The sequence below is a fragment of the Lissotriton helveticus genome, chromosome 12 (genome assembly GCF_964261635.1).
Source record: "Lissotriton helveticus chromosome 12, aLisHel1.1, whole genome shotgun sequence".
Lineage (NCBI taxonomy): Eukaryota > Metazoa > Chordata > Amphibia > Caudata > Salamandridae > Lissotriton > Lissotriton helveticus.
Genome location: NC_136073.1, coordinates 831,341,604 through 831,629,961, shown reverse-complemented (window position 1 = coordinate 831,629,961; position 288,358 = coordinate 831,341,604). Strand labels below are relative to the sequence as shown.

The 288,358-nt window shown below is 44.7% G+C and overlaps 2 protein-coding genes across 2 annotated transcripts; one reads left to right on the top strand and one right to left on the bottom strand.

Annotated features, from left to right (window-relative positions):
- The first annotated feature begins 47,975 nt into the window (after window positions 1–47,975).
- Window positions 47,976–75,938, top strand: TIMM13 (translocase of inner mitochondrial membrane 13). The gene is made up of 3 exons (XM_078669363.1): window positions 47,976–48,167; window positions 51,257–51,325; window positions 75,336–75,938. Exons 1-3 carry the CDS (start codon window positions 48,042–48,044, stop codon window positions 75,432–75,434), a joined length of 294 nt encoding a protein of 97 aa, XP_078525489.1. The 5' UTR covers window positions 47,976–48,041; the 3' UTR covers window positions 75,435–75,938.
- An 83,893-nt stretch (window positions 75,939–159,831) lies between these two features.
- On the bottom strand, window positions 159,832–283,896 carry TMPRSS9 (transmembrane serine protease 9). Its single transcript, XM_078668825.1, has 16 exons — window positions 283,765–283,896; window positions 272,814–272,855; window positions 269,505–269,621; window positions 253,067–253,238; window positions 250,645–250,919; window positions 245,949–246,085; window positions 242,893–243,253; window positions 221,413–221,584; window positions 218,631–218,902; window positions 208,340–208,476; window positions 207,567–207,984; window positions 189,947–190,060; window positions 189,462–189,633; window positions 176,758–177,023; window positions 162,627–162,763; window positions 159,832–160,262 (listed from the first exon to the last, which is right to left on the bottom strand). Exons 2-16 carry the CDS (start codon window positions 272,827–272,829, stop codon window positions 160,101–160,103), a joined length of 2,928 nt encoding a protein of 975 aa, XP_078524951.1. The 5' UTR covers window positions 272,830–272,855; window positions 283,765–283,896; the 3' UTR covers window positions 159,832–160,100.
- Window positions 283,897–288,358: the final 4,462 nt, after the last annotated feature.

Here is a 288,358-nt window from a genome sequence, read left to right as displayed (position 1 = left end):
CAGTGTTTCTTTAAGAGTTTTGTTGTGTGCTTAGCTCCCTGTCTCATAAAGAGCCAGGGTAGTCCTGTTATAAATAAATATACTTTATTTTTGATAACAACTTGTGTGGTGTCCTTTCACTTGGTGTTCAAGGGGTAATGTGATGGTAAAACAGCTGGCTTAACACGCCCTCTAGAGTCTTAGCCTTAGACTGCTCGTATCCATGCTACTAGGATAGCTGGTCTATAAGGTTGACTTACAACCAATCATCAATAAGGGTTGTTTGGACTGATACATAGTGATCACTAGAATAGTGAGCACTGCATATCAGGCCAACTTCTCACAATGCAGCCTAAAAAAGGCTACACTGTCCAGTACTTCAACTAGAAATTCCACCAAAAAAATCCACAAAACGGCAAAGTCTGTACAGACTTCCCTGGCTTAACAGCAAAAAACCTCTGGAATGATAGAGAGAAGGACCTGGACAGACAAGCCCCATAGGCTGCCATTATGTGGCTCAGAACAGGATACTGTGCCTTTAAGAGAACTTTCCAGAACTTCACAGTATCCCAGAATGCACTGCAGGTCCCAATTACTTTCAGTTCTTTTTTCCGGCTCCTGCAAGCAGGACCCTGGAGCATTGAGCTCTCCCTTTTCAAGGGTTTATTGGTGTTTCTTCACTGTAAAATCGTTTTGAGTGCTTTCAAAGTACGTTTAGGCTTTTCTTCTTGTTTTTTTGCACTCTTTTGATGTCAAATATGCCTGCATTATTTGACAAATGCCCGGAGTGCTCCAGGAAGAAGGCAAAGCGGACCCTCATGAGGTGTGTATCCTCTGCCTGCCCTCTTCCCATGTTCCAGAGGAGTGTGAGATCTGTCAAGGCTTCTCTGGCAGGACCCTGAAGGAAAGGATGAAGATCAGGCTTCAGGGCCTTGAGGAAAGGAGGCTGAAGGCGCAAGGTGGGTCTGGAGGGGCTTCATCTGCCCATGCTGAGGCCTCTGGGGGGCTCCCCAGGGGCAGGAAGTCCAGCAAACGTCCACTGTCTCCGTCTGGGTCGGTAACACTGACCACGACGTCGAGCAGGAGGTCCACGGCCAGCTCCCGGTCTCCCCAGGGCTCTGGGTCGAGAAAACGTCGCCCGTCGGCGTCGAGGACCTTACACAGGCCGCCGTCGAACCCAGTGACGATTTCGTCGTCGTCGTCTTCGGCGTCGACGTCGAGTGATCGGCGTCGACGGGCCCGGCATCGGCGCTCGCCGTCGAGGCGACACCGCCGATCGCCGTCAACGAGCATGTCGTCGTCGAGGCCGCCGTCGAAGCGGAAGAGGTCGCCGTCGAGGCGGGAGAGATCTCCGGCGAAGAAGAAGTCGGCGTTGAGACGGTCGAGGTCACCGTCGAGGCGGACAAGGTCGCCGTCGAGGCGGACAAGGTCGCCGTCGAGGAGATCGAAGAGGTCGCCGTCGTGGCGGTCGAGGTTGCCGTCGAGGCGCGACAGATCGCCGTCGAGACATAAGGGACCGTCGTCGAGATGGTCTGGCTCGACGTCGAGGCATAGAAGCGTTCGACGCCGAAGCATGGAAGGCGGTCGACGCCGAAGGGGCGCTCGACGTCGAGGGATCCACGTTCGACGCCTGGTCACCGTTCTTCGGCGTCGAGGGGTCGTAATGACAGGCCTAGGACTGTGGGGGGCTCCCCTCAGTCCGGAAAGGATGGCGGGTCGCCGGGATCGGCGTACTCAGAGGTGTATACCCCGAAGAAAGCTGTTCCACCTCCTCCTCCGTTGCCAAGAGGTCTACCTCCGAGGGCTCCAACCCCTCCTCCGTTGCCTCCTCTGCCTCCACTTCCAACAGGACCTAGGACCCCTGTGCCGGACAAGCCGCCACCGGTCCCTCCGAGGTCGGTCTCCTTACCCAGGCTTCCGACCCCTCCCAAGAAGACTCCTGAATCTAAGGAACCACCCAAGCCCAAGACGTCCGCCCCGGGGAAACCGGCAGAACGTCCCAGACCTAGGAGGTCGAGGTCGCGCTCCAGACGGAGAGACAGATCGGGAAGCAGACACAGGTCCTCCACCAGATCTAGACATCGCCACAGGAGGCATAGGTCCAGATCCCGTACAACATCATCTAGGACCCGTTCCTATTCACCTACTCTATCGGATTCCCCGGAGACTAGGGTGTCCCCGGTTGACGACATTGGCACGTTCCAGGAGGTGCTCCTGAGGGGGGCTGCGAAGTTGGGTATCACGGTGACGGCTCCTACACCTACGACGTCCGTGATATTTGAGACGCTTCACAAGAAGCACCTGTCTCGCCCTCTTCTGCCGTTGGTCCCAGGACTGGTCCAACCGGCGGAAGTACTGTTCCTTACACCGACGGTGGTGAAGGCTGCTCCTTCAAGACTCCTGAAAAAGTACCATGCTCCTGACTCGGACCCGGCCTTCTTACGTGTGGACCCGGTGCCCGACTCGGTGATAGTGACGGCGGCCAGGAAGTTGCATTCTACCTCCCCGTCCTCCACAGTGCCACCGGATAAAGAGAGCCGCTGGATTGATTCGGCTGGTAGGAAAGCCTGTGGGACTTCTTCCACCACTATGAAAGCCTCCAGCGATTCGGCTTTGTTGGGGCGGTACAACCGTGCGCTGTGTGACTCCATGGAACAGTTCGCGGACTTGGTTCCGCGCAACAGGAAGGAGGACTTCATGGAAATTGTCTCGGAGGGGATGCTGGTTTCCAACCAGGCCATCAGTGCCTCTGCGGACATAGCGCTGTTGGCCGCACATGGTTACTGTCACGGGGTCAACCAGCGCCGCCATGCTTGGCTCAGGCTTACGTCGCTCAAGCCTGAGGCGCAACAGCGGGTGGCCAATCTGCCGTTTTCCGGTGACACACTCTTCTGGAAACATGCCGACGACGAAATGGCACGGATGAAGGCCGAGGCTGAAACCCTGACGGCTGTGGGTCTGGAGAAACCCAAGGATAAAAAGCCTTACCGCCAGTTCCAACGGCGGTTTGGCTCGCAGGGGAAAGGAAGAGGACAGTCTTCTGGGCAACAGCAGCAGCAACAACAGCAGCAGTTCCGAAGACCCTTCCAAAAACGCCAGAGGGGTAGAGGTGGACAGCAGTCCTCTACCGCGAACAAGGGACCGGCCGGGTCTCGACCCTGAGCGGTTACTTCCCCTTCATCCGTTACCAGCTCCGGTGGGGGGAAGCGTTCAATTTTTTCTGGCAGAGTGGAGAAAAATTACTCCGGACAAGTGGGTGCTGAATATTGTTTGCAATGGATACAGTCTTCGGTTCACCAGCCCGCCTCCATCGATTCCTCCGGTCAGCTCGCAGTATCAGCTACGCGAGCTCCGGGCGGAGGCCGATATTCTGTTAAGGAAAAGGGCGATAGAAGATGTACCTCTGTCTCAGAGAGGAAGAGGTCTGTACTCCCGGTTCTTTCTGGTCCGCAAGAAGGACAAGAATGAGTTCAGGCCCATTCTGGACTTGCGACAGGCAAACAAGTGGATTCGCAGAGAAAAGTGTTGCATGCTGTTGTTGCATCAGATTTATCCTCAGCTGCAACATAGACCTACAGGATGCATACTTCCATGTGCCCATTGCACACAAATACAGGAAGTTCCTGCGATTTCAAGTCGGCACCAATCACTATCAGTACACGGTACTTCCGTTCGGGCTGAAGTCTGCGCCCAGGACGTTCTCGAAGTGCATGGCAGTGGTAGCGGCACACCTACGGAAGAACAAGGTGTTTGTCTACCCGTACCTGGACGATTGGTTGATCAAGGCCTCCTCCTTCTCGGAAGCTCAGGCACATTTCCAGAGGACGTGCGTTCTTTTGAACAAGCTGGGGTTGCACATCAACATGTCCAAGTCTGTCCCAACTCCGGTCCAGTGCATTCAGTACTTGGGAGCCTCCATCAATACGCTGTCGGCAAGCGTGTCTCCTTCGGAGGAACGACGATTATCACTCCTTCGAAAGGCTCAGGCTCTCATGTCCACTCCATCTACGACAGTGAGGACGGTGTCTTCTCTACTGGGGTCGATGGCCTCTTGTATCTTCCTGACGCCACATGCGCGGCTGCACATGAGACCGCTGCAGGAGTGCTTGGAGGATCAGTGGGACCAGAGGAGAGGATCTTGGGACGACAAAATACGACTGTCTCTACATGCTCTTCAGTCTCTGAAGTGGTGGTGTTCAGCGGAGAATCTCCTCAGAGGGGTTCCCTTCCACAAGGACATTCCCACGCAGACTATCGTGACGGATGCTTCTCTCCAGGGATGGGGAGCGCACTCCGGAGACCTACAGATTCAAGGGACGTGGTCCCCGACGGAGTCCACGTACCACATCAATTTCCTGGAACTCAGAGCTGTTCACTTGGCACTGACGGCTTTTCTCCCGTCCTTCCAGACCAACTCTCTGCTTGTACAGACGGACAATACGACCACGATGTATTACGTCAACAAGCAGGGGGGCTCAAGATCCCGCACTCTGTCGCAGGAGGCGCAGGCGATCTGGCACTGGCTGCTCGCCCGAGGACACCCATCTGCCAGGTGTGCAGAATGTTCAGGCAGACGAACTGAGTAGACTGATTCAGGAAAACCACGAATGGGTCATAAACGACGAAGTACTAGGAGAAGTCTTCGCACGGTGGGGAACTCCAGACGTAGATCTGTTCGCCACCGCCGAAAACAGCAAATGCCGAGACTTCGCCTCCAGGTACTACCAGCCGGGGACGCTGGGGAACGCGTTATGGATTGACTGGTCGAACAGCTTTCTGTACGCTTTTCCACCCATTCCCCTGATTCCAACGGTTCTCATCAAGCTGGCCCAGTCCCGGGCGCGGATGATACTGATTGCCCCGGAATGGCCCAGACAGTGGTGGTTCACGGACCTGCTTCACCAGTCTCTCCTTCCTCACATGCGGCTGCCGTGCAGGCCGGACCTTCTCACGAAGTTCAGGGGGCGGATGTTACACCCCAACCTCTCGTCTTTGAGTTTGGCGGCATGGCTCCTGAGATAGTACAATATGGCCATCTGAATCTCCCAGAGGATTGCATGGGCATACTGAAGGAGGCTAAGCGACCTTCCACTAGGACTTCTTATGCTTACAAGTGGAAGAGGTTTTGCATCTGCTGCAAGTCCAAGAACTATGACCCAGCGACATGTAAGGAAGATGTCATCCTTCCATATCTACTACATCTGGCGCAGTCTGGCCTTAATGTCCATTCCATTAAGGTTCATCTGGCTGCTTTGACTGCCTACAGGAAATGCCCTTCACAGACTTCCTTCTTCCAGATCCCTGTGATCAGAGACTTTCTGGAAGGCTTGAAGAAAGTATTCCCTCCTGTCAGGCTTCCTTCGCCTTCATGGGACTTGAATGTGGTGCTGTCCAGATTGATGAAGGAGCCTTTTGAACCTATTCATAAGGCTTCGTTGCAGCACCTGTCCTGGAAGGCGGCGTTCCTCGTGGCCATTACATCGGCCCGCAGGGTGAGTGAAATTCAGGCTTTGTGTTGCCAAGAACCTTATACTGTATTTCATGCTGCTAAGGTTGTTATGTGTACTCACCCTAAGTTTCTTCCCAAGGTTGTTTCTGATTTTCATATCAACCAGACTATAACTTTACCTACGTTCTTTCAGAATCCTTCATCTCCAGCGGAAAGGTCTTTGCATTCCCTGGATGTTAGGAGGGTGCTGAAATTTTATCTGGATAAAACCAAGGAGATTCGTAGGTCAGACCAGTTGTTCATCAATTATGGATCAGTCAGGACAGGTCTTGCTACCTCTAAACAGTCCACCTCGAGGTGGATTGTGTCCTGCATACAATTGTGTTACCACAAAGTTAATAAGACCTTAGGGGGCAAACCTTAGGCTCATTCCACCAGGGGCAAAGCTGCCACGACGGCTTTGCTTCATAACGTGCCTATTGCTGAAATCTGCAAGGCGGCCACTTGGAAGTCGGTTCATACCTTTGCTAAGCACTGCTGCCTGGACTCTGATGCCAGGGCAGACGCTCAGGTTGGGCACGCTTCACTGCGACATCTGTTCGCAAATAGTGTTGTTGTTTCTCGTTTCTCCACCGCCGCTTTGGTGTGGGGATGGGCTTGCCATTCTATTCACTAGATTATGACTATACACAGAGATCCCCTACTACAGAAGGAGTAGTTTCTGTCCTGTAACTCCAGTTCTGTAGTAGGGGTATCTCTGTTATAGTCATAAGCGCCCGCCCTCCTCCCCGGTGGAGAGAGATATTCATGTTCGGAATGCTACAGGTCTGGCGTGTTACGCCTTCACAAAGAACTGAAAGTAATTGGGACCTGCAGTGCATTCTGGGATACTGTGAAGTTCTGGAAAGTTCTCTTAAAGGCACAGTATCCTGTTCTGAGCCACATAATGGCAGCCTATGGGGCTTGTCTGTCCAGGTCCTTCTCTCTATCATTCCAGAGGGTTTTTGCTGTTAAGCAAGGGAAATCTGTACAGACTTTGCTGTTTTGTGGAATTTTTTTGGTGGAATTTCTAGTTGAAGTACTGGACAGTGTAGCCTTTTTTAGGCTGCATTATCTGTCTTTAAATTCTCTCTTAAGTGTCTGTGCATTTCTGCATTTTTCGACACTCTAAGAGATTATTTTTGATTGCTCCGGGGTCCACGCACATGGGCGGGACTATTCACTAGATTATGACTATAACAGAGATACCTCTACTACAGAACTGGAGTTACAGGACAGAAACTACTCCTTATACTGTATTTCATGCTGCTAAGGTTGTTATGCGTACTCACCCTAAGTTTCTTCCCAAGGTTATTTCTGATTTTCATATCAACCAGACTATAACTTTACCTACGTTCTTTCAGAATCCTTCATCTCCAGCGGAAAGGTCCTTGCATTCCCTGGATGTTAGGAGGGTGCTGAAATTTTATCTGGATAAAACCAAAGATATTCGTAGGTCAGACCAGTTGTTCATCAACTATGGATCAGTCAGGACGGGTCTTGCTACCTCTAAACAGTCCATCTCTAGGTGGATTGTGTCCTGCATACAATTGTGTTACCAAAAAGCTAATAAGACCGTAGGGGTCAAACCTAAGGCTCATTCCACCAGGGGTAAAGCTGCCACGACAGCTTTGCTTCGTAACGTGCCTATTGCTGAAATCTGCAAGGCAGCCACTTGGAAGTCAGTTCATACCTTTGCTAAGCATTACTGCCTGGACTCTGATGCCAGGGCAGACGCTCAGGTTGGGCAGGCTTCGCTGCGAAATCTGTTCGCACAATAGTGGTGTTATTTCTCGTTTCTCCGCTGCCGCTTTGGTGTGGGTATGGGCTTGCCATTCTATTCACTAGATTATGACTATACACAGAGATCCCCTACTACAGAAGGAGTAGTTTCTGTCCTGTAACTCCAGTTCTGTAGTAGGGGAATCTCTGTTATAGTCATAAGCGCCCGCCCTCCTCCCCGGTGGAGAGAGATATTCATGTACGGAATGCTACAGGTCTGGCGTGTTACGCCTTCAAAAAGAACTGAAAGTAACTGGGACCTGCAGGGCATTCTGGGATACTGTGAAGTTCTGGAAAGTTCTCTTAAAGGCACAGTATCCTGTTCTGAGCCACATAATGGCAGCCTATGGGGCTTGTCTGTCCAGGTCCTTCTCTCTATCATTCCTGAGGGATTTTGCTGTTAAAGCAAGGGAAATCTGTACAGGCTTTGCTGTTTTGTGGATTTTTGTGGTGGAATTTCTAGTTGAAGTACTGGGCAGTGTAGCCTTTTAGGCTGCATTATCTGTCTTTAAATTCTCTCTTAAGTGTCTGTGCAGTTCTGCATTTTTCGACACTGTAAGAGATTATTTTTGATTGCTCCGGGGTCCACGCACATGGGCGGGATTATTCACTAGATTATGACTTTAACAGAGATACCCCTACTACAGAACTGGAGTTACAGGACAGAAACTACTCCTTACCGCAGATGGTCACCGGCTTCAAATAGAATTCCACGGACCACGCAACAACTTTCCCAAACACGGCCTCTAGTCTACTCTCAGGAGGGAGCTCAGGTTGTAGACAAGGAGGTAGCAGACCTCCTCTAAAAAGGGGCTATCGTACATACAATCCTTCTCCTCTTAGGTTTCCTCAGCAATCTCTTTCTGGTCGAAAAGGACAAAGTGATCAACCTTCGAGATTTCAATCAATGGGTGGTTTACCGCCACTTCAAAATGGAGGGTGTACACCTTCTCAGAAATGTTTTACTACCGGGCGACTGGATGGTATGGTTAGACCTAAACAGACAGGTACCTAACAGTACCATTCTTTTCCCCCCCACAGATGCTTCCTTCAACTTCAGGGGAACGGTCTCATTTACAAGTACACTTGTGTTCCGTTAGGTTTGTCCTCAGCACCCTGGTGCTTTACCAAGCTGTTTAGATCAGTCATGGAATGGCTCCAAGCAGGGGGTGTACGCCTCATAGTGTACCAAGGCGACATCCTTCTGATGCACCAGAAAAAGGTGTTACTTACTCAACATCTGATGACTCAAACCCTATTGCAATACCCAGGGTTTATTTTGAACAACTTGAAATAGATGTACACGCCGGCGCAAAGCATGACGTTCCTGGGGTTCAATGTGGACACCAAGCAGCAATGCCTTCAATTAGCCCAACAGAAAATATGCTTGATTCTCAGGGAGCTGCACCGTATGTTGGCGAAGGAGACTTTTCCCCTGTGACACTTGGCTCAGATTGTCTGCCTCTTGTTGTCCTTGATCCAGGCAATTTTCCCCAGTCCTCTACATTACCGGGCTCTACAATGCCTGAAATCGCAACATCTACATCGGGGTCTGACGTATACCCAACAGATTGCCCGCTCCACAGAGTCGCGCTCAGAACTGCTTTGGTGGCTAGAACACATGCAAGCCTGGAATGGGAGAGCCATCTTCGGCTCAGCACTGAAACTAGTGATCGAGTCTGATACCAGTAGTCTTGGCTGGGGCGCCCGTTGCAGCGACATTACCACGGGCGGACACTATCAGAGCACGAGGAGACTCTCCACATGAATTGCTTGGAGCTCCTGGCTGGATCCTTCGCGATTCGGAGTCTGGTGGCTAACAAAGAGTCCTGCGCCATCTTGCTAAAGATGGACAGTATCTCCTTAGTGAGATATACCAATTGCTTGGGGGGTACGAGATCCAAGATTCTGTCTTACCTGGGCAAAGATTTTTGGAACTATTGCCTGAGTCACAATCTGTCCTTCATAGCAGAATATCTTCTGGGGATTCTCAATCAGACGGCGGACTGGCACGTCAGACATCTGCAGGACTTCAGTGCCTGGAAGTTGGATCCCTTGATCTTTTAGAGCCTCATGGCGCATTGGGGGCCCTGTCAGGTGGACATCTTTGCCTCTTGTGTCAATTACCACTACCTCAAATCTTCAGCTGGAGACCGGCTACACGGAAGCGATTGATGCATTCTGTAGTAGGGGATCTCTGTGTATAGTCATAATCTAGTGAATAGTCCCGCCCATGTGCGTGGACCCCGGAGCAATCAAAAATAATCTCTTACAGTGTCGAAAAATGCAGAATTGCACAGACACTAAAGAGAGAATTTAAAGACAGATGATGCACCCTAAAAGGCTACACTGTCCAGTACTTCAACTAGAAATTCCACCATAAAAAATCCACAAAACAGCAAAGCCTGTACAGATTTCCCTTGCTTTCACAGCAAAATCTCTCAGGAATGATAGAGAGAAGAACCTGGACAGACAAGCCCCATAGGCTGCCATTATGTGGCTCAGAACAGGATACTGTGCCTTTAAGAGAACTTTCCAGAACTTCACAGTATCCCAGAATGCCTTGCAGGTCCCAGTTACTTTCAGTTCTTTTTTCCGGCTCCTGCAAGCAGGACCCTGGAGCATTGAGCTCTCCCTTTTCAAGGGTTTGTTGGTGTTTTTTCACTAAAATTCGATTTTGGGTACTTTCTAAGTACTTTGGTGCCTTTCTTCTTGGTTTTTTGCACTGTGGTATATAAATAAATAATACCGGATCTATTTTTGAATGAATGAATGAATAACAGATAGCTCAATAAATAAGAGTCAAAATTCGAGGTAGTAGGAGTTTTGCAGGTTTATTACAGCATAAGGACAGGAACAGGACAATCTGCACGGAATAGGATGGCAAGCCTGGCAGCGCTGCCGTGGTCAGGGTCTAGAATGGCTCACCAACAGGATCGGAACTGGGAACACTTTTTAATAACAATACATGAGCATATATACATAACGCCAACACATAGCATTACATTGCAATGGGCGTAGCAGTGGGTGGAGCAAGAGGCATGACGCGAAACAGTCGCGAAAGATAAGGGCTAAAGAGGGTGTAACTGGGTGTGCACATAGACATGTGATGCAAATGTAACAGAATATGTCATGAATGGGCGGAAACATTGGAGGGGGCTACCTAAGGAGCCGGGACCTCTAACCTGATGGTGCGCGCAAACTGGCAATGACGTGTTACTAGGAGAAGCTGGGGGCTATGAACTCTGTGCTAGGAGCAGAGACTAAAGTCTGGAGGGTCGGAGCGACATGTACCTAAACCCTATCTGGTATCTAATGTTTAGGGAACATGTTGATATAAACTAGAAGTCATGAGGGGAAAAGCTAACAGACTCTAAGGCTAGAGCATGCATTTATTCTACATGTAGTGCGTGATGAAGAATATTAAATGACCATTAAATACAGTATTTCTCTTAACATGGGGCCGAATAGGCTAGACAATGACGGAAACTATTGATGCAGTTCAGTAGCTTGGGAATGCAGAGAAGGAGGACTAAACTGATAGCTGGAATCATAACATAGTCTTGGCAGACTCAGAGGCAGAGCCAAGCTGCACCGGGCACTGCGAGGCAGGAAGTAAGTGAAAGGTCGAGGATACAGGTGGGGGCTGGATCGCTCCTCAGCGAGGGTTCAGGAGACAGGAGCTGAATCTGATGTCCGGGCCCTGTTGAGGCCTAGAAACGGGGACTTTCAATGAATTAACGTGCACACTGAGAAACGTGGCAACATAACTTTACATAGGCCTGACACTCATATTACTCACGAGAACTGGGAAATGACATACCAGAGGTGGACACAACTATAATTGCGTCTTGAATCGGACATGGGGAATACATATGCATATTTAATCATGCACACATAACATATGATGGATGACACGTAGGGACATAGAACATGACAAAATTTACTTTTCCACAGCACCCTTTTGATGTCAAATATGCCTGCATTATTTGACATATGCCCGGAGTGCTCCAGGAAGAAGGCCAAATCAGACCCCCATGAGGTGTGTATCCTCTGCCTTCCCTCTTCCCTCTTCCCACAGGAGTGTGAGATCTGTCAAGGCTTCTCTGGCAGGACCCTGAAGGACAGAATGAAGATCAGGCTTCAGGGACTCGAGGAGAGAAGGTTGAAGGCACAAGGTGGGTCTGGAGGGGCTTCATCTGCCCATGCTGAGGCCTCTGGGGGGTTACCCAGGGGCAGGAAGTCCAGCAAACGTCCCCATTCTCCGTCGGGGTCGGTGGCACCCACCACGACGTCGAGAGGGAGGTCCAAGGCCAGCTCCCCTTCTCCCCAGGGCTCTGGGTTGAGGAAACGTCGCCCGTCGACGTCGAGGGACTTGTACAGGCCGCCGTCGAACCCCGTGACGGTTTCATCGTCGTCGTCTTCGGCGTCGACGTCCCGGCGTCGGCACTCGCCGTCGAGGCGACACCGCCGGTTGCCGTCGAGGGACAGGACACTATCGACGTCGAGGGGATCCTCGTTGTCGAGACTGCCGTCGAGGCGGAAGAGGTCGCCGTCGAGGCGGTCGAGGTCGCTGTCGAGGCGGACGAGGTCGACGTCGAGGCGGACGAAGTCGACGTCGAGGCGGTCGAGGTCGCCGTCGAGGAGCAAGAGATCGCCGTCGAGACACAAGGGATTGTCATCGAGACACAAGGGATTGTCATCGAGATGGTCCGGTTCAACGTCGAGACATGGCAGACGTTCGACGCCGAAGCAGAGAAGACGATCGACGCCGAAGGGGCGCTTGACGTCGAGGGACCTACGTTCGACGTCTGGTCACCGTTCGTCGGCGTCGAGGGATCGTGATACAAGGCCTAGGACTGTGGGGGGCTCCCCTCAGTCCGGGAAGGATGGCGGGTCACCGGGATCGGTGTACTCGGAGGTGTATACTCCGAAGAAGTCTGTTACACCTCCGCCTCCGTTGCCAAGAGGTCCACATCCGAGGGCTCCAACCCCTCCTCCGTTACCTCCGCTGCCTCCACTTCCAACAGGACCACAGGCCCCTGTGCCTGACAAGCCTCCACCGGTTCCACCGAGGTCGGTCTCGTTGCCCAAACCGGCAGAACGTCCCAGGCCCAGGAGATCGAGGTCTCGCTCTAGGCGGAGAGAAAGATCGAGGAGCAGACACAGGTCCTCCACTAGATCTAGACATCGCCATAGGAGGCATAGATCCAGGTCCAGTACTACCTCTAGGACCCGTTCCTATTCGCCTACTTTGTTGGACTCCCCGGAGACTAGGGTGTCTCCGATCGACGACATTGGTACGTTCCAGGAGGTTCTCCTGGGGGGGGCTGCGAAGTTGGGTATCACGGTGACGGCTCCTACACCTACGACGTCCGTGATATTCGAGACTTTGCACAAGAAGCACCTGTCTCGCCCTCTACTGCCGTTGGTGCCAGGACTGGTTGAGCCTGCGGAAGAGCTTTTTCTTACACCAGCGGTGGTGAAAGCCGCTCCCTCCAGGCTTCTGAAGAAGTACAGGGGCCTGACTCGGACCCGGCCTTCCTACGGATGGACCCAGTGCCCGATTCAGTGATAGTGACGGCGGCCAGGAAGCTACATTCTACCTCCCCGTCCTCCACCGTGCCTCCGGATAAAGAGAGCCACTGGATTGATTCGGCTGGAAGGAAGGCGTGTGGAACTTCTTCCACTACGATGAAAGCTTCCAGCGAATCGGCGTTACTGGGTCGGTACGACCGTGCGCTGTGGGATTCCATGGAACAGTTCGCGGACCTTGTCCCGCGTGACAGGAAAGAGGACTTCATGGAAATCGTCAAGGAAGGGATGCTGGTCTCGAACCAGGCCATCAGCGCCGCGGCGGATATCTCCCTGTTGGCCGCGCATGGCTACTGCCACGGTATCAATCAGCGCCGCCATGCTTGGCTCAGGCTTACGTCGCTCAAGCCTGAGGCGCAACAGCGAGTGGCCAATCTGCCGTTTTCCGGTGAGACTCTATTCGGGAAACATGCAGACGACGAAATGGCCCGGATGAAGGCCGAGGCTGAAACCCTGACGGCTGTGGGCTTGGAGAAGCCCAAAGACAAGAAACCCTATGTAGGAGAGTAGGGTCTGCAATCCTATGATCACCCCAGATTTTTGCTTTTTGCTTCACTGGTTTACGACTTTCCCTGGCTGTGGGCCTGCTAATCAGACCCACAGCCTAGCTGTTCTCTCTATTCCAAATTGTACCCAGGTACTGAATTGGCACTGGGCCCTCTCTTGTGTCCCTGTAACCAGGGCAGAGGTGTACCCAGAGGTCTCCCAGGGGCTGCAGCATGTATTATGCCACCCCTGGGCTGACTAACTAAAACAGACACAACTGGCTGCTTGACAGCTGGGGCAAGGTGGTGTACACACCCTTTGCTTTAGATATAGTATTCCTATATCTAACCCTCAAATGGACACATATATTCCTATCAGTCACTCCTATGGCAGGCCTTATCAATCCTGAGGGCAGAGTGCTTGGAATAATGTGAAATGGTGCTCTGGCATGAGCTGAGCCCGTTTGCAGCTTGCGGAACCAAGTCCTAATAGCTGTTCCATGATAACGCTATACCATATACTCTTAAGTGCATTATGTACCTCGTGGTCATATGCTAACTTTGGTATAGCATTATCAAAACATGTCGAGTAAGTTGTCATACGAATTGGAATACTAACCCCTCGCCAATTCTGGCGACGGGGTTAGCATTCCACCCTTCTAGAGGGACACGACATGTATGTAACTGTGAACCCCGGTTAAAGTCAGACATAGCCTCAGCTCCACAAAATGGATGCTGCCACCGAGACACAAGTCTGCCCTCCTGCTGCTGGGAGTCCTTCCAGCAACGGAGGCATGGACAAAGGGTTTCCTGTCAGGGGCGGTGCCAGCACCATCCCAGACAGGATTTTGTGTATCCCAGGTAGGCAGGGCGTTAGAGGAAGGTGACTGCAAGTGGCACCCCGGTGCTCACTGTGCATAGGCCGGCTCAAACCAGTTCTGGGGGCACACCAGCCCCTGAGCTGGGGAGAGACCGGACAAAGGAGAGGGGTGTAACCACCCCCCTCCTGGTCCCACCCATGGGCAGGACCTAGTCGCGTACCAGCCCCTTTCTTTAGAATAAAGGTGGGAGCGGGACCCTTCCAAATTAGATCATCTTTGAATCCTGAAACTACTTTCCACGAAAGGAACTCAAGACTTCTTCTGAAGATTTCTCCCTTGTGACTAAGGAGTAGTCACCCTGCACCCGCAGGCACCATCCAAGCATCGCGGTTTGCTGTAAGTCTCTCCTCCGGATCAAGACTGCCCAGCTCGACGAGAACCGGCTTCCCTGGCACCTCTGACCTCTACCTGCATCATCAGCCCAGCTGAGATTCGTGGGTGTGACGAGACCTCGAGGGACCGGCCATCTTCAGGACTGCATGACGCTTGCCCAGCACGACCGCCGAGGGATCCTCGAGTGAGTGCTTTGGGGTTTGAGAAGCCCTAACCCTGAGCAGCTCCAGAACTGAAGTCCAGCCCCTCAGCATCCACGAGATCTGCGTGGGGCCCTTCTGCTCTTTGCTGCTCACCGCGTTGTCCGGCTACTTGCCTGCTGGCTTGTGGCCCTCTTGACGACGCACCACGACGACAACACCGCTGGTCTGGTTACTCCAGACTGGCCCTTGCTCCCTTCCAACAGAGGAGCACCCCGGACCCTCCTGGTCCACTCCAGACGTCATTGTTAGTCCACCGCATGGGCTTGCATTTGCCAAGAGTTGTTGCCCCAATCCTGGGTCCAGCGACGTCGACAGCAGATACCTCCGTGGGACAGCTCGCACCTCCATCCTGGTCGCCGACAATGCCTCCTGGTCCGAGAGACTGCAGAGCCCAGCGTCGCCCACTCCCCTGGTCGAGGTGACTTCATCCGGTGCCATCCTGGTGCCCACCTTATCACTGGCTAGTGATTAAGAACTCGGTCCCCTCTGCTTACAGGTATCCTTCTTCACCGATCCAGGCTTGGATCCCTCCGAATCTCTTCACTGGTCGCCTGCCAGCAACTTCTTCTTTCAGGCTCCATAGACTGCAACGAGGATTCCCGACGTCTTTTCAGACCTATGCAGCCGCAGCCCCTGGGCTAGGTAACCTGAGCATTTCGGTGCTCCAGCATAGCTTAACTATCTAAGTGTCCAGATCCTTTTTCGTTTCAGCTCTATCTAGTCGGATTCGTCCGATAACACTAACTTTACAAAATCTAGCATCCATAGACTTTGTTCCGCATCCCGCGTGAGAGTGCACACTCTGCACCCGATCCCCCTAGGCCTCCTGCTAGTAATCTAAAGGTTCAGTAGTCCAGTCCTAGCGATCCCAAAGCCTCTGAGATTAGTTACTTACCTGCTAGTATTTCGCATTCCACTTGTGTAGTATATGGTTTTTCGTGCCCCTCGGGCATTTGCGTAAATTGTGCAACTTAAAGTATTTTCGTAAGAGTTTTGTTGTGTGCTTAGCACCCTGTCCTCATAAAGAGTCCAGGGTTGCTGTGTTCTAAATAAATATCCTTTTATTTTCATAACAACTTGTGTGGTGTCCTTTCACTTGGTGTTCAAGGGGTATATGTGATGGTAAAACAGCTGGCTTAACACGCCCTCTAGAGTTTAGCCTTAGACTGCTCTTGTCCATGCTACTAGGATAGCTGGTCTAATAGGTTGACTTACAACCAATCATCAATAAGGGTTGTTTGGACTGATACAAAGTGCTCACTAGAATAGTGAACATTATATATCAGGCCAACTTCTCACATTGGTGAACAGCGGTTGGGATTTGAGCTTGCTGTTGTTTTACCACACGTATCCTAAGAATATCATTTGAAAGATCACATAAGTACCAAGGTACATATAACTTAGCTTAGAATACTCTGAGTTCTACTGAACCAGCTGTTGTAGTTCAACAGGGCCTAGCACACCCTGACTACAACTCTTAGCAAGGGATCAGTAGGCAAACAAAAAAGTGTAGGTAAGTGCACTACTTACACCACACTAGAAGCATGTCTACCCATGGAGAGTCTTCAGAGACTCCCCTAGTGGCTAGTGACCCTCCACAGGTCATCTCAAGATATGCAGCTCTCAGTTTCCAGGAGATGAGACAATTGTGTACCTCCAGGAAACTGAAACAGGGGTCTAACCCCACCACTCCCTTTCTGTTAGGTCTTTTAGAGACATATGATGCTAGGAAAGCTTCTCATACAGATGGGAACATGCCAGCCTTAGAGGGTACCCTTGGTGATCCAGACCTCCTTGACACTGAAAATGCAGTTGAGGAGGAGGAAGAAGAGGAACTCTCTGGGGATGAGGCAGACAACAGGCCTGAACTAGTCAGCAGACTTACTAGGGCCAACTTAGACCTACTTAGGGAAGGATCTGGGGGACCCCCAGTACTGACCCTAATGAGGCCTAACCTTGGAGTTAGAAGAGATAGATCTCCTTCTAGGGACTCCAATAGATCTGTGCACTCTCATGCCTCTTCCCAGAGGAGAATGAATTCTCCCCAGAGGAGAATGACTTCCCCTCAGAGAAGAGAACATGAAGCAAGGATGAAACAGGCTAATCTGAGGATCCAGAGGGAAGAACTTGCCCCGGCCAAAGAGAAGCTTGCCTTTGCTAGAGAGCAACAGTTGAGTGGGGTAGTCCCCACTGGTGGCAGCAATATCCCTAGAGATAAAGAAAGGAGTTTAGACACTAAACACCTGAGTAAGATAGTGCCCCCCTTTAAACAAGGGGATGACATCCACAAATGGATGGCTGCTTTGGAGAGGGCCTGCACTGTCCAGTGCATCCCCCAAAGTCAGTGGGCAGCTATACTGTGGCTCTCCTTTGAAGGCAAAGGTAGAGATAAGCTCCTCACTACTAGAGTTGAGGATGCTAACAATTACCAAGTCCTGAAGAATACACTGGTTGATGGGTTTGGCCTAACCACTGAGCAGTACAGGTTGCTGTTCAGGGATACCCAGAAAATTCAGTCTCAGGATTGGTCTGACTTTGTGGATTGTGCCACTAAGGCTTTGGAAGGCTGGTTGCTGGGCAGTAAGGTTACTGATTATACAGGGTTGTACAATCTGATCATGAGAGAGCAGGTTTTAAATAACTGTCAGAACCAGTTGTTGCATCAGCACCTTGTTGACTCAGATCTGACCTCTCCCCAAGAATTGGGAAAGAAGGCAGACAGATGGGTCAGAACAAGGGTCAAGCAGAACCAGACTCAGAACCAGGGTGGTCAGAAGAAAGCAGACCAAAAGGGTAATACTAAGAATGAGCAAAATGACCAGAAGTCTTCGACAGGTCCCCAACAAAACAAAGAGGGTGGGGGCCAGGCTTCACAGCAGAAAAAGAAGACTCAAGAAGGCCAGTCAAAAAGGTGGTGCCAGTACTGTAAAAGTAAAACTCACTGGTTTAGTGAGTGCACCAAGAAAGGAGGACAAACTCCTACCACTACAGCCCCTAAGGCACCTGCACCCCCAAGTACAGTCAGTAGTGGTAGTGTACCTCCCAAGGGGCTAGTTGGGTTAACCTTGGGATCTGAGGGGTATGACAACTTAGTTGGCACACTCACTCAGGCTGTCCTTGTCTGTACAGGGGATGTGGATATGTCCCCTGATGTCAGTCCCAATACTTTGGGCAAATACAGGCAGACACCTTTTATTAATGGAAAAATGCCTCAGGCCTACAGGGACACTTGTGCCAGTGTCACCATGGTGACACCTAGCTTTGTGGACCCTGGACAGATCATGCTGGGTCCAGAGTACCTAGTGACCAATGCCAGCAATGTCACTACCCACCATGGTATGGCAATTGTTGATTTCTCCTGGGGAGGGGTAAGTGGCCAAAAGAAAGTTGTGGTTAGTTCAGACCTCCCAGTTGAATGTTTGTTGGGCAATGATTTGGAGACATCCCTATGGTCAGAAGTGGAGCAGAGGACTCACATGGAAATGTTAGGCTTGCCAGCACATGTGCTTGCTGTGACTAGGTCACAGGCCAGAAGATGCCCCACTGAACAGGTGTTGGATCCTGGAACAATGGACCAGACACCTTCCAAGAGGAAGAGCAGTAGGGTTAAGGCATTGCCTTCCCCCTTGCCCCAGGTTGTGGATCAAGTCTCATAGGAGGCTGACCTCAAGGACCTGAAGGAAACTGAGCCTAAAGAACTTGATCAAGTTGAGTTTCTGGGCTCAGGGGGACCCTCCAGAGAAGACCTGGGGAAGGCACAGTTAGACTGCCCTTCCCTTGAACCCCTCAGACAGCAGGCTGCTGCTGAGGCTGCAGGGAACACCACAGGTGCCCACAGGGTATACTGGGAAGATGGACTCCTGTACTCTGAGTCAAGAGACCCCAAACCTGGTGCAACCAGGAGGCTGGTCATCCCCTTGTCTCAGAGAGGTTTCCTCCTCACCTTGGCCCATGAGATTCCCCTTGCAGGACACTTAGGCCAGACAAAGACTTGGGACAGACTTGTCTCACACTTTCACTGGCCTCACATGAATGAAGATACCAAGGAGTTTTGTCGCTCCTGTGTCACTTGCCAAGCCAGTGGTAAGTCAGGTGGCACAACAAAGGCCCCCCTTATACCACTACATGTGGTGGGGGTACCCTTTGAAAGAGTGGGGATTGACATTGTTGGTCCAATGGAACCCCACACAGCATCAGGGCACAAGTTTATACTGGTGGTGGTGGACCATGCCACCAGGTATCCTGAAGCTATTCCCCTTAGGACCACTACAGCACCTGTGGTGGCAAGAGCCCTAGTTGGAGTGTTCTCCAGAGTGGGCTTCCCTAAGGAAGTTGTCTCTGACAGAGGTGCAAACTTCATGTCAGGAAATCTGACTGCAATGTGGAAGGAGTGTGGTGTCAACTACAAATTCACTACACCCTATCATCCACAGTGCAATTGGCTTGTTGAAAGGTTCAACAGGACCCTCAAAGGGATGATTCATGGACTACCTGAAAAGCTCAGGCGTAGATGGGATGTCCTGATACCCTGCCTCTTGTTTGCTTACAGAGAGGTCCCACAGAAGGGGGTTGGCTACAGCCCTTTTGAACTTCTGTATGGGCATCCTGTGAGAGGACCCCTCTGTTTGGTGAAGGAAGGATGGGAGAGACCTCTCAAAAAGCCTGCAACCAACATTGTGGACTATGTACTTGGTCTCCGCTCCAGGATGGCTGAGTACATGGAGAAGGCATCTAAAAACCTCGAGGCCGGGGGAGGAGCCAAGCTCGCGTCCGAGATGGCCGCGTTTTAGCTCGGCTCCGTTCGCTTTCCTGTTTGGAACGTCTATCCTGTGTTTTATCCTGCCCCGGGAAGTATTCTTTGATAGGCTGTGGAACTAAGACATTTCGCAGGCACTTACCGTCTGTTCCGTTTGTTCCTGGGTGCCGCGGATCCTGAGCTGTGCCCTTGTTCGCTTCGGGGCCTCCGGAGCGAGCTGGCTTGAAACTCCTCGGCGGCGCCCAGGCGGGGCGGAGCGCTGTGGCCGGCCCTTGGTGGCGCTGTGGGCTCGGTCGGAGGGGCCGATGTGCAGGTAGACCGGTTGCGGCTCTCCGGGCCTGGTCCGGCGGTCCTGCGGCCTGGTGTTGGGGCGCTGCCTTCCATGGACGGGGTTGACCGTGTATGTGGCTCGTCTCCCCTTTGTTCTCCTGTCCGGCCATTTTGAGTCCCTCCGCCCGGACTCGGAGAACGGAGCCGGTGGCGTTGGGGAGCCGGCGACCCTCCTTCTTCTAGTGGCCCGCCTTCCTGCTCTGGAGGTGCCTCTGCTGGTGGTCGGCTGTATCCTGTTTGCCCCGCTGGTGGCCGGACGGGGGTCCGAGATTGACACGGCCCCGTCGGGCTTCTAAGATGGCGGCCGGCCCCATGTCTCTCAGCCGGGCCGAGACTGGCGACGCTGGTCCGCCGCATGGCACGTTTGCTGAATACCGTAAAGGTGATCCTACGCTTGGCGACATCCTCGCCGCCCTACGCTCCTGGAGTGCTCCTGCGGCCGCACCTACCGTTGACCTGGAGGAGGATCATTTTGCCGGGCCTGTTGGGCCCCCCCTGGTGTGTGCGGCTTCATCGTTGCTGGGTGCTGCTGGAACTTTCCTGGAGGTCGTGGGCCCGGCGGCTGCCGCCCGTGTGGGTATACGGATGTCCGCTGCCCTCAATCATCCTGTGCTCCCTCCTGTGCCGGGGGTCCGCCGGCCGGGTCCCGTCCGGACCGGTCTCGTTGGTTCTCCCTGTCCCTTTTTGCCTCGAATGGCCGTACGAAGATCCTGTGATTGCTCCGCCGGATCGGCTTTCCTCCTATTGTCGTCAGAACTGTGCCTGCATTGCCTGAGATGGTTGCTGTCCTTTCCGGTTCATCCGGGTTGTACTCGAAATGACTTGTGTGGATTGACGATTGGACTCCCTGTTATTTGCCTCCTGTTCCTCATGATCTGGTTCCTCGTGAGTTGGACGACTACAGCTTTGGATAGACAAGGACAGGGTTGAGATGAACTTGCCTCGATGGACTATTATCTTGCGGTATGGTTGGATGATCTGTTTGTAACGGTGTGACTATGTTCGATTCTCCTTCATGTTCCTGGAGCTTATCCTTGTGCTTCTTATCTTCCCGAGGGCTCTGAGTATTTTCGGACAGGGGGTGGGAGCTGATGGTTCTGATTCTGTGGCTCCTCTCCCGTGGCGATTTCCCTATTTTCCCTTCTTCTTTTTGTCTTTGTGGTTCCATCTTTGCTTTTAGCTCTTCTATATTTCGGGTTCTGGTTAGGGCGACAGGCACGCTGCTGGGGGGTAGGCCATAGCCTTCTGCAGGGGTGCAGGGTGGGCTTGCGGGGTGGGGGGTGGTCTGTCATTTTGGTTTTTTCCCTCCTTTTTCTTTCCCCCTTTTTTGCTTCTATGGCTCTTATGTATCCCCTTTTTTCGGGACGCGGTCTCGGCATGTGGGCCCCCTGGGGTGTTTTTGCTAACATGGGCCTTCTGGTTTTACTGCCGTCACGGTTTATTACGCATTCATTACTCCTGTTGCCACTGGTTCCATGTGCCGGTCTATTTTTTAGTGCTTCGTTGGCCATGGGGCGCATGCAATGAGGCTGCGTTCTTTCTTTCCCCCTTTTTCCCGATGTCCCTTCCCTTTTTCCCCCTCCCCTTCCCCCTTGTTCTTTTTGTTTTTCTTCTTCCTCTGGGTTGTTGTGACGGAGGGCTTTTTGTATTGTAAGCCTATTTTCAGTTTTGTGTGTCATTGTGTGTTCTCGTTGTGGTGGGTGGGCGCTGAGCAGCGGTCGCAATTGCTTATTACTGTGGGACTCACGTTCTGCCTTTGCCAAAATGTAACAGCTTTTTTTTAATTATCCTGTGTTTTATATCTCTGCTTGCTCGCGGCCCGCCACAGCCCTCTGGACTTTACTGATTGCCATTATTCTGCTATACCCTTTCTTCTATTATAAAATCAACCTTCTCGTATCCTGCTCGTGGTGGTTGCTCTATGGCTTTTCGCCTTTGCTTCCCATATGGTTTACTGTGATATCCTGTTGGCGCTTCTGTACTGCCCGATATGTTTCTTTACATGTGGTGGCCGGCCCGATGGGTTGTAGGCCCGTATTTGTGAGCACTTTCTGTACAATAAAGGTTTAAAAAAAAAAAACTCCAAAAAGCTTGGCATGACCAAAAGGCTGTCCTGACTGTGTACAAGCCTGGACAGAAGGTGTGGGTGCTGGAGCCAGTGGCCCCAGCAGCACTCAAAGACAAATGGTCTGGGCCCCACACAATCATTGAGCAAAAGGGAGAGGTCACCTACCTGGTGGACCTTGGAACTCCCAGGAGCCCCCTCAGGGTGCTCCATGTAAATAGGCTCAAGGCATATGTCGACAGGAAGGACATGAGCTTGCTCATGGCCACAGATGAGGGACAGGAGGAGGAGAGTGACCCTCTCCCAGACCTGCTCACTCAGAATCCTGATGACGGGTCAGTAGATGGTGTTGTCTTTTGTGGCAGCCTCACTGAGCATCAGCAACAGGATTGCAGGCAAGTTCTGCAATCCTACAGACATATGTTCTCTCTGACACCCAGCCAAACTGATTGGTGTACCCATGAAGGTGACGCTGGAGACAGTCTGCCTGTCAAGAGTAAAATCTACAGACAGCCTGATCATGTCAGAGACTGCATCAAGACAGAGGTGCAGAAAATGTTGGAGTTGGGAGTCATCGAACCCTCAGATAGCCCTTGGGCTAGTCCAGTAGTTCTAGTGCCAAAGCCTCACACCCAGGGTGGTAAGAAAGAGATGAGGTTTTGCATAGACTACAGGGGTCTCAATGCAGTCACTAAGACTGATGCCCACCCAATACCAAGGGCAGATGAACTGATAGATAGATTGGCTTCTGCCAACTACTTAAGTATATTTGACCTGACAGCTGGGTATTGGCAAATCAGGTTAGCTGAGGAGGCCAAGCCCAAGACAGCATTTTCTACCCCTGGTGGGCATTATCAGTTTGTGGTAATGCCCTTTGGTTTGAAAAATGCACCTGCCACCTTCCAAAGGCTGGTGAATCAAGTTCTCACTAGGCTGGATGACTTCTGTGCAGCATATCTTGATGATATAGCTGTCTTTAGTTCCACCTGGGAGGATCACCTGGTCCACCTGAGGAAAGTGTTAGAGGCTCTGCAAAAGGCAGGCCTCACTATCAAGGCCACCAAGTGCCAGATAGGGCAGACACAGGTTGTATACCTGGGCCACCTTGTAGGTGGAGGCCAGGTTCAACCCTTGGAGAGCAAGATACAGGCCATCCAGGACTGGGCTCCTCCAACCACCCAGACTCAGGTTCGAGCTTTCTTGGGCCTGACTGGTTATTACAGGAAATTTGTCAGAAATTATGGATCTATTGTGACTCCACTTAATGACCTGACAAGTAAAAAGATGCCAAAGAAGGTTCAGTGGACAGCAAGCTGTCAGAAAGCATTCGATGACCTAAAGCAGGCCATGTGCACAGCACCTATCCTAAAGAGTCCAGACTTCTCCAAATCATTCATTGTCCAAACAGATGCTTCTGAGTTGGGTGTGGGAGCTGTTCTATCTCAGCTGAATTTTGATGGCAACGACCAGCCCATTGCTTTTATTAGCAGAAGGCTGACCCCCAGAGAGAAAAATTGGTCAGCTATTGAGAGGGAGGCCTTTGCTGTGGTTTGGGCCCTGAAGAAGCTGAGGCCAATCTTGTTTGGCACTCACTTCAAGATTCAGACCGACCATAAGCCCCTCTTGTGGCTAAATCAGATGAAGGGTGAAAACCCCAAACTGCTTAGGTGGTCCATTTCCCTACAGGGGATGGATTTTACAGTGGAGCATAGACCTGGCACTGATCATGGCAATGCAGATGGGCTCTCCAGGTATTTCCACTTAGAGCAAGAAGACTCACCTGATCAAGGTTAGTTTATTGTCCCAAAGTTTGGGGGGGGGGTCATGTAGGAGAGTAGGGTCTGCAATCCTATGATCACCCCAGATTTTTGCTTTTTGCTTCACTGGTTTACGACTTTCCCTGGCTGTGGGCCTGCTAATCAGACCCACAGCCTAGCTGTTCTCTCTATTCCAAATTGTACCCAGGTACTGAATTGGCACTGGGCCCTCTCTTGTGTCCCTGTAACCAGGGCAGAGGTGTACCCAGAGGTCTCCCCGGGGCTGCAGCATGTATTATGCCACCCCTGGGCTGACTAACTAAAACAGACACAACTGGCTGCTTGACAGCTGGGGCAAGGTGGTGTACACACCCTTTGCTTTAGATATAGTATTCCTATATCTAACCCTCAAATGGACACATATATTCCTATCAGTCACTCCTATGGCAGGCCTTATCAATCCTGAAGGCAGAGTGCTTGGAATAATGTGAAATGGTGCTCTGGCATGAGCTGAGCCCGTTTGCAGCTTGCGGAACCAAGTCCTAATAGCTGTTCCATGATAACGCTATACCATATACTCTTAAGTGCATTATGTACCTCGCGGTCATATGCTAACTTTGGTATAGCATTATCAAAACATTTTGAGTAAGGTGTCATACGAATTGGAATACTAACCCCTCGCCAATTATGGCGACGGGGTTAGCATTCCACCCTTCTAGAGGGACACGACATGTATGTAACTGTGAACCCCGGTTAAAGTCAGACATAGCCTCAGCTCCACAAAATGGATGCTGCCACCGAGACACAAGTCTGCCCTCCTGCTGCTGGAAGTCCTTCCAGCAACGGAGGCATGGACAAAGGGTTTCCTGTCAGGGGCGGTGCCAGCACCATCCCAGACAGGATTTTGTGTATCCCAGGTAGGCAGGGCTTTAGAGGAAGGTGACTGCAAGTGGCACCCCGGTGCTCACTGTGCATAGGCAGGCTCAAACCAGTTCTGGGGGCACACCAGCCCCTGAGCTGGGGAGAGACCGGACAAAGGAGAGGGGTGTAACCACCCCCCTCCTGGTCCCACCCATGGGCAGGACCTAGTCGCGTACCAGCCCCTTTCTTTAGAATAAAGGTGGGAGCGGGGACCCTTCCAAATTAGATCATCTTTGAATCCTGAAATTACTTTCCACGAAAGGAACTCAAAACTTCTTCTTAAGATTTCTCCCTTGTGACTAAGGAGTAGTCACCCTGCACCCGCAGGCACCATCCAAGCATCGCGGTTTGCTGTAAGTCTCTCCTCCGGATCAAGACTGCCCAGCTCGACGAGAACCGGCTTCCCTGGCACCTCTGACCTCTACCTGCATCATCAGCCCAGCTGAGATTCGTGGGTGTGACGAGACCTCGAGGGACCGGCCATCTTCAGGACTGCACGACGCTTGCCCAGCACGACCGCCGAGGGATCCTCGAGTGAGTGCTTTGGGGTTTGAGAAGCCCTAACCCTGAGCAGCTCCAGCACCGAAGTCCAGCCCCCCAGCATCCACGAGATCTGCGTGGGGCCCTTCTGCTCTTTGCTGCTCACTGCGTTGTCCGGCTACTTGCCTGCTGGCTTGTGGCCCTCTTGACGACGCACCACGACGACAACACCACTGGTCTGGTTACTCCAGACTGGCCCTTGCTCCCTTCCAACAGAGGAGCACCCCGGACCCTCCTGGTCCACTCCAGACGCCATTTTTAGTCCACCGCGTGGGCTTGCATTTGCCAAGAGTTGTTGCCCCAATCCTGGGTCCAGCGACGTCGACAGCAGATACCTCCGTGGGACAGCTTGCACCTCCATCCTGCTCGCCGACAACGCCTCCTGGTCCGAGAGACTGCAGAGCCCAGCGTCGCCCACTCCCCTGGTCGAGGTGACTTCATCCGGTGCCATCCTGGTGCCCACCTTATCACTGGCTAGTGATTAAGAACTCGGTCCCCTCTGCTTACAGGTATCTGTTGTAGTCTTCCTTTACCTGCTGCACTCTCCTTTCAGTAGTTCTCTGCCTACCTGCTCAGCTTGTGATAAGGTCATGTAGAATGTTGGTGTGTGTTTGTTTGAGTGGAGTGTGAGTTGATCTGGATGGCTGAGCAGCCAGGAGGCTGCTCCTGGTGGGGCAACTTAAGAGGCACTTAATGAACTTACTATCTTTCTGTAACTTAAGAATAAATATACTTGGTGTAACTACAAGACACAGACTACGCATCATCTTTCCTTACAATACTGGCGACGAGTTGGAGAACTTACGTGATCTACATTGAATTGGCGTATACATATGGAACTGGAGGAGTGCAAAAAGAAGCTAACTGACTGTCAATACGAAACTGAAGAAGAGCAAGCAAAATAAGCCAACTGTCTGTCCATAAGAAACTGAAGAAGCGCACGTAAGAGAAGCAAACTGGCTGTCCACATGCCCCACCAGTGACCATAGACCGGTCGGCCCCAACGTGGATGTGCCAGTGCTTGTTGAACTTGGGTGAGTGTTCCCATTTGTGATCGGTTTGCCTGCTAACCTAAGGATTAATTCTGCATAACGGCGTGTGACATTTCCTGATGTTCATTGTGTGGAAAAGCTGACCTTTGAGGCAGAGTGGAAAAGCGCAACATCGTGTGCAGAAAGAGTAAATATGCAGCAGATCTAGTCTGATTTGAAAGGTTCACACGCAGCTGATGTTTTGTGAACCCTCACGTCTTGTACCTGGAATCTTTCATGGTGTTTAACACCCAGCGTTTATGTTTTAAGGCAGCGCTATTAGGCTGGAGTAAACAGCGCATCTTGTTTGTGGATTTCAAAATCTTTTAGCTATGCGCAGCGCGTTTTGGCAGTGGAAGTGAAAGCGTGTCTTGATTGTGGAAGAGACGCACTTGCAGCGTGTTTTGCCAGCTAAAGAGACTTTTAACTTTAAAAATCGAGCCAGCGTTTCTTTCTGTGCTAGCTGACTCACCGTTTTTCTTGTGAGTGACGGTTGGTCCTTGGAGCTCTTTCCAGTTCGCCTGCATGCCTGGAATGATGACATCTTTGGAATTCTTCGTGGTGTTGGTGAAGGTCTCCTTTGACCCTTGTGACGTTTGATTTGAGAAGGCTACCTCCGTCACGTCGGCGTCATGTTCAGCGCCTAAGCGTGCCCTATTTCCTTTAGAAAGCGACGCTGAACGACGCTGTGGCGGCCATCTTGGCACATTGGGAAGAATCCCTTTGTTGTGCTGAGAACCACGACGTTTAGCATTGAAGTATGGAGGTCGCAATGTTTTTGTTTTCCGGTTTGGTTCACGACGTCTATCAGGTCCCTTGCATGAACTCTGGATTTCGTGGGTTTTCACCTTGTGGGCCAAAGCGAGCCCCTGCCAAAAACTTTATGTGGTGTCATCTCGAGTTGGTGGTGTTGCTTCTGACGCAATTTTGGACATACTCTGGATTTAACCTGCACCACCTGGACTATGGATGAATGATTACTTGAATTAGACTTTTGGGCGAAGTTTTGGACTTTCGGATGAGGTATCGCTCATCTTCACATGGACTGGACTTTCGGGTGAGGTATCGCTCATTCTTTTACTTAGATTGGACTTTCGGGTGAGGTATCGCTCATCTATCTTGACCACGGTGACCACGTTTATTGTTTTAGTTTGTTGTGTTACTATCTACCGTGTGATGTTTACATTTTGGTTTTCACAACATTGTTTTGGGGGCATGTAACAGTTGTATGCTTGTTTTTACGTTGTGTGGAGTATTATCGGAATGGTGTTGTTTTTATGGAAGACGTCGCGAATCTTCCCGTATTTACAACATTCCTTACTTGAGACAGCTCACCGGAGCATGAGACTTTATTATTTTTGCTGGTCATTTGTAGTTTTTGTCTCTTGTTTTCTGGTGTGGTGGTTGGTAAATGTGTGTGGTGTTTCTCTTGCCTCTGCTTGTGTGTTCCTTTTCACAGTTGTACGTGTGTGTCATGGGTTATAAGATTCCCTAATTTTAGTTTGTCGTGGGTTTTAGTAATCCATATTTTGTTTTCCGTGGGTTTAGTTTCCCAAAATCTGTTTACCTTAGGTCTAAAGAAACCTATCAGATGTTTGCCGTGGGCATGGCGTTTTCCATAATTTGTTTTCCTTTGGGTATGTATTCCCAATTTTTTTTGTCTATTTTGGGATTAGTTATTCCCATAATTTGTTTTCCTGGGTGTGTTGCTTATGGGTTGGCGTGGCTCGCGGTGTGCTTGCCTTTGTTTCGAAGTGTTCATGGGTCGGTGTTTTGGATTTGCAGTTGGCAGGGTGACCCATCATATGTTTGCCTTGAGTTCTAAGTAATCTTATTTGGTTAGTTTTGGATTTACAGTTACCCATAGTTTTTTCTTTATGGGTGTTGGCTCTGTCATGTGGCGTTTAGGTACACCGTGTGGTGTGTTGTTCTTGGAAACGCAGTATGTAGTTTTTTTTATTGTATTTTTTTTGACTTGCATTCCTTGTTTTCCTTATTTTATCAGAGAGTAGGGTGTATTACATGTTTTTTTTCTGTCATTTGTGTGTTTTACCATCTCTATGCATTTTTGAGTAAGGGGGTAGGATGTGTAGTATGTTTTATTTCATGGTGTTATCAAGGGGGTGGGTGGCATGTTTTATTTCATGCATCTTTCCTCTCTCTTTTGTTGTTCCACTACACTACTTCCTTACATTTGTCTGTTATGGTCTTCATAGCAATCGGAGGTGATGTCCCTTTTCTTTTCACTGCTTTCACTGCATCCTCCTGTGCTCTAACGTGTGTCTAACAGCTTCACACTTTCTATTTGTTTTTCATATTATAATGGGGGAGATGTGTTGTAGTCTTCCTTTACCTGCTGCACTCTCCTTTCAGTAGTTCTCTGCCTACCTGCTCAGCTTGTGATGAGGTCATGTAGAATGTTGGTGTGTGTTTGTTTGAGTGGAGTGTGAGTTGATCTGGATGGCTGAGCAGCCAGGAGGCTGCTCCTGGTGGGGCAACTTAAGAGGCACTTAATGAACTTACTATCTTTCTGTAATTTAAGAATAAATATACTTGGTGTAACTACAAGACACAGACTACGCATCATCTTTCATTACAATAGTATCCTTCTTCACCGATCCAGGCTTGGATCCCTCCGAATCTCTTCACTGGTCGCCTGCCAGCAACTTCTTCTTTCAGGCTCCATAGACTGCAACGAGGATTCCCGACGTCTTTTCAGACCTATGCAGCCGCAGCCCCTGGGCTAGGTAATCTGAGCATTTCGGTGCTCCAGCATAGCTTAACTATCTAAGTGTCCAGATCCTTTTTTGTTTCAGCTCTATCTAGTCGGATTCGTCCGATAACACTAACTTTACGAAATCTAGCATCCATAGACTTTGTTCCGCATCCCGCGTGAGAGTGCACACTATGCACCCGATCCCCCTAGGCCTCCTGCTAGTAATCTAAAGGTTCAGTAGTCCAGTCCTAGCGATCCCAAAGCCTCTGAGATTAGTTACTTACCTGCTAGTATTTCGCATTCCACTTGTGTAGTATATGGTTTTTTGTGCCCCTCGGGCATTTGCGTAAATTGTGCAACTTAAAGTATTTTCGTAAGAGTTTTGTTGTGTGCTTAGCACCCTGTCCTCATAAAGAGTCCAGGGTTGTTGTGCTCTAAATAAATATCCTTTTATTTTCATAAAAACTTGTGTGGTGTCCTTTCACTTGGTGTTCAAGGGGTATATGTGATGGTAAAACAGCTGGCTTAACACGCCCTCTAGAGTTTAGCCTTAGACTGCTCTTGTCCATGCTACTAGGATAGCTGGTCTAATAGGTTGACTTACAACCAATCATCAATAAGGGTTGTTTGGACTGATACAAAGTGCTCACTAGAATAGTGAACATTATATATCAGGCCAACTTCTCACACCCTACCGCCAGTTCCAACGACGGTTCGGCTCGCAGGGGAAAGGAAGAGGACAGTCTTCGGGACAACAGCAGCAGCAGCAACAACAGCAGCAGTTCCGGAGATCCTTCCAGAAACGCCAGAGGGGTAGAGGTGGACAGCAGTCCTCTACCGCGAACAAGGGCCCAGCCGGGTCTCGACCCTGAGCGGTTACTTCCCCTTCATCCGTTACCCGCTCCGGTGGGGGGAAGCGTTCAATTTTTTCTGGCAGAGTGGAGAAAAATTACTCAGGACAAGTGGGTGCTGAATATTGTTTGCAATGGATACAGTCTTCGGTTCACCAGCCCTCCTCCATCGATTCCTCCGGTCAGCTCGCAGCATCAGCTGCGCGAGCTCCAGGCGGAGGCCGATATCCTGTTAAGGAAAAGGGCGATAGAAGACGTACCTCTGTCTCAATGAGGAAGAGGTCTGTACTCCCGGTTCTTTCTGGTCCGCAAGAAGGACAAGAACGAGTTCAGGCCCATTCTGGACTTGCGACAGGAAAACAAATGGATTCGCAGAGAAAAGTTTCGCATGCTGTCGTTGCATCAGATATATCCTCAGTTGCGACAGGGAGACTGGCTATGTGCCATAGACCTACAGGATGCGTACTTTCATGTGCCCATTGCACACAAACACAGGAAGTTCCTGCGATTTCAAGTCGGCACCAATCACTATCAGTACACGGTACTTCCATTCGGGCTGAAGTCTGCGCCCAGAACGTTCTCGAAGTGCATGGCAGTGGTAGCGGCACACCTGAGGAAGAACAAGGTGTTTGTCTACCCGTACCTGGACGATTGGTTGATCAAGGCCTCCTCCTTCTCGGAAGCTCAGGCACACTTCCAGAAGACGTGCGTTCTATTGAACAAGCTGGGGTTGCACATCAACATGTCCAAGTCTGTTCCGACTCCGGTCCAGTGCATCCAGTACTTGGGAGCCTCCATCGATACGCTGTCAGCAAGCGTGTCTCCTTCGGAGGAGAGACGTTTATCACTCCTTCGGAAGGCTCAGGCTCTTATGACCGCTCCATCTGCAACAGTGAGGACGGTGTCTTCTCTACTGGGATCGATGGCCTCTTGTATCTTCCTGATGCCACATGCGCGACTGCACATGAGACCGCTGCAAGAGTGCTTGGAAGATCAGTGGGACCAGAGGAGAGGATCTTGGGACGACAAGATACGACTGTCTCTACATGCTCTTCAGTCTCTGAAGTGGTGGTGTTCAGCGGAGAATCTCCTCAGAGGGGTTCCCTTCCCCAAGGACATTCCCACTCAGACTATCGTGACGGATGCTTCTCTCCAGGGCTGGGGAGCGCATTCCGGAGACCTACAGATTCAAGGGACGTGGTCCCCGACGGAGTCCACGTACCACATCAATTTCCTGGAACTCAGAGCTGTTCACTTGGCACTGAAGGCCTTTCACCCGTCCTTTCAGACCAAATCTCTGCTTGTACAGACGGACAACACGACTACGATGTATTACCTCAACAAGCAGGGGGGCTCGAGATCCCGCACTCTGTCGCAGGAGGCGCAGGCGATCTGGCACTGGCTTCTGGCCCGAGGACTGTCGATAACGGCCACCCATCTGCCAGGTGTGCAGAATGTGCAGGCAGACGAACTGAGCAGACTGATTCAGGAAAACCACGAATGGGTCATAAACGACGAAGTACTAGGAGAAGTCTTCGCAAGGTGGGGAACTCCAGACGTAGATCTGTTCGCCACCGCCGACAACAGCAAATGCCGAGACTTCGCCTCCAGGTACTACCAGCCGGGGACGCTGGGGAACGCGTTATGGATCGACTGGTCGAACAGCTTTCTGTACGCTTTTCCACCCATTCCCCTGATTCCGACGGTTCTCATCAAGCTGTCCCAATCCAGGGCGAGGATGATTCTGATTGCCCCGAAATGGCCCAGACAGTGGTGGTTCACAGAGCTGCTTCACCGGTCCCTCCTTCCTCACATGAAGCTGCCGTGCAGGCCGGACCTTCTCACGAAGTTCGGGGGGCGGATGGTGCACCCCAACCTCTCGTCTTTGAGTTTGGCGGCATGGCTCCTGAGATAGTGCAATATGGCCATCTGAATCTCCCAGAGGATTGTATGGACATACTGAAGGAGGCTAAGCGACCTTCCACTAGGACTTCTTATGCTTACAAGTGGAAGAGGTTTTGCATCTGGTGCAAGTCTAAGAACTATGACCCTACGACATGCAAGGAGAATGTCATCCTTCCATATCTACTACATCTGGCGCAGTCTGGCCTTAATGTCCATTCCATTAAGGTTCATCTGGCTGCTTTGACTGCCTACAGGAAATGCCCTTCACAGACTTCCTTTTTCCAGATTCCTGTGATTAAAGACTTTCTGGAAGGCTTGAAGAAAGTGTTCCCTCCTGTCAGGCTTCCTTCGCCTTCATGGGACTTGAATGTGGTGCTGTCCAGGTTGATGAAGGAGCCTTTTGAACCTATTCATAAGGCTTCGTTGCAGCACCTGTCCTGGAAGGCGGCGTTCCTCGTGGCCATTACATCGGCCTGCAGGGTGAGTGAAATTCAGGCGTTGTGTTGCCAAGAACCTTATACTGTGTTTCATGCTGCTAAGGTTGTTATGCGTACTCACCCTAAGTTTCTTCCCAAGGTTATTTCTGATTTTCATATCAACCAGACTATAACTTTACCTACGTTCTTTCAGAATCCTTCGTCTCCAGCGGAAAGGTCTTTGCATTCCCTGGATATTAGGAGGGTGCTGAAGTTTTATCTGGATAAAACCAAAGATATTCGTAGGTCAGACCAATTGTTCATCAATTATGGATCAGTCAGGACAGGTCTTGCTACCTCTAAACAGTCCATCTCGAGGTGGATTGTGTCCTGCATACAATTGTGTTACTACAAAGCTAATAAGACCTTAGGGGGCAAACCTAAGGCTCATTCCACCAGGGGCAAGGCTGCCACGACAGCTATGCTTCGTAATGTTCCCATTGCAGAGATCTGCAAGGCGGCCACTTGGAAGTCGGCCCATACCTTTGCTAAGCATTACTGCCTGGATGCTGATGCCAGGGCAGACGCTCAGGTTGGGCAGGCTTCGCTGCGGAATCTGTTCGCACAATAGTGGCGTTATTTTCTCTTTCTCCACCGCCGCTTGGTGTGGGGATGGGCTTGCCATTCTATTCACTAGATTATGACTATACACAGAGATCCCCTACTACAGAAGGAGTAGTTTCTGTCATGTAACTCCAGTTCTGTAGTAGGGGTATCTCTGTTATAGTCATAAGCGCCCGCCCTCCTCCCCGGTGGAGAGAGTTTTTCATATCAGGAATGCTACAGGTCTGGCGTGTTACGCCTTCAAAAAGAACTGAAAGTAACTGGGACCTGCAAGGCATTCTGGGATACTGTGAAGTTCTGGAAAGTTATCTTAAAGGCACAGTATCCTGTTCGGAGTCACATAATGGCAGCCTATGGGGCTTGTCTGTCCAGGTTCTTCTCTCTATCATTCCTGAGGGATTTTGCTGTGAAAGCAAGGGAAATCTGTACAGGCTTTGCTGTTTTGTGGATTTTTTATGGTGGAATTTCTAGTTGAAGTACTGGACAGTGTAGCCTTTTAGGCTGCAGTATCTGTCTTTAAATTCTCTCTTAAGTGTCTGTGCAATTCTGCATTTTTCGACACTGTAAGAGATTATTTTTGATTGCTCCGGGGTCCACGCACATGGGCGGGACTATTCACTAGATTATGACTATAACAGAGATACCCCTACTACAGAACTGGAGTTACAGGACAGAAACTACTCCTTCCTTCAGGACTGGACACCGTTTTGGGAGTATGCGTGCTCCTCGATCTCTATTATACCCAGGCTTACGGCATTAGTCAGGTGGCAGAAAGCGGACGTCATCTTGGTGATTCATCTCTGGAAATCTCAAGTCTGGTTTCCAATTCTGCTGAAACTTTCTACGGAATGGCAACTTGCACCCTCTGGTTTAAGAAGGGGCACTCCCACTTATGGCTTGGAGGATTAAAGGGGTCCTTGGGAAATCCTGGGCCTTTCGGTGGGGGCTTTGTCTCTTATCAGGAAAGCATGAGCAGACTCTACAGTCAAGTGTTACAAATCTGCGTGGCAAAAGTTGTCACAGTGTTTGCGACGGGGTTTGGATCGCGTGGGGTCAGATAAAGTTATAGTACTTATCGGAATTGGTTGACAAGATCCAGGCATACCGGTCAATTAATGGCAGTCGATCTGCAATCTCGGCAGTGCATGTTTCCATACATGAAGTCCCGGTGGGGGAACATTCACCTGGTTTGTAAATTTGTATTCGTTTGTCTTTTCCCCGGGTTCAAAGTATTCTTTTTAATGGGACATTAACATTGTTCTCAAACTACATCAATCCTGGCAGAATAATCGCTATTTTGCACAAAAGGAGCTAACGGGAAAACTAGCCATGCTTCTGTGCCTGATCTCTTGTAAACGAGTGTCGGATGTGGAGCGCTGGAAGTCTTTTCTTGCATCTTTACCCCGGAAGAGGTGTCTTTTATGATTGCCCAGCGGACGAATTCCAATACCAGAGTGGTTCATTATCCAACGTTTCCAGATCACCCAAAGTTGTGTGTGGTACGTTGTCTCGTGGCTTATGAGTCAATGACTGAAGAGTATCGCCCTCCTGGTACCTCGTAATTTTTTCTGTCATTAAAGAAACCTTTCAAACTGTGGATACGTCTACCTTTGGAGCACACTCCACCAGGGGTGCCACGGCTTCGAAAGCTTTCTCATTAGGGTGTCGTCTAGAGAACATCCTTAGAGCAGCGGATTGGTCCTTGGACTCCACTTTTAAGGCCTTCTATTTCAAGCCAATCTTGAGCATGGCCTCGCTAGTGATTGATCAGCTTTGTTGTACTAGCATAATCTGAGCCCCCGGTCCTGACATAGAATATAACATTTCCTAGCTATTGTGAAGGAAAGTTTCAATTCTATTAAGGACACGGTGGCGAGGTTTGTCCCCCCCAAGTGGTCAAACATGTTTACTTGTACCCTTCCAGGATGTACACTATTTTGGCTGTGGGATAAGTTAATCATGTCTACTTTCTGACGCTTACCGGAGTATGTTGGTGCATCTATGATGAGTTGTTTGATATGTTTCTTAGAAGTATTTCCCTAAAGTGTATTCTTGTCTTATATGAATTGTGGATTGACATCTTATTTGATGTCCGTTATACTTGATGCTGGTTACCCTTTGTTCTTAGCAGGGTCAGATCAGAAGAAAAAATATTGAAAGGAAAGCGGGAAAACATCTGTTCCTTGCTATTGTGTATATAGGACTGCCTCTATCATTGTTGCTGTTGCTTCTAGTACAAAGACTCATGGGATTTGTAGTGTTTTGTATCTTATGTTGATAAGGCTGCTGAGCTTAAAATAAAGGAAGAGTTGATCATAATCCTCGCCTCCGTCCTTAATAGAATTGAAACTTTCCTTCACGATAGTGAGGACATGTTATATTCTTCATGATATTGTCCCTGAAGCATTGTCCTGTGTTGATGATATATATCTAATGGATGATGGCTTAAACCCACACTTAGCCAGAGTAGAGTGCATTGTTTTGAGATTTGCTGAACACTGACAAATTACATTTCAAGAAAATAAACATTATGTATCTCAGTGTCCTACTTTTAGGATAAGAGTTATCAAATAAGGGAATGAGCCTGGTACCAAATTTTCTAAAGAAATGTGCTCTTTGACAACCTCCAAACATAATTAAAAAGTTACAATCATTGGATTAGGATTCTTCAGTTTTGGCAGATCATACATACCAGATTATGCACAGCGCATAAAACCTTTATATTACTTAATTTGCCCTTATTTTTCTAGCACACATCAGACAACAGAACATACACAGATCACTAGAGACAGACATGCTTTCATCAAGACACTTACATATTCATGTAAATAGATCAAGCATGGTAATCCATATAATTGGGGGTGCCTCTTAGTCGCATTCGAGGTCGTCTGGACACTGGCAAGAGGAATAAGAAAAAGAAGCCCAAACTGACTTAGACTTCACCTCGCTTGTCGTCCGTCAATGAGACTGGTGGGGAGCATTGATGTTCCAGGCATGGTTCAAATCATTACCGGGTTTGACTCCGCGCCTCCCCCCATCCAGGAGCCGGAGCGACTCCCGCTCAGATTAAAGAGCTTTACAAGGCCATATGCCGCGTATTTGAGCAGGCAGACCCCTCCAATGCGCCTTTGGGCCCTGCGGGGTCAGAGGAGACCTACCAGTCTGACGGTTCCGGCCTATGCATTGGTGGGGTCTTATGGATCCAATTCTGTGCGGCGCCGGTTGTGCCAATGCGACCTTCCCCCACGTGAGCTCCAAAGTCAATGCTCTTGGTGCCAGCCCCATTCTGATACCCGACAACTCTGAGTTGGATCGATGTCAGTCGACTCCAGTGCTAACGAAGCCCAGAGGTACTTTGCCGTTGCCTCTTCGTTTTGCAGAGGTTTCAGGCATGGGAGAAGAATCTAAGGGGTTTCTGGACCCTTTGGAACACCAGTTGGATGCTTCTTGTGAGGAATTGGACTGATATTAGGAGCTTGGAGAAGTCAGTGGACTAGATACTGGTATGCTCCCCACCTAATGGTGCTACGGAGGAGAGTGCAACTTATGCCATGGTGGTGAGGAAGGCAGCGGAGGTCCTTAACTTGAAGTTGCCTTCTGTGCAGGTCAAGACCAATCTCTTGATCAAAGTGCTTCAACTTAGGGCTTCCTCGTCGTCCTTTAAAGAAGCACTGGCAGCTGTCCTAGGCACGTGTCCCAAGACTAGCACAGGGGCTCCTGTGAACAGGACAATAGCACACGGCCATTGCCCAGCTCCAGGTGATCCATGTTTCCTCAACTAACAACCAACTCCTGATAGCATGATAGTTCAGGCTTCCACATCACGTGGGCCTTTCCCTTTTGCTCCCCCGGACAGGGCATCCAAGAGCCTGGATGCACTTGGGAAAATGTTTTCTTCCACCAGTCTTGCGGTCTGTGAACATTGCATGCTTATTCGACCTTTTCTCACTCACCCTTTGGGAAACGGTTGCGCAAATCCTGGCACATGAGGAGGCATTGGCTGTGCTCTCCCAGACAGTGAAAGGTGGGAGAGATGCAGCGAAGTTCACCATTAGGTGTGGCTTAGATATGACTGACTTGCGGGGGAGAGCAGTTTCATTGACTGAGACCTTACAGCACCACGCCTTGCTGAGGAAATCTGGCTTCTCAGGTGATGTCCAGGCCAACATCATTGACATGCTCCTTAATGGGACTCATCTCTTCGGAGAGAAGGCAAATTCTGCATTGGAGTGCTTCAAGGAATCTTGTGCTATGGCCACATTCTTGGACCTCTCTGTAACACCTTGCACCCAGTCTACCTTTTGCACCTTTTGTGGCAATGGGATGAGTGTTCAACCGCATCAGCCATACCCCAACCACTTTCCTGCACAGACACCCCAAGTTCTACATGGAAGTGGATACAGTACTTTCTGACCTTGTGAGAATGATAGTAGAAATATCAAACATACCCTGTCTTCAAGGAAGCCAATGGCTGGTGTAAGTACTACTGGAAGTGGTCTGGGTAATAGGGTCTCTAATTTGCCAAGCACTGTATGATCTAGATGCCCCTACTAGGTCACACAATTATACACAATATGGATGAACTTATAAACACACTCAATTATATCAAGCAGAAGAGTTTTGAGTCTTGTTAAAAAAATAATCATGAATGATTTATTTACCTCCCACTGGGGTTACAATCTAACATGTTATCACAAATTTTAAAAAAGAATTTTTAAAAACCTCATACATAATTATACATAAAATAAGTCAAAATTTAATCACTGTTTTTTTGATTAAATTTTGACTTATTTTATGTATAATTATGTATGAGGTTTTTAAAAATTCTTTTTTAAAATTTGTGATAACATGTTAGACGATAGGCTATTGAAGGCGTCCACGCCCCAGGCTGTCAAGACTCACCTCCAGACAACGGCAGTCCTCCTGCATTTGCTGAGGTTTGCTCTAAACATGCCGAAGTCACACCTGACTCCTTCTCAGATGCTCTCTTTCATCAGAACTGTTCTGGATGCAGTGCAGTTTCGGGCTTATCTTCCTGAGCAGCAAGTATAGGATATTCAGGTTATGATACCGATGTTTCAGTCTCTATCCTGGATTTCGGTGAGAATGACTCTGAGGCTGTTGGAGCACTTAGCCTCCTGCATCCTTTTGGTGAATCATGCCAGATGGCATATGCAGGCTCTGCAGTGGGACCTGAAGTTCCAGTTTGGCCATATCCAAAAATTTTGTCATAGGGCCTATTGCGTCTAGTTTGTCCTGGCATGAGTGTCATGACCTATCCATGCCCTTTCTGGAGTCTTTGATAAATTTGGCAAGGAATGCGGCCATTTTGATGTCTATCTGGGATAGACAATGTCGTTGTGGTCAAGTGTAGCAGAGACTTCATGGGGAGGGGGAGCAAAATCCGAAGCTGGGCGCCAGGATCTGCAGGAGCCCACTTTGTCCGTAACAAGGAAGTCTTCATCCTGCAGGTCAGGGGGGTTAGGACGATCTAGAGGGGGTCATCCTGAGGCGACGAATGGGCCAGGAATACATGCCTCGAGCATTTGAATGCATCTTTATCCACCCTCCTCTCCACACTTCCTCTGGGGGGGCTGCCTGTGTGGGATTAGCTGGTGCAGCTTCCTTACTCTGCGCAAGTTTTGCACCCTCCCTAGCGATTTGTTCATAGAGGTGCGGCTCCATTCGGTCATAATATCATTGACTGCCCTATATATATTGAGGTATTTATGGCCTTGTAGAATTCCTCGACCCACTGGAGAAACGTCAAGAAGTCTTCCTCATATGTGGCCTGTGAGGACTGCATGGCAGTACTGCCAACAGAGCAGGGCGCAGCGCCCAACGTAAAATGGTGCTATATATGGGAAGCTGCAGACCTAGATGTACAAGGTCAAGAAATAACAAATGAAAAGAAGCGTTCAATTCTATACAAGATTATCTGTTCCAAAATCAACAGATTGTAAAACTGTTCTCCAACAATAGATCAAGTAGTCATGATGTTACAAATAAAAGTTATTCAGGAGTCTTGCGAGTTGCTTTGAATCCAAATTTATTTTAAAAAATGCCAATTTGACAGAAGCAATCCATTCGGCCCAGCCAACGCCTTTTGTCCCAGTGGGACTTCATCAGGGCTTGATCAATATCCCAATGTTGTCATCCACCCAGTGTTGGTGCCTGTTATCTCATAAATCCTTATATATACAATTTTGAACCACTAGATGGCGTATTGCACTCCCATCTTCTCTTCATCCTTTCTGTTTCGAATGTCATCTAATCTCTTGACCTCATGGCGGTCCATGCGGGGAAACAAGTTGCGTAAGTAGCGCAGAGGCATTCCCGTTACTGTTGTAGGGAATCTGAGAGGCAAATTGTTACTTGGCAATAATTAAACACTTTAAAAACAAGCATTGGAAATGCAATAGGTCTCGCATTAGAAAAGTTGGAGTTATTGGTCTTGTAAATGACATATTTTATTTATTTGTTGGTTTTTAAAATTGCTAAATTGATGGCTTTGTCATTTACAATGCCAATAGTTATAACTTTCGCGAATGTGACACCTATAGCATTTGGAATGCAACATGTTTTGTATTTACGTGACTTAGATGGCAGCTCTGGCCATTAGGCCACATCTCCAGAGAGCAGGAGAGTGCAGCAGGGGAGAGAAGCACAGCAATGCAATAGGTCTCGCATTAGGAAAGTTTGAGCTATTGGTATTGTAAAGGACACATTTTTTATTTAGGTGCTTGTTTTGAAAATAGCGAAATTAATAGCTTTGTTATTTACAATGCCAATAGTTTTATCTTTCGCAAATGTGACACCTATTGTAACACAATATGTGTTGTGAGGGTGAGGGGTTGAGGGTGAGGGGTTGAGGGTGAGGGGTTGAGGGTGAGTGAGGGTGAGGGGTTGAGGGCGAGTGAGGGTGAGGGGTTGAGGGTGAGGGGGTGAGTGAGGGTGAGTGAGGGTGAGGGGTTGAGGGTGAGTGAGGGTGAGGGGTTGAGGGTGAGTGAGGGTGAGGGTGAGGGGTTGAGGGTGGGTGAGGGTGAGTGAGGGTGAGGGGTTGAGGGTGAGTGAGGGTGAGGGTGAGGGTGAGTGAGGGTGAGGGTGAGGGGTTGAGGGTGAGTGAGGGTGAGGGTGAGTGAGGGGTTGAGGGTGAGGGGTTGAGGGTGAGTGAGGGTGAGTGAGGGTGAGGGGTTGAGGGTGAGTGAGGGTGAGTGAGGGTGAGGGTGGGTGAGGGGTTGAGGGTGAGTGAGGGTGAGGGTGAGTGAGGGTGAGGGTGAGGGGTTGAGGGTGAGTGAGGGTGAGGGGTTGAGGGTGAGTGAGGGTGAGGGTGAGGGGTTGAGGGTGAGTGAGGGTGAGGGGTTGAGGGGTTGAGGGTGAGTGAGGGTGAGGGTGGGTGAGGGTGAGTGAGGGTGAGTGAGGGGTTGAGGGTGAGTGAGGCTGAGGGTGAGGGGTTGAGGGTGAGGGGTTGAGGGTGAGTGAGGGTGAGGGGTTGGGGGTGAGTGAGGGTGAGGGGGTGAGGGTGAGTGAGGGTGAGGGTGAGTGAGGGTGAGGGGTTGAGGGTGAGGGGTTGAGGGTGAGTGAGGGTGAGGGTGAGGGGTTGAGGGTGAGTGAGGGTGAGGGGTTGAGGGTGAGTGAGGGTGAGTGAGGGTGAGGGTGAGGGTGAGTGAGGGTGAGGGGTTGAGGGTGAGTGAGGGTGAGTGAGGGTGAGTGAGGGTGAGGGTGAGGGTGAGTGAGGGTGAGGGGTTGAGGGTGAGTGAGGGTGAGTGAGGGTGAGTGAGGGTGAGTGAGGGTGAGTGAGGGTGAGTGAGGGTGAGTGACGGTGAGGGTGAGTGAGGGTGAGTGAGGGTGAGGGGTTGAGGGTGAGTGAGGGTGAGTGAGGGTGAGGGGTTGAGGGTGAGTGAGGGTGAGGGTGAGGGGTTGAGGGTGAGTGAGGGTGAGGGGTTGAGGGTGAGTGAGGGTGAGGGGTTGAGGGTGAGTGAGGGTGAGGGTGAGGGGTTGAGGGTGAGGGGTTGAGGGTGAGTGAGGGTGAGGGTGAGTGAGGGTGAGGGTGAGTGAGGGTGAGTGAGGGTGAGGGGTTGAGGGTGAGTGAGGGTGAGGGTGAGTGAGGGTGAGGGTGAGTGAGGGTGAGGGTGAGGGGTTGAGGGTGAATGAGGGTGAGGGTGATTGAGGGTGAGTGAGGGGTTGAGGGTGAGTGAGGGTGAGTGAGAGTGAGGGTGAGTGAGGGGTTGAGGGTGAGGGGTTGAGGGTGAGTGAGGGTGAGGGTGAGGGGTTGAGGGTGAGTGAGGGTGAGGGGTTGAGGGTGAGTGAGGGTGAGGGTGAGTGAGGGTGAGGGTGGGTGAGGGTTTGAGGGTGAGTGAGGGTGAGGGTGAGTGAGGGTGAGGGGTTGAGGGTGAGGGTGAGTGAGGGTGAGGGTGAGTGAGGGTGAGGGTGAGTGAGGGTGAGGGTGAGTGAGGGTGATTGAGGGTGAGTAAGGGTGAGGGGTTGAGGGTGGGTGAGGGGTTGAGGGTGAGTGAGGGGTTGAGGGTGAGTGAGGGAGAGGGTGAGTGAGGGTGAGGGTGAATGAGGGTGAGTGAGGGTGAGGGTGAGTGAGGGTGAGGGTGAATGAGGGTGAGTGAGGGTGAGGGGTTGAGGGTGAGTGAGGGTGAGGGTGAGTGAGGGTGAATGAGGGTGACTGAGGGTGAGTGAGGGTGAGTGAGCGTGAGGGGTTGAGGGTGAGTGAGGGTGAGTGAGGGTGAGGGTGAATGAGGGTGAGTGAGGGTGAGGGGTTGAGGGTGAGTGAGGGTGAGGGTGAGGGGTTGAGGGTGAGTGAGGGTGAGGGTGGGTGAGGGTGAGGGTGAGTGAGGGTGAGGGTGAGTGAAGGTGATGGTGAGGGTGAGCGAGGGTGAGGGTGAGTGAGGGTGAGGGTGAGTGAGGGTGAATGAGGGTGAGTGAGGGTGAGTGAGCGTGAGGGGTTGAGGGTGAGTGAGGGTGAGTGAGGGTGAGGGTGAATGAGGGTGAGTGAGGGTGAGGGTGAGTGAGGGTGAGGGTGAATGAGGGTGAGTGAGGGTGAGGGGTTGAGGGTGAGTGAGGGTGAGTGAGGGTGAGGGGTTGAGGGTGAGTGAGGGTGGGTGAGGGTGAGGGTGAGTGAGGGTGAGGGTGAGGGTGAGTGAAGAGGGTGAGGGTGAGCGAGGGTGAGTGTGAGGGTGAGTGAGGGTGAGTGTGAGGGTGAGTGAGGGTGAGTGAGGGTGAGGGTGAGTGAGGGTGAGTGTGATGGGAGATGTATATGGGCATATAACGAGAAAGCGAAAGTGAAAGAACAGGTGATGTGGAGGACTCAGAGGTAATCAGAACGGGGCCGAACGCAGAGGAGATGGCTTCGAGCTCCAGTACACCACCCTGGCAGCAGGTGTAAGGTGGCTGAAGCAGACAATGCGCATCTTGACGACGGAGAAATCCCATTTCAAAAAGCATCCAGGGCCCTGCATTATAGCTTTGGGCTTTGCTGGCAATCACTGATCAGGAAGTCCTTTGCTAACTGGTAACGACCTCTGCTACTGGACGCAGCCTGTGGTGGGCACATTGCTTGTACTGCAGAAAAAGACAGAGTTTAAGCAGCACGTGAGAAGATACCTCGGGCTGCAGGTGGGAGCAAAGTACAGGCCCTGCACCCTCCTCAGTCTGCATGCATGCACGGAGCTTGAATTGCCGTGGCTCTGAGATTTTGGTGGCTTACTGCAAAGTTGCCAGGTTTTGCATGTATGTGCACTGAACACCAGGTTTGTAGAACTGAGCTTTGATTTAACAAACGAGTGTCTTCTGGGAGTTGTAGTTTTCGTGTGCCAATATGTTAAAAAAAAATAGGCTAATCTCCATGCCCGATAACTATCTGTAGTAGAAAATATCAGGAGTAAGAGAGATGGTGATCGGCCCAAATGAACGGCTGGTAACCTTATTTGTGGCACAGAACCGTTTGCAACCAAAAAGATTGGCTTTCTGGATAAGAAAGTAAGGTTAGCAATAGGCAAAGAAAAGAGACTGCTAGAGGCACACACAAAAGCCAGCTGCTGCTGTGTGTAGGACCACCGGTGAGCCCAGCCTGCCTTGAGCATGTAAACACACTCCATTCAGCGTCATCGGAGTGCAAAGTTCCCAGAGAAACAAGAAAGGAAACAAGACGGAGGGCATTGCTGTGGGAAGGGGGGAGGAGAAATGCACACGGCGGGCAGGGGAGGGGGCGGAGCGGGGAGAGCGGCATGAGGGTGTGAAGCAGCCGGGGCCTTTGAAGTGAAGCTAAGCTTCACTTCAAAAGGTGTGGGAGGAATGCGGCTGAGGGAACAGACGGCGATTTGGTGATGTGCACGCGCATTTTAGGTCAATGCGCCTGCGCATTGACCTAAAAGCCACGGGCACAGCACCAAATCGCCACAGTTAGGTAAGCTTTGTTTAAAGCCCTATAGTCTCGCTTCTCTCAATGCGCATGCGCATTGATAGGTCACGAGACCTAAAAAGCACAAACCATGCATAATGAAAGCGAAAAACGAGTGCACTGCAAATTAGCATTCCAAGACAGTGAGCTTCTATGACGCTCACAGCCATTGGTATGCGAATCTGACTTCCCTCACACTTCTGTCAAGACTCAGGAACTTTTATGGCTCAGCAGAGCTGCTCCCCTGCAGGTACCTAAGAAAGAACTGTTAGGACTCTGGAGCGTGCAAACCCGATACTGGCCAGCACCACTGCACCGGTCCCTCAAAGCCTGAGTTGAAGTGGGCCAACGGCGCCAGTGTGGTCCCCCAGCCCTTCAGAGACTAAGCCCACCTTGGGTTTGCCAGGAGGGGACTACTTGACGCTGCATGCGTACTCTTTATGCAGCCAAAGGATAACATTGCCGCCTCAGAAAATTGCACTGTTGACTTTTGAAAACAAAGTATTTCTAGCTCAAAACGTACTTACCTGATCATAATGACTTTGGTGCCAAATATTATATAAAGATACGTGTTATTTTATAAATTGGTGTAAATCTCCTTATTGAGTTGTGTGTATCATTTGACTGTGCATGTTGTGCAGCTGTCTAACACTCCTGTCTGATAAGCATAATGCTGGTCAATCACACTAGCCTCTAAAAGAGCACCTTGGGATTGCAAGAGCAAGCCCTATCCACTCATGAGGGTATACCTGGACTCTTTGTACAGTATGCTATAGAGCCAGCTTCCTACAAGAATATGCTTCAGCTGCAGTTGTGAAAACCCCTAAAATAGATAGGAAATGATTCTCCCACTAAGGAGAGATGTGCTACTTTATAGTGGAACACAGTGCAGCAATCTATTGGTTTACATTTGGAGAAGGAGTGGGCAGGACAGCGCCTTATGCACTAAGATATGGTGCTGCTGCTCTTGCTCCGTGCTGGAGGTCTTTCAGGCTATCTTGCAGTATGCACACACCTTTGCACCAAAGTGAAAATGTGTGTGTGATGTCTAGCATATGTTTTGTACTGGAGGGGTTTCCTTACAGCACAAAAATAATATGCTTAGCCATACTTTAAAACGTTTCCTTTGTTGTGCATGTGCTATAAGACCTAGCACTGTCAATGTGTGAAAAGTTAGGAGTGATAACATAATTTCTCCTTCTTAGCACCTGCCTCGAGGAGGAATACAAAGCACTGTGTACTATTAGTAATAAATAAGGATTTGAGTCCAAAACCTTCTGTGGTAGCATGCGACTGCCCATGTACTACCCCATTAAGCAAAGTAATATAAAGTAGGACTCATTGAAGTACCTAGGAAAACTTAGCACCTAAAAGGAATGCAAACAGTTTTCTAACACTCATTTATTTGATTAAATGGTTTTCCAGTTCCCTTGCAAATAAACACAATTGAGACATAACAGTAACTTAAAACATTTAATAGCACATACAAGGCAACAACAAGGTGGCATCTCGTAAAGTGTTCCAAGCTGGTATGTGTTAATAATATTGGTTGCCACAGCATCATTATGTATTGTGTTACTTAAAGGGCAAATTACGATATCGGACGTAAATTGTATGCACCCTAAACGGATTTGACTTGTGATACTGACGCAGTCCTCTCCTCTCTTGCTATGCGAACTACCTACCCTTAACCTGCTGCCTTTCTAGATGCTGATTGGCCCTTGAGTGCTTTCTTTGAGGTGGTTATGCTGTTTGGGGCGACCGAGTTACAAGCTCCGTGAAGTATAGCTGCCCTGCCCTGCCAAGTATCACGCTTCAGGCGTGATTCTAACGCATTTCAGTGTGGTGGTCCGCATCACCGCACTGAAATGCGAAGTCACGCATATTAGGGCTTGTGGTCCTCAGCTGTCAAGCACTACGGTCGAGCCCTGGCCTGTTTAATTACTAATAGCAGCCGATGAAGCGCTGCAGCTCGACACACTTAAGAGGCTGGATTGTTGAAATAATCGCACCGTAGCCGCGCGCATTGCGCACTTCCTGACGTCACAGCTACTGCAGCCAATCATGGGTAGTGATAACGGGCGGTAGTACATTCTGCACTAAGCCCGCTCGCTGTAAAATGAGGACTCCTGTGGTTTTGGAATTAAGCATGAGTCCGAACCCCAAGGAGATCACACCACAGGGCCCACCGTGGTTTTGGCGCCGCCCAAGCAAACTGGCCCAGGACCCCTGACTGCAGCTCTCAGCTGACACTGAGCCTAGCCTAGGCATCAGACAAGCGGAGACGCGGGCGGCCGACATTGGAATGCAGCTGCTCTAGACTCTCGGCAATCACTGCTAGTAAGTGTGTGCGGAAGGCAAGTCCCGGGCACATAACATAATTCCTTGAAGTAACGTTAATTTAAAGTGCCAGTAGTATGTATTTTGTGATAAGAAATAATATGTATCAACTGTCCTGGATAGTGTTGGGGTAATTTTTGCTACTAGACACGCCTGGTACCGTCGGAGCGAACACTTTCTATGTAGAAACGCACATATTCTGACAGTACTGGCTTCAAGTTTTCAGCTCCTCCTTCCGATGAAACTTTGAATTGTCTAGTCTCGGCTTTTTCCTGACCTCAGGGCACTCTGTACCTCTTTTCCGGTCTGTTGGACTCACTCGGCTCGCCTTCAGAGCCATATCTAAATATCCGTTTATGCATTAGACTTTTACTCCGAGTGTTTACACGGCTCGAGCTCTAGACGGTAACTGGGGATGGCAGCTCTTTGTCAATTGAACATGATCACAATCCATTCGGAGCAAATATCTAAATGATAACTACAAGTAGTGTTCACCATGTTTGTAAGTATTTAAGTTTAACAAGCACCTGCTGTCGCCTTCCTTTCCTCCTGAAATGTTCATGCAACAATAAAAATATCACGATAACTATGATTAATGTTCTTACTGGAGTGCGATCATTTTCTCTAGTGGTATTTTTGACTGAATTTAAAGTAGCACAGCAGGTTAATAAACATGCTGCAAAATACGCGATCCATGCAGATCAGGGAGTGCACATAATGAAAATAGATCAGTGCTTTAGTTGGAGAGGTTGTTTTGTTTACTTGAAGTGTATAAATTAAAATACCAGTTTAGAACAGGGAGCTAATAACTGTCATAGAGAGCTGGAAGCAAACTGAAAGCTAGCGATTAGGTCTCTATTATCCCCCGCCCCAGTCTTTCATTATTATGTTCTAAAAAGGGGTCATTTCGATACAAAATACACAGTTATTATTAAAGAGAACCCCCAACCACGGTGTAACATTTTGAATTCTGAGTTTGTTGCTTCTCCAGACCAAGTACTCATAAACTATACTGTCTCTCAGTATGGATGACCTGTCACTCCTACACCTCGTAGTTCTCTGTCTTAAGTAACATTCCTTTACACTGATTTACACATTTTGAATGAGTGTATGTGTGTAATGTGTGTGTGATGTAAAGTGCTCTGACATCCTACACTCGTATGGTGCTATAAACCTAGTTAAATGCATCTGAGCGAGAGTGGTTATGGAGAATGGAGGGGACTGTTAAAGGGGTGGTAGTGAGGGAATCCACAGCGAAGGTGGTCACTGGGGGTCCAGCAAACAAAGAAGCCTGCCCTGGATATAATAATATACGTACAGCTGACAGCAAGGCGAGTGCTCTTCTGCAATGACAACAGTCATACAACTGAATTGAATTACCACCTGTCTTAGTGACTCCACTGTTGATTGAGCGTTCCTCCAGTATTAACAGACCTGAGATGAGCCTGGCTGACTGTAACTTGTGTGTGCCTCAGTCCCTTCAATTTCTGGTGCTTTGCAGATATGTTTTAAGTTTGTTTTAGGAGTTTCTAGTTGCTCAAATGGGTGTCATTTCTGATAAGTGTATGTTTCCTTCGTATTCATTGCTTGATTTTGCTTGTGAGACAGTGTCACTCATAGTTGTTTAAATGTCACTCATAATTACACTGAAATTATGAAAATGTCACACATAGCAATCTGAAACCTTGGCAGCTATGCCTGCCCAATCTGAACGCAGGCCTTAAAAGAAGGGTTGCTCTCTTATTTAGTCCTCCACCACAGCATAAACGTTTGAAAAGAAAAACAAAACAGTTTTGGCTTCTCGGTTCTAACATCATCGTACATGCTAACAGACTGATTCAGGCGGAAGACTCCTAATGTTTAAAGCTAAAAATGGATTTATATTAGCTGTGCCTAATCTAAAATTACCTCTGCGCCAATAAAAGTTAGCGATAAAAAATGTCTCTGATTTTTTAAATTTTATTTGATCTAATCTACCTCTTTACAGGATTAAAATGTTAGCATCTCTTATTTGAACGTTTATAAGGTACACTGTATCCCAGGACAGAGTCTGTCGCTATTTCCTGCTCTTTTAACATGTTCACTTGAAAAAAGACAAACTATGAATATCATCATAATTGGGGCCACTCAAATTATATGGCAGGAGAAGACCAAATTATGTGGCGTAATGCGGCATTTAAAAAAAGTATTAATTTATTATTTGGCACTTATTACACCTGTTAACAGTCCAGGCATTGGATGCACTTCATTAGTACCAGTTTAATACCTAAATATATCAATAAGCAACAAAAAGGTGTGACCAGTCAACCTTTGCAAAAGGCCTCCAACTGCACTTGCAACACGTGCTGTACTTTTTTATTTGATTTATTAACGTTTGAACCCGAATGAGCTAGCAACAAGTTTTTTGTTTTGTAAAAACCTGCAGAATATGCAGCAGATGATGGATTTTAAGAAACGACTCGCGCTTCTTGTCCTTTTTCTATTTCTACCCTTTCGCGGCTCTGTTTGCCGTAATCCCTAAAGCTCGTGACTACACTTCCCAGCATGCTAGTGACCGGAAACGCCCTCCTTGCTCTTCCGGTTTTGGAGAGTTGTTCCGTTGCACGCTGTGACTTTGATCCTGGTGCAGGCAGAAATGGACGGTTTCTCGTCTGACTTTTCCCCGGCAGGGGCAGGGGGGTCCGGGAAGGTGGACCCGGGCCTCATCATGGAGCAAGTCAAGGTGCAGATTGCCGTGGCCAACGCGCAGGAGCTGCTGCAGGTAACGCCTACCTGGTACCGCATCAGCCATCCCGTCATACCTCGGCCTGTTTGTCCCCTGACATCAGGCAATGACCTCTGGGCTCCATATGACCCCTCCCCACCTCAGGCCCTGCTTTAATGTCCTAACAGCTTCAAAGGACTCCAGCAAGGATCCTGTGGGAGGTGCTGTATGCCCATGTCCCCCCCCTAATTGCCACATCGTAGCTCTAAAAAATATGTTCTGCTTTCATTCTGTGATTACATCTCTTCTCTGTTGACATTTAATGTGGTACAAGAACATGTGGCTCCTGTTCCTTTTCACACCCTTCTTGTAATTGCCTGACTCCCTTTTCTGCTGCAGGTGAAGGCTACAGCCAAACAATGAGACATGACTGAATGTTAGTAATGATCCTCCCATTCCGGTTACCTAAGCACAGTGTTTCTTAGATTAATGTGTAAAAAACAATTGCGAGAGTGTGCTTAAATAAAGTGTGTTTATACCATAGTTTACTAACCTGTGCCATACAAGTGTTAAAATTGAAGGTATGTACAAAAATAAAAAAAAATAGAATGTTTTAAACTCCACCACAGAGAAGGTAGTTTGTCAGACGTCTACCCCTGTGACCATCTCTCCTTTAACTGATCAGTCATAGCTCAGGATTTGTGACATCATGACCAACCTCAATGCAAGTATAGAGCAGGTCATGCTTTCTCCACTACTTTCTTCCCCAGCTGTCTTGTCTGTCCCGTCTGTCCCATCATCTCCACTTTTGTGTTACCTGGCCCGCTCTGTGTCTAACAGTTATCCCTTCCCCTCCCTTCAGTAACTATTCACGTCTGTGTTGTTCTCATGGATGCCACATGTAATACTTGCATCGTCAATGCTTCTTTGACCTCCCAGTGCTTTCATTTGACAGCACACCGCTCCAGAGTAACCTGCTCCTACACCCCTGTAGGTAAGAACATATGCTCTCCTTGCAATTTACACAAGATGATGGACGTAATGTTGCACAATGGCAAAACATTCACCCCCAGTCACAGATCTGGGTTTAATCCATCGTTATTTTGCTCACCAAGCCAACCCAGTTCAGACATGGCCATATGCAAATCAGTCTTGACCCTGTGCCTCATGGGAACAGTCCAGCCCAAACTGCCAAGCCATGTCTTCCCTGGACCGGAATCAAGCATCCTAGGACCGGTTTCTGGCTTTCATCCGTCTTCAGCCAGGATAGCTTGACTCCAGTGGCGTTCTGAGCACTGGACCCACGTCTGGGCATACCCTTCCCACAAAGGGTGAACAGCAAACACACAAGATGATGGACGGAATTTTGTACAATGGCAAAACATTCACCCCCAGTCACAGATCTGGGTTTAATCCATTGTTATTTTGCTCAACAAGCCACCCCAGTTCAGACATGGCCATATGCAAATCAGTCTTGACCCTGTGCCTCATGGGAACAGTCCAGCCCGAACTGCCAAGCCATGTCTTCCCTGGACTGGAATCAAGCATCCTAGGACCGGTTTCTGGCTATCAGCCGTCTTCTGCCAGGATAGCTTGCAATTCTTACACTCCGTGTTAACTCATTCGATAAGATCTGAGATCGCACCCTTCCCACTAACAGCAAATCTCCAGAAGATGCAACGTGACCCTTTAATGCGCTACTGCTTACTCCTGTAAGAGACACGTGCTCTCACCTGGCTTACATCTGTACCCCAACGCAAAAGAATTGAATTCGCCCTGCTTCTAAATGTCCCCCATAGTCACTCATTCTGCAATAATTTCTCTGCAAGAGAGCTACTTAAATGCATGAAATATCACTGGTGTTGGATAGCAGATTACTATAGTTTAATCTCCTTTACCGTTCTGCACCTGCATTTTATTTAACAGTTTTCTATAGTGCTACTGCCCTAAGCAGCACTTGTGCACTTTCCCTAGAAATGATTAGTGCTCGCAAGGACCCCAATTTTTTAACATAGAAAATACAATTGTGTAAGAGCTAAAATGTAAGCAGTAGTGGGAAGGAGGACATCAGTAGGGTCAGAAGCAGAGAATGAGTAAAGGTCAAAGGGTTGTCAAATGTGTACATCTATTCGTGGCATAGTAAAGACCTTCGCCGGTGAGAGCAAGACCGAAAATGGAACCTCTCCACATGTCGACCTGACATGAAAAACATTTACCTTAACATACAAACTGTTTTACCACGCTATTTGTATTGCCATGGTTTTAATGTGTTTTCATGTTAAATGGCTTTAATTAATTATGCACTTAATTCATAAATCTGAGTAAAGTAGAATTTTACGGTAGCTGACTTAAGGGTTGCAGATTGGTCGGGAGAGAATGTAGAGTGCAGAAGATTTTAAATGTTATGCTGACCTCCTTGAAGGCCAGCGCAGTTGTTTTTTAATTGGGAAAATATGGCAACATACGTCAGTGGAGGTGACAAGTTCTGCTGTGTAGGGCATGTGGCTTTAAGGGAAGTAGGCCCATGGCCCCTGTTGTAAAATGTCATTGCCTGAAGCCACGATGCAGTACACTGTTGCAGTTGAGAACACAGGTTTTTGTCTTGAAGTTTCCCTCATTGGAATACATAATAGCAGTGCACTGCTCCCCCTTGCTGTAGAAATGAGTAGCCAAATCCAAGAGGAGCTTTATGCAAGTAGTTGGCGCAAGCTTATAGATCGCATAGTTCTCTCTTTTTAATCTATATTGACTTTTTCTAATTTTTATTTATTTAGTGTAGCATCAGGGCAGACCTGAGAATGGATTTGTCATCCATGTGGCTTTCAGAGCAGTGCTGTAGCTATGCTTCTACTTATATCCATATGAGAGATAGAGAGTGGAATGGAGAGACTCCATTCCTGAAGTGTAAAACTGCTCTGTTTTCTGAATTTGTTTTCCCCCTATAGAGCAATTTTGCTTTCAAGTTAGCCTGCCCCTTGGTATACTCTCCCCTTCTATTTTGCAATTTTTTCTGATGTCTAAATCCGGGATATGCATGAACACCCCACTTAGGTGAGACCGGTAACCATGCAGCAATCAATGAAGAGAGTATTGTGGATTCACCACTTTGCTATCAAGTTAAGAATGTTTCTCTCTTTTTACCCCAGAGAATGACTGACAAATGCTTCAAGAAGTGCATTGGAAAGCCTGGAACTTCCCTGGACAACTCTGAACAGGTATGGCCTTCGGTTTTTGCTGTCAGACTAGCAAGCCGCTTTCATTTTTAAACTCCCTCCCCCATGCTTGTCCCAGGCACACACCTTTACTGCGCACCACTGGATATGCTCCTCTATGCTTCATGTGGCGGAGATCAAGAACTTTTCTTCACTAAATGTTGCTTTTCTCTCCGGTTGGAAAAGGCAGTTGATAATCAACATTAGGGTTGTCTTCAGTCCATTTGTTTCTCGATTCCTTCCGTTTTTTGAAGGCTTCTCTCCTCTGCAGCCTGATCCTGTCCTTGAAACAACTTTTTCATTGCAGGAGGGCAGCAAATGATGATAGGCCGTTTGTTTGTCATGGAGCACTGACACGTTTGCAGTAATTGTCTTGTTAACCTGGTGGATCCATTATTCTCCGTTAGAGCTACATTTTGTTTCTCCTTCATAGCATCACGTTTTTGGAAAGCATTATATGGTAAATAGTTTGCAGGATAACTTACTTCTGCCATCTGTCAGCAGCAAAAGAAAGCTGACCACAATGATGACTTCAACACCTAGCGGTCACTGGTTTCTCCCTCTTACTTTTTCTGCCCTAAGTCAGATAAGTAATGTTTCTATTTTCACATCTTGGTACCAATAACTTGTTTAGATCCAACTGATGGCAGTTGACCAATTCCGTGGAGTCTGGTGAGTACTGTTTCTAAGGGAAGCACATCGCCTGCTACCAAAAATGTACTATTTCTTTGGCTGTTTTATGCTTTGTTTCATAGTGGTAATATAGAATGCCTTTCCACTTGTGTCCCTCACTTATGCTACACACCTACCTCATGCTATTAGTTTGGCATGGTCCAAAGGTGGAACACTTGCACTGTTTCCATGTTAGGATGTTGTCGCATTTTTCTTCTTTGCCCGTCCCACCCCAGAAACCATAGAGCATGAATGTTAGCCTTCGGCCTATTTAAGACCTTTTATACTGCACAGAGGGGGTGGGTGATTTAAGGTAGATGCTGGACACTATTGACAGCATTAGCATCTGCTCAGGAACCTGACTTAGGTTGTTAGCTTAATCTGGGCTATTTGCTCTGCAATTTTCAGCCTGTGGCTGGCAAGCTCTTACCCGCATCATGTTAAGGAGTAGCATGGCTTCTTTTCCAGACATGCGAAGAATGCTAGGGGATTCAAGGATGAAAGTCGCAACTTTTTGAAAAAATTATGCCATTCTGTGGTTTTACAATTCGGTGGTCTACTTTACCTTCCTTCACCTAGTGGCCTGGACCTCCCTCAGATCACATCACATCACATGTTCCACGTAAGATCATTGCCCCATCGTCCCCGCCAGCAGGAGTCAAAGGCAGCGGTTAATTGAGGCTGTACCGAAAATATTCACGTCCTTTTTGGAAGATGCCTGCTACTGCCATATTGACATGCTTTAGGGAGGGCTGTGTATTTTGGCAGTACTTTGATGTAACAGCGTCACAGGCCTTTTTTATATGAAACCCACTTGATTGTGGCCTGTCTTTGTAAGATCTGCTAAGTCATTGTTAACCATAGCTATTCTCTTGCACCTACTTTCTTGCCATCTTTTCAGGCCTCTGTGTGTAACACTCTATATCTCATATTCTAGTATTCATGCTCAAATGTGGTACCTACATCTCAACTCTAGCCCTGAGTGTGGGCTATTTAACTTATTTCGACTATTAACTATTTAATCCATAAAAAATAAATTAATACATATGTACATCTATCACAATTTATATAAGAGATTTACGTGCAGGTACCAAAAAGATAACTACAGTTTTTGTCTCGCCTAGTCAGTGCATACTCAGTTTTCTCAAGATATGCTTTTTTTGGTGTCTGGGCATTCAGCACGCCCATTTCTTTTGATTGGTTCCTTCATGTGCTTTTGAAAAATCCTTTCTTTTCATTGGTCAATAGCTTACATTTGTCCCTCCTTTTCCTCTGATCATGCCCTGGAGACTGCCCCTGTTACATGCATTAGTTCACGATGGGCTGTATATATTACTGTTGCACACTACTTTTTCTTGTGCCTCAGCTTCTTATGTTAATTTCCTGCTCATGTTCCCTACTCCTACTTTTAATTGTAATTTATTTAGAAGTTTGCGGCTTGTATCAATGGCTTCCATCTTTTTTACGTGTCTCGGGTTGATGTTGCTATGGATCTGTCAAAGATAGTAACAATGCATTTGACTTTTTTTGTATTTAACAAAGCGAATTTCTTTGGCGGAGGAAGAGTCTGGCTAAAAAAAAATGTTGTTGCAGTTTTATAGCGCACACTCGACCCAAAGGTATCAGAGCACTTTACATTAGCACCAGTTGCATTACAGAAGGACACACATTTTATGCACAGGGAGATAAAATGATTTGCCAGAATCATAATGTGTGAGCCCAGGATGCCCAGCCAAAGTCCTTTTACTTTCAGTACTTTTTTCCGGCTCCTGCTTCAATTTGGCACTTCAAGTGTTTAGAGTGTTTCACTCGACATCTGGGGTTTTCCTCTTCCTTCTGCTGTGGTTTGTAGGCAGTTTTGCACACTCTTTCTGTCGAATATGCCTGCTTTATTCGATAAGTGCCCTGAGTGTGCCAGGAAGAAGGCCAAATCGGACCGCCACAGAGTATGCATACTCTGTCAACCCTTCCTCCCATGTCCCAGAAGCCTGTGAGATTTGCCAATCTTTCTCCAGGAGGACCCTGCGTGGCAGGGAGAAGATTTGGCTCCAAGGACTGGAGCAGAGGGAACATCAGGAACAAGGTGGGTCTGGGTCTGGACTGGAGCAGAGGGAACATCAGGAACAAGGTGGGTCTGGGCATGGAGGAACCTCGTCCTCTGCCCGTGCTTCGGCCTCTGGGTTGCTCCCCAGTCAAGATAAGACCAGGAAAAGGCACAGATCTCCGTCGACGTCGACAGCCTCGACGTCGGCGTCGAGAGGGATGACCACCATCTGCTCCCCGTCGACCCAGGGCTCTGGGTCAAAGAGACTTCGACGTCGAGGGGACAGACGTTGAGCCCTCGGACTAGGTCGTCGTCGAGGGCTTCATCGGCGTTGAGACACTGTCGACGTCGGGATGAGTCCAGGAGGCACCGGCGCTCGACGTCGAGGGATGTATCAGCATTGAGGCGTTCGACGTCGAGGAAGGGGTCGACGTTGAGGAAGGAGAAATTGACGTCGAGGAGGCGATCAAGGGCCAGGACTGTGTCCTCTGCCTCAGTGGTCAGCCTGTCTGCGGTATCCACGAGCCCCCGGTCGCGGCTGTGCCGGCCCACGTCTGAAAAGAGGGCGGCCTCGAGAACATCCTCGTCAAGGCCTGCGCAGAAGAAGAAGAGGAGATTGGTTAGGTCGTCGGACTCTGAATATTCTCAGACCTATTCGCCTTCTAGGCCCAGGAAGCCTACGCCTACGCCTCCTCCATTACCTAAGGAGAATCCTCATCTTCCTCCTCCTCCTCCACCGCGGCTTCCTCCACGGTCTTTATCGCTGCCTGCGATTCCTGTCGCAGCCTGCGGGGCCTCCACAGCCTAGGATTCCGGTTCTGCCTCCGCAGATTCCGCCTCCTGTACGGCCAGTGGATCGCCAGAGGCCTAGAGGTCTAGGTCACGGTCCAGAAGGAGGCACCGATCAAGGAGTGACCGTCGGTCTTCAACGCGGTCCCGGCATCGTCACCGGAGTGACAGGCCAAGGCCCCGTCATACGGACTCTTCCAGTGCCCGGGGATATTCGGCCACCTTATCGGATTCACCCCATACGAGAGTGTCACCGGTGGATGACATCGTATCGTTTCAGGAGGTGTTATTTAGAGGGGCAGCGAAGCTGGGGATTACTCTAATGGTACCCACACCTTCTACATCGGTAATTTTCGAGACCTTACACAAGCGGCAGTTGTCTCGACCCTTGTTGCCCTTGGTGCCAGGGCTTGAGGAACCGGCTATGGAGCTCTTCTTGACTCCGGCATCAACGAAATCTGCTCCTTCCCGGCTGCAGAAAAAGTACAGGCCCCCTGACTCCGATCCAGCGTTCCTTCGATCAGACCCGGTGCCGGATTCGGTGATCGTCACTGCGGCCAGGAAGCAGCACGCTACTGCCCCATCTTCTACGGTGCCTCCGGATAAGGAGAGCCGTCAGATGGACTCAGTGGGACAAAAAGTCTGCGGTACGGCTGCTACTTCCATGAAAGCCGCTAGTGCCGCGGCGCTCTTGGGTCGGTATGACCGGTCTTTGTGGGAGTCCCTGCAGCAGTGTCTGGAGCACCTTCCTAGGGATAAGAGGGAAGACTTCCAGGAAATCATCAATGAGGGCATGATGGTATCCAATCAGGTTATCAGCTTGGCTGCAGATTCCTCTCTCTTGGCGGCTCATGGATACTGCCATGGGATTATTCTGAGACGCCATGCCTGGTTGCCCCGGACATCGCTGAAACCAGAGGCGCAGCAGAGAGTCGCCAACTTGCCGTTCTGTGGTCAACGCTCTTTGGTAAACATGCGGATGAGGAGATGGCCCGCATGAAGGCGGAGGCAGAAACCCTGACGGCTGTCGGGTTAGAGAAGCCAAAAGAGCAGAAGAAGACCTTCCGTCCCTTCCAGAGACGTTTGGGTGACCAGGGAAGAGGGCAAGGTCGTCAAGCTGGCCAGCAGCACCAACAGCAGCAGCAGTACCAGCGGCGGCCTTTCCAGAAGCGCCAGAGGGGCAGAGGCGGCCAACACTCCTCCTCGACGCCCAAAGGCCCGGCCGGGTCTAGGCCCTGAGGGGTTACTTCCTCGTCCGTTACCCGCTCTGTGGGGAAGCATACAACATTTCTTGGCAGAGTGGAGAAAAATTACTCCGGACAAGTGGGTGCTGAATATTGTTTGCAATGGATACAGTCTTCGTTTCGTCAGCCCGCCTCCAGCGATTCCACCGGTTTGCTCGCAGTTCCAACTGCGCAAGCTTCAGGTGGAGGCCGATACCCTGTTAAGAAAAAGGGCGATAGAAGACCTCCCTCTGTCTCAAGGGGGAAAGGGTCTTTACTCAAGGTTCTTTCTGGTGCGCAAGAAGGACAAGAACGAGTTCAGGCCCATTCTGGATTTGCGACAAGCAAACAAATGGATTCGCAGGGAAAAGTTTTGCATGCTGTCTTTGCACCAGATTTATCCTCCGCTGCAAAGGGGAGACTGGCTTTGCGCAATAGATCTGCAAGATGCGTACTTCCATGTGCCCATTGCACTGAAACACCGGAAGTTCCTGCGATTTCTAGGGGGCGTGGCTTAAGCGCCGACCGGGATGGCTGCGTGAGCGAGTTGCTCCGCGCCAAGTCCCGTACTTTCTCCTGCAACCCGAGCCCCAGGTAGCCTGGCGGCGGACACTGGGGTCCTGGAGGGTCACTGACCGAGTGGGCTGCGTCCGGACCCCGACTGGCCACTGATCGCCGAATGTGGGCTGCCCTGGCGACTGGCCCGGTCTGGCCGATCAGGAAGGCAAGATGGCGGCGCCTCATAACTGAAAGCGCCGAGGGCTGCGCTGTGTGGAGGCGCGAGACCGAGGGAAGACGCCTGGAGGGCTGCGCCGAGGCGGTGAGCCGGGAGGCGGACTGCGGGTGCGGACCAAGGCGGCAGTGGAGACCGGCGCGGCGAACGGAGGTGGGTGGTGCCCCCTCCCCCACTTGATTTCCCGGCCGGCTGGAGAGCTGGGCCCCGGCTTGCGCTGGGCGGGCGGAGGCGCGGCTGGAGCGAGGGGCCGCCGGGCGGATACGACCGCCGCAGCGGAGACCACAGAGGCGCAGAGGGACACAAAGGGCTGTCGAAGCGCTGGAAGCGGGAGCCGCCCGCTGCGCCAGGGCGTCCCGAGGGGCGGATTGGCCGAGCGGCGGCTGGCGGACTGATCGCAGGGGCAGGGCCCGCCTGGTGACCGGCGGGGGTGTGCTGGGCCTGCGCACTAGTATATCGGCCCCAACGAGCGCTGGAGCAGCGGTGGCCTGCATTCTACAGCCCAGTTCAAGACATTGTGACCTGCCCCGGTTGGAATTGTGCATTGCGCCTGGCGCCTGGGGGTGAGCACGCTTCCTGGCGGGAGATGGCAGGACCTGCGGTGGGGTCCGGTGCGTGCTCCCTCTAAGTGTTTGCCGGAGGATTTTCTTGCTCTCCTGCGCCGACGGCTGCCGGGCCCTGCTTGAAGACTCTGGGTGGCACCTCCCGCTGATCGCGGCCGACCCTCTCCTGGCGCGGGAAGTGGGCTAGCATTCGCAGGCTCTGCAAGGACAGTGGGTTTAGGGCGGAGCCCATTCTGGTGCGGCTGGCTGGACCTGCCCGGGGACACGAGCTTCCGGCTGCCCGCTGTTGCGAGAGGTCAAGTGCTCCCTGGACTTGAGGGGCGGTGGAGGCGCACTGTTATTGTTGAGGGGACTGCACGGCGTGCATCTCTGGGCTGCAGGCTACCAGCTGAGTGTGGAGGAGGGATAGTTGGCCCGGCGTGGTCGTGTTTGGCCCGGACATTGGAGAGTGACGCTCCTTTGGATGTACTATTGGTCATCGCGGGGCGAGCCTAAGACCGAACCGCCCGGAGGGACAGCCACTATAGGCTGGCTTCAGGGGGAGTTGCTTGCTTGTTTCCCGCTTTCAAGATGGCCGAGCAGGGGGATGGCGTTGTGGCGCCGCCTGGGCATGGACGCAGGGGATCTGGAGACGTGGAGGGCGATATCGCAGCGGGGCCATCCCCGCAGGAACAACGCCTGGGTCTCCGCCTTGATGCTATCTTGGCCGCGATAACTGCCACGAAAGATGAGCTCCACCAGGACATAGCACAGGTGGCGACGGGGCTTGGCCTACTGAGAGCGGACCACGCCAAGCTCTCGGACAGAGTGAAAATCAATGAACAACTGCTCCAGGAGCTGAAACCGGCAGTGGTCACAGCGGAACATAAAATTGAGGACGTTCTCCATAGACTGGCGATCCTGGAGCGACGAGCTGAGGACGCGGAAGGACGCAATCGACGGAACAACGTGCGGGTGGTGGGGCTTCCGGAGAAGATTGAGAAAGGCGACGCAGTGTCCTACATGGAGGATTGGTTTCGAACAGTGGTGGTGCCGGAAGGCCTGTCCCCCTTCTTCTCGCTGGAAAGGGCACACAGGGTGCCCGCCAAACCACCCCTGGAAGGCAGACCACCTAGGCCGGTGGTGGTCAAACTGCTGCACTACAAAGATCGGGATCTACTGATCCAGCGGGCGAGGTCCCTGGGGCCCTTCCAGGTAGATAACAATAAGGTGACGATTTTTCCGGATTACACGCAGGAAGTGCAGAGGGGCAGAGCTTCCTTCCTGTCGGTGAAGAAGGAACTAAGGGAAGAAGGACTCCAGTACTCCTTGCTTTTTCCGGCCAAGCTGCGGGTCATAGTTGATGACAGAACTCATTTTTTCCAAACGCCCGATGAAGCGTGGTCCTGGCTGGAACTGTATCGTGCAGGGACTGATCGTACTCACAGGCCTGCCAGGGATCGCCAGCAGCCGGTCAGGGTCAGGAAGTCCCAACGTATCCGCTCCAGGAATAGGCGCCAGCGAGCCGAACGGGAGGCACAAATGCTGGCCGATAGACAGAGTGCGTTGGAGGCCACGGCTAGCATCACGGGGTCGCAGCAGGAGGACGCTTCCAGAGGCTCGGCATCAGGAGGAGAAGGAGAGAAATCCGGTGACGAAGATTCAGAAGCGGGTGGAGGACTGGGACCGGAGGTCACCCCACAGACATCGGATGGTATCTTTAATGGATGATACTAATGGCTGCTGAACATTTCTAGGTGGCCTGAAGGGGCGAATGATCCTGAACTTTGTTTGACTACCAGGTACGGGGCTGCAGTGACAGTGTGGGGCTGTGGGCGCGGGGTGGTTGCTCTGTCGTCCTGGTTAGGGGCTCCATAGCCCTCATTAGACCCTTAAGGTCTTCTGTGGTGACGACCACAGGTTAGTGTGATGTGTTGGGTGTTTGCAGTTTGGAACGGGGCTGAAGCTGGGTTACTAGGCCCTGTCCTGGGGAGGGGGTTAGGGGGAGTTGGGGAACATGTTTTGAAGGGGATTCACCAATGCTGCGATGCGGGTATTACATATTGGCGTGTGCCACGGTTCGGATTGATGCTCTATGGGGACGTTACCTAACCTGAAATGTATAACATGGAATGTCCGGGGTATTCGAACTATGGTGAAGCGCCACAAGGTACACGCCTACCTGGTGCGGCGGGGCGTTCAAATAGCGATGCTTCAGGAGACACATTTGACACAGCAGGAATGTGGGGCGTTGCAGAAGAGGTGGAGGGGTCAGGTGTTTGGCACGACTTATTCGGCATTCGCCAGAGGGGTGTTGATATGGGTTAGAGCGGGCACGCCTTTCCAGGTCACGAGTCAGAAGATTGATCCAGAGGGTCGCTATGTGGTAGTAGAGGGGCGGCTACATGGAAGGGAGGTTGTGCTGTGTAACGTCTATGCCCCCAACACTGATCAGGCTAGCTTCTTCGAGGGTTTATCGCGATCACTGGCGTATTATTTGGCAGGCCCCGTACTGTTAGCAGGGGATTTTAACTCCATTACTGATGTGCTGATGGACAGATCACACCCGCCCTTGGTTGACTCCCCGGTCCGCCGACTGGCGACCCATAGGCAGGATTGGCAGGAGAGATGGGGTCTGGTGGATGTGTGGAGGGCCCAACACCCTGAAACTCGAGATTACTCCTATTTCTCTACGCTGCATGACCTGCATGTCAGACTGGATTCAGTGCTGTGTAGCGATTCATTGGCGAGGGTGGTAACTGGCTCTGAGTATTTGTCCAGGACCATCTCGGACCATAACCCCCTGTTGCTCTCTATGCAATGGCAGCTGGCGAGATCGGCAGTTGCTACGTGGCGGCTGCGTCCGGAGACGCTGGAGGACCCGGTGTTTTGCGACACAGTGCGCCAGGGCATAGACGGCTATTTCGAGGAAAATGCTGGATCGACAGCGACTAGAGCGATTGAATGGGATGCAATGAAAGTGGTGGTGAGAGGGGTGTGTATGGGGCGGTTTCTGACTGTGAGAGGGGCAGTGCTGAATGACCTTGCGAAAGCGGAAGAAGTGTTGAGAGGGGTGGAACAGCAGAGGCCCGAGCGGCCGGAGCTTCAAGACCGATTGTTGCAGGCTAAGGAGACTGTGGCGACTGAGACAGAGAGATTGCGGTGCTATGATTACAAATTGTATGCTGTGAAAGTGCATGAGGAGCGAGATAAGGTGGGCACGCTCCTGGCGAGGCTGGCTGATCCGAACCCTAGGGGGTGCCCGGTCCTGAGTGTGCGACGGGAGGACGGGGAGGTGATCTATTCGCAATCGGCGGTCCTGGGGCGCTTCCAATCTTACTATACAGGACTATATGCCAGCCACCTTGAGGCGATGGCCACGGAAATAGGGGATTACCTGGATCGAATTCCTTTACCGTTACTGGATGGGGAGGACGCCCGAGATCTAGGGGGGCCTGTCACCCTGGCAGACATCAGAGGGGCGATAGGTCATATGGCAAGGAACAAAACCCCTGGGGTTGATGGACTGCCGGTCGAGTTCTACGCTAAATTTATGGAGGTATTGGCACCCAGGCTGCAGATTGTGTTTGAGGAAGCGAGACTGTTGGGGCGGTTGCCCGACTCGATGAGGGAGGCGCTGGTGGTGCCGCTGCTGAAGCCGGGCAGGGATGCATTGGAAGTCTCTTCTTATCGTCCATTGTCTATGTTGACTGTAGATTACAAGATCTTGAGTCGTATCCTAGCTACCAGGCTCCTACCGCTGATGACCTCCCTGGTGCATGGGGACCAGGCGGGCTTCATCCCGTCTCGGAGCACATCGATGAATGTTCGTCGGTTGATCGGGGTTATAGATAGTGCAGCTGAAGCGGAACAGGGCCCAGTGGTGCTGACGGTTGATATCGAGAAGGCGTTTGACAGCTTAGAATGGGACTTTCTAGATGGCGTACTGTTGAGGTTCGGAGTTGGGGAGGGGTTCCGGCGTTGGACGAGAGTACTTTACTCCTCGGCTAAGGCGAGGGTGCGGTTGGGGACCTTGGTTTCTCTGGTTTATCCGGTCGGTAGGGGCACGAGGCAGGGTTGCTCGCTTTCCCCGCTGCTCTTTGCCCTGGCTATGGAGCCGCTAGCGGCGCAGGCTAGGTCAGGCATTCATTACGAGGGGATAGCACAGGGTCCTGAGTCGCACTATATCTCGTTATATGCCGACGACCTGTTACTGTACTTAGCGGACTCCGGAAGGGCGTTGGAAGGCGCAGTGGATATGTTGGGCATGTTCGGGAGGCTCTCAGGCCTCAGGGTGAACTGGACTAAGACCTGTGTGTTTCCATTGCGGAAGACCGCGCTCAGCCCACTGCTCACGAGACCGGTAGTGTGGGAACCTTCTTGCTTTGTTTATCTGGGAGTGCGTATCTACCATGCAGCAGTAGCCCTCCTTGAGGGGAATGTGGGGCGCTGCATCCGGGCGCTGAGGGGTAGTATGGACTTCTGGGCGTCCCTCCCGCTGTCGGTGCTGGGTCGTGTCGCGCTGCTGAAAATGGTGGCTCTCCCGCGGTTGCTCTATTACTTTAGAACATTGCCGATATGGATCCCGCAGAGGATCTTTCGGGAACTGAGGACGTTGGTGACTGGCTTTCTGTGGGGCCAGGGTCGCCGGGGGGTGGCGTTGGCCACCTTGATGAGACCCAAATGTGAAGGAGGGATGGCAGTCCCCGACTTTGAGTTATACTATTTGGCGGCGCAGCTGCAGATCCTGACTCAAAATGTGGCTAGGGAATTTAGGGGGCCTGATAGCGGCCGGGGGGTCGGCGTTCAGAGGCATGTCTTGTCGGCTATCGTGATGCAACAGAGACTGGCAGATAGGGATCTTACGGTGGAGGAAAGGACGCTTAGATTGTGTTGGAATAGGCATCTGAAGAGGGCGGGGAAGCGCCGGCCGTACGCTCCGGAGATTCCGCTGGGGATGCTGACTGCCCTGCCGCATGGCGGTGATTGGTCCCATCTGTTGGCGTGGGAAGACCTGGGCTTGCAGTTGGTGGGAGACCTCTATGTGGACGGCACGCTGGCCCCATTCCAGACTTTACAAGAGCTATTCGGCCTGCCGAATGGTACCTTCCTATTGCATGCGGCGGTTGCCGCGGCGATACAGCGGCATTGGGGAACTGGATTGGTAGAACCGGAGGTGACGTTGGCGTGCCAATACGTGGTGATGGCCGCGGGCACCGTCAAGGCAGTGACCTGCCTCCACAACAGACTGTTAAACGAGGGTCTGGTGCCTTTGGTTGAGTTGAAATCACGATGGGAGGCCAGCATAGGCAAACAAATCCCGGACGCCGTGTGGGCTCAGGTGCTGCACAGGACCTGGAAGGGTACGAGGAATGCGAGATTTCAGCAGGTGCATTTTTTCGTTATTCATCGCGCGTATTTGACCCCGGAGAGGTTGCGTCAACACTTTCAGGTGCTTGACGCCATATGCCCCAGATGTCTAGTACCTGCGGTTGACCTGGACCACATGCTGTGGGGATGCCCGAGATTAGGGAATTACTGGGCTGAAGTAGGGGAACTCCTGAATGCGGTTACGGATCGGGAGGTGGACTTTGATATGGCTGCATGCCTGCTTCTTTGGTTCCCGCACACCAAAAAGACCAAGGTGACGAGCAAATTCATTGGGATGGGTTTAATACTGGCACAGCGGGAAATCACTTGGCACTGGAAGTCTAAAGAGGGGCCCTCTGTGCGGCGATGGAGGTATGAGTTGCTGAAATGGTCGGGCTGTGAGAGTGTGCTAAGGATGCGTCAGGCGACTAGAACTGGTAATGAGAAATGCTTGGAACTGGCACGATCCTGGGAGCTGGTGGTGCAGGCTTTACGGGATTACTTAACGGAAGGCGAGGAACCCGACTAGGTATGGGACGGGATTCCATGGAATTGTTTGATTGTCAGAACTTCCTGGTAGTTGGCTCCCTGGAGCAGGAGAGGACTATTGGTGCCCGCGTTAGCAGCAGTTGGTGGGGAGGGGGGACGTTGGGTAGGGATCATGGGAGGGGAGATTACCCGGCCCGCAGCGGCCTCCTGGAATTGGGGGGCCCTGGGAAATAGTCATGATGATTAGGAGGAATACTGGAGGAATGACCTAAGGCGGGCTGGACTGGGGTATTTAGGGTGTTCTGGGGTAAAAGCAGATGCGATATGTTGTATCCGGCCTAGGGCCCGACCAGGGCGCACACTGAGGTGCCTCCAGCGTACTGATTCATTGATACGCCGCCCTGCCTCCGGGATATGGGCTGATCGGCTGTGTATTATGTTACTGTCAATCTGAATGTTGCGGGCCATCAGTGTATAGGCTGGCCAGTTGATTTTGGTTATTCCTAATTCTGCAATAAAAATATATTTACAAAAAAAAAAAAGTTCCTGCGATTTCTAGTCGACACCAATCACTATCAGTACACCTTACTACCGTTTGGACTGAAGTCTGCACCCAGGACACTTTCAAAATGCATGGCAGTGGTGGCAGCGCACCTGAGAAAGAACAAGGTGTTTGTTTACCCGTACCTGGACGACTGGTTGATCAAAGCCTCCACCTTCCAGGAAGCGCAACTGAACTTCAACAGGACGGCCGTTCTGATGAACCAGCTGGGGTTGCACATAAACATGTCCAAGTCTGTTCCGACTCCTGTCCAGTGCCTATAGTACTTGGGAGCCTCCATCGATACTCTTTCAGCAAGCGTGTCTCCTTCGGAGGAGAGACACTTATTGATCCTTCGGAAGGCTCAGGCTCTCATAGCTGTTCCATCTACAACAGTGAGAACGGTGTCTTCTCTACTGGGGTCGATGGCCTCTTGCATCTTCCTCACGCCACACGCACGCCTACACATGAGGCCGTTGCATGAATGTCCGGAGGATCAGTGGGACCAGAGCTGGGGAGCTGGGACGACAGGATCAAGCTGTCCCTCCGCGCTCAACAGACCCTGAGATGGTGGTGCTCCGCAGAGAATCTCCTCAAGGGGGTTCCATTCCACAAGGACATTCCCATTCAGACTGTCGTCTCGGATGCTTCTCTCCACGGCTGGGGAGCGCATTCAGACCATCTACAGATCCAGGGAACGTGGTCCCCGGCGGAATCCACGTATCACATCAATTTCCTGGAACTCAGAGCTGTGCACTTGGCACTGAAGGCCTTTCATCCGTCCTTCCAGACCAACTCCTTGCTTGTGCAGACGGACAATACGACCACAATGTATTACCTCAACAAGCAGGGGGGCTCGAGATCGCGCACACTGTCACAGGAAGCGCAGGCGATCTGGCACTGGCTACTAGCCAGAGGACTGACGATAACGGCTACCCATCTGCCAGGTGTGCAGAATGCTCAGGCGGATGTACTCAGCAGGCTGGTGCAAGAAAACCACGAGTGGGTTCTAAATGACGAAGTGCTAGGAGACCTCTTTGACAGTTGGTGCACTCCGGGCGTAGATCTGTTCACCACCGCCGAAAACAGAAAATGCAGAGACTTCGCCTCCAGGTATTACCAACCGGGGACCCTGGGGAACGCGCTATGGATCAGCTGGTCGAACGGCTTTCTGTACGCTTTTCCACCCATTCCCCTGATTCCGGCGGTGCTCATCAAGCTGTCTCAATCCAGAGCACGGATGATCCTCATTGCTCTGGAGTGTCCCCGACAGTGGTGGTTCACGGACCTGCTTCACCGGTCTCTCCTACCCCACATGCGGCTGCCGTGTCGGCCGGACCTTCTCACGAAGTTCGGGGGGAGATGGTGCACCCCAACCTCTCATCGTTGAGTTTGGCGGCATGGCTCCTAAGATAGTGCAATATGGACACTTGAATCTCCCTGAAGATTGCATGACTATACTTAAGGAAGCTAAGGGACCCTCCACTAGGACTTCCTATGCCTACAAGTGGAAGATGTTCTGCATCTGGTGCACTTCCAAGCATTATGATCCGACAACCTGCCATACCTTTTGCATTTGGCTCAGTCTGGCCTTAATTTTCATTCTATTAAGGTTCACCTTGCAGCATTGACTGCGTATAGGAAATGCCCTTCACAGCCATCCTTCTTCCAGATCCATGTGATTAAAGATTTTTTGGAAGGCTTGAAGAAAGTGTTTACTCCTGTCCGGCGTCCTTCGCCGTCATGGGAGCTGAATGTGGTGCTGTCCAGGTTGATGAAGGAGCCTTTTGAACCCATCCATAAGGCTTCTCTGCAGCACTTGTCATGGAAGGCGGCCTTCCTTGTGGCCATTACATGGGCCCGCAGGGTGAGTGAAATTCAGGCGTTGTGTTGCCAAGAACCTTATACTGCATTTCATGCTGCTACGGTTGTGATGCGTACTCACCCTAAGTTCCTTCCTAAGGTGATTTCTGATTTCCATGTCAATCAGACCATAACTTTACCTACGTTTTTCCAGAATCCTTCCACTCCAGCGGAAAGGTCTCTCCATTCCCTGGATGTCAGAAGAGTGTGTAAATTCTACTTGGATAAGACCAAGGACATTCATAGGTCAGACCAATTGTTTGTCAATTATGGGTCGGTCAGGACTGGTCTTGCCACCTCAAAACAGCCCATCTCTAAGTGGATTGTGTCCTGTGTCCAGTTATGTTACCAGAAGGCTAACAACACCTTAGGGAGTAAGCCTAAGGCTCATTCTACCAGAGGCAAAGCAGCTACAACAGCTTTGCTTCGTAATGTTCCCATTGCAGAGATCTGCAGGGCTGCCACTTGGAAGTCGGTCCATACCTTTGCTAAGCATTACTGTCTGGACTCTGATGCCAGAGCAGATGCTCAGGTTGGGCAGGCTTCGTTGAGAAATCTGTTTGCACAGTAGTGGTGTTGTCTTTTTCCTCCACCGCCGGATTGGTTGTTGGGATGGGCTTGCCATTCTATTCACTAGATTATGACTATACACAGAGATCCCCTACTACAGAAGGAATAGTTTCTTACCTGTAACTCCAGTTCTGTAGTAGGGGTATCTCTATTATAGTCATAAGCGCCCGCCCTCCTCCTGGAGAAAATGGTACTGTAATGTATGCCACAGGCCTTGCTTTATACACCTTTAAAAAGAACTGAAAGTAAAAGGACTTTGGCTGTGCATCCTGGGATACCGAGGGTCTCTGGAGAGTTCCTTAAAAGCACGGTATCCATTTTCAAGACACATAATGGCAGCCTATGGGGGTTTGTCTGTCCAACCCTTCCTCTCTATCATTTCAAGGATTTTGGTGAAAGGGAGTTTTCCCTGTGAGGAAAACTTGGTAAAGAGTGTAAAACCGGACATGGTAGGCTAACCTTTTCATGGTTTAGATGAAGTGGTGGCCTTTGTTCACTTCAACTACAAAAAATCCATGACCCACAACCCATTCCCCGAAGAAATTGGAACAAAATCTCCACCGACCAGCTCTTCACATCGCTTCACCAAAACCCCCCTGCCAATTCTTCGGACCCTAACCAAGCAGCCACCAACCTCACACAGTGGATCACCCACAGCGCCGACGAACTAGCACCCTTGAAAAACCATCTAATCAAGCAAGGTAGCAAAAAAGCCCCCTGGTTCAACGATGACCTTAAAAAATCCAAGAAGTTCTGCCGTACTCTCGAAAATCTGGAGAAAAAACCCAACCACTGACAACCTAGCCACCTTCAAGAACGCCACCCGCAAACACCATCAACTGATCCGATCCACCAAGAAATCAGCATTCAAGGATCGAATTGACAACAATGCCCAAAACAGCAAGGAACTATTCAACATCGTCAAAGAATTCACTAACCCCTCCGCCGGCTTCAACGACATCACTCCCTCCCAAGACCTCTGCGACTCTCTAGCCTCGTTCTTCCACAACAAAATCGCCGAAATACATAACAGCTTTGAAAACCAGTCCGAAGACCAGTCCACTCCACCCACCTCCGAACCTAAACCGCACTCTAACAACCTTTGCGCCTGGAACCCAATCACCACCGAAGACACCATCCGCCTGATGAACTCCATCCACTCAGGATCACCAACCGACCCTTGTCCCCACCACATTTTCAACAAAGCAGTCTCCATCATCGCACCCCATCTCCGCGACGTCATTAACTGATCCCTCAACTCCGCTACCTTCCCGGAAAACTGGCAACATGCCGAACTCAGCGCCCTTCTGAAGAAACCCACGGCAGACCCAACCGAACTTAAGAACTACCGCCCCATCTCGCTCCTCCCATTCCCTGCCAAAGTCATCGAGAAAGCCGTCAACAGTCAGCTCGCCGCCTTCCTCGAAGCCAACAAATCCCTCGACCCTTCACAATCCGGATTCCGAGCCAAACACAGCACCGAAACCGCCCTCATCGCTGCAACAGACGACATCAGAACACTACTGGACAACAGAGAAACAGTCGCTCTCATCTTACTTGACCTCTCCGCAGCCTTCGACACAGTCTGTCATAGCACCCTCATACAACGCCTCAGCAACGTCTGAATACAAGAAAAAGCATTGGACTGGATCGTCTCGTTCCTTACCGGAAGAACACAGAGAGTCCGCCTCCCCCTTTCAAATCAGTGGCCACCGAAGTCATCTGCGGCGTACCACAAGGATCATCACTCAGTCCCACCCTCTTCAACGTATACATGAGTCCCCTCGCATCCATCGCACGCCAACACAACCTCAACATCATCTCCTACGCAGACGACACCCAGCTGATCCTCTCCCTCACCAAAGACCCAAACACCGCCAAAACAAACTTACACGAAGGAATGAAAGAAGTAGCCGAGAGGATGAAGAACAGCCGTTTAAAACTCAACTCGGACAAAACCGAAGTCCTCATCCTAGGGCCATCCCCCTCTGCCGGGGACGACTCATGGTGGCCTCCGGCCCTCGGAACCGCACCCATACCTACGGACCATGCACGTAACCTGGGCTTCATCCTGGATTCCTCCCTCTCGATGACCAGACAAGTCAACGCCGTCTCTTCATCTTGCTTCAACATCCTACGAGTGCTCAAAAAAATCTTCCATTGGATCCCCACCGAAACAAGAAAGACGGTCACCCACTCACTGGTCACAAGCCGACTGGATTACGGAAACTCCCTCTACGCCGGAACCACAGCCAAACTACAGAAAAAACTCCAACGCATCCAAAACGCCTCAGCCAGACTCATTTTGGATATCCCTCGGCAAGCTCACATCCCCGGCCACCTGAAAGACCTCCATTGGCTCCCTGTCAACAAGAGAATAACGTTCCGTCTCCTCACCCACGCACACAAAGCCCTCTACGACCTAGGACCAGAATGCCTCAACACGCGTCTATCCTTCTTCACCCCTTCCCGACAACTACGATCATCCAATCAAGCCCTCGCCGCAATTCCGCGCATCCACAGATCCACCATGGGGGGGAAGATCCTTCTCCTACTTAGCGGCCAAAACATGGAATTCTCTCCCCACCCACCTCCGCCTTACACAGAACCACCTCTCCTTCAGAAAGCAACTACAAACTTGGATATTCGATAAGTAAAAACACCTCCCTCCCCCAAGTGCCTTGAGACCCTCTGGGTGAGTAGTGCGCTATACAAATTTTGAACTTGAACTTGTAGCCTTGTATATGTTAGACTGCATTATTTGTCTTAATTTTCTCTTAAGTGTCTATGCAGGACTGCAAAGAAGACAGTTTAAGAGATTATTTTTGATTGCTCCGGGGTCCACACACATGGGCGAGACTATTCACTAGGTTATGACTATAACACAGATACCCCTACTACAGAACTGGAGTTACAGGTAAGAAACTACTCCATCTAGCTCCAATGTAAGAGCTTTTTACAGCAATCACTCACATTAAAAACAGCAGGAAGTTGTAACTCTCAGATATTTTCTAATATTGATTGCTAACCCTCGTTCAATTTCCAAATAAAAAATTCTTGCTGTCTTCGCTATGACGAAATGCCAGTATCCCCTTGTAACACCTTGATGTGTGGGAGTGGCTTAGAAATTGCCTCTTACCAAGATGGCTGATTCAAAGGTGGCCATGGAATGTTCTTTAATAGACATTTGAAAGGTGGTTGCCATCTTCAATTGCGTGATTTTTAGTTTAATTTTAAAAGAATAGTTTTTTATTATGAATTAATTTCAATCTACTGTGTTTTGAAAAATATGTGGTGACACGTAGTAATAAGTGGTGGAAAGTTAACATATTTGCATCAAACTTCCTCATATAACTTAACTTAGTTCCGTGCTGGTGGCAGACAAAGCAGTGTACCCATGGCAGTCTTTCTTCTAAGTCTATAGTTCTCCACACTGCTGGTTTCTATTCCTCCTCTGGTTTCCTGGCCGGGTGTACTGCACCGCCTTTCACCAGCTTCTGCATATTCTACAGTGTCCTCAGCTTGCGGTTCTGCATTCCTCCCAGTCTTTGCTGTGTCCGAAGCTCTAATGCATAAAGAAAAATTGATGGACACCAGAACAATGTCATACATTCACACCAGTACAGAGATCTGGGCCTAAATCTATTGTTTTTTGCTCACCGTGCCATTCCAGTTTGAACCCAGCCCAATGCAAATCAGTCTTGACCCGGCACCCAATGTGAACAGTCCAGCCCGAACTGCCAGACCAGGTCCTCCCTGGACTGAAAACAAGCATCCTAGGACCGGTCTCAGGGTTTCACCCCTCATCAGCTAGGATAGCTTGACTCCAGTGGCATAGAGAGAACGGGACCCACGTCTGGGCATACCTGTCCCACTCAGGTTGAGTAATGCAAAAAGAACAATGATGGACAGAATGCAGAACAATGTCATACATTCCTCCCAATACAGAGATCTGGGCCTTTTTTTGCTCATCATGCCATTCCAGTTTGAACCCAGCCATATGCAAATCAGTCTTGACCCTGCACCCAATGGCAACAGTCCAGCCCGAACTGCCAGGACTAGTCTTCCCTGGACTGGAAACAAGCATCCCAGGACCGGTTTCGGGGTTTCAACCCTCACCAGCTAGGATAGTTTGACTCCAGTGTGCTACTTCATACCTGGCGCCTCTTTTTAAAAAAAATTCCCCAAGGGTTAAGACCAAGATCTACATCTTTTCAACAAGACACATATCTTCCATCCCTCCAAGTCACATATTATTTCAAGGACCCCCGTACCTTCGAGACAAGCCATGATTTACCATCACCTTAATACTGGGGTTTATCCCAAACTGTGTAATGCATGTTTTCACAACATACTCTGCCCTCCATCAGTTTCTAGTATGTTACCTCGTGGTCATTGGCATCCTTTTGATTTTTAGTTCTCATATCAGATTGTCATACTTATAACACTCCGGGGCGCTGTCAGCTTTCAATAAGCTGTCTGTCTGCATCTGCTTCAGTATTTTCTCATTCGCCCTCCAGTTCAAGCCCTCTAATGCCCCTCTGCTGCCCCTGTTCTTCCTAACCATTGAGTGGTTGACTTCACAGTCGCTGTTTTGCTTCTTTTTTTCTGTTTTTGGTTTTATGAACCTTCTGCACAATACCCGTTAAAAGGAAAAAACACAGGACGGTTAATCTTAAAACTCAAACTTAATTCACCAATTCCAAAGTCCGCTTCTTTACCAGCTATGTTACTTCACTGAAAAACGAAAGTAAAAAAATTAACATTTACAATGCCAATTACTCGAACGTTAACAAATGCGAGACCGATTGCATTGCAAATGCTAGTTTGAATGTATTCATCAGTACATGAAATGAAAATAAGTTTTATAAAGGGAAGATGATGTTGCCATATGGCTAGAGCGGTCGACCTCGAAGCTGGGGAACCGGGTTCGAGTCCGGCAACGATGCTAAAACATTCTGTGATTCTGGTCAAATCACTTAATCGCCCCGTACCTAACAAAAATGAATGTGTCTTTCTGTAACAAAACTGGTGCTCATGTAAAGCGCTCTGATACCCGATTTCTCGGGTCTAGTTCGCGCTGTATAAAACAAAAAAAAACACTTGATTGCCCGAGGGCGGCTTGCAGCTAGTCTAACACGGCAGGATGAAGACGATGGAACCAGCTGGGGAACTATGAGTTAAAAAGACACATTTTGAGATTCTTTTTCAATACAGACAGGGATGGACTAGTCTTTAGATTGAGGAGGTAAGGCTTTTCACCTTTTTGTTGTGCCATAAATACCCCCCCCCCCCACCCCCAGCAGACTCATTTAAAATTAGGCATACATTGAGATTGCCTGCTGAAGAGTGTATCTAATGAATTTCTTTTTAAAAATAGTCAGGACCTTCATCATACAATCTTTAAGGCTTCAATTGTCGGTCTACTCGGATACCCACCTGCTATTTTTACGTAATCTTAAAAAGAATCCCAGTTCTACCCATATTAACACTCCCCAGCTGAAATATATTCGCTCCTTATTTCTTTCTTTTGGAGTTCTTGGTAGTGGACTTTCAATAACACTTGCTGTTTTTCTGTGGTGCTCAACACTTCCTCTACCTTCCGCAAGACCGAAACCATCTTATTGAAATATATGTGACTCACATTTGTTTGTAGATTTATTTTTGATAAAATATTTGTATTGGATTTTGAAGGCAAAAAATAATAAATACACTAAACATGACCGGCAGGACAATACAATTGGCTATGATCCTCTGGCCACGTATCGGCACAAGGATAATCAGAGAGAGCAAGTTGGTTGGAAACTGAGCAAGCTGATCCAAGAGATCTGTCTGCTAAGAAGCAAGAGCCCTCACACACCCAGATGCGTGTCATGCTTTACCATCTGGAAGTTCTTGTTGAGCCGGCGCTGCAATGCCTAACTGGCCCCTTGATGGGGGTGTTTGTGGGAGGTATTTTTAAGTAAGATGCCGATGTAAAGTAGAGGCGCTCTGTGTAAATTGGTGTCAAGTGGTTTTAAAAAGGACTAAGAGGTGCCAATGGAATATTTAATGTGGATGTTCTCGTGTTATGAATAAAAACAGCGAATGGCTGAAATATGGGTGCAGTGATCCTAGACCGCTCATAAGGTAGTGTGCATATAGGTCGACATGTTTCTTGCCGTAGTTGTCGCTATTGATTAGGGCAATTCATCAGGACCTAGACCTTCATCTTCAAGTGATTCGGAAGGTGAAATGTGCTAATATTAAAGAAATATCCAATCACATAAAAAACTGATACCCTCTACAAGTAGGGTATACTTGTGGATATCTAAAAAACTATCCAAATTAGGTAAGCTATTGGCCTCATAGTTGATGACCGAGTCCGTGCCTGCTGTGGAGTAAAAAGGTGTCCGGCACGCTGTACGCAGTGAGTTACCCCCTCTCTGCCACCCTGTTAATTCTTTTAACCATGTTTGTAATGCTGGTTACATCGCTTTATCTGCCTAATAATCGCAGTTCATTCTCTCTATCACTCAATCCCCATCAAGGCAGATGTCGAGACCATCAGCCTGACGCATTTGGGACATTTGTGAGAAATAGGGAACCCACCAGCCCGCATTTCAATGTTCGTGGGAGCCCCTTCGTCTTCTGAGGCGTCGGGCGCCACCGACAACAGTCGTCTCAAGATGTTGCCCTCCCCCCAGGAGGGAGCGAGTTGCTGCGTAGGGGCTGGTTCTCAGTTGCCCATTCCCTGTCCGTTTTAGGGGTGTCAGAAAAGAAGGACATAGATGGATGAATCATATGGTTGTGGGCTGGGAAGAGAAGCATATATCTCGGGTTCTTTACTCATAGCTTTTGCTTGCCAGCTTCAAAGGATTTACGCTGACGCAGCAGGAGGCAAGTATAATCCGAGAAAACCTGAATCCGAGTGTATTGAAAGTTCATGGTGGCCAGCTTGCGGGCAACCACATCTCTATCCTTGCAGTTGAGGATTTTTGGAATCATCGAACGGGGGGGGGGTGTGGGGACAGACCTGCCGCCAACGTTCTGTGGGCCTGTTCCACCACGAAGCACGAGGACAGGTATCGCTCTGTTACCCAGGATAGGATACACTTCTCTAGGAAACTTTCAGGAGCCAAAACAAAGGTTGTTCCACCTGGTTTGGGTTTCTGCATCCTCGGGCCGAAAATCCAGGCTACTGAATGTCGTAGTCAGGCGGTCTACTACTGTGTTCAGTGTATACACGGAGTCCTCCAGGTCTGAAATGCGCCACTCTGTGCTGGTCACTCATTCCGTGATGTTGCGAAGGTCCTGGCATAAGAGCGCAACATCCACTCCATCCTCCCCAATCCTGGTCTCCATCCAAAGCTGACCTGGAAGCTTGCATTGCAAGAATGTCCTTGGCATTCTGCTGGCCTGTCACTTAGGGAGTAGAGAGTCCGCAATGTCCTGCTTCAAAGTGGGGGCCTGAGGGGCATGGGACCTATAAGTGGCATGGGACCTATAAGTGGCTCCTGGACCCTAGAGATAGGGGAGGGTCATAGCAGCTCAACTCGGGGCTCTGAGAGGGCTGCCGTTGTGTCGGCGTAGGGGTGTGTAAGAGACTGGACCAACAGTCAATTGACCCACCAACTCCCTCCTGTTGGGACCAGCAGATACAACAAATCCTGAGGTGCGGCCCCAGACCAAAACCTCTGCGAAATGTTCTGCGGGCGTCCAATGCCAGAGCCATGATCCAGGAGATGTCAGACCACGCCTATCTCGCATCCCCAGGGCCGCTCAGCCACTGGGTGGTGCTTAGGGGGTGTGGCGCACAGATCTGTGCCCCAGCCCAATGACTCCTCTGGGGCCCTGCACATACCATAGTGCTGGAGAAGCGGCACAGGCTGAGGCCCTTGGAGCTGCGAGTCCTGGCGGCCATCTTCGTGCACCGTGCCCAGGCCCAAAGCTGTTCATTGCTCCCACTCCGGCCCCATGAAAGTATAAGTCTGCCTCCCAGGAGGTTGTTAGATGCTGTCTGCAGCAGGATGGGTACAGAGTCTCATCCTGGGAGCCGAGAGCTCACGGAGGGCCATCGGCCATCTTGGTCGACCTGGCCCCCCCCCCCCCCCCCCCCCCCCCCAATTGTAAATTTAAAGTAGGGGGCCATAGTTATTTCAGACCTGAAAACATAATTTGGTTCTCCACCTACAGGCCCTGACTGATCATCACCTCTATTTTGAGTATATATATATATATACAGGCCCTGACTGATCATCACCTCTATTTTGAGTATATATATATATGTATATATATATATATATATGTGTATATATATATATATATATATATATATATATATATATATATATATATATATTTCTCAGTCCTATGTGATGCGCGTTTTTGCATTACTGTTGTAAATAACATTTTCTATGCTGTTTTCCCAGAGTATGCAGCACTTCACCTGCTCTACTTTTCAGTTTCAATAGATTGTGCAGCAACAACTGAGAAGTGCTGACACAATGTCTGCCAGACCGACTATCAAAAGCCAAAACATTTGAAAATAAGCAACACTTTCAAGTTAGAAAGTGAAGGTGCTTTATAACCTAATAATACATTTTCACTTGGGTGGCGATTCACAGAGGCAATTTGAATTTGCCATTGGTCTGACTTCTACCATGTAGCTTTGTTTCCCTATTTTTATTAATATTGAAAACTGTCTAATTGGTAAACCGCAACCAATGCAATGTTTATTACGTGTCTTTTAATTCACAGTTAATCTATCATAAGCATTGCCATTGAAAAAAGTCTCGTGAAAGAGTTATAAGTAAAAGAAACAGATATAAATGTTTTGCAAGCTATGGGAAAGATGTTCACAAAATCAAATACTCAAAAGAATAACTCCATCTTGAGGTGGGGGAATTAAACTGCTGACCTTAGCTTAGTAGGAAATTGAGGCATATATTTCATCTAGTAATTAGGCGTCAGCTGATTTGTCTACTGTGATTTTAAGTAACGTGAGCAAAATACCCATCTATGTAATTGAACATGTAATGCTTTGCATTTTCCAATAATTGTGCATATTAATTACATCGGAAGCAACACTAATGGCAGTGTAAATTATTAAAGTTTGAAATAGATCATTTAATATGCCGCCTACACCGCTTCTCTGAACCACTTTGCCAACATCTCTTATATGATTTTTCCCTCTAGAAATGCGTAGCCATGTGCATGGACAGGTACATGGATGCCTGGAACACAGTATCCCGAGCGTATAATTCTAGACTTCAGCGGGAGAGGGCAAAAATGTGATGGATACCACCAAGAGACTTGTTCAGCGTGTCTGGTGCAGACGCCGTTTGCCTGCAGTTGCAAGAGATACCGGATTGAACTTCACTGCATTTGAAGATGACCATGTGAAGAGTCTAAGAAAAGAGATTCTTAGGAATCGTGTTAATTTCACTGCAGTTGGTTCTTCCAGCGGTGTTGGGAGCAACTAAAAACATATAATCTACATGTTTGATTGTCCCCATCCAGCCTCTCTATACTCCCCATCAACCAGCGAACCTGAAGCACTTGTCTGTTGGTACTGTCGGTACTCTTCTGCTTTAAAGGTCCCAACCCAGTGATTTTTGAAGAAAAGGATTGTCAATTCCTGCTCTGTATCGACTCCAAGAACGATATGTACAGATCCACTGGACTTGTTTCAGCTACTTTTTAATGATCAGTTTCTGGCACACCGATGTCTAGGTTTGTGGGTGTAGTCTAGTGCTCTATAAAACGTAAAATAAATATCTGAAGAGGTGTCTCTCGTAAGTTCAAGTTTGTTGTGTTTCATATGTACGTCCAAGAGGCTGAGATGCAATGGCAATTTTATGGACGGTGCTTCTAGAGTGGAATCATTCCGTTTTCTGCAGCGATTACAGGCCAAAATAAAGAAAAAAGAAATAAATTAAGCCAATCAAAGTGTATGGGAGTAACGCGTATTGTTACATTTTTTATAAATACGTAAAGAAAATAAATATTTTGCCTCCTGAACAGGATTATCAAATTCATTTGTGCTATAACTGTAATGCTCATCGTCGTGTTTAGGTTTAAGAATCCAACATGTTAACTACGCATGCCATTAAGTGATTCAAACAATGAACACTTAGCTCTGTTAGAAGGAAATTTATTGATTTGAAACAAGGATGGGTCCTCTGGAGGGGGTGAATATCCTCCTAACATGCAAACCATAACGTTGAAACACTTCTCATCCGGTCAGACCCCAGTAGGTTTGAATTCTCAATGGAAAAATATAAATGGTGCAGTGAGATACGATAGGCAAGTGCACTACCACATGTTGGAGCATGTCTTAGAGGTTTATCTCTTATAATGCTAAACGTCCAAATGAAGAGTCCATGGAACTACAGGCCTCGATGACCTAAGACTATCTGAGTCCTCATTGTCAGTGAAAAACCATGTTTGCAGTGAACATACATGTAAAGGATAGTGTAAGAATTTGTAGTATGATTGTGGGTGGGTAACTATCCACCTCAAGGAATAACCATAACCCTTGTCAGGGTGAATCTTCAAAGTCACTAAATTAGCTGGAGCTCAACCCCGATAGCTATGGCGTAGAGTAGACCTTCTAAACTTGAGGCAATTTATAAAGTATTTATGGGGTACCAAAACAGTAATAAGTAAAAATGCAAAACAGTAAAAATCCATAACTGAATTAGAAAAATAGAGTAAATTTAATAAACAAAATTACACCAACATGATAAAAATCTGATACGGGTAACCAGAGATATGAATTCTTAACGATTAAAGTAGAAGTAACGTCAAAAAGCGTCCATATAACGTAATACGAACTCAACAGATGTTAGTCATAATTCTGTACATCAAAACCCCTATATAACGCTTTATACATAATCCTAGCTAATTCTATAGCAACCAATGCTCTGCTACCAAGCTAATTACTGATGCAGCGGTTCTCCGGAAATAATTTCTAAAACCCTGACATATTTCCCTGAAGTACAAATTCATACATATACTCGACAGTGGGGCCCATGACACCGCGAGTCACTCACAAAATACTTACACCCTACTTCATGGATCGGTGAGATTCAAAGGATTGCTGCTGTGTCATAGCGGGATGTCTAAAACTATAACTGAATATTTATACTATTTACACCTGCAGTTTAAATGAGTTTACCATGGTTTTCATTAACAAAACATTTATTTAGATACGCCGCCACTGTGGTCGACAGATCTGCTAGTAAAAAAATCAGGCATAGGAAAACTCAAGACCAGCTTAACTCTCCATTTATCTAATTTTTTATTAAAAGCAAATTTAACATGTCTAAAGTTTATTCACTTTATTAATTTCTTTATTCAAAAACAACATTGAGAGGAAAAATAAGGATTTTATTTCAAAAGTTAATTTCATTTATTTTAGAAAATTCAGAAATAGACATTTTATTTAGATTTCAGAAATGCAAATATTAGCATAAGACAGTTCCCAAAATTCATCCTTTCTCCTAACTTCCCTAACTCAACTAGAGTGTAACTCTCATTCAAAAGAAATAGAAAAATTATTCAAAGTCTTACATCTCAGGAAAAATCAGCATACGGACAGCATCTCGGTAGGAAATCGAAAAGGAGTTTTTTCTTCAGTAAAACCAGGACTTTTTATACCTTTTTTCACTAGCTCTATCTAAAAAAGTAACTTTCAGCATAAATTCGAGTTCGGATTGGCCAATTTGGGGTGGCTGAGCATCACCTCATCATTACAATATTTGTTCCTCTTCCGTCGGCTAGATTTTTAAATGGGTCATTGTTTTGGGCCATGTCCGGCCTAGTCCTGTTCTCAACTAGCAACGTCTCAAGATTTTCACATGTTCAGAACCATTGTGCTCATCCTTTGGCAGCCATCTAGACTTCCAGGCTACATCGTCATTGAACTTGCATTCACTCCAGGCACAAGCAGCTCGCATTCGAACTCGGACTCAGTTCATTTTCTATTCGCAGTTTAATAAATCGGCCATCTTTTTCTAGGCCTCACCGGCCATAATGAGAACTATCATAGAACCAAACACAAACAAGTGTTAATTTTAAAATGTTAACCCTTCTGTTTACCTCCCCCTTATTAAGGATTTCCCTATTAGTATTTACCTAGCAGATAAGCAACATTTAGGCGTAATATACTCACCTATTTCCACGTTTTGTCACAAAATCCGTAAACAAAAGCACCATTTATGCCGCATTCCATTATCTCAAAAGCTGCTTATTAGTTATGACATGACAAAAACACATAATTAGTTAATTATGATTGCAACATAAGCAAAATTAGTTCCCACGTGTATTCGTGTAGATGTATTAATTATTCTTGATTAATTACACATATCACTCCATTAGTTCAAGTTATGGTTATGGAAGTGTGATTTTGCAAGAGGTACACAATTTTGTTTCTCCACCTAGCTCCATCACTACAGTGGGATCAAGGCACAATTTTAGGCAGACTGTGATGAAGCTTAGGTCGGATACACCAACAAGCTTTGTCCTGGTCAAATATTTTCCCTTCTGACTTGGTCTCTAAAGTCCCAATCCAATACAGGAGTTCACTTCTAAAGACCCAAAGGACCTCGGGATAGGGATTTAAATACTCGCGGGGTGTCAAGCAGAGGTCATCAGCAGAGTCGAGTCCAGGTCTGGTTGCCTCTGGTCAGTGCGGTACCTTCAGTAAAAGACCACTTGTAGATAATCTCTTTGAAGCCACATAGGAGGTCCGCCAACTGACCCTTCGTGTCCACTCCTTTGTCCTCGGTACAAGTGGAAGTCGGTCAAGTCCTAAAGGGCTCCTCCTCTCAGGTCGGAGACAGCAGGTCCAGTCGTCTAATGTTCTCTAGGCCCAGAAAGTGTTCTAAAGTGGATGTCCGCATTGTGCCATATTTATGCCTGGATATTCCATAACTAATAGTATATGTCTTCAGGATAACTCTACCCACTTTTGTCTTACTGCAAACAATCTCTAATGGCGTGTCAGGACATTTTCAAGAAAATGTCTGGCCATTCTAAGCTTGGGATGTGAGAGTCGAGGGGTTTGGGGGGGGGGGTGTGTGTGTGTGTGTGTGTGTGTGTGTGTGTGTGGGGTGTAGTTTACTATATTAATCTTGGTGTCCGCCCACATCTAGAAATAAAATCCATTTGAGACAGACACTTGCACCCACGACAAACTTGGATACAGAATTCTTGGTAGAAAAAAAGGAAGGTCTTTCAGGAACCAGACAGTGGACCCACAAGAATTCATTCGGGATCCTGTTCTCACCCTTTTCAAGTGTGCCCCAAGTGTCACACGTGGCTAAACAGACCCGTCAAGCAGGATTTGACACAACAGTGTAAAAAAGGATGACCACTGCCCCACTCTCCATTTTCTGATGAGCTCCGAGGAGTCATCACTGTCCATTCAGGTTCGCCTTTTTTGCTCCTGGGAGGTTTTTCACACCTGTTCAAGGTTGAGCACATGCTGATAGCTGGCCGAGGCCTATATTAATTAACCTTCTGACAGTTAATGCAGAAGAAACCTATTTTCTAGAAGTTATCTTTCCTTATAACTAACGAAAATCTGACCTCACCAGTGAATGGGATTTTTAATAACTATTGCAAACAGTGGTTTATCTTGTTAGCTGGTACTGGTTTAGAGTTAGTAGTATTAGTAATTTAATCTGCCCTCTCATTTTCTACAAAGGACAGCTTGGTCTGCCACATTCATAATAGCGTTTTGAGTCTTGACACTGTAAGGACATGGGAATATTAATTTTCTACAGGTCTCCCTTTTAAGTACCTCGCACCCTACCTTATGGGCTATAAGACTTGCATAGGTGTGGCTTCCTGATATTTATAATTGGTGAGATTTTCCTAATATTTAAAATTGGGACGATTTTCCTAATATTTAAAATTGGGGCGATTTTCCTGTCAAAACAGGTTATTTTAACAGGTTGTAATGCAGATTTAAACTGTAGTGGTTAGGCTACAATAATAGGCCTGAAGCTATGTTGTATTTGTCACACTAGTGGACAGCAGAATAAGTGCTACAGTCCACATTAAACCTCCCTGGCTTGGGGGAATGTTTTACACTGTTTACTAGGGTTTTACAGGCAAAAACAACAGTTACTGTTTAAAAACGGAGCCTCCTAGTCTGAAGTGGCCTCATCACATCTGTTTTGCTGTGCTCTCATCTCCGAGCAAGCAGGTAACCTCTTGACCCTAGAGCCCTCTCTCTGTGGTTGAGCTCCTCCTACCGGTTACCTTTCGTCTGGGCCTCTATACCCTCCGCTTGCTGGTGACACAGACGGCCGCCACTCTGCATCCTAGGGAATGAGCTCCGGCTGGCGACCAAAGAGCAGTCGGTAGGCATCTGGGGCTAACAATGACCCACTTCCATTCTAGGGATACCATGGCCATAGTGTGGACATGGTTAACAACCACAGGGGCTGTCCAAAAACCCCGAACCCGGGACAATCAATTATGGCATCAAACAATAGGTTCAGGGAGAGCAAAAAACACCTTCGAACTATACGTGATTTAACTCAGAAAAATGGAGAAAAAAGAAATAAGATAAAAAGTAAATGGAAAAGCCTATGGAACAACGTAATCAGTATCACAAAAAGTATATTTATTGTTTAAAATCATTAAAAACAACTCCGCTCAAGACAAAAAATGCTGGTATACATAAAGAAACATATAACAAAAACCAGACAAGTGGCACATAGAATCTTTCCATAATAAAAAAGGAACAACAGGGACATAAACACAATGTCCTTAGTAAATTTGAGCCACAAAGAAGCGTCAACGGCGTTTCGACCGCTGCTTGTTTTAAGCGGTCATCTTCAGGACAAAAGATTGCTTGAGCGTTGAATATCTGCCAAGAAAATGATGGGGACCAATCATTAATTTATGGTCATCCACAAGTAACTTTAAAGAGTTAAAACTTAAAAACGAAAAGCAACCCCACACTCAGTTAGTAGAGTTGATTCAGATCTTGCAGCTGTGGCAATAAATTCTCTTGTTTATGTCCCTGTTGTTCCTTTTTTATTATGTAAAGATTCTATGTGCCACTTGTCTGGTTTTTGTTATATGTTTCTTTATGTATACCGATTCAGAAAAGGGGGTGGTGATGAACAGAATGTCTGAATTAAGCAGACCACTCTTACCCAGTCCAAAGATTAGGGCTTGATCCATCACCGTTATTTAGCTCACTGCCCCATCCCAGCTCAGAACCTGGCTATATGCAAATTAGTCTGTCCCTGGCCCAGTGCATCATGGGAACAGGGCAGACCAAACTACCAAGCCAATTCTTCACCAGAAAGGAGACAAGCTTCCGGGGACCGGTTTCTGCCATTTCAGGCGTCGTCGGCCCGGCTTGCTTGAATACTGATGGAGCAGTGAGCAAGGGACTCATGTCTGAGTATACCCTGCCACACCTATAGTGGCCAAAAACGATTCAGAAAAGGGGGTGGTGATGAACAGAGTGTCTGAATTAAGCAGACCACTCTTACCCAGTCCAAAGATCAGGGCTTGATCCATCACCGTTATTTAGCTCACTGCCCCATCCCAGCTCAGAACCTGGCTATATGCAAATTAGTCTGTCCCTGGCCCAGTGCATCATGGGAACAGGGCAGACCAAACTACCAAGCCAATTCTTCACCAGAAAGGAGACAAGCTTCCGGGGACCGGTTTCTGCCATTTCAGGCGTCGTCGGCCCGGCTTGCTTGAATCCTGATGGAGCAGTGAGCAAGGGACTCATGTCTGAGTATACTCTGCCACACCTATAGTGGCCAAAAACGATTCAGAAAAGGGGGTGGTGATGAACAGAGTGTCTGAATTAAGCAGACCACTCTTACCCAGTCCAAAGATCAGGGCTTGATCCATCACCGTTATTTAGCTCACTGCCCCATCCCAGCTCAGAACCTGGCTATATGCAAATTAGTCTGTCCCTGGCCCAGTGCATCATGGGAACAGGGCAGACCAAACTACCAAGCCAATTCTTCACCAGAAAGGAGACAAGCTTCCGGGGACCGGTTTCTGCCATTTCAGGCGTCGTCGGCCCGGCTTGCTTGAATCCTGATGGAGCAGTGAGCAAGGGACTCAGGTCTGAGTATACCCTGCCACACCTATAGTGGCCAAAAACGATTCAGAAAAGGGGGTGGTGATGAACAGAGTGTCTGAATTAAGCAGACCACTCTTACCCAGTCCAAAGATCAGGGCTTGATCCATCACCGTTATTTAGCTCACTGACCCATCCCAGCTCAGAACCTGGCTATATGCAAATTAGTCTGTCCCTGGCCCAGTGCATCATGGGAACAGGGCAGACCAAACTACCAAGCCAATTCTTCACCAGAAAGGAGACAAGCTTCCGGGGACCGGTTTCTGCCATTTCAGGCATCGTCGGCCCGGCTTGCTTGAATCCTGATGGAGCAGTGAGCAAGGGACTCATGTCTGAGTATACCCTGCCACACCTATAGTGGCCAAAAACGATTCAGAAAAGGGGGTGGTGGTGAGCTAAAAAACGGTGTTGGATCTAGCCCTGATCTCTTGACTGGGTGAGAGTATTCTGCTTAATTCAGAAACTCTGTCCATCACCACCCCTTGTTGTTAAATCTTTATATATACCAGCATTTTTTGTCTTGAGCGGAGTTGTTTTTAATGATTTTAAATAATAAATATACTTTTTGTGATACTGATTACGTTGTTCCATAGGCTTTTCCATTTACTTTTTATCTTATTTCTTTTTTCTCCATTTTTCTGAGTTAAATCATGTATAGTTCTAAGGTGTTTTTTGCTCTCCCTGAACCTATTGTTTGATGCCATATTAGTGTGGACATGATCCTGCTCATAAGCCTCTGTTATGCTGCAGACATGTACTGTAATAATAATAATAATAATAATAATCCACATTTGTAAAGCGCACAATCACCCGTAAGGGTCTCTAGGCGCTGGGGGCCGTCGGGAAGATTAAGCAAGCTATTGCCCAGAGTCACATGGTGCTGGGCTAATCTGCCGCCGGTGCCGGGGATCGAACCATGATCCCCAGAAGTCGGAGTCAGTCACCCTAGCCGCGGCGCCACACCTGTCAGGTACTGTTCTTGGGAAACTAGGCTTGCGACCACCATGGTCTGCTGGGAAAGGTGTCTTGCAGAGCAGTGACAGGAACATCATTCATGGTGACCTCCTGGATGTGATGTCTAGCACACTCCGCAAACAACAGCTTACCTTCTTGGTCTATCTCCTGCCTAAGGGATACTAGAGCATGCTCTGCCCTCCTCCTGGGACTAACCTACACCAAGGGCTGCATAAATCGCGCCTGTGTAGTGCCCACGTGGGACATACAGAATTTCCCATTATGATTATACCAAGCCTGTTGGCAGTCATAAAACAGAGATGCCCTGTGATAAGGCATCATGGGTTTCCACCCACCAAAACTCACCTTTCATCAAAGGTGGCCTGGGAATCCCTCCATTAAAAATTCCTTTGAGTAACTTCCTTCTATTATATTACTTTCCCATTGATTTCCTGTGCAGAGGGGAACCTGCACCACTGCTTCTTCTGTCTGCTCCCGGGTACCTTTTTGGACACTGGTGCTGAGCCAGCGGTTAGCTTCTTTCAAATCTCTCTGGGCACAGTGAGCTTAGAGTCTACTCAGTGCAGCGTAATTCTGTGCTCCAGATGTGATGCCACATAATTAAATTATACAGCCCATCATAAATAATCCTATACTCTAAGACCCTTCTATCAACTATTCAGTGCCTTACTAAATGAGTCTACAAAACCCACCAAAGACTAGTGTGAGGACATACCTAACCTGGTCTGCTGCATCTAAAGCCATTTGTGTATCCCTCCCAACAATGGGCATGTGCTTCCACTGGCTAACATGCCAGTCCTCTTTTGACACCGTGCATACGCAAGGTCACCTCATAGGCTGCAAACCACTAATCATTGTGGGATGTGGGCTCTGTTTACCTCTCCTGGATACTTCTGAATCGCTGCCACCATCATCACTGGACTCGTACCCCCTTTTGATCCTGAAGTCCATTCTGGTCTAGCTCCTCTCGTGAGCAGACTGGGCCACCTTCTTTTCGAAGGCCAAGGTCAACTTTTTCACCTTCTAATGCAAGGGTTGCTGATGCTTTTATCTCTGTAACTAGGGCTGCCTTCTTTTTCTCCTCATCAGTGAACTTTCTCTCTTCAAGGGCATGGGTAGCAAGATGCATTTCAAGGCCTCCTCTGCCTGTCTGTCCTCCAGCTCTGATGGGACAAGCTGCAAAATGACACACTACTATACCCGCGCCCACAATGCAGGAGATGCTGCTCCATCGGACCATACTCACTGGCACTGAGGCTTCCTCAATGTCCTCCTCATTTCGCTCTTCATCCTCCTCCTTTGTGGTGCACTGTAGCTGATTGACTTCCTCCCAGGCTCTGAGGGCTATGTGATTATCTTTCTTATTGGACTGCTAGTTCAGCTTCAGTCCCCTTTGCTTACACATGGTCCTCAGCTCAGCCATACTAAGGCTCTCCACGTTAGCAAGAATCACCTGCATATTCCCAAAAACATACGAAGCATAAATTGAGTGCGAATTCATTTGTAAAAATCAAAAATACCCGAATTAACTACAAAAAGTATTTTTTGTGCTGTCAATTTAGAGGGACATTTTTAATTTCAACTTAAATCACTGTTTGGCAATACAAAATTCAAGTCCGCGATCCTATTGCTGAACACCAATATAAGAAATTGGATAATTATTTGGAGTGGGTGACTGCACACCTAAGGCGTGATCATAACCCTTTTCAGGGTAAACCCATGAAGTCACTAAAGTGAGTGGAATTTAACCACCTTGCTGCAAGATCAGACCGGTTAACTTAGTAGTTCAATACTCTTACTTTCGGTAAAATACAAAAAAAGTCGCACCCAAGGAAAAAAACTGAAATATACAAAACTCGGAAAAATATTGAAAACATTTAAAATGCAGTTCATTGTCTGAAAAAACTTAAAATATGATATCACAAAATATCAACCGTTTTTCTAATTTTATTACACTATAGATTAGGGTCTTGGAATCAAACAAATTTCAATTAATGATCGAAAAGATCTATAGTTCATTTGGGTTGGGAAACTGCACCCAATTTCCTCCTGACCTGCTACATAACCAATAAATATCTTGAAAATGCAAACTCCAAGGATGTAGTCAAATCATTCTGCAAAATTCTGCTTGTCTCCTCATATCTACATATTGGAATTCTCCACCTCGCCCTTGCTGTGCTTTAAGCTGGACATAAAAACAACATGTGGGCTACCGATTCCTTTTCATATCTGCAGGATAGGCAACCCTTAGCAGCTGTGTTAGTTGGCTTCATCCATCTTGAAGTTTAGGTGCAAAGTGGCAAAGTTCCATATCTGAAGTGCAGATGTAGTTTCCTAACCAAGTTTGGCTCTATATAGTCTAAAAATGGTTTGTTTAAAAGTAAAATACATCAGCTAAAATACCCATTGTCTGTGAGGTTAAGAGCTTATTTAATCTATAGGATCTACATTGAGTTTTAAGCTCCTATACTGAAATAGAATGACAACTTCCCCCGGGATCTTCCCACAGATTGTCTAGGCCCAGTTCATGGAAAGTATCCCTAATGTGCTGCAGCAGGACAACTGAGGATTTCTTCAAAACCATTACGATAATATATCACTTCAGAAGTGGCCTAAAGTTTCTCAAAAAAATGGAAGGTCTGACCACCGCTTTTACTGAGATTGGTCTAAGACCTGCATCTCTCCATAATAGGGTCAAAGGAGTACTGGCCAGGAGACACAACACCTGCCTCAAACCAATTCTCCACTATTTCTAAAGTTTTAAGATTTCTATGTCCTCACAGCTCGGCTCCATATAAGGCCACCCCAGGGCCTGATAGGAATAGAGTTGGAGAACCAGAGAGAACAGTATGTAAAGATCCCCCATGAATCTTAATCAAACCTCCTACATGCAGCTCTCATTTTAAATTCTGTTTTGAGGATTGCTGGGCCAGTCCAACTTTCCATCAAGGGAAATACCTAGATATTCAAAATGATGGACCTGTTCAAGTGTTGGGTTTGTCAGGTCGAGTGACATGAGTTTAGGACTATTTGGTTAGTTTTAATTAAGTTGATTTCCATCCCTCTGTCATGACAAAACCTGCTAAACTGGTCCAGAATTCTCTGAATCCCCATAGGTGATTTGGCGAAGAGGAGGGTATCATCAGCAAACATGAGGGCCGGATCCCTCAGGTTTGCAAGTTTAGGCGCATCATTGTATCATTCATTTAGTCATTTACTAAACAGTTAAGGAACAGGGAAGAAAGTGTGGGGCCAATACACAACCTTGTCATGAATGGTTCAGTCACCAGACAGCCTCCCGCACCAAACCTCGACATAATTGGATTCATGCAATCTCTCTATGATTCTGTACAAATATTTGGGGACACCGGTCTCTAAAAGCACCTCCCAAATGGTTACTCTCGGTACCAAATTAAAGGCTGCCGTAAGATCCCTAAAGACACAGCATAGAGTCTGCCATCATCAATCACAACCGTCTTCCAGTAGATCATTTGGAGTCTAAAGATTTGGTCAATAGTAGAGGTGCTAGAGCGAAAACCTGCTTGGGGAAGGGACATAAGACGTCATGGTCGTCTAGCCATTGCTAGAGTTTAATAAAAATAACCCCACTGAAGAGCTTCGGAGTGGTGTCTATTAAGCTGATAGGCCTGCAATTTTCGGGGTCATGGGCGGGGATCCCTTTTTATACACAGGAAACATTCCGGCTTCTGCCCATGAGGATGAAATCCTTAGACCTTTTAAAATAGCATCAAACACCATTGTAAGGTATGGACACCAAATTTTGATCTCTGACTGGAACATGTCCCTTGGAATTTTGGCAAATCCTGGGGCTTTATGGAAGACAACCTTCCTAATCGCTTGTTCCACTTCTTCGCAGGTTACTCACCAGAACTAATAGGCTTTGCTGTAATAGAAGATAACGGGTCCCTAAGGTTTAGAGGGGTGGATCCTTCTCCTAACTGGGATAAATATAAATTTGAGAAGTAGGAAATCCTTACTTTAGCTGTTATGTTCTTATCTATTTTAGCAACCCCTTCTAATCACACCACCTTCTTGAACATTGTTTCAACAGGCAATGCGCCTGTTGAAACAATGTTCAAGAAGGTGGTGTGATTTTTTTCCTTAGTTGTTGCCAGCAGTAACTCACTCATCACGGTCCCAGTCCCTTCTTGCTTGTCTTAGAATATTTTTGTAATCAGTTCGTCTTTGTTGGATCTCACCCTGTCCTTGGTCTTTAGCAAACTTATCAGAGTTGATTTGGGCAACCGGCATTGCTTATTGTACCATGTAGGAGCATTCTTTCTGTTGGCCTGCCTCAATATAGAAGACTTTTTTAAGATCCTCAAACGGATTGTGATGGATTTCTCCTATCTCCGTTAAGGAAGATACCTGGTTCAAATCAAGGTTACAACAGGCTCCTATATTCTTTTCAACCAAATTATATATGGGCCTCACTGAGTGCCTTTGGATATTGCTCTTGTTATGGGCTAACTGACATATATTTTCCAGGGGTTGTACGAGTGTGACTATAGCGTTATTCAGGGTAAAACCCATGGTAAGTTCTAACACATTATTATCGCTATCCTATCAATCAAAACCATATCCAAAACAGAAGGTCATATTTTGACATCAACCAAAAATATAGTCAATTAAACTTGGACAGGACGTTCTGTTGAAGGTATGGTTTGCGTCCCTGTCTGAAGTTGTCCTGCCGTTGCACGCATGAATGCCCTGGTTCAAAGTTAATGCCTTCGTTTGGATTGCCAAGTCAGACCATTTCTTAATTGGACAAAGATTGAGGTTAGGGATGGACCAAAACCTGTCTTCTTCTGATAGGGAGTACAACGAGGGATATCTAAAGGCTCAAACTGGTAATTATAGTTACTCCCTACTACTTTCACAACTGCTGGATGTAATTATGCCTAATGAGATGCAAGATTACTTCAAGGTTTTAGTTTACTAGCTGAGGCTCTCAAATAGATGGTATAAATGCTAACAGTAAGACCTGTAAGAAGTTTGATGGTAACACACAACACGTCACTCAATATCACCTCTCAACTTATTACAGTACAACCAGCATGTGTTCCCACCCAAGTCATCAGGCCCTCTGAAGGTCTGCCCCCGCCCCTCGATAGGGCTTCAATGTCATGAGTGGCAAATCCTGATGGATTTATTTGTGAGCAATGCCAAGTTTCTTGGAAACGATAAACGTCATAACAATCAACAAATGAACCCCAGTCTGGATGACCAATTTTGGGGCCAGTTCCTGCAATGTTCCTCTATTAAAATTGGAACCTCCTGAGGCTTGAGCCGGGAGTAGTGCGAGCTGTTTTAAAGCTGCTAGAATTGTGTTTTGTGATTTTTAACTTGCACTCACCTCCCTGAGCACCTCGCTCTTTGCCACGAACATCCCTGACAGCTCAGCAGAACGCTGCCACTGGCGAGGGTTTGTTTGTTTTCCCTGCCGCCATTGCCCAGGACACAGGACACGCCCACCTGGCTAGGCCACGCCCACCCTCATTTTCCATCGCTATATAGAGCGCGCTGATTGCATCGCTGTCTCTATTAAAATTGGAACCTCCTGAGGCTTGAGCCGGGAGTAGTGCGAGCTGTTTTAAAGCTGCTAGAATTGTGTTTTGTGATTTTTAACTTGCACTCACCTCCCTGAGCACCTCGCTCTTTGCCACGAACATCCCTGACAGCTCAGCAGAACGCTGCCACTGGCGAGGGTTTGTTTGTTTTCCCTGCCGCCATTGCCCAGGACACAGGACACGCCCACCTGGCTAGGCCACGCCCACCCTCCTTTTCCATCGCTATATAGAGCGCGCTGATTGCATCGCTGTCTCTATTAAAATTGGAACCTCCTGAGGCTTGAGCCGGGAGTAGTGCGAGCTGTTTTAAAGCTGCTAGAATTGTGTTTTGTGATTTTTAACTTGCACTCACCTCCCTGAGCACCTCGCTCTTTGCCACGGACATCCCTGACAGCTCAGCAGAACGCTGCCACTGGCGAGGGTTTGTTTGTTTTCCCTGCCGCCATTGCCCAGGACACAGGCCACGCCCACCTGGCTAGGACACGCCCATATTCTGTCTCCTCTGCATCTATAAATCATGTGTCTATACAGGAAGCGCAGCGGACGAGCGCAGTGGGCGCGACGATTGCGCGCCGAAGGCGCGCATAAGGCAAGCTCGTCTGCGCTCGTCCGCGACGAGTCCGGGCCAGGGGCCACGCCCCCTACATCTTACGCCAAACAGCCCATAGCTTACAGTGCGGACGTTCTCCATGGCATGAGGCCCTCTAGACCGATCTGTGAACTACATCACTATGAGGTAACGTCCCTGCCAGCCATTTGCCCAGATTGCAATGTCCCTCTCAACTGGTGGCAGACCAAAACGCCGAAGCAGGAATACCGTATGTTTTTACTAAATTGTAGATCCCTACCAAAACATAAGGTGGAAATTTCCTTTCTATTAGAAGAGCGTTTGCCGGACGCAGTATTTCTATCGGAAACATGGCTGACGTCCGACTCCGACCCTGCTGTTGTAACATCCCTCCCCTCGGGCTTCCAAATTATCCGACAAGATCGTCCGGAGGGTAGAGGTGGAGGGCTAGCAATTATATTTAAAGAACAATATCACTGCAGACTCATCCCAGAAACCATTCCAGACTGTGAGAGCCTTGCCTTCTCGCTGGAGTTCTCCCCCAACCATTGCTTTTCGGGCACATTGATATATCGCCCACCTGGCCCCCCTAAACAATTTCACAATCTCCTACCAGTAATTATGGCGCCACACGTTGGCGCTTCTGCCAACTATACTGTGTTAGGGGACCTCAATTTTCATTTTGATTCACCGCTGGATCCCACGGCTATTACTTTAGCCGATGACCTGGCTGCGCTACAACTTAGCCAACGAGTAAAAACATCGACCCATGTGAAGGGTCACCTGTTAGATCCAGTGTTCAGTAACTGTGAGGATCTTGTGGTTGGGCCTCCGCTCCCCCTCCCGTGGACTGACCACTCTTTGGTGCCCTTTACTTGGTCTACTCAGAAATCCGGTCCGGTAATACCGTCGATAAGACATGCCAGATCTTGGGCACGGATACCTACAGAGGAATGGAAAAACATACTTATGAAAGAACTTCCCCCTAACAACGAGGATCCATGTTTGGCTAATGAGGCCTATGAAAACTGGATCCTGCACTCTCTCGAAACCATCCTCCCTCTTAAGAAATTAACGGTAAAACGCCTCCATAAAACAGCACCGTGGTATTCGGAGGCCCTTAGGAACAAAAAGCGCCAATGCCGAAAAACTGAAAGAAAATGGCGTATAGACTACTCCATGGAGGAAAAGACTCGATATCGAGAGGAGATAAAAGCCTATAAAAAGGAAGTAAAAGCCGCCCAAGCAGCGTACTTCTCTGACAAGATCCTAGCTGCAAAATCCAAACCTAGGGAAATCTTTCAAACTCTGCAAAAACTCACAAACCCCCCCCCCCCCCTCCAAGTGCTTTGGAGGAAAAATCTGTCTCCCAATGCAATGACTTGGCTGAATTCTTTTCAGCCAAAGTAAATAAAATATATGCCTCCTTCCCCTGCACTCTCACTCCCACCCCTCCGCTAATTCAGGATCAAACCAGGGCGCCAGACTCCGCTCCAGTCCCTCCACCTCTGCTCGGTCACTTTCCTTGCATGGATCTCGAAGTCTTAGAGTCCATGGCTCGGAAAGTAAAATCTGGATCTCCATCTGATCCGGCACCCCCGGAAGCCATGATGCTGGTCTCCCAGAATGTCCTACCAATCATTAGGAACCTTTTAAATGCCTCCATTGCCTCTGGCATTGTCCCTCCTGCTTGGAAACGGGCGATGGTCCGAGCGCTGATAAAGAAGCCCAATCTGGAACCATCGGACTTTGGGAACTATCGTCCTATTTCCCTGCTCCCTTGGGTGAGTAAGATCGTGGAAAGGTATGTCAATCTCCAGCTGGTCAGCTTTCTCGAAGATAACCAGCTGCTAGACACCACCCAAACAGGGTTCAGGCCCAAGCATGGAACAGAGTCCGCCCTCCTAATGGTCATCGAGGAGTCCAGGAAAATTCTTGATCAGGGAGGATCAGTGGCAGTGATCCTCCTTGATCTCAGTGCGGCGTTCGACACGGTCAGTCATGCCACCCTACTGAACCGTCTCTCGAATGTCGGCATTGTGGACAAGGCTTGGCTCTGGTTACAATCTTTTCTGAGCAATAGGTCATTCCAAGTGTTTGATGGACAGACAGCATCTTCTAGCATTCCCCTGAAGTGCGGAGGCCCTCAGGGCTCCTCTTTAAACCCTGCGCTCTTTAATATCTGTATGAGGCCACTGGCTGAGGTAGTTCGTCCGTATGGAGTCAAGATCATATCCTATGCGGACGATACCCAGCTGGTGGTCTCATTAGCGCAGGAGGCTCTCCAGCCACGCTCAGGTGGACTAACCGAATGTCTGGAGGAGGTGAAGTCTTGGATGACTCGGTCATCATTAAAACTTAATGGTGACAAAACGGAGCTCATGCTCCTGGGCCCTGCCGACCCCACCTTCTTCAACTCACTGTGGCCCACCTGTCTAGGCCCCCCCCGGCTGCGAAGGATAACATCAAAAGCCTAGGGGTATGGCTTGACAGGAGTCTCTCACTCAACACCCAGGTCACAAAGCTCTCAGCCATCTGCTTTGGACTGCTTAGGACACTGAAGAAAGTTCTTCCTTTGCTCCCAATGGAGGCAAAGCAGATAGCCATACAGGGCCTGATACAGTCACGATTGGACTCCAACAACGTCCTGTATCTGGGTGCACCAGAGTACACCTTAAAGAGATTACAGCTGGTACAAAACTGTGCTGCCCGTACTCTGCTGCAGATTCCTCGCAGACTGTCAGTCAAAGCGGCACTGACCAACCTTCATTGGCTCCCAGTGCGTAAGAGAGTCATTTTTAAAGCAATGTGTATTGCTCACCAGGCTTTCTGGGATTCGGGCCCCCTAATCACTCGTAGTCTAGTAAGCCAGTATCACCCAGGTAGAGATCTGCGCTCTAGCCAGGCTTTCATGGCAACAGTCCCCAGAGTTAAAAGGACTAGATCGGGTGGAAGGACGTTTGCCTTCAATGCCGCTAAGATCTGGAACTCCCTCCCGTCTCATTTGAGATCCAATCCTGACCTCGTCTCCTTCCGTAAACAATTAAAAACACACCTGTTCAATTCCGTCTAATCTAACTCAGTTCTCCCTCTGTTCTGGTACACAACTTTTTTTCTCAACCTTTCATCTGGTTCCTTTTTTAGCGCTTGGACGCCTCAGGGCAGCAATCGCGCTGTTATAAATCCATTTTCATTCATTCATTCATTCATTCCAAGAAACGATCCCAAAGTGAGTTTTCTCTCCGACGTGGCATAAGGGGTTGGTTTATCCCGGCTGGGTGCTATGATGCCAAAAGGACTGCAGGGAGGAGGAATTTCTCTCTTTTTTTTTGGTTCAGCCCCCCCCCCCCCTTCCCTGGTTTACAGGACTGGGGATAGGATGGAGTTTGATTTGGGGGGGGGGGTCCTCTCTTAGGCCTGGAACACCAGCCACATAAGGGTTTGAAGCTCCAAGCATTCCAAAATCAAAGTCCTTTACGTAGATTTCCAATGTCTTTTATTCAGACATTGTTTCATATTCTTTGACAGTTCCTTTGTGCAAAATTCTTAACAGAACATAACAGCTTCATGCCACAGCTTCATGCCAACACGTGTTTCATCTGATTTTATAAGACAGGACTTCATCAGGGCTGCAACAAATGTGACAATGGGGCCCGGAATGAGAGGATTCGGGATAAGCCCATTCACCCTCTTAGTTCCATGCACTTCAAAGAAAAAGAAGGTGCAAGCATGTAATGTATTAGTCTTCATATAATGACAGGACAGATCATATATAGGAAGGCTTCCACCAGAAGAAATTGATACATAGTGTAACGAGAGAACCCAAATCTATATTGAAACCAAACTTGTGTCAAATAGCATCTTAACCCCTTCGATGCGGATGACAAAGCCAGCTCGTCATGGGCGTTACCTGCGCTACGCGGATGACGAGCTGGCTTTGTCATAAACAGCGCGATTTTCAAAAATCAGCGCACAGCGGGAAAACGCGGTAGCGGTTAAACGAGAGAGAAAGAAAAGACATACAGTGTGTCACCGCACACATGCTCTGAGTCAACCCGAACTATACACTGAGCCTCCTTATACCGGAAGAATTGGCCAGACAAAAGACGTGGCTCACCTTTATCGTCCCGAATATGAACACAGATAGTTGGACATCGTAATCCCAATCAGGTGGAAAATATTTGAGCCCACAGGCCTCTAAGTACCCTATTTAGTTTTAAATATTATTTTAAGTGATTGCATCCCACCATTTTGATTGTTCAGTAACCTTAAGTCTTTCCAATTTAAGAAATGTATCTTTCAATCCCTCATTCTTTACTGGCCTGGATTGTATCACTATACCTGAATTTAGATTACTGAAGAGTTCCTCAGCAATCTTTTCTCTTGTCTGCCAAATCCAACATTTTTTTAAAGTACCTACAATATATCACAGTTCAAAATCAATGCCAGGAGGTGCCGAACACCCAAACAAAATAGTTACAAAAATATTGGTGACTTGGGGAAGTGGCGCCACCCGATAGGGCTTCAATGTCATAAGTGGCATATCTTGATGGATTTATTTGTGAGCAATGCCAAGTTTCTTGGAAACGATACATGTCAAAACAATCAACAAATGAACCCCAACTAAGTTTGGGGCCAATTCCTGCAATGTTCCAAGAAACTATCCAAAAGTGAGTTTTCTCCCCTATGTGGCATAAGGGGTTGGTTCATCCCGGCTGGATGCTATGGTGCCAGAAGGACTGCAGGGGTGAGGAATTTCTCTCTTTTTTGGTTAACCCCCCGCCCCTGGTTTACAGGACTGGGGATCAGATGGAGTTTAATGGGGGGGGGTCCTCTCTCAGACCTGGAACACCAGCCAACACAGCCACATAAGGGCAGGCTGCGAACTAATCACCAGTAAATTCTTTGATCTTTAGGGGCCGTATTCGGTCTCCTTGTGGTCTCAAAACGCACGCTGGACATAGCTGTGTCCGGGACCAGGTCAAATGATGCCTCCCGAGACCTGGCTATGTTGTTTTTATCAGTCAAAGGGGCAGTAGTAGCAAATGAGACACTCCCACTCCCATTGTTTTGCTGAGCTGGAGTTCAGTTTAGTTTATGCAAGGGCTCTGTATGGTTGCCCATTTCACTGGCCTGCTCCAGGGATGGCGATGGCTTAGGGAGCGATTTAACTACTGCTTCAACTTCAACCTCAGCCTTGCCAACATAGGGAAAGTTCCTCCTTTATGGCACCTTTGATTTTATTAATCAGCTCGCCCACAAGTTTGTCCACCCAGTTAGGTCACATGGGACCAGTCGAACCCAGATTGCTGATGGGTTGAATGGCGCTTTCAGGAGACTGGGAAGGAGGTGCGAGTGTAAAGTCCTGGGCATGAGTCTTTCTCTTAACACGTTTAGCTTTCTTAGCAACTTGTTGAAGTTCACTATGGACAGCCTCATTGGTTTGACTATTCGTTTGGGCTGATTTGTGGTTATTACAATTATTGTAATTACATTTATATGGCACTTACTACCCGTTACGAGGCGCCAAATCGCTTTATTGGCGAGTAGGTCCCAAAGTCTGCACTGTTGTATCTATTTCAAAAAAGGTTGAGGCTCACTGGTTAGATTTGGTAAAATTTGGCTCTGTAAAGGACTCCTCTGTCCCCAGTGAGAGTCTCCGCCCTATGAGCTCGGTCTCTGTGGCAATTACCCCTATTGCTCTCTGAAGCATTCGGTCAATTGATGTGGTTTTTGGAGGTGGATTTCGTGGTGTAAACTGACCTTCCACGTACACTTCTGCTTCACCATAGGGGGCAATGATGGATAATGGTCTAACTTGAGAAGTGTTAAGAGGATCCAGATCACTAGTGAGTAGATAATGTTCTAGGTAGGAAAAAGCTAGGTTAAAATAATGGTAATTCACTCGCCCAGAAGATCGCAGTCCTTGGTGGTCAAGTTGAAAGGGGGATGACCCTGCCCCTGCTGTCCGCGAATGGGCACAGACATGCCCGGCCTTGGCCGGGGCACGTCCTGCACAGTGGGAGCATCGCGCCCTTAGGTAGGCGCTGGAAGGTATGAGGCATGTGGTCTTCCCCCCCAGCGGCAACCTTAATCCACGACACTGCTCACTTCATGGCAACAAACAGAGTCCTCTTGCTCCCCCTTATTGCGACCTGTCCAGTATTTATGCAGTACCAAAACAGTAACAAAAGTTAAAATGCGAAACAGAAAAAATATTTGAATATAATTCAATTAACAAAACAAAAATCCAATAAGGGGAAGAGGAGACCTGTATTTTTAAATTGTAATTAGAAATTGCGCCAAAAACAATAACAATCGATGTTAGTCCATGTAAATGTGACATGAACGCAATTTGAGGCTGACTGCAATAGAGCACTGATCGTATACTACAACTTCGTTTGTCCTTTTCAAAGATTTGACCTCATTCACCATAGGAGTACATTTCTAAAGCACCATAGAACCTCAAAGGAAGACTCACTGGGCACAGGCAAAGGTCAAAATCATGTTACAACCTTGGTCCAGTTACCAATGGAAAGCTGGGTGTTTCCATGTAAAAACCTCTTGTAGATTGTTCTCCCTTTAGCAACACAGGAAGTCATCCAACTGATTCTTGTAGTTCACTTCTTTGTCATGGGTACAAGAGGGAGACGGTCCTGTCCTTCAGCTCTTCTCTCAGGTCAGAGGCAGCAGGTCCAGTCCTCTTCTGGTTTTTTGCAGGCTCAGAAGGTGTTCTGAAATTTTGTCTGGTGGTGCTACATTTTTGCCTGGCACCTGCTAGTGGGTGGGGGTGACCCCTAGACTCTCGATAAACAATCGGTTAAAAGTCCTCAGGGGTAACCCTTCCCATGTTTGCAGCAACCCTTGTTTGCCAATGCTGCGAACAAGCCCTAAATGCCATGTGTCCGGCATTTTCAGGATGGCGAAAGTCTTGGGCCAATCCTATTGTCCTCCACATCTAACACTAAGATCCAGGTTGTGGCCAGCATTACTCCCACAACAAACCCAGAGCCGACATTTTGGTAGGTTAAAAGCAGGGTCCTTCAACAATCAGGGCCTTCTATTCTCTTTCAAGTGTGCCCCAAGTTTTACATGAGGGGCAACAGACCTGTCAAGCAGAATTTGATACTGTGGTGTCTAAAAGGAGTCCAACTTCACCACCCTGCATACACTGGGGAGTTATGGGAACTCATCAGCTATCATCATCTGATATGGATTTAGACAAATATATGGCAATATTCCTCAGCAAACAATCGCCAATGCCAACACAATTTAAATTGCGAACTTCTCATAGATCATACTGGACCACTGATAGACTTTTATAAACTGGCCTTATAAAATTCAACCAATGTTGGAATTGGCACAAATCGCTAGGTTCCTTTGCATGCATGCTATTTTACAGCAAGTTGGTCAAATCTTTTTGAGTTGATATAGTACGAAATCGTTTATTAATAGTTTTCACTAACTTTTTTGCTTAATTTTTATACACTTACTTTAGGCCCATTGTCATCTTGCCAATTCCAGACCTTAATGTCCAAGACCTATGTCTCCTAGACCTTCTAACTATAGGAGTTAAGAAGAAACTATGCAAATGGAAAGTTTACATTAACTTATCATACCACACATGGTGGGAGTGAGTCTTCTTCACTAGATGCGCTGACACCACCACGTCTGAAAAGAATCCTCATTCCGTTCATCATGTTAACTATGGAACACATTGAATCTATACAAAAATTCAAACCTTCATAGATATATACTATTGCTGATTTACATTAACTGGAGCATAATCCCAACACTCTTTCTATACACAGCCTTTTTACCATTTCTGGAACTAGGCCCCTTCTTCACATAGATCAACACCGAAATACATTAAACACCAAGACTATTGATATTCAAGTCTCATCTCCTCTCCTTCAATCCCTTACTTCTACTTTACCCTTTTGCCTAATCACTAACAATGCTACAGAATGAGCATAAATTCTTCATCCTGTAACATGTCAAGTCTAAAATATTACAACAAAGGAATCGCACCAAGTTGTGCATTTTCTTTATTATGAGATTGTTTTCCTTTGTAAAACTCAATAAACATCTTGGAAAAGGAAAAAAAAAAGGATGCCCACTTCCCATACCCGACACATTCTGGTGAGTTTAACTCCTTCGCCGTGGGGCTAATTCCCCCGCGGCGCTGGGGTGAGGGAGGGCGAGCAGCGCCACGGTGCTTGTGACGAGCTTGGCTCGTCACGCTGCACGGTGGCGCTGTGCTCATGACGAGCTGAGCTCGTCATGACCACGCCCGTTTCTTAGAATGCTCAGCACAGCGGGGGAATTAGCCCCGCGAGTGTCATGGCGAGCTCAGGTCGTCATGAGCACACGGCCACCGTGCCTCATGACGAGCTGAGCTCGTCATGAGCACGGAAGGGGTTATAGGAGTCCGCTCCACTCATTCTTGTCGGTCTACTGTTTGCTTCTGGGAAGGCATTTTACAACTTTTACACACTTTTTTTGTAGTTCAGGCATGTAAATGGGAACTTTCTAAATTTTACTTTTACTAATTATTTTTTAAAGATGCAACTTCACATTTGAATTGGATTTTTAATTCTTTTTCTAGCTGGACCCTTTCCTAAATTAGCAGTATTAGTATTTTAATCTGCGCTCTTGTTTTTTTTCATTTTTATAAAAAGGACAGCTAGGCTTGATCGTGCAAAAATAGCTAATTGGGCTTTATCACTGTAGGAACAAGGTGATATTTTTTATACATGTCCCACTTGTATATACAATGCACCCTACCTTGTGGGAAACAGTGCATACATAGGGATGACGTATTAATATTTAAAATAGATAATTTTAACCTGCTTAAAGTTATTTTAACAGATCGACTGCAGATTTAAATTGCAGCAGTCAGGCTACAATGGTAGGCCTGAAGCTATGGTTTTCTTGTCACCCTAGTGGATGGCACAATAAGCGCTATAGTCCACCGGTGACATTTAGCTCCCATGCCCTGGGTGTGCTTTTCACACAAAATGCTGCAAACTTACAGGTAAGTTAATTATACCAATTATGAATAGGCATATTCAACCATGTTTGAAGGGAGCCAAAGGTATATTACTACTGGTTAGCAGCAGAAAAATACACAGACATCTAAAGCGAGCAAACAAAAATAGTGTCCAGAAAAGGTGAAAAATCCTGGGCAGATCTGGGCACTATATTTTTAATTCTGATTGCTCATTTTCGTGATCAGGGCCCAATAAACTAAGTAAAACCACTCACACCAGACAAGGTTCAAAGTCAAAACCATAAAGGCTTATTTAAAAATTAGAATCAATTCAGAAGGCAAAAATAGTTACATCCGTTCAAATCAAAATGCAAATAATTCCCAAAATGATAATAAATGTGAATCAGCATAGGATAAGAGACTGAGCAGTAATCTAGTTAGAAGCCAGAACCAAATACAGTTCAGCACAAGGCAAATAATAGGTGCAGGAGCAATTCAAAAGGACTTTTGTTTTAAAGGCAAGGTGTCAGTAAACAGACTAACATTAAGTGTGCCTTCTACAAACAAGGGAAAGCTTCTTGAAAATATTCTAAGTACACGGTTAAGGAGTGTTCTGTCATAAGGACATTCTCAGTAGGAGTCCCAGGGAAATTGTGCAAACATCTCAGAAAGTGTGTTATATACTGTACTGTTCAACTATGACTCTTATGAATCCCCTCAGGTACCTCTTGTAAACGTTATCACATAACATGTAAAGCGCTCTCTGATACCTGCGGGGCTAGCTAGCGCTATATGAAACTCAATAATATACATTTACAGGAGTAGAGAACCATGCCATTTGCATGGTGTAAAGTTGGCACCATGGGCTGTACTAATGGAGATATGTTGACACACCAATAAACATAGGATTTATATTATGTAAAACAGGCTCCTCTCGAAACCCTCCCAAAATTAATAATAAATGAGAACCTGTAACCTATATATAAGGGGAAATGATGCTGCACTACTGAATAATGAAAGGAACACGGTTTAACTAGCAAGTAACATTTTAACGGTTTAACATTTGTAACAGTACGTGCAGGCTTCCTCAAGGAACATGAAGAATAAATTTTAGGACACTGGGAAAACCACTGTAAAACAGCTTTAAATATGGGTAATTTACAAAATTGCTGACGTACATGTTTTAACTTGAGCTGTACAAACAGAGAGATCAGAAACCATTTAAAATATGCAAATCTACAACTGCAAATAAATCTTAGGCCTAGTTGTGTCAACTTAAAATTTGTATTGTGTCAAATACAGCACATTTACGTTATTTGCGACCCGTTAACGTTAAAACATGCTTAATTTATTTATTCTAACTGCACTTTCTCAGTCCTTACCTCTGATATAGAATTCCTCAAAAATCCCATATTTAAAACATGCTAATTAATTTTCTCTTTCTTTCTTCTTGAATCATCCAATACTCATCTCTCATTAAACAGCCTGTCTTTGAAGTTGTCCATGACCTTATCATCCTTTTTCTGGTCGTTGTCATCTCTTCTTTGTTGCACCCACAATTTGATACATTCCTAAAATCGATTACATCTAAGAACCTAAGTATTAGACCAATTGTACAGGATCAAATAATAATAGTAAGCGTTAAAATTGTGTTCAGCATTCCTGCACGCACTTTACCAAACCATTCACCAACCTTAGCCATTCAAATATTTTTATTTCTAAGAAATACATTCTTACAGAATAAATGGCATAAACTTTCCAATTCATCACATTTAAATATATCATAAAAAACACCAATAAATAAACGAAATAACATTATTACAGGAAGGCACAACAACTCAGACCTAGAAAAACAAAAATCCATATATTTTTCTTTCAAATCTTTATTTTCAGTATTATAAAACAAACAAAGAAATCAGCAATCAGTAATGTGCACGAAGTAAGAGTATACACACAAAAATCCATATAACGGTTCAATATTGTCCCCTGCAAGTGTGTTTCCGGGAGGAGGACCACATCGGGCGAATGTCATTTCAAATATTGTACTACCACTCCTCTTTTAATTTCGTCCCCAAGCTATTAACGCTCCAGGAGACCATTTTAAAATGAAATGGCGATTGTTTAGTGTCCATAAGGGATCTTCACTGGGTACCTTGTGGACTGGGCCGGGGGCCTGAACCTCACCGGGGAACTATCGCCCACTGATCACACAAGATGGCAGGGGAACTCTGTCTTTATCTCTAGGTGTCTGGATCGATTCACATTGCCCAACTGTACTTTGCGATTGCCATATCTCGTCTTCAACACACATACACTTAAAACAAACATATACAAGAAACCTAAGTTAGAACCCCTCCTCGCCTCCCTGCCCAGGAGTCCTAATACTGCACAACCCCCAACATTGCAGAGCACCTGTTTACCCCATCCCTTCTAATCCATTGTAGGGGAACATAAGCGCTGGGGTCCCTACCCTCCGCTTCCTCCCCACATAGAAGAGCTGGTTATTTACTGCACAGTTGTAGTCCATTCTGGCAGCCGATTGTCCACTGGTCGCACAGAAGACTCGTCTCACAGTAGGCAGTGAGGCGGGGGAAGGAAGGGAAAGGGCCGACCACTCATCCCATCTGTGGATTTCAGAGCTAATAATAAATCAAGGAAGCTCCTCTTGTTGTCTGTCAGTCACATCTAATCTGTGTTAGGGCCTTCTAAGGCAATGCAGTTCCGGATGATTCCCTCACAGTATCATCTGCAGCCTGGCTCCTCCGCTGTCCCCGATCTCTGTCACTCTTTGGTCGTTGGGTGCAAGACCTCTGATCTTTAGTCGTTCGCCAGCCAATTCCAGGCTTACCCTGGGGTCTCAAAAAATGTCTTCCCCTCCGCTGTCACTCGAAGTTTGACCAGGAACAGCATTGCATATTTCAGTTCCCGGTCACTTAGAGCTTTCTTGACTTCGAGGAAGGAGCGCCTCAATTTCTGCACTTTAATAGTGAAGTCTGGAAAAAATGTGATAGCAGCATTCTCGAGTTTAAGCGGCGGGGTATTTCGTGCTGTTTGCAGTATTACATCTCTGTCTCTAAAATTAAAAATTCTTGCCACAATGGGACGTTGGGGCACCCCAACCTGTGGCGTGCCACCAGGGACCTGGTGAATTTGTTCCACCGAGAAGTAGTTGGAGAAGCCACAAGGCTGTAGGTGTTTTAGGATCATTTCGTCTACGAAGAGGTCTGTTGTCGGGCCTTCTGCTCACTATGGCACCTCTAGAATACAGATATTGTTTTAGCACAATCACCTCTCAAAGTCTTCCACTCTGGCCTCTAGGGTGGTGGTAGTAGTTTGCTGTTTGTTGATCTGCACCTTGAGCATGTTTGTGATGACTTGAAGTGTGGCTATTGAGTCTTCGTTAACTGTGATACGAGAGCGTAGGTTTCGGAGGTCTGCATTTATTAGGTAACTGCTTCTATTTTAGTCGCAAGGGCTGCACGAACGCCCTGAATTTCTGCCATAATATATTGCACTGTTAGGTCCCCATCCACTGTACATGGCAGCTGTTTTTGCCCCTTTTTCACTGTGGCTGGCCGGCTTGGTCTGTTGTCGAGAAATTTGCCCTAACCCCCCATCAGGGATAAGACCTGCTACAAATGCCCAGGCAGCTAGATGCATTAATAAAGTCTCGGCAAATAACTTGGAGGTGATATCCAGTAACGATATCAAGCTATAATTAGCCGGTGAGTCAAACTTACCTATTTTGTGAAAAGGCTTCACTGTGGCTCCCCTTCATGAATACAGGAAGAGACCCCTAATTGTTACCCACATAAATAACCTACTTAAAATTAGGCCCAACTTCCTGGGATCCTTCTTAAAAAAACTGACAACAAGATCATCTGGGCCACCAGCCCTGTAGGATTTCATATTGCAGATGATTTCTGATACTGCCACCGCTGTATGAGAAATTTCAATAACCTCTTTGTTGAATTGCAAAACACTCGAGACCATCACCAAACTTTCAGAATTTCCTCCACTATAAAGGGAATGAATGAAGGTATTCCAATCTTCCTTGGCTATCTGTTCCTCCACAAATGATGATAATATAAAGGTGATCGAATTCCCCATCCTCCAGAAGTGCTTACTGTCTTTCCCTGCAATGGCAACTAACATGTTTTACCAATTTGTTCTATGAAACTAACTTTTTAATTCTTTTATGGGCACATACATTGCAGTATGCTTTATTCGAGGCCTCCTTTGCTTCTCTTAAACATATGCTATTTTTATTATTGCTCAGGCGCCGGCGGCACTTAATCAGAGTTATTCTTCCCGCCTGACAGTCTCATCAAACCAGCCACTCCCAAATTCTCTGCGGCCATAAAATAAAGCTTCTTTAACTGAGTGTGTAAGGATCACTAGGGCCTAAATCAAGAAAGCTAAAAAACGTTTACCCAAAGAAACTGATGTACTGACACACATAATCAATAGACATACAGCTATTGCCATATTTAAAGGTACTTTCGGTAGGTATGTCATTATCACACCGCTCATTAACATTATTCAAATTATGCTGAACTAAACAGGGCATAACCTGTGCTTCCCTTTCTGGGTTTCTTGATGAGAAAGTACCATTGGGGATATTTAGTGACATCAACTGGTCCTTCAAGAAATACCATGCACTTTGAACTTTGATTTTTCCTTACCCTCCCCCCTTCCTACTATAAAAAGAGTATTTAGGTAGTCCAAGTACAGTTTTTGTAAATCATCAGTCAGTTTCAGAAGCTCACTCCCAGGTATGGAGCAAACTGGTGGAAAATGTATGTTTAAACAAACCATTTGTTTCAATACAGCCACATCATTGAACAAATCAATTAAGCAAGCTAGAACCCATGAGCTGGAGGTGTGCATCTTTGTTACTTTTCTCCCACTGCGAGCAGACACCAAAATTCATAGCCCATCTGCAGCCTTTCCTGTAGTCGAGGTCATGGCATTTTTCACAATAGAAACAAATCCCTCAACTCCCGGGCACTCTTTTAGCCAGGTTTCTTGGAGGAAGAATACCAGATAATTACTCAAGAGCTCTTTATAATTTTCTACTTTTGTAAAGGCTTTAAATCCATGTGTGTTCCACACCAAGACACGACCCGTCAAAGGATGCCCTGGCATCTACCGATCATTCAGGCCAACTCCTCTATCACTCCAGGATGTGGTATGAGCACCTTGTGTAGGTTGGAGAAAAGGGATTTCATCTCTCCAAGATCTATATGGTTGAGAATAGGAGCCTCTCCCACTCTAAGGTTTGGGTAGGCATCTAGCCATGTCAGAGCGGTGGGACATATCTTGACTCCCCCTCATTTGGGCTTTATCATTTTGAAAGGAAATGGTCACTATTCTATCCTGCAACCCTTCCCATTCCTACTAGCTCCTAAAAAAGCCTGCTTTGTGTTTTACACCCATGGACCTTGTTGTAACCACCTGGTTGTGTTTTAAACCACCGTGTTTGGCTAGTAATGGGGTTCTTCTATACCCACCACTTTCCTCTGACCGCTGATTGACAGTCTTCCAAAGTAGTCACCGAGGCTTCAACAAAACAATTTACCTCCTCTGAGGCAAATAATGCACGCAAGCTCAACATCTGCTACAATCTTAAAACCCACCAGAGTCCAATCCTTTGATGAGAGACCCTATCCTTTATACATTTGCAAAGGTACTGAAGCGCCTAGCTCGATTTAGAGATGCACTATGAATGAATGGATGGAAGGATGGGCTGTCCCTACAACATCTGCTTTTTTGACAAAGCAGTGTTTTGTTTAACCAAAGATACCTTACTATTTAGGTGGTTAACCGCAGGAAGAGCACCACCTCAACTCTGGGGTACACCATCAGAGTTATTAATAAGTTCTACAAGTTTTCACCTTATAATATCGTCAGATGAAGAAGAGTGGTCTGAACGAGCATTTACCAACCCACATTCTTCAATGGATCAATCCACATTGGGGGAATGGGTTGCCAATTACCAAACCAGTATAGTGTTCCCCATAAAAGTTATTTCTGGTTTGACTGATGCTTTCTCTTCCATTAGCGTAACTACCACAATAGCGTCCTCCATTGCCTCTGTTGACGGGCTCCTTGCTTTAATATGTTTGGACACAAAGTCCCACAAGGACTTTGGCAGTCCTCCTATCGCCCTAGCGGACTTCTGCTTCCCCTTGGGCATTGGTAAAGGGACAATGAAAGTAACTGATTTTTGCTGGCTTTCGTACTGGCTTCAGTGAAGGCTTTAATAAAGGTTACATCTGCTCATCTTGATTTAGTCTATGTCTAGAAGAGGCAAAAATTACTTGTACGGAGGGTTTTTCCTGTACCATGGACCATTGCATACAATAGCAAATCGCAAAATCCCTAATTCCGGGCAGGAGTTTGACTCACTTTGCTCAGGGCGGACAAATCTATATTGGTAAATACAATGGGTGGATCACAAATTTCCACCGTGAATCCACCCTACCTTGGTCTGAGTTCAAACTTTTGCCCTGCTCCTCTACCGCCAACACAGCTCGGATGATATAATTCTTCAATGACCTCCCCTTTTAGGTCTAGCCTGGGCATCGCATGCACTGCTGCGAGGCATGCAGTATTGGAGTATGGCTTTGAAGCTCCTCCCACTCTCCACCCATATTTTTCGATGGCCATTAGTCAAGGCAATTTGCCAGTACCCAGATGTTAAATCAAACATACTAAGGAACTTGGCAGCTCCCAACCAATCGATGAGCTCATCATTTCTGGGAACGGGGTGAGCATCAGTCCTGGTGATGGCATTGAGCCCACTGTAGTCCACATAGAACCGAAGTTCAGGAGTGGCACCAGGTGCAGCAACCTTTGGAACCAAGACCACTGGGCTGACCCAAGGACTGTTGGAGGGCTCTATCTCCTCTAACACCAACCTATTAGAAACCTCTTCTTTGATTCTGTCTTTGACCCTGTCAGTCAGCCTGTATATTTTGTGCTTTTCTGCAGGACTGCCCCCAATGTTCACATCATGGGTACACCAGTGGTTGACACCTGGCATCAGCAAAAACAGAGTGGCAGACTACCCCAACAGTGAAGTAGTGTGGCTCACTGGTTAGAGGCGGCAGACCCGAGAGCAGAGGACGGCCCGGGACCAGGGTTCGATTCCCGGCGCGGCAGGTTTCTGGACCAGGGTCAGCGGACTCGATAATTCTCTCGCCTCCGTGCCCACTCTGATCAGCGTTCACACTCGGCAACTCTGGGCATTAGCTTGCCTCATCTTCACTAACGGCCCCACCAGACCGCCGGGGATGCCTGGTCTCACCCTGGAGATACCCATTAAGGGACCATCTCTCAGGGAAGCCAGGAAGTGTTTCGCAGCGGTCGAAGCGCCTTGGGACCCTACGGGTAAGTAGTGCGCTATATAAATGCCTATACATTTACACAGCTGCCGACCGTTACTCTGAAGTCAGGGTAGAGTAGAGGTTCACACCTTCCACTGACCCATCATGTTCATGGGCAGACCAGAGTCAGGAAGAGGTTAATTCTCCTCTTCCACCCCATCATATGTCGCCAGGAGCATGCCTACTTCAGACCTCTGAAAGTGAGGTTTGAGGCTATTCACATGTAGGACTTTCAAAGGGTTCCTTGGAGTCTGCAAGTTCACCAGGTGGGTGATATCACTCTTGCACTCCACCACCTCAAAAGGCCCAGTCCACTTTTACTGAAGAGCACAACGCTCTACTGGGACCATGACCCACACTTTCTGATCAGGTTGAAACTCTACCAGAGTGGCATTCTGGTCGTACCAATGTTTCATCTCTCCCTGGATGGCTTCCAGGTTTGCCTGAGCAAGTTTCCTGAAGCGCCTAGTCTGGTTTCTAAAGACCAGCATGTAGCTAAATACATCCTGGGAGGGGTCCTGGGAGCTGTCTCCCATCCTTTTTTCACCAGACTGAGAGGTCCTCTCACAGGGTGGGTATACAGCAACTCAAAGGGGATGAACCCAAATTACTTCTGTAGTACCTCCCTGTAAGAAAAGAGAAGGCATGGCAGAGGACATCCCACTTACCTCTCATGAGGTCGGTCAGACCCTTGATCACGCCCTTCAGGGTTTGATTGAACCTCTCTACCAAACTGTTACCTTGAGGGTGAGTAGGAGTGGTGAACTTGTAGGATACACCGCACTCCTCCCACAGGGATGTCATATATCTGGATATGAAATTGCAACAACGGTCAGATAGAACATCTCTTTAGTGAACCCCATGTGGGAAAAGATCCCCCTCAACGCCCGGCCCACCACATGCGCCGTCGTTATCCTCAGAGGGATTGCCTCTGGGTACCGGGGGGCATAATCCACCAAAACTAGTATGTACCTGTTGCCCATGGCTGTCTTGGGGTCCAGAGGCCCCACAGTGTCCATCCCCACCTTCTCAAAAGGGGTGCCTACAACAGTAAAAGTTTGGAGAGGAGCCTTACCACTTGCCTGGCAAGTTTGGCAAGTCTTACATTGTGCATCTGACGGCCTTCACATTTGGGCCAAAAGAAGAGGCCGACAATCCTGTCAAAGGTTTTGTCCTGCTGTAAATGTCCTGTCAAAGGCACGTCAAGAGCCAGACCCAGTAGAGATGTCCTGAAGCGCTGGGGTATCACCAGCTCATGGGCTGACCCAGGCCCAGCGACCTTTGGCTTGCTCTATGGGAGACCATTCTCCCAGTAGTTCTAGTGTGATCCAGACTGATCACCAGTTATCTTTGTGGAAGGGCATTCCTTCTTCTATCAGAACTCCTCCCTGGTGAGACCCCCCTCCTGCTGCCAATGGGTCAGATCAGACAGGTCCCCCAGTTCAGCCACATGTTCCTTTATAGGTTCCCCCTCAAGGTCAGCCTCCTCCTGGACCATGGGAACTTCTGAGGCAGGTTTCTAGTGCTCCTTAGCCTTTTTCTTGTCAGGTAACTGGGCCACTGTTTCAGGCTCCAGGCCTGTCAGATCACCCTTTCTGGCTACCATGGACCAAGTGGTCAAGAATGCCCACTCTGGCAACCCCAACATCTCCAAGTGAGACCTGAGCTCCACATCCTTCCACAAGGACTGCTCCAGGTTGTTACCTAGCAGACAATCTACAGGCATGGCGGGGCTAACAACCACCCTCAAGGGACCTGAGACCCCTCCCCACTCAAAGGGAACCTGGTCCACCTTACATTGCCGTTCTGAGTTGTCTACAGCAACTACTTGATGGAATCCACTGGGGACTACTTGCTCCTCAGATACCAGGTGACATCGGACTGAGGTCACTCTGGTTCCAGTATCTCTGAGAGCCTCTACCCTTTTTCCCATTGATGGTCACGCAGGCACTGTACTTATTAGTGTTTGCAGGCACTAGGCGGCCCTGGACCATCTAATAATAATAATAATAATCCACATTTGTAAAGCGCGAACAATCACCCGTAAGGGTCTCCAGGCGCTGGGGGCCATCGGGAAGATTAAGCAAGCTTTTGCCCAGAGTCACATGGTGCTGGACTAATCTGGCGCCGGGGATCGAACCGTAATCCCCAGATTCCAGCGTCAGTCGCCCTGGCCGCGGCGCCACACCTCTCCCCTGTCTGCAGGATCCCCGCCCTCCTCTGGGAACCCCTCCTCCTCAAGCGCTACACTAGCCAACACCTTGGACTGCCCACCGATGGGTGGCTGTGCCCCCTTGGGCCATTTGGGATCCCCCATCATGTGACCCACGTGGTCATATGCAAAGCACTTATGGGATCCCATCTCTGCAGGCCTTCCTGAGGAGATCCATGGTTTCCTTTCTCCTGGTGGGGCAAGAATCCTTGCCCTGGGTACTAATTTGGGGCCCTTTAGAGAACTCCTTCTCTTTACCCATGTGCCCCCCACTCTTCTGCTGGGGACCCTGCCCATCTTTGGCGGAATCTCCCCCATACACCTTGTGGACCCTCGTACTTACCCAGCGGTCCGTCTCTATAGCAAGCTTCCTGGGGTGAGTCCGCTCACTATCAGTTCAGTGCCGGCACATCTCTGCAAAACATAGACTAGACAAGTGCTCCCATGCAAACAGATTGTAGAGCCCCTGAAAATCTGTCACATTACTGCCCTTTACCCAACCATCCCTTGATTTGCAAAAATAATCTACACATTAGAACCAAGTTTGTGCATCAGTTTTCTTACAGTGAAGATATTGATTACTGATTGGTTTACTTTGAAAAACCAGATTACGATGATAAAACTGTTTACTATGTGGATACATTCCTGGATTTCGCAGTGCGACAGAAAGTTGCGTAGTCACGTGCCCCTATTGGACACTCCTCTAGATTCTGCCATCAATTTTGATTTTTTTATTAATATTTTTTCTTATTGTCTGTCTGAATGTTTGTTCATCATTGGTTACACACATTAACAGCATGACAATGTTTTGTTTCATCGCGTTCGTTTTTTTTGTGGCAAGAGTGTTGCAAAAGGGACGTACCATTAGCATAACGCCGGCGGCCATTTTGAGAAGGTGCCGCTCTAGTCGTTCGCACATGACTAGGCGGATCACTTCATCATATACGAGCTCCCGTCACAGACTTGTATGTGGTCTCGACGGAAACAAAGCAGGTATTCAGCCGGGAGAGCAGCAATGGAAGTAAGTCCGTTCTTTTTTCAGATACAACCAAGGCGAACCTGTACTTCACAAACACAGGACATCCCAGGAGCCCGCCACTAACGGAGAAATAACAAAGTTTTCTCTCCCGTTTTAGATTTCCAGTGAAACTCTCTAAGGCCCCTCGTAATGACTATGAGGCACATCGAAGCCTTTTGAAAAGTATGTTTGTTTTTGGTGTATTTTGTGTTTTCCGTTTGTATGTGTTTTTGTATTACTATGTGGCACCATGTAAAAACGGTCTATCTGCTAAAATCCACGCTTTAACACCACTTCGGGGACACTGCGCACCACTTTGTTTTTATCCTATTTAGGTTCACAGGTGCATGACATTGGTTCACAGGCACTTTCATGATCTATGTATATATTCTTTGGCGCATGACATGTCCACCAGAAGCACCACAGGGAAGAGTAAGATATCTTTCCAAAGAGACCTGCTACAGGCAGGGTGTGTTTCTTAATCTTGTTTTTTAGGTTTCGCCTGGCGTTGCAACTGCGTAGCAGTTGCTCCGCACACGGCGAAATCTCATGTTCCTACATTTGGCTTTGGTTCCGCCTCTGTCTCCCATTGGCTAGCTCCAAAAATGGAGGCTAGCCATTGGGAGATAGAGGCTGTCAATCACGCTTTCTCGTGAAAACGCGATTCGGGGGTGTTTCTCGGTGTTTTTTTAAGTCCCGCCCCTTTGTCCTGGGCTGCGCTGTCATTGGCTGCCGGCCCGGGACACCCCGTGACGTCATTCCCCGGGCCGCGCTGTGATTGGCTGCCGGCCCGGGACACCCCCCCTGACGTCATTCCCGGGCCGCGCTGTGATTGGCTGCCGGCCCGGGACCTGACTTGTTTTATTTTTGGGCTGACTGAGGGTTGTGTATCAGCACAGTGCCCTCAGGGACGCCACACAACGCTTGCATTTTCCAAGGTTTATTATTCTTTTAATCAGCACGACTGCTGCACACGTAGTTATGTTTTTGTTTAATTGGCCGTTCTCTCCCTGACTGCTGCTTTCCCGTTCGTGTCGGAGTCCCTCCACCACCTCCCACACGTCGTTCATTTTCGGATTTTTCTTTTTGTCGTACATTTGACCCTTACACAAGGAAATACTTTGGAAGATTGTTGGCAATGGTAGTAGAAATTGTTCACAATTACTAATCATCACTGTCACGTCAAACATCTAGAATTTCCTTTCCTTAGCCCTCTATCGCTCACAGTCGTGCAAGTCTCCACCCAACTCCCCCTTTACTGAAGAACATGGGAGCGATGCATTTTTACTCTGTGCGAAGTGGCCGTGTTGTTCACTTAATCACTATGCATTAGCTGCAGCAGGTCTTTCCTCCAAATCAAACTGCTAGCTTAATCAGTTCTTTCCCCAAAAATGGCTGTTGTGTTTTACAAGCTTGTTTTTCTTCACCATAGCTACGGCCATCACACTTGATGTTTGTCGTACATCACCTGAACTTCCCACGCCAACCCCCACCATCTACTGCGTCTCCTGTTTCTCCAGCTCTCAGCCTGTAACTGCCCCGGGCTCAGAGAAGGCACTCTCTTCCCGAGCAGTAATCCGTTCCCTGGCTTTCCCCTTCCCGGGACAACTTCATAGCTAAGCCTCAGCCATGAAGATTGAGGAAGCAAAGAGCACTGCACAATGCTAGTGGCAGGAGACCGCCCGAGAGATCAGGAGAGATGTGCATCTGCGGCACGGGCGGGGCACAGTTTACCGAAGTATTTTTCAATGTGGTTTTTTGCCCCCCACGTTGCAGCTTGCCTTGATTGTTGCGTCTCTCCTGCCCCTAAGATCCGTCTATGCAGCGCAGCACCTTACATAAATGTGGTGAGAGAGGTGCAGTCTGGGAGTAGCACTAGCAGAGAGTTGTAATTCTATGCAAGTGAACATACACAAGAGTATAGCATGTATAATGTGTGTCTGCATATCCGGTACAGGTAGATAATTGTTTTTCAGAGTTTACCGCCTAACGCAATGGCATATTGTTTTGTGCCACGGCGTGTAGTGACTTTCCACATTCCCTTCTGTTTATTGAAAAAGAGAGCGCTCTTTAGATTGGGGCTCTTGTTTTTTCTGTACTTGAAAGATATGTGCGTAGTGCTTTGGAGTGTGCTAGTGTAACCATTACCCCTGTGAGTAGACTCTTCTGTGTTTACCCCATTACCCCTGTGATTAAACAACGTGGGTTGTCCAATGAACGCCTGATCTATTGGCTGGTGGGACACAGCACCTACTCGTTAGAAATCCAGGAAGGATCTCCTCTTGTATAGGTTGGGGGGGGTGGGATGGGGAAGAAGAGGGGGAATTGTGTGGACCTCTAAACACAGTGTGTGGATCTGCAGCCTGCAGAAGCCAAGGAGAAAAGGACGGGCAGGGTGAATGTAGGAACTGTGACCAGGAAGCTGCACGTGAGCAGCGGCGCGCTCAGACATTTTCACCTGCAGTACATAACGAGGTGACCCATGGCGCTGAGGACTGTCAGCCTAAAGACTTGGGTTTACTCCTCCAAATCTATGGGTGGCCTTGTAAAGCAAATAAATATGTTTTGTGAGCTGCGGAATACTGTGAGTAAGCCTTGATCTGCTCACATTTCTTCCCTGAGAGTTAAGTGCTAAAGGAGTGTATGTTGTGTTGGGTTTTCAAGGCCTTAGTAGGTCAGCCCCTGTACATCAGACATGTGGATTCGACTCAGTCTGAAGTCTTTAAATGACAGCAAGTTATCGGATTCCTTAATATTAGATGCTCACTAGAGTTGTAAATTCCTGGGAAATTCTTAGATTAACCGATTTTCCAGCCTTTATGCGATGTAATATTTTTTAGATTTCTGTAAGACTTCTCTTACTTTCTCACCCACTAATGCAGTAATATCTTCTCGCAGCCTGGCCTTATATACATCTCGGGTGACTTCAGGAGACAGTTCTGTGTGTTTTGCTTTATTGCATAATGTCTGGTTTTATCAGTGAACAGTACTGAAATACCATCATTGTGTTTTGGTTTACAAAAGAGTGAGAATTCCTTTGTGTTCAATGTGCTATGCTACATATATCTAGTAGTGTTTCATCTCCACTAACCCCATTGAAGGGAGTGTTGCGGTCACCCTGGGCTGTCCGAGGCGGAGAGTGCTATGTGCCTCTAGGATTCACTCATTTGGGCGGGCAGCTTGATAGGGTTCCACTCAGCAGCTGATGCACGATACGCCCAATAGGAGTCTCCTGTCCGCCCCTTCTGTCGGTGAAGTCCTACGTATCCAATAAGTGAAGAGGCTCTGCAGCTCTAGTGTTAAAGTTGCAGGTCACCCACTGTATTTAAACACCAGCACAGATCTCTGCAGACAGTCCAGAGGCAAAATAGTTAGGCTTCTTAGCGACCACCATCAATCCAATAAAATTGCTTGAGAGTTTGCTGGTAGAATTCAGTGAACGAGTTTCTTGGGCTCATTCACATTGTCAGTTCCATCCTTCAGTCAGTCCCAATGAAATCTTAGGAAATCTTCTGGTCATATAGAGATGTTAGAAAATGAATATGCTAAAACGTGTATTTAGCTTCAATTGCTCACATACTAGTGTGCACATGACTATAATTCTCATGATTTTGATGCTGGTAGAGGATTTCATGTTTATTTGACTGACCTTTTAGTAATGTGCAACAGAATGGACTTTACATCATGCCACCTTTGTGAAATGTTAAGTGTTGCCTTCTATTTATGTTCACACTATATTCAAACACCTCAAATGTATTATATGATTTTTTTTTCTTTTAACAAATTGTTTGACTTTGTTTTTAATAAGTAGTGCAATGGATATCTGCTACAATTCTATGTTGCTTTCCGTGCCATAGTTTTTGCTTCCCACTGCCTTTCCGTATTGCTGTCCCCCCATCTTTGTGTTGCTTCCCCTGGCCCAGTCTAGAAAGAAAAAAAAAACAATAATGCAATAGGTCTCGCCGTTCATTAAGTTAAAGCCATTTGCTTTGCTATACAATACCATTAGCAAAGCAAATGGCTTTAACTTAATCAAAGGCGAGACCTATTGCATTTTCAATGCAATGGTTTCGCCTTTGGAAAATTTAGAGCTATTGGCATTGTAAATGTCAAAATTTGAATTTGTGTTTGTTTTGAGAATAGCAAAATAGATGGCATTGTCATTTACATTGCCATTAGCTCTAACTTTTTCAAAGGCGAAACCATTGCATTGAAAATGCTTGTTCTGCATTTCAGATCACTACAGAACATTATTACATGTCGTATGTATTTTTCAGCTAATGCTTATTAACCAGCATTCATAATCACTGTATATATTGCACTTTGGAGTGGTACTCACAGGGCTGGTCCCTGTGGTGTCCTGAGTAAGAGCTTGGGGGTAAGCTTGAAACAGGTTGGGATGGCCCCTATAATGAAGCATGTCACCGTGGGGAAACCCTGGTGAGTGAGGGAACTCAAGAAAGGAAATTTTTCCTTTCAAGATTACATCAAACACTTTTTTTTGCCGATCTACTTGTACAGCTAGGTCTTGATCCGTTATTCCGGATTTTTTGTGTGTATTCCAGATGGAATAACCTCAGGATAATAGGGATTCCGGAGTCTACTGTGATGAACCGTATGGAAGATAATGTGGAGAAGATGCTGCAGACCCTTTTTGGAGAAGCGCTGTCCATGTCTGTAAAGTGGAACGAGCGCATAGAACATTGGGCCCGAGGCCTCCGCCTGGAGTGGTGGCATGACCTAATATTGTGCGGCTCTTAAATTATAGAGACAGAGTTGCGGTGCTCAGTCTAGCTAGAGACCAGCAGACGATGGAATATTGACACACATTAGGAGTGGGGAATATTAGCACTTATAGTGGAAATATTTATAATGGGGAATATTCTCACTTATATTGAGTATATTTATTAATGGAATATTGATTAATTTGGGAATGGGAAATATTGATACTTAGAAATGGAATATTGACACTTATATTGGGAATGGGGAATATGGATACTTCTAATGGGGAATATTGACACTTATATTGGGAATATTTCTGATTGGAATACTGAGACTTAAATTTGGAATTGGGAATATTGGCACTTATATTGGGAATATTAACACTTATATGGGCACTATTGACACTTATATTGGGAATATTTATCAATGGAATATTGACACGTATATGGGGAATATCAGTCAGTCAGTCAAAAGCTTTATTACCGGCTGAAAGCCATAAAAGCACATGTATACAAAATTTTGAATAAAAAACGTACCAATATAAAACAATACAATGCACTCTTAATAAAAAACGATACTCCTATAAATTATTTTGAGATACAACATTAAAAACGTAGGGGAATCCTTGTACAATTTACAGAAATCGGTCCCTTCACATTTTAGTTTTAAAAATTCCTTATGGGTTACAGTAGTCACGATAGCACAGATCTCGCAGTATGACATTTTTTATTTTTTGTGCCTCTTGCGCACCACATAGACAAATGAATCTAGAGGTCGCGAACACAATCAAGGGGGTAGTGTCATATTTTAAAATTCTAAATACTTCACTATAATCCCTGAGACCCATATTCTTACATAGTTGTACGATCCATTTATCTCTAGCCTTAGAGTAAAAAGGGCAGAAGAGCAGAACGTGCAGGTCCGTCTCTTCGCTACTTTCACACCCTGGGCATATACTAACTGTAAGGGGAGCGTTCGACCACTTATTTGTCACTGCCCTAACTGGGAGTATTCCATATCTAAATTGTACATATAGTTTCTTTGCCAGTGGGGGCTGGATATCGTCCAGGAATTGCTCAAAATGGTAGTTATCCTTGACCTCCAGTAATCTATTGGTCAATTTACCCAGAGTAGGAATAAGTAGTATAAGATCCATTCGGTATTGCTTGAGTACATTAACCAGAAACCTTTTGGGGATTGAGGCGCAAGTTTGCTCTGGAGAAAGCCATATGTCTCCCCTACCCAATGCATGACAAAGCTGCTTAACATGTTTTAGCCAGGGGATTTTTCCCACTCCCCTTATTGTCAATAGATCCCTTAGGTCCTCCCTATAACTTAGCAGCTCTGGAGTAGTCCAGAGTCGCCTCCAATACAACAGAGGACGGTTGGACATAACCTCCTGTATAGGGGCCAAACCCAGGTCTAAACGTAGTGGGATCAAAAGTGCTCTGGGGAAGTCTCAACAAGCGCCTAATGAAGGTGTTCTCGGTGTTAGACAGAGAGGTGGCGCTAACGTGACCCCACAGCTCTACACCATAGAACGCACCACCTCTCGCCTGGGCTTTGTTGATTTCCACTGGCGGTCCCAAGGTTTTAAATGAGCACTTGTTATAAACCTTTAAAATACCACCTAAAGCTTGGGCCAACTTCATATTTGCCTTGGCCATGTGCGACCCCCATTCCATCTTATCGTTCAGTGTTACCCCCAAGTAGTCAAAGGTAGAGACTCTTTCCAACACCGAGCCATCCAAGTGAGGGTGAGGACAATTGGATGATTTAGCGTTAAAAACCATGTATTTGGTTTTGGAAAGATTGATCTCCAGATTTCTAGTTCTGCAAAAAGAGCAGAACGCCTCCAGAGTTCGCTGAATGCCCATAGAAGATTTTGATAACAAAAGGGTGTCATCAGCGAACATCAGGGCCGGTATCTTACGTGCAGCTAAACTAGGAGAATCTAAATCCCTCGCACCCAAAAGATGGTCAATCAGTCCATTAAGGAACAAAGAGAAGAGCGTGGGGGCCAGCACGCACCCCTGCCTAACACCCTTTTCCACCGGGAAGGGGGTCGAAAGCTCCCCGTTCCTCCCATACCTCACCCTCGCAAAGGTGCCTTGATGTAGGCGTTTAAACAATTGGCACAAATATACTGGGGCACCCATCTCTTACAATATGGCCCAAAGCATATCCCTCTGGACCAAATCGAATGAAGATCGAAGATCTACAAAGACCAATTGTAGTCTAAACAGTTGGTCGATGGTGGAGACCTTAGCACGAAAGCCCGCTTGGAGGGAGGTCAGGATGTGGTGTTCGTCAATCCAGCACTTCAACCTCGTTAGTAAAAGGCGGGCAAACAATTTCTGCAAGACGTCAATCAGGCTTATGGGGCGGTAATTCGCCGGGTCGAGTGGGGAAGCCTTTTTATGGATGGGGATGATCTCTGCCCCCAACCATGTAAGGGGGATTTCCATACCATGAAGGATGGTGTTAAAATATAACCAAATATAGGGGACCCACACCTTCGGCTCACTCAAGAATAAGTCTCCAGGGATTCTATCCAATCCCGGCGCCTTCCCGGAGGACAAGCTCCTAAGGGCCACCTGGATTTCCAGCATGGTGCAAGGTGGATAATCGTAATCCTTTGCGTCCAGTACTTCTAGGGCAAGTATACCATTCATTGGTAGGACTAGGTCTACAGAAGAAGCGGTATCGGTATGGGAGAACAAAGGCTTAAAGTATGATATCCACACCTCTTCGCTCAGATTAGGTATTAATGCAGACGTACCCTCTGGCGAGCCTGTTCTAACTAAATTCCAGAAAGCCCTGTAGTCGCGACCGTCCAAGGCTTCTTTTATATTTACCCACCTTGAAGCCTCCCATTCTGACTTAGACTCCGCAATTATACTTTTGTAGGTGAGTCTAGCTGCTCTAATGCTCTGTACAGAACCAGTTTTAACCTCCATAACGAGTGCACATTTAGCCACCCTACAGGGTTTGTTGAACCATTGGGCCTGGTTTTTTGGCCGTGGCCTCTTGTTAACTGTGGTGTAAAAATAGCGGCCAAAGTAGTGGTTAGATTAGAGTGGATAGACTCAAACGCCTGGAAATAAGAAGAATCATAATTAGCAACCTGGAGTTCGAAAGCCTCCACAAGGGAGCAGGCAGCGAGTTGGTATAGCTCAGCTATTTTATCAGGAGCTAACACAAACTTGGCCCACCTAATACGTCTGCCACCAGCAGCTATAATTCGAATCGTGTCAGCGTGGGTCTTCAGCTCCCCCACTATGGGGAATATCTATAATGCGGTATATTGACACTTATATTTGGAATGGGGAATATTGATATTTTTATTGGGAATATTTATAAATGGAATATTAGCACTTATATTGGGAATATTTATAAGTGGACTATTGACACTTATATGGGGAATATTGACACTTATATTGGGAATGTTTATAAATGGAATATTGGCACTTATATTGCGAATATTTATGAAGGGAATATTGACCCTTATATTGGGAGTGGGGAATATTGACACTTATATTGGGAATATTTATTGATGGAATATTGACACTAATATGGGGAATATTGACACTTATTTTGGGAATGGGGACTATTGACGCTTATATTGTGAATATTGACACTTGTATTGGGTATGGGGAATATAAACACTAATATGGAAAATATTTATAATGGGGAATATTGACACTTACATTGGGATTATTGACACTTATATGGGGAATATTTATAATGGGGAATATTGACACATATTGGGAATGGAGAATATTGACAATTATATTGTGATTATTGACACTTATTTTGGGGATGGGGAATATTGACACTTAGGGGTCCTTTAGGATGGGGGGCGGACTCCAGTCAACCCGCCACCCTAGCGTGCCGCGACTGGCCGCCATTGGTGCGGCGGTCCCGCATCGCCAATTAGGATGCGACTGCCACCATGGCGGTCGCATCCTATATATTTCACTTTGTGACAGGCAGTGCGGTATTCAGCAACTACCACAATGTTAAAAGGGCATGCTGTACATTTGCATGCACAACGTGACAGACATCGCGTGGTGCATGTCACCTTGTGCATGAAAATGTCGGGGGTACCATGGGTAACCCCCCAAGTGCAGCCACCCACCCCCCCCCCCACCCCGTAGGGGCCCGCAACAGGTCCCCAAAGGCAGTCTCTGCATGCCTTTCCATGGCAGAGTCTCCACCATGGAAAGGCATGGGACCGCCGTCATCGTAATATGGATGGCGGTGCCTGGAAGGCACTGCCACCATATTGCATGTCTTTTCCGCACGGTAGGCAATCAGTCAGATTGCCTACCGCGGAAAACTGGCGGACGGTCTTTCCGTCTGCCTGGTTCCCCACTGCCATCTTAATATGGCGGGGGAAATGTTAGGCGGGCGGTTGGAAATGGCGGGCGGATCACCACCGCCATACGGGCAGTGGCGATCTTTCCGCCATGCTAATAGACACCTTAGATTGGGAATATTTGAAAAAATGTAATATTGGGAATGGGGAATATTGACACTTATAATGGGGAATATTAACACTTATGTTGGGAATATTTATAAGTGGAATATTGACACTTATATTGGGTATAGTAATACATGGATTTTTGACACATATTTGGGAATATTTATAAATGGAATATTGACACTTATATTGCGAATATTTATAAATGGAATACTGACACTTATATTGGGAATGGGTAATATTGACACTTATAATGGGGAATATTTATAAATGGAATATTACCACTTATATGGGAACTATTTATTATGGGAAATATTGACACATATATTGGGAATATTTATGAATGGAATATTGACACTTATATAAGGGAATATTGAAATGTATTTTGGGACTGTGGAATATTGACACTTATATTGGGAATATTTATGAATGGAATATTGACACTTATATGGGGACTATTTATAAAGGGGAATATTGACACTTATATGGGAAATATTGACACTTATATTGGGAATATTTATCAATGGAATATTGACACGTATATGGGGAATATCAGTCAGTCAGTCAAAAGCTTTATTAACGGCTGAAAGCCATAAAAGCACATGTATACAAAATTTTGAATAAAAAACGTACCAATATAAAACAATACAATGCACTCTTAATAAAAAACGATACTCCTATAAATTATTTTGAGATACAACATTAAAAACGTAGGGGAATCCTTGTACAATTTACAGAAATCGGTCCCTTCACATTTTAGTTTTAAAAATTCCTTATGGGTTACAGTAGTCACGATAGCACAGATCTCGCAGTATGACATTTTTTATTTTTTGTGCCTCTTGCGCACCACATAGACAAATGAATCTAGAGGTCGCGAACACAATCAAGGGGGTAGTGTCATATTTTAAAATTCTAAATACTTCACTATAATCCCTGAGACCCATATTCTTACATAGTTGTACGATCCATTTATCTCTAGCCTTAGAGTAAAAAGGGCAGAAGAGCAGAACGTGCCGGTCCGTCTCTTCGCTACTTTCACACCCTGGGCATATACTAACTGTAAGGGGAGCGTTCGACCACTTATTTGTCACTGCCCTAACTGGGAGTATTCCATATCTAAATTGTACATATAGTTTCTTTGCCAGTGGGGGCTGGATATCGTCCAGGAATTGCTCAAAATGGTAGTTATCCTTGACCTCCAGTAATCTATTGGTCAATTTACCCAGAGTAGGAATAAGTAGTATAAGATCCATTCGGTATTGCTTGAGTACATTAACCAGAAACCTTTTGGGGATTGAGGCGCAAGTTTGCTCTGGAGAAAGCCATATGTCTCCCCTACCCAATGCGTGACAAAGCTGCTTAACATGTTTTAGCCAGGGGATTTTTCCCACTCCCCTTATTGTCAATAGATCCCTTAGGTCCTCCCTATAACTTAGCAGCTCTGGAGTAGTCCAGAGTCGCCTCCAATACAACAGAGGACGGTTGGACATAACCTCCTGTATAGGGGCCAAACCCAGGTCTAAACGTAGTGGGATCAAAAGTGCTCTGGGGAAGTCTCAACAAGCGCCTAATGAAGGTGTTCTCGGTGTTAGACAGAGAGGTGGCGCTAACGTGACCCCACAGCTCTACACCATAGAACGCACCACCTCTCGCCTGGGCTTTGTTGATTTCCACTGGCGGTCCCAAGGTTTTAAATGAGCACTTGTTATAAACCTTTAAAATACCACCTAAAGCTTGGGCCAACTTCATATTTGCCTTGGCCATGTGCGACCCCCATTCCATCTTATCGTTCAGTGTTACCCCCAAGTAGTCAAAGGTAGAGACTCTTTCCAACACCGAGCCATCCAAGTGAGGGTGAGGACAATTGGATGATTTAGCGTTAAAAACCATGTATTTGGTTTTGGAAAGATTGATCTCCAGATTTCTAGTTCTGCAAAAAGAGCAGAACGCCTCCAGAGTTCGCTGAATGCCCATAGAAGATTTTGATAACAAAAGGGTGTCATCAGCGAACATCAGGGCCGGTATCTTACGTGCAGCTAAACTAGGAGAATCTAAATCCCTCGCACCCAAAATATGGTCAATCAGTCCATTAAGGAACAAAGAGAAGAGCGTGGGGGCCAGCACGCACCCCTGCCTAACACCCTTTTCCACCGGGAAGGGGGTCGAAAGCTCCCCGTTCCTCCCATACCTCACCCTCGCAAAGGTGCCTTGATGTAGGCGTTTAAACAATTGGCACAAATATACTGGGGCACCCATCTCTTACAATATGGCCCAAAGCATATCCCTCTGGACCAAATCGAATGAAGATCGAAGATCTACAAAGACCAATTGTAGTCTAAACAGTTGGTCGATGGTGGAGACCTTAGCACGAAAGCCCGCTTGGAGGGAGGTCAGGATGTGGTGTTCGTCAATCCAGCACTTCAACCTCGTTAGTAAAAGGCGGGCAAACAATTTCTGCAAGACGTCAATCAGGCTTATGGGGCGGTAATTCGCCGGGTCGAGTGGGGAAGCCTTTTTATGGATGGGGATGATCTCTGCCCCCAACCATGTAAGGGGGATTTCCATACCATGAAGGATGGTGTTAAAATATAACCAAATATAGGGGACCCACACCTTCGGCTCACTCAAGAATAAGTCTCCAGGGATTCTATCCAATCCCGGCGCCTTCCCGGAGGACAAGCTCCTAAGGGCCACCTGGATTTCCAGCATGGTGCAAGGTGGATAATCGTAATCCTTTGCGTCCAGTACTTCTAGGGCAAGTATACCATTCATTGGTAGGACTAGGTCTACAGAAGAAGCGGTATCGGTATGGGAGAACAAAGGCTTAAAGTATGATATCCACACCTCTTCGCTCAGATTAGGTATTAAGGCAGACGTACCCTCTGGCGAGCCTGTTCTAACTAAATTCCAGAAAGCCCTGTAGTCGCGACCGTCCAAGGCTTCTTTTATATTTACCCACCTTGAAGCCTCCCATTCTGACTTAGACTCCGCAATTATACTTTTGTAGGTGAGTCTAGCTGCTCTAATGCTCTGTACAGAACCAGTTTTAACCTCCATAACGAGTGCACATTTAGCCACCCTACAGGGTTTGTTGAACCATTGGGCCTGGTTTTTTGGCCGTGGCCTCTTGTTAACTGTGGTGTAAAAATAGCGGCCAAAGTAGTGGTTAGATTAGAGTGGATAGACTCAAACGCCTGGAAATAAGAAGAATCATAATTAGCAACCTGGAGTTCGAAAGCCTCCACAAGGGAGCAGGCAGCGAGTTGGTATAGCTCAGCTATTTTATCAGGAGCTAACACAAACTTGGCCCACCTAATACGTCTGCCACCAGCAGCTATAATTAGAATCGTGTCAGCGTGGGTCTTCAGCTCCCCCACTATGGGGAATATCTATAATGCGGTATATTGACACTTATATTTGGAATGGGGAATATTGATATTTTTATTGGGAATATTTATAAATGGAATATTAGCACTTATATTGGGAATATTTATAAGTGGACTATTGACACTTATATGGGGAATATTGACACTTATATTGGGAATGTTTATAAATGGAATATTGGCACTTATATTGCGAATATTTATGAAGGGAATATTGACCCTTATATTGGGAGTGGGGAATATTGACACTTATATTGGGAATATTTATTGATGGAATATTGACACTAATATGGGGAATATTGACACTTATTTTGGGAATGGGGACTATTGACGCTTATATTGTGAATATTGACACTTGTATTGGGTATGGGGAATATAAACACTAATATGGAAAATATTTATAATGGGGAATATTGACACTTACATTGGGATTATTGACACTTATATGGGGAATATTTATAATGGGGAATATTGACACATATTGGGAATGGAGAATATTGACAATTATATTGTGATTATTGACACTTATTTTGGGGATGGGGAATATTGACACTTAGGGGTCCTTTAGGATGGGGGGCGGACTCCAGTCAACCCGCCACCCTAGCGTGCCGCGACTGGCCGCCATTGGTGCGGCGGTCCCGCATCGCCAATTAGGATGCGACTGCCACCATGGCGGTCGCATCCTATATATTTCACTTTGTGACAGGCAGTGCGGTATTCAGCAACTACCACAATGTTAAAAGGGCATGCTGTACATTTGCATGCACAACGTGACAGACATCGCGTGGTGCATGTCACCTTGTGCATGAAAATGTCGGGGGTACCATGGGTAACCCCCCAAGTGCAGCCACCCACCCCCCCCCCCCACCCCGTAGGGGCCCGCAACAGGTCCCCAAAGGCAGTCTCTGCATGCCTTTCCATGGCAGAGTCTCCGCCATGGAAAGGCATGGGACCGCCGTCATCGTAATATGGATGGCGGTGCCTGGAAGGCACTGCCACCATATTGCATGTCTTTTCCGCACGGTAGGCAATCAGTCAGATTGCCTACCGCGGAAAACTGGCGGACGGTCTTTCCGTCTGCCTGGTTCCCCACTGCCATCTTAATATGGCGGGGGAAATGTTAGGCGGGCGGTTGGAAATGGCGGGCGGATCACCACCGCCATACGGGCAGTGGCGATCTTTCCGCCATGCTAATAGACACCTTAGATTGGGAATATTTGAAAAAATTTAATATTGGGAATGGGGAATATTGACACTTATAATGGGGAATATTAACACTTATGTTGGGAATATTTATAAGTGGAATATTGACACTTATATTGGGTATAGTAATACATGGATTTTTGACACATATTTGGGAATATTTATAAATGGAATATTGACACTTATATTGCGAATATTTATAAATGGAATACTGACACTTATATTGGGAATGGGTAATATTGACACTTATAATGGGGAATATTTATAAATGGAATATTACCACTTATATGGGAACTATTTATTATGGGAAATATTGACACATATATTGGGAATATTTATGAATGGAATATTGACACTTATATAAGGGAATATTGAAATTTATTTTGGGACTGTGGAATATTGACACTTATATTGGGAATATTTATGAATGGAATATTGACACTTATATGGGGACTATTTATAAAGGGGAATATTGACACTTATATGGGAAATATTGACACTTATATTGGGAATATTTATCAATGGAATATTGACACGTATATGGGGAATATCAGTCAGTCAGTCAAAAGCTTTATTAACGGCTGAAAGCCATAAAAGCACATGTATACAACATTTTGAATAAAAAACGTACCAATATAAAACAATACAATGCACTCTTAATAAAAAACGATACTCCTATAAATTATTTTGAGATACAACATTAAAAACGTAGGGGAATCCTTGTACAATTTACAGAAATCGGTCCCTTCACATTTTAGTTTTAAAAATTCCTTATGGGTTACAGTAGTCACGATAGCACAGATCTCGCAGTATGACATTTTTTATTTTTTGTGCCTCTTGCGCACCACATAGACAAATGAATCTAGAGGTCGCGAACACAATCAAGGGGGTAGTGTCATATTTTAAAATTCTAAATACTTCACTATAATCCCTGAGACCCATATTCTTACATAGTTGTACGATCCATTTATCTCTAGCCTTAGAGTAAAAAGGGCAGAAGAGCAGAACGTGCAGGTCCGTCTCTTCGCTACTTTCACACCCTGGGCATATACTAACTGTAAGGGGAGCGTTCGACCACTTATTTGTCACTGCCCTAACTGGGAGTATTCCATATCTAAATTGTACATATAGTTTCTTTGCCAGTGGGGGCTGGATATCGTCCAGGAATTGCTCAAAATGGTAGTTATCCTTGACCTCCAGTAATCTATTGGTCAATTTACCCAGAGTAGGAATAAGTAGTATAAGATCCATTCGGTATTGCTTGAGTACATTAACCAGAAACCTTTTGGGGATTGAGGCGCAAGTTTGCTCTGGAGAAAGCCATATGTCTCCCCTACCCAATGCGTGACAAAGCTGCTTAACATGTTTTAGCCAGGGGATTTTTCCCACTCCCCTTATTGTCAATAGATCCCTTAGGTCCTCCCTATAACTTAGCAGCTCTGGAGTAGTCCAGAGTCGCCTCCAATACAACAGAGGACGGTTGGACATAACCTCCTGTATAGGGGCCAAACCCAGGTCTAAACGTAGTGGGATCAAAAGTGCTCTGGGGAAGTCTCAACAAGCGCCTAATGAAGGTGTTCTCGGTGTTAGACAGAGAGGTGGCGCTAACGTGACCCCACAGCTCTACACCATAGAACGCACCACCTCTCGCCTGGGCTTTGTTGATTTCCACTGGCGGTCCCAAGGTTTTAAATGAGCACTTGTTATAAACCTTTAAAATACCACCTAAAGCTTGGGCCAACTTCATATTTGCCTTGGCCATGTGCGACCCCCATTCCATCTTATCGTTCAGTGTTACCCCCAAGTAGTCAAAGGTAGAGACTCTTTCCAACACCGAGCCATCCAAGTGAGGGTGAGGACAATTGGATGATTTAGCGTTAAAAACCATGTATTTGGTTTTGGAAAGATTGATCTCCAGATTTCTAGTTCTGCAAAAAGAGCAGAACGCCTCCAGAGTTCGCTGAATGCCCATAGAAGATTTTGATAACAAAAGGGTGTCATCAGCGAACATCAGGGCCGGTATCTTACGTGCAGCTAAACTAGGAGAATCTAAATCCCTCGCACCCAAAAGATGGTCAATCAGTCCATTAAGGAACAAAGAGAAGAGCGTGGGGGCCAGCACGCACCCCTGCCTAACACCTTTTTCCACCGGGAAGGGGGTCGAAAGCTCCCCGTTCCTCCCATACCTCACCCTCGCAAAGGTGCCTTGATGTAGGCGTTTAAACAATTGGCACAAATATACTGGGGCACCCATCTCTTACAATATGGCCCAAAGCATATCCCTCTGGACCAAATCGAATGAAGATCGAAGATCTACAAAGACCAATTGTAGTCTAAACAGTTGGTCGATGGTGGAGACCTTAGCACGAAAGCCCGCTTGGAGGGAGGTCAGGATGTGGTGTTCGTCAATCCAGCACTTCAACCTCGTTAGTAAAAGGCGGGCAAACAATTTCTGCAAGATGTCAATCAGGCTTATGGGGCGGTAATTCGCCGGGTCGAGTGGGGAAGCCTTTTTATGGATGGGGATGATCTCTGCCCCCAGCCATGTAAGGGGGATTTCCATACCATGAAGGATGGTGTTAAAATATAACCAAATATAGGGGACCCACACCTTCGGCTCACTCAAGAATAAGTCTCCAGGGATTCTATCCAATCCCGGCGCCTTCCCGGAGGACAAGCTCCTAAGGGCCACCTGGATTTCCAGCATGGTGCAAGGTGGATAATCGTAATCCTTTGCGTCCAGTACTTCTAGGGCAAGTATACCATTCATTGGTAGGACTAGGTCTACAGAAGAAGCGGTATCGGTATGGGAGAACAAAGGCTTAAAGTATGATATCCACACCTCTTCGCTCAGATTAGGTATTAATGCAGACGTACCCTCTGGCGAGCCTGTTCTAACTAAATTCCAGAAAGCCCTGTAGTCGCGACCGTCCAAGGCTTCTTTTATATTTACCCACCTTGAAGCCTCCCATTCTGACTTAGACTCCGCAATTATACTTTTGTAGGTGAGTCTAGCTGCTCTAATGCTCTGTACAGAACCAGTTTTAACCTCCATAACGAGTGCACATTTAGCCACCCTACAGGGTTTGTTGAACCATTGGGCCTGGTTTTTTGGCCGTGGCCTCTTGTTAACTGTGGTGTAAAAATAGCGGCCAAAGTAGTGGTTAGATTAGAGTGGATAGACTCAAACGCCTGGAAATAAGAAGAATCATAATTAGCAACCTGGAGTTCGAAAGCCTCCACAAGGGAGCAGGCAGCGAGTTGGTATAGCTCAGCTATTTTATCAGGAGCTAACACAAACTTGGCCCACCTAATACGTCTGCCACCAGCAGCTATAATTAGAATCGTGTCAGCGTGGGTCTTCAGCTCCCCCACTATGGGGAATATCTATAATGCGGTATATTGACACTTATATTTGGAATGGGGAATATTGATATTTTTATTGGGAATATTTATAAATGGAATATTAGCACTTATATTGGGAATATTTATAAGTGGACTATTGACACTTATATGGGGAATATTGACACTTATATTGGGAATGTTTATAAATGGAATATTGGCACTTATATTGCGAATATTTATGAAGGGAATATTGACCCTTATATTGGGAGTGGGGAATATTGACACTTATATTGGGAATATTTATTGATGGAATATTGACACTAATATGGGGAATATTGACACTTATTTTGGGAATGGGGACTATTGACGCTTATATTGTGAATATTGACACTTGTATTGGGTATGGGGAATATAAACACTAATATGGAAAATATTTATAATGGGGAATATTGACACTTACATTGGGATTATTGACACTTATATGGGGAATATTTATAATGGGGAATATTGACACATATTGGGAATGGAGAATATTGACAATTATATTGTGATTATTGACACTTATTTTGGGGATGGGGAATATTGACACTTAGGGGTCCTTTAGGATGGGGGGCGGACTCCAGTCAACCCGCCACCCTAGCGTGCCGCGACTGGCCGCCATTGGTGCGGCGGTCCCGCATCGCCAATTAGGATGCGACTGCCACCATGGCGGTCGCATCCTATATATTTCACTTTGTGACAGGCAGTGCGGTATTCAGCAACTACCACAATGTTAAAAGGGCATGCTGTACATTTGCATGCACAACGTGACAGACATCGCGTGGTGCATGTCACCTTGTGCATGAAAATGTCGGGGGTACCATGGGTAACCCCCCAAGTGCAGCCACCCACCCCCCCCCCCCACCCCGTAGGGGCCCGCAACAGGTCCCCAAAGGCAGTCTCTGCATGCCTTTCCATGGCAGAGTCTCCGCCATGGAAAGGCATGGGACCGCCGTCATCGTAATATGGATGGCGGTGCCTGGAAGGCACTGCCACCATATTGCATGTCTTTTCCGCACGGTAGGCAATCAGTCAGATTGCCTACCGCGGAAAACTGGCGGACGGTCTTTCTGTCTGCCTGGTTCCCCACTGCCATCTTAATATGGCGGGGGAAATGTTAGGCGGGCGGTTGGAAATGGCGGGCGGATCACCACCGCCATACGGGCAGTGGCGATCTTTCCGCCATGCTAATAGACACCTTAGATTGGGAATATTTGAAAAAATTTAATATTGGGAATGGGGAATATTGACACTTATAATGGGGAATATTAACACTTATGTTGGGAATATTTATAAGTGGAATATTGACACTTATATTGGGTATAGTAATACATGGATTTTTGACACATATTTTGGAATATTTATAAATGGAATATTGACACTTATATTGCGAATATTTATAAATGGAATACTGACACTTATATTGGGAATGGGTAATATTGACACTTATTATGGGGAATATTTATAAATGGAATATTACCACTTATATGGGAACTATTTATTATGGGAAATATTGACACATATATTGGGAATATTTATGAATGGAATATTGACACTTATATAAGGGAATATTGAAATTTATTTTGGGACTGTGGAATATTGACACTTATATTGGGAATATTTATGAATGGAATATTGACACTTATATGGGGACTATTTATAAAGGGGAATATTGACACTTATATGGGAAATATTGACACTTAGGGCCCCTTCAGGATGGCGGGCGGTTCGCAGCAAAGACCCCCCGCCATATTGCAAATGCTGGGGGGTCCGTGGCGAACGGAAAGACCGTCCTCCGCTTTTCCGCCCGGTCGACAAGTCGACCGGGCGGAAAAGGGTTCAATATGGTGGCGGTGTCAGTTAGACACCGCCAACCATAATACAATGTGGCCATGAACATGCCTTTCAGAGGCGGCATTGCTGCCAAGGAAAGGTATGCGGGGGCCCGTTGCGGGTCCCCAGGGACTCCAGGGAGGTGGGGGGTGCACATAGGTACCCCTCTGCCTTTCAATGAACAACGTGGCAGGCACCGCGTGGTGACTGTCACGTTGTGCATTGAAACGCACAACCTGCCTTTGTGGCATTGCGGCGGGCGGAGCTCTCTGCACCGCCCGACGCAATGTTGCAAATGTGCCATACGCCCACCAGTGTGGCGGGCGCATCCTGATCGGGAGTACGGGACCGCCGCACCCTCAGCGGGTGGTTCCCTTTCCCGAGGGTATAGCGGACAGATAAAGTCCGCCCGCCATACTAACGTGGCCCTTATTTTGGGAAAAGGGAATATTGACACCTATATTGTGAATATTTATTAATTGAATATTGACACTTATATTGGGAATGGGGAATATTGACATTTATAGTGGAAATATTTATAATGGGGAATATTGACACTAATAATGGGAATGGGGAATATTAACACTTATATTGGAAATATTTATAAACTGAATATTGACACTTATATTGGAAGTATTTATGAATGGAATATTGACACTTATATTGGGGATATTTGTAAATGGAATATTGACACTTATATGAGGACAGTTTATAAAGGGGAATATTGACACTTACATGGAAAATATTGTCATTTATTTTGGGAACAGGGAATATTGACACCTATATTGTGAATATTTATTAATTGAATATTGACACTTATATTGGGAATATTGACAGTTATATTGGAAATATTTATAACGGGGAATACACTTATGGGAATGAGGAATATTGACACATATTGGAAATATTTATAAACTGAATATTGACACTTAAATTGGGAGTATTTATGAATGGAATATTGACACATATTGGGAATATTTGTAAATGGAATATTGACACTTATATGAGGAATATTGACACTTATATGAGGAATATTTATAAATGGAATATTGACACCTATATGGGGACTACTCATAAAGGGGAATATTGACACGTATGGGAAATATTGACACTTATTTTGGGAATAGGGAATATTGACCCCTATATTGTGAATAATTATTAATTGAATATTGACACTTATATTGGAAATATTTATGAATGGAATATGGATACTTCTAATGGGGAATATTGACACTTATATTGGAAATATTTATGAATTGAATATTGACACTTGTATTTGGGATTGGGAATATTGACACTTATATTGGGAATATTGACACTTATTTTTTCTGTACTTGAAAGATATGTGCGTAGTGCTTTGGAGTGTGCTAGTGTAACCATTACCCCTGTGAGTAGACTCTTCTGTGTTTACCCCATTACCCCTGTGATTAAACAACGTGGGTTGTCCAATGAACGCCTGATCTATTGGCTGGTGGGACACAGCACCTACTCGTTAGAAATCCAGGAAGGATCTCCTCTTGTATAGGTTGGGGGGGGGGTGGGATGGGGAAGAAGAGGGGGAATTGTGTGGACCTCTAAACACAGTGTGTGGATCTGCAGCCTGCAGAAGCCAAGGAGAAAAGGACGGGCAGGGTGAATGAAGGAACTGTGACCAGGAAGCTGCACGTGAGCAGCGGCGCGCTCAGACATTTTCACCTGCAGTACATAACGAGGTGACCCATGGCGCTGAGGACTGTCAGCCTAAAGACTTGGGTTTACTCCTCCAAATCTATGGGTGGCCTTGTAAAGCAAATAAATATGTTTTGTGAGCTGCGGAATACTGTGAGTAAGCCTTGATCTGCTCACATTTCTTCCCTGAGAGTTAAGTGCTAAAGGAGTGTATGTTGTGTTGGGTTTTCAAGGCCTTAGTAGGTCAGCCCCTGTACATCAGACATGTGGATTCGACTCAGTCTGAAGTCTTTAAATGACAGCAAGTTATCGGATTCCTTAATATTAGATGCTCACTAGAGTTGTAAATTCCTGGGAAATTCTTAGATTAACTGATTTTCCAGCCTTTATGCGATGTAATATTTTTTAGATTTCTGTAAGACTTCTCTTACTTTCTCACCCACTAATGCAGTAATATCTTCTCGCAGCCTGGCCTTATATACATCTCGGGTGACTTCAGGAGACAGTTCTGTGTGTTTTGCTTTATTGCATAATGTCTGGTTTTATCAGTGAACAGTACTGAAATACCATCATTGTATTTTGGTTTACAAAAGAGTGAGAATTCCTTTGTGTTCAATGTGCTATGCTACATATATCTAGTAGTGTTTCATCTCCACTAACCCCATTGAAGAGAGTGTTGCGGTCACCCTGGGCTGTCCGAGGCGGAGAGTGCTATGTGCCTCTAGGATTCACTCATTTGGGCGGGCAGCTTGATAGGGTTCCACTCAGCAGCTGATGCACGATACGCCCAATAGGAGTCTCCTGTCCGCCCCTTCTGTCGGTGGAGTCCTACGTATCCAATAAGTGAAGAGGCTCTGCAGCTCTAGTGTTAAAGTTGCAGGTCACCCACTGTATTTAAACACCAGCACAGATCTCTGCAGACAGTCCAGAGGCAAAATAGTTAAGCTTCTTAGCGACCACCATCAATCCAATAAAATTGCTTGAGAGTTTGCTGGTAGAATTCAGTGAACGAGTTTCTTGGGCTCATTCACATTGTCAGTTCCATCCTTCAGTCAGTCCCAATGAAATCTTAGGAAATCTTCTGGTCATATAGAGATGTTAGAAAATGAATATGCTAAAACGTGTATTTAGCTTCAATTGCTCACATACTAGTGTGCACATGACTAAAATTCTCATGATTTTGATGCTGGTAGAGGATTTCATGTTTATTTGACTGACCTTTTAGTAATGTGCAACAGAATGGACTTTACATCATGCCACCTTTGTGAAATGTTAAGTGTTGCCTTCTATTTATGTTCACACTATATTCAAACACCTCAAATGTATTATATGATTTTTTTTTCTTTTAACAAATTGTTTGACTTTGTTTTTAATAAGTAGTGCAATGGATATCTGCTAGAATTCTATGTTGCTTTCCGTGCCATAGTTTTTGCTTCCCACTGCCTTTCCGTATTGCTGTCCCCCCATCTTTGTGTTGCTTCCCCTGGCCCAGTCTAGAAAGAAAAAAAAAACAATAATGCAATAGGTCTCGCCGTTCATTAAGTTAAAGCCATTTGCTTTGCTATACAATACCATTAGCAAAGCAAATGGCTTTAACTTAATCAAAGGCGAGACCTATTGCATTTTCAATGCAATGGTTTCGCCTTTGGAAAATTTAGAGCTATTGGCATTGTAAATGTCAAAATTTGAATTTGTGTTTGTTTTGAGAATAGCAAAATAGATGGCATTGTCATTTACATTGCCATTAGCTCTAACATTTTCAAAGGCGAAACCAAAATGCTTGTTCTGCATTTCAGATCACTACAGAACATTATTACATGTCGTATGTATTTTTCAGCTAATGCTTATTAACCAGCATTCATAATCACTGTATATATTGCACTTTGGAGTGGTACTCACAGGGCTGGTCCCTGTGGTGTCCTGAGTAAGAGCTTGGGGGTAAGCTTGAAACAGGTTGGGATGGCCCCTATAATGAAGCATGTCACCGTGGGGAAACCCTGGTGAGTGAGGGAACTCAAGAAAGGAAATTTTTCCTTTCAAGATTACATCAAACACTTTTTTTTGCCGATCTACTTGTACAGCTAGGTCTTGATCCGTTATTCCGGATTTTTTGTGTGTATTCCAGATGGAATAACCTCAGGATAATAGGGATTCCGGAGTCTACTGTGATGAACCGTATGGAAGATAATGTGGAGAAGATGCTGCAGACCCTTTTTGGAGAAGCGCTGTCCATGTCTGTAAAGTGGAACGAGCGCATAGAACATTGGGCCCGAGGCCTCCGCCTGGAATGGTGGCATGACCTATTATTGTGCGGCTCTTAAATTATAGAGACAGAGTTGCGGTGCTCAGTCTAGCTAGAGACCAGCAGACGATGGAATATTGACACACATTAGGAGTGGGGAATATTAGCACTTATAGTGGAAATATTTATAATGGGGAATATTCTCACTTATATTGAGTATATTTATTAATGGAATATTGATTAATTTGGGAATGGGAAATATTGATACTTAGAAATGGAATATTGACACTTATATTGGGAATGGGGAATATGGACACTTATAATGGGGAATATTTATAAATGGAATATTGACAATTATATGGCGAACACTGACACTTATTTTGGGAATGGCAAATATTGGGAATATTTATAAATGGAATATTGACACTTATTTTGCGAGTGGGGAATATTGACACTTATAATGGGGAATATTTATCAATTGAATATTGATACTTATATTGGGGAATATTGGCACTTATATTGGGAATAGTTATCAATGGAATATGACACTTATAATGGGAATATTGACACTTATATTGGGAATCTTTATAAATGGAATACTCGCACATATTGGGAATTGGGAATATTGACACTTATATTGGGAATATTGACACTTATATTGGGAATATTTATAAATGAAATATTGACACGTATATGGGGAATATTTATAATGAAGAATATTGACACATATTGGGAATATTGACACATATATTGAGAATTGGGAATATTGATATTGGGAATATTTATAATGGGGAATATTGTCACATATAGGGTATATTTATAAATGGAATATTGACACTTATTTTGGGAATGGGGAATATTGACACTTATAAATGGAATATTGACACTTATTTGGGGACTATTTATAATGAGGAATCTTAACACTTATATTAGGAATATTTATAAATTGAATATTGACACATATTGGGAATGCGGAATATTGACACTTATAATGGGGAGTATTAATAAATGGAATATTGACAGTTAAAATATTTATAAATAGAATATTGACCCTTATATTGGGGAATATTGACATAATGGGGAACATTTATGAATGTAATATTGACCCATATTGGGGAATATTGACACTTATATTGGGAATATTTATGAATGGAATATGGACACTTCTAATGGGGAATATTGACACTTATATTGGGAATATTTTTAAAAGGAATATGGACACTTATATTGGGGATTGGGAAAATTGACACTTATATTGGGAATATTGACACTTATATGGGCAATATTGATACATATTGGGAATATTTATCAATGGAATATTGACACTTATATGGGGTATATTGATATTTATATTGGGAATATTGGCACTTATATTGGGAATGGGGAATATTGATACTTATATTGGGAATATTTATAAATGGAATATTGGCACTTATATTGGGGATATTTATAATGGGGACTATTGACACTTATATTGGAAATAATTATAAATGGAATATTGACACTTATTTTGGGAATGGGTAATATTGACACTTATAAATGGAATATTAACACATATGGGGACTATATATAATGGGAATATTGACACTTCTATTGGGAATATTTATAAATGGAATATTGACACTTATATTGGGAATGGGGAATATTGACACTTATAATGGGGAATATTTATAAATGGAATAGTGACAATTAAAATATTTATAAATAGAGTATTGACACTTATATTGGGGAATATTGACACTTATAATGGGGAATATTTATAAATGGAATATTGGCACTTTTATTGGGGAATATTGACACTTATATTGGGAATATTTATGAATGGAATATGGATACTTCTAATGGGGAATATTGACACTTATATTGGGAATATTTCTGATTGGAATACTGAGACTTAAATTTGGGATTGGGAATATTGGCACTTATATTGGGAATATTAGGGAATATTGACACTTATAATGGGGAATATTTATAAATGGAATATTGGCACTTTTATTGGGGAATATTGACACTTATATTGGGAATATTTATGAATGGAATATGGATACTTCTAATGGGGAATATTGACACTTATATTGGGAATATTTCTGATTGGAATACTGAGACCTAAATTTGGGATTGGGAATATTGGCACTTATATTGGGAATATTAACACTTATATGGGCAATATTGACACTTATATTGGGAATATTTATCAATGGAATATTGACACGTATATGGGGAATATCAGTCAGTCAGTCAAAAGCTTTATTAACGGCTGAAAGCCATAAAAGCACATGTATACAAAATTTTGAATAAAAAACGTACCAATATAAAACAATACAATGCACTCTTAATAAAAAACGATACTCCTATAAATTATTTTGAGATACATTAAAAACGTAGGGGAATCCTTGTAAAATTTACAGAAATCGGTCCCTTCACATTTTAGTTTTAAAAATTCCTTATGGGTTACAGTAGTCACGATAGCACAGATCTCGCAGTATGACATTTTTTATTTTTTGTGCCTCTTGCGCACCACATAGACAAATGAATCTAGAGGTCGCGAACACAATCAAGGGGGTAGTGTCATATTTTAAAATTCTAAATACTTCACTATAATCCCTGAGACCCATATTCTTACATAGTTGTACGATCCATTTATCTCTAGCCTTAGAGTAAAAAGGGCAGAAGAGCAGAACGTGCAGGTCCGTCTCTTCGCTACTTTCACACCCTGGGCATATACTAACTGTAAGGGGAGCGTTCGACCACTTATTTGTCACTGCCCTAACTGGGAGTATTCCATATCTAAATTGTACATATAGTTTCTTTGCCAGTGGGGGCTGGATATCGTCCAGGAATTGCTCAAAATGGTAGTTATCCTTGACCTCCAGTAATCTATTGGTCAATTTACCCAGAGTAGGAATAAGTAGTATAAGATCCATTCGGTATTGCTTGAGTACATTAACCAGAAACCTTTTGGGGATTGAGGCGCAAGTTTGCTCTGGAGAAAGCCATATGTCTCCCCTACCCAATGCGTGACAAAGCTGCTTAACATGTTTTAGCCAGGGGATTTTTCCCACTCCCCTTATTGTCAATAGATCCCTTAGGTCCTCCCTATAACTTAGCAGCTCTGGAGTAGTCCAGAGTCGCCTCCAATACAACAGAGGACGGTTGGACATAACCTCCTGTATAGGGGCCAAACCCAGGTCTAAACGTAGTGGGATCAAAAGTGCTCTGGGGAAGTCTCAACAAGCGCCTAATGAAGGTGTTCTCGGTGTTAGACAGAGAGGTGGCGCTAACGTGACCCCACAGCTCTACACCATAGAACGCACCACCTCTCGCCTGGGCTTTGTTGATTTCCACTGGCGGTCCCAAGGTTTTAAATGAGCACTTGTTATAAACCTTTAAAATACCACCTAAAGCTTGGGCCAACTTCATATTTGCCTTCAGCGAACTCCAGAGTTCGCTGAATGCCCATAGAAGATTTTGATAACAAAAGGGTGTCATCAGCGAACATCAGGGCCGGTATCTTACGTGCAGCTAAACTAGGAGAATCTAAATCCCTCGCACCCAAAAGATGGTCAATCAGTCCATTAAGGAACAAAGAGAAGAGCGTGGGGGCCAGCACGCACCCCTGCCTAACACCCTTTTCCACCGGGAAGGGGGTCGAAAGCTCCCCGTTCCTCCCATACCTCACCCTCGCAAAGGTGCCTTGATGTAGGCGTTTAAACAATTGGCACAAATATACTGGGGCACCCATCTCTTACAATATGGCCCAAAGCATATCCCTCTGGACCAAATCGAATGAAGATCGAAGATCTACAAAGACCAATTGTAGTCTAAACAGTTGGTCGATGGTGGAGACCTTAGCACGAAAGCCCGCTTGGAGGGAGGTCAGGATGTGGTGTTCGTCAATCCAGCACTTCAACCTCGTTAGTAAAAGGCGGGCAAACAATTTCTGCAAGACGTCAATCAGGCTTATGGGGCGGTAATTCGCCGGGTCGAGTGGGGAAGCCTTTTTATGGATGGGGATGATCTCTGCCCCCAACCATGTAAGGGGGATTTCCATACCATGAAGGATGGTGTTAAAATATAACCAAATATAGGGGACCCACACCTTCGGCTCACTCAAGAATAAGTCTCCAGGGATTCTATCCAATCCCGGCGCCTTCCCGGAGGACAAGCTCCTAAGGGCCACCTGGATTTCCAGCATGGTGCAAGGTGGATAATCGTAATCCTTTGCGTCCAGTACTTCTAGGGCAAGTATACCATTCATTGGTAGGACTAGGTCTACAGAAGAAGCGGTATCGGTATGGGAGAACAAAGGCTTAAACTATGATATCCACACCTCTTCGCTCAAATTAGGTATTAATGCAGACGTACCCTCTGGCGAGCCTGTTCTAACTAAATTCCAGAAAGCCCTGTAGTCGCGACCGTCCAAGGCTTCTTTTATATTTACCCACCTTGAAGCCTCCCATTCTGACTTAGACTCCGCAATTATACTTTTGTAGGTGAGTCTAGCTGCTCTAATGCTCTGTACAGAACCAGTTTTAACCTCCATAACGAGTGCACATTTAGCCACCCTACAGGGTTTGTTGAACCATTGGGCCGGTTTTTTGGCCGTGGCCTCTTGTTAACTGTGGTGTAAAAATAGCGGCCAAAGTAGTGGTTAGATTAGAGTGGATAGACTCAAACGCCTGGAAATAAGAAGAATCATAATTAGCAACCTGGAGTTCGAAAGCCTCCACAAGGGAGCAGGCAGCGAGTTGGTATAGCTCAGCTATTTTATCAGGAGCTAACACAAACTTGGCCCACCTAATACGTCTGCCACCAGCAGCTATAATTAGAATCGTGTCAGCGTGGGTCTTCAGCTCCCCCACTATGGGGAATATCTATAATGCGGTATATTGACACTTATATTTGGAATGGGGAATATTGATATTTTTATTGGGAATATTTATAAATGGAATATTAGCACTTATATTGGGAATATTTATAAGTGGACTATTGACACTTATATGGGGAATATTGACACTTATATTGGGAATGTTTATAAATGGAATATTGGCACTTATATTGCGAATATTTATGAAGGGAATATTGACCCTTATATTGGGAGTGGGGAATATTGACACTTATATTGGGAATATTTATTGATGGAATATTGACACTAATATGGGGAATATTGACACTTATTTTGGGAATGGGGACTATTGACGCTTATATTGTGAATATTGACACTTGTATTGGGTATGGGGAATATAAACACTAATATGGAAAATATTTATAATGGGGAATATTGACACTTACATTGGGATTATTGACACTTATATGGGGAATATTTATAATGGGGAATATTGACACATATTGGGAATGGAGAATATTGACAATTATATTGTGATTATTGACACTTATTTTGGGGATGGGGAATATTGACACTTAGGGGTCCTTTAGGATGGGGGGCGGACTCCAGTCAACCCGCCACCCTAGCGTGCTGCGACTGGCCGCCATTGGTGCGGCGGTCCCGCATCGCCAATTAGGATGCGACTGCCACCATGGCGGTCGCATCCTATATATTTCACTTTGTGACAGGCAGTGCGGTATTCAGCAACTACCACAATGTTAAAAGGGCATGCTGTACATTTGCATGCACAACGTGACAGACATCGCGTGGTGCATGTCACCTTGTGCATGAAAATGTCGGGGGTACCATGGGTAACCCCCCAAGTGCAGCCACCCACCCCCCCCCCACCCCGTAGGGGCCCGCAACAGGTCCCCAAAGGCAGTCTCTGCATGCCTTTCCATGGCAGAGTCTCCGCCATGGAAAGGCATGGGACCGCCGTCATCGTAATATGGATGGCGGTGCCTGGAAGGCACTGCCACCATATTGCATGTCTTTTCCGCACGGTAGGCAATCAGTCAGATTGCCTACCGCGGAAAACTGGCGGACGGTCTTTCCGTCTGCCTGGTTCCCCACTGCCATCTTAATATGGCGGGGGAAATGTTAGGCGGGCGGTTGGAAATGGCGGGCGGATCACCACCGCCATACGGGCAGTGGCGATCTTTCCGCCATGCTAATAGACACCTTAGATTGGGAATATTTGAAAAAATGTAATATTGGGAATGGGGAATATTGACACTTATAATGGGGAATATTAACACTTATGTTGGGAATATTTATAAGTGGAATATTGACACTTATATTGGGTATAGTAATACATGGATTTTTGACACATATTTGGGAATATTTATAAATGGAATATTGACACTTATATTGCGAATATTTATAAATGGAATACTGACACTTATATTGGGAATGGGTAATATTGACACTTATAATGGGGAATATTTATAAATGGAATATTACCACTTATATGGGAACTATTTATTATGGGAAATATTGACACATATATTGGGAATATTTATGAATGGAATATTGACACTTATATAAGGGAATATTGAAATTTATTTTGGGACTGTGGAATATTGACACTTATATTGGGAATATTTATGAATGGAATATTGACACTTATATGGGGACTATTTATAAAGGGGAATATTGACACTTATATGGGAAATATTGCCACTTAGGGCCCCTTCAGGATGGCGGGCGGTTCGCAGCAAAGACCCCCCCGCCATATTGCAAATGCTGGGGGGTCCGTGGCGAACGGAAAGACCGTCCTCCGCTTTTCCGCCCGGTCGATAAGTCGACAGGGCGGAAAAGGGTTCAATATGGTGGCGGTGTCAGTTAGACACCGCCAACCATAATACAATGTGGCCGTGAACATGCCTTTCAGTGGCGGCATTGCTGCCAAGGAAAGGTATGCGGGGGCCCGTTGCGGGTCCCCAGGGACTCCAGGGAGGTGGGGGGTGCACATAGGTACCCCTCTGCCTTTCAATGAACAACGTGGCAGGCACCGCATGGTGACTGTCACGTTGTGCATTGAAACGCACAACCTGCCTTTGTGGCATTGCGGCGGGCGGAGCTCTCGGCACCGCCCGACGCAATGTTGCAAATGTGCCATACGCCCACCAGTGTGGCGGGCGCATCCTGATCGGGAGTACGGGACCGCCGCACCCTCAGCGGGTGGTTCCCTTTCCCGAGGGTATAGCGGACAGATAAAGTCCGCCCGCCATACTAACGTGGCCCTTATTTTGGGAAAAGGGAATATTGACACCTATATTGTGAATATTTATTAATTGAATATTGACACTTATATTGGGAATGGGGAATATTGACATTTATAGTGGAAATATTTATAATGGGGAATATTGACACTAATAATGGGAATGGGGAATATTAACACTTATATTGGAAATATTTATAAACTGAATATTGACACTTATATTGGAAGTATTTATGAATGGAATATTGACACTTATATTGGGGATATTTGTAAATGGAATATTGACACTTATATGAGGAATATTGACACTTATATTGGGAATATTTATAAATGGAATATTGACACTTATATGGGGACAGTTTATAAAGGGGAATATTGACACTTACATGGAAAATATTGTCATTTATTTTGGGAACAGGGAATATTGACACCTATATTGTGAATATTTATTAATTGAATATTGACACTTATATTGGGAATATTGACAGTTATATTGGAAATATTTATAACGGGGAATACACTTATGGGAATGAGGAATATTGACACATATTTGAAATATTTATAAACTGAATATTGACACTTAAATTGGGAGTATTTATGAATGGAATATTGACACATATTGGGAATATTTGTAAATGGAATATTGACACTTATATGAGGAATATTTATAAATGGAATATTGACACCTATATGGGGACTATTCATAAAGGGGAATATTGACACGTATGGGAAATATTGACACTTATTTTGGGAATAGGGAATATTGACCCCTATATTGTGAATAATTATTAATTGAATATTGACACTTATATTGGAAATATTTATGAATGGAATATGGATACTTCTAATGGGGAATATTGACACTTATATTGGGAATATTTATGAATTGAATATTGACACTTGTATTTGGGATTGGGAATATTGACACTTATATTGGGAATATTGACACTTATATGGGCAATATTGACACTTATATTGGGAATATTTATCAATGGAATATTGACACGTATATGGGGAATATCTATAATGAGGTATATCGACACTTATATTGGGAATGGGGAATATTGATACTTATATTGGGAATATTTATAAATGGAATATTGGCACTTATATTGGGAATATTTATAAGTGGACTATTGACACTTATTTGGGGAATATTGACACATATTGTGAATATTTATAAATGGAATATTGGCACTTATATTGTGAATATTTATAAAGGGAATATTGACCCATATATTGGGAGTGGGGAATATTGACACTTATATTGGGAATATTTATAAATGGAATATTTATATGGGGAATATCGACACTTATTTTGGGAATTGGGAATATTGACGCTTATATTGTGAATATTGACACTTGTATGGGGAATATAGACACTAATATTGGAAATATTTATAATAGGGAATATTGCCACTTATATTGGTATTATTGACACTTATATGAGGAATATTTATAATGGGCAATATTGACACATATTGGGAATGGAGAATATTGACAATGATATTGTGAATATTGACACTTATTTTGGGAATGGGGAATATTGACACTTAGGGGTCCTTTAGGATGGCGGGCGGACTCCAGTCAACCCACCACCCTAGCGGTGCTGGGACCGGCCGCCATTGGTGCGGCGGTCCCGCACCGCCAATTAGGATGCGACCGCCACTATGGCGTTTACATCCTGTATATTTAACATTGTGGCAGGCGGTGCTATATTCAGCAACCACCACAATGTTAAAAGGGCATGCTGTGCATTTGTATGCACAACGAGACAGGCACCGCGTGGTGCATTTCACCTTGTGCATGAAAATGTCAGGGGTACCATGGGTACACCCCCAAGTGCAGCCACCCACCCCCCCCTAACCCCATGGGGGCCCGCAACTGGCCCCCAAAGGCAGTCTCTGCATGCCTTTCCCTGGCAGAGTCTCCTCCATGGAAAGGCATGGGACCCCCATCATCGTAATATGAATGGCCGTGCCTGGAAGGCACCGCCTCCATATTGCATGTCTTTTCCGCACGGTAGGCAATCGGGCAGATTGCCTACCGGTGGAAAATTGGCAGACGATCTTTCCGTCTGCCTGGGTCCCCACCGCCACTGCCATCCTAATATGGCGGGGGAAATGTTAGGCGGGCGGACGGAAATGGCGGGCGGATCACCACCATCATATGGGCGGTGGTGGTCTTTCCGCCATGCTAATAAACCCCTTAAATTGGGTATATTTATAAATTGAATATTGGGAATGGGACATATTGACACTTATAATGGGGAATATTGACACTTATGTTGGGAATATTTATAAGTGGAATATTGACACTTATATTGGGTATATTAATACATGGAATTTTGACACATTTGGGAATATTTATAAATGGAATATTGACACTTATATTGGGAATATTTATAAATGGAATACTGACACTTATATTGGGAATGGGTAATATTGACACTCATAATGGGGAATATTTATAAATGGAATATTAACACTTATATGGGGACTATTTATAATGGGGAATATTGACACATATATTGAGAATATTTATGAATGGAATATTAACACTTATATACGGGATTATTGAAACTTATTTTGGGAATGGGGAATATTGACACTTATATTGGGAATATTTATGAATGGAATATTGACACTTATATGGGGACTATTTATAAAGGGGAATATTGACATTGTATGGGAAATATTGACACTTAGGGCCCCTTTAGGATGGCGGGCAATCCGCCCGCCATCCTTGCAGCAAAGACCCCCCGCCATATTACAATGGCTGGGGGGTCCGTGGCGAACGGAAAGACCGTCCTCCGCATTTCCGCCCGATCGACAAGTCGACCGGGCGGAAAAGGGTTCAATATGGTGGCGGCGTCAGTTAGACACCGCCAACCATATTACAATGTGGCCGTGAACATGCCTTTCCGTGGCGGCATTGCTGCCAAGGAAAGGCATGCGGGGTCTGTTTGCGGAGGCCTGTTGCAGGTCCCCAGGGACTCCGGAGAGGTGGGGGGGCGCACATAGGTACCCCTCTGCATTTCAGTGAACAACGTGGCAGGCACCGCGCGGTGCCTGTCACGTTGTGCATTGAAACGCACAACCTGCCTTTGTGGCATTGCGGCAGGCGGTGCTCTCTGCACCGCCCGCCGCAATGTTGCAAATGTGCCAGGTGCATCCTAATCGGGAGTGCGGGCCTGCCGCACCCTCAGCGGGTGGTTCAGTTTCCCGAGGACCCTTATTTTGGGAATAGGGAATATTGACACCTATATTGTGAATATTTATTAATTGAATATTGACACTTATATTGGGAATATTGACACTTATATTGGGAATGGGGAATATTGACACTTATATTGGAAATATTCATAATGGGGAATATTGATACTTATAATGGGAATGGGGAATATTGACACTTATATTGGAAATATGTATAATGGGGAATATTGACCATTATATTGGAAATTATTTTGAATGGAATACTAACACTTATATTGGGGAATATTGAGACTTATATTGGGGTTATTTATAAAGACCATGTTGACTTATATTGGGAATGGGGAATATTAACACTTATTTTGGGAATGGCGAATATTGACACGTATTGGAAATATTTATAAATGGAATATTGACACTTATATAGGGAATATTGACACATTTGGAATGGGGAATATTATCACTTGTATTGGAAATATTTATAATGGGGAATATTGACACTTATATTGGGAATATTTATAAATAGAATATTGACACGTATGGGGAATATTTACACTTATTTTGGAAATGAGGAATATTGACTAATATTGGGAATTTTGACACTTATATTGGGAATGGGCAATATTGACACTAATGTTGGAAATATTTATAATGGGGAATATTGACATTTAGATTGGGAATATTGACACTTATATGGGGAATCTTTATAAACGGAATATTGGGAATTGGAAATATTGACACATAATGAGGAATATTTATGAATGGAATTTTGACAATTATATGGTAATATTTATAAATGTAATATTGACACTTATAATGGGGAATATTAACACTTATATTGGGAATACTTATAATGGGAAAGATTGGCACTGATATTGGGAATATTTACACTTATTTATTTATTTATTTATGAGCTTATAAAGCGCACTTATGCCCAAGGGCGTCCTGGTGCTGCATGCTAACTCCAGAGCTATACGGAGGAGCTAATCCATGAATAACCAGGTCTTGAGCCCCTTTCGGAATAAGAGAAGCTCTGACGCCTTTCTAAGATGCCCCGGAAGGTTGTTCCTGGCTTTCGCAGCACAGACGAAGAAGCTGCTTCCTCCCCATCTGGCCTTTTTTACACGTGGCACCACAACTAGTCTGCCTTCGGCTGATCGAAGCGCTCTGCCCGGCACATACCATTTTATCCCACTGCTCAGAAACTCTGGGCCTATACCCTTCTGTGCCTTGAAAACTATGCACAGAGCCTTGAACTGAGCACGTCTTGGTATTGGCAACCAGTGTAATTGTCTAAGCCCCTCATGCACTGAAACAAACCTAGGGATCCCGAGCAAAAGTCTTGCTGCCGCGTTTTGAACCAACTGCAATCTGTATTCATGCTTCTTTCTCAAATTGAGATGCAGGTTATTGCAGTAGTCCAAACGCGACAGTGTGAGGGCAGTGACAGCCGTCCTGAAGCCCTCCACTGGTAGAAAGCATTTTATCTTCCTTAATATCCTAATGATATGAAAACGGGATGATACTACACCACTGACCTGGTCCCCAAAGTCCAGGTTTTGGTCAATAATCACCCCCAGATTTCTGGCCTTCCCAGAAGGGATGGGTGGATTTCCCAATGCCTCTGTCCACATATCCAAATATTTGTATTGTTTCCGAACAGAATTACCTCAGTCTTCCCGGCATTTAATTTGAGACAGTTTGAGGCCATCCAATCCGCCACGCTCTTCAGGCAGTCATGACATCTCGCAGTGATGTTCACTCGAGACCCTAGTTGTAATGATAACACAATTTGAGTGTCGTCTGCATATGATGTAAGTTGCAGACCGAAAGACCTTATCATATCCACCAGTGGGCTGACATAAATATTAAAGAGCGTGGGGCTCAAGGAGGACCCCTGCGGCACACCACAGGGAAGGGTGAAAGGTTTTGATTTATCCATCCCCATGTCAACTGTCTGAATTCTGTCTGTCAAATAGGACTTAAGGAGACTCCAGGCCGAGCCCCCCAACCCTGCCCCCGTCAACTGGTCCATCAACACTCCATGATAGACCGTGTCGAAGGCTGCCGACAGATCCAACAGAATCAGCACAGCAGCCCCTCCCTGGTCCACCGCCGCTCTGACCTCTTCCGTGGCTTTGACAAGGGCAAGTTCCGTGCTATGACCTGCACGGAACCCAAATTGTGTCGGGTCTAGAGCATTGGTCTTCTGGAGGAACGAGCTAAGTTGTTGATTGATGGCCTTCTCTAGAATCTTAACCGGAAAAGGGAGGCGAGCTATGGGTCTATAACTATTGGGGTCCTTAGCGTCTAGGCTGTTTTTTTTAAAAGGGCAAGTATAGATGCAGATTTCCACTTCATGGGGTACTCGCTCTAGTCCATGATCCTATTGAGCATGGGAGTGAGAGTGGAAGCGATGACCTCGGAGCAGGTTTTAAGAACTGCGGGTGGATTAGGATCATTGGGAGAGCCAGACCGAACCAACCGCAACACATTTAAAACCTCCGGGTATTGTAAAGGGTTGAACCGCTCTAAGCTATCCTGGCCCTTCCCAGTTTTTTTTACCAGTACTGGTTTTCACAACCCCCGCCTCTCCTTGGGTTTTGGAAAAGGAAGAAAAAATCCCTTCAACCTTATTCCTAAAGGATGAAGCTAGAGTCTCACACAAAGCTGCGCTGCTCTGAGACCATGGCTTAGTTGGAATAGTCAGCCTGGTGATGGTCCTGAAAAGTTCTCTAGAGGAGGAACTAGCCCCCTCAATTTGCTAAGCAAAATAGACCTTTTTCGCCTCCACAATCAGTTGCTTGCAGAGAGTAAGACTTTCTTTATATTTTTCTTTAGTAGTGGGACAGTAGCCCCTTCTCCAGATCCTATCGCGCCTCTTACACTCTGTTTTATGTTTTTGTAGAAGGTCAGAAAACCAAGGTGCCGAAGGCTGCGCTCTCCTTGGTGTGAAAGATTTGATCGGCGCAAATTTGTCGCAGGCATTCTCAATCCACCTTGAGTACAATTCCTCTGCCATATCAGCATTTGCTGGAAATTTAGGCGCACTTGATGTTAGGAACTTCCCCATCTCCTCCCCATTTATATTCTTCCAGACCCTGACGGCGATTTTATTCCTTAATCTGTCTGCAGCTACATTTCCGGATCCTTGATTAAGCGAGAAAGAAAAAATGGCCGTATGATCAGACCAGGAGAGAGGTAGCACATCTAGCAAATCCAGATCGGCATTGTTGGAAAAAATGCCATCTAGCGTGTGTCCGGCTGAGTTCGCGGGACCCACCACCCTTTAGTCCAGTCCTCCATCCCCCAAAAAGCCAATCAATCTATCAGTATCCGAGTCTAGGGCATTCTCTAGATGAAAATTAAACTCTCCCATATTCGTAAAGGTGTTTGCGCATAACCCTGCTTCCAACAAGGTAGCCAGAGAATCCAAGAACAGACCTCTGGGCCCGATAAATAAGAATCCCTTTAAAGGTAATGTGGGGGGAGAGTCGCACGATAATGGATAGAGCTTCACATGTATCTATGGAGGCGATGGAAAAAGAGGGCTGAAGGCTCGAATGGTAAATAACCGCCAGCCCTCCCTGAAGGACGATCCAGCGTGTGGCACAAAGAATTGGCTGGCAAAACCTTCACGATATCAGGGCCAGAGGTTTTATCAGTCCATGCCTCCGTAATAAATGCCATCCTTATCTGATGATCCTCCAGCAATAAACTGCACTCCAGTCCATGTTTAACCAATGACCTGGCGTTTAGCAGTACACAGTTCAAGGAGGGAACAAGCGAGCCCAATTCCTGGGAAGGCTTCACTTTCCTACTAGAAAAAGCACAAGGTTCTGCCAAAATCATAGGAAGGGGGCAGCCGCAGCTGGAACAAAGATCTGTGAGCTGGCTGGGCCCGACCTCTGGATGGAACCTGGGACAGAAGGTTTTACACCCACTGGGATCCAAGCCCCCCAGCACCCTAGAGACGTATGTTAGCATGCTTGATGACCCAGGACCAGGGGGACTCGCCCTGAGCCCGATCCGAGCGCGGACGGGCGCAGAGGGGCTTGCCTTTGGCACGCCCGCTGCGCGGTCTTAGCAAACCCGACTTAAATACCATAGCTCAGTCCGCCCGCCCAATCACGGCCCAGTTCCCGCCTCCTGTCCCTCCAATCAGCAGCGCTCCTACTCGGCGTCTGCAGGGAGTCAGGAAGATCGGCAGCCAGCAAGTTTAAATACACAATAGCAGGAATGAGCAGCAATGAAAAGAAATTAGCAGCATGGGGTTTAAAAAACATTACATTAACTTATATTGGAAATATTTATAATGGGGAATATTGACACTTGTTTTGGGAATGGGGAATATTGACACATATGGGAATATTGACACTTGTTTCGGGAATGGGGAATTTTGACACATATGGGGAATATTGACACTTATATAGGGAATATTTATGAATTGAATATTGACGCTTATATGGGGAGTAGTGACACTTATATTGGGAATGGGGAATATTGACACATATAGAGAATATTGACACTTATTTTGGGAATAGGGAATATTGAAACCTATATTGTGAATATTTATAAATTGAATATTGACACTTATATTGGGAATATTTATGAACTGAATATTGACACTTATATTGGGAATATTTGTAAATGGAATATTGGCACTTATATGAGGAGTATTGACACTTATATTGGGAATATTTATGAATGGAATATTGACACTTATGTGGGGAGTATTGACACTTGTATTGGGAATATTTATAAATGGCATATTGACACTTATATGAGGAGTATTGACACTTATATTGGGAATATTTATGAATGAAATATTGACACTTATGTGGGGAGTATTGACACTTGTATTGGGAATATTTATAAATGGAATATTGACACTTATAATGGAAAATATTGACACTTCTATTGGGAATATTTATAATGGGGAATACTGACACTTGTAATGGGGAATATTGACACTTGTAATGGGGAATATTGACACTTGTAATGGGGAATATTGACACTTGTAGTGGGGAATATTGACACTTATATTTGGAATATTTATAAAAGGAATATTGACACATATTGGGAATAGGGAATATTGACACTTATAATTGGGAATATTTATGAATGGAATATTTACAATTATATGGGGCTGACACTTATTTTGGGAATGGCGACTATTAGGAATATTTATAAATGGAATATTGATACTTATATTGACTATTTATAATGGGGAATATTGAAACTTATATTGGTAATATTTATAAATGGAATATTGACACTTATAATGGGGAATATTGACACTTCATTGGGAATATTGACACTTATATGGAGAATATTGATACTTATTTTGGGAATAGGGAATATTGACACTTATATTGGGAATATTCATGAATGGAATATTGACACTTATATTGGGAAAATTGACATTTATATTGGGGATGGAAGATATTGACACTTATATTGGAAATATTTTTGATGGGGAATATTGACACCTATATTGGGAATATTTATAACTTGAATATTGACACTTATATGGGGAATATTGACCCTTATGTTGGGAATATTTGTAAATGGAATATTGACATTTATATTGGGAATATTTATAATGGGAAATATTGAAACTTATATGGGGAATATTGACACTTATATGGGGACTATTTATAATGAGAATATTGACACATATTGGTTATATTTATAAATGGAATATTGACACTTATATTGGTTATATTTATAAATGGAATATTGACACTTATATTGGGAATATTTATAAATGGAATACTGATACTTACAATGAGTAATATTGACACTTCATTGGGAATATTGACACTTATATGGGGAATATTGACACTTATTTTGGGAATATTGACACTTATATTGGGAATATTCATGAATGGAATATTGACACTTATATGGGGACTATTTATAATGGGAATATTGACACTTATATTGGTAATATTTATAAATGGAATATTGACACTTATATTGAGACTATTTATGAATGGAATATTGACACTTATATTGGGAATATTTATAAATGGAATACTGATACTTACAATGAGGAATATTGACACTTCATTGGGAATATTGACACTTATATGGGGAATATTGACACTTATTTTGGGAATAGGGAATATTGACACTTATATTGGGAATATTCATGAATGGAATATTGACACTTATATTGGGAAAATTGACACTTATATTGGGGATGGGAAATATTGACACTTACATTGGATAGGGGCAGCGGCGTTCTCTCCATAGGAATTAGGATGTGACCACCACCCTGGCGGTCACATCCTGTATATTTAACATTGCGGCGGTTGCTGCTTAAAGCAGCACCCGTCGCAAAGTTAAAAACGCATGCTTTTCATGTGCATGCACAAAGCGGCAGCCACCGCACGGTGCCTGCCGCTTTGTGCATGCACATGCAGGTGGGTACCATAGGTACCCCCCCATGTGCACCCCCAACACCCTGGGGACCCACAAGGGGCCCCCAGAAGCAAAGGTCCACATGCTTTTCCATGATGGAATATCCGCCGCGGAAAAGCATGTCTCCGCACACATCATAATATGGCTGGCGGTGTCTTGCAGACACCGCCACCATATTGTGGTCCACACCCCGCAGGTCAGCGGCGGACGGACCTGCCATCCGCCGCTGATCCCACCGCCATCATAATCTAGCAGGGGGTGTTTTCAAGGACGGCGGCGGTGAGTCCGCATCCTCCGGGCCGGCGCTGGCTTCCACCGGCCCAGAGGATGCGGATTCACCGCCATCATAATCGACCCCTTATATTGGGGAATATTGACACTTATACTGGGGTTAATTATAAAGAGCATATTGACTCATATTGGGAATGGGAAATATTGACACTTATATAGGGAATATGAACACTTATATTTATAAATGGAATATTGGAAATATTTATAATGGGGAATATTGACACATGTGGGGAATATTGACACTTATTTTGGGAATGGCGAATATTAACAGGTATTGGAAATATTTATAAATGGAATAGTGACACTTATATGGGGAATATTGACACATTTGGAATGGGAAATAATCACTTGTATTGGAATTCTTTATAATGGGGAATATTGACAATTATATTGGGAATATTTATAAATGGAATATTGACACTTATATGGGGAATATTGACGCTTATATTGGGAATTTTGACACATATTGGGAATGGGGAATATTGACACTAATGTTGGAAATATTTATAATGGGGAATATTGACACGTAGATTGGGAATATTGACACTTATATGCGGAATAATTATATTGGGGAATATTGACACTTAGATTGGGAATATTTATAAATGGAATATTGGGAATGGGAAATATTGACACATAATGAGGAATATTGACACTTATATTAGGAATATTTATGAATGGAATATTGACAATTATAATGGGAATATTTATAAATGTAATATTGACACTTATAATGGGGAATATTGACCCTTATGTTGGGAATATTTGTAAATGGAATATTGACATTTATATTGGGAATATTTATAATGGGAAATATTGAAACTTATATGGGAAATATTGACACTTATATAGGGACTATTTATAATGGGAATATTGACACTTATATTGGGAATATTTATAAATGGAACATTGACACTTATATGGGGACTCTTTATAATGGGTAATATTGACACATATAGGGAATATTTATCAATGGAATATTGACACATATTCGGAATATGTATAAATGGAATGTTGACACCTATAATGGGTAATATTGACACTATTGGGAATATTGACACTTATTTTGGTAATATTTATAATGGGGAATATTTATAAATTGAATATTGACAATTAAATGGGGAATACTGACACTTATTTTGGGAATGGCGACTATTGGGAATTTTTTTAAAAGGAATATTGAAACTTATATAAGGGAATATTGACACTTATTTTGGGAATGGGGAATATTGGCACTTATATTGGAAATATGTATGAGTGGAACATTGACACTTATATTGAGACTATAATGGGGAATATTGACACTTGTAATGGGGAATATTTATAAATGGAACATTGACACTTATATGGGGACTATTTATAATGGGGAATATTGACACATATAGGGAATATTTATCAATGGAATATTGACACTTATATTGGGAATATTTACACTTATATTGGGGATGGAAAATATCAACACTTATATTGGAAATATTTATGGTGGGGAATATTGACACTTATATTGGGAATATTTATAAATTGAATATTGACACTTATGTGGGGAATATTGACACTTATATTGGGAATATTTGTAAATGGAATATTGCCATTTATATTGGTAATATTTATAAATGGAACATTGACACTGATATTGGGTGTATTGACACTTATAGTGGTATTATTTATAAAGTGAAAATTGACACTTATATTGGGAATGGGAAATATTGACACTTGTATTGGGAATATTTATAAATGGAATATTGACACTTATATTGGGAATGGGGAATATTGACACTTATAATGGGGAATATTTGTAAATGGAATATTGACACTTATATGGGGACTATTTATAATGGGGACTATTGACACTTATATTGGAAATATTCATTAATGGAATATTGACACTTATTTTGGGAATATTTTTAAATGCAATATTGACGCTTATATTGGGAATATTTATAAATGGAATATTGACACTTATATTGGAAATGGGGAATATTGACACTTATAATGGGGAATTTTGACACTTATAATGGGGAATATTTACCCCTATTTTGGGAATCGCGAATAGAGGGAATATTTATAAATGTAATATTGACACTTATATGTGGACTATTTATAATGGGGAATATTGACACTTATATTGCGAATATTTATAAATGGAATGCTGACTTATATTGGCAATGGGGAATATTGACACTTATATTGGTAATATTTATACATGGATTATTGACATTTATATTGGGAATATTTATAAATGGAATATTGACAATTATATTGGAAATATTTATAAATGGAATATTGACACTTATAATGGGGAATATTGCCAATTATTTTGGGAATTGGGAATATTGACACTTATATTGGAAATATTTATGAATGGAATATTGACACTTATATTGGGAATATTGACACTTATGTTGGAAATGGGGAATACTGACACCTATATTAGAAATATGTATAATGGGGAACATTTACACTTATATTGGGAATATTAATAAATTGAATATTGACATTTATATTGGGAATATTTATAATGGGTAATATTGACACTTATATTGGGATTATTCATACATGGAATATTGACACTTGACACCTATATGTGGAATATTGACACATATATTAGGAATATTTAAAATGGAATATTGACACTCATTTTGGGAATGGGGAATATTGACACTTATAATACAGAATATTTATAAATGAAATATTGCCACTTATATGGGGACTATGTTTAATGGGGAATATTGACACGTATATTAGAAATATTTATATATGGAATATTGACACTTATATTAGGAATATTTATAATTGCAATATTGACACTCATATTGGGAATATTTATAAATGGAATATTGACACGTATATTGGGAATGGGGAATATTGAGACTTATATTGGGAATATTTATTGATGGAATATTGACGGGAATATTGACACTTACATGGGGAAAATTGACACTTATATTGGGAATATTGATAAATGGAGATTTGACACTTATATTGGGAATATCTATTATTGGAATACAGACATTTATGTTGGGAATGGGGAATATTGTCATTTATAATGGGGAATATTGACACCTAGTTTGGGAATATCTATGAATGGAATATTAACACTTATATGAGAAATAATGAAACTTATATTGGGAATATTTATAAATGGAATATTGACACGTATATGGGGAGTAGTGACACTTATATTGGGAATATTGACAGTTATATTGGGAATATTTATAAATGGAATACTGACACTTATAATGGGGAATATTAACACTTATATTGGAAATATTTATAATTGGGAATGTTGGCACTTAGGGGCCCATTAGGATCACGGGCGGATCGCCACCGATCCGACCCCGCCCGCCATCCAATTCCCCCGCCATAGTAATATGGCGGGGGAATTGGATGGCGGACCGCAGTGGACGGAAAGACCGACCGCTGCTTTTCCGGTCAACAAGTTGACCGGTCAGAAAAGGGTTTAATATGGTGGCGGTGTCTGTGAGACACCGCCAGCCATATTCCTATGCAGGCGGGGACATGCCTTTCTGTGGCGGCAACGCAGCCATGGAAAGGCATGCGGTGTTTGACATTGGGGGACCGTTGCGGGCCCCAGGGACTCTGGGGGGTGCACATGAGGGGTACCGCACGATGCATGCCATGTTGTGCATGAAAGTGCACAACATGCCTTCCTGGCACTCAGCACCGCCCGCCACAATGACAGGAATGAAGGATGCACCCGCCACTGTGGCGGGCGTATCCTAATTGCACTCACGGGACCCCCGCCCTTATGGCGGGAGGTCCCGTTTCTTGATATGGTGGCGGGCGGACAAAGTGCGCCCGCCATCCTAATGACCCCCTTATATGGGGAATATTGACACGTAGGGGGTCATTAGGATGACGGGTGGACTTAGTCCGCTCGCCATCCTATCGGAATTCGGGACCACCCGCCATAAGGGCGGGGGTCCCGTGGGGGGTATTAAGATGCACCCGCTGCAGTAGTGGGCGCATCCTGCATTTATAACATTGTGGCGGGCGCGCTCTCTGCACCGCCCGCCACAATGCTATAAATGCATGTATGCATTTGCATACACAAAGCGGCAGGCACCGCGTGGTGCCTACCGCATTGTATATGCAAATGCAGGGGGGGTACCACAGGTACCCCCGTGTGCACCCCCCACCCCTCCTTCACTTTGGGGGCCCTCAGGGGGCCCCCAAAGTGAAGACGGCATGCCTTTTCGTGGCGGCGAAAGGCATCTGTCCTGGCCCATCGTAATATGGATGGCAGTGTCTAATAGACACCACCACCATATTAAACCTTTTCTGCCCCGGCCGCAAGGCGACCGGGGTGGAAAAGCGGCTGACGGTCTTTCCGTCCGCCGCGGTCCCCCCCGCCATACTAATATGGCCGGGGGGTTCAGTAGAGGATGGCGGGCGGATTGTCCCCTCCAGGCTTGCGTTGGCTACCGCCAGCCTGGCGGGGGCAATCCGCCCGCCATCCTAATGGGCCCCTTACTTCGGGAATAGTGAATATTGACACTTATATTGGGAATATTTATAAATGGAATATTGACACTTACATTGGGAGTATTGACTCTTAAATTGGGAATGGGGAATATTGACACTGATAATGTCACTATTTACACTTATATTGGGATTATTTATAAAGGGAATATTGACACTTATTTTGGGAATGCGGAATATTGACATTTATAATGCGGAGTATTTATAAATGGACTATCGACAATTATATGGGGACTATTTATAATGAGGAATATTGACACTTATATTGGGAAATATTTGTAAGTGGGATATCGATAATTATATGGGGACTATTTATAATGGGGAATATTGACACTTATATGGGGATTATTTATAAATGCAATATTTACACTTATGTTGGGAATATGAATAAATAGAATATTGACACTTATATTGGGAATGGGGAATATTGACACTGATAATGGTGACTATTTACACTTATATTGGGATTATTTATAAAGGGAATATTGACACTTATTTTGGGAATGTGGATGCGGAATATTGACACTTATAATGCGGAGTATTTATAAATGGACTATTGACAATTATATGGGGACTATTTATAATGGGGAATATTGACACTTATATTGGGGATATTTATTAATGGAATATTGACACTTAGAAGCCGATTAGGTTGGCAGACGAATTGCCCCCGCCGGGCTGGTGGTCATCCTCACAGAAATGGCGGGGGAGTCTGGCGGAAAAAAGTGCTAACATAAGGTGGCGGTGTCTGCGAGACACCGCCAACCATATTACGATGCCGGCGGTCCTATGCCTTTCCACGGCGGCATTGCCGCCGTGGAAAGGCATACGGTCTTTGCTTTGGGGGCCTGTTGCGGGCCCCCAAGGTGAAGGGGGTGGGGGGTGCACATGGGGGTACCTATGGTACCCCCCTTCATTTCAAAGTACAACATGGCAGGCACTGCGCGGTGCCTCTCATGTTGTGCTTTGAAACGCACAACATGCATTTTTAGCATTGCGGCGGACGGTGCTTTCAGCACCGCCCGCCGCAATGTTAAATATGCGGGATGCACCTGCCACTGTGGCGGGTGCATCCTAATTTGACGCACGGGACCTCCGCCCCTGTGGCGGACGGTCCCTTCCTACAATGGGATGGCGGACGGACAAAGTCCATCCGCCATCCTAATCGGCCCCTTATATTGGGAATGGGGAATATTGACACTTATAATGGGGAATATTTGTAAGTGGAATATTGATAATTATATGGAGAATATTTATAATGGGGAATGTGGACACTTATTTTGGGAATATTTATAAATGCAATATTTACACTTATATTGGAAATATTAATAAATAGAATATTGACACTTATATTGGAATTGGGGAATATTGACACTGATAATGGTGACTATTTACACTTATATGGCGAATACTGACACATTTTGGGAATGGCGAATATAGGTAATATTTATAAAAGTAATATTGACACTTATATTGGAACTATTTATAATGGGGAATATTGACACTTCTATTAGAAATATTTATAAATGGAATATTAACACTTATAATGGGGAATATGAATAATGGGGGAATATTTACAAATTGAATATTGACACTTATATGGGGAATAGTGACACTTATTTTGGGAATGGGTAATATTGACACTTATATGGGGAATATTGACACATATTAGAAATATTTATAATAGGGAATATTGACTTATTTTGGGAAGGGGTAATATTGACACTTATATTGGGAATATTGACACTTATATTGGAAATATTTATAACGGGGGAATATTTGTACTTATATTGGGAATATTTACACTTATATTGGGAATATTTATACATTGAATATTGACACTCATATTGGGAATATTTATAAATGGAACATTGACACTTATAAGGGGAATATTGACACCTATATTTATTATGGGTAATATTGACACTCCTATTAGAAATATTTATAAATGGAATATTAATACATAGGGAATAATTATGAATGGAATATTGACACCTATGTTGGGAATATTTATACATATTGGGAATATTTATAATAGGGAATATTGACATGTGAATATTGCCACTTGTTTTGGGAATGAGGAATATTGACACTTATATTGGGAATAATTTCATTGGGGAATATTGATGCTTATATTGGGAATGGGGAATATTGACATATATTGCAAATATTTATAATGGGGAATATTGACAATTATATTGGTAATATTTATAAATGGAATATTGACACATATGGGGGAATAGGGAATATTAACAATTGTATTCGAAATATTTATAATGGGGAATATTGACACTTATATTGGGGAATATTTATAATGGGGGAATATTTACAGTTATATTGGGAATATTTACACTTATATTGGGGAATATTTATAAATTGAATATTAACACATATTGGAAATATTTATAAATGGAACATTGACACTTATATTTGGAATCTTGACACCTATATTTATAATGGGCAATATTGACACTTGTTTTGGGAATGGGGAATATTGACACATATGGGGAATATTGACACATTTTGGGAATGGGAAATATTGACACTTATATTGGAAATATTTATAATAGGGGAATATTGACACTTATATTGGGAATATTTATAAATTGAATATTGACACATCGGAAATATGTATAAATGGAACATTGACACTTATATGGGGAATATTGACTTATTTTGGGAAGGGGTAATATTGACACTTCTATTGGGAATATTTATAATGGGGGATATTTACACTTATACTGGGAATATTTATAAATTGAATAATAACACATATTGGAAATATTTATAAATGGAACATTGACACTTATATGGGGAATATTGACACATTTATAATGGGGAATATTGACACTTCTATTAAAAATATTTATAAATGGAATATTGACACTTATAATGGGGAATATGAGTAATGGGGGAATATTTACAAATTGAATATTGACATTTATATTGGAAATATTTATAAATGGAATATTGACACTTGTATTAGAAATATTTATAATAGGGAATATTGACTTATTTTGGGAAGGGGTAATATTGACACTTATATTGGGAATATTAACACATATTTTGGAAATATTTATAATGGGGGAACATTTGCACTTATATTGGGTATATTTACACTTAAGTTGGGACTATTTATAAATCGAATATGACACTCATATTGGAAATATTTATAAATGGAACATTGACACCTATATTTATAATGGGCAATATTGACACTCCTATTAGAAATATTTATAAATGGAATAATAACACTTATAATGGGGAATATTAACACTTCTATTAGAAATATTTATAACTGGAATATCAAATAGGGAATAATTATGAATGGAATATTGACACATATGAGGGAATGGGTAATATTGACACTTATATTGGGAATATTTATAATGGGGAATATTGACACATGTGAATATGGACACTTGTTTTGGGAATGGGGAATATTGACACATATGGGAAATATTGACGCTTATTTTGGGAATGAGGAATATTGACCCTTATATTTATAATGGGGAATATTGATGCTTATATTGGGAAAGGGGAATATTCACATATTGCAAATATTTACAATGGGGAATATTGACAAATGTATTGGTAATATTTATAAATGGAATATTGACACATATGGGGAATATTGACACAATGGGAATGGGGAATATTAACACTTGTATTAGAAATATTTATTATGGGGAATATTTATAATTGGAATATTGACACTTATATTGGGAATATTTACACTTATATTAGAAATATTTATAATAGGGGAATATTGACACTTATATTGGGAATATTTATAAATTGAATATTGACACTTATATTGGAAATATTTATAAATGGAATATTGACACTTATTTTGGGAATGGGTAATATTGACACTTATATGTGGAATGTTGACACATATTAGAAATATTTATAATGGGGAATATTGACACTTATATTGGGAATATTGACACTTATAGTGGAAATATTTATAATGGGGGGCTATTTACACTTATATTGGGAATATTTATAAATTGAATATTAACACATATTGGAAATATTTATAAATGGGACATTGACACTTATATAGGGAATATTGACACCTATATTTATAATGGAGAATGTTGACACTTCTATTAGAAATATTTATAAATGGAATATTAACACTTATAATGAGGAATATGAATAAAGGGGCAATATTCACAAATTGAATATTGACACTTAGATTGGAAATATTTATAAATGGAACATTGACACTTATATGGTGAATATTGACACTTATTTTGGGAATGGGTAATATTGACACTTATATGGGGAATATTGACACATATTAGAAATATTTATAATAGGGAATATTGACTTCTTTTGGGAAGGGGTAATATTGACACTTATATTGGGAATATTTACACTTCTATTGGAAATATTTATAAACTGAATATTGACACTCATATTGGAAATATTTATAAATGGAATAATAATACATAGGGAATAATTATGAATGGAATATTGACACTTATGTTGGGAATATTTATAAGTGGAATATTTATACATATTGGGAATATTTATAATAGGGAATATTGACATGTGAATATTGCCACTTGTTTTGGGAATGAGGAATATTGACACTTATATTGGGAATAATTTTAATGGGGAATATTGATGCTTATATTGGGAATGGGGAATATTGACATATATTGCAAATATTTATAATGGGGAATATTGACAATTATATTGGTAATATTTATAAATGGAATATTGACACATATGGGGAATAGGGAATATTAACAATTGTATTAGAAATATTTATAATGGGGAATATTGACACTTATTATCTGGAATATTTATAAATGGAATATTGACACATATTGGAATTGGGAATTTTTCTAATAGGGAATATTGACACATATTGGACATATTTATACATGGAATATTGACACTGGAAATATTTATTATGGGGAATATTTATAATTGGAATATTGACACTTATATTGGGAATATTTATACATGGAATATTGACACTTATCTGGGAATATTGACACATTTTGGGAATGGGTAATATTGACACTTACATGGGGAATATAGACACATATTGGGAATATTTATAATGGGGAATATTGACACGTATAATAGGGAATATTTATAAATGGAATATTGACTCTTATATGGAGAATATTGACACTTATTTTGGAAATATTTATAATGGGGAATATTGATACTTATTTTGGAACTGGGGAATGGGGAATATTGACACTTAGAAATATTTATAAATGTAATATGACAATTATATTGGGTATATTGACACTTATATTGGAATTATTTGTAATTGGGAATATTAACTTGTATTGGGAATGTATATTAATGGAATATTGACACTTATCTTGGGAAGGGGTAGTATTGACACTTATATGGGGAAATATTAACACATAATGGAGAATATTGACACTTATATTAGAAATACTTATAAATGGAATATAACAATTATATTGGGTATATTGACACATATATATATATATAATGGGGAAAATTGACACATATTGGGAATAGTTATACATCGAATATTGACACATATTGGGGCCGATTAGGATGGTGGGCGCACTTGAGTCAGCTTGCCATTGTAGCGGGATCGGGACCGCCTGCCTGTAATGCGGTCCCGCACCCCAAATTATGATGCGACCACCACCTATAAATGGAATATTGACACTTATATGGGGTATATTAACACATATTGGAAATATTTATAAATGGAATATTGACTTTTTTTTAAATGGTAAAATAAAAATATATACTTGAGATAAAATGACGTGTGGATTCATTCTTTGAAGGGAATCTAAAAGACATTGATCTGTTGAATTGTAAATTCATATTCAATAGGTGCTTTGTTATTGAAGATCTTACAATCCTACTTTATGGTTGTTGATCAGATTCAAATGTAAAGAACACCATAACAGCTTCTAATCATTAGTCTTGGGATTTATTCTTCCACTAAAGATGGTGTCTAACACTCACCTATATTACTGCCATTTGTGTAATAAAGTGAGTGTGGATTCTGTATGTATGTTTGACTTGTGCAGCAGGAAGTTCTTTGGACACTGACGTATTAAGTAGAATAGTACTGCTGTTAATAAACCCTGGAATGTCGTGCTAAAAGGGTGCCCATTTAATGATAAGATTCTCTCTCTCCCCCTCGCAGCCGACTTACACCGGATTGTGATGATGTAATCAATGAATAGATGCGATTAGTGTCTTGTAATGTTTCAGTTAATGTGTGTTTTGAGGTGGTCTTGACTTTGAAGGCAAAAAGCTAGTAGTCTACTTGAATTAGTTGGTGCAACTTCGAAACAAGTAAATAAGGTAACATGCATTGCAGTCAATGAGATATATCACATTTATTTATAGAAAAGTTTATCTAAATATCATTATATAATTGGGGAAAATAAAAAAAGGGTCACTACAGCTACCATCGGCATTTTCATAGTGAAGTCTTTTGCAGCATACACTGAATTTCATCAAAGTTGTGGGAAATCTTCATCGATCAGACATGTCAAGGAAAAGTTCATCATTGGTCTTGTCTTTTGTCCAAGTTGAAGAAATCCCTCCTTATGTTGAAAATTCCTTCTTTCCTGAGTGGATCATAGAAATCTCACAACCTTAGATTCTGTCCAATCCAGCTCCTAACAGCAGTGACTCGTGTGTAGACTCCTGGGAAATAGGCCCTGGCACATCCATAACCCCAGCTTGTAATGCCGGCAAGAAACCATCTCCCTGAAGGCTCCCGACAGGCCAGTGGACCACCAGCATCACCCTGGAGAGTAACAAAAAAGAGCAAAGATGAAGCAAATAAAACAACAAGAGGTATTTTCACCAATCAAAACAAGTACACACTAACGCACATTGTTGAGAAAAAAATCGATTCAGGAACTAGTCTTTCCACTAGGGTCGTGCTGCACAAAATACCACCAACCTATGTGAAGTGGGTGATCTCTGGTGTAGTTCATCCTCGCTTTTGATGTTGGTGGATATAGTTGCTTTTTTGGCTTGTTAAAGTCCCTTGCTTAATGAAGTTTTGAAATCACAACAGACAATTTATGTGATTCAGCACTTTTGCACCTCTATTCTTATGAAAATTAGTATTTGAAGACTAAAAATTATTGCAATGAGGGGGAAATGGATTGGTTGCCGAGTCAGCCACTAAAAGACTCAAGTTCTAAAGCTGGCTTCACCTTATGACCAAATTATTTGAGTCTTAGGAAGTATTTAACCCCTTCAGTGCTAATGACAAGGGTAACTCGTCATGGAGTTTCCATTGATTTCAATGGAAAGTCAATGGAGGTCCATGAACACCCTTAGCAGCCAAGTGGTTAATCCTTCAACGTTTTAGCTACTCTTATTCATCAACTGTGCATGTGCTTAGAATCCATACCATGATTGTTGGCCAAATGAGATTTCTTATATATGACCCGGAACTCTGATATTCACTGGTTACTTTGTGACTCTCTACTCCTTCCCCTATTGATCCAGAGAAAGTCACCATTTCCGCTAGCCTTTCTGAAATTATTCACATTATAAATATAGTAACCTGTAGGGATTAATCATGGAATCAACTTTGGCCACAGTGAATTAATCAATTTAACACTGGTTTTTACAAACTATTCTAAGAAAACAATGTATTTACTTATAAGTAATAGTTTTTGTAGAGTTTCCACTTTTCAAACAAGTCATTGGAACACATTTACAAATGCTGATATATTACCAAACCCATCACCATTTACACAGGACACAAAAGTGAAATGTCTCCTCAGCACTATTCTTGGCCGTGAGGGGTGGTCCAGGATGCGCATGGGTCTATACCTACGGGAGGAGTCTCTTGTAGGAAAAATAAATCTAAGGAACTAAAGACTTTCACAGACTTTTAAATAAGGCAAGGGCATAAATTCCCACAAATGTGTTGTTTGTTATGACTACCTCCATATGGATTGCACCTCGATGACAGGGTACAACCACGCTTTGTTTACAAAATAAGGAGAAAAAAGAGAAACTTCTGTAAAAGACTTTTGTAATTTCATTTGTAAAACCCAGTGTTAAATTGATGATTTCACTGTGGCCATATCTGATTCCATGATTAATCCCTACAGGTTACCATATTTATAATGTGTAAGTTTGAGCACATCCGCTTCTGAAATGATAGCAAACATCAAGCCATAGTTAAGCCTTGCCTAAGACAGCACATCTAATGTCTCTTGTGAGACATTGTTACCTTACAGAAGATTTGGAAAACACCCATTTCCTACTATTGGTCAGCTTCATGATCACTCACTTGCAGGCTTCTTACCGGTCATGTTCCGTAGGCTTTCCTTCATCTTCTTTTGTTTGTCCCTCCCATGGAGCATAGGTGCAATACTGTGCCCTCACACTACTTGCTTTTTCTCGTGCAACTTTTTTCCTTTTGTTTAAGCCCTCTACGGGAGGGTGTTTTTCTAGCGAACTCCCTTGTGTACTTCTCAGCCATCCGTGTTACTCCTTATTCACCTCCAGTCAACCCTACGTTGTCTGTGAGATCCACCAGCCCCTATTGCCTGCAATTCATTTTCTGTTGCCTTCTAAGCCCATTTTGTCTGTGCTAGCTGACCATCCTGCCTGGCCACGTGCTTCCCCCAGCCCCTCTCACCCATCCTCCATTGTTAAGATGCTTTCCCCAACATGCCATCCATTTTCTGTGTGCTCCCTCAATCCTTCTTGCCTTTTTTCACTTCCACCTTCCTGCTGTGTTGCATCCTCCTAAAGCCCATGCCCACATTTGCTTGTGGGTTAGGGTGGAGGCAACACAGAGGGAGGGTGAAAGAGGACGACGCACCCGGAGTAGACAGGACAGGTTAAAAAGTAATAGTAAAATAATGCTGTGACACTGCCAGCGCTAAAGTGCTTTTCTCAACAACAAAAAAAAGCTCATTTGTACCGGCTGCATCATAGTGTTTTGTTTTAGCCATGCTGCACAGCAGCTGCGTTGCTGTACAGAAAGGCTACATATCATTGCCAACTCAATAGCTCTCGGCTTTGACAATCATAAGATAGCTCCACTCCTGTATGTTTGCAGAATTACACAGCTTTTTTTTAGTAATCAAGAGATGCACATATATTGAAAATCATACTGCACCATTCTTTTACTTACTGAGCAACTGTCGACTCCTCCTTGCGTGACCCCAGCACACAACATTCTGGTACTTATTTGAATGGGGTAGAACTTCTTGCACGCTTGGTCACCAATGATGCTCACTGTCCCCTTCTGTAGCTGCCTTGACATCACACCTTGTAAATACAAAAGATGGAAAGTTCTACTCAGATTTCTTTATGCCACCTTACATTTTATTGCTCGACAGTTGGTAGAGCGTACATTTGTTACAGTTTGATCAAACTATTACGATGTTGAAAACCTCTTATTCTTCTGCGGCAATAGATTGTGTTTGACATTTTGAGGTATAATCCTCACAAAGTGTTTGTTGATGGGCTGGTGTTGAAGGAACCTTTGGGTGAAGCTGGGAGGTACTTTGTTTGCCTTAGAGAGGTTGCTGAGATTAGGGCTGCATTGGTCACATCAGCCATACAAGCCAAATTTAGAATTGGATTTGATGCCTCACTACTATATAATCTAAATACTGTCTTAAATTCCATTGGAAATGGTGATTAAAAAGACCGGTGGTGGTGGAATGTACAGGGCCGGACTACAGGATGCAATTTTCCTGCCTTGATTCAGGAATATACGATAGGCTGAGCTCAGTAAAGGAATGGAGAATACTGCCAGATTAGAAGAGTAGGAGCATCATACAAGAGGACAGCAGAGCATTGAAAATCTTGGCAGTACCTGGAAGCTCAGGACTCCTTTTCCATATCCATGAGCACCTCTGAGATCTTTCCAAATGCTGTGAACCTAGACACAGGGACATGTGAAAAATTGTTCTTTCCAATTGTGCACTTAGATAGGCTGTCTACCTAATTTGTATAATCTTTTTACTTTCAGATTTTGAACTGCATGCAAATACCATAGCCATAATAGGCAGCTGGGTGACCAATTATATTGCACATTTTAGCTTGTATATTGCATTCATTTTCTTGCCCTATCTAAATGGCATAAAACAAAAGGCACTGGGGGATAGGCTTTGCCTTTGATAATTCACCCTGCCATTTACACTACCAACCTAGAAGTAAGTCCTACACATCAGTTGTAAACAATAAGTAGTCACTAATTATTTTAGCATTACTGCCAGTTTAAAAAAATAATAATAATTGTTATGAATCTAAGGAAACCAGTCACCCTTTTTACTTTAGGTCTGACATAATGTATGAATTTCTTAAGCTTCAATTTGGAAGTTCTTATAACTTGAAAGAAAAGCAAGGTTCACGCTTAATTGTGTGAAGGGCAACGTTTTCCATATGTGCAGTCACATTGAGCACACATCTCTTCTTGAGATGGAGACCCGGCTGCTTGAGTTCCATTCTTTTCTTACTATTGGTATCAAAGGAGGAGGGAATGGCTGGCACACCCCATCGTGAAGTCCACGCGAGTGGTATTACAAACTCCCATTTTACATCTCAATTCTGCCAGGGTACAATGCAAACCAAAATACTTTCAAAGGCTTCACAGAAGGGAGAGAATCAGATACAACTATTCAAACAGCCCCTTTTTATCAGATCAACAATCCAAAAATGTACTGACCAACTCAGTCAGCCTCAAATAATTCTGGGGGTAGTGGGAAGGTTCAAAGCTTCAAACCACCCCATCATAAAACTGATTTTAATGTACTAGCCCTGGCATAGAAGAATTCAGGTCATTTTTCCATAGGCTAAGATGTGCTACTGTAGCACTCAGCTGAAGATACTGACTGAGGATCTTCCTAGGGCGGTGAATTACTGGCCAACTTTAAACTTCTTTGTCCCAGGCAAAATGATCAAGGGTTAGATTTAGTACTGGATCACAATCTCTTGAAAGTAAAGCAATGTCATTAAGGACAACAACATGTCATACCATTCGGGGACACAGAAAACCTTTTAGTGTTCTTCCTCATAAAGAACTATAAGAAATCATACACCTGCTCGACTTCTCAACATTTGACGACACTGTAGCCGTGGAAATTCTAATAAAGTTTCTGGAAACGTGAGTTCAATCAATGGAAACCATCATATTGGTTGTCCCCTTCTCGCAGATTGAAGTTCAGAAATCAAAATTGGGACTGCTACATCGATTCCTTAAACCTCACAGCACCATCGTAATTTCTAACGCTATGTGGATAGCACACATCTGTACATCTGACAGGTTCCACCATGGAACGGAATCATTTGCTGCTGTTCAGTGAAGGAGAATTGTTTTTGACTGAACGTCGCAAAGACAGGAATACCAATTATCAGGGGTCCCATACACACCATGCTCCATTTTTTGTGGACAGCGACATTGGGCATCATCCCAGCACAGACTGTAATAATCATGGGGTGCAATATAACAAATTCGCTTTTCCACACCAGCTATAAGCGGTAAAAAAAAATCTGATTCTCAATTCATGATTCTGAGTACCCCACTTACAGATAAGTGATTATGTCCGATCTAACCTATTAGAACTTAAGTTTTGTCCAGGCTAGATTTCTGCAACATAATGAATGCCAGTGAAGAAATGTATATGCTGTAAAAGATATAAAATCAAGTCTCTGGACTCTTCTTTACCATTTTATATCACCCTGGCTTTGAAAGACCTACAGTGAGTGATGGAGGTTTAGAGACAAATATTTAAGTGGAGGAAGGAGAGTGGTGAGCCTTGAAGGGTTCCACACAAAATAGGACTAGGTCACATTTCAAAAAGCCAAGCTGAATAGCTTGTTTATATTCAGTCAAACATTTTGGAGTCTTTTATGCTACCCCGACACAGAGACCAACCTCTCCAGTAGGACACTGAAATCTTCTTTGACAAATGTAGCACAGCGATCTACAATGAAGAGGTAGGTGTAGGAAGGTGGATATCTGACTATGGTTACCCCCAAACTTTTTGCCTGGTGTTTAGCTGGTTTTTGACTTAGTTGGCCTGGGATCCTGCTATTCAGGGCCCCAGGCTAATTGCTCTCTCTGTAAAATGGACTCCATGTACCTTAGGTACATACACAATTGGAATTGGTTCACCTTATTGGCCCCTGTGACAGTGTACCCCAGGTACCCAAGGCATTGGTGCTTCCAAGGCCTACCAGGGGCTGCAGCATGTATTATGCCACCCCTGGCCTCCATATTTGACACAACTGGCTGATCACTCAGCTGTGGTAAGGCGGTGTAACCACCCCTTACTTAGGTATAGTATGCCTATATTTAACCTAAAATGGACACATATATTCCTATCAGCCACTCCTATGGAAGGCCTCATCAATCCTGGAGGCAGAGTGCTTGGAAATATGTGAGATGGTGCTCTGGCATGAGCTGAGCCTGTCTGCAGCTTTCGGAACCATGTCCTTTAGCTGTTTCATGATACTGCCATACCATATACTCTTAAGTGCATTATGAACCTCGCGGTTAAATGCTATCTTTGGTTTGGCTTTATCAAAACATGTCGAGTAAGGTGTCATACGAATTGGAATACTACCCCCTCGCCAGTTCTGGCGACGGGGGTAGCATTCCACCCTTCTAGAAGGACACGACATGTCCCCGGAAGCTTGTTTCCTTCCCAGTGTAAGAATTGGCTTTTGTAGTCTGGTCTGCCCTGTTCCCATGATGCACTGGGCCAGGGACAGACTAATTTGCATACAGCCAGGTTCTGAAACTGGGATGGTGCAATGAGCTAAAAAACGGTGTTGGATTTAGCCCTGATCTCTTGACTGGGTGAGAGTATTCTGCTTAATTCAGAGACTCTGTCCATCACCACCCCTTGTTGTAAATATTTTTGTCCACCCTAAGCGTGGAAGGGTATACTCAGATGTGAGTCCCTTGCTCATTGCACCATCAGGATTCAAGCAAGCCGGGCCGAAGACGGCTGAAATGCCAGAAACCGGTCCCCGGAAGCTTGTTTCCTTCCCAGTGTAAGAATTGGCTTTTGTAGTCTGGTCTGCCCTGTTCCCATGATGCACTGGGCCAGGGACAGACTAATTTGCATACAGCCAGGTTCTGAAACTGGGATGGTGCAATGAGCTAAAAAACGGTGTTGGATTTAGCCCTGATCTCTTGACTGGGTGAGAGTATTCTGCTTAATTCAGAGACTCTGTCCATCCCCACCCCTTGTTGTAAATATTTTTGTCCACCCTAAGCGTGGAAGGGTATACTCAGATGTGAGTCCCTTGCTCATTGCACCATCAGGATTCAAGCAAGCCGGGCCGAAGACGGCTGAAATGCCAGAAACCGGTCCCCGGAAGCTTGTTTCCTTCCCAGTGTAAGAATTGGCTTTTGTAGTCTGGTCTGCCCTGTTCCCATGATGCACTGGGCCAGGGACAGACTAATTTGCATACAGCCAGGTTCTGAAACTGGGATGGTGCAATGAGCTCAAAAAACGGTGTTGGATTTAGCCCTGATCTCTTGACTGGGTGAGAGTATTCTGCTTAATTCAGAGACTCTGTCCATCACCACCCCTTGTTGTAAATATCATCAATCCTGGAGGCAGAGTGCTTGGAAATATGTGAGATGGTGCTCTGGCATGAGCTGAGCCTATCTGCAGCTTTCGGAACCATGTCCTTTAGCTGTTTCATGATACTGCCATACCATATACTCTTAAGTGCATTATGAACCTCGCGGTTAAATGCTATCTTTGGTTTGGCTTTATCAAAACATGTCAAGTAAGGTGTCATACGAATTGGAATACTACCCCCTCGCCAGTTCTGGCGACGGGGGTAGCATTCCACCCTTCTAGAGGAACATGACATGTACCTAACCTGAACCCCGGTTAAAGTTAAACGTGAGCCTTAGCATCACAAAATGGATGCTGCCACCACAGACACAAGTCAGACCTCCTGCTGCTGGGAGTCCTTCCAGCGAGGGAGGCTTGGACAAAGGGTTTCCTGCCTTGGGAGGTGCTAGCACCACCCCAGACAGGATTTTGTGTATTGGGTAGGACAGGGCTGAATAGAATCAGACATGCCTGGGGCACACAAGGTGTCCCTGCGAATTTGCCAGTTCAAACCGGTGCTGGGGCTCTCCAGCCCCAGTCTTGGCGCGAAGCTGAACAAAGGAAAGGCGGTGTAACCGCCCCCCTTCCTAGTCCCACCCAGAGGAGGGACCTAGTAGGTGATCCGGCCCCTAGAATTGGAATAAGAGTAGGAGCTGTGTCCCAGGACTTCAGATCATCCTGAACTCGACTTGAAACTAAGAAGAAAACTGGACTTCGACATTCTGCTGCACAGAAGACTGAAGAGAATCTCCCTTGTGGCCAAGGAGTGACCACCCTGTGAATACAGGCACCAACCAGCAACTCGACGTCTGCTTTGCCGCCGCCTCCCGCCGGGGCCCGCGCCCAGAGCCTGACGAGACCCAGACTCCCAGACATCTCAGAGCCCGATCCACAGTCCCTGAAAAGAAGAGACCCGTGGAGGCACCGAGAGACGTGGGACCGGACCTCTTGAAAGACCCCCGAGAAGCTGACTGCGCAGCACCCGAGGCACCCTCAATGCTGTGCTTTGGGGTTTGAGAAGCCCCGACACCGAGCAGCATTTGCACTAAAGATCAGCCCCCCAGCATCTCCACGATCTGCGCGGGGCCCTTTTGCACTTCGCCACGCCATCCCGGCCACTTGCCACGCGGCTAGCGGCCATCTTGGCAACGAAAACTACGAATTACAGCGCTGGTCTGGTTGCTCCAGACTGGCCCTTGCTCCCCTGAAAAGGAGCACCCGCTCTGACCTTGCTGGTCCGAGTGAGAAGCTTGCATTGATTCCTGCATGGCTTACATTAGCCAAGGCCTGTTTGCTCCAATGAAGTTGCCGACACCGCCATCAGCGAGAGCCTTCGTGGGACAGCTCCTGATCGACTCCTGGACGTCCTTGACCTCTTCGTGTCCACGTGGCTGCAGAGACAATCTTCACTTCTTCACCTGTTTGCACCCGACATTGCCTGGTTCCATCCTGGTTCCACGGTAGTCACTGGCTAGTGACTTTGAACATTGTCCCCTCCGCTTTCAGGTCTTCACCTCTTCAGATCCACCCTTGGATCCCCCGGAACTCTCCTCGACGACCCGCCTGCAGCATCTTCAGCTCCAAGCACCATCGACCTGCGTGACGAAACCCAACACTACTTCGCACCTGTGCACCCGCTTCCTGTGGGTGAGGTAACTCAGCAACGCCGGTGTTCCCACACTGGTATACACCTCTAGTGCCTGTGTCTAAAGTTTTGTCCTTGTAGGTCCATCGGAAGGTTCCTTAAACACTAACTTTGTAACTTTTACGCACCATTGACATTGCATTGGTGCATGCGTGCGCTTTAAGCGCTGCACCCGATTCCCGCGGGCCTTTCCCGACTTCATCACTGTTAGTACCGAACAGCTCCAGCGATTCCCCAGGCCTCTTTCCTTTCCCATTAGTGGTTCTTATACCACTATTTTAGTATATGGTTTAAGTGGCCCCTAGGGCTCATCCATATTGTGCAACTTTTGTGTATTTAAACTGTGTTTTGTTTTAACGCATTTGCTTCTGTGCTCATAAAGAGTATAGGGGATAATTGTAGAAATAAATCTATATATATTTTCAATATATATCTGTGTGGTGTCCTTTCATTTGGTATTCAAGGGGATTGTGTATGGTAAAACGGCTTGCTTCACATGCCTTTACAGAGTTTAGCCTAAGACTGCTTAGTCCATGCTACCCCTAGGATAGCTTGTCTATGAGGTTGACTTACAACCAATCATCATAAGGGTTGCTTGGCATGGTACAAGGTGATCACTAGAACTAGTGAGCAGCATATACCAGGCCAACTTCTCACATTGGTGAGCAGCGGATTGGGATTTGAGCTTGCTGTTGTTTTACCATTACAATCTTTGAGAGTATCATTTGAAAGATCATACAGGTACCTGATAGGTACATTAAAACTAGCCTAGTATACTTAAGTTCTACTGAACTTAGTTGTTGTAGAGGATAGGGAGTAGCACACCCTGACTACAACTACTAGATAGGTTTAGTAGGTAAACACCAGAGTAGGTAGATTGCAACATATCCACCCACACTAGAGCAATGTCTGGAGCAGAGGGATCCACTGGACCTATCTCTGTTGAGAGTGACCCTCGAAGGGCACCATCCAAATTTGCTATCTTTAATTTTAAAGAACTGAGGCAGCTGTGTTCCTTAAGAGGAATCAAAACGGGTCCTACCCCTACAGCAGATCACCTCAGAGAGCTTTTAGAAAAGTCTGACGCTCTAAAGACCTCCAAACCAGGCCCCTCAGGGACTGGAGATGGAGGCTCTCCCTCTGAAGATGATAACACTGATGCCCCTGTCCCTGTCATCCAGATAGATGGGGAAAACCAGAGCACTGGAGATACTCAGCCTGAGGAAGAAGAGGAGGAGGAGGAAGAACGTGGGTCTGATGATGAGAGAAATAGTCAGGTGTTAGTCAGCAGGCTTAACCAGGCTAACTTAAGCTTCTTTGGGACTGAAAGTGGGTCCAACCCATTCAGACCCACAAGTGGACTTAACCAGGAGCCCAGGAGGAGGAGGAATCACTCAGGTGAATCCAGTACCTCCCAAGCTTCTAGAGGTTCTCATGGTCACTCCAGAAGAGTGATGTCTAGCCCTCAGAGAAGGGAACATGAGGCCAAAATGAGAGAGGCTGAACTTAGGATCCAGAAGCAAGAATTAGAAGTTGCCCTGGCCAAAGAGAAACTTGCTAGAGCAAGGCAGCCTAGAGAGAGTGGATTAGGATCCACTGGTGGCAGCACTATCCCTAAGGATAAAGACAGGTCCTATGACAATAGAAACCTGAGAAAGATTGTGCCCCCTACAAAGCTGGGGATGATATCCACAAGTGGATGACTGCACTTGAGAGAGCCTGCAGAGTACAGCAGATCCCTCATGAGCAGTGGGCAGCAATCTTGTGGCTCTCCTTTGAAGGTAGAGGCCGAGACAGACTCCTCACAGTTAGTGATGGGGATTCTAGAAACTACCTGGTCCTGAAGAGTGCTCTGATTGATGGGTTAGGCTTAACCACTGAACAGTACAGGTTAATGTTCAGAGACACCCAGAAGACACAGACTCAGGACTGGTCTGAATTTGTTGAATGTGCCACTAAGGCTCTGGAGGGCTGGGTGCTGGGAAGTAAGGTTACAGACTATTCAGGATTGTATAATTTAATTATGAGAGAGCAAATCTTAAGTAATTGTCAAAATCAGCTTCTACATCAGCACCTGGTGGACTCTGATCTGACCTCTCCACAAGAATTGGGTAAGAGGGCAGACAAATGGGTCAGAACCAGGATCAGCCCTAAGAACCAGGGTGGTGACCAAAAGAAAGACTACCAAGCCTCAAGAGAAAGGTGGGGATAAAACCAAAGAGAAAACTTCCCCAGGGCCCCAAAACTCCAAGGATGGGGGTGGGTCCCAAGACACTTCCTCTACACAGAAAAAGCCTTATTGCCATGCCTGTAAACAGGTTGGCCATTGGAAAACAGACAGCTGTTGTCCAAAGAATAGTAATAAGGAAAACATACCTCCAGGTAAAGCTCCAACACCTCCTGTCACTGTTAGCAGTGGTCCCCCAGGTGATGAGAGCACCCCCAAGAATTTGGGTGGGTTTACCTTTGGAACACAGGTGGACTCTGGCCTAACCAGGTCCCCAACTGATCTTGTCTATGAGACTGGCATGGGGTTTGCCAATTTCACTGATTGCCCAAATACTTTGAGTAAGTATAGACAAGAACCCCTCATCAATGGCTTGAAAGTTGAGGCCTTTAGAGACACAGGGGCTAGCATCACCATGGTGGCTGAATGTCTAGTCCCCTCAAGGCAACTTTTACCGGATGCCAAATATGAGGCGACTAACATTGATGGAATAGAAACCAAACATCCCATGGCAGTAGTCAATCTTAGCTGGGGAGGTGTCACTGGCCCAAAGAGAGTGGCAGTGTCAGCAAACTTGCCTGTAGATTGCCTACTTGGTAATGATTTGGAAATCTCAGCCTGGGCTGAGGTTGAACAACAAACCCATTCTAGAATGGCAAATCTCCATGGAAAGGTTAGTGGGGCTGTGATGGCTACAGCCCCAATCCAAGATGTCCTTCCTGAAAAGGTTGGTAGGGCTGAGCAAACCTCAGCCCCATCTTTAGCTAACTTCCCTCCTGAAAAGATTAGCAGGGCTGTGATGGTAACAGCCCATACCCAAACTGAGTCTCCTCCTGAAAAGGTTGGTGGGGCTGTGATGGCCACAGCCCAAACTCAAGCTGATACACGTGTTGTGAAGCCTGAAAAGATGGATCACTCCACACAAACAGAGAGCATTGAGGAGGAAGAGAAATCTCCCTCTCCCCAAACTTTAGGAAAGGATCAGCCTCCTCAGGGAACTGACCTTACCCCTGATGAAGGAACTGCCCCAGAGGTGGTCAGGCCTAGCCTGAGAGAGCCTCTGATGTCAGTGGACCCTTCTCAGGTGGGACCCAGTCTGGAGCAGGTTTCCTGCCCCTCTCTACCTTGCCTTAGTCAACCCAGGGCTGCAAAGGACAAGAAGGACAGTGAGCCCCAAAGGGCCCCCTGTCAAATAAAGCACCCACATCAACAGATTAGGGGCACCGAAGCTAGCAGCCCTAGCCAGGTGAAAACTTTAAAAACTCCTGAGGGATCCCCCTTAAAATTAGTTAGGGACCTCCCACAGATGGATTCTGTTGGGCACAGCCAAACCAGGGACCCAAAGGGCCCAAACCTGAACTGTCCCTCCAGTAAGCCAACCAAGGGGAGCCAGCCTCTAGCTTTAGGTAGCCAGAGGTTGACCCTGAGAGCACAGTGCAACTCAGTCAAAGAAAGAAAGGCCTACATGGTGGAAAGTGATTGGAGGAAGCTGAGTCCTACAGATGAATCTCACTTCAGTACTCCATCTCAACATCAGCCTTTAACTTTGCCAAGACACACCACAGGTAGAGATTCCCTATGGTGGAGACCCTCAGATACCCTTAGGGTGAGGGATTGCTTAGTGGACCATGAGACAGGGGGTAACCAAGCCAGAGCTGGTGCTTCCTTATATGGCCACTTAGGCAATATAGGCTTACCTGGTCAAGGATAGCCTTATCTCCTTTCGCCCGGGGGGGGGGGGGGGGGGTGTAGGAAGGTGGATATCTGACTATGGTTACCCCCAAACTTTTTGCCTGGTGTTTAGCTGGTTTTTGACTTAGTTGGCCTGGGATCCTGCTATTCAGGGCCCCAGGCTAATTGCTCTCTCTGTAAAATGGACTCCATGTACCTTAGGTACATACACAATTGGGATTGGTTCTCCTTATTGGCCCCTATAACAGTGTACCCCAGGTACCCAGGGCATAGGTGCTTCCAGGGACTGCAGCATGTATTATGTCACCCCTGGCCTGGCCTCCATATTTGACACAACTGGCTGATCACTCAGCTGGGGTAAGGCGGTGTAACCACCCCTTACTTAGGTATAGTATGCCTATATCTAACCTAAAATGGACACATATATTCCTATCAGCCACTCCTATGGAAGGCCTCATCAATCCTGGAGGCAGAGTGCTTGGAAATATGTGAGATGGTGCTCTGGCATGAGCTGAGCCTGTCTGCAGCTTTCGGAACCATGTCCTTTAGCTGTTTCATGATACTGCCATACCATATACTCTTAAGTGCATTATGAACCTCGCGGTTAAATGCTATCTTTGGTTTGGCTTTATCAAAACATGTCGAGTAAGGTGTCATACGAATTGGAATACTACCCCCTCGCCAGTTCTGGCGACGGGGGTAGCATTCCACCCTTCTAGAAGGACACGACATGTACCTAACCTGAACCCCGGTTAAAGTTAAACGTGAGCCTTAGCATCACAAAATGGATGCTGCCACCACAGACACAAGTCTGACCTCCTGCTGCTGGGAGTCCTTCCAGCGAGGGAGGCTTGGACAAAGGGTTTCCTGCCTTGGGAGGTGCTAGCACCACCCCAGACAGGATTTTGAGTATTGGGTAGGACAGGGATGAATAGAATCAGACATGCCTGGGGCACACAAGGTGTCCCTGTGCATTTGCCAGTTCAAACCGGTGCTGGGGCTCTCCAGCCCCAGTCTTGGCGCAAAGCTGAACAAAGGAAAGGGGGTGTAACCGCCCCCCTTCCTGGTCCCACCCAGAGGAGGGACCTAGTAGGTGATCCGGCCCCTAGAATTGGAATAAGAGTAGGAGCTGTGTCCCAGGACTTCAGATCATCCTGAACTCGACTTGAAACTAAGAAGAAAACTGGACTTCGATATTCTGCTGCACAGAAGACTGAAGAGAATCTCCCTTGTGACCAAGGAGTGACCACCCTGTGAATACAGGCACCAACCAGCAACTCGACGTCTGCTTTGCCGCCACCTCTCGCCGGAGCCCAGAGCCTGACGAGACCCAGACTCCCGGACATCTCAGAGCCCGATCCACTGTCCCTGAAAAGAAGAGACCCGTGGAGGCACCGAGAGACGTGGGACAGGACCTCTTGAAAGACCCCCGAGAAGCTGACTGCGCATCACCCGAGGCACCCTCGACGCTGTGCTTTGGGGTTTGAGAAGCCCCGACACCGAGCAGCATTTGCACCAAAGATCAGCCCCCCAGCATCTCCACGATCTGCGTGGGACCCTTTTGCACTTCGCCACTCGGCGCGCCATCCCGGCCACTTGCCACGCGGCTAGCGGCCATCTTGGCGACGAAAACTACAAATTACACCACTGGTCTGGTTGCTCCAGACTGGCCCTTGCTCCCCTGAAAAGGAGCACCCGCTCTGACTTTGCTGGTCCGAGTGAGAAGCTTGCATCGATTCCTGTGTGGCTTGCATTAGCCAAGGCCTGTTTGCTCCAATCAAGTTGCCGACACCGCCATCAGCGAGAGCCTTCGTGGGACAGCTTGTGATCGACTCCTGGACGTCCTTGACCTCTTCGTGTCCACGTGGCTGCAGAGACAATCTTCACTTCTTCACCTGTTTGCACCCGACATTGCCTGGTTCCATCCTGGTTCCACGGTAGTCACTGGCTAGTGACTTTGAACATTGTCCCCTCTGCTTTCAGGTCTTCACCTCTTCAGATCCACCCTTGGATCCCCCGGAACTCTCCTCGACGACCCGCCTGCAGCATCTTCAGCTCCAAGCACCATCGACCTGCGTGACGAAACCCGACACTACTTCGCACCTGTGCACCCGCTTCCTGTGGGTGAGGTAACTCAGCAACGCCGGTGTTCCCACACTGGTATACACCTCTAGTGCCTGTGTCTAAAGTTTTGTCCTTGTAGGTCCATCGGAAGGTTCCTTAAACACTAACTTTGTAACTTTTACGCACCATTGACATTGCATTGGTGCATGCGTGCGCTTTAAGCGCTGCACCCGATTCCCGCGGGCCTTTCCCGACTTCATCACTGTTAGTCCCGAAAAGCTCCAACGATTCCCCAGGCCCTAGGCCTCTTTCCTTTCCCATTAGTGGTTCTTATACCACTATTTTAGTATATGGTTTAGGTGGCCCCTAGGGCTCATCCATATTGTGCAACTTTTGTGTATTTAAACTGTTTTGTTTTAACGCATTTGCTTCTGTGCTCATAAAGAGTATAGGGGATAATTGTAGAAATAAATCTATATATATTTTCAATATATATCTGTGTGGTGTCCTTTCATTTGGTATTCAAGGGGATTGTGTATGGTAAAACAGCTTGCTTTACATACCTTTACAGAGTTTAGCCTAAGACTGCTTAGTCCATGCTACCCCTAGGATAGCTTGTCTATGAGGTTGACTTACAACCAATCATCATAAGGGTTGCTTGGCATGGTACAAGGTGATCACTAGAACTAGTGAGCAGCATATACCAGGCCAACTTCTCACAGTAGGTCCCTGTGGCGACTATTTCAAGAGCATTGCTCCCCAAATCAAGAAGGGTAGTTTCCATCCAATGCCCCGGTCTGAAGCATTTGAAGAATTAATATTTTCTTCATTTAATGGTTGTCTGTGGTACTTTCTATTAATTTTGACTACAGAAGGGAGTTGGTGATGCGGTGACAAATGTTAGGGAAAGTAGGGTCTGCTGCTAGCTTTTTCAGCAGTTGGAAGATGATTGTGTGTTTCTTTATGGACTCAGCGGTTTTGACCTCCCTTTTAAGATACTTCGATTATGGGGAGAACTAAGGAGTCTCCTTTATGCAGGGACCCCATTCTACCAGTGCGTTATAGGTGTCTGCGGGTTGAGAACTGTAGTCGTCAATAAGCTGATTACCGGAGGGATTTGAATTTCTATAGCTAACTAAGTCTGGATGGACTAGGGATATCTTACACCAAGTCATATCTTTCAATATGCAATTGCTTGTAGTGATTTTTCGTCTTTAGGTAAGGGTGAGGAGGGGTGGTTGAAAAGGGCCAAAAATATGCCCCATCCATAGGTAGTGTTAAGCTCAACCTCACAACCCTTGAATGAATACGAATGTGAAATTCCACATCATAATGTGGCATTTCACATTCGTAGTTGTGATGTACAACATACAAATCTGTATATATTCTCAGCATCGATTTAGTGGGGTTAAAGAGGTGAATTGTTGGGTCATCCAAAAACATGATGAATTGGGTGTATATATTAGGTTTACCGCAACCTCTAGGACATTTGATAAATGGCTGCACTTATGTGGGTTGACTGTAGCAACTTAGGGTCGTTAAACAGTCTTTTGAAGCTTCAAAAGATTTTTACAGTGAAACACTGTGTAAGATGCAAAGTAGTTGAATAGGTGTAATGGTTTAGATTTAACAATCCTCTACGTATGAAAACTAGCTCTCCAACATGAGCTAAAACCCATTTTGTTAACATCAAATGTTTATCCAAAGTTTCTAAGTGATACTTACTTTATTCAATAATTATTATTACTGATTTGAAATAGATCCAGGTTTTATTGGCGCTATGAGTGAACGTTGCTGGCATGCCTTGAGTTTTGAACATATTTTACAGGAGGTGCATTAACTCATGCAACAACCCCATCAAAATATGCATTTTAGATTGAGATTTCCTCTATATTAATTTCTACACAAAGAATTTTGTTAGTTTGAGGGTCAATTTTGTGGTTAGTGCTCAAAGGAGATCTTACATTTCTTCCAGCTCCGATCTGGTGTGTGGAATAATGATTTGGAGTGAATCAAATGCATTGACAGTTGAGTATTCTTAGAGCCGTACCTCCTTCCTTAGTGGATCCCCATCCGGTGATGAAGCACTTGGTCCCTTCCCTGAAGACGTGTGTGGCGTCGGGCAAGCAGATAGGTTTAATAACATTGTTGAAGCCCAGAGGCATTGGGAGTTCCAGCAGGGCCACATCGTTGTCTAAAGTGTAGACATTGTAGAAAGGATGCTTATGGATGCGGTAAATTTTCTCAACCCTTCCTTCAATGCCGTTCAGAAATGGGGTTCCCAGGTAGGCCATCCACAGCTTTGGGTCACTGAAACTAAGAATATTTAGAGTAGTTACCCTAAGAAAACTTTGAGGCTTTACTTCTTACAACTCACAAGATCCAAGTTTACTGAATTAGTGTACATGGTGATGACAAACGCACTATGTTTGTTTAAATAACTCTTCCTCTAAAGAGCGAACTGCCAGTTGAGAAAAGGCTAAAGCAATCACTTTGTACATTAAATATTTCATTCTTGATACCACTCTCTGACCTAACATATACAACGGACCTTCAATATAGTCAGATCAATTGCATTTTGATGTGGTAAATTCTAGTTTGTGGTTTTCTGACAAAAACAAATGTTGTAAATTTTAGTTTTTTTAAAAACCAATACCATGGAAAAATAAATTACAAAAACATTGAGAAAAGAACACTAAAATATTACCTGTATTGATGATCTTGAATAGCAACCATCTTAGATTGCAAGCATATACCTAATGTATCTTCAAATGGTTTGGATGTGAGGTAAATACAATTTTATCTATTGTCAAACAGACATGCTGGCTCACTCACTATTCTAAAATGGACTGTGTTACAGTACCCTCACACTTTTTCCCCACTTTGTTGCTAGATGCCGTGGTAATTGATATGAAAGTGTACTGGGCCCTGCTAACCAGACCAAGCACCAGTACTCACTCTCTCAAACTGTAAATGTGACTTGATATACCCAATTGGCAAGGTACTTTTACAGTCCTGCAAGTCCCTAGTATATGATACCAATGGTAAACAGGGCAGGGATGTAAAAGGTGTGCCAGGGCTGCAGCATGTATTGTGCAACACTGCACAAGCTGCTTGCCTGCTCCAGTGCAACCCTGACACACCATGTGTGACAGGGTCACCTCACTGTGTTTAATATATATCAGTCACCTCTAAGATAGGCCTCCTATAGCCCATGAGGCAGGGTGCCTTATATTATGTGTGTGGGAGTATATGCACAAGCATATACTACCCCGTGGTAGTGTTCTAAACGTAATTCATGGGTTGGCATTAGTACATTACCTATATGTCCAGCTCTGTGATGGCCCGGCCGATTTCTTTAATGTTTGGTGTCAAACACCGTACATTTTAACCCCCAACACCCTGTTGGTGTTTAACCAGCATGTATCCAGGTGGCACTTTAGACAGTACCCACCTTGTTAACCAGTGTTCCTGTGCCTTGGCGGGCTTTTTGGAAGCCCTGCCGCCAAGACAGGAGTCTGACCTCATGCTGGGAAGTGTGTGCCACTCCCAGAGGTCAGAGACATGACACCTCTGCCCACACAGGACGGCTGGTGAATTGCACCACCGGTGTGGCAGTGAGCCTCAAAGGCTTCACTGGCACCACCGAAAAAAGGACCTATGCCCCACTCAAGGACAAAGCCTCCCCCTGGCACGGTTTTTCGCTGACCACACCTCTAGGGGCTGGCAGCTGAGGTGTACAACTGTGGATGGTTCTGGCCATTTCGAATGTAGGTTTAGAAACAGGTTCTGACTAAGTAAATACATTTATTGATTCAATTATTAGAAATTGTTACATGGACCTCTGTCATTAAAAAAATCATCATTTCATTTAGTACATTTCAAACAGTTTCACAGGAGCTACAATAGGAGTCCATAAAAACGTAATATATGCTCACTGATTTGAGGCGGAGGTCTCCCTTTACACCAAGGCTCAATCTTTGCTTATGAGTTCTTTAAGTTGACGTACAAATTTCGCTAGTCTAGTCAATTTTGCAGCGTGACCGAGAACCTTTCTGGATTTACTATGCTGTGCATTATTCCACCATCTAGTGGCTGTGTCTGGAATTGTAGTAATTTTTCTCTCTTTTTTTTTCATGGCCCAGGTGGGTGTCGACATACCACCATTCGGTGTCCTTCGTGACATCAACGTGCTTCCTCTGGAAGCTCCCACCTTTGGTTGCCATCTTCAGGTTCTTTTTTCTGCCATTGGGTCTGGATCATTACCGAAGAGTTCCAGAGATTTGGAGAGAGAATCAACGAAAATAGCAGAAAATCAACAAAAATCACAGATTTCAACACACCCGACTACAGGTCAGGTAACCGGGACGACGAAGGACAAGGTTTTCACCCGAGATCTCTACGTTCAACGGAAAATGCGCACACAGGGGGCCCCCTGAGCGCCGAGGTGGACAAAACACCTTTCAAGTTTTAAACCAATTGCCACAACAAGTACACCCAGAAGGACCAGCATCCAGTCTGCAACCTCTGCTTGCCACTCAACCACAACAGCGAGGACTGCAACGCGTGCTCGGCGTTCACACCCAAGATCCTCAGAGTAAGAGAGAGGCAGAGAAGGGCAAACTACACCATGCAGGACCAAGGGCCACCTACATAGGGGTCTCTCCAGTGAAGAGGAGGACAACATCGCCGAGGGAACGGTGGACTGCACTGTTGTCGAGGTCCAAAAGAAAATGTTGAAGGAGGTAAGAGTCGTTGTCCCCTAGACACTCGAGCGACACTTGTAAGACTGAAGCAAAGTCCTCGAAGGGAACATTGCCGTTGAAACACTCTGCGAAAGCAACAGCACCCAAGGACAAGCAGCCCAGCGGATCCTTTGAAAATGACTCCCAGACGGCGAACCCACGAACAATCTAGGGTGTCGAAGGATGCCCTTGAAAAGGACACCTCGATGCAGAGAAAAGAAGGGTCAACAACAACAACGACTTCGAAGCGAAGTGCTTAAACTCTCGACGCCGAACAAGCTGCCGAAGAAGAAAAGGAGGCTCGAGGCCGAAATGGCGAGCATCCTGCAGCGAACAAAGGACTTCGACGAAAGGATGAGACAGTACACCATCCCACCGAAGCCCACGGCTGAAGTCGAAAGGGGGCAACGAAGACTCTGAACAGCCGAAAACGCCAGTCGAGGAACAGGAGGAAGAGGCCCTGTATTACTGCGAAGGCGAGGAGGATTAGCAAACCTACCAGGACTCGATGTCCTTGGAGGCACAAGGCTTGGAGTGGCATCACCTTGACGCCGAATTACCGGAAGAAGTAGACACATACTCTTCGAGGCCTTCACCGCCAGACGTTATAGGGGTCTATAATATGGTCGTTAAAAAGGCTGCAGAGACATATGGAGTGAAATTGGAGGAGAAGCCCAAGGAATGTTTTCTCCTGGAAACTCTGTTAAACAAACAAGGAGTCAGTTCCTGCCAATGCTCCCTAGTGTGCTGGACCAGGGCAGGCAGGCTTTCAGGGAGCCAGCTGTATGTAAATCAGTGACCCCGAGGACAGAAAAAAAGTACAAGCACTCCTCAAAGGACCCTGCATACACTCAGGGATCAGTGCCAGCGGATTCAATAATTACAGCAACGGCTAGGAAAAGGGCCAATGTACCCACAAATGCCGGACCACCTCCAGACAAGGAGTGTAGAAGGATGAACCTCATGGAGAGGAAAGTAGAACGGAGTGAAGCGATTCAATGGCGCATCGCCAACTCAAACACCCCAATCAACAGGCCTGCATACCAGCACTGGGAGGAAGTGGGGTAACTGCTGAAGCATCTACCAGAACAGTACCAGGAAAGGGCAGTCCACCTGGTAGAGGAAGGGAAAAACATGGCTAACACATGTTTAAAGTCGGCCTTGGATGCAGCGAAGAAGTCCAGCAGGCAAATGATGATTGGGGTGACGGAGAGAAGAAAAGCATGGCTTAGGATTTCAGGCTTCAAGCCGGAGGTACAGAACATCATCCTGAACACACCCTGTAACGGAGAGCAACTTTTTGGAACGCCAGCTCAAAAAGGACAATGAGACAGCAAGGTCCATGGGAGCACTGCAGTTCAGAGGGATGAGAATGGATACACCCTCAAGAAGGCCAAATGGTAGGGTAGGCAACCTGCCTCGTACATCGCACCAAACCTTCCAACAAGGTTATCAAGAAAACGGCCAGCAGCAGCACAACTGGAAGTACCAGCCACGAGACCAGTCCTTTTGAGGGTGCTCAAACGGACGAGAACAGGCATGGAGAGGAGGGCAACAACCCACCTCCAAGTGACTTCGCCTTACACCCACCCTATCAACACCTCTAGGGGAGCATCAACACATAAGACAAAACCTGATTTTACAAAACAAACAGTTCCTTGAACACATAACACCAGTAGGAGGCAGAATAAGGGACTTCCTCCAGGACTGGAAGAAGGTCACAACGGACAAATGGATACTAAACATCATACAATACGGCTACTGTATAGAGCTAGAAAAACAACCTCCAAACAACAAGGTGCACTCAGCGAAGGAACTTTCGCTCTTGCTACTAGAAGCGCAGGAACTGCTGAGCAAGGAGGCAATAGAGATAGTGCCGTACAAGGAGAGGAACAAGGGTGTATACTCCACCTGCTTCCTAGTACCAAAAGTGGACGAAACGCTAAGACCTATTCTACATCTAAGGTTCTTAAACAAGTTCATAAGGACGCAAAGATTCAAAATGACATCTCTACAAGAGTTAATACCACAAATACAAGAAGGGGATTACATGGCAAATATAGACTTAAAGGACGTGTACTTACACATTCCCCATCAACAAAAGACACAAACGCCTAATAAGGTTAGTGATCAACTAAACTCACTACCAGTTCACAGTACTGGCATTCAAACGCAAATCCGCACCAAGGGTGTTTGCAAAATGCCTAGCAGCGGTAGCAGCGCACGTAAGAAGGCAAGGGATACACGTATACCCCTACCTCGACGACTGGCCCGTAAAAGCAAGCTCTTACAGCTAATGCAAAAAACACATCCAGCAAGTCATACAAATGCTAATCCAACTGGGTTTTTCAATTCATTTGGAAAGTCGGCAATAGAACTGGAACAGGTCAAGATATTCTTAGGGACAGAGATCGACACCATACAAGGCAAGGTGTTCCCTAGCACAAAGAGAACTATGGCAATACTGAAGGAAACATGTCTTTACTGCAAGGGGAAAGTCCTGGCAGTGAGGACGGTGAGCAAACTAATGGGAATTATGGCGTCATGCATACTCCTGGTCCCAAATAATAGACTCCACATGAGACCATTCCAGGAATGGATACAGCAGCAATGGTCACAGGCAACAGGGAGTTGGGAAGATCTAGTGGTTGTCACACACGCAGTGCATCAGGAAATAGCGTGGTGGAACAAGGAAAACATATCACAGGGGAAACCATTCACACAGCCAACTCCAGCAGTGACAATCACAACAGACGCCTCCCAGCTGGGGTGGAGCGCGCACATGAACAAACTCAAGGTGAGGGGGTTATGGTCGCAGCAGGATGCGAGCAAACACATCAACTACCTAGAACTAAAAACTGTGTTCCTAGCCTTAAAAGCCTTTCAGAAGGAGCTGTATGGAAACAGGGTGTTGATCCAAACGGACAACACAACCACCATGTTCTACATCAACAAACAAGGAGGAAGACAATCAGTAGCACTATCAGGGCTAGCACCGGAAATATGGACATCAGCCATTCCGCTTAGAATAGACCTACTAGCAATACATCTCCCAGGGAAGGACAATGTGGAAGCAGGCAGACTCAGCAGGCAGACGTCAGCTTCCCACAAATTGGAGCTCAACCAATAGGAAATGGAAAAACTTTTCCGGAAGTGGGGTACACCACAAATAGACCTATTTGCAACACACCAAAATGCAAACACTTCGCATCCAGACAACCAGACCATCGGTCCCAAGGGAATGCGCTATGAATAAGTTGGTCAAACACATTTGCATACGCTCCCCCCCCCCCCCGATATACCACTGATACACAAGGGTACTCAACAAATGCAGGATCAGCAACATGTTGCTGAAACTAGTAGCACCTCAGTGGGCAGGACAGTCCTGGTTCTCACAAATAGTGGAAATGGTGCAAGCACCAGCACACAGATTCCCAAGAAGAAGGGACCTGTTAACAATGCAGAACGGAAGGGTGCTACACCCAGAGCCAGAGAGCCTCAGCCTAGCAGCATGCCTCCTGAAGACCTAGAGTTTGCACTACTCAAACTACCAGCAAGCACAATGGCAGTGCTCAGGGAGGCAAGGAGACCTACCACAAGAAAGTGCTACGTAGCAAAGTGGAAAGGATTCTCCGAATGGTGTATTAGGGAGAAACTACAAAGAAAAATCACAAAGGAATCAACAGTACTAAAATACTTAACTTAACACCTACTACAAAGTAAACTAAGCTACACATCCCTAAGGGTGCACTTAGCGGCGATAGTGGCTTGCACAAGAGGAGAAATAGGAAAAAGTTTCTTCACCTCCCCAGTAGTAAAAAGATTTCTAGAAGGAGCAACGAGAATCGCACATCCAAACAGAATGCCAGTACCAGCATGGAACGTCAACGTAGTGCTAACTCAATTGATGAAGGCACCATTTGAGCCTATTCACAAGGCTACACTGCACATGCTCCCGCTAAAGACAGCCTTCTTGGTAGCTATCACATCGCTACGAAGAGTAATTGAATTGCAAGCGCTAACACTTCAAGAGCCCTACCTGCAAATACACAATGATAGGATTGTAATGAAAACAGACCCACACTTCATGCCAAAGTTGGTGTCATGGTTCAACATCAATCAAACAATTCAAATACCTAGTTTTTTCCAAAAATCAGCCAGAAGCACAGAAAGGGCGCTACAGACACTGAACGCCAGGAGGGCTGTAATGCACTATATAGAAAGGACAAAGGAGTGCAGAAAGACAAAGCAGTTCTTTGTTTCCTTTGCCAGCAGTTTTTTGGGACGACCAGTTACCAAAAATACCATTGCAAAGTGGATTGCTCAAACCATACAACTCTGCCACAAACAGGCAGGACAACTGTTACAAGGAGCAGCTCATGCTCACTCAACAAGGAGAAAGGAGCAACAATTGTGTTTCTAGCAAGCACACCTATTCAAGACATTTGCCAAGCTGCAACATGGTCTTCGGTGCACACGTTCACTAAACACTACTGCGTAGATATTCAAATGAACAAGGAAGCGCAAGTGGGACAGAAGGTCTTACAACACATTCAGTAACCAGAGTTCATCTTCCACCCAGACACCACAATAAGGACAAACCGCTTCAAAGTCTATGCACAGCATAGTGAATCCAGAAAGATTCACGCTGCAAAACGTATAGTTTCTTACCTGTCAGTGTAGTTTTGCAGCTTGAAGACTTTCTGGATTTACTAGCGATCCCACCCTCCTCTGCCAGGAAGATGAGACGGGAGGAAAGGGATGTAAACTGGAAAAGACTTTAGAAAATAAGAGGTAAAACAAGAATAACACAAGACGAGAAAAAAGAATACGAAGATGGCGACCAAAGGTGGGAGCTTACGGAAGAAGCGCGTCGACGTCACAAAGGACACCAAATGGTGGTATGTCGACGGCCACCTGGGCCCTGACAAAAAAAAAGAGAAAAAGACTACAATTCCGGACCCAACCACTAGATGGCGGAATAATGCACAGCATAGTGAATCCAGGAAGTCATCAAGCTGCAAAACTACACCGACAGGTAAGAAACTATACGTTTGCATGGGGATCTGTAAGTTAAAAAGAAGCTTCACTGCATCTAGAGAGGCGCGGGTGGAATATTTTAAAAACAAGGGTTTTAATAAATTGCGGCGTGCGTGACTCAATTCAGGGCAGATACAAACTACGTGGGCCAGATACTCCTCAAACTGATGGCACAGTCTGCAGGAGGAGACCCCCTCTAGGGATTTCCAACAGGTTAATGTGTCTTTTATTGGCATAACCATTTGTCTGACTGACAGGATTTGCTTTAGTATTGATCTCTTCAGAGCTGAATCAAGGTATGGCTGCCTCAGTTTGTCCTTCTAGGAGCTGGCTGGAAACCCAATATTGCTGCTAGAGGACTTTATAGTCCCCAAGTCATCTCGATTAGACAATAGTCTTACTTGTTTCCTTAAAATGGTTTCAAGCAGTCCCAGTTGATGAATAAAGGAACCCCAGTTAGACGGATCAAGGTGCAGTTCAGTGAGGGCAGTTGATAGGGCATCTGCCCAAGGATTTTGCCTAGTTTTAGTGACATACACCCACAGCATGTTGTCACTACTGGGGCGGATAAGCTAGAGGACTACCTGCCCATTGGCTAGTAGTCCTCACATACACTAAATCTAGGATTTAAGGGGCACCCCAGAACTTTAGATTCGATGTGAAACAAGAAGAGATCTGTGTCTGTACACTAGCAGAGCTGCACAAAGGAAAGGAGCGAAGTACTGCCCCTGTGTCAGTCACCCTGCACCCACTAAAGCACAATTCGCCCAGGACCAGAGACCGGTTCAAAAAGGAAAAGTGAACTCCTCTGCAACCTAAGAACTTCACAAGATCTCCCTAGGACTAGAGGTACTAGTCCCCTGTGGCTGGCAGAACTCAACTGCACTTACATGACCACCAGGAATGTCTGCCGGTCTCCGACGGGTTTCTGCCCGAAGAAAAGTGGTCAGCTGTCTTCAAGGAGCTGTGAATTCTACCCTCTGCAAGACTCAAGTGTCTATGCTGCTCACCTGCACGAAGAATAAAAAGGACGCAGTGTTTGCCGGTGCCAAGGCTTGTGTGTGGGTTGCCTGCGTGCCCACTGCTTTCTTTGATGCTTTTAGAGGAGAGACCAACCTGCACCAACAACCATCCACATCAGTAGCTCTGTTGTAAGGTGCATTTAAATGCCTGTGTATTGACAGCTCAGTGCACCTCTGCACTTGGGTTCCCCGAACCATGTACAATTATACTGACTGTAGGAGAGTAGGGTCTGCTTCCTATGGTTACCCCCACTTTTCTTGCTGTGTTTCACTGTTTTTTTCGACTTTAGTCTGGCTGTGGCCCTGCTAATCAGGATCACAGCTTAGCTGTTCTCTCTCTAAATTGATACCATGTACTTTAGGTACATACCAGATTGGTTACTGGGTTACCGTTGTGAATCCCTGTAGCTGGTACCCTAGGTACCCAGGGCATAGGTACACCAGAGGCCTACCAGGGGCTGAAGCATGTATTATGCCACCCCTGGTTAGCCTTCCAAAATGGCACCACAGGTCTGCACCTGCAGCCTGGGTAAGGTGGTGTAAGCACCTCTTACTAAGATATAGTATACCTATATCTAAATATATATGAAGTCACTCTCTCCAGTACAACAGAGGTTGTCTCCCCTCAGTCAACCAAGATAACCAGAGACACAGCGGAAATCGGCAGGTAAAATTTATTTAAGAACAGTGGCAGAACCGGTTTCGGCTGGTGCCTTCTTCAGCTGCCTAGTCCATACGCAGTGTTGACCCACACAGGGATTCCTTATAGGCTCCTCCTCACAGTGAAAGGTGGGGCTCACCTGCATTGAGTTGCCGCCTCGTACGCCGTTTTGGGGACTACCAGTCCCAGACTGCACCGTACTAGCACTCTATGCAATCTAAATATATATATATATAGACACATATTAACCTATAAGTCACTCCTATGGCAGGCCTTGACAATCCTGAAGGCAGAGTGCTTGGTTTTGTGTGAGAGGGTGCCCTAGCATGAGCTGAGCCCCTGTGCAGCTTTCGGAAATACCTCCTTATAGCTTTTCTATGATATAGCCATACCATATACTCTTTTAAGTGCATTATATAATCCTCGTGGTAAATGCTAACTTTGGTTTGGCTTTATCAAAGCATGTCGTGTAAGGTGTCAAATGCTTTGGAATACTTCCCCCCCCCCCGCCAGTTCTGGCGGCGGGTATAGCATTCCACCCTTCTAGAGGGATAAGACATGTACATACTGGTAAACCCGGTAGAAGTTAAACAGAGCCCCAGCATCACAAAATGGATGCTGCTGCCACAGGCCTGAGTCTGCCCTCCTGCTACTGGACGAAACTCCGGCAAGGGAGGCCTGGACAATAGGTTTCCAGTCCAGGGAGGTGCTGGCACCTCCCCAGACAGGCTTTAGTGTATTGGGGCAGGGTGGGTTGCATTCAGTGAATGCTTTTCAGACCCTGCCTGGGGCACACAAGGTGCTACATGGATTTCCCAGTTCAAACCGGTTGCTGGGGCACGCAGCCCCAGCTCTGGCACGAAACTGGACAAAGGAGAAGGGGTGTACACCACCCCCTCCCCAGGTCCACCAATTGGTGGGCCCTTAGAGTTAGCCCAATCCCTAAACTTAGTATAAGTATAGGAACCCAGTCCCTAGGACTTTAGATTACTCTGGACGAAACTCTGAAGAAGAAATCTTGGACCTTCGACATTTCATTTCGACTGAAAGACTGAAGAATCTCCCTTGGGCTCAAGGAGTGACCTCCCTGTTCAAACAGGCACCAAGAAGCATCTTTGCCGGTCTGCATTTTCGAGGCTCCCGTCAGATCCTGAAGAATCTACGGCACAGGACACATACTTCCAGACATCTCTGAAGCTGATATGAGTTCCCAGCAGAGCTGAGACCTGTAGCTAACACGAGATGTGGGACTGGAACTCCTGGACATCCTACATTTTTGCGACTGCACCTACTTCCCGAAGTTGTGCATTGGGGTATTTGAAGCCCCTGCCCCTAGCACCTTTTTCACCGAAGTACAGAGGCCAGCACTCCACGAGTGACCCGTGAGCGCCCTTTCTTCACCACAGCTCGAGGCTCCTTCGCGGTTCCTAGTCCGTTGGCTAGTGGGCCCCCACGAAGGAAAATCCTTTGTTTCGTGAGCTTTCCTGGTTGCTCCAGACGTGCTCCGACTCCTCTCCAAAGGTGGAGTCCCTCAGACCTTGCTGGTCTGCACCGAAGCCAATCTTGTCATCTTGCGTAGGTTGCTGTTGCCAAGGCTTGTTGGGTCCAATCAGGATTCCGACGCTGCAGTACTCAACATCCTTCGTGGGACAGCTCGAATCCAGCTACTGGTCGTCGACGCCTCCTGGTCCCTGTGGCTGAAGAGTCAAGCTTCACCTCCTCCACTTGAAAGCACCCGACATCGTCTGGCATCTTCTTGTCACCATCCTGGTCACTGGTTCTTCACATCTCCGATCCACCCTTGGATCCACCCGGACACTTTTCCTCTGGTCGCCTGCAGCATTTCTTCGCAGCTCTCCATTGGAATGGACGACGAAACCCAACACCAAAAGACACCTATGCACCCGTTTTCCCTGGGTGAGGTAACACGGGTACTCCAGTGCTCCCGTGGGTCTTGACTCTCGAAGTGTCGTAGTCTAAAACGGTTCCATCGTAGTTCACTCCCAAGTGTCCTTAATCTGTAAAATTGTAACTTGTTCGTTTTCCATAGAAACTCAATGGTGATTTGCAGCTGTTTTAGACACTGCACGTGTCTCCCATGGGTCTCCTGCGTCCCTACCTTGGGTGGTTCCTGGTTGCCCCAGCGGTTCTACAGGCCCTAGGCCTGCTTTCTAACCCTCACGTGGTTCTTATACCACTATTTTAGTATATGGTTTGTGAGGCCCCTAGGACATAACGTATACTGTGCAACTTATCGTATGCTAATTAAGTTCCTTGTATTGTACTTTTACCTCTAGCCTCATAAAGAGACCAGAGGGGTTGTGTTTCAATTAAATACATCTATATATATGATATATACCTTGCGTGGTGTGCTTTCATTTGATCAATTAAGAGATTATAGACTGGTAAAACAACTTGCTTAACTCGCCTCTAAGTCTTAGCCTGAAGGCTGCTCTCCACAGCTACCACTAGGATAGCTTTCTATAAGGTTGACTTTAAACATACCATCAATAAGGGTCGTTTGGACTGGTGCAAGGTGCCCAGTAGAATAGTGGACATCATATACCAGGCCAACTTCTCACACTGACTGTCCAGGCCTGGTCTGTGGGCCCCAAAGACCCTAACTTCGAGCTGGTTCTGTTGAACTCGCTCCCAAAGTAACCGATTGTATATATGTGTTTTTTCCATTGACCGCAACTTTAATGTTTTTGACATTGCAAAGTATTGTTTATTTCTTGAAAATTGATAACTACACATACTGTATATATTGATTTCATTTTGGAATCTAAAAATATATAAAAATCAGAGCTATTTTTATAAATTGGTGTCAGATTTCTCGCGAGTCATGTCAATTCCTTATTGCCCATGTTGGTGATGTGAAATGCTTAACATGTGTTCCTCTAAGTAGCCTGTCTGCTCCTTGCCACTCTAACAGGACAGAGAGAAGGTGTACTGAGAGAGTACCCAGGTCCATCTTTGTGTATCATGCCACTATTACATGGTAAGGCACCCCTGCCATACCACATAATACTTCCAACCTTGCAACACTCACCCTTTTAGCTCCCTTAAACATTCACTCATTTATGGACCCTCACATACACTCATTATCCACTTGCTTAGACACTGATTTAAGTACTCAGTCACTTACATATTCCTTCAGGGACATTGACTCTCGATTAAATACATTGCTTACTTTATCTCACAATGTCACTCATTAATTCACACTCATTCAGCCTATCTCTTGTTCACCATTATCTCTTGCCTTAAAAGTAGATGTAAGACTTACACATCAAAGCAGTGAGCCGCAGAGAGCAGCCATCTGTCAGCGATCAGGACCGCGCCACACTTGTGCTCTTTCCTCCTCAGCCAAAGGCTGACCTGCCAGGGCCACTCACCACGCGAGGCACCACTTCCACCCACAATCTTATTGAATCCCAGCGAGGGGGCGTTTCCACAGTCTAGGAGAAGAAAGACAAGTATTTTAGGGTAGCTGCATCATCAATTAGGAACATTGTATTTTATTTCTTAAGGCTATATAACAATCACTATGTCATGGATGTTTGCCTTCAGGGAGGGGGCCAATGGTGGAAGGAAATACTAGAATGTTTTCTGAGGAGTGTTTGTGAAACCAGCTGGGCGGGGCATGGACAGCCATATTAGGTGTGGCGTTTACTTCGATAAGTAAGGTCTGATGTCCAGTAGCAACGCAATTCTACGTAGTCGACGGGCATAGGCTAAAAACCCTCTGAGAGATACCATTTGTTTACTTACCACAGTTGTGCTCATCAGACCCGTTGCTGCAGTCCGGTACCCCATCACACTCCGGGTTCAACTTGCTTATGCATGCTTTGTTAGAGCACTTGTAAGTAAAGATGGTGCAAGGGACTGGAAAACACAAGCAAAATATAACCACAACCTTAACATTGTAACAATAATGTGCAAATAACCATGCACTTATATGTCTATATAGTGTAAACCTACCTGGGGACGAATTGGAATGTTGTATCTTATTGCATATTCGAATTATGCAATTCAGTGTTTGTGCAGAGAGAGAGAGAGTAAGAAATGTGTGCAGAGCTAACAATTTCAGCCAAGGCTAGCATCTGAAACTAGGTCCTAAATAGTCGGGAAACATCCTTTACAACGCAACTTTTACCACGCAGTGCTATTACAACGCAGGTTTTACAACGAAAACCATTACAACGCATTGCGCTGGGGGGCGCTCTAGGATGGGGAATAGATTTAATTTACTATCCAACACCTTCCCCTAGTGTCCACGGGGACTGGAGTGGGAATAGTAAATTAAACTATTCACTATCCAGCACCCCAAAGCGCTATGCGTTGTAATGGTTTGCGTTGTAAAAACTGCGTTGTAACAGCATGCGTGGTAAAATCATGCGTTGTAACGTCATACATCCTAAATAGTCAGCTTAGCCATTTGACCACATCTTCTTGTTCATCACTTTGGAAGAACAATATGCTTAATATCTTTTTTCTGTTGAAGTTAGAATGACCTAACACCTGGAGAACCATATTTACTTTCAGATGCATTTTGTTTACTAGTCACTGTATCTGGAAAACACAGTGGTAATAATGGAATGATTTTTCTGTTTTGGGAAAAGCTATTCCAAGATGTTAGTTACAGCTGAAGCATTTTGAAGCAGTGATGGTTTCAGTGCATTTATTTTTAAATAACTGTAGCTCCGCCCGTTCCTGCCCTTGATGCTTGGGACCTCTACGGCTTCCAAGGCCCCCACTCCACACCGCTGTCTGCCTGCCCCACTGTAGCTGTAGTTGAGGTCGCCCTCCGGTGCCTCAGATATCTGCAGCTTTGCTCTGCCCCGGCTGTGATAACCAAGGCTGGCTGCCCCCTGTGGCTTGCCAGGCTGTTGAAGGACGGCTAGAGGGACACTGCACCACAGGGGCCGGTTCTTGGATCCCTGCCAGGGAAGTCTGGGACCACGCGTGAAGGTAAGCAAGCCAGAAGCTGTGTGCTACTGGGTCGCCCTCAGCCAGAAGGAGCACATTTAAGCCAGCAGCAGTAGAGTGAACAGTGGCAATACAGCCGCTACATTAGGTCAAGCCACGTTGCTACAGAAGCGGCCCGTGCAGGGTCGGGTGCGACTTGCAGCCGGGGTGAGCTCCCACCCCCTAGTCTCTTAACCTGTGCCTGCCCTCCACAAGTGGCTTGTGCGGCAAATGCCCAGCCTCGCCCTCTATTCCAACCCGCCTACTTTGTAGCTCTCCCCATCACCACCCCTTTGTGAGTGGCCAGTACAAGGACTTTGGACAAAACAAGCTTTACCTCGTGTTGGTGGTTGGAGGATCCTAGGAGCACAGGAACTAGTGGTCAAAACCAGCTATCTGATTTGAAGGAAGGAAATCTTTTCACTAGCAGAGGCGACCAAAAACAGCATGGTGCGGTTTGCAGATCAGTTTTGTTGTCTATGGCAGGCTTCAACCTTATACACCTTTGTAGAATGCTTGTGCTGATTCCCTTGCAAGTACATTGGCTTTCAGCCACAGCGACTGGAAAGTTAAGCGGCACTATTAACCTTCTGTGCTATTCCGCTTGCAACGTTTGGATAACCTGGTAGTGCCATTATTACCATACCAGTTATATTTGGGTGAAGTGGATTCGCACTAGGAAGTGACGATCAGTCCCAATACTTGCCTTTGAGGCATCTAGAATGAATGAAAAACTATTGAAAGCCTCAAGAACTCTGCTGCAGCACCATGACATTAATGAGTAGGAGTACCAAGCAGGTGGTCAAGAGACGCTCGCTAAGAGAATATAATAATTTGCTTGCAATCTATCCAAAAGCAAAGGGAAGCTTGCAGAAGGAAGCAATAATCACACCAGTGGCTGTGCTTGAACCCGTGGCTGAATCTACATTAGCAGAACTCATAGAGGTTCCCTCTCCCTCCACCTCGACTGCCAGTAATGTTAGCAGACTCGCTTCTAAGCTAATAACAAGCTTCTAGTATAAGATCGATAAGGAGTCTACACCTATGTCAGCCTCTACATTAGCACTGAGTCCCGTGATCTCGGAGGTCAGCCGGACCAAAACTTCTACAGACTCAGGAATGGCCGTATTTCAAAATTGGTCAGTTCACCCTAGTGAAGAGATTGCCAAAGAGGTTGACCAAACAGCTCGCATACAAGAACAAATTAAAGTAAAGTTACACCGCAGAACACAAGGGAACCACTACTGATCGAGCATGTGGAGACTGTTAAGTAAAGGCAGCGATTCTTCTCCTCTTGAACCATCTAAGTGCTTAACCCAGGACTGTGCAAACCAAAGTCCTGTAACGTTGTGTGGCCAATGGGGAGACAAATGCGAAGAAAGCGACTGTCCGAGTATCAGCTCCTTTCTGTTCCTTGACTGTACCCTTCTCGATGTACCAGGAGGTGCCATAACGTTCGGGAGGGCGAGCATAGAAGTGGCTGGGAACCTAGACGGCCCTATTATACTCAATGACTCAGGGGAGGCCCAGGGCGAGTCTGAAAATACTCCTGTGGAAAGTAGCAGAACTTCCACTGGGGGTCCTCAGTTTGATTACTCAATTTTTCAGAGTGTTCCAGTTAACCAATTCCCTGGAATAATCTCTCCCATGGATTCTTTGCAAGGTTTTATAATCTCAGAAGCCATGAATGCCCTCAACAGAGTCCAGTCCTCTATACTTTTGTTTCTAGAGAAGTCACAATGTGGGTCAGAACACATAGGATCAATGCTGACCCTGGTACATGGTGCCCTAGTGCCAGAAGGCATAAATAATAATGTAGCCTCCCAGAAGGACACCCAAAATTAACCTGAAAACTCAGTAGCCCAAAAGGCAATCTTTGCCACTCAATCTGACCATAGTTGATACTAGCCCAGTTTGCAATGGCATGCTTAAATTGCTGGTCCATCTGACAGAAGAATAAAATAATACGGGTGCTAAGGCCGGCATAACCACCCCCCCCCCCCTCAATACGGATCCCAAGTGCCTAGGTGCAAACTCACCTGTACTACGAAAGAAAGTGAGATAGAGTTCTGCATTGAAAATTAACTTTGATAAAAGTGCAAACACTACCAAAGCACCTGTGAACACCGGGATGAAGGGAAAACCTAAACAAAGGGGATGGACTGACCCTACTTTCCCTGTATATTCATTAAAGTTATTCTCCAATCCTAAGGAGCGCAACTATGGATTGGTCTCAAGTGGTAGCTCTGTAAGTGTAGATATAATGGAGAGTACGATCGCCCAAGATTCAACCCCCAACCACTCAACCAGAGGTCCAAACGATATATAAACAATGTAAACAACACTTTAAACCCCAAAACAGATACAACTCCATAGTGTGATGGTGGCCAAGGATCAGACGATTCAAAAGGGGTAAAAAAAACAACAAGTGCCATCTAAAAGGAAATGAAAACCCAAGAAGACATGTCGACCCACGAAAAGAGCTGCTATGGTGCTCCAGTCAATTAGTGTATCCAAGTCAAGAAAATTGATGACTCCGGGCAGGGCCTGGGTGTCGATCAGTCAGAGCATGGGAGCCCTTCTCACAGAGGTATCCAGGTCAGCGTCCAGCTTAACCCGTTTGCCCCGATTGTTGTAAGATCAGGAGGCGATGTGGGATGTCAAATTACAAATAAAAGCTCCCTGTTAGAGAATACTACCATAGCGGACCGAAAAGCAGCCGATTGTTGCTTGGAATTTATCGATCATTTCCCAGACATTGGCTCTGTGAAGTCCTTAACAGATCAAGATTGTTAGCTCTTTTTCCATCCAATTCCAAACTAAGAGTGGTCTTGTCAGGTGATATGAAGATAGTGAAACTGATCAAATAGCAATTTAAGGATCAAGAGAGAGCAACACCCAATCTTCAAAATTGGTGCTCATTCATATAGACGACTTTCATATGATGGCCACTTACTCTCCTTCCCCCCTCCCCCAGACCAGAGTCCCTTTCTAGCCATAGATCACCTGTGGTGGCAACAAAGAAGGATTTACTGATTACTAATAGAGTAGCCCGTGAGAATCTGAGCATTACCACGGGTAATAAAACCATGACAACTAAGCTCCCAAACTCTGATATTAAGGAGGCCAAGATTGACTGCAAAGACTGGTCCTGGATAGCAGCAACACTGGCTACCAGCTCCCGAGTGTCTTCTAGAGGGGCGTCCAATTGAATATGAAAGAGCACATCTTCCCTGTCTGCTGCCACGACCTCAAATGGGTTGCTTAAGTCCAGAATAATGGGCAGCCCCGGCAACAAATCCCTGCATGTTTTATCCTGGAACATTGCGGGCTTGGCTAGGAAAATAGAGGACGAGGACTGGCTGAAGTTTATCAATATGCTATATGCTGCTTCCAGGAAATGTGGGCCCTTGAGGAAATGAGTGTAAACTGGTTCCTTGACATTAGCACTCGGACTGCCTGTCCCAGAAAGAGGCGGCCTTCAGGAGGGCTTGCAGTGTGGGTGTCTTGTAAACTGAAATGCAGGATAGAGCAAATGGGGGTAGCTCATTTGTCATCTAATGTAAAGCATGTGAGGGTCTGGTTCACGGACCCTGAAGGTGATGTGGTTGATACCTTGAAGAACAAGTTACTTACCTTCAGTAACAATGTATCTGGTAGAGACATACTGGCACATGCATCAAAGCTTTTTGCAATCACAAACGGCGCGATTCGCAAAAATGGTCCGTATGCGATCGCAAAACATAGCATTTTGCAATGCACCAAGGGTCAAGGCCGTCACAATTTGAGAATTCGCAATTAATTACGAGTTCTTAAATTGCGATTGCGTTTAAGGAACCGCAAAATTCTATTCCTTAAATGCAATGCAAGAACCACTTTGAAGTAGCGATTTCTCTACTAGGGGTCGCAAATGACCATGAAGTTGAACTTCATGGTAATTAGCAAAAACGTTGAAAAATGCAATAAAGTGCATTTTTCAAAGTTGTAGGTTACACACTTGTTCTTGGGACATGTGTGTGCGCATTATTTGTGCACAGATCAATTTCAGGGGGTGCAACAGGGTGTCCTTTTGACACACTTCCACCATTGAAATTGCATGTGCAATTTGCGAGGACCTATTGGTACACGCAAATTGCGCATGAAATTTCCCATTCATTCCTATGGGCCTATAGGCCAATAGGAATGAATGGGAAGCCATTCCTTATTTGCGAATCGCAATTTGTGGCTCGCGAATAAGGAATGTGTAGGAATCTTTATTTTTATAGCGATTCCTACATGCATAGACTTTTGCGAGTCCTTAATTGCAATTCCTTTATAATCGCAATTAAGGACTCACAAAATTCTAGCTTGATGCATTTGCCTGATTCCTTAACTTGTGAATTCTTCCCAGGCGTCAGATTAGATCTAGAAACTTTTCTCAGCGGTACCTCTGGGCAACGGGGGCGCTGCCGCATGGCTCTGTAACGACATTGACTCAGGATGTGACTTCAGTTGAACCATATAATTCCCCTCCAGTGCGCTGACTTCAGTTTTGTCTGTGAAACTTTCTGTGCCAGAATACAGAGACACCATAGAAACTGGCTGTGGAAGCAGTGCGCCAAAAAAGATCACAAATCTTTACAACATCAAGAGAAATACATGTTGAACACTGCACAGTGGTTTATAATACAGCATACATGGAAAACACCTCACACTCCACTGAACATGTACCAAGGGGAAATGGATGAAAAGGCAACACACTATAAGACCAATGAGACAAGCCCAGCGGATCTGGAGAGTCCCACCATACCAGGAAGCAGAGATCAATGGAGTAGAAAAACTGGTGTGGAAAGGGATGACCACTCCCACGCCAAGGCCACACAAAGGAAATGAGTGGATTGGTAACACCAAGACCAGACCTCATAAGCTGCTTGCTGAGTGGGGAGGATTGGGAGGCGTTAAGGAATCCGCAGCTAGACTATGTCTCAACCATACACATCCTTACCGAAGGTAAGTAACGTGTTCATCTGATAGAGACATCTAGTCGCAGATTCCTTAACTTGTGAATTAGATACCATAGCCTTACTCCCTAGGAGGATGGTCTGCAAACCAGTCCCACAATAGTTCCAAAGAGGATGAGCTGTCCGAGAGTAAAGATCGACCATCCCCACTTTGGATTAGATAAAAAAAAAGAGCTGGCTCTTTCATTAAAAGTGTGGTAAAGACCTCATAAAAAAGCAAACCAATAACGTACATTGAGAAAAGAGCACATCCACCCATAGGCATATTGGCGCTGAAGTACAGGTGTCCATTGTTACCAAACTCAATGGCATGTATAGCATGGATCCAAATGGATGAAAGGCTGAGTGGACCTACCAGAATTTGGACTTTTGACCACGAGGAGGAGCAGAGATCCCCGCAATGCACACAATAGAGGAGTGAGCCACCAGGCCCAGCTAAGCAGAGGATGGCATCCATCTTGGAACAAAATAACTGGTGGACCATAGGAGCCAAAATGCAAACTACTGTATGGGATTTGAAATTACTAAGAAAAAATGCGAAGGGACCCCTCCAAACACAATATGAATTAACACCTCCACTGTAAGGCGTGGAAGAAAAGACCAAGGACGAAAAAAAGAGGAAAAGATAACCCAGGTAAGGAAAACCAAGCCTGAAGGGGACTAGGATTAAATCCTACACAAAACACCGGACAATTAGTCAGATTATAGTATGCGAACCCCCAAGGTACACTAAAACTTGGGAACAAAAAGAAGCACATGATGGTTCCGCCCCCATAAAGAAAAAACATAAGAACTCCCAGAACCAATCCACCTAACCCATGCAGGGGAAGGTCCTAGAGGAACTGAGAATACACCAAACGATAAATAAGTAGTTAATCCCTGGAGAAAAGCTCGCATCTCGTTTCCTTTTCTAATTTTGGTAAAGAAAAGAAATGAATCTGGAGACAGAAAATGGAATCATACCAGAGCAAAACGACTCAGCACCACGCAGGCATAGAGGCCCGAGTAAACAATGTATAGCCATAAAGGCAAGAATGTAAACATGTACACACCATCCTACTAATATACATATGCAAGTAAATTATGTCACAGCCCAACAACACATGACAGCGCCCGAAGGGCACTCTGTGTACACACCGAAACACACGGAGCTGAAACCAGCTCAGAGTACCAGGCAATATAATAGTGAAAAAGGAGGTCTCCCCTCCAAGAATAGTGCAGGGGACTTTGCTGAAAAGGCAATGTTGCCTGTTAGAAGAATCCCAACAGGCAGATACTCCTCAAGGGAAATAGACATGAAAGAGAACATGTGTCAAACAAGCATGTACAAATAAACAGGACCTAAGCAGTCAAGATGAAAAAAAGAAATAGAGTTCTGGAAACTACCCAATGGGATATGCAGGTGGAACAATCACCCACCAGACAGATGAGGGAAAGCAATTCCCATCCGAAGACCAACAAGGGCACATAAATATACAGATCACAGGTTCATACAATGATCTCGAAATGTCATGAGGCATGGAGGACAACAGAACATAATAGAAAGGGAACAGTACCAGGCTGTCTCTCATTCAAATACCAACCAGACCGATCCTGCGGAGCTTCAGACGAGAGCAGGCACATTCAGGGCGGCATGGCCGTATGTTTCCCAACATTGGGGGGATTTGAATTCTTGTCCTTGGGGGGCTAAACCACCAGAGGCACAAAACATTACCACTTAGCTACAGGTCCTTGGTGGCAACCAAAGTCTCCATGGAGACAGCCAGACCCAACCCCCAGCTAGAAGAGGTAGCATAAAGCAATACTGGTGCGCACGACCAAAGGCCACAAGATGGCAAAATCCTGCATCCCACTGGAGAAGAGAGATCAACCGAAGGGAGGAATGTAACCTAAGGTAATAAGGGAAATGCCGCAAGAAAAAGTATGTTGCAATTGTGACATCAAACGGCAAGTCAAGTAAGGCTGACTGGACAGCCTCTGAAAATTCAGAAGTTCTGAAGCCTACAGAGGCCATGGCTTGACCAATTGAATCAGTGGAGTCCATTCCACACCTGATAAGCAGCCTGGCGGCCCTCCAAAATCAACTGGTTCAGTTCGCCCCTATTAGCCTCTGGAAACAAGGCCAATAGCTGCACCAAGGAATCCCACAAGACATCGGAAAAGCACCCGAGGACGCAAATTGTGTTATTGGAGTATAACGCTGCACTGGTGGAAGAGACGACACGTTTTGCACAAGAGTCTTGCCGTCGGGACTTTTGTCAAGTGGGTAATGGGAAAGGTTACCCATATCAATGGAAGCAGTAGCACCTTGACCACGAAACTGTGGTGAGTTGGCTGACGAATAAGGCAAACCGGGATCATTGGGGGTAGGGCGGTACTTCTGGGCAATAGTACGGTCCACGAGCATACCTGACCCAGGCTTAGCCCAGGCCCCGAGTAAAATATCTGAAAGTTCCTGACAAAAGGGAAGCACTGGTTCAATCCCCGACTGGCCAGGATGAAGAACCTCATTGAGAGGGTCTGTAGACTTCTCCACCCTAGGGAGAGTCAGATGTAAGACTCAGCCACTCGTTTTAACACTTCCGCCAAGGAAGAACTGGCCTCCGAGGCAAGGCCAGGTGAAGATAAAAGAGTAGAAGCAGGGGGAAGAGTCTAACCTGCTAACTTCACCCAACTCAGCAATCCAGCTGTCCAACATAGGAGGGTCCAAAAGCAGTGGTTGCTCTAAAGGAACCACCCTCTCATGTCCTTCCACCAACTCTTCCTGTGAAGCACCCACAGAAACCATTGGTTCTGTAAACTATGCTGAAACTGCGCCATAGCGACATTGGCATGGGAAGGTGGAGGGGTGTCGCTCGGCACCGACAGCGATGCTGACACAAGTGGGTGATGTGGAGCTGATTCCGCAAGACTCCCAGCAGTGTAGTCCACCGACTCTGGCTCAGAGCCCCTCGGCGCCCTATAAACAGCCGCCGGAGGAACCACCAACTTTGTGTAGGAGTCAGCCTACGCCACAGGTGGAAACCCAGAAGGGCCGTGCACCAGCGCCACTGTGTCCAAGACCCGGACTTCCGCCAATGGTGAATCCACCGGCAAGGTCGCAGTTTGCTGAGCCTATGACCTCCTTGGGGCTTGCAGGTGATCCAGAGGAATGAGAGCGTCCAAAGACAAGATGAAGCGCATTGTAATACTCTTGCATCTGGTTCCAAGTCACCCCAGCTCCAGGAAAAGCTGGGAGGTATGGGAGCGACGTCTGAGCAAATGCCTCAGCGCTGGGGCATGAGGAGTCTCCAAAATCCAGGTCGCGAGTCGAAGGAGCAATAGAAGGCAGCAAGTTCAATCTCCTGCAACGCCGCTTACCGTGGGACGTAGCCGGGGACTGGGACCACTGCCGTCAACCACAGGATAAAGAGCAACACACACGGGAACAGCCTCTGGATTGGCTAACTGCAGACAGGGAAGAGGACCGATGCCTTGAGGAACTGGGCGCTGTCAGGAGCTTCATTCGTCCCTCCTGCAGCGCCTTCACCCGCTGGCAGGCGTCACATTCTTCGGAGTCAAGATGCTCACCCAACCACCACATACAAATAGAATGTGAATCAGTACCAGACATCTGTCTAGCACAGGCCCCACATGATTTAAACCCAGAAGGCATAGAAGACACTGTTTCAGATGAATATACTAATCACAGCAGCTGGAAAATGGCACAGATACACTACTCTGGTCCACTTGCAGCACAGAAAAAGAAGAAACTGACATCAGCACGCCAGAGGGGGCTTATATGGCTCCACTGACGTCACATCCGGAGACTACATTGTTACAGAGCCATGCAGCGACGCCCGCCCGGCGCGCGAGGGTGCTAAATGAAAGAATCTGTGGCTAGATGTCTCTATCAGATCATATACATTCCGCTGGGATGGTCCCCAGAGGTCCAGCTGATCTGGGGGAACTTTGTTTTTTATACTGGTAGCATCAGGGAGGATGTGGCTGATCGTAAGCTGATAGAGGAGGGCAAAACGACAAAGTATTTGCTATTGATTTATGGAGATTTCAATACACAACCATCTGAGGCTATCAACAGTGAGGTCCTAATGAAAGACTATCGCCTAGTTATTCTAGAGACAGCCATTTAAATCTACAAAGTAGGGCTGCGCATTCTATAATTGTCTAATAAATTATCTGCTGCACTTTATTAATGGTCGTACTGCCTCAGACAGCACTGCTATGGCGACTTTTGACAATGGGAGATTATCATTAATTGACTATATGATAGTCAATACGGCGGGGTGGGAATATGTGCGTGATATGACAGACAGTTTCCAGAAGAGTGACCACAAACCCTGTGGTACTCTATTTGAAGCTGTATGCTCTTGTGAACAACCAAGTGAGGGGTTATGGTAAGAGGTGAATAAGATGAAGTGGCCAAGTACGGAGCCATGATTATGAACACTTTGACCAATGATTATGGGGAAATTTTAGCAGCTTAGGGCCCAAAACCGTTGGTCCTATCGGAGAGAGATGGATCGCAGGGGTTAGTTGGTATGATGAAGGATGTTTTAGAATGGATTGAGTTGTTTTGTAAGCCCTAGTCCGGCGACACTGAAGCTCCCAGAGTGAAGCGCTATCGCAAAAATGTATGAGCGAGAACAAATGCAAAGAAATTGCTGCACCAAATGGCATTATAGACGGAACTGAGGGAGGCCTCGGATGACAATAATACCAGAACACTCTGGGAACTTGTAACACGGGTGGAGATGGGGCAGTATATATTCTAGAAACTGATATTGGCCCATACAAGTGGGCTCATCTTTCTGGTGCCCTATACAGAGTCAACTCCACAGGTCTGCCTGGCGTCCCGCCGATGCACGGGGATCTCTGCAAGGGTCCTTGTTCGATTGACGTCCTAGTACCAGAGGTGGAAAGAGCACTGAGTTCTGAAGAAGCATAAGGCAACAGGCCCAGACCTTGTGCCTATTGATATTTACCGCGAGGAGCCCCAATTGTGGGCCAGTGTTCTTACTAAAGTTTTCAACACAGCGCTTGCTGGAAACTCCGTCCTCAGCCTGGAGGTTGAGATCCAAAGGATCATAGGGCATAATACCAACAGCACAGCCCCTCTGAAGATACTTGTTAACCTTCATACGTATACGCTAAAGGAAAGACTACTTAGAGTAGCCTTGAAAAAGAAGGCGATTTAACATGGTTCTTTCACCTATCAGATCTGATGTTGGACGGGCTACGGTCCAGCAACAATGGGAGCGTGGGAACAAGATGTCTGAAATGAGATGACTGTCCATTTCCGTCCAATTTAAGTTTCCGGTCACACTGAAAGCTATGTGGCGGAACACGAAGCACTTCATAGAAGGAGGAGGCAGAGGAGTTAATAAGGAAGATTAAGTTAAATCCGTAATATAGCTTGAATTTAGTATGTGTTTTCCGGTTATCATATACGTCAGACTGCCTCTTGAATGACAAGCATAACTTAATTATGCTTCACTTCACTACAAAACACCAAGATCCTGGCTCAGAAGATATAGCCATCTGGAGGAGACAGACTGGCAGGAGTGCCAAGGAGCTGCTGCTGAGACCACCCATCTTCCAGAAAAAGAAAACATACGACAGAGCTTTCTCAGGAGCAGCCCCTAGAATCTGGAACTCACTCCCTCCAAATGTTAGGAAAATTACTAACACGCAACATTCAAGAGGGAAGCTAAGATTTTCCTAATGAGTAAGTTCCTCACTTAGGCAAGAAGGGACATCACCGCCACATAGTCGTGCCACAGCAGAACAACAAATGGAAGTAAATAGAAAGTCACTAATTGTACTGGGGATAACCTAGAGGCGCTATGCTTACCCAGAATCTGAATGAAAAATGCACAGATAAAGACAATTTAGATCTATTGTTATTGGACTACATTTTACAGTACAGTAGGCAAATAGAATAACATGTATGATAACCTTGAAGACAGACACTGGCTGAAATTATATTGGAATATGCACATGCCGATGTCAAGTAGTAGCTTAATATACCTCGCCATTGTAAATTTTTATGCTATAATGCTTTATAATCGTATACCTAACCTACCTTTTATCAGTATGATACGGTTTACTACATAACTTTATACCTACCTACCTCATTCTCTGAATGGTTATTCTGTGCAAGATGTATCCCTAACCTACCTATTGTTTTGTATCTGTGAAGCGCTCTGATACCCAAGGGTCATGTTCGTGCTATACAAAACTGTCTTAATAAAATAAAATAAATTAGATACTGCTCTCACTCAGCCCATTACACTGATAGATTATCTGTAGTTCAATTTTCTCCGTTAGAGTCTCTCTTCTATCTTTTCTAAACACTCATTTTCTATACTTTTTTCCTTTCTCTTTCCGCTCTACCATCCTAACGGCGAGATATATTGCGAATGGTAAAGGGTCGGGTTCTTCAGGAAGGGAAGATAAGGGTGGGAAGCACGGGGGGAATAAAAATAATCCTCAAATCACTGACCTCCATCAAATACCACAAATAGGCCTTAGGATGTACTCAGACATTGACTGATATAGTGGCAATGGATAAGACAATAAAAAATTCTATCATGGAATATCAATGGATTGCGGGAAAAGTGGATCATAGTAATCCAGGATATTAAGCATAATGAAGCCCAGATAACTATACTACAGGAGACACATTTGGAGAGTGAAGAGCTTGTTTTTCTAGGTCCATGAGGGTATTACGCTAGAACAGCTTGGAGCTGCAAAGGGGGTGGCAATTATCATTAAAAAAATAAAACCAGATCTGAAACTTTTAGATTATTGGACGATGCATCAGGAAGACGTCTGCTTGCAAATTTGGCAGTTGGCAGGCTAGAGTTTATCTGCTGTGGCTACTATGGCCCAAACACAGACGACCCCCAAATACTTAAATAGAAACGTTTGGAAGTCAACCTATCAGTTCTATTTGGGGGCAACTTCAATGTATTCCTTAATGAGGCTTTGGACAGAAAGTCTAACTATAAGGGGAGTCCAATGAAGAAAATGAGATTAAAAGTCGCCGACATGAAGGAACTTGGGAAATGTAAAGTCTTCACATATTTTAGTAAGAAGTATGGCTCCTGCTCTCTGATCAATCTCTTTCTCCTAGATAACTCCTTTTTAGATCCAGCACAAGCCGTGGTCCATCATCTGGCTTCTATTTCAGACCACGGGGCAATCACCCTATCAGTCTCCTTCCTGACCCTGAGGGCAAGACCAAGGTGGACGCTGAATAGAACTCTTAAAAGATCAAGGGATACTTCGTGAATTATCCATTCAGAACCAATTCTATTTTAAAGAAAGTTTGGGTTCCACTGTGTGGGACAGTTATAAGGCATACATGCCGGGGATTTTAATAAAGGTGGCGCCAACAAACTACTGAAAAGCATGTATAAAGGAGGAGGAGTTTCTGCAGGCTTTGGCTCTAAAAAGAAGGAAAGTACAAGAAAATGCCCCCTTTTATGGCCAAACTCGACCAACTACTCACTGAGCAGGCTCAAAATTAATAGAAGACATCTCTACAAGACATCTCTCGATAAGTGGAAAGTCAGCAAGCTACAACATTTTGACTATAGGGACAACTGCAGCAAACTGTTGCCATGGAAAACAAGATCTGACAATCCCCAGAACCATATTGACATAATAGAACAAGCGGGAACAGCAGCAAAGCTCAACACGACTGCAGCGATCAAGAAGGAGTTGGCCAGTATTAAGAACTAGTGCCTGACCATGAGAAGATTAAGAGTTGGCTCATTGAAAAAGATATTCCCTCAACTCAAAATTCTATGACAGCAGAGTTCACGGAAGAAGAGATCATTGCCCAAATAAGGTCACTAAAAAGCAGGACAGGGGCAGGCCCAGACACAATACCCGCTGAGTTTTATAAATTGTCGGCACAAGATGTTGCCCCCCTGTTGAGCTCATTGTTTAATCAAACCTATCACCACTGTTGCCTCAGCCCAGGAAGCTGGTGGTTGTTGACAGTCGTAATGATATTAAAACCAGGAAAATAAGTTGCCTTGTATTACTCTGTGGCAGGGAGGCATGCCCTGGGGGGATTCTGGCACATTCCTACTTTTACTAACATTGGCAGACCTGGGATGGCATCAGAATTGTACGCCTCCCCACTAGAGGCGCAACAAGGAGAAATATCTTAATTTCCTCTCATTGTTTCCTCTTGCTAAGTGTGCTGCATCATTAGAAAGAGTCAAATAACTCTGAGTTGTCCCTTCCTGCACAAAAACAATCCTACCTGCAATGCAGGCACCCTTGCAACATGATGCCAAGTTGCTTTCATTGGCGCTAGGCAGACAAAAGTGCGCTGACACTAGGAAAGGACAGAAACGCGCCATAGGATGGGAAATACGGTGCATTCCTGCTCTCTCTCGCAGCGCAGGAAGGTGGTTTGCTGCATTGCATGCATTTTTTTTATAAATGTAGGCCTGAATGTTTATCTACCTTAACTATCTTCGGTAATGTCACCTTCACTTCCACAATCCCTTCATTTCCCCCGTTCCTTTATCACCTCTTGCTTATTTAATTCTTCCCCATCTTTAACGCCGACTTACTCAGTTGCTCTGCTAAATCTAGCCCCTGTGCTTCATCTGTTGCTCTTTCATTATTTCTGCTATTTGCCATGGTCTACGGCATTCTCTGCTTTCCTTCTTCAGGCTATACTCTATTCTATTAATTCTAATAAAGCGGCCAATCTTCTACATCTTATACTTTTTAAACCAGCTGTTTCTTAACCTGTGGTGCACCGACCCCAGGTGTCTGCAACACATACTCAGGGAGTCCGTGACTGTTCAGAAAATTAAATATTAACCTATTAAAACAGTATATTTAAATAAAGAAGGACAATGTAATTTTTTTAATGACCTTAACTTAAAGGCTAAAAATTAAGGTGGTATCATCAGAGTGATATACGGGAGCAGTGCAGGTTTAGATTTTTCTTATATTTGTAAAGTAGATAAAATATTTCATAATTTGCGTATTTGTTTGAGGAATGCTTGTATCTGTATTTTTGTGTATTGATTTGCAGTTCAAGTCATCAATATTGCTTAGGTCCGTATTCCCGGCTTCAAGTAATGAATCGTTGGGGGTCCCCGGATTCCAGTAATGATTATGTGGGGTCTACAGATGTCAAAAGGTTAGGAACTACTGGTTTAAACTATGGCCATCGTTCTCCTGTCACTGGAATTATACAGCAATTGAAAACCAAATTATTTAGTAGGGTAGACTAAATTATGAGGCTAGAAGAGGAAAATTATTCATCACATTGTGTATCGGTGTAGCACACAGCGAACCAGTATTTGCTATTTTGACATTTTAGCCCACATTAACACTGTCTGGGCAAGTTTGGGATATGAATACATCAATCAGGAACTGAGAGATGACGGACCAGTTAACCTTTCCAAGTGTCTGACACAGTTCACACCACATACTGCATATTTTTATAACTTCCAATTCATTTAAGCCAGAATTAGTTTATTTGTTGATACTCGCAGTGGATGATGGATTTCTTTTTAGGTCGAGCATTCTAGACCTCTTGTATATACTTTAGTATATACTTATATAATTTTTGAGACCTTGTATATACTTTAGTATATACTTATATACTTTAGTATATACTTGTAGGTCTATGTACTTTGTGGGCTCTGGAGATCAGCCCTAGGACTTGTCTGCTTCCGCTTAGGAACTTTTTTTTCTGTTCAACTGCCTATGTTTAACTGTCTTGATAGAAAACAACCAGCAGAGGTCAGTAAAGTACCAGAATTGTTTTCTGCTGAGTGACTTTTTTTTCTATTTTTCTGGCAACTGCCTCTATTTAACTTTCTTGATAGAAAACGACCAGAAGAGGTCAGTAAAATACCAGAATTACTTTAGCATTCTCTAGATTCCAGTCCATAGAAATTGTCTTCCACAAGCACCCGTAGACAATAATATTTTTTTCAAATCTTGTATTTTCAGTGATATGACCACCGAATGCCCTGATTTTATATTAAAAACAGAGCTTTGGACTATACTATTTCCCGCTGAAAGGCAATATTTCTCTCCATGTGTTCCCATACCTGGTGTGTCACGTTGTTTGGTGCTTACTTTCCATCCTTGTTAAATAACAGTAGATGTTTCAGCACCCAGGCTAATGTGCTGCATAGCTAAATACATATAAGTACCCAAAGGAGAGACTGATTGCATTGCAAATACTTGTTTTTTGTGTGTGGAGTTTTATATAGCTCAAACATGACCCGAAGGTATCCGAGAGCTTTACATGAGCACCAGTTACATTACAGATGGACACACTCATTTTTGTTAGGCACGGGGAGATTTAGTGATTTGCCCAGAATCACAGAGTGTTGAGCGTCCCTGCCGAGACTCGAACCCAGTTCCCCAACTCTGAGGTCAACCGCCCTAGCCGTTAGGCTACAGCAAGTGAATAATCCTTAATTATCCAGAAAATGCTGTAGCGGCAGAAATGCCTGATTTCAGTGACATTGCCAATTATATTGTTTCTTCCATTTTCTTTCTAAGCTCTGAGAAAATCATTACAACTCGCTGTCCTACTAAGGTACCAAGTCTATCCTATGCGTGCCTCAGGCGCTTTTGGGCTGCTCACTCTATGGTAATCGCATTTCTTCTGGTTAATTCTCAAACCTTTACCTGGCACATCAAGCTATTACCTTGTATTGCTCTTCTTGTTCTTACCTCATTACATTGACCTTGATCATTATCCTCATTTTCCTCTATATATTTTTTAAATGTCTTGTATGGCACTGTGTTGGGTTTCCTCCAACAACACTGATCCTTCATATGCGGTGTCTTGCTGGTGCTACATAAATACAATGAAATGAAAGACCATGTCGCCATAATGGATATGGTTTAGGCGATGGAACAAAAGACCCAAAACCTTCCTTCATAGAACACAGAGTATAACCATTCACGCAATTCTTTGTCATGCTGTTTCAGTTGTGAAGTAATGAGAGTTGGTTCTCACACCACCTACTTCACACACTGAACACCGCAGTAGGGAAACCACTTACCCTACAAACTAAGTTATCAACACGTAATGGACCTGGACTCAGGAGTGTGATATATATACTAACTCTTAAACACATGCACAGATCTCGTCAGGTCTACACACAATTTGTTTCCCAAGAAATTGCAAAAAAATGCACCTTACAAAAAACATGTAAAGTAACAATTCAAGAGCTCACAGCAGAGAGCATTTGTTGCTTATCGAGTTGCACAAACCAATTCTATTGATTAGGGGTATGACATCTTCATTAAGTAACACCCTTAATATTTCATGGGGTCGGCGGCGACCATGTACAACATAACTTTTTGGAAAGGTATATATTTTCTCAATAAGGAATACTTTTTGATGTGTAATTTACCTCTGGGCTGTGTGGGCCGTGCTGGCTCTGTAGTTTGTCGTGTTGGCCTTGTTGTGCGGGTGGTTCTTGTTGTTGTGGTCCTGCTGGTACTCGTAGTGGTGGTGGCTCTGGTTGTCCTCCTTGTTGTTTTCCTGGTGGTGGTAGGCTTGGTGGTGGTGGTGGTAGTAGTTGTAGGAGTGGTGGTGGTGGTCCTACTGGCAATGCTAGTTGGGAGAGAGGTTTTTGGGGTGAGTAAGCTGCCTTCGGTGGCCCTGAGGATGGGGGAGATGGTATCCAGGATCCAGTCTTTGAGTTTGGACACCCTGGAGTACACACCTGGCTTTTTGGCTTGAGCACATCCAATCCCCCAGCTCACGATCCCTGCCAGAACAAACACTCCAGGACTTTCTTCGCATGCCAGGGGGCCACCAGAGTCACCCTAAGGAAGACCAACATGTCAAGTTGTAGAATCCAATCAAACACAAGCAACAGAAAGGCTTAAAGATAGGGATGGGCAGTGATATTCTACTCATCCCTCTCTGGACCACAGAGCAAAGCTTACTACATACAATCACATAAGAGGTGGAGTTCCAGAGGTGGTGCCTGAAAATTTTCCTCATTAGGTGTTAACCAAAATGTGACTTCAAATATTAAAATATATTGTTTTTCTTGATAGGATCCTGGTCACCGTAGTGATCCTTTTACTTTCACTCCCTGTTCTGCATCAGTCTGGTGGAGGATTACTGAAAGCATGATTGCACATCCTTTTTTGTCTTTGAATAGACACTCATTACCTGGCATGAATCCACTTTCCCATCGATGAAGCCTGCACATATCATCCGATCAGTGATGGAGAAGTTATAGAGAATGTTGCATATTTTCTGGTCAATGATACCGACAGAAGCCTTCTGCAGCACATCGGGCTTGGCCACTGCAGCAAGAACACAAGAACATGATAAATACAATATGTTCCCAAGGTATGTCATCATCTTTCTGAAATAAGAAGACAGATCCACCCCCCTGACTTGTCCGCCCTTTGAACATGGACACTTTTAGTTTGGATCGACATCCTGGATATTCCTTGTATAAAGTCCCAGATTTAGTAACAGTTTGCACCGGTTTTGTGTTTATTTTGTAACACAAAACCAACACAAAATGTTATGTTGGGATATATACTACAGTTTCTCGAATTAACGTAAAGCTGTGCTATAAGCTGCTTTGCATCAATGAGGCATTCCATGGGTGGTGCTTGGTAGTTCCTAGGCAACCACAGGTGTTTTTTTTACGCAAATCCTTCTCTACAAACATTCATAAACATGGATTTGCACCAAAATCCTAAGCTTCCATGAGGCAGGCGCAACGAGGAGAAATGGTTTTATTTCAACTCATTTCTCATGCATGCGCACATACAAAGCAGAAAAAGTGTTAAAGGATAGTGTGCGTTCAGTAAAAAAATATATATATTCTTTACGGAAAGCACCCACTCTTGCATAATGGCGCAAAGGTGTATGCATTTCTATTGGCTCCTGGCAGTCAAACATACGCCAGACCAGAGAGAAGAAAACAGCACCACATCTTAGTAGATGGTCCGGTTCTCTCCCTTTCACGCAATACAGTACCTTCAGTTGCTGCCCTGCATTTCATTACTCTTGAGTATATCTGGGCCAAATTATGTTGTTAAGGAAGTCATCACATACCGATATACAGACAAGTTATTGAAATTCTGGATTTCTTGTGAAATGAACACTAGTCAGAGTAATTGCAAGGATATTTCACTCTAATTTCTGAGCGGTCATGGGTGGTTGTTTGTCAGAATACTGTGCATAAAAATATGGTTCTGCAAAAATGTTGTAGCCAGAGTGTCAGTTACCAGAATATTATGATAGTAAGGATCAATAATTAAGTACTGTTCTTAACTCTACATCTAAATTTCTTGTCAAGGTGTGTGTGTGTAAATATATATATATATATGCATGTATATGTATGTATATATATATATATATATATATATAGATAGATAGATAGATAGAGAGAGAGAAGAATACTGAAACTATGCATAGCTTTCCATCTTTGACTTCACAATATTGGGAAAGGAGATGTTCGGACTACAGTGTATTTGTAGGATGATAATTGGAACAATATTTTGGTACAATACCTTCATATGTATTTTTCATGTAGCATACTTGTCTGCATGTTCAGCCTACAGCATCACAGATCTATGTGCATATCAACATTGGGAAATTAAAACAATGTTCTAGGTGCCAATGGATGGATAAATGAATGGCTGGGTTGTGGACCCAACCACCCTCCCTGTGTATGTTTGTCCCAACAGGTACCACAAGACCTTCTGAAATAAAGGACTAATACGTTGCTTATCTTTCACTTCTCATTATATCAAGAAATTCTTATATAGCAAGAATACCCACTTTTAAACACCCACTGTCTTCACCACGGTCCTGAAGAAAGCCCACATGACCTGACAAGGCAACAAAGGGATGAAACATGTCGACTTTTTTAAACCACGAATCACTGAGTGCGTAAGAATCATAATCATTCACTACACGCACAATTCATAGTCTTATTGACAATATACCCGAATCCAGACCCAATAATGAAAGAATCTGGCTGTCCGGGTATTTTTAAATAAACTTCACTGATCACTACTGCTTTTAACTAAGGGTACAAACCTCCGGGTGGAGGTTGCATATCAACTAACCCAATGATTATGCACTCACGTGACTGAACAGCGGAGAACCAAGATATACCGCTCTTCCGACCCACCCTACACGTGCATGAGGGTTTTTTATTTTGGACACTCTGTACAAGACCTGTATACCCTGGTTATGCAGGACAAGTGATCCTTCCCCATTTGATTTATATGGGTTGTGGATGGCCAGATGGATGAATGGATGGAGATATGGATGGATAGTTTCCTTAAAACAAACAAGGGTCAAGAACACCATCTAAATACCACCCTGTAATTTACTTGATGGCAGGTGCTGTTTCACATAATAGCATAGGGGCCCAGTCATTCTATATATGACCTCAGACCAAATAGTCATACGTACAACTAATTTTTTCTAACACTACACAACACACAGACAATCCCGGAGACGCATTCTGTCATAGCAAAAATCTACTGTTTACATTAGCCAGACACATATGAACATAACACTGACCATTGTCAAAGATAGCTCTCACATGGCAAGGATTAACAAAATAACCCATAAAATCAAAATGATTCTTTGAGGATTTTTCTCCCTTACAATAGACACTTTATAGTGTGGATCCTACACGCAAGATAAAATAATCTTGCCTGCACATGCTTCCCATTTGTCCTATGTGCAATCCATGATATAATACTTACGGGTCTCGTTGGGGTCAAATCACAACACATTAAATACGAGTAAATAACACACTGCCACCTCTTTTAAATATACCAAGCCACTTTACCACTGCTTTCAGTGATCACTGCAGGTGCATTTGGAGAGTATTATGTGGCACCACTGTGCATCATAGAAGTTTTAAGCTACTATATATCACTCTAAATTAGTCTATTTATATAATTTTTCCAGCCTTGAGAAAGCTCTAAGCACACTGCCAAATAGGGCAAAATACGTGCAGATTGAACCTTGTAAAATCATCGACTGAACATTGTAAACCTTGGAATCCCTAATGGAAGGTGGGATGAAGGATTGTCTAACGAAACTGGAATTCTGCATGAATTCATCGCTGATATTAACAATTATTTTGTATTAAAAATTACTGACTTTTTTCAAATAATTGTCGTGTTGTCCAGAAAAATATATGAACAGCGTCCTGTTTTTTGTACTGATATGTTACTTAATCATTTTAAGATTGCTGCTGGGACACATGTTCTTATTTTCAATGGGGAGGAAAGGCACTCTGGGGGCCATCATTGCATAAGGTACACAACAAAGAAACAAGCTTCATACAACAAGACACCATATTCAAGACACTACCAAGAAGCCTGCTATCGCATGACAATGCAGGAGGCAGATCTTTTTTGGATTGTGTCAGACCCTGTGCAGTATGTTTGAGATCCATCAAAACACATGTCTTTACAAGCAAAGCACGGAACGCTTGTCTAGATGGACTTTGGAGTCTTCAATGACCCTGCTTAAGAGCTCTCAGTGGAGTAACTATACCAGTGCATTTATTTTTGTTCTGTTGTGTAATAGTCTTAGAATAGTCCTTTGTTCAAGGCATATGAGCCGAGATAATGCCAGCCTGCATCTCCCGGATATCTCAACTAAAAGGTGTGCAGAATTGAAAATCAAATCTCTGTTGTATGTCACTAGCATCCAGCCTGTAACATGTGTTGTAAAATAAGGAAAATGCTACTTACCAGTATGCATCTGTTCTTGGCATGTAGAGCTGCAGAGTCCTACACTTAGCATTAGATCGCCACCTGGTGTTGGGCTCAGATGATTGCAGGTTGCTGTCTTCTTGGAAGAAGTCTTTGTAGTCACGAGATAGGTGACTCCTCCCTTGGACTATACTGCGCATGGTCATCGACTCCATCCTCAGATTGTTTTTGTCCGCCAATGGGTTCGGATGAAAGTTCTCCTCTCCGGCTAGAAAAACTTTTCCAGCAACTTCGAAGCGTAAAAACTTTATACAAACAATATCGACATCGAATAGACTACTTTCGACACCATCAGCTACATTCCGGTGCGTTAACGCGGGCCATTGGGCCTATCGGTGCCGTACGGCCTACGCCTCATGGACAGAACTCCATTCAAGAGTTTCCCTCAGACGCCCCGCCTTCAGGCTCGGCTCCGACGAAAACGACTATGCCTTCCGGTGCCTCGGCACCGACCAAGCCACACGTGCCAATTCCACCTCTTCCATCATCACCGAAGCACACACATCCTTCGACACCGAAGGATTCTTTGACACCGAAGCCAAAACACCCTTCAGTGCCCAAAGACAAAGATCCTTCGGCACCCAAACCTAAAGATGCACCAGTGCCGAAGCCAAAAACTGTACCGGATCCACAAAAAGCTCCGGCTCCGAAACCTTCCGATTCCAAGAATAAAAATGGAAAGCCAGCGTCTGATGCCTCAAAGCCAACAAGACCTGCTTCCACTCAAAAAACTCCAACCTCGGTACCAAAGACTCCAAGGCCTGATTCAAAGGCCCCTAAACCCTCTAACAAGCCTACCAAGCCAAAACCACCTTCGGCACCGAAAAATTTGCCACGGGACTCTGTAATGCCTCCTACAGCAAAAAACACAAAACAACCTCCATCGACACCGAAAAAAATCGACGCCCAAGAAGGTTGTAGAGGAAGAAGAACTCTTTAGACCAGATCATAAACAAAAGAAGGTCTATATCAACCCAAAAACTGGACATGTGGAAGCTATTCCTCACAATAAGAGACCAGCAGACACGCCACTTCTACCTGTGGTTCCTGCCAAAAAGGACTGTGCAACTTCTCCAATGCACCCTTCCTCTCCTTTACCTTCTTTCTCCCCTATTCCTCCTTCCTTTTCACAGTTTCTCCTGTTCAATCTCCTGCATCATCACACCACACTGATGATGAGTATGATATAGGTGGGGGGATGACACACCAGACACACACACATACCCTGTAGATGAAGGTATCAACCCAGATACATATCCTACAGATGAAGATATATATGAGTACCCACCAAATAATGAGCCTGACATTCCTGATCCTCAGTCCTACCCAACGAAACCTTCCCCTCCGGAAGATAGCATTGGGTTTAATCACCTCTTAAATAGAGCTGCCCTTTACCACGGGGTTACAATGCACTCTGATACCATTCAGGAGGATTTTTTACTAGACACATTTGAGCAGTCACAAAGGTCTACACAAATACTACCCATGATCAAAGGAGTCATTAAACATGCTCCGGAAATATTTAAAGACCCTGTGCGTTGTAGAGTGTTAAATCCAAGAATAGAAAATAAATATAGACCAGCACCATCTGATCCAGCCTATATTAAGGGACATCTGCCACTAGACTCCCTAGTAGTGTCCAATGCACGGAAAAGAGCTAATTCCCAGACTTCTGGTGACATGCCCCCTCCTGACAAAGAATCCAAGGTTATTGATGCATCAGGCAAACGGATTGCTGTGCAGGCTACAAATATATGGCGCATAGCAAATACACAAGCCCTGCTCTCACGCTATAACAGGGCTTACTACGATCAATTGGAAAAACTGTTAGAGCACCTCCCAGATCAATACAAAGATCAGGCAACAGAGCTCATACAAGAAGGCAAATTAATATCCAATGCCTCAATTAAATGTGCATTAGATGTAGCTGACACAGCATCCAGAGCAGTCAATACTAGTGTTATACTCAGATGACATGCGTGGTTACGCATTTCCGGGTTTAAGACGGAGGTGCAGACTACCATCTTGAACCAGCCTTTCAATCAAAACCAATTGTTTGGGCCGGAAGTAGACACTACACTAGAAAAAATGAAAAAGGACACAGACAAGTCTATGGGAGCATTACAATCCACACAGACTAGAAGTTCTTTTTGCCGCTCCTTTTATAGATGAGGCTCCAAGCAAACCGGTGCAGATACATCATCATCTTTCAAGACGCACACACAGACTTCCTCTAACAAAGGCTACTTTAGAGGAGGATACAGAGGCAATAATAATAAGGGAAGAGGTAGAAGTAACAACAACCACACCTCTTCCACTCCCAAACAGTGACTTCCCTCTGCTTCCCCTACAGCATTCCACTCCTGTGGGGGGCAGATTATCACAGTTCCTACATGTCTGGAATTCCATCACAACAGAAAGGTGGGTGAGACAGATTATCCAACATGGCTACTGCCTAGAACTCACAGCAACCCCCCCAAACATACCACCCAGGCAGCGTCCAATTTCTACAGACCATCTGACTCTGCTTCAACAGGAAGTTCTAGCCCTTCTATAAAAGGATGCTATTCAATTAGTTCCTTTAGAAGAACAGGGAACAGGAGTTTACTCCCTGTACTTTCTAATCCCCAAGAAGGACGGGACACTATGGCCAATTCTCGACCTCAGGCCCCTCAACCATTACATACAATCAGATCATTTTCACATGATCACTCTGCAACAAGTACTCCCACTACTACAACAAGGTGATTTTCTTTCAACACTAGACCTAAAGGACGCCTATTTTCACATTCCTATACATCCTGCTCACAGGAAGTATTTAAGGTTTGTCATACAAGGACAGCACTATCAGTTCAAAGTCCTTCCATTCGGGGTCACAACAGCACCACGAGTGTTCACAAAGTGCTTAGCAGTAGTAGCAGCACATCTCAGAAGACAACAGATACATGTCTTCCCTTACCTCGAGGATTGGCTCATAAAAGCAAGATCATTCAGTCAATGTGTCCAACACACAAATCAGACAATTCAAACATTGCACAACTTGGGGTTCACAATAAACTACACCAACTCGCTCATGCAGCTTCGCATGCGCATCAGTACCTAGGAGCTACAATAGACACATCTATAGCTCTAGTGTATCCCAGTCCAGCCAGGATACAGAGCATTCAGACCGTAGTCTCCATTTTTCAACACCAGCAGTCTCTCCAAGCCAGAGTATTCATGAGACTAATAGGCATGATGGCATCTTGCATCTTCATAGTTCCACATGCAAGACTGCAAATGCGCCCATTACAAGAATGTCTAGCACAACAGTGGAATCAGGCTCAAGGTCAGCTCACAGACCTGGTGTTGGTAGACAGCCGTACATATCGCTCTCTGCAATGGTGGAACACCAAAAACTTGACAAGAGGACGGCCATTCCTCGAGCCTGTTCCACAGATAGTGCTCACGACAGATGCATCCCTCACAGGATGGGGAGCCCATCTCTTACATTATACCACACAAGGCCAATGGAACAACCAACAAAGACTGTTCCATATCAACCACCTAGAGCTGCTAGCAATTTTCCTAGCACTCAAAACGTTTCAATTGCAAGTACAAAACAAAGCTGTCTTAATCCGGACGGACAATATGACAGCCATGTACTATATACAAAAACAGGGGGGACACACTCTCTGCAACTTTCCCAGCTCGCGCAGAACATTTGGAGATGGGACACTCCTCAAAACATACAACTGGCAGTAGAACACCGTCCAGGAATTCACAAACAGATAGCAGATCTGTTGAGTCGGCAGTCACAACAGATTCATGAGTGGGAAATACATCCACAAGTTCTTCAGCCATTCTTCCAAATGTGGGTGCATCCACAGATAGATCTGTTTGCCACCCACGAAAATGCAAAATGCCCAACCTTCGCCGCCAGGTTTCCACACCCACGTTCGGAAGGAAATGCGATATGGATGAACTGGTCAGGCAGATTTGCGTACGCTTTTCTGCCTCTCCCACTCATTCCACTAGCAGTGCGCAAACTCAGACAGCAGTCTCTCAAACTAATACTAGTAGCTCCCACATGGGCACGTCAGCCATGGTTCACCACACTACTAGATTGCTCGCTGGTTCCACATCAAAAGTTATAGCTCACACTCTCCCTGTTAACACAGAACCATGGAGAAATAAGACACCCAGAACCAAGCCAACTGAATTTGGCGATCTGGCTCCTGAAGTCTTAGAGTTTGTTACTTAAACCTACCACCGGACTGTATGAACATCATTAAAGAAGCTAGAAAACCCACTACCAGAGCGTGTTATGCCGCTAAGTGGAAAAGATTTGCAATATATTGTAACAATAATCACATTGATCCACTGGATGCTTCCATACAAAATATCATTTGTTACCTTTTGCATCTGCAAAGGTCCAATTTAGCTTATTCTTCCATACGCCTGCATCTTGCAGCAATTGCAGCCTGTTTACAGAATAGGCAACATCTATCTCTCTTCAGAGTACCTGAAATTAAAGCATTCATCGAAGGATTAAAACGAATAATCCCACCTAGGTTACCACCTGCTCCTGTATGGAACCTGAACATTGTCCTTACAAGACTCATAGGACCCCCTTTCGAGCCTTTACACAAATGTGAATTGCAATTCCTAACATGGAAAACTGCTTTCCTTGTTGCCATCACCTCTCTCAGAAGAGTTAGTGAAATACAAGCATTCACAATACAAGAACCATTTTTTCAAATACACCCTAGTAAAGTATTTCTTAGGTCTAATCCAAAATTTCTGCCAAAGGTTATCACTCCTTTTCATCTTAACCAATCTGTAGAGCTACCTGTGTTTTTCCACAACACAGACTCTTTTGCAGAAAGGGCCATACACAGCTTAGATGTTAAAAGAGCTCTGTTATACTATACAGATAGGACTAAATCCTTTAAAAAGACAAAACAATTATTTGTATCTTTCTCTCCTCCACACAAAGGCAACCCCATCTCTAAGGGGGGGATTGCCAGGTGGATTGTAAAGTGAATACAAATATGCTACCAAAAAGCTAAACGCACACTAATAATTCCTCCTAGAGCGCACTCCACTCGCAAACTAGGAGCCTCTATGGGTTTCTTAGGAAATATACCACAAGAGGACATATGCAAGGCAGCAACATGGTCTACACCACACACCTTCACTAAACACTATTGTGTTGATGTGCAGGCCAAGCAGCAAGCTGCGGTGGGCCAAGCTGTCCTTAGAACACTGTTTCAAACTACTGCAATGGATACAAGCGACCACCGCTAGGGAAGACACTGCTGCACAATCGATGCTAAGTGTACACTCTGCAGCTCATATGCCTCGAACGGAAAATGCTACTTAGCAATATGCATCTGTTCTTGGCATGTAGAGCTGCAGAGTCGTACACGCCCTCTCGCCTCCCAGGCACTTGAATCAACTCCAGTTCTCATCTTACTTAGATGCACACGCATGGACATCCTTTCTCTTTACTTTTACTAACTCCATCATTTCCCATCATGGCGAAAAACAATCTGAGGATGGAGTCGATGACCATGCGCAGTATTGTCCAAGGGAGGAGTCACCTATCTCGTGACTACAAAGACTTCTTCCAAGAAGACAACAACCTGCAATCATCCGAGCCCAACACCAGGTGGCGATCTAATGCTAAGTGTACGACTCTGCAGCTCTACATGCCAAGAACAGATGCATACTGGTAAGTAGCATTTTCCTTATTTTACAACATATGTTACAGGCTGGATGCTAGTGACATACAACAGAGATTTGATTTTCAATTCTGCACACCTTTTAGTTGAGATATCAGGGAGATGCAGGCTGGCATTCTGGCCAGATATTCAAGCCCATATGCAGCCACCTCTAGACTTTAGTGGATTATTTTGAGCTAAGTCTCTGTAAGAGAACTTGAAGAGGAGGATGCCCACTAAATGACTGCACCAACCACACTAACCCATAAGGTTATAGCCTCATGCATGAAGTGAGACTCTTGTGGTGGAACATTACTAAACTCAGATTATGAATATAAAATGTCTATGGAGACATACAAAACGAAATACAAGAGCATGTGGAAAAATGAGAGTTTATCATGGAGATATGTTATATTTATTTTTAAAGGGCATTTTCAAAAGGCTGCCAATGGAGGAGCGACTGCACAAATCTAACAGATAATGTAATATTTGTAACCATTGCATATTAATATGTATTTCATCCAATAAGGAAAGAGTGTTTCATAATTAAATATTGTTTCAGTCTAAATTTGATTTCAGAGATAGAGAAAGAAAATTTGAACTACTTGCAAGCTGTCCCAAAATGATCTACACTATATCTTGGATTGTAATTATTACAGTCAATTCAACAACACTATGAACTTTATAAAAGTGTAATTCTGATATGCCATTTGTGCTTTAGAATAATATATCAAATAATAATTGAAGGGTCAACTTAAAACACTCAAAAAGAGATAAAATAACCCTTTGAAGCAGTTATCTTCCAATTATACATTTTAAGCTATAAGTATGGCTGTGTACTGTTTTTATGTCTTGTATCCTATTGTGTATTAAACAGTAAAGTAATAAATAGCCATTCTATACGTAATAATATTTGTAAAAATACTAGAGGAGTTGGTTTCCAATTACTTGCCACGCACCACTTCATCTCATTACAAAGGGTTTGCTCACCGTTGCCTTCCTTGACATTGCCCCACCCGGAGATCATACACTTCCACCCAGCAGGCAGCTTCTGGATGTTTGATGGCAGGCACAGCGGTTGGATGTACTTGCTGAAGATCAAGGTCTTCTGCAGTTCTAGCACAGCCACATCGAAGTCCAAGGTTGCTGGGCTATAGTATGGGTGTGGGATCACTCTCCTGATGCCAGCCTTGACAGTACTCCCATCAGTTCCGCTTAAGGAAGTTGTGCCAATGTACGCACTGACATACTCCGGCTTTGTACTATGGATAGAGAAACATTCCATGAATCAAACATCATCAACGTCTGACAACTTCTGTATTGTTGCTTTTACACTTAGAAAGGATAATTTAATGTTTTTCCTGCAGTAGATTACTTTCTCTTCTTACCCAATCCCTGTAGGTAGCCAAGCTTAAATGCTTTCCATGACTCAATGAGCATTGACTATATAAAACAATGTTAACACAAGAATGCTGTGCATACTCAAACTAGGAAATGCAAAAAAGGAAGTTTCTGTCTCGTTGCAAAGTCAAGCCAGTGTTATATTAACATTATGTAGCAGTACCGGATAGGCAACAAGTCCCTCTAGTGATGTTACAGAGATCACTTCATGAAACAACAAACCCGCCAAGTACGTAATGTGGCTACCCTCTTCAAGAGTGCAATGGTTTACTGTTTCCTGGTAGCTAGAAAACCCCTTACTTTAAAAGAAAATCCACAACAGAGTTACATGTAATTCTTTAAGTAGCGAGAACGTCTCCTCTATGTGACATTCTTCTATTTTTTCAACACACATTTTGTTTTCCTTCTATCTGAAGAGTGGTCCAAAGCTTGAGGACATGTTGTCTATGCAATTCATGTCATGATATTTTCTTAACCCCCTCCTACAAATCTCTTCATCTGATGGATAATGTGTAATATGTAATTATAGTTTAATAGTGCACTTTGCTCCAGCTACCCACATGGTGGCAAAATAATACATACAATTGCCCCCTCGTATTGCTACATTTCAATAGACGTGGGCCAAATTGGTAACTTGTCGAGTTGTATCGCAGAATTTTTGTGCTGGTACTGTGGGGAGATCTGGCTCATTATTTACGGTGTCCCTGATGTATACAATAAATCTGGCTCAATACAAAGATTAACTACAAATATTTTAAGGACTCCTGCAGAACCTGGAGATGAACTGCAAATGCAGAGATTGAAGCCTGCAAGTGACATCAGACCATCACTGTACTTGTGAAGTTCCATATTGTAATCCGTTCCCTAAAGGGACAGGGGTTAAAATACCAAAAATGGCAACAAGAAAAGGACAATGTGCAAGTATGCATTTATCCATTTGACTGCTATCTTCTCACCCAGAGGCGGTCACTCGTATAGTGTAAGTTGTCGCCCCTGGCAGGTTTACTATGGAAATTCATCAGATGACATGTTGACCTTTCAGTGCTACGCGAGACCAAGATTCGAAATGGCATTGAGCCGGGGTAATAGGAGTTGAAAAGATATTTGGGACTCACAATGTTATCCAAACTTTGGGTTTTTTATTCTTGCAAAGCCTGCCACATGGCCATCACTATCCCATTTCTTTTGGTGTCCACTGAATCCTTATAGGTTTTATGAGGAAACAAAGGAAATATGTACATTTGTCTTAGAGACTTCTGCCTTTTTTTTAAGTCGGCATTATTACTTGATCGACTAATAAAAAATCTACTTTTAGTTCTCTGTACAAGAAATTCTCCTCCATGAGCTGGTAATCTGTGCAAAGTTTGTAACGTGTAACTATGTCCAAATTAGGAAAGATGGTTAAAGTCTATAGTCAAGATCAATAATTTGATTCAAATTACAATTTAAAATATGTCGCGTACAGCCACAATCGGGAAGCCATTTTAAGGAAATACCAGATCAGTAAATATACAAGTAAAAGTCAATATAATGGGATAATAAACATCCAAATTTAACTTTGGATACCTGAGGTTTAGGACAGTGGACTCAATGATGAAGCATGCCACAAAGAATTCTTTGTGGGTAAGAGACGTTTTAAAAAGAATTAAAGACTTTGCAGAAGGGATATAGAGACCACATTTCCAAAGGACCATCTGCCCTTTGGTCTTTTGATTGCTTCATACAATAGACCAAAACATGCAATAAACACCATACTCGCTTTTGGATGTTATGAGATGTTGCTCCTTAAGCAAAATAAGTGAGTATATATATATATATATATATATATATATATATATATATAATGTTTTAACCACTTTTGAAGGATCCAATACGTTTTTTAAAAAAAAGTAAATAAACTTTAAAATTCCGCCTTTTTTAATTGTTGACAATGACACATGCTTATGAACTGATTTTAGCATTTCGTCCTAGCATCTATTTTTTTTTTAACAGCATTCAATCTTACATTAGCTCTCTTTACACAAATGCTCATAAACCCTTAGTTGCAGGATAATTTGATATCTATGCTTAATTTTCTTTGGTCACATGAAATATATATATATATATATATATATATATATATATATATATATATATATATATATATAAATAAATCCAAACAAACGATCTCGAACCTCCAACCAGTGGCGAACAAAGACCAGCGAATTCCAAAGTAAGGCAAGATGTTTTATTGCACCAGTTTTAAAAAAGCATGCAGCGGACTGACGCGTTTCGGGCGGATGCCCTTGATCACAGTCAAAATATATATATATATATATATCTCTATACATTTCAATTGATTGCAAAAAAGAGTGAATAGTATGATGCTTACTGATTAAAACAGTGTGCAGCAGAGACAAGCCAGCGGCCCCCGATGACCGCTGCCCCACAAAAGTGGCGGTTCCCTTCCTTCAGGCTGACTTGCCAGGGGACCTCTCCTCTGGATGCATCAAGTCCACCTACAATTTTGTTTGGTTTGGAGAGGCCTGGTCTTCCGCCACATTCTATAAAAACAAGAAATGTAACCAATCAACTGTTGATATCACCAAGACACTTCCAAAGCCACAATGAATGATTGGTTAGTGCTTGAGTGCAATAGGTTCATTAACTCATATGCTCCTGTAATTTAGCTCTTAATTTAGCTCACATGTTGAAGTTTTTAAATGTTTTCAGTGCATCATTATTGTTGGGTTGGTCACTTGGAACACTGCAAAAGTAAACTGATTTTCAAACAACTGTAAAAAATGGGATGCAGTGAACAAATAACACCAGATACCTGGCACCTGCCCAAATATGCTATAGTTTATTGTGGGCGCTTGTGTGAAGCAAAGTGCAAACAATAGCATTGATAAACTTTCATATGCAAAATAATTTGTGTGGAATAAAGCAACCACAACAGTGCAAAAAGTCATTATGTGAATTTTAAAGTCCATACACACAAAGTGCAAACAACAGCATTGATCAACTTTCATATGCAAAATAATTTTTGTGTAGAATAAAGCAACCATAACAGTGCAAAAAGTCATTATGTGAAGTTTAAAGTCCATACACAGCCAGGTACATTTACATGGGCTTATTAAGTATATACATGACATAATAATTAAAAGCCCAAGGCAGTTTCAGTTGCATAACGCAAGTCAATTCTTCCCAAGGTGACCACTCACTTCCATTACTTTACCTGCCCGCTGGACTCGCTTCTGGTGCTCCTAGGTAATCTGTTAACAGGTACGCTGGAGGTGTTACCTCCGTGATGCCAATTCTGACTTCAGTTTACTAGTTTTTTATTAGGGTATCTCCTCCTCATCCAGACATGTATCTGCATGGTCTCATCGTTAGCGGTATCCTCAGCTCATATACTCAACACCCTAATCAGGGCATTGCCAGAAGTCACAGTTATGGGCATTTTTAAGAGGAAGTCCACCTTCTTGCTTTGATCAGTCTAATCACAAGTGAATTTTTAAACCCTGTTCCTGTCACAGGTTAACTCCTAGCCATCCTGGTCCAAAACAAGACCTTAACTGAGATCTCAATCTCAAGAGTTCATAGGAGTTACATTAGAGACATTTTAGATATCTACTATACACATTTTATACAGTCAATGGATCCATTGCGAATGTTCAAGAGCGAAACTGCCCTCCAAGAAGTGAGATCACGTCAAACGACCGTGGCAGTGCTCACCCTAATGAGTCAGGCCAATATGTCTGTACCCTGTACCCACAAAACAAAAACTCACTTCTGAAGTGCATTGTAACCCACTACATGGAAACCACTCCCAATAAATGGGTGCATATTCCAAGATGTAAAATTGGAATTCGGTGAAAGAAACGATACACTGAAGAAAGACATGCATATCATAGTGGGGAGATTCACCCCAAGTGCTGAGGTTGTGCTCAACGGTTTGGGAGTCTCTTTAATTGAGAGCAATTGTGTGCCAAGTTATGGGAGTTGCATCACATGAGTGAGTCTGTATTCCAAGATTTTAGGATTATAAACAGTGGGTGAAATTGGGCTAAGTGAAACACACACACACACCCTGAGTGAGCATGGGGCTTGTGATGCTCACTACTCTCACTCAATGTGAAAGTCTCTGAAAAAGGCATAAGTCACAACCGTTGAGAGGCAATGTGCACCAACATTCAGAACCTGCACCGGACGACTGAGGTTATGCCTCAGTAAGCGAAACTTACAATGAGTGAGCCTGCGGGTTGAGAAGTGAGATTCCCAGCCTCCTTTCAGTCATTGATGCTATGCTCAACAAGTGCAGCTGTGCTACCTCACACCAATGAGCGATACTGATTCAAAGCATGAGACTTGCCGTGAGTTATTGAGGTACTTGTTCCTCTCTGCTTTCTCTTAGTCACAAGCCTCTCCATAGCCTGTGTACTTCCCTCTAGTGTGTTGTTTCACAACTTTTGTTTCTGCTCTGAGTTCTTCCTCCAATGAATGCGGCAGGACTCAGCAATGGCCAATTTGGGATTTTTTATTTACTATTCCAACATGGCCGGCAAAAATACATACCATTTTACAATGGTATATATTTTTCTGTCATCACTTTTTATTGAAAGAAGTTCTACAACACAATCACAGCAAAGAATAGAACAATTGAGCGAATGATATCCTCAGTTTGACATAGTTTTTATCATACTGGAGAACTCTGTGCCTCAAATATTTATTTTCAGTGCTCCTTTTTGTCTCATCTTCCATATTCCCATTCCTTTTCTTTGTTACCCTTTCTTCCTACTCTGTTTCCCTTTTGTTTTTAATGCTTTTAATTTACAGTTTTTCTTCTGTAATTGTTTTATTCCCTAGCATTAAGATACCACCCACAGCTCCATTTTTGTTTTCCGTATGAGGTACTCACTGTGCAGCATTTCATTTTTTTTATCTTCCCTTTGTCTGCTTTGTCCCTCATCTCTGTGGAGGGACCCTTGTCACGAGAAGTGCGTCTTTCTCTGTCGCTGTTCATTCTCTTATTTTTTTTTCTAAAGGTATTTTCGAAATTGTACTTTCACAGAATGAGCGATTCAATTTTGTTTTCAAAAGTGTCACTTTTAAAGTGTACATTTTTGATGTGCCAATTTGAAATTATTGAAGTAATGCAGTCTCTGCATCTTGTAGCAGCGCTCTACAAGTATCGACTGTCAGGAGTAGAATGACCGGTAATGGCCAAGGAGCCTTGAGCTTCCCATGCCAATGTTTGTAGTACCTGCAAACCCTTTCACTTATTTAATAACAGAATACAGTGTAAGGCAGACTGTGGCCTCCAAGGTTGTTGATGTTCTGAATGAGTTCATTGTACAGGGACAAGAGAGTAATGTAAGGGCAGCAGACATACTTTAGTAATCGCTGTGTCTGGACCTTTTTCTGATTATGGGTTTTAAATCCGTCTGGAAAGATCTTTCAATCCTTAATTTTTTTAAGACCTATATACCATTTATCAAGAGCACCAAAAGACGAATTCCAGGAACTCTTGGCTTTAAAGTAAGTTACTTCGTGCCAATATTGACCAGGTACTTAGTCTTGCGTTGCTCGAATACCGCACTTGGTTTCACTGAACAAAATTAATGAAATGCTTCTCTTGGGCAGGTTTCGATAATGATAGCTCATTCAACGAGTAGGTATCTTAAGGTCCTACGTATAACCAATGATTCTAATAAAGAATGTAATTTCAGACTTAATAATGCCAGGTTTTGAGTTACTATAGAGTGCTCAGCTTAAGAAATATTGGAAAATGGATCTCTTGCAGAATTCTGAAGGTATTGGAACCCAGGAAGCTAATATGGGGGAGCAGGGAGTAAAAGAACAGTTGTGTAAAAAGGTACATATCGCATGCCACTATATACTCAAGCATAAAACTGATGAATAGACAGTGATTAAACTAAAAGCCATTGTCTCAAATAGTGTCAAAATGTGTTTAACTCAGATAGAATACAGTGCCAAAGTAAGACTTAAATTAATTTAAAGATTATTTACATTCAAACAATTTCCTGTGAAAAACCCAGTAACATGAAATTAAAAAAGGCACATGTAACACAATACCTGTTACACAATGTGATGATAACCGATTGTTAAAGGCCCACTGTTTTTAACAAATGCTTTTCTTAATCAGCTAAGCCTATTGCGTTTGTCATAACTTTTCATAATAAGCAGATTATTCCTATAATATTGATGCGCTGTGAATAGTTATGTACAATCAGGCCTATCGCTTGTAATCATAACCAACTCAGATCTACTGTTCTGAGCGTAAGCCAGGCGATCATTAGGAATACACTAGTAAGATGATAAATGTATACAAATTTGCAATTGGCTTCGCAAAATTCTATCTATGCTAAGAGGGTCTAATAAGGACTCTCTGAAAGCACAAGGGTATCCCCGATTTTTCATAGCGGGGGAACCAACACCAAGATCCTTCTCCACAGACATTAATGCAGAATAACAACAATCCACCCTTAAATAGATTGATTGTAACACATGCTTTTAACAATAAATATGTCAGGCATACTTGTTTTATGGTACCATTTCATATTAAACATATCAGGCCTATAGCCATGCTCATTGTCTTGCTATCAGAACCAACTCAGTCTTTTGGCATTAAGTATATGCTCTGACAAAAGCAGAAAGTGCAAAACAAGGACTCGTCTGTGGAAAAACACAACTTTGGCTCAATCAAGTTCTGTACACGGGGAAACGAAAATAGGGGTGAAGCCAAGTCCCTCTCTCAGTAGTACTCGAAAAACTCTTTTTTGTTGATCACCTATGGTCAAGCGTCTGCTTCGCTGTTGAGCCGGACCAAAAAATGCATGCAGCGGAGGAGGTGGGATTTGCCACTAGAATGGTGGTGAAAAATATACCACTTCGGCTTGCCAGAGGGTTAAATAGTTTTCAGTCCTCAATATAATGCTCCTTTCATGTTGGCCTAACCCGTGAACATTTTTTGATCAAATGTTTTGGATCCTCTCTCGCTGATGATGAATTCTAAGACATTTTCTTTATTTTAGCTTAATTTGGAAAAGATAATTGTATTATACTTTTATTTACATACACATATTGGAATCTTAATATAAATATATATCTAAGTGGTGTATAATCCCCGCTGTAGGCATATAGTCAGTCAATTTATGGCACTGAAAAACCCCTCGCATAAGCATAGTTTACATACATTTACTTGATTGATATTACCTCCGGTAAGCATTTTGTCACAATTTTTAAGTGGTTGACAGACCCTCTTTAAAGCATATTGTACATATAATTAAGTGGTTGATAAGCTTCTGATAATGATCAAAATATTAAGTGGTTTATATCTCACACCCCAGTACACATGTTCTAAATGTATCTAAGTGGCTGATACACCTCCTATAACATGTAGTAAATATCTGAGGTGGATCATAACCACTAGGTGAAGCATATTTTAAATGTACTTAAGTAGCTGAATTTTCCTCTCTGGATGACCATGGTTTAGGCAATTTAGGAAACAGGATTGAGACAAGAGTGATGGTAAAATAATAGCATGGCCTTTAATTGAGTATCATGCCTTATGACAATTCCGTAAAAGTGAGTACTGAACGCAAGATGGAGTATCCGACGTGGAAGGAGCTTGGAATGAGATTTTTAAAAAGCGTCATATAAGCACGAGCAACAAAGGCCAAATTATTCTTCAAGAAGTTACACCTGCGGTGATAGAAGCTATAAACTACGTATGCCAGTAAATCTAATGAAGAAAACAATTGGAGAATTATTAACGTCAGATTTGGAGTTGCTATAGAGTACTCGGCTTATGAAATATTGGAGCATATATACATATTTATTATTTACATTCAAACATAATTTACTGCCAAAAAACCAGTAACATGAAATTAAAAAAGAATTTCTCAAATTTATAAATTAGGTTCGACATCAGTGTAAAATTGGTATGCATAATTCATTTCTTTATTGGCTACGTTTTTTGTCATTTTCTATTTAGATCCCTAACCAGATTTGATTGTTTGTTAAATTTTACTGGAGGTACATGTGATGTCCAGATTTGTTTAGTGCTACACACAGTGAAGAGGAGGTGTGATCAGGATTTTGGTTGCTGTGACATAAAACTCGAGTGCATACAGATCATGGTCTTCTACATTTCAATTAAGGGGAAAAAGTCGGCAGATAAATATAGTGATGATCGGATATTGCGTTCTTAGATCAAGTAATATTTTTTTGCTATTATCATTGGTGCCAGTTGATGAGCCTGCAATACAAGATACAAAAATGTACTTGCACACAAGGAACATACACACACTGGCGCATCATAATTTTCAGATGTAGGACATCCAAGAACAGGGCATATGGCAAGTGCAGGTTCTACGCTGAGCCATTACTGTGACACCTCCTAGTGCGCAACAGGCGCCAGATTGCCACTAGGACATAAAGTATGACTACATTCCCAGAGGAAGCAGTGCAAAGTATCAGCTAGCACAAGCCACCTGAAATCCTAACTATGCATGTGACCAGACTCAGAAGATTCTAGGTTTGTGGAAGTGGGAAAGATTATGGCCAGGTGCTGGGTTGCCCAGTAGATGCTGTGAGGAGAAAAAAGTTGGCAGGTGTATCTGCAATAACATTCTACAGTGTATCCCTCAACTTGGGAAGAGCTCTCCTGCAGATTTATTCTTGTTGGAACATCGAGCGCCATCAGTCCTAGAAAGAAGTGGCGGAAGGAGGGGCACCTCTTCCGGGGAGCTACTTGTGTTCCAAGTGGATATGCAGACTGATCCTGCCATATCGTTGACCGTCAGATGGATTCCAGTCTAGCGCAAGGTTTGCTGTGGTTCAGATGCTGCCTGATTTTTGTCACCAAAGCCACTGCATGCAAACCTTCAGGCCTAGAGGCTCTCTGGTCCAGGGTATTGTAATTTTATTTTTATGTCTCTTCTACAGCAGCTGCCCCTGCCCGATGTCACCGTCATTATCCCGGGAGCTGGTGATTGGCCACCTTGGAAAGCCGAAAACTCTTTAATTTGTTTTTTGTTCATTGTTCTGAGAGTGACTGTCTTCAGCAGATCCTTGGGCAAGGTCGACTAACATGAGTTCAGACCCTTGCTCCATCTCTTCGGGTTGTCCCGGGAAGTGTCCATCAGATCCAGTTTCTGGCACGGTTTGTATGTTTGCCATGTTCACTATTGGCTCATCTGTAAAGAAGAACACACCGTGAGTGACAGAACATGCATCACAATGAGCTAAATCTAGTGGATAGGTTAATAATATGAAACTACAGGATTCTCTGCTAGTCATTAATAGGATGTGTAGCATGCAGCTTGCTAGGTGCTGGGAGCATTTACCTGGACTGGAGAGCCAGGGAAGGGTTAGTTAGAGACAGGTGGAGAAAGTAAAGGCTGCAAATATAACTTTCTAGGAATTGGGGTGACTGCATGTGGAGATTTACAGAATGAAATAGACAGATGTAAATAGATGCTGTAAGAGATATAAAGAATTAATGGAAAGGGAACATGTGTGTGTGAAAGAATGACAGTGAGTGACAAGAGAAAGGCTACACTTTTGAGGAAGCGTATGAGTATGTCAGAGCGAGCGAGAAAGGTTGTGTGTGAATGCATTATGCTCTGCAGTATGCATAACCAAGTCTGAGGCAATATATCTATATATAAAATAGGAGTATACTAAGTTACATGCATTTGTATAACACGTTTCCCAATAGCACTTTCAAAATCTGGCCATCTTTTATTTTTGGGAAATTTTTACTAACCGAAGTCAAGGTGGTTTGGGGGACTTTGCTTTATTTGGGTTTCTTAATATTTAGGGGTGAAATGTATTCAGTAGTATCCAGGGAAGTCAGAATATAGTTTATTGTCCAGTAATGGATTGTACTGGTTAGTGACCTACCGCTCACCCAAGGCCCATTAAAGGAGGCCTCCATCTTTAACAACTTTAATGCCATACAGATGTACATGTATGTCATAAAAAGGTGTAATGAGTGTAGGACATCATGAAGCGCGTAAATGGCACTGGTGAATTACATAAATGCAAAAGGAAGTTCCCTGGCCATGTCCACACAAAGTCTGAGCAGAGATTTCGAAGAGGCGCTTAGCACTGGAGTGTACAGAGATCTCAGCAGTGAAGGGGTTACCTGAAGACAAAGGCCCTCTGGTAGAGTATGGCATATATTGCAAAAAACAGTAGTTAAAAAAAACTGCACAAGATCATGGCTTCCTCATGTTTTAAGTTTTGTTGCTATAGCAGCTGTGATATTACCACCCGTGGCCCTGTTTCTACATGTAGATTTGGAAAGTAATACAAATACCCTAATGATTTTAACAGCTCAGGAAAATGTTATTTCACTAAAATGTAGCAGGAGTTGGTTACTACCAATAATATAACGAGTTGAGGCAAACAGCTTACGTGAACACGCTGGCATCCACCTCAGAACAGTATTTATACTGAACATACATAATGTAGCATTTAACTTTTATTGACATAAGATGGAGGACGGTCATTGGGTATAATGGTGTACCAGTGCGTGCAGCCTGAACATTGCTTCCCCTGGTGCCGCATTTGCATGTTATCCATGTCACTACCATCAAAGGTGACAACCTCAACCTCTGTTATCAGGACACCTTTACTAGTCCTGGAAGTTAGTTTAACTCGCAAATCCCTGCACAGATGTGTCCATCTAAGTGGCTGAATGTGAACAAGCCAAGACTACAACATCCATGGTGCATTATATTGTCTGATGAAAGCCCAAATATGGAAACCGCGTCAGTGATCAAATGAAACGAGGCGGCCTCCAGGTTATCACAGGCTGAAATAAAAAATGCTGCACGGTATTAACATCGGTGTTTCCACAAATAGGTATTGCGTAGGTTACCAATCCCTGGGGAGGTGCTTACATTGGCAAACCCCCCCCCCCCCGGTGAAATCACATTGTTTGCACCTCTGGCTGTTTCCATCGGGACTAGCCTGTTACTGTCCCAGGGTGTTTATCTGGCGCATGCTCCCAAACAAATGTTCAAAGATAAATTTCGAGGCTCAGAAGGGGGAAATATACTAGGAAACTGCACTAAGTGAGCAAAGTAGAATTCATAATTTTAGCAAGAAATGAGGTGGCTCATTTAATTGATGATCTTTTGATTACCAAAAATTCCTATCCGATCATTAAGGTAACAAATATATTAACACTGTAGGAGGAGAAAGATCAGCCTGCAATCAATATCTTCACATCATAATGTGGGGTCCAGATGCGTGCTTTGGCGGTGTCGGCCTGCCATACCCTTGCCATGCTTGAGGGGGCATCAACCTTTTTTTGCTTTCTTTTGACATTGCCAGGTGAACATCCCCCAAAAGGAGCCTGACTCTTGTATTGATTGAGAAACAGAGTCCTTTCTTTGGCCAAGTTATACAGCCCAAATTGATCCCTAAATAAATTGTCAGCAACAAAAATAAATGAAGTGGACGGATGCAAGGAATAAAGTTTAAATCAGCAGCTGATTATTTACCCTACTTTTTTCAAACGACAAAAGAAGATAAAATGAGGAGAATGTTCAGTGAACTGGGCACCCGGGCAGGAAGAACACAGCAAACTGTCCCATGAACAAGCTATGATTGGATTTCAGCTAGTATAGTCACAAACGCGGCTATTGCAAAATGTGTAATACATTTGGAAAACAAATTTTCAAGTTTGGAATGGGAAAGTCTGCTTGCTATACTGTCAGTGTACAGAAAAATGCAAAAGGAGTGTAACTGTTAGATTATCCCTTCTGGTAAAGGTGCACTTTAGCGCTCCGGAAGACTTGGTAATATAACTGAGAAAGAATCTTGTTTCTTTTACAAACAGTGTTTATCATTTCCTGTCTTTTATACAATACTTCAGACATCTCATAGAAGACTCCTACACCTCTTAAGGGCCCTTACCAGAGAGTTATCACAATTACTGGAAGCCTAAGGAATGTCACTTCTACATTTTTCTTTACTTTTTTTTCATTCTTAATTCCGTTCTGTCTCAAAACACTTTTCCATTTTATGTAAGTGTAAGAAATAGGATTACTATAATATATCTTACATTTTCATTTGAGTGGCTTTGACATTTTCTAGGAATGTCTCAAGGAATGTGACGAAGACATTTTTTATGATTACAAGATACTAAGGATGCTTCATGAATGACTTAGGAATGCGATTGCTACAGACCTTCCCTTCTGTTATACTATACATTTGCCTCTTCAAGATAGTTTAGGAGTGTAGCTACCTCTGATCTTTGTCTTAACTTCTTTATTAAATTTTGTATTTATACATTTTCAATTCTTCTCTTAAGACTTGGTTACGGAGCTTTTCTAGAAAGAATGCTTCACAAAAGACTTAACACTTTTGGGATGTCTTTGGAATGGATCGCCTACAAATCTGAAGTCCATTTTTTTTATAAGAAAGGTTTTATGGATCCTTGAAGTCTTGACAATTTGATTGCCACTGGTCTTTCTTTCTTTTATAATCTACTTTAGGTGAACTATGGAAGCCTCAATAATGTGACTTCAACACATCTTCCTTTTTTCTATTTGAGTCTCTTTACAATGTTTGAACCTTTAAGGAACAGGACTGCTATAGATCTTCTATCACTTTCAGAAAGACTTAGGAATGTAACTACCAAAGATCTTCCCTTTTGTGTTATTTTATGGTCTTGGAAAGCTGAGAATTAAGCCCATTGCTTGGGTTTGGTCCTTTGTTAGAATGTTTGATGCTTCTTTTAAGCCTTCGGAACGTGGTTGCCTCTGGGCAACCATATTTGATCACCAGGTCTTGTTTTTAGATCCCTTTGATGCACTTCTGAATACTTTGGATTTTTATTATTACAGAGAAATTTCTTTGATTTACCGGGCTTTGGAACCTTTGCGGAAGTCGTAGTAAAGCATATATTTTCTTCTTTTAATACAGTTTTATTCCATTTAGGTTTTGTGGGGGCTATCTATTTCAGATCTTCTTGGGTTTCAAAGGTAGGAATTCAGGAACAGCCACTTATAGCACTGTGCTCATTAACAAGCAAAAAGGCTGCAAATGTACCAGGTACTGTGAATTTTGGATTTTCAAATGCTTCATTGTAATGTATTTTTTTCAGCTAAAAGGGCAAGTGCACCTGAACAGATAACTGCTTGGCTCTTCTTAGATTTCCTCTAGGACTTTCACAATTGTAACTGCGAAAAGGATCAGGAAAATGCACAGAAAGTAGCCAAAACAATATACTGTGGCTTCCTGCAAGATCTGTTGACGGCTTTTGAGTCATAAAATTTAACCAATCTGGCTACTGATTTTTTCAAATTAAGAAACCTTTCAACTTTTTCTGGCTTTTTAACTTCTTTTTGCTGTGGTATCATTCACTTCCAACATGCTATAGCCCCAACTTACGGTAAAGATTTTACAAAGCAGTAACCCATAATTAGTATCGATGGGAATGCAAACTCACTTCTTGTGATGTCATTGGGGTAAAATGACATGTGAAGTCACTTCCCCCACCAGTAAGAGTTTTACCCTATTGAGGTGGAGGGCATCGAGTAGTTGGATCTTGTAGGAAACGTCCAAGCAAAGGCCTAAGTGGCTTTTATTTGAAAATATGTGGGGTTAGCGTGTGACAGATGCTGCAGTTCTAGCATTTCCAAGTCATGTCAACAATGACTGGCACTACATGACTTGGCTTTTCAGAGATGGGCATGGGATGTGATTTGCTTTGCCCACCGTCTTGTAAAGAAATCTTGGCATGCCTTTGAAGAAGTAACAAGAGTATTTTTGTTAGAGCAGGTCATCCCTTCAGAGTTGCATCCCTAATCTCAAGTAGGTAGGTGCAGAACATTGAAAGCATCAAGGTGTTGCATTTCATGCAAGTTAACATCACAGATGGTCTACTTCTAAAAACGCATGCTCATAGTCACTACTTTTATTTTGAAAGTTCAAGAGTCATCTAAAGCTATTAGATCTACTACTTTAGCCAACCACTAGTAGTAAAAAAAAACACTAGCTCTACAATAAGAAAAAGTATTCTACTTATTAGTTAAGACCTACCAGGATGGTCAGCAGCTTCTTTCTCTCTGGCACAACTTCACTGGTTCCTTTAGTGTTGCCTGGGTGCAGTGTACACTCAACTTTCACCGATGAGAAGAGGGAGTCCGTCCCAAGATGTGTTAAGTGTTTAACATGTGTATTACTCACAACTCCTTAATGCACCCAATAAAGCCATTGCAGTTTGCAATCCTAACAAAATCCTGTTAGCACCTCGTTCACGAGGTCTGGATAGCTGAGAATGCCCTCTGTCCACTTCCTGCATTTATAACAAATTAGCATTTGTTAATCACCAATTTGCTCACTTTCGCTCCCATCTAGTTAAAAGTACCAGTAGGAGGTCTTGCTTTGGAAAGATATTATTATTTCCTACTGAATGTGATGTGGAGCTACCAAGTCATGTCCCACCGCAAGCAGTACCACCTACCAGACAAGAAAGACCTCCACTGCCTTTCCATTCCTTCTGGGGAGGAGACTTATCTGTGTGCGACGACCAGTCTCCAGAAGCGTTATCTGATACACTCAATGTGCGGTCCCACACCTTCCTGACGGCCCTTTCCACAGTTGAGGAAATATACAGCTGGACTGGTAAGATGTGAACTGCCATAGGAGCAGATACTGCTCGCAACAAGGTTTATGGCAAGCACTCTCATTGGCCTGCAGTTGGCAGCTTGCACCTCATTGGCTGCATGTCTTTAAAGGGACTGGAGGTAAGAGTTATCCAAAGTTCGGTGGGGCTGGACCTGCAGTGCCCACTGGCCCAGGAATCCATTAAATCCATTTGCAGAAAACACTGCCAAGGGACCTGTGATTACCCCAGTGTACTACATGACAGACAGGTGATGATCAGCACATGCACCCAAAGTAGTAAGGGTTACTTAGGTGCCAAGCACAGCTAGAAAGGCAATTAAATTATAACTTCTGGATCTTTTGCATGTGGAACAACTTATACTGAGCACTGCCCTCCCCAGTCACTGCACACTTAGGCAGTGGCATAAGAACCCACAGAGACCCAGGCGGACGCGAGGTGGCAATGGAGAAGTGGAGGTAGGCCAGGCTTGTACCACACTCTGCCTGCCACATCACACAGATGAAGTCCTCACCGGCGCCATTTCATCCCAGGTGGCCTCAAGGAGAGGTGACCAAGCCAAGGTGAATCCTTGTTGGCTTAGAGAACCATTAAGCCCCAATGGCTGGACTAGCCAAAGACTGGCTGTGTGGCAAGTTACAGAATTTCAAACCAGAACAATTGATTGACAGAATGCAGAACAATGTCATACATTCACCCCTGTACAGAGATCTGGGTCTAAATCCATTGTTTTTTTTGCTCGCCATGCCATTCCAATGTGAACCCAGCCATATGCAAATAAGTCTTGACCCTGCTCCCTATGGAAACAGTCCAGCCCGGACTGCCAAGATCTCCCTGAACTGGAAACAAGCCTCCTTGCTCACTTTGCCACTGGAGTCATGCTTACCTGGTTGACATGGGGTGTTACCCTGAAACCGGTCCTAAGATGCTTGTTTCCGGTCCAGGGAATACCTGGCTTGGCAGTTCCGGCTGGACTGGGTGGGGTCGGGATGGGGGGAGGGATATAGCATAGCTGAGTCTAGTGGTTCTCTATACAGTAATGTGTGCTTATCCTCATGGCCACATGGTTGAATCCCAGTGGGTTCGCTTAGACTTCCTTCCTTCTTAGCTTGAGTAAAGGAGTATCAGTGAGTTGGGCTTAAGAGTAAGATGTCATTCGGTGCCGGGGTCACCCCCTTTGGGGAGAATCTGCGGTTTATAGATCCACTTCATGCAATGCACAGGGCACCTGAACTGACCAGACCCCTACTCTTACTAACTGAGAAACAGCATCATCCCCATTGTGGGATCAGCGTCTTCCTAAAGCTCGTCTCCTTTAGAAATAATTGGGAAAGAAAAACTTCTGTTTTTCACCACCAATTCTTTGAAGATTGCGATAGTAGCTGATCTGGGGTCATAGCCACGGCTCTGTGGTATGATTCCAGTGCAGTCACATGCAGGCCCTCTCTTTACTATAGACTCAGCTATACTTTAACTGGCCATTAGGTGACACTGCTGCGTCTCTGCCTGCAGGCTTCCTTCTGCTGATTGCAGTCAGCCCACACGTGGATCATTTGAGACTAACTGTAAAGAAAGATCTCTGCAGCATCACCATCTATAGGTGTTGAGCACTGAAGCAGGCACCGACTTCGAAGAGAGAGCAATGCGTGGTTAGGGCTAGTGAAAGGCAGGGCCTGCACTTGTACAAGGGCAAGGCAGGCTCAAGGCGCAACCGGTAGATTAAAAAAAAAAAAAGGTCGATTAGGGTATATAGGGTCGTCCCTCCTTTTCTCCTGAGCCACTTGTACATCAAGGGTCGCTGGCTGCCAGTTAGGCCCTTTTGGGCTATGTTCTCTGTGGGACCAACATAGCAGCAGATCCATGGTGGAATGGTGCTATGTGGGGTCTGCCGATTCGCCCGTAGGAATCAGTGGAGGCAGCCCTCTGCATCCTCACCTTGCTCCACATCTATGTGGAGTGCCTGATTCCACGCGTTGCATAATGTGCTCTACTTCCCCATTCCCCTGGGGCCACAGTGAGGTCACCTTGCAAGATATGATGTTGAGTGAGAAGAGGTACTCCTGGAAATCCTCTCCTTGGAATCGGGGCCCCATTGTCAGTCTTTACCTCGTCTGGGAGCCCCAACATGGCAAAGACTTTCTCCAAAACTGGCTTCATCTTCGAGAATGTGGGGGACTGTACCAGCTCCACCACCGGAAACTTTGTATGGCTGTCCACTATTACTGGCAGAAAGCCACCCATCAGGGAAACCTCCGAAGTCCATGCTGACTCAGGATCAGGGTCGTAGGCAGTAATTTCCAGTGCAGGCCCTGGTTCTCCACTGGTGATCGTACAGGAGTGGCAACCCCGTACCTTTTCGTCCACCATTGTGTCCATTACTGGGAACCAGACCTTGTCTGGCAGTCTCACCTTTGTCTTCATCACTTCTTGGTGAGCCAAGTCTACAACCCTGGCCAACAGGCATTGGGGCTTCACAATGCACCTCCCCTTGCAACAACAGTCCTTTATTACTGGTGCTCAGTTCATCTGATCCTCCAGAGCTGGGTCATTGTCGTCTGTTCAAGGGAAGTCAGCTACCCAGCTCCATTCAGGAAGTTCCACCACTGCTTCCACAAGATCACCTCCTTGGCTTTGGACAAACTTGTGTCTGACCTGGTGGGCTCCGCAACTTTTTCGACTGATAGGGCTAGGGGAATGCCTTGTGCATGGCTTTCAACACAAAACTTCTACCCCTCTGTCTTCTTCACTCTGGCGATTGCCAAGCTGTTCCTGGGGGCAATGAGACAGGTAGTCAGCCAGGGTTTTCACTCAAGGGCAGTAGGCTATTTCAAACGGATAGGGCTGCAACTGCACTGCCCACTGCTCAGTGCGAGGAGGGGATGTCTGATGTCCCCATGAAGAGCAAGACAAATGGCTTGTGATGAATGAACTGTTGTCCACACAAGTACATATGAAAATGGGGGCATCCCATTCAGATGGCCAGCGCCTCCTGCTCAATCGGAGCATATCGCGCCACTATGCACAACAGTGCCCTGCTGACATACACAATAGGGACCCATTACTCTTCACTCTTCTCCTGCAAGAGGACAGCATGGGGCTAGAATCCACAACAAGCTCTGTCTTGCGTTGAAGTACACCATGGTGGTGTCTGCCAGCAGTACAAACTTCACCTGGCAAAATGTCATGTCCATGCATTCTGTCCACTCCCAGGTGGCATCTGACTTAGTCAGGACTCTCAGGGGTTCAGACAAAGCGGCAGGTTCAGAATTGACCTGCCACAGTAGGTCACCATCCCAAGAATACTCCTCACATCCCATGCGCTCTGGGGTATTGACGCCTTCCTTATCACATCCACCTTCCTGGGGTCCACCCTAAGCCCCTCTCTTGAAAACACACAACCAAATAATTCAAATGAGCAACCACTTCTTGTGGAGTGTCAGGCCACAGTCGGCCAACCTCTTCAGCATTGCTCTCAGCCATACGTGATGTTCCTCCAGTGTTTCAGAGAAGATTAGGATGGTGTCACTGACGTTTAAAACACCTACAAGGCCGGAATGGGTCTCGCAGATGGTGTTTTGAAATGCCTCTGCCGCAGAGGATATGCCAAAATAAAGCCTCTGGCATCGCCTGAGCCAATGTGTGTCTAAAACGTTGTTCTATAATGACTGTCCCGATCCAACTCCAGCTGCTGGTAAGCCAGGCTTTGATGGTCCAGTTTTGAAAACCATTATACGCCACTGAGGTCCGCCACAATGTCATCCATAGTAGGAGTGATAGCTGTTCATGGTTTTGTTGGGGAGGCGCATGTTCACACAGAGTCTAATTGCCCAAGGTTTTGGGCACTCTTACAAGCGGCGAGACCCATGGTGTGGGCCCGGTGACTTTTTCAATCACCCCTTGCTGTTCCAGGTTCCACAGTTCCTACTCCACTAATGGTCAAAGTTGGGATGGCACTCTACGGTATTGGAGTGCCATGGTCCTCACTGTATCATCAATGTAGAGCTGCACCTTGGTGTTCTTGGGCCGTCTCAGCCCTTCGAACAGCTGGGGGAACTCTTGCTTGATCTCCACAGCATGTTACTCATGGATTTGCTTTGTCAACAACACGAGTCCCAAGTCTATAGCCGTGTGACAGCCCAAGATGGTGTGGGTGTCACCCTCTGTGATGTGGAAGCAGGCCTTTGTCGATCTACCTTCACTTACTACCACCACTTCCACTACTTTTACAAGTGGGCTCCTTAGCAGTCGGCTAAAAACCTAGGCATCACGATCGACGATACTCTATCCATGTAGGCCCACATCCAAACCCTACGCGGGAAAAGCTTTGCCACTCTGAAACTTCTGCGAAGGCTTTTCCCAATGGATCCCCATGGAAAGCAAGAAATCAGTCACACAGGCCCTACTGGTCAGTAGGTTGGACTACGGCAATGCCCTCCTTGTGGGCATGCCAGACTACCTATTTAAACGACTACAGGTAGTGCAGAATGCTGCAGCCAAGTTAGTATGCAATAAAGGCAAATACAGCTCTGCCAAAGAATGCCTAAAACAACTCCACTGGCTGCCCAGGCACCAAAGAGCCTGCTTCAAGCTCATCGGTCATGCCCGTAGATCACTCAACAACACGGGCCCATTGATTCTTCAGGACAGAATACACTTCTACTCCCCCGCCAGACCACTAAGATCACAACACCTCGCCCTTGCGAAACTAAAGAAAATAAAAAAGACCAAGGCAGGAGGACGTACCTTCTCCTACCTGTCGGCACGACAATGGAACGTACTTCCAGTGGAACTCGGACTAACCAATAACTACAACATCTTCAGAAAGAAACTCAAAACACACCTCTTCCCCAGAGAATAACTCCCTACATTTGACCAACCCATGGATCCCACCGACTACTGTAATCCTCAGTGCCGTGACATCCCTCGGGATAAATGTTGCACTCTATAAATAAATAAATAAAGTGAAAGCATCTCCGTGCCTCCCTGGGAGTATATCCACGCTCTGGTGAAAGCCAGCTTGAGGTGTGGGTCTATCCTGTCAAGTTGGGTGGTGTCCATGACTTTGACCGAGGCTCCTGTGTCAATTAGAAACCTCACAATGGTGCCTTTGATCTCTACGGTGCACAAGGGCGGTGGGCGTCCCTGGTTGCCTTCTTTGTCTGCAAAGGAGATGGTGAAAACATTGCTGGCATCGTCCTTATCGAGTACTGGAAAAGCTCTCAGACTGCTCCATGACGGGTTATCTTGGGTTCCTCCTCATTGAATGACAGCTGCCGCAAGGCCGCCCTCAGCTTACCCTTGTTCGCTGCTCTTGGACTTTGCTCTTTGGGAAAGTGGTTAAGCCACCCAAAGTGAGTGCACGCCCTCCCTCGCGCTGGGCAGACATCCGGCATCCAGTGCTCAAGGCCACAGTTGCAGCATCTGCCCTCTGGTTGTCGCGAAGTGTTGGGGTAGCGGGTCGTCTCTGGATAGCTTTGCTCCTCTTTCACCTTCACAGAGCAAGACACACCAGGTGCCACCCCCTGACCCCCCAATGTCATCAGCTCGGCTGCTTGCCACCTCATGGAACCTTACCAGAATGGCATCCAGAGTGATTTCCAGTTGATGTAGGATGAGACGTTGCAGGACTGCTGACCTGCTGCCTTGTATCAGCACCGTCCTGATCGCCGTGGGTTGGTCAATCTTGAGGCACGTGCTCACAAGTTTAATGAGGCATGCATAGAAGACATCAACAGACTCATCTTCCATTTGTCTGGCCTGTCGCAGCTTAAACTGCTCTTAGTCTCGGTTAAGTGGAGGGTCGAAGTGCCTGTCCAAAGCTGCCTCAAAGTCTGCATCGTCCTCCGTGTTGGGCAAGTTTTCGAACAGTTTATACAGCTGCACCCCTCCAAAGTGGAGCAACAGGGGCCTCTTCGCCGCCTGATCCATCTTGCGTGCGGGGTGGAAGTAATACTGCGGTCTCTCAAACTTATGAGCAACATTGCGGCTTGGTCATTGCTGAGTCCAATAGTTCACTGAACGAAGGTAATGCCGTGAAAGATAAGTGGGCATAGGCGGCGGGTGGTGGCAGAGCCTGCTGCTGTTAGGACATCGAGTGATTGACACCTAATGGACAGAGGGCTTTCAACTGACATGTGGAGCTTAACAAATGAGCAAGCAATGAACATTCGGGGATTACCCCATTGCCTTGTGTGATGGTCCCCCTCCAATTGTGTGCCACCATGCTGAGCACTGGATCGCGCTCTGCTAGTTGTTGACTGCCCCATGCGTGAGATGTGCGGGCTGCCATTCTCCAGATCCCTGGGCAAGCTTAGCGACAAATGCCCGAAGACACCACCAAACAGGCAAAGTCAAACTGTGGATGAACCCCCTGCACCCCAGACAACCGCTCACCACATTAGGGTTTCTCCTCATGAGGGCACAGTCCTCGGTGTCAGCTCCAGGCCATACTTCAGCCCGGAATTCCTCCAGGCGGCGCGCTGCTTACCATGCACCAGCAGGTGGCTTCACAAGCGCAGACCTCAAACCGCACGGCATTTTTGTTGAGTGGGACCGGTCCATGCAGCCTCGGATGGTCTAGGGTCTCAGCAGACAGCAGGGGAGTGGTCACACATGTGAACCCACAAGAGCGGCAGACCGGGTCAAGGCAGAGGCCTAGCCATTGGCCTGATGAGTACTGCACCGCATTACTAGTGCCCCAGCAGGCTCTGCTTACTCTGCCAATGGGGCCATTTCGACCACAACGGGGTGGTTGCGACCGGCGTCCTCACCAATGTGGAGTGCGGCAGCTCTGTGACACATGCAAGCTGGGACACTTCTAGTTGCTGTAATAAATGAAGACACATACACACTTTGTAACTGTGTAGCCAGTGTGCCTTGAACAGCTGTCCCAGTATTTATTTATCCACTCGGTCAGCACCTGCCCTTTTGGTGCATTTGAAACATAGCACTGTACAGGCCGGGTGGCACTCTACAATGATGCTGGCTTCACTTGCCATTGGCTACCTATGGTCGTGAACAACTTTTCCACCCCCACCCAGTTTGAGTCCAGTCGACTTCACCAAGGCCGGTTCCTTAGGGTTAGGTAGGGGTAGAAAGAGTTGACACCTTTCCCAGAGAGAAAGACTTGCCATCTGCTTACGTTTTAACGTTTTGCAAAGGCCTAGGCATGATTCTCTAGTAGTCCCTGATATGAAATTGTCTGTCTTCATTTTTAACAAGGGCTTTCTATCTTTATTTACTTTATCAACCATTAGGATAGCTGTAGAAAATTTAAAGTGTTTCTTCTTGTGCTTACTGTTAAAAGTATGTAATGATAATGGTGAATTTCTTCATTTTTGTACCGGCCGGGGCATTAAGATACAGTTCATGCAGGTAGAAACCCGTCTAGCTGCCAATTCTTGGGAGGTGGCTTGACCTATAGGGGTGCTCCACAGCCTGGTTCAAATGGCCGGAGTACAGAGAATGACCTCCTCGGGCCACTGACAGAAGTCCACGAGAAGCCGGACTTGCGGGCCAATATGCAAGAATTGATAGTATGGGGCATGTTTTCTCTAGTAGTCAAACAGAGTTTATCCTGTAAATATTACACAAACACATACTTGTGTCACAATGTAATAACGCGTAGCCTGCTAGTTAATCCAACTGTAGTAGAAATGTTTCTATTTACAGGGTATATTGCTATTGTGTAGCTTTTTATTGCTTGATATTTTTTATGCTGGTTATTTTTAATTTGTAACAATCCCCGATAGTTTCAAACTTCTCTTATTGTACTAAAACATATTTATGTAATACTCTGCATTGGCCCTCTGGCTATGTTCACACTAAACAAATAGCTTAAAACAATCGCTCAGGGGACCAGGTTTGTTCTAATTTGCCCATTACCATCCCTGATCCCTCCCACTTTGTTCATCTGCCCTGACTCAGGTGTGTTTGTCCTTAATAGGTGAGGCAAGCTCACCCAAATCAGGAAAATATAGGGTGGGAATTTATATATTCAAATACCTCAAGAGGCATCCTTAAACGTAGGTCACCTGACACAGTAGGGGCATGTCCTCTACAGAGGAGAACCCCTGAGTTTGTCAAGTCAACACTGAAGTGCTAATCGATAGATATACAAAGGGACGGAGGACCCCACCATTAAAAAACTTTAAAGAAGTGAGGTGTGAAGCAGTGTTACAGGAGGTAGATCAAAATGTTCAACCTATGCACGATCAACCCTTCTCCGCTCACAAACGGATTGGATATTTCAAAATGGCGCCACCTAAATCCAAGCCAGTTTTTCGGAGGAGATGCTAGGCAATGAAAGGCCCAATATATATATATATATATATATATATATATATATAGTATTAGTAGACACGCACACGAGAAAAAAGGTGCAGGACCATCTATCGCCATTTCAGGAAAACGCTTAAGAACATATTTGCCCTGCAAGCTTGTCAATAGTCTAGTCTCAACCACACGATCGATATACAATGGCAAGCATAGGCTGAGCATGGTTATTTTGATAGTTTGGAACACAGATCCTGCAAAGTGGCTGAAAGCCATGCTATGCAAAACCCACAACACTGTGCAGTACAATCACAACATATGAAGTAGAAGACAATATGGCTTTGGGTTGAGTAGGTAAATGAGTTGCAGAGAGATACCAAATCTCAATTCATTCTTTAATTGATCCCAATCCAGTATCATGTAAGGCAAGTTTTGAAAAGCCAGGTTTGATATGACAATGGCTTGTGGATCAGGCATGTGCACAACATAAATGTCAAACATGTTAGCTTTGCCAGTGCTTGTTTGTGTACATGCAGATTTACGCATATGAAAATAGATGTGGTATTTTTTCTAGAATTTACTTCTCAGATGCGTTTGTCAGCGCTCGTTGCTCAGTCCACTAGGTGGCTCAGTGGCTGATGTAAAATATTCCATCATGCATTGCAAGAGAGGTGGAAGGACAAACCCAAACAGCCAACAGAAAAGGTGAGAATAAAACTTTGCTGTGGGCTAATTCAAGAGGAGATGGACAATCACATCAGCCAATGGCGGTAGAAGCTTGAGCAAAAGATGCTAATGGGCGAAGTAGACTTACCCAAAGCCCATAAAGTAAGTATATAGTACAAAATGTTTGGGGTAAATGAAACAGGTGCCATATATTTCAAAACGTTAAATGGCAGACAATCATTTGAGAAGATACAATACCTTGAGGCTTGTACGTGCTGAAGGATTTGGTAGTTGTAAGAGGCCAAAATGGAGGTTTCGACTGCTGAACTGCTGGTAGCGTATTTTGGTGAGGCTTGCTTTTGGTTGTGGAGGATACCCATGCCAGATGGGTCGTAGTGTTCCAGTTCTTCATGGTGGTCACATGAGCAGACGTGTCTTGTGCAGTTGATACGGGGACCGCCGAGGCAATAGTATCTAGGATCCAGTTTCTGACACGGGTCACCCGGGTATATACACCCGGTCTACGGGCTTCGGCACAGCCGACACCCCAGCTCACGATTCCAGCCAGGAAAAACTTGCCAGAGGGCGCCTCACAAGCCAGCGGCCCACCTGAATCCCCCTGAAGAAACAAACAGATGGAGAGGAGTTAGCTTGATTTCGACCAACTTCGAGTCATCAACATATCTAGGGTTTTACTCCTTATGGCTATCCGTATCTCGTCCCATAAGTAAAGAGTTTGAAAATCATTCTCAAAGGCTCTGGTTAAACTGGACAGATTTTCTCCTGCTTACTTGGGAGTTGCCATCATCATGCTTCAGAAATGCTCACTAGACCTTTGGATCCAAAAAGGATATTGAATACCATGCCAAACAATATAACAAAACATAACATATAACATGATATTAAGTTTAATATCTTTACATAAGAGACCATAAGATAAAACACAAGATAACAAAAAAACTGACATGTTAATATATACCATATAACAAAATCTAAATAAAGAAAATGCAACAAAACACATAACATAAAGGAATATACTAGCATCACGCACGTCCACCTAGTCACGAGCTCTCTTTTCTCAAATAACATGGCCATGGGATACCTCTTTGCCATCCGACCCACAGCCGCGTAATACAGCACTACCTTGAGTGTCCAACAGGAGAATTTATACTGCTATACAAGACACACCTCTGACCTGATAAAAAAAATAGATACTTGAAAAAAAATTGCAATAGTCTTCTCTTGAAGAGGCTTGCATAGGTATAAATGAATTAAATGAACCTACACCAAGTCAATGAGAATGTATGATGGACGTAAGGAAGACGTGTCAGATGAAAGTAAGGAAGACGGTGTTGAGAAGGTAAGTAAGATGGTAATATCAATGAATAGGAGAATGAAATACATATATTCGAGGTAATGTTCGGTGCAGGTAGGGATGGTGTTACAAGTAGGGTAAAGGCAAGCAAATAATTACGCTTATTGGTAGGATAGGACGAAGATATCGAGGAAAGGTAAGGGTATGATAAAGGTAAGGAAGGCGATGCAGCATAGGCATGAAAGAAGGTGTGGTTGGGTAAACAGAAACAACTGTAAGATGTAGAGAAAAGAGATGGGACGATGAAAGTGAGAAAGAAGTTACAGTGAAGGTAATTGAGAACAAGGCAAGTAAGGGGAAAAAGTATGATAAAATTAAGAGAAAAGATTCAAAGAGGTGAGGAGGTTTGGTATAGTGAATGTACAGCAGAGGGTGCTTTGCAGACACGGGGGAAATCATGGTGGTAGTGTGATGTAGATAAGAGAGAGAGCATGGTGGGTATCAAGAAGCATTAAGCAAAGGGGCGAGACCTGATAGAGAAATGGGCATATGAAGATAAGGCGAGAGAAACACCAATGAAAGTGAACAAGAACTTATAAAGAAGGAAAGTAAGAAAAAGGTAGTGGAAATGATACAATCAAATTAAGTGGAGAAAACCCCCAACAATATTACTTGAGAAGGTAAGGGAGGATCTGCTACATGGTAGGTAATGTAGTATATGAAACAAAAATGATATAAGGAAGGTATGATGCTACTGGAGAAGGCACATGAAATGTGTAGATGTATGGGCCATATTATAGGTAGGACAAAAATATTTACAACAAGGGGTGGTGATGGACAGAGTCTCTGAATTAAGCAGAATACTCTCACCCAGTCAAGAGATAAGTCCCTTGCTCACTGCTCCATCAGGATTCAAGCAAGCCGGGCCGACGAGGCTGAAATGCCAGAAACCGGTCCCCGGTAGCTTGTCTCCTTTCTGGTGAAGAATTGGCTTGGTAGTTTGGTCTGCCCTGTTCCCATGATGCACTGGGCCAGGGACAGACTAATTTGCATATAGCCAGGTTCTGAGCTGGGATGGGGCAGTGAGCTAAATAACGGTGATGGATCAAGCCCTGATCTTTGGACTGGGTAAGAGTGGTCTGCTTAATTCAGACACTCTGTTCATCACCACCCCCTTTTCTGAATCATATTATAGGTAGGGCGCACGGGCCTTGTTTATGCTGTGGTGCACCTTTAACCTGGTACTCCAGGTGCAAATAGGGACAGTGCTTTGTATTACAGATAATGAGCTGCCACCAAGGCAGATGCCAACTCACAGCTGCCCCCAAGAAGATGCCAACTCACAGCTGCTCTGTGGGCAGCGCATTAGTGAAAGGCAGAGAGACTATGTGCCACTACATCTTTAATGGTGCAGTCAGACCTCGAAATGCTCCTCAAAGGCAGACAGAGATCCCCACGCAGATGGGCGAAGTGAGGGATGGCACTGGCGTTAATTGAAATATCTGGGTGAACCATGTGACTCACTTTCCCAGGTAACCCACAGGGGATGCACACCAGAGTGAGACACCTCTGTGTGGCACGGAATGAGTGCGCCTCCTGACAGCCCTTTGCCGCTGGGTCCATAATATGGCACAGTTGTAGAGGCAAAGTGTTTCCCTCATTTGCATGGGGCCACGCCACCATGCAAATAAGGGAACACCCCTTTAGAATAGCGCCGGCAATACGTGTGTGTTGAGCCTACCTGTATTGCAGAACAGGCAAGTGTCTGTGTTTGCTTCTGTAATACAAGTGACGGCCTGCCGAAAGTGGGGGCGCACTCTCATTGTGCCCCGGTGCACTTTAAATAATATGCGCCTAAGTCTACATGAAGGCAAGAGAAAGATAAAAGGTACAGTGAATGTAAGGGAGAGGGTACAAATTACTTTTACTTTCCATGTGTTAATGAACATGTTCCATGATGGCACACAGATCTAAAAAGCTAAAGCACCCTTTGTCTCACCTGGCAAGAATCTACCTTTCCAGCCAGGTATCCGGCACACAGCATCTGGTCGGTGATGACATGGCTGTAGAGCTCACTGCAGAGTGTTTGGTCCAACAGTACCACAGTCGCATGCTGCAAATCCTCCGGTTTTATCGCTGATGGAAGAGGTAGAAAAGAAATACGATAAACTGTTGTAATTTTTGGAACCTCTTGGTAGTGGATCAAGTCGTTCCACTCTGATCCACAGAAGTTCAATCAAATCGAGCTTTATTCGATCATATACATATAATCATAAAAGCAAACATCAAAATCTATAAAAAAAGATAAATCACAATATAAAAATACAGATCTCAAGGGAATGATAAAACTGTACATTTTAAAATATTTATAAAAAAAGGTTTAAAAGGGGAAAAGCCCGTCAGGGATCAAAAAACATACTTTTCCTCAGCCACACAGCTTTCTTCAAAAAGCTAGAAACCCTCCAAGCCACAAATTCATTCTCTAAATATTGCAATCGCACGAGGGCTGGATGACATTGTCTTAGGCCGAAGGAACTCAGAATAGGAAGTATCCAGAATTTCCTTAAAAAATTTACAAAAGAAAAGTAAGTGAATGGTAGACTGTTCTGATGTAGAGTCACACATACACCGAGGGAGTTCTCTTGACCAGTCATTCATTAGCGGGATAGTCAAAATTCTGTGCACTATTCCTAACCGGAATCTCATTAATAACATTCTGTCATGATCTTTGGAGACAAAATTTAAGTAAGGTTCCATGTCAAAGGTTGTAAGCCTTAGCTGATGGTAGATGACTGTGGGTTTTGGAGCTTCAACCGCTAATCTCGCAGATCCCAATATAGCCAAACATTCTTTCTTCAGGGATTTCTAGGACATTTGGGTTATTGAGTTCGGTCTTAAATAATACTCAGGATGACCAAGATCTTTGGCAAACTGGAAAATATACCTGAGCCAAGGAATTTTTAATGCTCCATCTAGCTTCATGCAATCGTGCAGGATATCGCAATTTAATTGGGTCTGTTCACTAGACCAAATCCTGTGCCAAAGGAGTATGGGCTCAAGTTTAATAAGATCCATAATATATAAAAGACCCAACTCCTCATGGCAAACAAAAGAAGACGTACCAGGTGGAACACCAAGAATAAAACGAAGAAAGAGATTTTCTACTGTTTGCAGGGAGGTCGGATTAGAAATGCCCCAAACCCCAGCCCCATATACCGCAGCCGATACACAGTGAGCCTTGTATATTTGTATAAGCTCCCTGGGTGGTTTCCTCCCTAATCTTTTGGTAAAGGTGGTCAAGGCACTAATGGATCTTTTAAAGGACAATTTTATCTGGCGATTGCTTGGCTCCAAGACACCTAGATATGAAAAGGTCCTTGTATTAGCTATCTTGCTTCCCTCCAGAATAATGTCCCGGCCAGTAGTGCTCCAAGACCCAGATACACAATTCATTGTAAAGGTCTTAGAGAGGTTTATTTTTAATCCCAGGTCACCCATAAAAGCACTAAAACTAGTCGGGGCTTTTTGTAGGCCATTGCCTGTGCGCGCTATAATGACCGCGTCATCAGCGTAGAGGAGAGCAGGAATTCCGGAATTCCTCTCCCACCAACTTGCGGAAAGTCTGAGCCCCCCTTAAGAAGTGCGTCAGCCATACCGTTTATATAGAAGTTAAAAAGAAAGTGGGCCAGCACACATCCCTGGCGCACTCCTCTTCTAACAGGAAATCCCTATGTGCATTGCCCCTTCGTCCCAAATCGAACACTAGCTGAAGCTCTCTCATAAAAACGGTGCAGGAAAGCGATTAGGCCATGATCCACCCCAAGATCAGCAAGGGTCTCCCAAAGCCTTGCATGGACCACAGAGTCGAAAGCTGCAGTCAAGTCAACGAAAACTAAATATAGTTTCCCATTTTTTGCTTGTGTGTACTTCCCGACTAACATAGCCAGGTTAAGACTTTGTTCAAAGGTACCCAGGCCCTCCTGGAACCCATACGGCAGTTCAGATAAAACATTGGATTCAGTTGCCCAATCCTGTATCCGTTGGAGGATGACTTGGCCAACCACCTTTACCATAGAGTCAAGAAGGGAGATCGGTCTGTAGCAAACAGGATCTTGACGATCTCCCTTCTTGAAGACTGGCACGATGATTGATTCAGACCAAGTCTTAGGGAAGGTGGAGCCATCACTGGCATTAATCAGCTGTGTTAAAAGAGGGGCCCATAACATTACATTTGACTTTAACAAATCAACTGGAACCCCATCGGGACCAGGGGCCTTGCCCCCTTTACTATGCTCAAGGGCTAACATAGTTTCATCCAGAGTAACATGAAGGTTGCCCTTGTATGTGGACGGGGACTGCGGAAGTGGATACTCATTAAGAGATGGACCATTACATAGGGCAGAGTAATGGGTTATCCAGACCTTTTCTGAAATGGCCAATTCAATGGTAGGTCTCCCATCCCCTATCATGGGTGGAGTTCTTAAGATTTTCCAAACGATCCACAGAAGTTAATATCCTTGGGAGACCAATGTGCAGAATTCTACAAAATTGTCAATTTGTGGGCTTTATTTTGAAACTCTACATTTCTGTGTAGGAGCATTACCTCTTAAATTCCTATTTAGACACTTAAACCATGAGAAGAAATGCAGTCTGAGGTGCTCTTTAGACCTTAAAGTAATGTTAAGTGAAAACTTTCAGAAACCATCCGGTAAAGGGAAATTAGGAATTTATTCTAGCCTTCATAATGTGGCAGAACTCATAAGTGTGTGTTCCTCCCTCTGGAACTTGAGAATCTGCTGCACAGGCACTTTTGGGTTTCACTGCTATGTGTGGTGAATGATGTACTTAAAACATTGGATTAGTGTACAGAGGTGGCCATTGATAAACTTGTACATTGGGCTTAAAAAATGAAAGTGGCAAATGACGAAAGTGATAGAAATGAACAAAACTTTTTTTTTTTCTTTTTTATGGAAGCGACAGTTGACAGATATATCTAATAGTACTTTATTCGGTTTCCATGCACCTTCAAAGTATACATACACAATATATCACATTTTTTAAATGCAATTTAAAACAACAAATTGTCCAAATTATTTAAATACATCAACTTGTCCATAAAGTAAAATCAATAGCACTTTAAATCCATTCCTATCTACAATTAATGGAAAAACAATCATTGGCTGTGTGCAAAAAAAGGCAAGAGAAGGACCAAAAGTTGTTATCACTGGTCTCATAAAAATTTAAAATTAAAAAGGTTTATGAAAAATGAATTGATAATCAAAATACATCTTCTTTGATACACTGCTATTGCTACAATTTTACTACGCTTAAACCAGACCACCTGTGAAACTTTACTGATCGCAAAAACAATTATTTGAGAGGATCACTTTTTAAAATTCTATATGCCACAAAATATATGGTTAAACCGAAGTCCTGACATATTGGGCAGATCCATTTACAGTGAGACCCGAAATACACTGGGTAAAGAACATTATATGTATCTGGTCTTTACTAGCCAAGCCACAGGCCGGGCAAATGTATAGAGTGGATCTTGTTTCCTTTTGATAGTAAAAGATTTTAATCGAAAACTGATTTACAAACATTTCCTAGGGGTGGAGAAATGGTGTCTAAAATTTCCTCAAAGAGTGAAAAGGGCTTAAAAACCTATTTGCATTGTATCCATTTAACTAGTTATTTACCTAACCCTCCTGAATATGCATCCAATATCAAGTTTTCAGGACATTAAGATCAGCTTTGCATATAGTCTTGGGGCCAGCCCCTTGCCTTTGCAATCCCAACCTGCTCATCCAATCAGAAACAAATTTAACCCACAGTACTGATATGTCACCTGCAACATTTAATAGGTCTATAAGGGAATCTCTATACTCATTTAGTTCAGGCGTAAGCCATAGGTGGACCCAATATGCAAGCAGCCAGGTCTGCAATTCATTTTAGTCACATGTCGAAATACAAAGGAATAAGAGGCAAACTAGTTAGATCAGAAACCAACTGGCTTGCACATTTATTTCCAGCAATATATAATAAAGAAGCATCAGTGCAACCCCAGATCTTAGCACCATAGAGCCCAGGGCCTTGAGCCTTAGCACGATACTCTTCTAGGGCTGGTGAGACCGAACGTGAGCTCGTTTGCTTGTGCAGTCTGATAATGACATTGGACTTATGTTCAATTAGCAGTGAACTTTTACTAAGTTGTCCTGTCCACTTAAAATTCGCCATAGCTATTACCCAAAGGTAATCAAAACTTCTAACCCTCTCAAAGGCTTCCCCGCCAACTCGAATGACCGGTATCGCTAATGGAAAGAACTGCTGATTTACCTAAATTTTTTAGAGGTCATTCACTCAGGTTATGTGGCGGCATTCGCAGGGCAAAAAGTGACACAAAGCATTTTATGGATTTACTTAGAGCTATAAAAGGCAAGAGGAGCAATGCAAAAATGTGCAGCTTCACTGAACTATCGCCCTGCTAAAGCTGCTTGGGTTCCTCCATGAAAGTGTAAAATGATAAACTTATGAAGTGGGGTTGCACAGTGAGAGGGCGAGCTAGTACTGACATATGTTTCTCTAATGTTAGAGGTGATCTATTTACTTAACTCTGCTGGCCCTATTAAAAATAATTTGCACTTGTAAGCTGAATCTAAATTCCTTTAATTATGTTAGGATCAAACATGACTTACGGTTGTCCTCGGAGAGGTAGCCCCATCCAGAGATGACGCAAGACTTGCCGACAGGGAAAACATGCGTGGGTGAAGGCAAGCAGATGGGCTGGATGTACTTGTTGAAGACCAGGCGGGAGTCCAGCTCCAGGACAGCCACGTCATAATCCGCAGTGTCCGGGTTGTACAACGGGTGCTTGATGATCTGGCTGATCATGGCTGTCACCGAACTGCTATCTGTTCCGCTCATGGTAGTGGTCCCAAGGATGGCTGACCAGACTGCTGGGTCCTGAAAGCTGGAACACAAAACAAGCAACAGCAATGCATTGGTGATCTTGGAAGGGTAAATTGTTACAGACCAACGAAAGATCTCTTAGACAAGAGCATTGCTCCGCAATCTATAGTTCGAGCAAAATCAAAACACGATGTACAAGTAGATCCAAGTGCTTAAGCAAAGCCACCACCACATTATAACACTAGTCACTGCCGTGAACAAGAACTGAACTGTATCTTGATGTAATTTTGGTGTTTGTCAACAACAAGATCTGCATTTCAATTATTGGGAAGTGACTGACTTGCAGGTTTCCTACAGCAAAGTTCTAGGAAGGAAAGCTTGTTGGCCAGTCCAAAAAGAACCCCTCTTAATTGCTGAAGGAGCAGAAACTGCAAAGAATGGGAAACTAGTTTACAACTTAAATGTGTGTGCATGTGCAGATCTTTGTGCCACCAGATAGAGCAGATACTGACGGAAAATATCGACAAATAGCAGGACATGCTTAAGAAAATTCACAGTGCTATGGGGCAGTATTTGACTCTGAACATTGGAGACTACAACTACCAGAAGGAGTTGGCAGGCTAGCAGCATTTTACAAAAAAGGCTAATGCCAATATGTATAGAAGCGTGCTGCCAGAATCTGCATTGTCACAATGTGCTTGGCATATTTTTTAATGGTGAAAACAATTGTAAAAATATCTTCCGCATTATAAAGCACAGTTTCTAATATAAATCCAAGAACTACAGGAATGCACCTCACTGCTTGCAGCATCACAATCACATCCCTTTTTATATAAAAATCTCCATGTGTTACCAGTGGCCGCTGCTACGGTATTTAAGTGGTGGGGCAGCGTTGGGAAGGGCAGCGGGAGGGCAGTGCGTTTGGGGATTATAAAAAAAAAATGCTTATCTGCAGTCGGTGCTCTTCTCACCTCTGCTCCTCGACTCCAGCATACCACATGGTCCCCTATGCCAATCCAGACGATGCTCTCATACTGGTATTACCCAGCAAGAGACCAGAGCTGTGATTAGTGTGCCGCCCTAGTTAGGCACTCACTAATGGTCTATGGCCCTCTGCTTGTTCTCCACCCGGCTGTAAAAAACAGCTCGTGAGGAGAAATCGAAGTGCGCATGAGTGTCTCGCCGGCCTTTCACGGCCGGTCAAACAGTCATGCGCACTTGAAGCAGTGCCACCAACTCCTCCTCCTTCCTGCGGCTGGGTCAACGTGCCGGAATGGACGGCCCGCCCTTGGCTCAGCTGCAGGAAGTAAGGGAGGAAAAATAAAATGATACGTTTTGTTATTATCATTTTATTTTTAATTTGTCACTGCTCAGAAGAAGTGGGGCGACACTCCTCCGCCTATGTGTTACATTACAATCCTGGTCTGTGACATCACAGCCCGTGACACCACAAAAGCACTTGTCTGACCCCTGGTGATTTGAGCTTAGGAACTCAAGAAATCGTCGAACATTTTTTTCAGTGACTAATTAGCTGCAATTGTTGTGATTTTATTCTCTATGTTATTTAATGCATGCAATCTCCTGGTCATTCCTTCTTTGTTACCATGCTGTGCAGATTAAGATCGACTAGGCAATATTTGAGGCAAGGCTGGCACTATGGCTCGGTTATATATAACATTTCCCACTCTTTCTGGGTCTTTAAAAAGCATTTCTTCAATTGAATTTGTATGTGAGACTGTACTCCTTGGATTCACAAGGTAGTCATTACCAACTCCTAGGAGCAAGTATTGGTGCCACCTCTTGTTCAAAGTGGGAGAATGAATCTCTCCATATACTAATTCATCAGCAAATCATATTCCAGTGCCTAGGATTAGGGATAAGCGAGCCGTACTAAGGGGCGGAACATTGGGTACCACAGTACTGGCCTTTACAGGCCACCATGATGTGCCCGTTGTGCTGGTGCTTGACGTAGATACTGTAAATGACAGCAACTATTAAGACTCGCTATGAAAGCTATATTATTTAACGATTTACAGATTAACCTGCTTTGCCCCAGTAAGCCAATATGCAAATAAAAATGGAAATGTATAGAACCGTGGGAAATTCTTAGACACTAATCAATCAGCACTTGTTACAAGAAGTTATGCCCTATTCAGATTTCTAAATCTAGGCGTTCGGTTAGAAAGGTAATCATAGATGAGTTCTTACTCATTGAAACAGTGTGCTGCAGACACTAGCCACTTCTCGGTGATGAGCGTTGCCCCGCAGAAATGTTCATTATTCTCTCGTAGGCTGACCTGCCATGGAAATTCTCCTGCTGCGGCATTGGAACCGCCAACAATTCTGCTGGCCTTCTGCAGGGCTGGCTGGGAGCCACAGCCTAAAAGAGGGAAACAGAACAGCACAAAACTGAGTCAGGTTACAGTAAGTCAATAAAATGGATAACAGATGTAATGGTTGATAGGTCTGCGATAGCTTTCCACTTGGCTGCCTTTGTATGAATACAAGAACCCACCTGGTGTCCTCTAAGTCTTCTCTTACAACCTGCTGTTCTTATTAACTCCAGAGCAGTATTTGTTGTAGCGGAGTGTGGTAATTTATAGGAACCTCCAGCGCTGTACTGCTTCAGGATCCACGTTCGTGTGTTAGATGGAGCGGTATATTCACATAGAAGAGAGGTCTACCGTGGAGAGCATATCTCTCAGAAGGAGTGTGCCTTAAGGGCATTTGACACCTTCCTTTGCAATTATCCATTGCAGTTGTAGCTAAGATTAGATTTACCAAGAGGGAACCTTGTTAGGAGAAGCTTCACTATAGCTTACACCTATACCCGGAGTGGTCACACTAGATCCCAGAGGGACGGATCCAGGCCATACTTTCATGACAGCCACAGACTATGCAAGGTAGTTTAATTTACAATCAGAGTTTGCATTCTTATCTTACTCATATACTGAAAATCTGGCTTAGGCCCAGCCCTTATGCTCTACGTTAGACTATATGGTTGAATGTAGCTTATAGGTAAGGTTTACCAAAGGACCGCCAACTATTACCATGCTAAAGGACTGTCTTGCAGTAAGTTGTGGTATTCTTCTGTATTTGCTTCCTGTTGAGCAACTTCATGGCTGGTTTAACATGCTTTGGACTACTCAAAGCTGCTACTTTTGTAAACTGAACCCGTTTTATGCGCTTGGGCAAAGATGGTGCACTGTGTGCTGCTGACTACAACAGACTTGGGGCATCAGTGAATTTGTTTTACTTAGGGATACCAAAGAATACCATAAGTGAGAATCAGAGTGTATTCATCAACGGATATCATTGATGCGATAAGACGTCTGATGAATACTAGCCTCAAGGGTACAACTACCTTCCGAATATTGAAAGGGCAGATTAAGTGAGGGTTAGTTGAGGTCACTGGTGACTTGGTTGGGGAGCTGCTTGGCTTGCCATCTGGCACAGACAGACAGGCTTCCTGCCAGATGGACAGGACCTGTTCCAAAGCAATCCTAGGCATTTGATCAGGACTTCAGGGAGATCAGGTGTTTCACAGCTGCTTCAAATTTGATCTGACTGCCAGGCAGGGAGGGAGAAAACTCTTACTCTTGCAGACAAGTGCCTGCATGAGCCGAAGCATTTAACAACAGGTATCAATAGTGTATTTTTAGCAGACTTTTTCTAGGCCACTTATATGTGCATAGAATTGGAGATTCTAAGCCAGCTTGATGGACACCTCTTACTTCAAAGGGATCAGATGAAAAACCCTTCGTCCCACTGCAGAGTACCACCATTAATTCCTTGTTCTGTTGGATGGATGGATGGATGAATGGATGGATGGATGGACTCAATAAGGCATTGCTCAGTGCTTCACTCCGTTTGAATGATACCCCATTTAGCATTGATCGTTTTTCCTTCTCCTTTATTCCACACGTGTATATGATCTCTCTGACTTCTACTCCCAGGAATGTTCATACTGCTGTCCTTCAGCTAGGTCTCTTTTCCTGTTCTACCTCACACCCTTATCTGATATAATTTCCCTCTTACTCTGCCATCTCACATTCTTTTTGGTTTACCAATCTATGTTATTCATCACTTGCTTCCCAATCAGTGGATTGGTCTTGCAGATTTTTACTTTGCATAATGATTCATACGGTTTTACACTTCCAATATTAAACTCTTCTTCCAAGCCCTTCCATCTTCTTTCGGAGTACTTGGCTGCTTTCATCTCACTTATGTCTTTCGGACTCGCCTGTTACTTTCTCCCCACTTCTCTTAGTCTCTCTGCCAACACACTGTGTGCATGTTGACTACCCACAGCTTGGACTGCCATTCATCCTGAGTTTCCCTTCTTCTCTGCAGGTTTTCACCTTGCACCCTTCTTTTATTATTTCCACCTCTCATTCCACTTACTGTGTTCCGCCTTGTGTCTTTGTCGGTGCACAGTGTTAATCTAATTCACCATAAAATCAGATAAATCAAGTCTGCCTCTTATTCTGTGTCGTCATCTTCTTTCAAGCTGCCAACTCTTTCTGCAGTGCAGGACAACAGATGGATAGGTTTGGTAACATATGTTTAATACTTTAAGTTGTAGTGTAGTTCCTATTATCCCAATAGGCTCTGCGCATTGGAATAATACCTTCAATAGTATAGGCCTAGACCAGACGTTAACTAGGTCTACTACTGTCGATATTAGACTTAAAGTTTTGGGTTTTGCCAGCTAGCTCAGAGTTCACTAGAAACTTTCTCGAATAGGCAAGGAGGAGTTGAACCTCCCTGGATAGACAAGAAGGGATTTAGTTTCTGACAACCATAGAACATGACAACTTTGCTCTCCCCTAATCAAGAGTGTATCTCTAGAGTCGTGTGAAAACAAAAGACAACTTATTTTACTCAGTCAGTACGTGCATTCTTAGTCTCACCAGATTGTAGAGAAAAGGAAGAGACGGGCGTGTTCAATAAAAGATGTTATTTATTGATCAGTCTCTTTTCTCATACAAGAGAAATGGATCGATATTATTGCAATACTTATGGTTAAGTAAAGTGCATACAATAAAAGCAGAAGTATAAAATAATACTGTAAAAACATTGATATGGTTTCTAAGCCATATGAAGGTTTAAAATGAATAAAATGAATACATACACATTTACATTTGACTAATCGTACTCAACTGGTGTTTCTAACTACGCCTACCCCGTGTACCTGACCTAAGCCTAATACGTGGGCGGGAATAGAAAGTTACAGTTTAAGTTAAGTTTGTTTTGCCAAGTGACTGACTAAAGAATTCTCTGCAAGGGGTTATTCAGTTCTGTACCTGGAATCTAGGATGAATGAGGGATGGTATCTCTCGTCTCTGGTCTCGATATCCCAGGCTGCCTGCGAGGGCTATCCGGAAGCGCCGGAGCTGGATTTCTCGGCAGGAGAAAACAGCGTCTCGTTCTCAGCGCGTCAGGAAGGCGGGGCTGCGCCAGCGGGGTCTGCTCTGCTCTGGGCTTCGGCAAGTCTGGCTGCTCCGATCTCGTCACCACCGCGTGTGTTTGCATAGGGCAATATCGGTAATATTTATACCTTTAAGGTGCCGAGATTGACGTAAGGATGGACATAGATACGTCAATAAGGATGTCATACGACCTGGTCGTTAGCACATTCTTTTGCTGAAGTTCTCGGTGAAATCAAAACAATGGCCGCAGGGTTTTTCCCAGGTCTGTCATAGGTTTGATTTGTTTTGAGAACTCCGTATGCCTTATCAGGGGCTGGAGGAATATCGCTTGTCTAATTAGATGGCAAGCGTTATGACCTAATCAGATAACACGTTCCTGTGCCGTAGTGTGGCTTTATCAGATAACGGTTCCTGCATCATGGGGGTTTTCTGCCTCATGGGATGGCTGCTAGTTAACTTGTTAACCAGAATAGGGTCAGGAATAGGGGGATCGATACAGAACCTATAGGAATACATCACACCCACTCCACGCTAACTATGGACATATTTACGAACCTATGCATAGTAAAACATACTGTAGAGTATCGTGTATACCTTACCACCCCAAAATACATAAATGCATTTTGAAATTATCAAATATACGGAAAAAACAGTCATATGTAATATATGCACTCAAGCTGTAGAATAATGCTAAAGTAATCACGCATATCTATACATTATCACTAATTTGTATATGAGAATTTACACATGAAATGGCTCTTAATACAGAAAAAAGTTTCGAGACCATTCCATCACAGAATAAAATAATTATGAACATACCAGCGGGCAGCTAATGTCTATAAAGTATCTAAAAATAGAAATTTTAGTTCTCTAAGAATAGTTCTTACTTTAAGCAGAAAATAAGTGTCCCGAAAAATTCGTAAAAATATTTTGGGGCTGCTGAAAAAAAATTGCTGTCCGTGAACTGGAGGGAAAATTGTTCATGGTATTTTGCTATTTCTAGTTGAAGGCCAAATTCAGGGAACGCCGTGTGCGAGCTTGCTCAAAAGTCTCTATTTCTGCTCTGGGGAGAACATCATATCATTTAGACTGTCGAAAAAGCTGTCAACAGCTTCCTAGGAGAGTTCCACTAACTCGGAAAAAGGTGTAACCATGCATTCGTGCGCATGATTATCTCCATTGACGTTTTGATTAGTATTGCTGACAGAAGGTCGTACCTGATCAATGCTGCTTTCATCTTGAACTTCACTACCCCTTAATCGTAGTGGTGAAGCTTCCACGAATGCCGTCATCAGGATTGGTAGCCGTTGAGGGCAGCACAAAGCATGAGCCTTTATTGGACTCAACAATGTTTCTGCATCCATTGGCGCATCTGATTGTAGAGTCAGACAGGTGTCTAACACGCATTCTTCTCCGCATAGCAAGCACCTTAATACAGGTAAAACACATCGATGCCACATTGGTCGAAATGAAAGAAACCAAGTCATGTTCAGGTCTCTAAGCCGGGATAGTCCCAGGATTTTTGATATCCGGTCCCGGTATCCAATGGCTAGGATTGTTTCTTCCCTTGTCGCAGGTGTTTTGTCTGTGACATGGTTTGCCATAACGAAATATAAGGACTAGGAATAGGATTCCTGCAATTAGTCCCAAAATCAGGGGGAGTCCGCCAAAAATCGAATGGACGAAATCTGGAAAAATACCCAGTATGGCTTTGAATGGTGTTAATGCCATCGAAAATACTGTCTTAAATACTTTTGAGACTCCACTGGTATCAGAAATATTTAAGATTTCATTCAGGATTTCTGCGAAATGTATGGGGGAATTAGTTGATAATAAGGAGTGAATCTCTGCAGTCGTCCTTGCGACTAGGAGATCATACGTTTCTTTTGATGACGTGAGGCTGGTCGGCGTCTGAAGAAGCACTGTTTTCATTCTGCTTAAAGTATCTATTCGAATAGAAGTAATTTTCAAGTTGGGCCATGCCCTTGCCTCCCTGTCTGGAAGGGAGCTGGGGAACAATAAGCGTCCACAGCACTTGACCTTCGCAGTCGTAGTTACGAGATAAGGAGTCCCGGGCATAAGACTACAGCATCTGCGATCTACAATTAGAATGTAACTCCCATTATAGAGTCTTTGAAAGAATGGTTGTCTCTCTGTTGCAGGTGCGCCTAGCTGGTGACATGAAAGGTTATTTGAGTTCCCTTCACAGGCTCCATGCAAACTAATTCCATTACACAGAAGTGTACCGCTCAGTGACATTGCACAATTATTGCCACTAAGAAACACTTTCTGTCCTTTATTACTGACACATGCATGTGAATAGGGCAAGTTCCATGTTGTTTTAATGTACCCCTTTCCCAATTTTTCGTACATGCCAGCCTGTATATATTTTTGGCAGTATTGAAACCTGAAGGTTGATATTGGAATATTAATTATCCCATGTATTATCCATTCACTGACAGGTCGTTCTGACATTGTCACTGGTTGTCACTGGTAATCTCTCGAGTTTCTCAATGCTCAGAATTGTATAATCGCAAAAAACAACAAGTGATGGACTGAATGTGGATCAATGTCACACCACCCCCTTTTTGAAATCAGAATTGTATAATCAGCACCCTTCTGTGCCATACTGATTTGTTTATCAGTAAGGTTAAAGATATTGAATAGTGACGTTGTGTTGATTAAACGCCAAGGCACATAGCCTGAACGCAGATTTTGTAACGTCCAGCCAAGCTGTACAATAGAACGCAATTGAGACTGACCGTGTTGTAACAACAGCAAGTCTTGCGATATTATGTCGATTGCTGAAGACACAATGCTGTCCAGAGAAAAAATTCTGGAGGACAGAGTCATTAACCCATTGTCCACTACAGAAAGTGATTTTTCGAAATTAATACGGTCAATTTCCCGTATTCTTTCTGCTGTCTCAATTTGAGTCACCTTCCAGGCCTCGTTGTATGCTGCATATACAGAGGCTGCTATGAAACGTTTCTGACGCTGTTTGCGCGGTCCCATAATGAAATCACGCAAGTCAGCACCATCAGTAAGTAAAGTTAGGTGTTGCTTAATTTCTGCCAGTGTGGAAGTCTGTAGCCACTGAAGGCATAATTTGCCCACACTGTAGGTGGTTATTATTCCTGGGTGTTGTCTTTGGGAATATCTAGGGTCTGGCCTGGTCATTTTGAACCCCTGTGTTTTGTTCAGGAATCTGTTTTGACAGTTATTAGTATCTGTGGGCCAGATCAACCACTGTTTCCAATCAGGATGTGTTCTGTTTTGGTTTAATACATAATTTACGTCTATCTCTTCATGTGTGGAGCTATTGCTGTTCATTGTTGGTTTTGGAATAGACGGTTTATTTAAGTCTTTGATTTTGGCTAAGCCAAGACAGGTAGTTTGTTGAACAGTGTCATTTAAAAATATAATTTGTTCTGGGATCATGCAGGCTCTAAACAAAGATTCTATACCCTGTACTTGCCATTCTTTTGTACCCCAAACACTTTTTACTTCAACATTTTTGTCCCAATAATCAAAACCAAAAGTATTCATTTGTTCAAAAAATGAGTCTGAATATATCAATTTCGTGTTTGTTATCATGGTCTTTGTCCCTGTCTTATTTGACAATTTGAAATAAAATGTTTCGGCATTACTTGTGTTGAAACCTGAAAAGTATGAATATTTGTCATAAACGGTTCTTGAGCTTCCTTTTGGAGGGGTTGCACAATGTTCCCATTGATTATAATTTAAAACATTTCTAGGTTGTGCAGATCTATGTAGAAAATGGTTACCATAGTGGTTATAACAGTACATACTATCATAATTTGTCGAACCCTGCAAATAATCATGTTTGGTAAATTTAGCAGACATCACTAAGTCAGACATCATATTATTTATACTTTCAAAGTCCCAATCATCAGCAAATGAGCTTGGTTTTACAAAGTCACTCAACGAGATCTTAATTTGGTGTGGATATTTCAGGATTTCAACCGGACCATAAATTTCGTAGTCAGTTTTGTCCCATGCTACCCCACCCGGTATAGGATTGGCTGTGAAGTTGACTGAAGAAAGTTCTCTTTTCTCCACGTGTGAAGATGTGTGTGGTTTGAGGATCAAGTTGATTTTCTGACTTGCTGTGTCCATTTTAGCATATTTTCCCTCAATGAAGCGTCCCAAAGTTAGTACCATGATGAGCCAAAGTATGAGGATAAATGCACCAAAACCCACCCAAAATTCAATCCATGGAGAAATTAGATATGTTTCTTTCAGTTGTTTCAAAAGTACTTTAACTTTATCTTTAAAGGTTTTTCTTGATGGCTGTGTTTTTGATTCAGTGAAGCCTTCAGAGGAATCATCGAAGTTTATGAAGTAGCCGGATGCAGTTCTGTCAATTGTTCCAATTGCTTCAGGATTACTGTTTCTTGCATAGTCGTTTGTTACTTCATTATAGATTGGTGTGTCTCTGCTAAATGTTTTTATTTGGGTTTTCAGAGGTCTAAGTTCCATTGCATTGTTGCATAGTCCTTGTTCTAGTTCTGTAGGCGTTTCGAATGTGATTAGCCTTTTAGATTGAACCTCTGTATTTGTAGCAAACCTTGGTGTTCTACTACTTATCGGGAGTCCACTTGGCCTACTGTTTGTTATCGGCCACATGATTGTGGTTTTACCAGGTCGATGGATACAACTCGGTTCTCCTTTTTACCAGCAAGCGGCGGTAGTACAACTGATCTTGTCCCGTTGACAGACAAGACAGGAACTGCTTTTCTGTAAGAAGGCCCAAATTCCTTCTTTACCGCGATCTTTTCTCTGACTAGATCCCCGACTTTTGGAATCCAGACAGGTCTTGCTGGGACAGGTGGTGGTTCTTCAGTGGTTGTTGGCTGCTGTTTCAACTTTATGTTGCTCAGGTCTTTTCTTGTTTCGTTTAAGTCCTGCAAAACAGCCAAACGATCTTTGATATCAAAGCATTTTTCCTTCACCACTGAAGTCTGACTGTCGAGATCTAAGACTAACATCCTAGTTCCAAATAATAATTCGTACGGACTGAATCCCTTCAGAGAATTTCTTGGCAAGTTATTTAGACTACGTTGGACACTTATTAGATGTTTGACCCACCCAGCTCCCGAACCTAATACCTTTGCCGTTATAGATTGCTTTATGTCACGGTTTTTTCTTTCAACAATTCCGTTCCCCTCAGGGTGAAATGGACAAGAGTACCGCAATGTAACGCCCATGCTGACCATGGCCTCCTTATAAGCCCTAGAGCTAAAAGCAGGAGCATGGTCCGAATGCAGCATGCCAATTGCGTATGTGCCGATAAAGACTCGCAAATCTTTTATAACAGTTCTGGCGTCAGCCGTTCGCTGGGGCCACATCCATATGAATCACGTGCATGAGTCCACTGCAACCAAGATGTATTTAGAGTTACCATCCCTTTGTAAGGGACCACAGTGGTCTAGGTAAACACAGGCTAATGGTTTATCCGAGATTAGAAGGGGCGTCTGCGCTGGACGTCTCACCGTTGATACTTTCATTCTTTGACATATTTCACATTCTAATACATAGTTCCTTGTTTGTCTTCTCATTTGTGGCCACCAGTATCTCTGTTTTAATAATGATACTGTGGCAGAGACGCCAGCATGTATAGAAGCAAGCCCTTCGTGTGCCGCTATTATCAGTCCTAACCTATGTTCCATGTTTGGAATTGCCCTATCCCCCACTCCAGGGATTCGAGCAAAAGGAACATTGTTTGCATCAGTTATGTATGAGTATTTTACTGGAAAGCCTTTTGGGAGTGTTTCTATCGAATCCTTTTCTGTAGCGCTGACAGCCTGTAATATTTCGCTGTCTATTTTTGTTTTTGACCGTGTGATGGCAGCTACGGAAGCCGTTTGCACAGCTGCCTTTCCGGCCTCATCAGCCAATGAATTCCCTGCAACGTGAACGCCATCACGTTGATGACTCAGCGTATGTATCACGTGAGTCTTTGGTAGTTCTTTTTGTAATAGAACTACTTGTTCCCAGAGCATCTTATGCTTGATTGTGCCTCCTTTTGCATCCTTAAAGCCATTCTGAAGCCAGATCTGCAAGTATTCATTGTAAGACTGAACGCAGTAATACGAATCGCACACTATGAGTGTGGGGAATTCTCGATTGGTATTTTCAAGCGCCATCTTAAACGCCAGTAGTTCAGCTCGCTGAGCTGTACAATCTCCTAGAGATTGTGTCTTAGTGATAGCCGGTTTGAATTTTCCTTCGTGCCAGCGACCTTTAACAATCGCGCACGCAGCACTGTAAGCTTGTTTACCCCCTCCTGCGGGTTGTGCTGATCCGTCTGTATATATTATACAGCCGTAATGTTCTAGAGGCAGAATTTCGGTCGGCGGAGGACATTCAAATTCATATTGGAGAAATTCTTGTGTTTTTAAGTTAGGATCAAATTCGTATGCCACGTCTGTTGCAGCAAGAGAATTAGCCCATTGTATCCATCTCGGATGGAGCGCTTTAGCATTTGGAATGCTTGCTTTTGTTACAGCCTCTAGGGCTGGTATTGGTGTCACGATTATTATTCGTTTACCTTGTGCCAGGGCTCGTTCTTTTGCTATAGCTGTCTGTGTTGCAGTAAGAATTTTTTCCGTTGGGCTAAATTTCATTTCAGCCTTAGTGTACAAGTGTGATTTGAATGCAATTGGTACCTTTTCTCCCTCATTAGAGGTCAGGTATGTGAATCCGCATCTTCCTGGGATGACTCGAATCACAAGATTGCGTGTGTTATCACGTGTTTCTAATTTTGTTTTAATTAACATGTCTGTTTGTAAGGAACTCAAAATTTCTGTGTGTATTTGAGTCCAATTGGTTCTTTTAAAATCTGGTTTTATTAGATCATAAAGGGGTTTGACCCTTTCTGCGTAATTTGCAATGTATGTTCTTCCGAAATTTAGGAAGCCTAGAATTGACTGTAGGTTTTTTAGTGTTCTAGGTGCTTGGAGTACGGCACATTTCTCTAGGAAATTGTCAGCCAGGCTTTTGCCTTCACTTGATAATTCGTATCCTAAGAACAGGACTGTTAGATGGGCAATTCTGGATTTTTTAAAGTTGAATTTGTAACCCTCTGCTGCGAACCCAAGTATTATGGTGTTCACTCTCTTCAAGTGAGTATCCAAGTCATCATCTGTTAAGTATATGTCGTCGACATAAGATAATGCTTCGTCATCATATGTTTGTAGTAATTCTGTTACTCTCGCTGAGAATACCCCAGGGCTATTCTTGTACCCCTGGGCTAACCGACAGAATTGTTTTTGAGTGCCATTTATTGAAAATGCAGACAAATATCTGCTCTCTGGTGCTATGGTTTGACAAAAGAATCCATTAGAGATGTCTAATGTTGTTTTGTATTTTTTGCGCACTATGTTATTCATTAGTGCAGCACTATGCGAGTTTTGCACTGCAAAAGTTTTGCAACATGAGTTAAGGTGTCGGTAATCCAAAACTAGACGATATGAATTGTCTGGTTTGGAGACCGGAAACAAAGGGTTGTTCATTTGTGAGGTGCAAGTTTCAATCACCCCCTGGTATTCTAATTGATCTAGGATTTCTTTTACCTGTTTTTTAGCTTCTTGCTTAATTGGGTACTGTCTTTGTGCAGTAGGTTGTGATTTTAACTGGATTTTGTGAGGAGGAGAGTCCTCATCCCATCCTACATGATTTTTATATAAAGCAGGAGCTTGAGCTACTGCCCACTTTCTGGCAAGTGTGTATTTTTTATGAATTGGGATATGATTTGAGAAGGCAGGCATAATTATTTCTTCGCCATGAGGGCACTCCCTGACAAACTCTGGTGGCCAGTCTTTTTCAGCTAGAAGGATGTCATAGCCCTTGGAGAGGTTATCCCAAAATAGTCCCCTTATTTTTCTAGTCTTATCCCCTTCTATACGTAAAGTTATTTCATATATTTTGTGAGGTTTGCTAACTCTGGTGTCTGCAGTTTCCACTTGAAGATATTCATTCGTGTCCACTGTCTCCAGAAGATTCATAAGGACTTTGCGAGCTATGCTCACTTCTGCTGCGCTGTCTAGCATTGTCTGAGCCCATTCTCCGTTTTTCAGTTGTGTCCTCAGTATTCTCGGCATTGTTAACTACCTTGATACTGGCTACCTTCTTTTTTGGAAATTGTAATTTCTTTTTTAGATGAGCAGGTTCCTTGTCTTTGGACTTGGCGTGCTCTTCTCTTTGTTCTGATCGTCCTCTTCTTTCCGATTTCTGCGAGGAAGTCTGAAAAGATTGAGAGGGACGTGTATCAATGTCTTGATATCTATCAGGCTTCTTTATATTATCCCTATTTCTAAGGTTATATCTTTTCCCAGAGGGGTCACTTTGGGGTGACCTGTGTCTTTGGTTCGGAGATTTTTCTCTCCGCCTAGGAGACCTTCCTCTGGACTGGAATTTCTTTTCTTTAGGATTGGATTGTTTGTTTCCATCCCACCTCTTTTTTTGTGATGTTGAATTATTATTAAAAAATATTTTTTCAGGACTTTCAATCAGTTGTGGTTTTACTGGTATTCCACCTAAACTATCTCTACCTAGTTCCTCATAGGATTTTTCTATAATTCTGGCAATTTCAGCTGGTTGGTCTGCTATATCTGTCTCCTTTAACCTCTGGCGGATCGCCACGTTTGCTGCTTCTCCCTTTATGTTGGCTAATAATATAGCCGAGACCTGCTTGAAGTCTTTTAGTAATTTCATACCAAGAGTTAAAGCGGGTTCTGGACCGTATTCGTCTTGAATTTGTTTTAGCACATCTGGTATTACCGAAATGGATGGAACACCGTGCGTTTTTGTGTAGATGGAAGCAAAGACTGTACCCCAAGTGTCACAGTCCTCCACGTGTGGTGCGATTCCCATTGGAAGACAGATAGTCAGAATCCTGTGTTTTTCTAACTGGGTGGTGTCTGGAAACACCGCCTCTATTTGGGTGATTTTTTGTGCTAACCATAATGGTATTTGTTCCCGTTTAGCTGGTACTTTACCTAGGCAGGATTGTATGTTCTGTGGTGTAATTTTATTTGTGTTCCCCTGGTGAGGGGTCAGCTGTGGAATTTGAATTGCTGGTTGAATTGTTGAAGTCCGCATCACATATTGGACTAATTGTCCATGTAATTTTATTAATTGTTTTAGCTGTGTTAAAAGCTCTGCTTGAGACATCCCATTGATGTCTGGATGTGGTGTGTATCCGGCTAGTACTGGCCACGTTGCTCCTGGTCTACCTAATGGATCGAGCCTGGTGATGTGATTATTATGTTTTAGGGCGCCATTAAATAAGAGCAGATGCTCTTGAAATTTAAGTGGTACTTCCACCTCCTCGAAAGGAGTGTACTCATTAGGAGGGTCCTCTGTTTTGTAATAGTGGAAGTACTTTGTTACAGCATTTGCTGCTGGAAAATGTATCCATGAATAATATACCTCTGTCTGCCGATATTCGTGTGCCTCAATCACGAATATGACTGTGCCACCTCTAGGTGTCAGTCCATTTTCTATAAGTTTTAAAGTTATAGATTTCCTCTTGATGACCGGGATGAGTATTATATCCGGGTCAGCATCTTGCAGCGCATTATCAGCTGCTGCGAGTTCAGTTGCTATCCTAACTGTCTCTCTTTCTTCATCACTGTCTACCATTTTACCGACAGGAAGTTTATTTAGTTTGTTTGCAGATCAGGTTTCTTATGGAAACAAAGATTAGATGCACAATATTTTGGAACAGTGTATCCTTCAACGTTGACTAAACCAAGGACCATACATAGGAGTTTCCTCCTGCGAGGTCTGGCGGATATTACCTTTTACCCACTCCAGACGTCTTTGGAGTATTATGGGAAAAGGGGGTCTGAGTGAAAAAGCACGACTGAGTTACTCTAAATGTCTTACGTTAGTTTTATCGCCCTTCCAAACGCGTTGGGCGCCATGTAGTGTAGTTCCTATTATCCCAATAGGCTCTGCGCATTGGAATAATACCTTCAATAGTATAGGCCTAGACCAGACGTTAACTAGGTCTACTACTGTCGATATTAGACTTAAAGTTTTGGGTTTTGCCAGCTAGCTCAGAGTTCACTAGAAACTTTCTCGAATAGGCAAGGAGGAGTTGAACCTCCCTGGATAGACAAGAAGGGATTTAGTTTCTGACAACCATAGAACATGACAACTTTGCTCTCCCCTAATCAAGAGTGTATCTCTAGAGTCGTGTGAAAACAAAAGACGACTTATTTTACTCAGTCAGTACGTGCATTCTTAGTCTCACCAGATTGTAGAGAAAAGGAAGAGACGGGCGTGTTCAATAAAAGATGTTATTTATTGATCAGTCTCTTTTCTCATACAAGAGAAATGGATCGATATTATTGCAATACTTATGGTTAAGTAAAGTGCATACAATAAAAGCAGAAGTATAAAATAATACTGTAATAAACATTGATATGGTTTCTAAGCCATATGAAGGTTTAAAATGAATAAAATGAATACATACACATTTACATTTGACTAATCGTACTCAACTGGTGTTTCTAACTACGCCTACCCCGTGTACCTGACCTAAGCCTAATACGTGGGCGGGAATAGAAAGTTACAGTTTAAGTTAAGTTTGTTTTGCCAAGTGACTGACTAAAGAATTCTCTGCAAGGAGTTATTCAGTTCTGTACCTGGAATCTAGGATGAATGAGCGATGGTATCTCTCGTCTCTGGTCTCGATATCCCAGGCTGCCTGCGAGGGCTACCCGGAAGCGCCGGAGCTGGATTTCTCGGCAGGAGAAAACAGCGTCTCGTTCTCAGCGCGTCAGGAAGGCGGGGCTGCGCCAGCGGGGTCTGCTCTGCTCTGGGCTTCGGCAAGTCTGACTGCTCCGATCTCGTCACCACCGCGTGTGTTTGCATAGGGCAATATCGGTAATATTTATACCTTTAAGGTGCCGAGATTGACGTAAGGATGGACATAGATACGTCAATAAGGATGTCATACGACCTGGTCGTTAGCACATTCTTTTGCTGAAGTTCTCGGTGAAATCAAAACAATGGCCGCAGGGTTTTTCCCAGGTCTGTCATAGGTTTGATTTGTTTTGAGAACTCCGTATGCCTTATCAGGGGCTGGAGGAATATCGCTTGTCTAATTAGATGGCAAGCGTTATGACCTAATCAGATAACACGTTCATGTGCCGTAGTGTGGCTTTATCAGATAACGGTTCCTGCATCATGGGGGTTTTCTGCCTCATGGGATGGCTGCTAGTTAACTTGTTAACCAGAATAGGGTCAGGAATAGGGGGATCGATACAGAACCTATAGGAATACATCACAAAGTGTTATTAGAACATTGGAATGCTAGGAGCTCCATTGAAAACAATGGAGAGCTTTGGGCTTATAATGGCTGGTATAAGCCCGGAGCTCCAACATTCCAATGTTTCTTTGTTCACAGCTCTGGCTGTGAGCAAAGGCTTCAGGGAGCCTGAGGGGATTCCAATCCCCTCACGCTCCCATAAGGCTTTGTTTTTTTTTGTTAGAACATTCTACCCTCTAGTGGCAGAATGTTCTAATAGCCTTATAGCACTTCGTAGCTGGGCTATACCGGCTATATAAGTCCCTCTCCCTTGTCAAAGGCCCTTGCCTTCGGCTTGGGCCTTTAATGCTGGAGAGGGCCTTTAATAGCTGGTATAGCCTTCTACGACGGGCTATAAGGCTATAATAAATGTAATAATAGATGTAATCTGGAAAAAGGCATTTATTTTCTTTGGAATCAATGTATATCGCCCCAGGGAAAGCTAAACAATAGACAAAGGGATTAAAAATGGGATGTGGCCGTACAATGCTCAGGAGGTTCACCATATATTTAGGATACATAAAACAGGAATCTACATTTTGATGCTGTCCAGTCGTCACAGACAGCTTTAGCAGGTAGAGATCCTAAGTGTAACCTGACCACTTGTACTGAGGAAGACTCCAGTGAAGTTGTATGGCAGGGGGTCAAAACATTGACTAGTAAAGCTAAAGGACTGCATTTGGAGAAAAAGAAACGTATTTGGTTCAACTTGCATTTATGATAACTGTTCTATGGATGATACGAACTATTCAGCCGCTATCTTGTTCTTGTGAATACACGTGCTAACCACTCCTTTTTAGGACTGAGCCTATCAGACGGCACAGTTGTCTGGTTGCAAAGGACACAATGGGAGCTTACCAAGAACATAGAAAGCCTTACAGCCCACTCACTGCTTACCATTGGTTGGCTTTACTGTCACTCATTTGCCTGCCTCATAATAAATGACTTGCCTTGTCCAGCTTGTGTCTGTCCCACCCTGGAGCACTGGCAATTTACTTGTGCCCTTTCACTGCTAATTTTTAGGGAATTACTGTGTTGTGTTTTCCAGCTATCTACCTTGTGTGTTTCTCTTTCTCCCTCAGCAATGCTCTCCAGTCTGTGTTCTTTTTCCATATTCCCTCCGTGTTGCGCTTTTCTTTGCTCCTGACCCACCACACTGTTCTTTCCTAACACCCCGCCTTGCTTTCCCCAACTGCTTTTTTTGTCTTTAATTACTGATCCAACTCAGTTCAGTAAATAAAACTGTTAAAAATAAGACTTGCGTCATTTTGTATGTGCGCGTGCCAGCAAATTATGCATGCGGCCGAGTCCTGTGCAGTCAAAGTTGTGACCTATTGGCTTTCCCAATGCTTGTTTCAAATTACTGCTTGACTTAATACCGTTGTAAACTCATAAAACATAAGTCAATTCCAAAATTCCAGAAACGTTCCCTGTTATTCTACAATGTATTCCCAGGTTCCATTAAATATGGGATAGCCAATTGTTTTTGAATAGACACAGGGTTTACAATACAGCCTGGCTTTCAAGAAGAAATGAAAAATCTTTCCACAGTGTGCATTCACCTGTCCCTCAGCTCCACCTACCAATAAGATTGATTAACCAAATAGTGACATTCATTTTACACTTCATCCTACCAAAGACAGCCAGATGGGGGATATGTCCTACTTAAGGTATTACAACTCTCAAATGAAAAAGGCTCCACTTCATGGCCATGGACACCTCAAATAAGTAATAAAGCAGCGTCTAAATATAACACAAGTATCAGGAAAAAGAAGTGCTTGAACTCAGCCTCTCAGAACATTTGCACTGAAACATATATATTTCTGTCATCCCATCAGAGTTGTGGCCACGTATTTTGCAAAATACTTACTGCAGTCCGCCTCGTCAGAGCCATCGGCGCAGTCCTCCGCACCGTCACACTCTGGGTTCTCTTTCGTGAGACACTGGCCATTGTGACAATTGTACACCTGTGCAGTGCAACCACCTGCTATACAAATGGACATCAATTAGTACAGGTACTCCTGTTCAATCCGATGCACAGAAACTCTGGTGTGGCTACAGTGTTCAGGACCAGTGTAATATCAGAGCGGATGCTGTACTGACCACATAGACAGGAGTCTGATACAAAGACAGATTGAGGAGAACCTCTGACTAGGTAAAGGAGTTCAATTTAGATTCATTCTGTGCAAACATTTCATATGCGGATCTCTGGAAAAACATGCATTGACATCATGACCCTTGGTTGGGAATGAATGACTTTGTTCCTTTGCTTTACCAAACTTTCACTAACTCTCTAGAATAGACTGCAATTTTATTTCTCCAGCCATCAAATTAATGTTATGTTTAAAACAAACAAAAATGGAGAGTTCAAGCAGAACCCCAGAGTATGAGTACAGACATCCTTTACCTTCAAGGACCTTTGGCACAGCATCATTTTTATCCCACCCTTACACATCACACATCCATGATCGAAGCATGCCCTTAGTACGTTTGATGTGTGGCCTAATGATATTAATATGAAGTGTTGCACTGGACATCATTATTGAAGTGCATTCACTGTAGAATTACAGAATTCATACCGGTGTGCCTTAACTCATTAAACGAGATTTATACTTTAGGTGATTGAATAGAAACCATCCTCAAATATATAGAATGCGATTACTCTAGAAACTATAATGGATTTATGTACTGTGGGTAGTAATGTTACACATACTTCATATAAAACGTACTTCTTAGCGATACTTACACGAGAATTATTAAAGATTTACTGTATGACACATGCAATATGAATCTAACATACTGACAAAAGTTACATTCATTTGTGTTTAAACGTGCACACACATATGTGCACTATTGATTTAATATGTTTGATTTGCCTTTACTAGGCCTCTTTTCCATTCTGCGTAAAATAATGTTTTCCATTTCTGCTGATATGACTTTTCCCTTGCAGGAATTTAAATGCATTGTTAGCGAAAGAGAGAGCCTGAGAAGAAGACCTTGACAAAAGAACCTGGAGAGAGTGTAAACCGAAGAGTTCTATTCAGCAATGTTACCACATGGGTTTGGTGGGGCATGGATGATTATGTTCCCATGTTCAGTGTGGGATAGCTTGCCGATGTTTCACTTTACAATGTGAGAAAGGAAAAGGACAGTGGAACCCCTGATGATGCAAACAGAGGGGTACTACCGGAGTGATTTTACTTTTAGTGCAAATAACAGTAGTCTACAATGTCTGATGCAGGAGCACTTTTCCTTGGACTTTGAGAGGCTTTGACCTCTATTCTTATTCCCTTTGGTTCTTCCTGAGAGTGGCTTAGGCTACTACTCAAAAATGTCCCTGACCCAAAAGGACTCTTGACCGAGCTTCGGCAATGCCGACACCTTCCTATACTTCATTTTTCTCCCTACCCGTACTTCCCCAGTTGTTTCTATTTTTCTGCAGTTCACGAAATTTTGAGATTCTTTAAACTAATCAACCATTCTCTTACTTGGGACTTTTACTTAGACAGTTTTAGATTTACTCATGCATAGAAGAGAGGACTGAAAACTCTTCTCTGAACACCAGATTCTAATGTTTATCTTTTGTATTGTAGTGACTGAACTTCTTGTTTGTTCAATACCGGTATGCCTAAACTCCTTTAGGAGGTTGGGTGTCCCAGTTGTTATTCTGTATCTTTACATCATGGTCCTGAGATTTGTGTGCCTTAACTTGATTGCAAATTTGTAACATTAGTTCCAGCATCCAGGTCTTTATTGTGTAGTCAAATGGGCTACACTGTTATCCACCTCTCAGTTGGATAAAAAGATCAACCATAGGATGAATGGTAAGAGGGTAGGCCCAATACACTGCATCACATTTCATGCAGCACCCTGATAGGCAGATAAGGTGCTTAATGTGTGCCGATTTCTGCTAGTGGCTGTTAAATGCAGGAAGTTCTAGGAACCAAGACCTATTTTTGATCAGACTGACTCAGAATGCTAAACAGAACTGGAGAAAGAAGGAAAAGAAAGATGGAACAAAGACAATGGGTGAAAGCAGGGGTAAAATGAACTAAAAACGTGCGATCGAGAGAGAGGAATAGTAGGCACTTGAAGCAGGAGGCGGACTCAAAGCGATGCAGTTTGGGTATCTTTCAACCACACATTCACCAGCACTATTGGTGCAAAAAAAGAAAAACTTATCCCAGCTTCATTTATCATTTTTTTTCTTTCACAAATTAAGTAGTGGGCAAAAGTACAATATTTATTACAAACATCTATCTGCATTTTGCATAATGACACATTTTGCCAAGTACAACCTTAACAAAAGATGAAACTTTGGCCCCCCCAATGAAATACTGAATATTGCAAGTCCTATAAATATCCGAATGGTGCCAACACCTCTAGAACTTGCTTGGTCATTGCTGATCATTCAAATACCTGAAGTCTATGGCAAGTAACCATTTTTATTAGCAAAGATGCTACTAAACCCAGCAGTTGCATATTCTTCTTATAGTTCTTGCCAAAAGTAATCATTAAATGCCTCAACAGCAAATATGTGCATTTTGAACATTCTTCATGCCCCTCTTTATTGATGTCAAGCTCAGTAATTTATGCCACTGGCAGAGGAGTATTGAAACATATGGGACACCCCAGCCCGACCACCTCCACCCACCTGCTACAGAAATTAGACGGACAAATGTCAGTCGTTATATGCCATAAACATCTTGAGTACAAAATCTCAGTGCTAGGAGTTTCCATGGTATATACTGGAATTGGGTCGCGAGTGGTGAACCCAAGTGCCGCAGGGCTTTGCTGGTCTGATGCAGTTCTTCGGGTATCCGTATTGCATCATTTTAGAGTCATTTGTATAGTAAATGGGCATCTCGAAAAAATCTAGCATAGATGGAACTCTTGTTGTTCAGCATTTGATGCCCTTAATAACGTTTGAAATCAAATCCTGTCTTGCTTTCAGTGGTATCCGTCCATTCCAGCAGCATGGGTTTCAAGGACAATAAGATACCACATTTGTTAGCTCAGGCCTAGCTTATAACTTAGCTTCTGCCCAGAAATGCAGTATGAAGTCATAAGGTGTGCCTAAACACTCAGGAAAAACAGACTAAGCTTATATGGTTGGGATGAAACTTCAGAAAATGCCTATACTGTTTCATGTATTTTATGGGCAACAAAAGCAACTTACCATACTTCAAGGCCATCGGCAAAACAGCGACGCTACTTGAATCTACAAATAATACAAAAATCATAGTTTAGTCATTGAATAGGGACATGACGTGCATGGCATAGCTTTCATAAACATGTGTATATGGTGTTACATACAGCGCAGACCTTGCCTCATGCTAACATGATTACAGCCTGGGTATAGTACAGTAATTTAGGGCCTAAAAGACAGGCTTGTTCAATAGTAACATTTCTCAGCTTTACGTTGCTCTCTTCCTTCTTCCCTTCCTATCTCTTTTTTCCTTTTTCTTTGTTTCTTTTTTTTTTCTTCTTTCTCATTTTAAAATCTTAAAAAGCTCTTGCCCTTATGTACATTTTGATTTCCCAGTTATGGGACTAACTTTGAAAGTATTAGACTGTATTAACATTTGATTTTTAACTATAAATCATTTACTTTTGTAATGATGTTTTACTTTGTTTATAAATTGCAATAAAGCTCTTTAAACAGAAAAAAAGGGATGTCCCACTCTCTGCATCACCATGATTTCACAGTGGCTTTGCAAAGATAAATGGCCTTGCTCTGTTCCAAATCACAGGGACTGAGAAGATATAGTAGAAGTGGCTTCTCTGGGATTCCTGAAATTTGAACAGTTATTGGCATTATCTCAGTGTATGTGAAGCACAAGGCTAGCATGAGCAAACCCATCCCAACTTCATAGACTGCCAAATGAAGTAAATCTATAAAATGCATTGTTAATTGATCCAGATCAAGGCAGGTGGATTATGTGCTAGGGGGATACTGAGAGGATTCTCTGATTCAGGCATTTTTTGCAAAAGTATGACCGTTTGCACACAACTCGTCATTGATATACTAGAATAAACTACGCTGTACATCAACATCTTTTAGGTAGGGATAAGACTAATTATTTAGGGGTGCAAGATGTGTGATGAAATATGACTGGGGTACATTTAGCGCACCCTTTTATTCATACTGTTTACTATGCTTATAATAATCATGGAAAAAATGCTTACAATAGTAGTCTATTTGTAAAATACCCAGAACTTGTGTGGATTTTTGGGATTGTGGCTGGGCTCTCCATATTCACCGGCATATAAGAGATTCTCTAACAAGTTTGTCTAACTCCTAATAACTCTTTTCTCATGAGCAGAAGTTTTTTAGAGGGGTGAGATGCATAGCCTAGTTTAATTTTCCTCTGAAAAGGTTGAGCTTTCTTTTTGGGGTTTAGGAGATTTGCTGGGTGTTACATCCAATATTTCAGCCTTCCTATGGCTCTTCTACGAGTCAACTTTAAAAATGGGGCGGCAATACTGGACGGACAGGACCGATATTGAGTGGTCTGTCCATTACATAACTTGTAACTAGGTCCTTATATGTGACATTTCATATTAGCAATCTGATTCAACTGAATACCAGCCTTTGTGGAAAAATATTGCTGCTTACTACTCGTCAGAGATTATTACAGAGAGGACTCCATAAATCAGATATGATTTTATGTTATCAGTATTTGTATACCCTATTTCACGTGTTTGTATGCTGTAATGACCAGAGAGAGGGTAGTTGGGTACCTGGGTCTTAGAATCTGGGTAATGATTGGCTGGTATTTCTAGAATCTAGTTTAACTTAGTTTAACAAGAACAGTGTAGTGATTCCAGATTCAGTGTCATTTCCACCTGCATCCAGTGTTTAATTGGTGCAGGAGTTGGTCAACATTACTCATTTTTGAAGACGTAACTTATTTTTAATCTTCCAACTTTGACACAGAGCAGGAGAAAGAAAAGGTAGAAAGGAGGAATAGAAATATAGTAAAGCACCGGCAAAGGAATAAAGCAACAAGATGGAAAAGGACCTGCAAGAGAGTTGGGGAAAGGATGCGTAGGATGATGTACGAAAGAGGCCATAGGCGAAATCAAGAGTAGACAGCCTTGGAATCCGAAAACCCCACATTTGGTACGGCTGGCAGCGGGCTTAAAAACAAAAAACTTTGCGCACCTGCATTTATTTTCTTACAAATGAAGCCCTCCCTGCTTCCCAAAAAAATTTAAGATTTAGAGACCTACTTTGTGGCTTGTGTTTATTAACTCCTTTTTCTGTATGAAATCTTATTCATACAGGTATTGCTAGTATAGGTCATCTTTGTAGCATCCTGGATTTTGAGATTCCAAAACAAACCGTGACTGAGGCCGTAAGAACTAAGATGGACCAAGTAAGTTGTATGAGACGGATGCAGCTTAAGACCCTTTCCTTCAAGCCTCACTTCCTACCACCATCAGTTCTCACTTCATTTCTTTAATTCTAGTTGTTTGTTCAGGCGATTCATAATAAAACAAAACAGAATTAGTAACAAGCATGTGTGCCAATTACTAATGATCAGTAAAACTTTCCTTCTGCCCGTTTGTATCCATTCGACATGTATGCTCTGTGTGTGTACTTCCAGAATATCAAATTTTAAACATAGTGCTATAGAAATGTCAGACAGAACAGAGAAACAAACAAATACTGGGAATATAAGTATATAGGGTAAAAATCTATTTCCTATACTAACTCCACATATATACACTTTGTCTATATATATATATATATATATATATATATATATATATATATATATATATATATATATATATATATATATATATATATATATATAAACTATATAATCATGGTATGTAGCTGTGTGTAAGGAATAGTGAATTTCTAGTTTCACATGACTGTATGCACACCTTCACAATATTTTGGTACAGACAGATATCTGTGGTTTTTGTAACATATTCTGACATAAGACTCGGTGGCTTGTACAGTTGTAAGGCAATTATATTTTTGATGGACTTTTCAACAAACAAAATTAAAATAGCATATAAAAATCATAATTAGATTTGTGAAATTGTGTAATGTTTTTACAAAATGTTCTGAAATTATGCATGTAGCATTAACTTTTTTTTTTACATTAAACTGAGTTACATTTTCTATGAGAGGTCACACTGAGTGATAAATATTTTGAATGAAACAGACATGAATAAGGTTTGAGTAGAATACATCTCAGCAACACATTTTCTGCGTGAACCAGGTTCCTGAAGGCAAAAATTATGCAAATTGTTTGTGGAATTTAAAGCGCATTCAAAGTAAACTTCAAGAATTTCCCAGATATTGTCTGCAATCTTAAAATGTTGCCCCGGTCTAACCATAATAAATTTACAGCAACTAAAAACTTAATGAACAGGAAAATTAAATGCCTCCTTACTTTAGTCATCATGTTCCACATTAACCAGTTGCAAGCTGAATCTTCCAAACAGGTCAGATGACCAACGAGGTATTATTTGCTACTACCCTCAAGAGACGAATATTCACAGGTATCTGAACAATTTTTACTATTATATATTTATTACTTAATGTGGGAATGGATTATATGGTTGTGTTTTTAATATGTATTTTCACGTAGGTATGAGTAAAATCTAATGATTTGCAGAATGTGAAATATTGTTACTTCAGTTGATGCTCTTGTTCTCTACCCATCAGTTTCCTTAGTCTCTTTTCCTTACTCTTTCCTTCCCTTTTTTATTTTATTTATATAGTTAATTATACTTTGTTGGTTTATAAACCTATTTTGCTGAAACTAGTAAAATGGTTTATGTATTACTGCACCTTGATTTTCTGTTATTGCTGTTGGTTTATTTTGGATATCCATTGTCGTTCGCTTTTCATTATATTGATTGTATGCCTTATTTTTTCTTTTTAACATGTAACGAAGTTAGTATTATCAATATTTACTACAGCTTTTTAAAATGGATAAAAAAATTCAAAGTTAGGACAATTCAATGTAATATATTGTATCCCACTCAATTAGACCCACCACTGTAATAAGAGGAGAAAAGGTATTTTTCCTCCTATACCCGTTAATAAACACAGCTCACGTAAATACATCCAGCTCATATCAACCCACCACTTTAATAAATTAAGAGCATAAAAGTTTTACCAACCCACTGACTGCTAAATAGACCTTTCTGAAGTTTCTTATACCACTTTTTTAATATCATGTTATGAATCATTAAGAGTGATTGAAGAGACGAGAAAATCATCAAGGGAATAATAATATGCAGCTGGCGCAACAAAGGAATAGCGAAGGCTCTTTAAACCTGCCCTTTTCCATGTCACTGTTGACTGAGGTGGCTCTCATTTCCCATGGCCGAAGAGACAAGGAGACCACAGAGAGGGAGCCACCAGGCCCCCTGAAAAGGAATGGAAAGTGGGATGACAAAAGACTTCGGGGAAGAGAGGTTGTGTTTCACTCTACAAAGAGAACAGAGTAGGGAAGGGGTTAGCTGGACAAAAAGGCCAGGCCATGAAATGCAGGGGGAAGCTCTGTTAATTCAATGGCTTCCCGCTATCTGTCTGCAGGTGCTCTGATCCTATCCAGAAGAACCCACAGGTAACTTTAGCTTTATTTAAAGTGGTACGGCTACCAAAACTCTTCGCGGAAGGATAGAATTGTTATTTCATCGCAACATTAGGATTCCAGCCCGAGTAACGCCTGTCTTGCAGAAGCACATACTTTAGCATGTGTCTCCTGGCATGGAAGGACCCCCTAACAGTTTTAAGTGGATAATTTATATAGTATCAGCCTCTCATTCATGTTGAAAGGAAGTACCTGGATTTTATTGTTTCTTGTTGCATGGTGTTATCTTGTGTTAATTTTGCAATCTGACCTGATAAATGCCAACTAATTCCTTGCTATGGACTAAATGAAGCTACATATGTTATTAAAAGGTGAATACTGTTTCCTGCATTAACCTGTGAAATACATTGCATCAGAGAAAGCGGTCAATCCTTCTCCTATAGACCCTCGTAATAGCTGCAATTAATGTTTGGGACTAACAAGATAGTACTGTCCATGCAATTGCTCAGACAAGATGCAGGTAAACGGAAAAACACTATCAAACGGTGTGGAAAGCCGCAACCAACCTGTAATGCAGAAAATGGCTCAGAGGAGGCAGTAATACCTAGAGAAAGTCTGCTCAACATCAACTCAGGTGCTTTTCAAATGGCAGCTGGCTGAACTACTCAAGACCAAGCTGCTTTGAAGGGCTCCACCTCTCCCACCCCAGCCCCCACTGGAATGATCTATAAAATAACCCACATGTCAGTGGCTTGACACCTGGTAATTCTAATGACACCCCAAGTCCAAAATACTTTGTGGGGAAACTAGTGTACCATTTGTTGCAATACTAAATTCTACAAAAACAATGCCCGTAGGTGTGATATTACTGGTTCTAGGAGTATATTATGTATATGGTCTTTTAGCATTCAAGGTGTGTACACACTTCACAGCCAGATGGGATGAGTTTTGCCAGATGCCAAAACAGCAAAAGACGTTCACCACCTTTTCCATGTTGCAGGGAATTACTACTTTCGCTCTAGAACAACCCCGCTTAAATGTTTAACTTTGCTTAAGCAGGTGTACAAGTAGTCACCGCATCTGGAACTACAGCACTCTACCAAGGATCACGCACTTCGCCCACCCCACCACTAATTCACCAGATGTTCCAAGTCCCCTCTCCACAGGAACATTGCGGAGTTGCATATCAATGTCAAAAAACACCTTAACAACTGGAACCAGTTTGCAGATTTGCTATTATATTACTTAAAACCACCTTTGCAGCGCCTCACACCAAACTTCAAGATGGCTTGTTGTCAGCATTTGCTTTAAAGTTGTGACTTAATGTCTCCCTAGTGGGGTCTCTTTAAGCAGAACTGTTTATCTGCCAGTTGTCACTTCTGTTCATGAATCGGGTACTACGCCCATGCTCGATGTCATCGGGGAGTGGTCAGAGAGGATGGTATAACCTCTCAAAGTGCCCAACACTGTAGAGCCGAAAGTGCCATCAGCTAGAATATAGTCTTTTCTCATGAAGGGTCTATGTATGTTACAAAAAGTCGCTTTTTTGTTTTTAGGTAAAGGACAAGTTTTATCTACAAATGATGGACACCCCCTTTGTCTTCTTAGGGGAAAGGGAGTTCGTAAACAACTTTTTACCAAGGGACATGAATAATGATAACCATCATGAAAGAGAAAATCACCCAATAAGAATGCGACTAAACTAAATTAGTGGTAGCAAGATGAAAGAGTGATTATTGGTATTCAAGTGTTGTCATAATAGTTCAGTGATTCAAGCTCATTCCAATTATTTCAATCCAAATCAAAAAGAGGTACCAGTGCACAGACCGAACATACTTGTTCTATTTCAACAGTAGTTGTTTGCTTCTTCCATCATCTTTAACTCACTCGCACTGGCAAACCCGACATGTCTGACTTCAATGAGTTAAACAGCATTTGTGCATGAAACACGTGTGAAGTGTTGTGTAAATAAAGAATGACAGAACTCTTGATGGACTCCGTAGACCGGTGATGTAAGCGTTGAAGGATAATGAAGTGAATGCAGGTTTAGAACATTCGAGTACTTGCTTACACGCTGAAGAATAAAGACGTGTATAACTACTCTCTGTGTGTCGTGTAGTTACTGTCGAGTGCCTGGGTAGTACGTTACAACTGGCGATGAGTATGGGATAAGTAAACTGTCGATCGACAGTGCTCTGCCAGAGAATTTGTTGTGGTCCAGTAAACTGCTTGTGTGTACCATGTGTGTCACAGTCAAAGTGCAGAATCGACGCGGGCACCTCTGGAATCTCACCGCAATGCCAGCCAGTGTAAAACTTTCGAGGAAAAGAAAGCATCATTTAAAATCTACACATCAGTGCCCAGAATCAAATGAAAAGACCGCAAACAGAGGTACCGGGTAAGAGGGACAATGCTAAAGGCGGGTGCAATCAGGTGTCGAAAAGCAGCGTATTGGGATAAGCCAGTGCAAGTTATTATGTAATCTGATGTGCTATGAAGCAGAGATCAACCCTGTGTTTACAGAGATATTTAAGCGCAAAGCCAATGGAATATCATAACGTTATCTGCTCATCATAATCATTCGAACAAGTAAAGACTTGTCTACTTACTAAAACAACTAAAGAGTGGCATCATACCACAGCCTGCTGTCAAGTGGCCCCAGATGGAGTGCGAGGTTGTGCTTGCAGAGCTGTCCATAAACCAAGCTGCCCACCACCAAAGCTGCCAAGTTAGGGCTCAGAACAGCTCTACAGATCTCCATCAAAATGAAGAGCTCTAATGGAGAGCAAGGGTGAAGCCAAAGCTCCGTCAACTGTCGAGTTTGACCCTGAAGCCAGCACGTCACAAGGCTCTAGAGATGGTTTGCATGAGCAAGTTCACCAAGAAGCGGTCGAATGACCACTGCTGTCCGTCAACGGTTATACTGCTGCTTTCTTAAAACCGCCATCATAATTTGATACTACCAAAAAACACAAGATTGGCAATAGATGGACTGCTTGGATAGAGACCTTTGAGGATTTCATGGATGAAGCAGATGGCAAAAGGATCATCAAGTATCTGGAGAACATGGCTGGTGAATGTGTGAAAGAAGCCACAAGATCGTGAAGTGACGTACAATCAAATCAAAGCAGCCTTGAATATCAAGTTCAATCCAGTGCCAAATGTAGATTACAAAAGTTACATCTTCATTCAAGAACACAAGAGAGTAGGTGAAACTATCAATTCATTTGTTGTTTAACTGGATCTCCTTATAAAGTCCTGCAAGTTCAATGAATTTAATGATGAGGAAGCTACATGCCTCAGAGTGATAGATGGATGTCTGTCAGATTCCTTTCGCTGGCGAATGCTGAAGGAATCTCTGAGCTTACAGTAAGTCATCATGCTGCCTGAGCTAAAGAGCGTACTAATCGACAAGCGGCTGACACGGAGGCCGAAGGTGCCCAGAATGCGTCAGCAATGAACATGAAAAGTAAGCCAAAGCATAAAGCTGAGGGACGCAAAGCGATGTCTCCACAGAAAAAGAAAATGTGCTTCAGATGTGGATTGTCGTTTTCACATAATGGTAGATGTCAGGCCATTGGACAGATTTGCAACGGCTGTGGCCAAGTGAACCATTTTGCGACGGTTTGCAAGGCGCAGGGAAAAGTAAGTGCGGCACAGTGTGAAGACAAAATGGCCAACCAAGCGCTGCATCAATGATGTTTAACGCGTTCTCACAAGGCCAAGCACTCACACTAAAGGAGTCAAATTAACACCAAACAATTTTGATCGTCATCGAAATCATCGTCAAAGAGTTCCTCAGTGTCGGTTTCAAGTGAAAGTGGCAATGATAATTGTGCAACGTCTATGTTTACTTTAGAGAGCATGCACATGCGGGACTATGTTTCGCTATAAGCGACTTAGTTTTGTGTATCCTCTGATGCAGAACTTTTCCACGACGACATTCGCCGTATCATACAGCCGGTTGTAAATGCCTTCCACTATTCTGATGGAATATTTATCTTCACAGCTACTTGGAAAGGACATGGCAAAAACTCGCATTCAAGTATGTTTGCTAAATGATGCTAGTTTGACTTTGAATGCTGACAAATGTTCATTCCATGAGACAAAATTGAAATTCTTTGGCCATATCTTTTCTGATGGGAGAGGACACCTGACCCAGCTAAAGTGCAAGTGCCATCTACTGCTAATGCCCCACAGGACATTTCTATGTTACGTTCATCCCTTGGAATAGCCACAGCTACTGTTCTAGATAGGTACAAGACTTTGCCATGGTCAGCGCACTATTACGAGTACTGATGAAAAAGAATGTTGTGTTTCAGTGGTCACAGTAGTGCGCGGAAAATTTCAAGAGAATCACGCAAGCCATTGAGAACGCCAATAAAATGACCTATTTTTATCCCACGCTTCATACAGAGTTTACAGTTGATGCAAGCCCTGCCGGGTTAGCAGTGATCCTTGCACAGCACAATGGACAGCCTAGTGCCCGAAGGCATATCGATGCTTACGCCAGTAAAAGCTTGTCACAAACTGACCGTGCTTATTCACAACCTGAGAAAGAAAGCTTGGCAGTGATGTGGGCTTGTGACTATTTCTATGTGTTCTTTTATGGAAAGCCTTTCACCACAGTGACTGATTATCAAGCACTATTATGCACCCCAAAAGCCAAGATGCCTCCTTGTATTGAACGTTGGGGTCTGAGATTACAAGAATACAACTACACAATCATTCACTGTCCAGGGAAAGATCGAAATCCTGCAGATTATTTTTCAAGAGTGCCATTACAATGCCCTGGTGCCCTGTCTAAGACGGCTAAGGCCTATGTAAATTTCATTGTAAATCAAGAACACTGGCTACCAGGTCATTAGAACAAATGGTCACTCCCACAAGCCAAGGTAGTGCATGCTGAAATTGAAAGGTATTATTGCTCACCCATCTTGGAATCAACACTTTCGGCCGCTCACCAGTGACAGCGAGTATTTAAAATTCTGGAATGTAAGAGATGAACTGTCTGTAACTCAGGAAGGCCTCATCTTGGGAGGTACACAAACTGTAATTCTAGAGAGTCTACAACAATAAGTAATTGAGGTGGCCCATGAGAGACACAGTGGAATAGTTTCCCCAAACAGAGCTCTTCAAGACAGTCTGGTTTCCTCACCTCGATGAAAGGGTTGAAGAGAGTTAAAGGCCTGTCATTTATACAACTGTCTCTCATCCCACTTTCCTCAGCACCCTTTAAACATGTCAGAATTACCTAACCATGCGTGGAAGATCATTGCTGTCGATTTCTTTGGTCCTCTTGAGAATGGACACCATCTAATGGTCATAAATGATGAATACTCCTGCTTTCTATTGGTAGAAGGTCTTTCATCCATCACTCATGAAAAGGTTATTGAAAGATTACATGGCATCTTTGCAACATGGGGTGTCTCTATGATCTTGAAATCTAACAACGACCTGCCCTTCAATAGTCGAGAGTTCAGAAACTCTCTCAGCCCACTTAATGTAAAGCATCATAAAAGCACTCCTTGTTGGCCATGGGCCGATAGCCTTGTAGAACGATTCAGGAGTACTCTAAAGAAAGTTGTGCAAAGTACTACATAAAGAAGCTCAACCTCAAAGTTGTTTTGAATACTATTCTTCGAGCTTACCGATCGACCCCTCACTCGACTACAGAGGAAAGCCCTGCAACCGTAATGTTTGGAGAGCCATGAAGACCAAGTTACCTCAATGGACCAACCTCAGATCAAAGACTGTGAAAGACATTTGCACAGAAGATCCTTGCCACAAACAAAAAATGGAAACCTATGCTGACAAGTGACGTCATGCAATAGATATCACTTTCAGTAGAGGAGATCGAATATTAGTTTGACAATCTAGAAAACGAAAATCTGATGCTCCCCTCGAGGCTGAGCCCTTTACTGTTTCAACCACCAAAGGACACATGGTGACTGCCCAACATCCAGAGAAGTCCCTCACTAGAGATCCTTCTCACTTCAGACATGTGGCTCATCACTCACCAAACATCGATGTCACTGTAGAGACCGGGTCCAGACAGACAGTTGATGATCCTGCATGCACTTTCCATGTGTGGCGTGGTCACTGGTGAGTGCCTAGGGTGGGTAGGATGCTACAACATGCAAGCAGCGTTTGAGAATCTTGTGTTTCCATCTGTTGCCATTTTAAAGCCAGACCTATTTACATTGTCAATTCTTTTTCTTGCTTCTATTTCTACTTGACTGAGTATCATGCTGCCATAGCTCCACCGGTCGCTGTTTTGCCCTTTTACGTCATTCGCTGCTCTGCAGGTGCACAGATCAAAGGAAGCTTCAGAAGACAGGTCTAGGAAATAGAAGGCCCTTTGTCTCAGGGAATGACGTCTAGCCCCTAATCAACTAACCTTTCTACTTGTTTCTACCTTTACAAAATTGTTACTGGCTTCAAATCAAATGTGATTGAATCCCTGCTGTTGGTGTGCTTTCTGGGTATTTTTGTTCTTTTAGGAGGACCTGATGTCCATTTTCCGCTACAGTAGTTTAATGATAGATGGGTGCAACTTACCGACTAGGGTCGCGGATGTGATATAGCCATGCGGAGTAATGGGGATTTTGTGGTCATCCAGCTGGGTGCCCAGGCCCTGGGCGAGGGTGCCCTCAATCAAACGGGGGATTTCAGAGAAGAACGTCTGCCGGAATGCCAGACTACATGTGAAAATTACACTGTGATTCCCGTTTCTGAAACAGAGGCAAAAATTAAGCAAAGTTAATGCACGTACCATGCATTAAGGATACAACTGCACTAAAATAAGTCCCTGCACTCTAAATCATCCATAGCACTCATCCAACAACCTAATAAGGCCCATATCCAATGCACGATGGGTCACCAGAAGTGGCTGACCTTTTGTTTCACTTGGTCCCCACCTCCGCAGCATTATCAGTAGCTGAGCACAGCAACTGCAATAGTCTTGAAGATAAGACTGCAGATAAATCTTTTTGAAGAAATACATCATGCCATCTGCCATCTATTCCCACTGAACACACCTTGAGGTGGTTTAATTAGCATTGCTGTGTCACACAACATAGCACACATTACATAAGCATAACATGCATTTGTAAAGAAAATGTTCAATCAGAAATGTATCTTGATGCAGAATCACAGATAGTCCATTGTTGCTCTGCTCAGTGATACAATTTTTATTGATCTTGGAGGGGCGGAAAGCTGAGTGGACCACCAAATTTTAAAGCTGTGACCATGAGGTCAAACACAGATCCCTGCAGAGGATACATTAGTCCACTGGCCCACCAGACTTGTATCTTCAACAAACACAAAAGCCCTCAAAATTATAAACGTAGACTATCATATACAGCATTGGCTATAGTGAATGCACTGCAACGGCATAACCATCAATTTTTCTGTAGTGATGACATGAAAAAAGTTGGTTGTTCAATTAGCAGAGCACTAAACATAGATAAACAACATTTTATAACTTGGTGAGGCTGAGCGTACAGTAATATGAACATTCCTCTCCCACCAGTCAGTCTCCTATTCTGCGCCTTCCTGTTTACAAGATCAGAATAAATGTTTAAAACCATGCTCTTTTTAGACTGAAAAAGACAATTGTTCTGTTATAGCAAGAACTGCTTTCATATTTGTTGATCAACAGAGGAACATCTAAATCCAATTCAATGCCTCTAGAGTCATCTTTAGGGAGTTGGATTAAGATTCCCAAAGTTGGCTCTTTGGATGCACTATGACTTTAAGTGGACAGCCTTAAGTTCTCAAATTAACATGAGAATTAAAATAAATATGACAATGAATGCTGTGAATGGACCTCTGAGCCGTTAGGTACCCAAACCTCTGTACAACTGGTCTAATGTAATGTGCTGGTGATGCTGGCTTGATAGATTGAAAACATCAGAGCAGAGAGTGGTCCAATGGCTTTCCTAGTGGAGAGGCTCATACGGGAGCCTAGTTCTGCTGTGGATAGGTATCAGAACTAACGCACACGTTACTACTTGTGTAACGATATATCTGTAAGAGACATTAGTTAGTGATAGATCCCTTACCTTAGAATATCCCCAGGCGTCAGACTGGATCCGGAAATTTTTCACGTAGCAGTACCCTTGCGAGTCGGTAGGCGTCGTCTGCGGCTCCACGTCCGTCGTCGGCGTCGTGGGCGCCGTGATGACGTCGTTGGAGTACTTAGACACCGCCTCCGCGTGCTGACGTAATGTCTTAGACACAGCTTTTCCGCGCCAGAAGCGCTGAGCTATGTTAAAAACCAACACTGGTACCATTGAAACTAGGGCCCTGAAAGGGGATAACCCTAACCCTAGATATCGGTTCGCAGAACGGGGAGGATGGGTGGGTCGGTAAGGAATCTATCACTAACTAATGTCTCTTACAGATATATCGTTACACAAGTAGTAACTTGTACATCTGAAAGACACGTTAGTGATAGATTCCTTACCTTAGAATAGATACCCCAGCAATACCAACCCCGGTGGTGGGTCTGCGAACCAATAATCACACCAGAAAGTCCTGGATGACAGAACGGCCAAAGAAGCCATCCCTCCGGACTTGGCTGTCCAGGCAGTAGTGTCTTGCAAACGTGTGCAGAGATGCCCACGTAGCTGCCTGACAGATGTCTTGTAAGGGCACTCCCCGGCCCAGGGCAGTTGTAGTCGCCGTGGCTCGGGTGGAATGAGCCCGCAATCCAACAGGGGCTCCTTTTTAGCCAAGGAGTAACATGCCTGGATACACAAGATGATCCACCGGGAGATGGTCCTCTTGTGCACCGCCTTCCCTTCTTAGCGCCCATGTAACCAACAAAGAGTTGGTCATCCACCCGGAACTGGCGTGTGCGATCCAAGTAGAATGAAAGCGCACGTTTTGGGTCCAGACGGTGGAGCCGCTCTTCCTCTTTAGAGGGGTGCGGAGGCGGAAAGAAGGTTGGCAAGGTGATGGACTGCCCGATGTGGAAGGCTGTGACAACCTTGGGCAGGAAAGATGGCTTAGTACGCAACACAACCTTGTCCGGATGGACAGAAAGGAAAGGAGGAGTACAAGAAAGGGCCTGGAGCTCACTCACTCTCCTGGCAGAGGTGATGGCAACCAGAAAAGCAGTCTTCAAAGTAAGAAGGCGGAGAGGACAGTTGTGAAGTGGCTCAAAGGGAGCGCACATCAGAAATGTAAGAACAAGGTTCAAGTCCCACTGAGGCATCACAAACGGAACAGGAGGGAACGTGTGTGTGATGCCCTTTAGAAATCTGTTTACAATAGGGGACTTGAACAAAGAAGGTTGATCAGGCAGCCTCAGAAAGGCTGAAAAGGCAGAAAGGTAGCCCTTGATAGTGCCCAGAGCAGAGCCCTGCTGGGCAAGAGAAAGAAGGAAGAGAAGAACCTCAGAGAGAGGGGCAGCAAGAGGATCCACAGCCTTTGCTGTGCACCATGCCACAAATCTGTTCCACCTGCAGGCATATACCGACTTTGTGGAGGGACGCCTGGCTGCCAGAATGACATTACAGACTTCAGGAGGCAAGTCAAATGGCCTCAACTGTCGCCGCTCAATTTCCAAGCATGGAGGTGGAGACTGGACAGGTTTGGGTGGAGGACCGTCCCCTGCTGCTGTGACAGAAGGTCCTCCGGAAGAGGCAGACGAACCGGGGGATCGACTGACATACTGAGTAGCTCTGGATACCAGTACCTTCGTGCCCAGTCCGGAGCCACAAGGATGACTTGGGCCCGGTCACGCTTGATCCTCTTCAGCACTCTGGGCAAAAGTGGTATAGGCGGAAAGGCGTACAACAGACCGCAACTCCACTCGTGACGAAAAGCGTCTCCGAGCGAGTGCCGCCTTGGAAATTCCAACGCGCAAAACTGATGACATTGCGCGTTCTCTTCGGTGGCGAATAGATCTAACCAAGGCTCTCCCCATCGCTGAAAGAGGCCTTGCGCCACGTCAGAGTTCAGACGCCATTCGTGATCCATCATGCACCGACGGCTGAGCTCGTCCGCCCTGGCGTTCAGAGAACCTGCCAGGTGTTGAGCCACCAGGGTCACGCCCTGGCGTTCCAGCCACTGCCAGAGGCGCAGAGCCTCTTGGCAAAGGGTCCACGACTCCACCCCGCCTTGTTTGTTGCAGTACCACATGGCGGTGGTGTTGTCCGTGAACACCTGCACTACACTCCCCCGGATAGAGGGGAGGAATGCTTTCAGTGCTAGATGAATCGCCCGCAACTCCAAAAGGTTGATGTGGAGCCGGGCCTCCGCCGGAGACCAGAGGCCTCTGATCTCCGCCTCTCCCATGTGGCCTCCCCAGCCCTGGAGGGACGCGTCCATCACAACTACGTGCTCTGGTTGGGGAAGGGAGAGGGAACTGCCGCTGACCCAATCGCGGTCCATGAGCCACCACTGCAGCTGTCTTGCAGTGCCCTCCGAGATCAGGACATGGTCGGACAGGTTGCCCTGATGCTGGGCCCACTGAAACTTCAGGTCCCACTGCAGAGGCTGCATCCGCCACCTGGCGTGATACACCAGCAGGATGCAGGAGGCCATCAGCCCCAGAAGCCGCAGCGTCAACCTGACCGAGACCCGGGATAAAGGCTGAAATAACGGAATCAGAGTCTGAATATCCCGGACCCGCTGTTCGGGTGGATAAGCCCGAAACTGCGCCGAGTCGAGAACCGCTCCGATGAAGAGGAGCTTCTGAGAGGGGCACAGGTGTGACTTTGGCACATTGATGGAGAACCCCAGCTGGTGCAGGAGGTCTGCCGTAGTCTGGAGGTGGCTGACGACTGTCTGGGGCGAGCCCGCCTTCAACAACCAGTCGTCGAGGTAGGGGAAGACTGAAACCCCTAACCTGCGCAGATGAGCTGCGACCACTGCCATCACCTTCGTGAACACCCGTGGGGCGCTGGTAAGGCCGAAGGGGAGCACGGTATACTGAAAGTGCTCGTGGCCAACCGTGAACCGCCGGTGGGCCGGCAGGACGGGGATGTGGAAATAAGCATCCTGCAAGTCCAACACTACCATCCAGTCTCCTGGGTCCAGGGCAGCTAAGACCTGAGCCAGAGTCAGCATTTTGAACTTTTCCTTCTGGAGGAAGCCGTTGACGCTCCGTAGGTCGAAGGTAAGGCGTAGGCCCCCTTTGCCC

Bases quoted from the DNA above. Each gene is read 5' to 3' on its own strand.
- TIMM13 (XM_078669363.1), top strand. From the start codon at position 48,042: ATGGACGGTTTCTCGTCTGACTTTTCCCCGGCAGGGGCAGGGGGGTCC. The intron at 48,168-51,256 runs GTAACGCCTACC...TTTTTACCCCAG, and splicing joins ACGCGCAGGAGCTGCTGCAG to AGAATGACTGACAAATGCTT. The intron at 51,326-75,335 runs GTATGGCCTTCG...TTTTCCCTCTAG, and splicing joins CCCTGGACAACTCTGAACAG to AAATGCGTAGCCATGTGCAT.
- TMPRSS9 (XM_078668825.1), bottom strand. The intron at 250,920-253,066 runs GTAAGAACTCAT...TTTGTGTTCCAG, and splicing joins GCAGCACACTGTTTCAATGA to CTTTCAGGACCCAGCAGTCT. The intron at 208,477-218,630 runs GTGAGCAAACCC...TTCTTGCTGCAG, and splicing joins CAATGTCAAGGAAGGCAACG to TGGCCAAGCCCGATGTGCTG.